At 35.8% G+C, this 288,358-nt stretch overlaps 1 protein-coding gene across 5 annotated transcripts; it reads right to left on the bottom strand.

Moving 5' to 3' along the window:
• Positions 1-79,708: 79,708 nt before the first annotated feature.
• Positions 79,709-260,289, bottom strand: PLEKHM3 (pleckstrin homology domain containing M3). Of its 5 annotated transcripts, XM_031958191.1 has the most exons (9): positions 260,122-260,288; positions 245,624-245,664; positions 243,631-244,550; positions 233,072-234,001; positions 195,212-195,357; positions 174,842-175,035; positions 161,836-161,899; positions 114,937-115,094; positions 79,709-86,162 (listed from the first exon to the last, which is right to left on the bottom strand). In XM_031958191.1, the coding sequence occupies exons 3-9, from the start codon at positions 244,226-244,228 to the stop codon at positions 85,985-85,987; spliced, it is 2,268 nt and encodes a 755-aa protein (XP_031814051.1). In that variant the 5' UTR covers positions 244,229-244,550; positions 245,624-245,664; positions 260,122-260,288; the 3' UTR covers positions 79,709-85,984. The 5 variants fall into 5 exon arrangements, 3 of the variants coding, with proteins under 3 accessions (XP_031814051.1, XP_031814050.1, XP_031814052.1); XM_031958190.1 differs by lacking the exon at positions 245,624-245,664; XR_004232799.1 differs by lacking the exons at positions 79,709-86,162; positions 114,937-115,094; positions 245,624-245,664 and adding exons at positions 170,259-170,432; positions 173,991-174,124 and having other exon boundaries at positions 260,122-260,289.
• Positions 260,290-288,358: the final 28,069 nt, after the last annotated feature.

The raw sequence follows: 288,358 nt of genomic DNA, 5'->3' as shown, positions 1-288,358 counted from the left end.
GGAGATTAAGGCCTTCCTAGTCATCTAACATCCTAAGGCTTAATCTTTCCTTCTTCATCGCTTGGTTTGGCTCTCTATGGAGAAACATTTAAAAATACATCTCTAGTTAGTAAGGAAGTGGTAACTATATAAAGATGCAATAAAATTCCTCTTTTGTTTGTACAATGGATTGGCACAATGGGAAGAGTCTTGGATTTCACATTAGAAAACCTGACTTTAAGTCCAGCTCCACTTTTTATAATGGTGGGACTTCCTTTGGGCATGGTGCTTAATTATTCTGCACCTCAGTTCCCTATCTATAAAGTGAGAAGATTAGAATAAAGACTTTTTTTCTCTGTCTTCTCTTTCTCCCTTCCTTCCCCTCTCTCTTCTCTCTCTCTCTCTCTCTCTCTCTCTCTCTCTCTCTCTCTCTCTCTCTCTCTTTCTTTTTCTGTCTCTCTCTGTCTCTTTCTGTCTCTGTCTCTCTGTCTCTCTCTGTTTTTTCTCTTTCCATCTCTCTAACTCTTTGTCTGTCTGTCTGTCTGTCTGTCTCTCTCTCTCTCTCTCTTTCTCTCTCTTTCTCTCTCTCTCTCCCTTTCCCCTCTTTCTCTCTCTCTCTGTCTGTCTTTTTCTCTCTATGTGTCTCTTTTCCCCTCCTCTCTCTCTCTTTCTGTCTCTCTCTCATCCTGTCTCTTTCTGTCTCTATCTCTTTTTTTTCCCTCTTTCTCTGTGTCTGTGTCTGTCCCTCTCCTACTCTCCCTTTTCCTCTCTGCTCCTCCCTCCCTCACATCTGTCTCTCTGTTTCTCTCTCTCTCTCTCTCTCTCTCTCTCTCTCTCTCTCTCTCTCTGTCTCTCTCACTTCCTAATTCCTTTTTTCTCCTTTCCTATCTGCCCTTTACACACACACACACACACACACACACATGAACCCCAAGTTAAGAATCCCAAGACTAGATTATCTCAAAGTAGCTTTCAGCTCCAAATGTATACCTGACCGTAGGATGGGATTTGTGGAAATATTCCTGTCCTTCATTATGTAAACTTCACTATTGTTGACCACTATGCATTGCAGCTCTTGGCAGGCTATAATTAGTAAGGGAAGAAAAGAGAAATTTGCTTTCTTAGCCATAAGTAACTCAGCTGGGTGCCTTCCCCAGTTTGCTAGCATCTCCTTCAGTGGTTGTAACTTTAAAATAGCCTTAGGAGAGGAGACATAAAATAGAGGGAAGAGTTCTAACTCTCTAGGCACAGTACTGGGGTGCTGATCCTGCCTTTCATGCTCATGATAGGTGAATCATTTAATTTCCCTGAGCCTCAGCTTGCTTATCTCTAAAATGGGGGGGGGGAGGTTGGGTCTAGATCAGAAGTGTCAAACATGAGCCCCTTGGGTGACATGTAGCAAACAACACTTCAGTGATGGCAAACCAGATTAAAATGTAATTAAGAAATATTTAACAAAATAAATAAAAATACAATAAAACATAGAAAATGTCGTATGTTAAAATGAAGTCAACACAGAGAAATATTTTGACTAACTGAGGACCATGGTTTCTGTTTGAATTTGACATCACTGGTCTAGTAATGTCCCTTCCCAGTTTCAATACATGAACTTAGTGTCATTAAATCTACTACATTCCGTCCTGGTTCCCTGAATTTTTCTTTCTAATATCAGGTAGGGAAAACTCTTTTTAGCTCTAGTCTTAAAACAGACTCAGAGAGTTGAAGGCATTTGCCTGAAGTCACATAGTAATTGTCAAAACTAGGATTCTTCTAGCTGGGATAATGATAATATGAAATCTAAGTTCTTAAAGGCAGGGACAATTTTTTGTTTTTGTTTTTATTGACGGCATATAACAGACTTTTAATATCTGCTTGTTGAATTGCATGTCAGTCAGTAATTTTTAAGTATCTATTACATATCAGACACTATGCTGAGCACTGGTGATACAAAAAAAGGCCAAATATAGTCTCTACCCTCAAGGAGCTCTAAGGAATGGAAAATTCCTTTGTAATAGCCAATTTTAAAAAATAGCACTTCAGTATTAATAAAATAGTTTCCCTCTAACCACTCTGAAGAGAACAGTTCAAGCTATGTCTCAACTCAACTCTATTGCTATTCCCAATGAGCAAAGAACCACTGTGGTTAGTATCATTACATATGTTGAATCTTTCATGTTTTAGATCTTAGTCATGTTTCCCCATTAGAAGGGTTCTTAAGTGATCATGTAGGATCCCCCTTTTGTTTTGCGAAGGGCTAGGACAATAAGATGATTGGCCCATGATGAGTAAAGGGTAGGGTTAGTATTGACTAAATACTAAAATCTAAGTCTTCCAGTTCCCATTCTAGAGATCTTTCCACCAACCCACACTGGGTCACTGCTCATTTCAAGGGCTTCCAAGAAGTTTTGTTATGGTTCAGAACACCTAATAACCACTTCTCCCTGTTCCCCTCTCCTGTTTAATGAATGAGAAAATTGTAGACTACTGAGGATAAATGATTTGAGTGAGTCTCCAAAGCAAGTCATTAGCGGAACTGGAATGTGAACTTGATCCTGTGGGTTCTGATGCCCAAAGTTTTCAGGGGTACGAGGTGGTGCCCTCCTCCCTTGCATTCTAATTAAAATGATGATTTTGAAGGTTTCTTTTGGAAGTCTCACTGTTGTTTAAACATATTTCGTCCTTTCTTGCCCTCAGAAAATCTCAGTTGGGGTTTAAATAAATAACAGATAGAAGTAGTCAGTTACTGGGGCTAAAGTTAAAAACAGCTTTTTTAAATGACCAGTGAAAGCTACCAGGCAAAGCCTCACAGAGGTCTGTTTTGCTCCAGGAAGCTGCTCTGAATGTTAGAAAGACAAACAAAGTGAAGGGTATGTCACTTTAAGATGAGTGCTGGCCAGCTGCCAACTTAAACCTGGAGTGCTGAATATTTTCAGATCTTTCCTGATTCTTTCTGACCATTAAAAACTCAAAAGGCCTTTATATTGAAGAAGACATTCCCTACCTCCTTTTTTTTTTTTTTAAATCTAATGAAGATTCAATTAGAAAGATATTTTCACTTCAAATTACTCCAATCTACAGAGAAGCATGTTTTATGAGAAGAAACAAGTTTTTTGCAAGAGAATTCAAGTTTACTTTTTTTTCCCCATCCAACTCAATAAGCATTTATTAAACATCGACTCTATATTAGTCACTAGGTTAGAGGCTGGATTTGCCCAAATGAATATCTTGAGGACACTTGAAACTCAACACATCACACGCTGAATTTTTCCTCTTTCTTGCAATCCTGCTTCTCCTTATCTTTTTTTTTTTTTTAAATTTTTTTTATTTAATAGCCTTTTATTTACAGGATATATACATAGGTAACTTTACAGCATTATCAATTGCCAAACCTCTTGTTCCAATTTTTCACCTCTTACCCCCCCACCCCCTCCCCTAAATGGCAGGATGACCAGTAGATGTTAAATATATTAAAATATAAATTAGATACACAATAAGTATACATGACCAAAACATTATTTTGCTGTACAAAAAGAATCAGACTCTGAATTATTGTACAATTAGCTTGTGAAGGAAATCAAAAATGCAGGTGTGCATAACTATAGGGATTGGGAATTCAATGTAATGGTTTTTAGTCATCTCCCAGAGTTCTTTTTCTGGGTATCTGCTTCTCCTTATCAATTCCCTGTTTAATTAATAGCACTATCAACTTCCTAACCATAAAAACTTAAAATCCCAGAATCGTCTTTGGCCCCTCACTTGTCCTCATCTTTTATGTTCAACCACTGCTAAATCCTAGCAATTCTACCTCTACAATACCTCTTCCATGGGTCATCCACGTTCTTCTTTCCATTATTACTTCCACCACAATCCTCATCACTGTGGCCAGAGTTCAGACCTTCATTATATTATTACAGCAGTCTCTTCATTGGTACCCCCACTGTCATCGATCCTTCCCTCTCCCTTCCAAACATATCCTATTACCAGGTGGACATTTCTAATGCTCAAATTTGATTGAGTCATTTGGCAGCTCCCTATTGCCTATCAAATTAAAGAAAATCTTCAGCCTGGAACAAGATCCTCCACAACCTTCATACTTCATACTAGACTGGCTTTAATTTCTTCACTCCAGCCAAAATAGACTTGTTGTCTTTCAACACTGTTCTCTGCTCATTCCATTAAAATAGCCTGAATTCTCTGACCACCTCCTAGCTCCTGGTCCTAACCCATTTATAATGCTCCATCCTCTCGTTCTTGAAGCCTGGTTTGTTTTTGTATCTTTTTCAATGATCTCAGGATCTTGTGCAAAGTATACTCAATAAATATTGGTGTAATCCTAGAATTTAAATAGTTCTAACATTTGGTAAACTGTAATCCCAAAAGAGCAAAACTGCAACAACAATACCAACAGATCACAACTACTTTTTGATCTATACACTTATACATTTTTTTGTTTTGTTTTTTTTACTGAGGCATTTGGGGTTAAGTGACTTGCCCAGGGTCACACAGCTAGGACATGTTAAATGTCTGAGACCAGATTTGAACTCAGATCCTTTTGACTTCAGGGCTGGCAATCTATCCACTGTGCTACCTAGCGGCCCCTACTTATGCATGTTTTAAAAATCAATCGAGTATGACTTCATTTCGGTCCAACAGATATTCATGTACAAAGTACTATGCTAAGTTCTGAGAAAGATACTATTTAGAAAAAAAATCAGTGTCTGCCTTCATAGAGCTTACAGGAAAATGGTCATATATGCGAGTAACTATAGAAGAAAATAAAAAAATACATAATAAGTATTTTATAATAAGTGAATTCACTAAGTGATCTGAGAGAAAAGTTGGTATGGAGAGGCAACTCAATTCATTTAGTGTGTGTGTGTGTGTGTGTGTGTGTGTGTGTGTGTGTATACCAATGAAATTATAGGTATAGTTTTATCACTATCCTTGATAGATAGTGGGGAGCCACTGTAATTTTTTTGAGCAGAGTGACATGGTGAGACCCAAAATACTTTCATCATGATCACTTGCAGAGAACTTTTGGAAGTTATTCATTCTCAAGAGCCATTCATTCTCCAACTGATAAATAGTTCAAGGATATGAACAGGCAATTTTTTTTTCTAACAAAGATATCCAAACTATTAACAGGATATGAAAACATGTTTTAAAGCACTAATAACTAGAGAAATGCAAATGAAAACAACATTGAGGTCTCACCTCAAACACATCAGATTAGCAAAGTTGACCAAAAAAATGTTGGAGGAGTTCAGAAAAATCAGGCACATTAGTGCCTTGTTGACAGTACTGTGAATTGGTATAGTCATTCTGGAACTTTGTATTTGGAACTTTGTTCCAAAAGTTACTAAACTATGATGTGAATCAATTTGCCCTTTGATTCAGCAATACCACCACCAGGCCTATCACCCAAAGAGCTCGAAAAAAGAGGGAAAGTATACAGTATATACAAAAATATTTACAGCAATTCTTTTTGTGGTGGTAAAAAAAAATTGTAATTCAAAGGAAATTGAAGAAAGGCTGAACAAATCATAACCATATAAAGGAATATCATTGTGCTGAGAAAAATGAAAGAATAATTTCAGGGAAATTTGAGAAGATTTGTTTGAACTGATATAGAGTGAAGTAAGCAGAATCAGGAGAGCAAAGTATATAAAAACTTTGTAAAGAGATACAATTTTGAAAGATTTTAAGATGCTGATCAACACAATGAACAGCAATTCTAAGGGAGTGACAATAAAGAGCACTTTCCAAATGACAGAGAAGTGATGAACTTATAGTACAGAATGATATATGATAGATATGTGTGTTTATACATGTATACATACACACATATATATACACATATATTTTATATCTGTCTGTATAGGACATGGTTAATGTTAGAATTTGCTTTGCATTTTTGTTAATTAAAAAAATAAGATTTAATTTAAAAAGAAATTGTTCATTTTTATTAAGTAGTATTTAATAAAGGTGTTCAGGAGAACCATATATCCGCATTCTGTGAATAATATGAAAAAATAATGTAGGGTGAAAATAATCCATATTACAAAATGACTAAATTGCTTTAACATTATATCCATAAGGAAAGAAGTGAATTCTGAATATATAAAAGAATAATGACAGAAAAGATTGTTCTCTCTTTTCTCAGATAAGAGAGAAGAAAGGAAATGAGTATTAATTATAGAAATCAAGATTTAGAAAATGTACATAGAAGAATTTTTGGGCTCAATGGTTCTTACAACTGTAGTGAAGGAAACAGAATGTGCTAGATGGTGTATCTTTGTCTGGAGCTTGTTTTAAAAGAAATGCATCTGATTTGGTTTAGGCAAATTTTTTTTTTTTGGTTTGCTGAAAATTCTTTTTTTTTTTTTTTTTATTTAATAGCCTTTTATTTACAGGATATATACATGGGTAACTTTACAGCATTAACAATTGCCAAACCTCTTGTTCCAATTTTTCACCTCTTACCCCCACCCCCTCCCCTAAATGGCAGGATGACCAGTAGATGTTAAATATATTAAAATATAACTTAGATACACAATAAGTATACATGACCAAAACATTATTTTGCTGTACAAAAAGAATCAGACTCTGAATTATTGTACAATTAGCTTGTGAAGGAAATCAAAAATGCAGGTGTGCTTAAATATAGGGATTGGGAATTCAATGTAATGGTTTTTAGTCATCTCCCAGAGTTCTTTTTCTGGGTATAGCTAGTTCAGTTCATTACTGCTCCATTAGAAATGATTTGGTTGATCTCGTTGCTGAGGATGGCCTGGTCCATCAGAACTGGTCATCATCTAGTATTGTTGTTGAAGTATATAATGATCTCCTGGTCCTGCTCATTTCACTCAGCATCAGTTCGTGTAAGTCTCTCCAGGCCTTTCTGAAATCATCCTGTTGGTCATTTCTTACAGAACAGTAATATTCCATAATTTTCATATACCACAATTTATTCAGCCATTCTCCAACTGATGGACATAATAATAATAATAATAATGAATAAATTGTGGTTTAGGCAAAATTTGCCAAAAGAAAGAATCCAGATGCTGAAGACAAGTCCTTCCAGAAGACTGGCATCTTCCCCGTCTTCATGCCCTAGGGTCTTTGCCAGTCAATGGGGAAGGAGCAAGTCATTAAATGCAACACAACTCCAAAATTTCACATCTTTCTCCCTGCCTTTCTTCCCCTGGAATGGGGAGGGACAAGGGCAATGAAAAATGACAGTATATTTATGCTTTCAGCATTGGCTTGAGTATATAGCATTGAGGAAAGGTCATTGTACTGAAAATCAAAAGACAAGGTTAGCCTCCTCTGCTTAAACACGTTATACTTCTGTGACTGTGAGCTAGTCACTCAGCCTTGCTAAACCTCAGCTTTTCATCTATAAAACGGGTAAAAAAATTTACACTATCTGTTTCATAAAACTATGCTTTCTAAAGTTTACACAACTCTTTCCCTCTTTTCTATATGTACACACACATAAATGTGTATAATTTTTTTTAATTAAAAATTTAATTAAAATTAAAAGTTAAATTTTAAAAATAAAATATAATAGGAATGTTCTGCAGTTCATACTGTCCATTAGGCATGTCATAGGATGTTTCGGGATGAACTTAACTCCTTTGAACCTCATTCAGGTTTTATAATTTTGTGATCACTTTGATAAAATCCTTGTAATTTTCTGAAAGGATTCACTTAGGTCACCTGGTCAAGCAGACAATGGACACCAAATCTATGGGCTCTCAGTCCATAGATTTTTCCCTTTTAAGACTAAAATTGAGCTTTTTCAATCATCAGGGAACATCACTTACTAAAATGATTTAGGGTAGTTGATAGATAATCTAATTAAGACATGTAAATTGTTCATTTAAATTGTAATTGTAAAACCCAAATAAGTGTATTCCCCTATCTGTAAAATCAGTATCATGATCCTTAGATTAATACCTCAAAATGTTTCTGTAAGAAAAGTGATTTGTAAACCTTAAAGTACAGGTCTGAGAGTAGAGAAAACTCTCCTTCTTCCCCTCTTTATAGAGGTGGGGCTTTAGAGCTGTAGAATATTGGTGCATATGCTGTGAAACATGGTTGATGTATGGGTTGATTTTGTTAATTTGATTTTTTTTCTTTTAAATTTTTTTTTTTGTCACAAGAGATGACCCTTCATTCAGAGAAGAGGGGAAGAGACTTAGAGATTAAGGTGATATTAATGCATTGTTGATGGAATTGTGAACTGCTCCAACCATTCTGGGGAACAATTTGGAACTATGGTCAAAGGACTATAAAACCGTGCACACTTTTTGACCCAGTAATACCACTACTAGGTTAAGACATAAAAAGACATAAAAGACATAACAAAGACAAGACATAAAAAACAGAAAGAGAAAGGACTTATATGTACAAAAATATTTATAATGTAGTGGCAAAGAATTGGAAATTGAGAGGATGACTGTCAATTTGGGAATGGCTAAACAAGTTGTAGTGTATGATTATGATGGAATACTACTATTATAATAAATAACAGGCAGGATACTTTCAGAAAAATCGGGGAAGACTTACATGAACTGATGCACAGTGAAGTGAGCAGAACTAAACTAATATTGTACAGAGGAACAACAATCTCATAATGAATCATTCTTAGCAGTACAGTGATCCAAGACAATTCTGAAAGACTCACAACATAAAAAATGCTACCTCCAGAGAAAGAACTGATGAAGTCTGAATGCAGATTGAAGCATATATTTTCTATCCTGTGTGTGTGTGTGTGTGTGTGTGTGTGTGTGTGTGTTCTATGTTTCTTTCACAATATGACTAATATGGAATCATGTTTTGCATAATTGCATATCTATAAGCTATCTCAAATTGCCTACCATCTGTGCAAGGAAAGAGAGAGAATTTGGAACTCAAAATTTTTTTAAATGAATGCTAAAAATTGTTTTTATATGTAATTGGGAAAAATAAGATAGTTTTTAAAAGAAATTATGATAACATAAAGACAAAAGATATGAAAAAAACAAGATCAGAAAAGATTTAGTAAGTGATATAAAACAGTTTGCTTGGATGGTGCTGGGATTAGTCCATAGAGGTAAGCTGATTCCTTTAATGTGAAAAGAAAGAATTATCACCACAAACAATTACAGGGAAGGGTTAAGATTTTTCTTCTAGATTTGTGGGATATGTTAGCTTTTTCTCCCTCAACCCATAAGAATATCTTCTGAGTGTTGTCTTGAAATAATGCAATCTAAATGCTAGTGATAGTACTCTTATTGTCCAATTTCATCCTAGAAATTCCTAGAATATCAGAAACCTACAAAGGGCCATGATAAAAAAAAATCAAACAAACAAATAACCATGATATCTTATGGGGAGTGAGCTTATTATCATCTGAAACAGGCAGAGAAATAAGCAGGTCGAAGGTTGCCCTATTATCTTCATTCCAACTTTTTACTTGGGCTTTCTTAGTTTGTTTAGATTCCACACAGGATGTGATGGACCTTCCAGCAATTTTATTTTGGCAACTGAAAGGATAGGATTAAGGAGAAAAAAAGTTTTCCTACGAGAAATTGCTGTTGGACCTGGCATTTCTCATATAGGGTGTTGTTTTTCTGTTTTGCTAACTCTAGAGATATGAAAGACAATAGAGGAAAATTGAAGGGGGAAGAAAAGGAAAAAATAGAGAAGAATAATGTTTTGTTTTCATTTCTCCTGTGTGTGCGTGCATGCGTGTGTGTGTGTGTGTGTGTGTGTGTGTGTGTTTTAATTGGGAAAACATATTTTCCCCCTTTTTTGTGGATCCTCCATACACTGAACTCCCTTGTCCCCTTTTCCTTGTCTTGTCTGGCATAAGACAATTGGAGAAATTTAAGGACTTCCCTCAGATAGAGAGATCCAGAAGAGAAAGGCTTTCCTTTCCTTTTGAGTCAATTCCTGCAAATTTTCTGCAAGCCTGAGTGTCTTGTTATGTTCTTTCAGATTTCCTTCTTTTCAGAGCAATGTTCCTGATGTCATTTATACCCTCAATTACTGACTTTTCTCTTCCCAGCCCAGAGAATCATATTCTAAGAAGCCATTAAGATACTTGTCAGCATTCTCTACTATTTATCTTGTAACTGCAGTCCTGGTACCAAGGTCACTGATAATGGAAATGCCTCCTGTCTGGACTGACCTCCACTGCTGATGAGGTCAGGGGACATGCAATAGAGAGAGACTGGAATGTGCAAGAAGGGATCTGGACCCAGATTTGCAGGAAGAGATGAGTTGAAGACTTAAACTTGAGGATAAGTTACAGCAGACAGTGAAATATTGAAAGAGCTTTGAAATGGGAGTCAAGAGACCTAGGGTTCTGCTACTCCGAGTTGTATGACTTTGAGGGTCATCTGACCCCTTTGGACTTCAAATTCTGCAAATATAAATAATACATGTTCTATTTTGGCTACTATCCTCACTCCCACTGCTTCCGATTCTCTCCTCTGATTCAACAATTCAGTTCAATAAGGTTTCTTTTGTGTGCCTTGCATATGATGACAAATTTCAGAGAGCTGTCTCTTCTCTCTCTATACCCTCTCCCCTGTTAATGTCATCTCCTCCTACTGATCACAGTGAAAGGAAGTACCTTTGCAAATATGGTTTTGGCAACAGGTCCACGGAGAGTGCATTTGCTTTGGCTAAGAAATAAATTCTATAATGAGTTTGCAAATTAAGAGCCCGTGATCGTAGATTTAGATCTGAAAAGGTCATCTAGTCTAGACTCCTCATTTTACAGATAAGGCCATTGAGTCTCAGATATTAAGTAACGTGTCCAGGGTCATATAGCAGTATTTGAGACATGGCTTGAATCCTGAATTTTGAGCTTTGCTTCCAAGATCATAATGTTAGTCCACTCTACCCATACTCCCTCTCTATTAATCACCATCTTCCCACTGAACTTCAGTTCTACTGCACACTCTATGTATCTCCTTGGATGGTGTATTATCATCTGCCTTTACTTCTAGCTCTACTACTTCCTTCCTTCCAGTTCACCAGGCTCAAAACTCTCCCACCTGGTATTCAATTACTTGCCATGTCTTGCATAGTCTATCTCAGCAATTTTAGTAGGTCTTTTCCTCTCTATTCATTCAATCTATTGCCATCTTGGTTCACACCTTTATTACCTTTCAGCAGGCTTTTTCTACTAGCTTCCCCATTGCTTTCTCTCCCTCTAGCCCTCTAATCCACACAGGTTCCAGAATAATATTTTAAAATAGTTTTTTAAATTTTCAAAATATATTCAAACATAGTTTTCAACATTCACCTTTGTAAAACCTTGTGTTCCAGATTTTCTCTCTCCCTTTCTCCTCCCCTAGATAGCAAGTAAGCTAATATAGGTTTTCTAAACACAGAATAATTAATATTTGTAAAGCAAAAGGAAGTATAATCCAGTACAGGGAGTCAGAAGACTTCAGGTCACATCTGATTCTGCTGTTTTTCCCTGTGTGACTTGGGCTAATTAAATAAATCTGAGGCCCTAGTTTTTCTTGCTGTAGAATGGGATATTGAAGTAGAGGGCCTCTACATCTCTTTTTCAGCTCTGAATTTATGGTCTTTAGATCAATGAGAGTGCAGATCTGTTGGAGTACACAGTAATGAATAATAATGCTAATAGCTAACAATAAATTTGAACTCATCATTATGTTATTGTTGTTGTTTTTTTAAAAAAGCAACTCACGTCAAAAATCTATCAAACTACCACAGTAAAGCACAGATCCAATATTACTTTCTTGCTCAAAAGCTTTTCATGGCTCTATATTACTTATAAGACAAAATATAAACTACATAACTTGCCATTTAAGGACCTCATATGATCCAGGTTCAAGCTATTTTTTCAACCTTTTCAACATTATTGTCCCTCATGAATTCCATTTTGTTCAAACTGGATTTCATGCTATTCCCTGATCTTGGTCTGAATTCTATATATTTCTGCCTGTTGAAATCTTTCACAGATCCTTTTTAGGTAAGACATACCACCACTACCAATAATAGGAGACTCTTCCTCCTAACCTTAAAGCTGAAATTCAGGAAGTCTTTAACCATGTCTCACTTTACTTATTTCTCAATGATCATTCCCCTCCACAATCTCCTTGTCAATATTGTCTTTCTGCATGAATGTCCTTATTCCTACCTTTCTCTACTTCTGGAACCATGACAAAATCCACTGACATTGTTCTTGAAAGGGATATGTCTACCACTGAAAGAGATGGTGTCCTTTCACCATCCATTGAACTTTCTGGACCAAAGTGCCTGTCCCAGGCCTTCACTCCCTTATGTATGTGGTTTCTTCCTAAGAGAATGGAAGCTGCTAGAGGTCAAGGATAATTTTACTTTTGCATTTGTATTCTCAGATACTTGGATATGTATCCCCTACTTAACACATAGTAAGGACTTATTCATTGGTTTTTCATTCATTCATTCATTTACCTTTTCATTCCAAGGTTGTTTGGGCCCAGATGTGTTATAGAGTTATAGATGCATGAAGGTTCTATATTAATTTTGTTTGAGTAGAAGCAGTAACCAGGAACTGAGGGTTTAGTTAGCTGACTCCCTAAGTTCAGATGGCTCCCTAAGATCTGATGACTCCAGGACTGATAGAGGATAAGAAACTTCAAAACTTTTAGAAGAAAAAAAGGAAGTTTGAAGAGAGTTGAGAAGATTAATTAAGTGACCAGAATATTAATACTTCAGCAGATCCTATCTTGGCTAATTACAAAATACTCATATCTCCTTGAGAGGCAGTATGGTATAGTTCAAAAGAATGCCACATGATCTAAAACAATTCCAATAGTCTTGGAATGGAAAATATCAGTTACATCCAGAGAAAGAACGATAGAAACTGAATGTGAATCAAAGCATAGTATTTTCACCTTTTTTATTTGTTTGCTTGCTTTTCTTTCTCATTGATTTTTTTATTTTGGTCTGATTTTTTTTTTGCACAACATAAAAAATATGGATAAAAATATGGATTTAAAAGGATTGTATGTGTATAACCTATATCAGATTGCTTTCTGTCTTGGCGAGATAGGAGGGAGGAAGAAAAAATTTTGGAATACAAAATCTTATAAAAATGAATATTGAAAAAGATCTTTACATGAAAAATAAAATATTATTGAGGAAAAAAGGAAGGAGGGAAAGATGGAAGAAAGAGAGAAAGAAAGAAAGAGAGAAAGAAAGAAAGAAAGAAAGAAAGAAAGAAAGAAAGAAAGAAAGAAAGGAAGGAAGGAAGGAAGGAAAGGAGGGAGGGAAGGAGGGAGAAAGGAAGGAAGGAAGGAAGGAAGGAAGGAAGGAAGGAAGGAAGGAAGGAAGGAAGGAAGGAAGGAAGGAAAGAAGGAAGGAAGGAAAGAAGAAGGAAGGAAAGGAGAAAGGGAGAAAGAAAGAGAAAGAGGAAGAAAGAGAAGGAAGGAAGGAAGAGAAAGAAAGGAAGGAAGGAAGAAAAAAGAAAGAAAGAAAACTACAGCTGGAGTAAGATAATCTGATTTCAGATCCTGACTCTGAAACTTACCATTTGTGGCACCTTAAGCAAGTCACTTCATCTCTCTGTGTCTCAGTTTCTTCATCAATAAGATTGAGCATTTGGAATAGCTGATTTATAAGGTCCTTTGGAGGCCTAAATTCATGATCCAATGATTCTCACTTGCCATATCACCCCATACACTTATCTTTGCAGAAATGTGATAATAATAAAATTTATAAATAATATTAAAAAATTTATAAAATTTATAAATAACATAAAAATAGTAATTATAATCAATAATATTTGTGAAGTGCCTTTTAAACTTTATTTTTCTTGACACCTTTTTTTAGTTTTTGTTTTCTTTCACAACATGGCTATTATAGAAATGTTTTGCATGATTACACATGTATATTGAATTATTTGCCTTTTCAATGAGGGAAGATGAAGGGGACTTCGGAGGGGGAACAGAGGAAGAGAGAGAATTGGTACTCTAAGTTTTAAAAACAAATGTTAAAATTGTTTTTATATGTAACTGGGGAAAATAAAATGCTAAATGAATAGTTTTTTAAACTGTGGTATACATATGGTGAGACTTATTCAATTTATATACTGACTAAGTAGAGTATTATTGCAGGACAGGTGTTCACTTGTCCCTGAACCTGTATTCTCTGAGGTGTTTCATCAATGTTGTCTGACTTACATCCCAGGGAGTGTGCCTTGTGACTCATGGAGCACACTATCACCAACATTGACACTCTGTAAATGCTTTATATAATTTAGTAATTTTTGCTTTTTGAACCAGATTTGTGATTTTAATAATTTCTCAGTAGCAAATTCTTCTACCAGTGGAAATAAATACCTGCTTTGCAATTTATAGTCATAAAAAGTTGCTTGGAGGTACTGAGAGGTTGATTTCTCTAGGATCACAGTGTGTGTCAAAGGTGCAATTTAAATCCAATTCTTCTTGGCTCTAAAGCCTCATCTACTATGCAGCCTTGCCTCTCAGTTAATTCAGCAATGAAGCATTTAAAATTCTTCCTAACTTGCTAATTCTTAACTAGTAATAGATGGAATAGATTGCAAGACTAAGATGATGCGGGAAATACTTTTAAAAATTGATATTTTGATAATCTGCAGTTACCACATTTGAACTAACAATGTAGAATTTGCTTTGTTTTTCTTAAAAATAGAAGCAATTGACAAATTCAAGAAGATTCTCTCTTTTTTTCTCTCTCTCTCACATACACACACACAGAAAGAGAGAGGGGGGGGGGAAAGAGATGGAGAGAGAGAGAAAGAGATGGAGAGAGAGAGAAAGAATGGAGAGAGCGAGAAAGAGAGAGATGGAGAGAGAGAGAGAGAGAGAGAGAGAGAGAGAGAGAGAGAGAGAGAGAGAGAGAGAATAGGTTTCTTAAAGCCTGAAAGAAACATTAAATTTTGACTTAAGAAAGGTCTGAAACATCATCTAGTTCTATTTCCTCATAGAAGTGGAGAAGTGACTTGCTCACAGTCAGGAAATAATAGAATCTGGACTCAAATTCAGATCCTCTGATCACATGCCCCACATTTCTTCCACATACTAGGACTATCTTCTATAGTACCTGAAATGGGATTGCCCTACTAGTCAATGAAATACCCTCTGATAGAATGCATACACAGTTTAGATGGAATGTTTCAATATCCTCAGTATGCTAATTTTTAGTCTTTTTCTTTTTGTTAGCTCAACTCTTCATGACTTTATTTGGGGTTTTCTTAACGGAGATATTGGAGTGATTTGCCATTTTCTTCTCCAACTCATTTTACAGATAAGGGAATGGAGACAAATAGGGTTAAATGGCTTGCCCAAGGTCAGGAAATAAAATGCCAGGCCTGGAATCTGGAAAATTTCTCTTCCTTAGTTCAAATTCAGCCTCAGATACTTCCTAGCTAGGCTTTTACCTCAGAACCATCCTCTGCTCCTCACTTCATTCACTCTTCATATTCAATCAATTATTTCTGCTTCCACAAACTCTCTCATTTCCATCCCATTCTCATTCACTTACTCATTCATTCATTCATTCATTCAAGGATTCATTATTCTAAAGTGCTTTCTCTTTTCGGGGAATCAAGTAGCCATTGGAGATACAAAAACATACCCAATCAAAAGATATAAAAGGAAACAGTTCCTGTCTTCAATGGATTCTCTCCACTCCCCCAGCAAACATCCCAGTTCAGGTCTTCATCACCTCTGGTGTCTACTATTACAATAACCTTCTTATTTGGTCTCCCTACCTCCCATTTCCCCCCTCTCTTAAATTCAGCACAATGTTTGGCTCTTACACAGTAGTCTCTTCCCCCCCCCCCAACCCCCGCCAGAGGTAATTAGGGTTAAATGACTTGTCTAGATTCACACAGCTAGTAAGTATCTGAGGCTGAATTTGAACTCAGGGCATCCTGACTCCAGGAACAGAGCTCTGTCCATTGTGAGACTTAGCTGCCCCATAGTAGGACCTTAACAAATTCTTTTTCACTGACTGACTCAATTGAGCTGCCAAGTTGTTACTCCCAAAACACCAGTCTGAACATGCTCAATAAGCATCTTTGATGGCTTCACCCCTCCAAGAAACTTTTCTGATATATTTTTTTAATCGTCTGTCTCCAACCAGTCTTTTTACACTAGTTATAAATTTCTCACTTTCAATTGTTATTTGTCCTTCATTGGACAATGACATCAGGGAGGTGATGCCAGAACATGCAAGTGGATTGGATTTAAGTGAGGGAGGGCTGTGCAAGGTCACCTGCCTCATTTTACTGTGTTCCAGAAAAATATGACTTACTGTTTATTCCCTATACATAATCAATCTCCTACTTCTGTGCCTTTGTCTATCATTGGTTTTCACTTCTGCCCTACTGAATCTCTAGCTTCTTTCAACTCCCAGCTCTGATGCTGTCTTTTACAGGATTCCTTCCCTGATCTCTCTGGTTGTGAGTCCTCTGCCGCTGCTTACTTTGCATAGGTTCTCTCTACATTTCTCTTTGTGTATTCCCTCCAGTGTTCTGTAAGCTCCTTGAGAGAGCAGTATTTTTGTCTTCATATCCCCTAATTCTGGTAAGAACAGATACTCAAAAGATACTTGCTGAATTAAAGTGAACTTTCCCCACACATTACTTAATATTAATTAGTTTGTTGTACTTTAGCATAATGTCCTCCTTCCCTTTCTGTGTGGATGGGGGACATCCTGATATAATAGAAAGAGCATTGTCAGAAGACGGGGACTCTAAGCAATCACTATTAACAGTGACTTTGGATAAGTCACTTAGCCTGAGTCCTAATTTGATTTTCAGTAAAATGGAGTGAGAGGCAGGAAGCAAAATAGAGAGCTGGTCTTAGACCAAGAAACTTGGCTTCCACTACTTCCACTGATACATACTGGTTGTGAAGCATTGAGTTAGTCATTTAATTCTCAATGCAACATAAACTGTAACAGTTACTGATGTGCATTGACAGGAGAGGCTTTCTCTCTAGGGATTCTTACACACTGTATATGTTTGTTTGCATGTTACCATTTCTCTTCCTGCATCCCAATGAAATTATAAGGTTCTTGAAGTCGAGGATTGCCTTTTGCCTTTTTTTGGTATCCCCATTGCTTAGCACAGTGCCAGCTATTAGCAAATGTTTATTGTATTATAGTGTGTAATATAATGAAATCATAGTTTCAGGTTAAAAAGAAACGTTTTTAATGGAGACAATAAAACTTCACTCAGTATCTCTGATTCCTAGATGGATTACAAGAATTAAGAACCCCTTTGTCAAACTCCTAAGATTGTTGGAAGGAATAAATGATAAGAAGGGTATGACAGCAATTTCAAAATTGCAAACCCCTAAAGAAATATACCCTATTATTAAGAATCTGAAAAGAAGGGGAAGTCCGGTGGAATTAAACCAGTATTATTGGTCCTCGTCTCGCTTTGGCCAGGACTGGTCCCTAAGAGAATTTACAGAAGAATTCAAGATCTCCAGCAGCAAAAAGATGATTTTCCTGCAGCTCTAAAGAGCAGTCTCCACTCTTTGCAATTCGATGGAGTATTAATTTTGCTGAGTCCTCCTTCTTTGTGGGTTTCTGGAGCTAGGCTAGGTTCCTGCAGCTTCTTTCTCACTTTGTCTCTTAAGAAAATTAACCAATCAGCAAATAAAATTAGAAAAGCTTTCTTGATGGCACATTAAGACTCCTATGGGAGTCCACCCAAGTCAGGAAATGTGAACTTGGGGCTAGAGTTATTGTGATGGTGATTATTTAATCTCCCAGTGGGACCCAGGTGCTGGCTAGGAAGGTCTCATCCTAGACTCGCACAATTGTCCAGCTGGAAGGGGGGTAGATTAGCTCCTTCCCCTCCTGTAGTTCTCATGATAAGGGTACCAGGTAAAGCTAGAGAGTGGTAATATATTTTGGGAAGGAAGGATGTAAAGTCTAAGCTAGATTTACTTTGTGGGATGTACCTAGTTCTCACCTGCTAATCCATCTAAAATGAATCAAAGCTGGTTTCCTAGCAAAGAGGACTGGGGGGTGGGGGGGAGGGGTGGCTATGATAGGAAGGAAAATTCCCTCCCTGGATTCTTGTTTGGGAAATATCCCTGGCCCCAGGAGAATTTGTAATGGGACACAATGGATATCATCCTGCCTCTGACGTACAAATAAAAAGCTAGGGACTCTCCTGGAATAATAAGGCCATCTGGGATCCTCTTTTCAGAAGACATTCTCACAGGCCCTCCAAGCAATGAATAAGGAAGGACCAAGGCTGTTGGAGTGAAATTCAGACAACAGCTAGACCTAATGATGACCTGTTTTCCTACAAATAAATGGATAGGAGAAACTATCAAATGAATCATGATCCTCTGCCCATCACTGACTCCTCTCAATTTTGCTGCCAACCCAATCTGACGCCAAGTCCTGCTACCTCTTCCTCTGAAACATCCCTTTTTTGGTTATAAGCCCTGAACTGCTCTAAAAAACCTCCAACTTGAACCCCAAAGTCCCTTGACCAATCTCTTTTCCAGTCAATTTTGAACCTTGTTGCCAGAATTTGGGATATGAACTTAGGTTGGACTTGAGATTGTATTGGGATACAACACACCTGATCTCAAACAAAACAAAACAAAACAGCACCTGATCTCAGGTAACATATTCTAAGAGTTGCAGGAGAACAGCAAATACACAAATACGAAGTATTTGCTGGGGGGAGGGGAGAGGGAGCAAAACCACTGTAGGATTCTGGAAAGACTTTCAATGCAAGGAACTATGCCTTGAAACTTCTAGGAGACTCCACCAGGCAGAGTTTGCTTGAAAGTATCTTTCATTTCTGGATCTTTCCTCCCAAGTTGGCTGCTAACACCCCAGATCAGGTCACTAATTATCTCAAACCTGATAAACAGGGGTATAGTGAAAAATGCTCTAGACTATGAGTTCTAAGTCACAGGGTCTAGAATTTCCAAGTTTTGTGCCTATGGGCATGTTGTTTAATCTAACTGTAGTTCATTTTCTTTGTAGAGTGGAGCTCCTAATACCAGTCATACCTAATTCAGAGAATTATTATGTAGATGAAATGAGATAATGTATGTGGTGTATTATACAAGTCTCCCATGAACACACAATGAGGCAGCTACTTTGCAATTTATAATTCTAGAGAGTTGTGTAGTACATGGAGAGATTAAATAAATAAATGACTTATCCAGAATCATACAGCCGTATGTTATATGCTAGAGCTGGGACTTGACTCTATATCTTCCTGAAACAGAGCTGGCTCTCCACCAGTTTCCCCAGGCTGTCTCTGAATGTTAGATGACTGGTTTAATTTTCTGAAAATAGGGTTTTGTTCATTTAGTCCTTTTAATTCAAATACAATTAGAAAACCGTTGAAAAGAGCCTGACATTCAAGACCCTCCAAGGCTTACACCCAAATTATCATTCAAACCCTAATTCTTACAAATCCTCTTTTCATCTAATCAGCTTGTTTTTTTCACTCTTTCTTTAAACAAGCCCTTTTCTCCCCTTTGCTTAGGATGAACTCCCATCTTAGTATGTCATTTCTGTGTTTATGAAAATTTTAGACATATTGCAACAGGCATTTCAAATTCTGAAATCATTTATAGCCAGTCCAGTTCCTAGGGATGGATGGATGAATTGATTAAATTCTTATTCTATGTCAGGATTTTTCTGTCTTCTGATCCACACTAATAAATGCTTGCTGAAAGAGTGAATGTTGACTTCCTGAGAGAAGAGACTGCCTCAGATAGATTCAGGGAAAATAGCAGATTTACTAGGGCATCTCATGGCCAACCACAGGTAGCACTCTCTCAATAGACACAATACTAGCAGGTGTTTAGAGCCCCCTTTTTTTTTTTTTAAAGAGTGTACCCTCACATTAGAAATCTTATACATATGCTTCCTGCTCAGCAATAGCAATTATTTATTAAGGATGTTCATTTGGTACTTTGTTGGAAGCATCTTTCTTTGTCATCACTTTCCTTTGAATTTAGACTTATGGATCATCGAGTTAACCTTGAAAGAGGTTCCAGATACTATTAAGTTCAAAACTTTCATTTTACAAATAAGAAAGCTAAAGTCCATTGAAGTTTAGTGATTGGGGCTCACCTGGCTAGTAAGTTTAGATTTTTATCTCCTTGGATTCTTACAACATCCCTAATTATGTGAGCAGCACAGGTATTATTATCCCCATTTCCCAGATGAGAAAATTGAATTTTGGGGACCTAAATCACAAGTTAAGTGAAAAAAGCTACAGAATCTGAGGTGGGGCCCAAACTTCAGTTTTCTGATTCTTTGTCCCTGGCTCTTACCTGCTCCACAGCTTTGCCTTTCATACAGAGCTGTATATTTTGTCTCTGCAGCCAGATGGCAAATTATAGGAACAATGCCTTATAGTATTTCTTTTCATTTCCCTGTGCTTCTTTGTGTTCTATACAATGCTGCGCACATAGTCATGCTCTGTAATCTGGAGAAGATAATAGCCAATCAGTAAATATATGCCACTTCCTCCTGGAAGTCTTCTTTGATCCCTGATCCCCCTCAGTCCAGACTGACCTTTTCACCCTCAGAACTCCCATAACCCTTTGTTCTGTACCTCTCTGATGCCCTCGCCATGCATTATAGCTTTTCATATTTCTGTTGTACCCTTACTAGACCCCAAATTTCTTTCCTATGTGGAAGAGGACCATACGTAAAGTATGGATCACCCCTAACACCCTGCTCAATGCCCTATAATCTGTAGCAGCCTCAATCCAGTTCAGTTTGAGAAACAATAATTATCTACTTTGGATAGGGCCTGGTCCTAGAAATATAAAGACAAAGATGAAATAATCCCCACCCTCTAGGAGTTTACAATCTATCTTACTTAGGTAAGGATCATTTTGGAGACAGCTAGGTCAGTAGATAAAGTAATGTACCTGAAGTCAGGAAGCCCCAAGTTCAAATCCAGCCTTAGACATTAACTAGCAGTGTGATCTGGGTGAACATTTAATCTTTGTTTGCCTTAATCCACTGGATGAGGAAGTGATAAACCACTGCAGGGCCTCTACCAAGAAAACCCCAGGGATAGTATAATCCATGGGATCATGAAGAATTGGACAAGACTGAGCAACAGCAAGATTGCTTTGGTTTTCTTTTCCCTCTCCTTTTTTCATTTCCTCTTCTCCCAAATCATCTTTATATAAGCCTGAATTTTGTTCCAGAATTGAATTGATTCTAGTGAGAGATAAATGATTCGATAATCTTGTTTTTGTTATCCTTCATTCTCGAAGAGGACCAAAATAATATGACTATGTTAGAGTTGAATTACTGTGGCTGATCAGACCAGTATGAGCTTGGAGTGCTCTGCCACAGCTGGACACAGATAGTCCACATGAACATTTGGGGTAGCTTCTCTAATTTTGCATATTTTGCATTTCCTTTGGGTTACTTCCATTCTGCCTTGCTCAAAGAGCCCAGCACCTTCCCTGATGATAGCACGCCATGCTGGGTGATCCTATGCCAGTGTCTCCCACATCATAGAATTGATTCTAAAGTTTTTAAAAGAGACCTCGAGAGGGTCCTTTTATCACTTTTTCTGCCCACCTTGTGAGTGCTTAGCCCTGTGTGAGTTCTCCATAGAGTAGTTCTTTTGGCAAGTGTACATACAACAATTAGGTCAGCACAAGGGCTCTGTAGACCTTCAGTTTGTAGTCAGTCCAGTCCCTCTCCCTTCAGAACCTCCCAAACACTGAGCTGACTCTGGCAATGCATGTCAATCTCATCGTCAAATGTGGACAGCCCTGGACAGTACACTGCCAAGACAAGTGAATTTATCCACAGCATTCAGAATTTCACCATTTACTGTAACTGATGGGTCCACTTATGCATGGTGTGGCGCTGGCTGATAGAGGACCTGTGTGTTTTTGGTGTTAATTGTTAAGCCAAAATTAGCACAAGCAGCAGAGAATTGATTCATACTTTAATGCATCTCTGCTTCAGACACTGTATGAAGTGCACAATCATCTGCAAACAAAAAAATCATAGGGTAGGTCTGGACATTTGAAAAAGAACTTCCTAAAATTATAAATCCACTTTACTAATAGAAGAAAAAGGAGTGTCTCCTAATAAAGAAAACACAATATTTGGTTATCAACAATCTTTGCTTGAAGATTGCTGAATTTTTCTAACCCCTGATTCAGAGAGCAGTTAAGCTCTCTGTAGAAAGAAATCTCACTGGAGAAGAGAACTGAGCAGAATTTAAACCTGAGCTGTTGCTGAGCAGGAAGGAAGCATATATTTAAGATTTATAATGAGATGATATACTTTTTATAAGGTTTTCAAGGATATGCTGACATTGTGTTTATAGAGAGACACCTTTGTTTGGTCTTGGGGTGGCTGGGAAAATTCTAGTCCAATCAGACCTTCCCCTCCCACACCCATCTGAACTCTTTTTCCACTGAGAATGAACAGTCATTCATTCCTTCTTTCACTTAGCTTTTACCAAGCAGCAGCCACTGGGAGATAGACAAAAACAAAACAACACCTGATCTCAGGTAACATTCTTGAAGGGGCAAGGGAACAACATATATACAAATGCAAAGTATTTAGGGAGCAGGGAGGGAGCAGAATCACTGGAGGATTCTGAAAAGACCTCCAATAAATACAAGGAATTAGACCTTGAAACTTCTAGGCGATTCAAGAGGCAGAGTTTGTTTGAAAGTGTCTTTTATTTCTGCATCCTTCCCATGTTGGCTGCTACCATCCCAGATCCGGTTATTAATCAATCTCAAACCTGGTTAACTGGGTAGAGTGAAAAATGCACTTTAAGCCCTAAATCACAGAGATCTAGGATTTCTTAGCTTTGTGACTATAGGCATATTGTTTAATCTCACTGTAGCTCTTTTTTTTTTTTTTTTTCCAACTATAGAGTGGAACTCCTAATGCCAGTCACACCTAATTCAGAGAGTCATTGTGTGGACAAAATGAGATAATGTATGTGGTGTACCATATATGTCTCTCATGAACAAAACTCTGGTCAGTTTGACACAACTAGACTAAGTACCTTGAGACTGAGGACAGAGGACCTGATATAGAATGTTGACAGAGTAAATAACAATAATTCTTGTTGAATGATTAACGAAGATAGAAAAATGTTTAAGAAAAAAGTCTAGTAGTTCATCTCCCCTCCCAAAATGGATAATCATTTTATAATACTATATTATATAGGAGATATATCAATTTGCAGATTTTTTTTGAGGCTTTCAAACATGTTAGAGAAGCCATAAATTTTGCAATGTTTTTGCCTTTATGTTTAGGAACCTGTATTTAATGTGATGGCTTCTTGTTTTCCCAGAGAATCATAGCCTTTAAAAGAAACATATTGACAGTAAAAGTTTTGCCACAAAAATACAAAGTGTATAGAACTTTTGGGATTCCACTGCAGTCTTCAAAGCAGACTTTAAATCTCTCAACCCATCATTTTTATCTTCTAGACATTCTAAATAATTCTTTCTAGATAGTATCTTAGTGGAACTTGTAGTTATAAGGAAGAGCATTTGATAACTAAAACTTTCTGTAGGGAGTTAGGAGACTTAGGTTCTTTTCTTGTTTGTTATTCTACAATTCTTAGTAAAATGATACCTTTATTATATTAATAAATGTCACTTCATGACAGATATGAACGTGAAACCATTATTTTATTGAACCTAAGTGGCAGTTTGCATTCTTATGCTTAAATTGCCATTTGTCAATTAGCAACAGTTAAGTTATAACCTTTATGTGGAAAACCCACCTATTACCAGTAGAATAAGTACTTAAAGGTCACTTTCGAGTAGTGATAAAGAAGGAGACAAAGCTATTCCCCATCTTCATGAGATCAAGAGTAGCATACTGTATGTTTATGAAAGGATTGACAGACTTGAAAATGAAGTTTTTCATCTTGAAAGATAATAAAACCCACTGGACCTTATGGAGTAGGGAGCTATGTTCAGCAAAGTGATCTCAGCAACAGAAATCTGTAGAAACATGGCAACTGTAGCCAGATTTTTTTTTATTACTTTCTCTTTTTAAGAAAAAGGGAAACACAAATGAGTGCTACCCTGTAGTTCTTAGTGTATATTTTCAATGGCTATTGCTAGTTTTTAAACAACTTTGTAAAGAATCATAAGATATTAACATTAAGAACTTGAAAAGAAACAACTTAGTGACCTTAAGTTGAAGGCCAAAGGTACCAAACAGGAACATTATTAATTCTCTCACTCCACCATGAGAAAAGCAGCTCTGTGCTTCCATCCAGGCAGAGGAATGGGGGAATAGAAATGAAGTGAGATAGGTCTAGAGTCCCACCTTCCCCTAACAAAACCCATCCCTTCCCCATCCCCAGGGCATTCTTTTTTTTTTAAGCTGATATACCATTAGTCAGGTTATGAAATAAAGATTAATAAAAATCCAAAATCAAAAACCACCCAAGAAAAAGAAAAATAAAGTTTTTAAAAGTGCTTCAATCTGAATTCAATCTCTATCAGTTCTTCCTCTGGAGATAGATAGAATTTTTCATCCACAACTCCTTATTGTCTTGAATCAATGTATTACTGAGATTAGCTAAGCCATTCTCAGTTGATCATCATTACAATATTGTTGTTACTGTGTACAAGGTTCTTCTGGCTCTGCTCACTTCACTATGCATTAATTCATATAAGTATTCCCAAGTTTTTCTGAAAGCAATCTGCCTATCATTTCTAACTACCCAATAGTATTTCATCACAATCATATACCAAAACTTATTCAGCCATTCCTTAATTGATGGGTATCCCCTTAGTTACCAATTGTTTGCCATCACATAAAGAGCTACTATAAATATCTTTGTACATATAGGTTATGGTATAAGTTATGATAACTAAAATGATAAAATACAAATTCTAGGAACTATTATTATTATTTTGTATCACTGTTGCATTCAGAGCACAAAAGACTAAGTTGAACTAAAGGAGGGAAGTAAGAAATGGAGGATCCTCATGGTCATAACTTCTGTAGTTACCTTTGATTCATTCCTCTTCTTCATTTCCCTCAAAACAATCAGTTTCCAAGTCAACTTTACTTCCAGAATATTACCCTTTTTTTTCCTTTTTCTCTACTAATCCAGAAGCTGCTGTAGTTTAGGCCTTCAATATCTCTTGCTAAAATTATAGTAAGTGCCAGCTTCCAAGACTCTCTCTCATCTACCCTCTGCAGAGCTGCCAAAACAATCTAATACACAGACATAATCTGGCTGCTTTCCAACTCAAAAACTTTTAGTCACTCCTCGCTGCCAATTTGATTAAAAACAAACTGCTTTCATCTGGCATTTATAGCTCTCTACAATGTGGCTCCTGCTCACCTTCCAAACTGATTCATACAAGCACACAACTCCCTGTCACAAATTCTACATTGCAGCTAAAATGTACTACTGGCCGATTCCTAATATCAATATACCATCTACCATCACTGTGTCTTTGAACAAATTATTTCCCCAGGTCTGGAAATCACTCCTTCTTCATCTCTCATAATCATCATCTTCCTCCTAAGTCTAACCCATTTATCTCTTCCTCTGGAAAACATTCCCGGATATTAGTACTTTCTACACTCTCCATTTTCCTTGTATTAACCTTATCAATGTACCTGTGCCAATAGTCAAAGAAAATATAATTTCCTTACGGGCAAAGATTATTTTTTCTTGTTTTTGTAGATTTACATCGCATATCTAAAAGAATATTTCCTACACAATCATTTACTGTTGTTTGAATGTAGTCATTTTGGAAAATGAAGCTTTTCTTTCTTCAGCTCACCATGAGTACTGTTGGCTCCTGGAAGCAAGGGCAAAAGCCAGGCTGATATTCATAAAATTCAAAATATTGGTTGTATTTTTTGTTCTCTTAGTCTTTTGTTCTTTAAGAAGAGACAGGAACTCTTATTTCCCTTATTTTCAAGAGGACCTTTACCACCATCATTATCAATTAATTTGAGGTGAGAGCACTTCTTGAACAAAATCAAACTTCAAATGGGAAAAGTTTACAAATATTAAAAAAATCCTTCCCATAATTCTTTATTGGCAGTCCTAAACCACAATTTACAAATGTTTATTTGATTTTCTATCCATTGTCACTTTATATACCTTTCATCATTACTGTTTTCAAATTATATTTGATTTTCTGCCCTTTCAACATTACTGTTTTAATAAATTATAGATCCCCATTTTCAGTTGACTTGAATTCTTCTGCTTCTGATTACTATAATTTTCTCTACAAGCATTTGTCTAAATTTTACCAAGTTGATTCTTATATTTCTTTGCCAATAGCTTTCTCACATTTTTTTTTTGCTTATTTGTTTGTTTTTGTAAATTTCCTCTCTTCCACCTGGCTTTAAGCACTGAAAATATTAGGCAAATAGACATTACCCGTGTGACTTTGTGCAGATCACTGAATCTCATTGGGTTTCAGTTTACTCATCTATAAACAAAAGAGTCCAACTAGATGACCTCTGAGGCTCCTTGTAGCTTTAGATATATGGTCCTAAATAAAATTTACCAATGTTATTCTTTCTCAATCAATGGGAATTCTATAGCATTCTTCTCGTCTCTCCTCAATCTGATCCATCCTCCATTTAGCTTCTACTGACTTTCATAAAGCAGATGTCTAATTATGTCATTTCCCTGCTTTATAAACTTCACTTGGTCCCAGGATCAAATATATAATCTTCTGTTTGACCTTTTAAAGCCTTTTTAAACCCAGCTTCTTTCTATCTTTCCAATCTTCTTACGTTTTACCCCTCTCCACAAATTCTATGATACAGCTACATGGGCTTTGAGTTCCCCATACCTTCAATTCCTGCATCTCCTCACCTCTGCCTCCTGGCTTTCCTACCTCCTTTTGCAGCAGGCCTAACTCCCTTCCCCACTCTTAATACTCTCCTACCTTGAGATTATATTTCATTTCCACTGTGTATATTTTGAATGAACATAGTTATTTGCATGTTACTTTCCCTCCAGAATGTGAGCTCCATGAGGGCAGGGACTGTATTTTTGCCCTTCTTTGTATCCCAAATGCCTTCCATAATAGCTGGCACACAGTAAATATGTAACAAATGCTTCTTGTCTATGGATTTTATCATCCATTTTTTTCATCTTCATTCAAATCTCATATACACAATGTATATATAATATACAAAAATATTCACAAAAGCTCGTTATGACAAAGAATTGGAAATTAAGGGGATGCCCATCTATTTGAGAATGGTTGAACAAATTGTAGTATATGGTTGTAATGAAATAATATTGTGCTAAAGGAATTAAGAGGGAGATGGTTTTTAGAAAAACCTGGGAAGATATATATGAATTGGAACAAAATAAAGTGAACAAAATCAGTAGAATATTAAAAATAATAATAGCAATAGTATAAATGATGATCAACTATGAAAGACTTAGCTATTCTAATTAATGTAATGATCCAAGACAATTCCAAAGGACTCTTGAGGAAAAAATGCTCTCTACAACCAGAGAACTGATAATCTTTGAGTACAGAGTAAAACATACTCTTTTCATCTACTTTATTTTTTTCTTTTTATTTTCCCTTTGGTGACATGGTTATATTGGTATCATATTTCTTGTCTTCTCAATGGATAGGGGAGGGTCTGGAGGGAATAAAAGAATTTAGAAGACATTTTAAAAAATGAACATTAAAATAAATTTTAAAAAATTTTATTTGATTTGATCCCCACTACAACCCTGGGAAGTAGATTCTATTATTATCCCCATTTTATAGACAAAAGAAACTAAGGTAGACAAAGGTGACTTGTTCAGAATAGAATTACAAGGGTAGTATCCAAGGTCATATTCAAATTTAGGTCTTTCTTCACTCTATTCACTGAGCCACTTATCTGTCCCTGGGTATTTTTCTTTGGTATGAATAAATGTTTTTCTTTTTTTATGTCATTAGGAACCTTGGTTTACTGGAAAATGAGTCAACTGAATATACTAGAAGTACTCTAACAAGACCAGTTCTCCAAAGCTTTAAAATCTTGGTTGAGGCAAAATGAACCAAAGCATTTAGTACTAAGGGCCTCCATGTTAGATATGGGAAACAGATTGGGCTGAGAGAGGTGAGGGTCCAAGACCCGTATCACACAAGCTCCCACAGGCCAATGCTGTGATTTGGTGTATTCTAAATCACAAATCAATTTAGTCAACTGATTGTAGCATCAGAAGAACTCTGAAAGTACGTAGTAATTCTGGATACATTCCTCACCACGAGAGATTACCATCACTGCTATTCATTAGCTCCAAGTCTATCTCTCTTTTTTTTCCCACAACACAGCTAGCTCATTTCCTTCTCTTTTTTCCCCAAGAGGTTTGAAAATAAAATTAGAGATTTAACCATAAAAAGGAAAGCAAAATGAAATTCTTTCAAATTGGAAGGAAAGATCCAAGAAAAAGACTTCAAGTTTGGGGGCTTTTGTTTGAGTATGTACAGGAAAAAGTCTGTCTAATTATCTGGAAATTATGACTGGGGAGAAACAGCTTGTTGTGGTGGATAGAGGGCTGGCTTGCACTCCAGGAAGATTTGCATTGTCAAGCCCTGATTCTGACACATGCTGGGTGGCTCTGGGCAAGTAATTTAACTTCTCAGTGCTCTAGGCAGCCCTCTAATTACTAAACAAGTGCTACTCTGCATTGGTGAAAGGGGCTTCTTACACCCATGAAATCTCAGGTCCAGACTCTTGTCCCATTCCTATAAAGACCAGTAGCATTGTATTGAGGGGAAAGCAGATTTTCCCGCATTGCCTTAAGGTCTCTTCTCAGTTCTTTGTCCCCTACACAAGCTTCTATGGTTTAGAAGCCGAGAAAGGTAACTGGAGAGACCAAAAAGGGAACAAAAATGCCATACACTTCAATTCTACTTCTTTTACTTGTCTCTGACCTTGCCTTGGAATTTCTTATTATTGTCTTTCTTAAGGGCCAGGATTAAAAGTCTACAGCAGTGAAATTTTTCCCTTGCATCATCCTAAAATCTATTTTCTCCTAACTTTATTTCCTCATTTCAAGAGACAATCCAGTGATCATTCATTAAGTACCTGTCATATTAAATACCTGTCGATTAAGTGCCTATTGATTAAGTAACTGTCACACAGAATGCCCGGAATTCTATTCTGTCAATACAGAGATGAAATCAGATACATTTCTTTTATTCAAGGACATTATATATTATATGTCCTGAGATAGAACATACATGAATACTTGTGATGACAGGTAATACTAATAGTTAATATTTATATAATGCCTACTATGTGACAGGCACTATGCTAAGTTCTTTACAAATAATGTCTCATTTGATCCTTACAATAATCTACAATAAAGGTAGGCGCTCAGTTCCAATGATCTTGTGATGAAGAGAGACATCTATACCCAGAGAAAGGACTGTGGGAACTGAGTGTGGTTCACAATATAGTATTTTCACTCTTTTTATTGTATTTTGCTTGCATTTTATTTTCTTTCTCATTTTTTCCTGTTTGAGTTGATTTTTCTTGTGCAGCAAGATAACTGTATACATATAAAGGCATATGTTGGATTTAACATATATTTCTATCATGTTTAACATATATTGGACTATTTGCCATCTGGGGAAGGAGGTGGGAGAAGGGGGGGAAATTTGAACACAAGGTTTTGCAAGGGTTAATGTTGAAAAATTATCCATGCATATGTTTTGAAAATAAAAAGCTTTAATAAAAAAAACCAGAAAATGAATAAATAAATATACATGTATAACAATTTTTACATGTAATTAAATAAAATAAAAATAATAAAAATTGATCAAATAATTAAAAATAAATGAATGAATGAAAAAAAGGTAGGTGTTATTATTCCCATTTTTCATTGAAGAAACTGAAGCAAACAAGTACTAGGTGACTAGCTCAGGTAGTCTCTTAGTAAATGTATGAGACTGTATTTGAGTTCATGTCTTTTTGACACCAGGCCCAGTGATCTAAGCACTGTGCCACCTAAATCTGGCAAAATCCAAAGGAAAAATGCAGTCAAGGAGCTTGAGGAAAATTTGAGGAAGAAGATATTAGTTTCACTGGGAGATCAGAACAGGCTTCAGAGTATTTTATACCAGAACTTGATCTTGATAGATGAAAAAGATCTCAAAAAATGGGGAGGAATAGTGTCTGTTCTAGGTAGGCATCTCAGCCTGTGGGTATGAATGGGACCAGAGATTGCAGGATTAGACTAGGATTAGCAGTAGGGACAGAGAGAGAGAGAGAGAGAGAGAGAGAGAGAGAGAGAGAGAGAATGAGAATAAAAGTGAAAAAAGGTTGGAAAAAATGAGCTGGAAACATCCTGGGGACTTTAAATGGAGTTTGCCACAGGGACTAGAGAGTTAGCAGTAGAGAGGTGTTAAAGATGTTTAAGCAAAAGAATGGAGTTATTGGGACTTAGCTATTGGAAGTTAATTTTGGCAGCTCTATAATTGATGGAATGGAGAGGGGAGACGCAGACACTCCAGTTAGATGTCAGCTATTCTCCTGACAGACTTAAATTAGTGACTATATGAAGTGAGGAGAGGGGACAGATCTGAAGTAAAATGAACAGGACATAGCAAATGGCAGGATACAGGAAGGGAAGGAGAAGAGCAAGCATAGATAATTCTGAAGTTTTTAGCTTTAGTACTTCAATGGATGGTATTCTCATCATCAGAAAATACCCAGGAAATTAGGAGAGAGAGATCTGAAAGCAAGATAATAAGTGCTGTTTTGGATATGTTGAGTTTGAGAAGATAACAGGATATCCGGGAAGATGAGTCTATCAGATAATTGTAAATGTGGGACTGAAATTAGGAGGAAGATGAGACTGGATATTAAATGTAGCAGTTATCAGCACAGGTGATAATTGAAACCACAGGAGTGCCTGAGATTGCTACAGTAGAGAACGTCAAGGAGACTTCTTACTATCCTCTTGTGGGGGGAGGTGATGGGAGGATGGAAGAATAGGGATAGTAAAAAGCTATCAGCTATAATGAGATAGTCAGGAAATCCAGCCTGGCTGAATCTTTCCATTCTGCAATGGGTGACCTTGGTGACTTGATAAAGGAAGAAGAGATAACTTTCAATACAATATATAGACATGTAATCTTGGAATATCAGAAGAGGATCTGGAACAGAATGTTGGATACTCTCATTTGGGAAGGAGAGGCAAGGAGGAGCAGATAGAGGCCATATAGTATCCCCCTCTCATCTTTCAAATAAAGAACTGAGGCTTAGTGACTTGTTTCAAATCACTAGTGGCCATAGTAGGAGCTGAATCCAAGCCTACTTCACTCCAAGTCCATTGTTCCTTCCCTATACCATGGAAAACCAATGAGTAAAGGAGACTGAGAGACAAATAGTCTTGGTGCACAAACTTTGACTCAGGATATTCTCTTTCAGAAGCTAGCAAGAAGGCATTGTTATTTTGCTCATCCTCTTTTTTCCCCTCCTCCTTTGCTACCTCTTAGGCTACTCAAAACATCATGATTAATGGATATTTTTCAGTGGATCTTAAATCTATATTTAACATCTCCTCTTCAGAGTTTTCAAAGTCTCACTCAAAAGTATATGAAATAATGGAGAAGTAGATATTAGAAGCAAATAGTATATCATCAAATTAACAAAGATTCATTACAATCTGTGAGCTTATTAACCTATCAAAGGAAAAAAGAAATTATATTTTATGCCATATTTAGATATGTCTTTAAAATATCAGTTGCTTTCTTTTTCTGCTTTTTTTTCCTCCCGGGATATTTGTAATGATAAAATGATGTACCATTTGTAAAGTGCTTTGCAAACTTTAAAGCACTATATAAACATTCTTGTGGTTGTTATATCTTTAGCCATAAAATGTGGTAGAGTTCTATAGAGGAGGCAAAATTGAAAAAGCATGGGATATGGGACAGCTAGGTAGGACAGTGGATAGAGCATCAGCCCTTAAGTCAGGAAGACCTGAGTTCAAATTTGATCTCAGACACGTAACACTTCCTAGCTGTGTGACCCTGGGCAAGTCACTTAACCTCAATTGCCTCAGCAAAAAGAAAAAAAAGAAAAAGCATGGGATTTGGATTTGAGACCTGGTTCTACCATTTACTAATTTTGTAACCTTGGGCAAGGAATTTCTTCTCTCTGAGTCTGTTTCCTCATTTTCCTCAAAAGAGAATAGTAATATTTGCACTATATATTCAGAGAGTTGTCAGAAGTGAAGAGTCATACACGGTATAAACTATCATCATTAGACAACATTCTGCTAGTTTGGCCCTTCAGTTTCTATAATATTTTTTGAGAGGCTTATGGTGTCCAATGCTAGGCCATGAATAGAAACTTGGAGACACACTAATCCCCTACCCACTCGATCTGCTACTGATTCATCCTAGATTTTTTTTTTTTCTTATTGGGTTCTAAGGTACTTTAGTGAGCATACTCTGCAGTATTTCCAGAAATCACTAAAATTACAGAAACTAACTGATTCAGTCCCAATCCCAAAATAAACTGCTCTTTTTCTCCCTTAGAATAGTTTTGCTTCTGTCAAGCTCAAGCTTTGAAGTTACAGTTGTAGAAAAAAAAAGTAATCCTTGCCAATCTGCATCAATTGAAATGAATTGTTTTAATGTGTATTTCTTATTATATATGAAATGGAACAGGTTTTCATGTGTTAATTTATAATTTTCAAATCTCTTCATATCCTTTGACTACTTACTTATATATTAGTTAAGTGGTTCTTGTTATATATGTCAATTTCTTATATATTTAGGACATCAGGCTTTAACTTATAATATTTGAGGCAAATATTTTTCCTACTCTAATGTTTCTCACAAGTTTTCTTATTTTATCTTCACTGATTTTTTTCTTTTGCTGAGGCAATTGGGGTTGAGTGACTTGCCGAGAGTCACAAAGCTAGAAAGTATTAAGTGTCTGAGGCTGGATTTGAACTCAGGTCCTCCTGACTTCAGGGCTAGCACTCTACCCACTATGCTATCTAGTTGCTAGCTGTCCCATTCATCGATTTTTAATAAAAAATAGGGTTTTTCTGTATTGAAATTTGTCTTTATAATCTCTCTAACTCTTTGTTTTGGTTAGGAATTCTTTCCTAGCCATAGTAGTGAAAGTTTTGATTCCTTCCTTCCTTCCTTCCTTCCTTCCTTCCTTCCTTCCTTCCTTCCTTCTTTCCTTCCTTCCTTTTTCTTTCTTTCTTTCTTTCTTTCTTTCTTTCTTTCTTTCTTTCTTTCTTTCTTTCTTTCTTTCTTTCTTTCTTTCTTTCTTTCTCTTTCCTTCTTCTTCTTTCCTCCTTCTTCTTCTTTCTCCTTTTTCCTCTTCCTTCTTTTTCTCCTCTTCCTCCTCTTCCTTCTTCTTCCTCCTCCTCCTTCTTTCTTCTACTTCTTCTTCCTCTTATTTTTTAAAATGGTGTAACCTTTTATATTTAGATAATGCTTTGGTTTTGAGTTTACTATGTTATATAGTCTCCCTGTTCTCTGGCAATCTGTCTTGTTGCCCCAGAGAAACTTTCTTTCCTATTATTTTTATTAGTACCTGCCTTTACCAGTACTACAGTTATTTCAAGAGAACTTGGCCCATAGAGTTGTACTTCATTCTCTATTCTTCACCCATCTCCTTCACAGTCTTACCAACCATACCTCACCTATACTTTTTCTCCCTACCTCCTCCAGGGCCATTGTTCATTGTTCCTGGATGAGGTGTGTCAATCCACTCCTTTATGGCCCACTCACCAAGGCAATAACTTTCCAGACCAAAGTGCCCCTTCCTGGCCACCACTCCATTCTACATTTCTGAAACCTAGTCTGCCCATCCCCATTACTTCTGAAGATCTTTAGTTCTAATATAATGCTTTGCAGGAAAAAGAACAAAATTTTACTACCTTCAAGAATCTAGTAATCAGTTAAGGAATCTCACAATATTATAAATTTTAAGATTTTAAAATTTCTAGCTTTAGAAAGTATAGTCTTTGGGGAAAGATAGGTCTATATAAAACTATACAGTCATTTGGAAATTAGGGTTTTGCTGAACCCCAAAATGGAAATCGTCTAGGACAATAGATTAGAAACACAGAAAATAAATATGTTCTTAGCAGAAAAAGGAAGGAAGTTTTGAAGAAGATGGTGATATTCAAAAATTCATTAGTATGGCATTTCAGGTTTCATCTTTTCAGGGATTTTCTTTCATCCTATATATTCTTCTGTATCTCTGCCCCAAAGTAACACACAAATATGGTACCCTATTCCTTCCTTTTTTGCACTATCAGATTTTCTCAGAAACCTTTTTTTTTTAAATACGCCTTAAAATTTTTATTGACGAACATTTTTTAAAACATCACTGTCACTTCCAAATAATTACTTTGGTCTTTTTTCCCATCTCCAACCGTGAGAAAAAAAAAAAACCCAAATTAATCTATTGGCTACAGTGTCTCACAGATAGGCAGAAAACACTGTTTGCTTCACCTAATCAGCCTGCTGAAACCATAAATGGTTCTTTTTGAAAAAGTTTGACATGAAGAGATTTTTAAGAGCAATTATTTTTTTTTACCCTCAGACTGGCTGCTCAATTAGCAACTTGCAGTCCAGTTGATTTCCTGGTAACATAACCTTTTTTTTTTTTTTAACTGCAAACCTTTCAGAAAAGTTTTCAGTTACTTCTTAGTCATCTTCTTGGAGAATCTTTTTGTTTGTTCGTTTTCTTTCTTGTGTGTTTTTTTTCCATTTTTGTTCTGATTTTTCTGTATGACATGACTAACGTTTTTTTTTTTTTCAAAATTGCAGTTTACTACTTAGTTTTCTTTTAAGAGACCTACACACCACTCAGTCAAAACAGTCATGGCTTCTCAGCAGTTCTTCAGGACTCTTGTATTAAGATTCAACTTAATTTCCATTTGCCCTTTTCATTCCTACAAGAGAAAATCATGTCATCTATTTTAGTACGCCCATGTATTTTGTGCATTAAGTGACACTTCAGGGTATATCCTAATTTCTTAGATGGCTACTAATTGTCCATTCTGCTTGGGGATCATTTGCTTGTTGTCTTGGGAATATAGTGCTCACCTTTGGTGGTGAAATTGTGAATCATCCAACTTTTTTGGAAGGCAATCTGGGATTATGCAATAAGAGTTATCAAAATATGTGTACCCTTTGACTCTATGGGCCAATACTGGGATTATAAATAGCTTATGAAGGTTATTGGCTAGAAATAAAGAGGAGGTATGATGTAGTGGAAAGAATGCTGCATTTGATGTTAGGAAGACCTGAGTCTGCATCCCAGCTCAGTCACTTTTTACTTGCAAAACCTTGAGCAAGTGGCTTAACTGCTCAGTCTCAATGTTCATATCTGAAAAAGAGGGGTGGGTTTGAGTAATACTAAGCATCCATCCTTTTCTAAATTCAAGACACTATAGAGATACCCTGGATTCACTTTTCCAGAGTGAGGTTGGCTACATCTCCCCATTCAGGGTTTTAAAGAAGAGGTGTCCATCCCATGGTCCATCCTGTAAGCTGCATTTGGCCCACAACACAGCCCAAGAACTCCTGACCCAGATTAAAATGTAATTGTAAAATATTCAGCAAAATAAATGAAAAAACAATAAAACATATATAACATTACATTTTCAAACTTAGTCAGAATGTGGCTGCAGGGATCCTTATGAATGGATTAGTGTCCCCATTTCTATATGATTTTGGTATCACTAGGTCTTAGAGAACCTTTAAGAGACTTAAGGTATATCTTCTTTCTTTTTTTATTTTATTTTTATTTTTATCTTATTGCACCAAATAGCATTTATTTTTTCCAATTTCAAGCAAAGATTCTTTTCAATATTCATTTTGGTAAGATTTTGAGTTCCAAGTTTTTCTCCCCTCCCATTTCCCGAAGACAGCAAGCAATCTGCTATACATTGTGTATGTGGTGTCTTTATTTTGATGCTCTCAGTTTAAGTCCCCATTTCAGCACTCTTCTGAAATAATTTTTTATTTACATAGCCAAAAAAAGAGGTAGGGAGGGGTTCACAATCATCTGGTGAATTAAGGAAAATTCACATAAGCAGACTATATATGATGGGGAAAATAAAGCCTCTTGCTTTATCTGAATCATTCGAATTTGTCCCATTGACATGGTAAATGCATAATGTGACATAGTAATGAGTAGCTATGTATTTCCTCCTCCTGTCCAGAGCATCAGAAAAATTTTCTCTTTATATGTACACCTTCTTTACTACCTTACATTAGATGTGTCAACCCCCACAGTAAATTGGCTGATAACATTCAAGAAAAGCACTTTGCAAGGAAACTAATCTTCACTAGTTACATTGAAAACCTGAATTTTTTGTAGGTCTGTAGAGTAAAAAGACATAGACATCATCAACTTTTTTCCAAAACATGAGTTTACCTAAACATTATGCTCAATGCTAAGCAGCCATTTCTCAAATTATTAATATCTAGCATTGAAGGATACAAAAATTAAAAATAAAACAATATTCTGAAAATACTCCCCAAAATAAAATTGTTTATTGAAAATATGACTTACAATTTTCTTTAATGCTAGTAAAAGACTTTCCCTCTACTCCCAAAGTAGAAAATATAACCTAGTACACTTTTAAAACATAAAAAACACATTGGAAAATAAAATAGTTTACTAGACATCTGAAAGAATTAGATTCTATATAATATAAACTGTGATGACCACGTTAGCACCCTGGATATCTTAGAATCAGCTGGAGTCAGGATAAGCAAAAGTCCTTGGTTTTTATTCTTGGTCTTTAGAGGTAGGGTTGAATTGGATGGAAGCAGAATCTCCCCCACCTTCCTTCTTTGTCTCTCTCCCAGAAGTGAGCCTGGCTAGTCTTACTCCACCCCCTAGTCCCTCCTACAATTCTCTGTATACACCAATTATCGAGCCAGCACAGGATAGTGGAAAGGGCCATTTTCCAAGCATATGCCCATAGAGTATTGTCCAATCGGTAATTAGCCTTAAGTGTTTGGGTTGTCCGACCTGGATGCATCGACTCAAGAGTTTCAGCCCTTTACAATAAACGATACAGGGTAAACAATTACAAAGTAGTATGCGTTACCAGGAAAAGTTGAATCAAAGAACATGTTTCCACATGAGACCCCTTTCCTACCCTTTTCCCAATCCCTAGGTCAGAGGTACAAAGAATCCAAGGCGCCACAAGAAAAATAAAGAGGTATGGTCTGTTCAGCACTCTTCTGACAGTTTGTTCCCAATGACTAACAAACACCCCCATTCCAACTAATAACAATTAGCTAGCTATAACATATAATATGTGTGTGTGTATATATATATGTATAAAACATAGAAGAGAAGCACAATATTTCTACCTCAACAGCTGGGAGTACCCATCTCCCCCCTTATCTGAGACCTGGCAAGAATGGGCTCAGACAACTTAGCTTTTACATAATATTTACCCACCATGTTCACTTCCAAATATGGCATCAGTGAGGGGTGGATGAGTCTGCATTTCTGCTACTGTTGGACTGGACCAGGCAATTTAATCAGGACTTTGCCCCTCATCACTTGGATTCCAGCAAATTTTGTCCTGGCCCTTCCAGGTGGTCACTCTTGTGGCTTGCAAAGCTCAAAACATGATAACCATCTTCAGTTTCCTTCAGACGCACAGTAAGAAGAAATAACACTGGCAACATGTTCCTGCTGGCTCCTTGAGTAGCCTGAGACCTTTCCTTTGTGTGGGGTTAGTCTTTACCTCCTCACTTCACCCAGCTAGGGTAGTCTCACTCTGATCATTTAGTGACTTTTGAATGCATCCCAGTTGGATATTACCAAATCACCAATTTTTGACCCTACTTACCAGTTAATGGTCTGATTTTTCATCATGTAGTTAGCTGATTGGAAATTATAGAATTTCTGTGCAAGCTTCAAATCAGGGATCAAGGCACCTCCAGTATACATTATAATGTTTTTCCAGAAGTAGTTTTCCCAGATTCCTCCATGTGGGAATCATTCCTCAGATTCAATACTAAGAAGATTTTTTGCTCAGATATATCTTCTCATCATGCTATGTAATTTTAAAAAACTGGATACAAATTAAATGTTCAATGATTGCACAATAGTTGAACAAATTGTAGTTATAGAACCCTTGACTTAGAGGAGGAAAAGAGATTGGAAGTTATCTTGTCCAGCCATATTAAAGTCTGTTGTTCATTTGAGTCTGATTCTGAGACCCCATTTGGGGTTTTCGTGGCAAAGATACTAGAGCAGTTTGTCATTTCTTTCTCTGGCTTATCTTACAGATGAGAAAACTGAGACAGGTTAGGTGACTTACTTCCTCAGGGTCACACAGGTATTAAATGTCTGAAGCCATATTTGAACTCATGAAGATGAGTCTTCCTGATTTCAAACTTCATGCTCTATTCACTACACTAGCTAGCTGTTCAGCCATATTAAAGACTAAACAATTATTAAGTAGCAGAAGTAAGATTCAAATTTGGGCCTGCTAAAAATCAGATAGAGATAGGAACTGGACTTGTGATTTCATTGGTATAGAGATCTTTTAGATTTTCATCTGCATCCACTAATTCAGGTTTGCCCCTAGAGTTGCTTGGAGCATTGAAAGGTTAGGTGACTTGCCCAGGATCATACAGTCAATATACATCTGAGATAGGATTTGATTCCAGGTCTTCAGTATACCATATCAGGAAACCTTATTTTGCATTTATAATATGTATTTACCTACATAGAGACTACTTATAGTACCTTATATAGAGGCATTTATATATATAAATATGTTTATATAGAGACTTACTGTTTCCTTCTTGTTTGTCTTTTTATCTATAGAGCATACAGTAGCTGCCTTATAAATAGTTATTGAATTGAACCGATATTTATGAAGAATTTAAAGAAATACTGGAAGATTTGTATCAAGTGATGTAGAAGGAGGGAATGGAAACCCAAAGAAAAAAAGACAAAGTCTTTATTACAGAAAAGGGAAAACAGGGAGGGCCTTGAAGTTGTTACTGTTTTAAAGTCAATGCACATGTCTTATGGGTTGTCTTTCTCCCTCCCTCCCTTCCTCTCTCCCTCACATACTTCCTTCCTTCCTTCCTCCTCCCTCCCTTCTTTCCTCCTCACTTCCCTTTCTTCCCTCCTTCTTTTTCTCCTTACTTCATAGAGATCTTTCTGTTTCTCTCTGTCTCTTTCTCTTTCTCTCTGTCTCTGTCTCTGTCTCTCCTGTTAACCCAAGCTACCTCTCATGGCTTACTTCTTGTTTGTTCCTATTTATATATTTGAATACTTGGTATCTATCAAAGGAAGTTTTGTTGAAACTTATTCTTTAAATATTACCATAATAATAATGATCCAACTAGTCTGGAAATCAATATGCCCAAAGGGCTATCAAACTGAGCATAACCAGCAATACCATTACTGGGTCTTTATCCCAAGGAAATCATGAAGGAGGGAAAAGGATCCACGGGTGCAAAAATGTTTGTAGCAGCTCTTTAATAGTGGCAAAAATTGGAAAATGAGTCCTTGCCCATCAATTGGGGAATGGCTGAACAAGTTGTGGTCTATGAAGGTAATGGAATATTATTGTTTTATCAAAAATAATGAACAAGCTGATTATAGAAAGACCTGGAAAGATTTACATGAAGTGATGCTGAGGGAAACAAGCAGAACCAGGAATACATTGTACTCAATAGCAGCAAGAATGCGTGATGATCATTTATGAAAGACCTAGTTCTTCCCAGTAATTCAGTGAACCAAACCAATCCCAATAGACTTTTGACAGAAAATGCCATATGCATCCAGAAAAAAGAACTAAGGAGACTGAATGTAAATCAGCTCAGGCTATGTTCACTCCTTTCTTCTGTTTTTTTTTCTCTTCCATGGTTTTTCCCTTTTGCTCTGATTTTTCTCTCCCAATATGATTCACAAAGCAATATGTATTAAAAATAAATAATTACTAAGAGAAAAAAAGAGAAAAGGGCAAGAGGTAAATCCATGACCACTTCCAGTCATAAGTACATTTAGACTCTTAAAGAGAGAAGTGGGACAACATATCCATGTATGTGGTGCATGGCAACATATAGCTTGCTTTATATATTATTGTTATACAAAGGTATAGTATTCTTTGACTCAAAGTCAGATTGTCAATCTTGAAAGATACTAGCTTTAAAAAAAAAAGATATATTTTCATAGAAAGAATTCTTTGGGATTATTGAAAACACTATGCAATTTATCAATACAGTCCACTTCTCATATTCTATTAAACTCTGGGTCTAAATCATTATTGACAGTGTCTATCCATGAAATCCTCGATGGTAGACAAACTCCTTACAACATCAAGACATCATCTTAGCAATGTGTTTTTTTACTCAGCCCCTTCCCCTTTTTGTGGAATACCTGGCTAATCTGTTTTGCATGGATATGGATTTCCTTGAAGAGGTTGTGGTGCTCTATGCAATCAGCACAACATCATCCACAAACAGGGTCCCAAACATCCTAGGGAACATTTCTTTTATTCATGAGCATAGTATATAAACCATGACAACTATAAGCACCTTTAGAGACCATTAGAATCTGAACTCCTTGAGACTTGGGACTATTTTTTGTCTTCCTTTATATTATTAGTGTTTATCACAATACCAGGAACACAATGGGTACATGATAAATGCTTATTGACTTAAAATGCATCTCATTTTATAATTTTCACGACATTGATATTTAGATGATTGTTGGATAAAATTTTTTATTTACAGAATAAGTCAAAAAGCTTTGTAAAATATTGACCTAAGATTGGTTAAGACCTTGTTGGAGAATAGATTACATCAATTGCTTTTCTCATAGTCAAAAACCAGGAATCACCTATTCTCTTTGCTCTTCAACTATTTTTGTAAGAGCAAAGATGTGTTTGGGGAGGAAAATTGACAGCAAAAGTCTTCTCATTCCCTTCCAATATTTTCATCAAGTGTACCATACATTATTCTCATGAAGATTTTGTAGAGATGAAAAAAGATAGCTATATAAGAGTTAGTAGTTAATGCTATCTTCTCCATCATTTTTGTAAAAAAAAAAAAAAAAAGTGATTTATTACAAAAATATAATAGTACCAGATCCAGAGCTCTGCCTTAATTTTTTTTTAAAGGCTAAAGTTTCTCTAAACATGTATCAAATTAGCAATTCAGGGAACATTCCACTATGCTTAATTTCTCCAGCAAACAGAATTAGATTGCCCTTCTACACACATCCACTAGAAGGATTTAAGGGTTTGCAGCAAGTTTGTTGACAGACCATTAGAAACAATAAACACCTGGAAGGGTAATCTGATACATTTTAGAAAAGGTAGGAAAGGTCCCCCTTAACATCTGGTTTTAAGGGAGCCTAGATCCTTTTTGAGAGACATAAACTGCAGAAATCAGTGGATTCTGACTGAAACTCAGTTTTCCAATTTGAATTTCCTTCTGAAATACAAGCTCTCTGGGGCCAGTGGATAGGGAAATCAGCTTTCACAACCTAGTTTCTGTGCATAGAGATCCCACAGACAGTGGAAAATGTCTTTTGATTTTCTCCTAAAATGCTTCTTATGCCTTATTTATTTTTTAACTTATTTTTTCAATGAACAAGCATTTATTTTCTCTTCTTCCATTTTCTGGAATTGTGGCTGATTATGGCATTGATGTCCATTCTTAAAGTTTTTCAGAATTGCTTGTCTTTACAATTGTATTTTTAATGTAGAAATAGTTCTGCTGATTTTGTTCACAGTTTTTTCTTAGTGGTTCAAATAAGTCTTCCCAATTTTCTCTGAAACTGTTTTTTCATCGTTTCTTAGGACACCTTAACGTTCCAATATATTCCTAATTTGTAAGTAGCTGGTTTATGACCTGATGCTGGATGACCAGTCTGCGACTCACTATACCACTGAGTCTTCCTGGAACAGCAATTGAGTTGGGTCCAGAATTAAGAGGAAGAGAGACGTGTGATTGCTGTGGGGAAATATGCTATATTTTTAATATTGACTAGCTATTTTCTAGGGCTATATGATTGCAATATTGGAAAACCACAATCTCCAAAGAATTGCAGGCAACCCAAATTATAATAAGGAGACAGATGCTAGGTGGGCACAAGTAAGCTGAAGCATAATTCTGGTGATGATCTACATCCAGGAAGTGGTGTGAAGCATATCACTGAGGAAATGGGGCTCTTTATGTGGTACAGATGGACAGCCTGAACAGTCTCCTAAAGACCTAGAGAAAGGACATAAGCACAGGGCATGGCTCTCCTGTGGAGGGTCTCTAAGAAACAGACAGGAATCATACAGAGATGAAGGTATGGAGAGCTTATAACTTGATGGAATGCATTGATGAAAAAATAGATCTCATTAAAATGTAAAGAGAAAGGGCAATTATTCAATACAATTATTCAGTTATTAGGAGAAGATGCTATAAACCAAAGAGGTAGATCTGGACTAAGGTGATGGAAGGGAAAGGTTTATGTGTACATATGTTTGATATAGACATACATGTTTGCTTTGTGTATTTTGTTGTGTGAATGGATGTATAGGGACACATATATATATATATGTTCAGTGTAAGTTGAGAGTTGGCTGTTATGTGAATTTTTTAAAGGATCTTCCTTTTTATCCTTTTCATTCATTTAGCTTTTTTTATTCATTTAACTAACCCTCATTCATTAAAAACCATTTGTAACAGAAACAAGTTTGAAAGATAGTCAAATTCTGATGATTGTATTAATCATAAAACTAATTATGAAACATAAACTAATTGTGGAACACATTTTCTTTCCTTCTTTTTAGTAGAGATGCTTAATTCAAGATGCATATTGCTATCAGATAGAACAGTCCTGTTAATTGGCTTTGCTTAATTATTAAAAGTAAATGTTATCCATTTAGGTGCAATTTAAAGGATAAATTTAAGGATAAGTCAAAGGATTAAAGGATAATTTGAAGGATAAAACCTAAAAAACAAACCGACAGTGGGCTTTGTTTTATCCTACAAAATGAAGAAAGATACACAATACTTTTGCATTTTCAATGTCTAGTGACCTAAATATAGTAAACAGTAGATAAACAATAAAAAAAAAAAAAAAAAAAAAAGTAAATGTTATCATAAGGAGAGCATAGAATATCAGGAAATTACTGTAATGTAAAGATGTAAGACATCCAAGAAATTTGTTTCTGTTTAAGGAACTTATTATATGAAGAAAACAATCCTAAAAACAGGAGGAAGATACAATTTTGAAATTAATTAACATAGTAATAAGGAAATAGGACATACCCAATTAGCTGATATAAGCTAATAGGTTTATTGTCTAATTATGGATTTCATATATATGCATATATTTGCCCGTGAGATTTTATTGGCTTTTGAATTTAAAAGTTCAATTAATAGTGAATCAGATGACCTCTCTGGTTCCCATCAGCTTGAATATTCTATAATAAAATATGTCATATAACAGACACCATCCAACCAGTTTCTAGAGGCTTCTTTGCTCAGCAGTCTGGGGTGGGGGGGAGTATAATAATTTTAATATTTCTAACCTTGTGATCTAATATCTCATCGGGCTGGGAGTATTTTCCTTTTCCGATAATGTCTCTAAAACTCTCTGCATGCTGTTCCTGAACCAGATGTAGTTATGATGCAATCAATTTTCAAAGGGGGGAGGGGTATCTCTCAAAATAAGCAGCTTAACTTTTGTTCTCATTGTATTTTCAGTTTACCTAAGAGATATGACCCAAGCCTGTTACTATTTACCTCCTTCCAGCAGGATTGTGCTGTGGAGATTAATTCATTAGTCTATGTTTGTAAAGCAGTTGGAAATGAAAAAGCATTAAACAAATGACACTTTTTATGTTTTTAATTAAAAGGTAATAAAGGAAGGGTAACTTGTACTGGCCAGAACTCTACAAATTCACATTTTGCTACCATAACAATCCCTGTAACCTTTTTTTTTTTTAGTATCAACCAATAGAATGTCCTCTCTCTTCCTTCATTCTTGTTTCCCTTTCTATTTGTCTAGCCTTTCACTTCTTTCTATTCTCAGAATACATCATTTAGAATTAACTTCTAGATAATAGAGAAGTTATGTATATCATCCATCCTTAGCTGTAAAGGAATAGGGTCCCTAGGGAAGATGCTATTTTTAATTTTTATTGATGACTTTGTTTTTATATTCCATTAATTTCCATATTTTCCCACCTAACCCCCAAAGTTCTAGTCATTCTTTTTTACAAAATTTTTAAAAAAAGAAAAAAAAGGATTAAAAAATGCAGCCTAGCTAAATAAACACCCTATATATAAAGGTATATGCAATATTTCATAGCCATAGTCCTTCATTTCTGGGGGGAAAAAAGGAGAGTACATTTTCTAATCTCTTCTCTGGGACAAGTTTGATGGTAGCAGAGCATTTGGTTCTGGTTTATTCTTTCCATTTTCATTTCTATAAGTCATCCCTTTTCATTTTCCTTCAATTGCTTATTTCACTCTCATTTGGTTTATGTAACTCTTCTCATGATTCTTCCAAAAATGAAGTAATTTGCTGAAAGTCACACAGGTAATAAATTGTAAAATTAGATTTGAACTCAGGTTTTCTGATGCCAAATCAGTAATTATGTTACTGCTACTATATAGCATGGGATAAGATAGGAAACAAAAGGGCACCAGAAAATAAATATGAAGCATAGGAAATAGAATTGGAATCTTTAGGGAAAAGAAAGTCCCTGAAGATTCTTAAGGAGAGCAGAGATACAACCAGATAAATGTGTGTTTGAAAAGCAGTTTGTCAGCCACATGATGGATGGATTAGAGAAGAGAATAGAGACTAGAAACAAAGAAGATTTGGTGGAAGCTATTAGATGAGATTAGGCAAGTGCTATTGAGGACCCACAAATGAGGATGCTAGTTGGAGTAAGGAGGAGGGGAAGTATGGTGCGGAGGGAGAATTCAATTCAGTTCAATTCAATTAGCATTAAAAAAAGGCATCTACTTTTGATAAGTGAAATGAAAGAAAAGAATAGAAAGACAACTTGGAGAGCTTGTTTGTTTGTTTTTTTTAAAATAGGAACAACCAGGCTGTGATGATGCTAACAGAAATATACATGGAAGCAAACATTTAGAGGAAAAGATGAGCTCAGTCTTTTGACATGTTGAGTTTGAGGTAATATTACATATTATATATATATAATGTATATATTGCATATATATGTAATATAATTATTATGTATAATAGATGTAATATATAATAATAATGTGTATATATTATATATGTAATATTACATATTGTATATGTAATACATATATACATGCTGTCATCTCTACAAAATATAAGCTTCTTGAGGACAGGTAGTATTTTGCTTTTCTTGGTAATCTCAGCACTTAAAAAGAGATAGTAGAGCACTGGGAATAGACAGCTGGCCTATGAGTCAGGAAAATCTGAATTCATATAACAACATATGAGCCTAGTAAATTGCTTTATCTCTTAGTGATCTAAGCAACTCTCTAAAATATGTTACAAAAAGCCTGTGCGAGTCTACATTGGTAAAGAAAGGATCTCACCTGGTCAATGGTCTGACTCTTCCTGATTCTATTTGTTGTTGTTGTTGTTTGTTTGTCTGTTTGTTTTTGTGGAGCAATTGGGATCAAGGGACTTGCCCAGAGTCACTAACTGCCCCTCACTTGGAGTTTTCTTCTCTTTTCTTTTGGTAATTAAAAATTTTTTTTTCAATAATAGTTTTTTATTTTCAAAACACATGCAAAGATAGTTTTCAACATACACCTTTGCAAGACATTGAGTTCCAAATTTTTCTCCCTCCCTTCCTCCCCTCCTCCTTCCCCTAGACAGCAAGTAATCCAATATATGTTAAACACGTGCAATTCTTCTAAACATATTTCCACATTTATCATGCTGCACAAGAGAAATCAGATCAAAAGGGGGAAAATGAGAAAGAAAAAAACAAGGAAGCAAACAACAACAAAGATAAAAATACTATGTTCATTTCCCATACTCCTCTCTCTGGATGCATCTCTCCATTTCTCTCTCCATCAGTCTATTGGAATTGCCATGTCCATCAGAATCGATCATCATATAGTATTGTTGTTGCTGTGTATAATGATCTCCTGTTCTGTTCATTTCACTTAGCATCAGTTCATGTAAGTCTCTCCAGGCCTTTCTGAAATCATCCTGCTGATCATTTCTTACAGAACAATAATATTCCATAATATCCATATACCACAGTTTATTCTGCAATTCTCCAACTGATGGGCATCCACTCAGTTTCCAGTTTCTGGCAACTACAAAAAGGGCTGTCACAAACATTTTTGCACATGTGGGTCCCTTTCCCTCCTTTAGGATCTCTTTGGGATGCAGACCCAGTAGTGAGACAGCTGGATCAAAGGGTATGCACAGTTTGATAGTCCTTCGGGCATAGTTCCAAATTGCTCTCCAGAATGGTTGGATCAGTTCACAATTTCATCAACAATGTATCAGTGTTCCAGTTTTCCTCCATTCCCTCCAATATTCATCATTATCTTTTCCTTTCATTTTAGCCAATTTGAGAGATGTGAAATGGTACCTCAAGGTTATCTTAATTTGCATTTCTCAAATCAATAGTGATTTAGATCATTTTTTCACATGACTAGAAATGGCTTTAATTTTTTCATCTGAAAATTTCCTATTCATATCCTTTCATCATTTATCAATTGGGGAATGGCTTATAGTCTTATAAATTTGAATTAATCCTCTATATATTTTTAAAAATGAGGCCTTTATCAGAAACAATGAATGTAAATTTTTTTCCATTTGGGTTTTCTTGCCACAGATACTAGAGTGGCTTGCTATATCCGTCTCCACCTCATTATACAGATAAGGAAACTAAGGCAAACAGGATTAAGTGACTTGCCCAGGGTCACATAGCTAGTAAGTGTCTGAGCTTGATTTGGAATCAGGAAGACCAGACGGAGCATTCTATCCCTGTGAGTCACTTGTACTTCCCTCTACTATTGAAATACTATGTCCTACATGGCTCTCTTCAACAATGAGATGATTCAAACCAGTTCCAATTCTTCAGTGATTAAGAGAGCCATCTACACCCAGAGAGAGGACTGTGGGAATTTACTGTAGTTCACAACACAGCATTCTCACTTCTTTTGTTTTTATTTACTTGCATTTTATTTTGCTTCTTTTTTTTACTGGCTTGATTTGATTTTTCTTGTACAACATGAAAATTGTATAAATATGTATGCAATATATTTAGCATATATTTCTACAATGTTTAACATATATTGGACTACTTACCATCTAGGGGAAGGAATGGGGGAAGGGGTGGAAATTGGAACACAGGGTTTTGCAAGGGCTAATGTTGAAGAATTGTCCACACATATATTTTGAAAAATAAAAAGCTTTAATAAAAAGAGAGAGAGAGAGAGAGAGAGAGAATGGCCTTGGTTATCATAATTAGTGTGGCTACTCTTTGGGAATGTCAGGACACTGAGAAATCCAGGTAGGATTGTTGCAGCAGCTCAGTTCCTGAGGCTTGTCAGTGCAAGCAAGATGCAGGGAAGAGTAGTTGCTTAGCAAAGTTGTTTAGCAAACTGCTCTAATGGCTCACTCCCAATTTGCCATCTTGGTCGTATTTAGCCTTCCTATTTCCCCAGCCCACCTAGCATCCTTTCAAGTTAATGGGCTGAAAACTGGTTTCATTGTTCTTTGGTAGGAAGACTAGCCTGAAGGGGACCCCTTAAGTCTAATCTCCTTTCTCTGGCTGCATGTCTATAGCAACTAGTCAGTTAATAGGTGGGTGCTCAGAGCAGGATTAAAATGGTTTTGCAGTTGTTCAAATTCAGGCATTAGCATCTTTTCATTTAATGAGTATTAATTCTGCATTTTCAAGTTGCCCATTTTCTGCAGTGATTTTTTTTTCACTGGGGGTTGTATGTGGCTGTCACTCTGGAGACTGGCAGAATGAGAATGAAAAGAAGCAGGTGCTTATGAGGAGACATCCCTTCCTTTCCATTTCATTTCTCTGGGCTATGAAATAGTCCAGTCTGAGCATGCTTTGTTTCATTGGGCCAAAGGTGTGAATGGAATAGACTGAATTTGTTTTGCTAAATTCCCTCTCTTTCCTTATCCTGTAAACACTTTCTATGACCTCTTTTATAGGATGCTTCTTCATACTGTTCATCAGTTCTGTGAAGGGCTTTCTATTTCTATGGATTATATATGTTTTCCTTCTCCTAGAAAAATTTCACATTTGTCTAATACTATATTCCTTAACAATTAAAGCTGTCAAAAAATGAAAAAGGATTGGTAGGTAGTGAGTTCCCTGACTGTGGGATTCTGGGATTCTTTAATCAATGACTAAAGGATCAATTATTAGTTCATTTACAAAATTCTGAATCATTCCAGTCCTACCACAGGGTGGATGATGATGTATAGGCTGAAATTCATTATTTCCACAAATTTCTGGAAGCCAGATAATGCCATGGATTTGAATGGGCAATATCCCTTTGAGTGCTCCATAAGTAAATGGATCTTGGACAGGTGCTGAAGATAGATAATTAACTGAACCTAGAGCTGAATCGGAAGTTGAATTGGATCACATTTAGAAAATAAAATGGCACTTTTAATAACTTCATTTTCACTTAAGGTAATGCTCTAATGTTAGTGGAAGGGAGAGTTCAGGCTAACCAAGTAATACCTTTTTTTAATTTAAAATAATACCTTGACTGGGCTCTTTTCTTTTTTTTTATTTATTTTTTTAATGAAAACTTTTAAGTTTTCAAAGCATATGCATGGATAATTTTTCAATTAACCCTAGCAAAGCCTTGTGTTCCCTTTTCCCCCTCTTACCCCCACTCCTCCCCTAGATGGAAAGTTATCCTATATATGTGAAACATGGTAAAAAAAAAATAGGTTAAATACAATATATGTATACATATTATCTTGTTGAACAAAAAAATAAAATCAAAAACAAAATAAATGAGAAAGAAAAAAATGCAAGCAAACAACAAAAAGAGTGAAAATGCTATGTTGTGGTCCACACTCAGTTCCCACAGTCCTCTTTCTGGGTGTAGATGGCTCTCTTCATCACAAGATCATTGCAACTGGCCTCAATCATTTCATTGTTGAGAAGAACCATGTCCATCAGAATTGATAATCACATAATTTTGCAGTTACCGTGTATAATGATCTCATGGTTCTACTCATTTCACTCAGCATCAGTTCATATAAGTCTCTCCAGGCTTCTCTGAAATAGTCCTGTTGGTCGTTTCTCACAGAACAATAATATTCCATAACATTCACATATCATAACTTATTCAGCCATTCCCCAATTCATAGGCATCCAATTTCCAGTTTCTTGGACTGGGCTCTTTTTAACAATGAGATGATTCAGGCCAGTTTCAATAGACTTGTGATGGAGAGAGCCGTCTGCATCCAGAAAGAGAGCTATGGGGACTGAATGTGGGTTACAATATAATATTTTCACCTTTGTTGTTGTTGTTTGCTTGCTTGTTTTTTTTTCTTTCCCATTTTTCCTCCTTTTGATATGGATTTTCTTGTTCAGCATGATAAAGGTGGAAATATGTTTGGAAAAATTGTACATGCTTAACCTATATTGGATTGCTTGCTGTCTAGGGGAGGGAGGAGGTAGGGAAGGAGAGAGAAAAATTTGCAACACAAGATTTTGCCCCTGCAAGTGAATGTTGAAAATTATATTTTCATGTATTTTGAAAAATAAAAAGCTACTCTTACCAAATAAAACAATACCTTAAATAGTTCATTTTTTGGAAAAGTTCATTTTCTAAAAGTCAAGACTCACAAATATCTTTAATTCACTTGAGAAGATGAAGTGTTAATATTGGTAATCTCAACATTTAAAAATGCAATTGAGTATAATCATCCAACATCCATTTTTCATTTAACAATGGGAAGTACGGTGTTGTTTAATGGTGTTAGGACCAGCTATATCTAAATATCTGTGATATATTGTAAGCAAATAATGCAAACCTGAAAGGGCTATATAAATGTCATTATGATGATTATGATTATTAATGATCCCCAGCTTCTCCCTGCTGGAAAAACTAAAACAAAAAAATAAATAAAACCAAAAAACCCTCAAACACCAATGCATTCTCCTTGTGAGGTTATCTACATAGCTATAAATCACAGAATACGACTATCTCAGAAGACTAAAAATTTTAGATGGCTTCCAGTGACATTTACTGAGTGCCAGTGGAAAGATACTCAATAAAAAGGAGGTGGTAACACATTAACAATGATAACTTCTGTTCAGAAAGTTGGAATAAAACCTAAAACAACTATTCTTGAGGACTAACCTGATGGGAAAGAAAAGTGGACTAGTTATCAAGTAAGAATGAGAACTAGCTTATATTTTAATATATTTAACATCTACAGGTCATCCTGCCATCTAGGGGAGGGGGTGGGGGGGGGTAAGAGGTGAAAAATTGGAACAAGAGGTTTGGCAATTGTTAATCCTGTAAAGTTACCCATGTATATATCCTGTGAATAAAAGGCTATTAAATAAAAAAAAAAATTAAGTGAAAAAAAAAAAAAAAGAATGAGAACTAGCTAACAGGGTGGGTTCTGAGATGCTAACTATAATATACATATGTGTGTATATATATATATATATATATATACACATATATATATATATAATAAAAGAATCAGAAGAAGGTATCTAGCACACTAAATGAATTCTTTGTGGAAGGTCTACAGAAAGACAAGAACATAACTTGTTCAAGAAGAGAAGGCTTGATGAAATCTGTTCCACTGAGAGTAGTTCCCATATTGATGAGATCATAACTCCATTCAAATAATGAAACTGAGTAATATGACTTTATTTGGATACTCTGCAATATTTTTGATCTTAATGGTGTGAGTAATCCCATAATTTAGGCAGATTACAACTCTTCCAAATTTGATGAGTGGGTTAAAAAAAATCACCAGCATGCAGCCAGCCTTCTGGTGATAACCCTCTATTTATGAGGCAATTTTTTTTCACTTTTGTTGTTGTTGTTTGCTTGCTTGTTTTTTTCTTTCTCGTTTTTTCCTCCTTTTGATCTGAGTTTTCTTGTGTAGCATGATAAAAATGGAAATATGTTTGGAAGACTGGATTGCTGCTGTCTAGGGGACAGAGAAGGTGGGGAGGGGGAGAGAGAGAGAAAAATTTGTGACACAATATTTTGCAAGGGTAAACACTGAAAAATATTTTTGCATTTATTTTGAAAAATAAAAAACTACTTTTATAAAATAAAATATTTTTTCCCTTCTTGTAGGTCTTGTCCAAATTGCTTTTCTTCCTGGGCCTAATTTCATTGGTGTAGGAAGTCTCCTGTGAAACATATCTTCCAGTAATGAAAGTTTATACCATTTCTGTTATTTAGAGGCTTGCAGAGTTTTCTTGGCACTGAAGGCAAAGTCACTTCCACAGGATCACACAGTCAGTGTAGGTCAGAGGCCGTTATTTTATTTGTCATGATGCAATACTTAATTCCGGTTGATAAGATAATAATAATAGTTCTCATTTATGTGGAACCTTAAGGTTTACAATATAATTTTCTCACAGCAATACTATAAAGCAGGGAATAAAGTATTATTGTTCCTATTTTACAGAAAAGGAGAAACTGAGGCAATGACAGGTTTTTAGAGATTTGGCCACTAACTAATTATTCATATTTGGGTAACTCATTTCATTTCTCTGAACCATAGCTTCTTCATCTATAAAACAAAGGGATCTAATTAAATTATATTTAGCCTTGAATCTATGATCTAAAATCAGCTTCTAATTATATATTGTCTTTTATTGTATAAGTTTTTTTTTTTTTTAAAACAGGGATCATGCCTGTGTTTTTTTTGATATTCTAAAAGCTTCCATCATACAGCTGGGTACATATTAATTGACTGAATGTGTCTGTACCAGTCCTAGAGGTCCAGTGATTGTGAGAAATAATCACAGAACTTGAGTTCTAAGAGGAATCCAAAGATTTTGAACCCCCTCAGCCTGAGCAGAAGTAAACTTATGCAGAATCTTGGGTCTAGAATTAGAGTTGGAAGTTATGCTAGAGGTAGGTCATTCAGTCCAATATCTTCATTTAGCAGATAAAGAAAGCTAAAAAGCTTAAGTGACCTGTGCAAGGTAAATAACAGGGTTCACATTTGAATCCAGGTGCTCTCACTTCAAAATTAATGGTTTTCCCATGCACTAAGCTGTTTTCCACTGGGATCACACATGCACTTAATTCAACTAATCACTTCTGTGCTTGTGGGGTCAAGAATGAAAGGAGCAGAGTAGACTAAAGGAAAACAACCGTGGAGACAAATCTCAATGTTTTCCAGACCACTTTCAGGTGGGTGGCTGTGATCTTGTGCTCTAGCCTCTACCTCAGACTCAGAACCCAATTCCCCACCACCCACCTCCAGCCCTGAGGGACCCCCAGCTTCAGATAAGTGAGTATTTCCAGCCTGGATCTAGACCCACTAAATAAGTACTTCTTGAAAATCATCATACCACAACATGAGCATGCTTCTTACCTCACACTTTTCCAACATTAAGCTCTAAGAACAACAGTCAAATCAACACTACCATTCCTGGAAGGGGTGTGCTAATCAAATACCCCAACAAGTTTCCTATCATCCCTGGGACTTTCTTGTCTGGCACCCTTTCTGGTCATCATTCCCCAAATATTTTTTCTTCCCTATTAGGAGATAAGTTCTTTGAGGGAAGGACTATTTTGCTTACATACTGCTTAGCAATATTTGGCACATAGTTAAGAATTCAACAAATGCTTTTTCATTCTTTAATTTGTGTTGATTGATAGCTCTTTTCCAAAATTTTATTTGGAAATGAGGGCATGGAAATTAGATTCTATGACTGAATGTTCAGAAGGCAGTGAGCCCTTAAGAAATGTTTGTTGAATTAAATTAAAGCAGAGAATTACTGATCTAGAGATCTGATCACAAATCTAGGAGCTTTAGCATTCTGCCTTTTTGTACTATAGGATTACATAGATGCAAAGAATTGTACCTGTGTTCACTGTGTAACATGCCTCATTTCAGACATTTTTCTCTCCCATGTATCTTTGATAATCTCATGAATCTGTAGTGTAGGGCTTGGAGTGAGAAGAGCTGAGTAAGAAGTCCAAATTCTCACCATCAAGCCTCAGTTGTTTCCTCTGTTGAACTGGATAATTCTAATTCTGTCTGCTTCATAGGATGATTGCAAGGACCAAATGAAATAATGTATTTAAAGGGGTTTATAAAATCAGCACAATTCAAAAAGGAGTTTCAAATCACAGAATGTAAGAGTTATAAGGGACCTCAGAGACCATGCAATCTAGAGCTTTCCAGCTACTGGTTAATAACAAATTTTTATAGGACCATAAAACTTTTACTACTCAAGGTCCTTTAAAAGCTGAATTCTTTTCCTCTTTCCTGTTTTCCCTACATGCTACTCCTTTCACCCTGCCCCCTACTCCCCAGCATCTTCCCTTCCTTAATCCATCTCCCACCATGCTGAAGAGATAATTTTTTTTGTACCATTCTGTAGTATAGTTTGGTTGGACAACACTGATTTAAAAAAATAACTCCCTTCATTTGTAGCTGAGCAGTGGAAAGATTTCCATTTTGCCTCAAGGAATATGCCTGGTTAATATTACCTAGCATTTATACATAATACCTTAAAATTTGTAAAGTGCTTTATATAGGTTAACTCGTTTGATCTTCACAACTTTGTGAAATAGTTATTATTATTACCCTCATTTACCAATGAATTAACTGAAGCAAAGAGAGGTTCAGTGTCTAGTCCAGAAATCATAGAGCTAAGAGGTGTGAGGTAAAATTTGAAGTGGGTTTTCCTGACTCCCAAATCCCGTCCTATACACTAACCCAAAGATTTCAAACATTGCTAGAAACATTCTTGATGTCTGAATCAGATCAAAATGCAATTGGAAAATAGTTTTAAAAAAATAAAATAGAACATTGCTAATGGCAGTGTCTGGTTAGGTAGCCCACAGGGATCCTGATGTATCATTTAGTGGCCCCTATTTCTATTTGAACTTGATTTTACTGTTCCAAATCACCTGGATCCTAGTTATAGAGGCAGAATTAGGGTTAGAGTGTAGTTATCTTGGCAGTGGCCTTTTTTTATACTACACTGACTCCCAATATCATCATATTCATCTCATCTTTTCAGGTGGGCTTCAGATAGAAAATGAGGGCTAAGTCACTATCCTGTTATTATTCTTTTACATTCAATGCTCCATAGACTACTGCACAACTGGATAAAATTGCTACTTTTTGTAGTTTAATAGAAGTATTAGAGATAATCTCACTTGGGAGCATTCACTGAAAGCATCCACTGGACAGCTCCCTCCAAGAGCAGATAGGACAAAGAGAGGGCACACAATTCACCTAGTTGCCATGAGATTTTGATTCCTTTGTTCAAAGCAATTTTTGTAAGTTTTTTATTCTCTGAAGTTTGGATATTGATTATCACCATTTGGTATGATAACATCTATTAAAAATTATCCTTGAGTTTTTGTGGGACAATGTTATGTTTATTATCTCTGAGGCATCACCTTGCTCATTATATAATTTTAAAAATTATTTAATATTTTATTTTTCTCCACTTACATGTAAAAACAATTTTAATATGTATTTTTAAAACTTTGAGCTCCATATTCTGTCCATTCCTACCTCCCCATCACCGAAGGGCAAGCAATTTGATTTAGGTTCTACTTACATAGTCATACAAGACATTTCCATAGTAGTCATATAGTGAAAGAAAACATAGACCAAAAATGAAAAAAAAAACACAACCCAAAACTTCAAGAAAAATAAAATTTAAAAAGTATGCTTCAATCTGTATTTGGACACCATCAGTTCTTTTTCTGGGAATGGAGAGCATTTTTCACCAAAAGTCCTTCAGATTTGTCTTGAATCATCTATAGATTAGATAGCTAAATCCTTCACAGCTGATCTTAAAATATTGCTGTTACTTTAAAAAAAAATTAACTTTTATTTTTAATGGCATTTTATTTATCCAAATACATATAAATATAGTTTTCAATGTTCATTTTTCTAAAATTTTGTGTTTCAAATTTTTTTTCTCATTCCTTTACCTTCCCTCCCATCCAACAGAGAAGCAATCTGGTAGAGATTAAATATGAGCAATTTCTTTTAAACACATTTCTATACTTGTCATGTTGTACAAGAAATATCAGATCAAAAGGGAAAAAAAAACACAAGGGGAAAAATTCCCAAGCAAACAAACACCACTAACAACAAAAAAGTAGATAATACTATGCTTTGATCCACAGTCTCCAAAGTTCTCTCTCTGGATGTGCATGGCATTTTCCATCCCAAATCTATTGGAATTGCCTTGAATCATCACTTGTTAAAAAGAGCCAAGTTCATTACAACTGATTATTCATAATCTTGTTGTTACTGTGTATGATGTTCTTTTGGTTCTGCTTCATTCACTCAGTTATCAGTTCATGTAAATCTTTCTAGGCTTTTCTGAAATCAGCTTGCTCAATATTTCTTTTTTTTTATTGAAGCTTTTAATTTTCAAAACATATGCAAAGATAATTTTTCACCCATTGACCCTTGCAAAACTTTGTGTTCCAATTTCTCCCCTTCTTCCCCACCCCTTCCCCTAGATGGCAAGTAATCCAATATATGTTAAACATGGTAAAAATACATGTAAATCGAATATAGGCATATATATTTATATAATTATCTTGTTGCACAAGAAAAATCAGATCAAAAAGGGAAAAAATGAGAAAGAAAATAAAATTCAAGCAAACAACAATAAAAGAAGTGAAAATGGGGGCAGCTAGATGGCAACAACCCTGAAGTCAGGAGAACCTGAGTTCAAATGTGACCTCAGACACTTAATACTTAAGCCCAGCTGTGCTCCTGGGCAAGTCACTTAACCCCAAATGCCTCAGCAAAAATAAAAGAAGGGAGGAAGGGAGGAAGGCATGAAGGGAGGGAGGGAGGGAGGGAGGAAGAAAGGGAGGGAGAAATGAAGGAAAGAAGGTAAGTGAAAATGCAAATGCTATGTTGTTATCCACACTCAGTTCCCAAGGTTCTCTCTCTGGGTATAGATGGTTCTCTTCATCACTGAACAATTGGAACTGGTCTGAATCAACTCATTGTTCAGAAATGCCATGTCCGTCAGAATTGATCACTGTATAATCTTGCTGTTGAGTGTACAATGATCTCCTGATTCTGTTCATTTCACTTAGCATCGGTTCATGTAAGTCTCTCCAGGCTTCTCTAAAATCATCCTCCTGATCATTTCTTATAGAATAATATTCCATAACATCCATATATATCATATCATATTCAGCCATTCTCCAATTGATGGGCGTCCACTTAGTTTCCAGTTTCTGGCCATTACAAAGAGGGCCTCCACAAACATTCTTGCACATGTGGGTCCCTTTCCCTTCTTTATGATCTCTTTGGGATATAAGCCCAGTAGAAACACTCTTGGATTAAAGGATATGCAGTTTGGTAACTTTTTGAGTATAGTTCCAAACTGTTCTCCAGAATGGTTGGATCAGTTCACAATTCCACCAACAATGTATCAATGTCTGAGTTTTCCCATATCCCTTCTAACATTCATCATTATCATTTCCTGTCATCTTAACCAATCTGAGAGGTATGTAGTGGTACCTCAGAGTTGTCTTAATTTGTATTCCTCTGATAAATAGTGATTTAGAGCATCTTTTCATACGACTAAAAATGGTTTCAATTTCTTCATTTGAAAATTGTCTCTTCATATCCTTTGACCATTTATCAATTTGAGAATGGCTTGAATTCTAATATATTTGAGTCAATTCTCTCTATATTTTAGAAATGAGGTCTTTATCAGAACCCTTGAATGTAAAAATGTTTTCCCAATTTATTGCTTCCCTTCTAATCTTGTCTGCATTAGTTTTGCTTGTACAAAACCTTTTTAATTTAATATAATCAAAATTATCTATTTGATGTTGAATGATCTCCAGTTCTTCTTCCTTTTCCACAGATCTAAGAGGTAAACTATCCTATGCTCTTCTAATTTGCTTATAGTGTCATTCTTTATGTCTAAATCATGAACCCATTTCAACCTTATCTGGGTATAGGGTGTTAGGTGTGGGTCAGTGACTAGTTTCTGCCATACTAATTTCCAGTTTTCCCAGAAGTTTTTGTCAAGTAGTATTTCTTAGCTAATACCAAATGATTTTGATGACCATTGCTTTATAATATAGTTTTAGGTCTGGCACAGCTGGGCCAACTTCATTAGCATTTTTTCATTAATTCCCTTGAAATTCTTGACCTTTTGTTCTTCCAGATGAACTTTGTTATTATTTTTTTCCTAGACCTGTAAAATAATTTCTTGGAAGTTTGATTGGTATGGCACTGAATAATAGTGCCACTGAATAGATTAATTTAGGTAGTAATGTCATTTTTATTATATTCACTTGACCTACCCATGAGCACTTAATATTTTTCCAATTGCTTAGGTCTGACTTTATTTGTGTGGAAAGTGTTTTGTGGTTGTGGTTTGTGGTTGAAAGTTCCTGACTTTCCCTTGGCAGATAGATTCCCAAACATTTTATACTACTGACAGTTATTTTAAATGGAATTTCTCTTTGTATGTTTTGCTGCTGGACTTTGTTGATAATATATAAAAATGCTGATGATTTATGTGTATTTATTTTGTATCCTGCAACTTTGCTAAAGTAGAGAATTGTTTCTAGTAATTTTTTAGTTGATTCTCTAGGGTTCATATCATCTACAAAGAATGATAATTTGGTTTCCTCATTACCTACTCTAATTCCTTTCATCTCTTTTTCTTCTCTTATTGCTGATGCTAGCATTTCTAATACAATATTGAATAGCGATGGTGATAGTGGGCTTGTTTCACCTCTGATCTTATTGGGAATAGTTCTAGTCTGTCACTATTACCTATGATGCTTGCTGATGGTTTTAAATAAATGCTACTGATCATTTTAAGGAAAAGTCCATTTATTCCTATACACTCTAGTGTTTTTAATAGGAATGGGTGTTGGATTTTGTCAAATGCTTTTTCTGCATCTATTGAGATAATTATATGATTTTTGTTAATTTGGTTATTGATATAGTCAATTATGCTAATAGTTTTCCTAATTTTGAACCAGCCCTGCATTCCTGGTATAAATCCTACTTGGTCATGATGTGTTATCCTGGGAATGACTTTCTGTAACCTCTTTGCTAATATTTTATTTAAGATTTTTAGATCAATATTCATTAGGGAAACTGGTCTATAATTTTCTTTCTCTGTTTTCACTCGACCTGGTTTAGGTATCAGTATCATGTCTCTGTCATAAAAGGAATTTGGTAAGAGTCCTTTTTTCCCTATTTTTAAAAATAGTTTGCATAGTATTAGAATTAATTATTCTTTAAATGTTTAAATCCATTTGGCCCTGGAGATTTTTTCTTAGGGAATCGATTAATAGTTTGTTCTATTTCTTTTTTCTAAAATGGGACTATTTAAATAATTTATTTCCTCTTCTGTTAACCTGGGCACTCTATATTTTTGTAGGTATTCCTCCATTTCACTTAGATTATTAAATTTATTGATATATATATATAGTTGGGCAAGATAACTCCTAATTATTGTTCTAATTTCCTCTTCATTAGTGGAAAGTTCTCCCTTTTCATTTTTGAGGCTAACAATTAGATTTTCTTTCCTTTTTCTAATCAAATTAACTAAAGGTTTATCTATTTTGTTGCTTTTTCCATAAAACCGACTCTTATGACTAGTCCTGATGGATCAGGCCATCCTCAGCAACAAGATCAACCAAATCATTTCTAATGGAGCAGTAATGAACTGAACTAATTATACCCAGAAAAAGAACTCTGGGAGATGACTAAAAACCATTACATTGAATTCCCAGTCCCAATATTTATGCACACCTGCATCTTTGATTTCCTTCACAAGCTAATTGTACAATAATTCAGAGTCTGATTCTTTTTGTACAGCAAAATAATGTTTTGGTCATGTATACTTATTGTGTATCTAAGTTATATTTTAATATATTTAACATCTACTGGTCATCCTGCCATTTAGGGGAGGGGGTGGGGGGAAATTAAAGGCTATTAAATAAAAAAAAAAAAAAAAAACCGACTCTTAGTTTTATTTATTAATTCAATAGTATTTTTTACTTTCAATTTTATTAATCTCCCCTTTTATTTTTAGAATTTCAAATTTGATATTTAATTGAGGGTTCAACATTTCTTATATATCAATAATATTCCATTACATTCATATACCATAACTTATTCTGTTGTTCCCTACCTGATGGCATCCATTCAATTTTCAATTCCTTGTCACTACAAAAAAAATTACTGTTACTATGCATACAGTACATTTTACTTTGCTTCAGCACATGTTAAGTCTTTCCAGCTTTTACTGAGACCTTGCTCATCAAGTTGACAAAATTCAAATCATAATTTGAAATCATAATTGTAAATATTTGAAATATAATTTGAATAGTCATAATTTGAAATAATTTTCAAATCAAATTCTAGTGGGGAGGCAGACATATTGTCATTACATAGTTGATGAAGGTAAGAATCAGGTTAATTAAAAAAAACAAACTGGAAATGTAATTTTAAAATGATGAAACTGATCATATCCTCTGATCTAGTAACTCCAATCCTAGAATTATGCTTTAAGGTTGTTATAAGAAGGGGTGAGGGAGAGAGAAAGATTTTGTATGCACAATACTGTTAAGTTTTTTTTTTTTTAAGATATTTTGCCTCAGAGAAAATGAAGCTTTATTTCTAATGGCTACAGGTACATTTCCTCCCAGCTGTGATATATTATTCCTTTCTCCTTGCTGTCCTCTGGCCCCACATAATCCCAGAAAAACACCTATCCAGCTGTTAAGGACAATAATGTTTAAATGCTTCCATTTCAGATTTCCTCAGGGCAGGATGATCAGACCTCTACAATTAGTCCCATTTGTTAGGAAAATGGTCCTGACTCCAGCACATGTTGACTGGCAAGGCTGAGGAAGATCCACTAAGCTAAATCTACACAATGGCATAATCTACTCTACCAGATGTCTTATCATATTCTCTTAGTGTAGATGAGTATCCAATTTGTACCAATGAAAAGCCAGTGTATCCTCTGGGATGAAAACACAGTTCCATTTATAGTATAAAGGTGATGACACTAAAATTCTTAGTTTTATGTAGCATATTTTGGCCTTAAAGCACATAGATGAATCCTTTTGTTTTCCCCAGAATGCCCCTATAAATTGGTGAGAGTTCATGAATTCCACCTTAGATGGGAAAACTGAGACTTAAAAATGAAGAAATGCTAGTTGTAATATAATAGTTTACATAGAGAAAGTATGTGTAAAAATGTTCTAGTTTTCAAGACTGGAAATATAGGATCGAGTCAGAGGGGAATTTTAGAGATTGAGTACAACCCCTTATATTTTTATAGATGAAGTTTGAGGACCAGTCTAATCACTATCACACTGGTTGTATGTAGCATAAGTAGGAACAACATTGAGTTATATAGAGCTAAAAGTTTGCAAAGCTTTGTATATAATATTTTATTTGAGCCTCATAACAATCTTTTAGATAGATAAGTCAGGCACTATTATCTTCATGTTATAGAAAAGAAAACCAGTTTGGAAAGAGTAATTTGCCCATGCTCACAAAGCTAGGGAGTGTCAGAGAAAAGAGATGAACCCATGTCTTTCTGGTCCAGTTTCTCTGATTCTAAAACCTGTGGATGACACAGTTGTGTTGAAGGCCATGGTTTAAGTGCAGGAGAAATCAGAAAGTCTGGCTTGGGAAATGGGACCAGAGAGCCAAGTGCAGTAAAGGTAAGCAAATAAGGAAGCACTGAGGTGAGTGAGTAGGCAAATGTGACCTTGTTTTCCCAGATTTAAGAAATGATTATCTTGTCATTAAATGTGGGAAAAGTGGTTTTGAGAGAGGAAAAAATAAAACCACTGCTCAGCAGGCTCATCCACTGGGAACCATTTGGATGATTTTCTAAATGTAGCGGCTCCATCACTGCCCTGGGATAGGAGAAGTCACACCCAGAGAATGAAAGAGGGGAGTGACAAAGGCAGGGATAGACACATAAAGGAAAGAGACACAGAGAGAGACAAAGAGCAGAGAGACCCAGAAAATGACAAAGATGACAAAGTCATAGAGACACCATATTGTTTTCTTCTTCTTCCAGGTTCCACCTGTGAATTGTGGCCCCCAGAGCATAATGGGAGGAAGTGAAGGATGGCTTGGGCATGTGAAAGCATGATTGTTTGACCACGAACAGCCCTAATGAAGGAGTGGGCCATGAGTTCGTTTTGGGTCAAAGAGGAATTGGAAAGGTGTTGATGATGGATGACCCCCATAACAGTTGACTGGACAAGTGCTATGGATGCCATCATTTCATAGCAAGATAGAGGTGTTTCCTCAAGCTAGCATCTGGTTTCAAAAGAGATAAAATCCACTTCCAAGCTGAAAAAGGTGGGAGTCCCTCCCCAGTGTTCCCCAAATGCCCCTTCCCAGCCAGAGAACAGGCTGGAAGTGAGGTAGCTGCCGGGGAAGTTCCCAGGCCAAGGCTTGAGCCTCAGCTTCTCAGACCAGAAACTACAAAACAGGCCAAAGGGCTTTAAAAGCTCTCAAAACGAGTAAAATGGTGACTCTAAGAAGAAAAGAAAAAGCCACCTTCCAAAACAAAACAACCTCGACTTAAATGTCCCATTCTTGCTGAAGAAGCCCTTCTCTAATTGGCTACAAGCTTGAAAGAATGGAATCCAATTTACCTGTCAAAAAAAAAAAAAAAAAAAAAAGACTCTCTGAATGGTCCCTCTAAGAGCCACTCTGGGGGACAGAGCTCTGCCTCCCCCCACTCTTCCCCTCCCCCACCCATTTGTGAGGACTAAAAAATAAAAAAAAGTTGGAAAGCTCAGGAAGGACTCGCCGTGTTCCGAGCACAGCTAGACCACTAATTACCGGGAAGCCTGGGCTGTTTTTTTGTCTTCCATGAGTTGCGGCCACTTGGGGCTTTTCAGGAGGTCCCACTAACTCTTGAATAGCAGATCTCCACCCTCCCTACCCCCACCCTTCTCTTTTTCCGTGTTGCTGGCCCTCTCGCCTTTCTTCTTCATCTTCACCTTTTTCTTTTTCTTTCTTCCTTTTTTCTTTTCTTTTTTCTTTTTTGCTTTTCTGATAGCATTTTCCATCCAAGGAGTGTAAGTCCCTAAATGAAACTTGACTGCCCCCACGGCCGGCTGGAGAAGCATAAAAGCGGCCCATGGCACTGGCTACAGTAACGCCATTGTGGGGCCGAACAATGCGCTAATTGGCGGTGACAATCGGGGACTCCAGGAGGGGGAGGGGGGCGTCTTTTTCCAATCAGCGAGCGGGGGAAAGAAAGGGGGGAGATGGGGTGGGGGGAGGTGGGCTGAGAGGAAGGAGGCCTCTGGCTCCTCTGGGGTGAGGGAGGACAAACACCCGGACTCGGGAGTGCACACAATGCTTAGGTTTCAGGCCAGGCTTCCTGGAATTCATAACGAAATGAAAAATAATTTTTTTTTTGGGGGGGGGAGAAGATCCTGTTGAATAGCAGATCTCCACCCTCCCCACCCTCCCCTAGAAGAGGAGGAGGTAGTATAGATTAGGGGAGGGGAGAAAAAGGAGCGGGGCACTACTCTTGGGAAAAATAAGAGGTGCCAGTACCTCAGAAGTCAGCCAACCCCACAAAGGGGAGGGAGAGCAGAATGGCTTTGACCTAGACTTTTAAATGACGGCTTTTCTACAAGTCAGTGGGGGGGGGGGGGGGGGGGGGGGGGGGGGGGGGGGGGGAGATTGGGAGGTGGTTCAATCGGGCTTGGGCTGGGGCTTGATTACTCTGGAAGGTAGGCAGAAAATAAACCCACGAGAAAGAGAAAACCTTTAGAAATGGAAGTTTGAAAATTCATTTTCTGGTGCCACAATCCGAGATCAGGGCAGAAAAGGTCCTGAAGTCTGAGTGATTCTTGTAAACAATCCTGGATCCCACAAACTGGTGATGAAACACCCCGTCCGGCCTCCCTCAATGTGGAGAACAAATGGGCTCCAAGAAATAGCGTTGTGTAAGATGTCACAGGATCATATTGAACGCTGGAAAGGACATTAGAAACAATCCCTGAGTTTTACAGATGAGTCTGTTGAATTAAGTGACTTGCCAAGTTCACGATGATAAGGAATAGAAATGATTTGAATCAGGTTTGAACTTACGGCACCAAATGGAATCAGGAAGTTTTGCCCACTTTTAGCGGTGTCCCATTCTTCATGATCGCATTTGGGATTTTCTTGTCAAAGATACTAGAGTGATTTTCCATTTCCTTCTCTAGTTCGTTTTACGATGAGAAAATGGAGTCAAATAGGATTAAGTGACTTGCTCAGGGTCACACAACTAGTAAGTGTCTGAAGTCACATTTGAACTCAGATCATTCACTGCGTTACCTAGCTGTCGAGAATCAGGAGGACCTGCGTTCAAATGTAGCCTCAGACACTTAATAGAAGTGATTCTGGGGAAATAACTTAAACTCTGTTTAGTCTCAACTGTAAAATGAGGATATTAGTAACAGCTATGTCCAAAGGTTGTTTTGAAAAGGAAATGAAATGATATAAGTAAAAAGTGCTCACAGTGCCTGGCATATAGAAGATTGATATGTAAATACTTATTCCCTTCTGACTGCAAATGTAAGAATTTCCTACCCACTGCACCATATTTGTACCCTCTCTATACTGGTTGTTTTTTCTTAATTAATTTTTTCTCTTTTTTCACTTATTCATTCAATAAACATGTTGTTAAATGGCTACTATGTACCAGGCACCGTGCTGAGTGCTAAGGATACAAAAAAAGAGAAAGACAGTCCTTGCCTTCATGGAGTTTACAATTTTTTCTTTATTTAAAAAAATTTTTTTGATGAAAGCTTTTTATTTTCAAAACATATATAGAAATAATTTTCAACATTCACCTTTGCAAAATCTTGCGTATCAAATTTTTTTTCCTTCCCTTCTTCTCATTCCCTCCTTTAGACAGCAAGTAATACAGGATGTTAAACATGTACAATTCTTGTATACATATTTCCACAATTATACTGTACAAGAAAAATCAGATCAAAAAGAAAAAAAATGAAAGAAAATAAAATGCAAACAAACAACAATAAAAAAGGGTGAAAACACTATGTTGTGATCCACAATCAGTCCCCACAATCTTTCAGTTATGGCATATGAATGTTATGGGGAGAAAATCTTAATGGGGAGAAAACATGTAAATATTTATAAAGTTATATACAGTATAAATAGAGAAAGGTCTGGAATTAAAGGGGTTAGGAAAGGGTTTAGTTCCCACGGTGTGTGGATTGGACAAATACAGAAATGCTGCTGTTGTTGTTAGCCCTTTGTTCTCAAAGGGGACCAATGACATCAAGAGGGTGATGTCTTGACTTGTAAGTGAATTGGCAGGGCTTTGCAAAGTCACCAGCTCACTCTCTCCTCCACAGTCATCTGGGTCCAGTAGCCAGAAATAAGTCAGGATAGCTGGAGATGGCCCTTGATACATCGGGAGATTTGGGCCTTTTTAAGCTAAGGTCTTTAATAAAGATCTCAGTTTGTCCGAGACAAAAACCATTCAATGATTAAAGGCTATGTAAGAATTGAGGCAACAAAATCAAATGGTCTAATTTGTCTTCTCAAAAGAACAGAAAAGATTTCATGGTTTAAATAAAAAACATCAATAAAACTTGTTTTCTTTTAAAGAAGGCTATAGCAAGGGTTAATAAATGTTAGTAAGGCATAATTACACAACAAAATGAATGGGCCTAAATAAATATGGTGAAACAGGGTTTCATGGCTCTCTACAATTTTATTTTAACTTGTTGACATAATATTTGTAAGGTGCTCAGCACAATGCTTAATAAATGTTTTGCTTCCCTTTTTCCCCCTTCCCCCCTTTCCCTTTTCTTTTCTCTCTTTTCCCTTCCTCTTCTCCTTTCTCCTTCCCTTTCCCCCTTTCTCCCTCCCTTGCTTTCCCGTGCTTTATTTCTTTCTTCACCACAGTTAAAATGTATCACTTGCTGTCTTGAGCTCTTCTGCCTAAGTACCCTGGTTTCTGAGCTTTTCTGAAGAATGTTTACATTCCATGTGATATGAGAACATATCGATAATAGTCATTTTCCCCCTCTAAGATATTAAATTGTATATGAGCCCTCAAGTACCAATTTCATAAAGCAAGTTTTTGATATAAAAATTGGCTCAATCTTCTCTTTCCTCCTGTATCCCCTTTCAGTTTTTCCTGGGGGAAATTCCATAATTTGAGACTCTTCTGGACTAGTATTTGTGGGTTCTATTGAGGATTTCAAGTCCCAAAGTGTTCTGTGGCCAACCTAGTTTGGGAATGGCTGGCTTCTGATATTCCATCTAAAACACCCTTTCTTTTCCTATTCACCCATTCATAGAATCAGAAAAATCTTAAAATTGAAAAGCACCAATCCAGCTTCTTATCTGATAAAAGAATATATACCTCAAGACTCTCCAAAGTTTCTGCAATCGTGCACAATTTGATATGTAGTAAGAGAGTCTCCAATTTGTCAGAAAGATCTTCTTACAGAACCAATGTCTGCCTCCCTGTAACTGTGACCTGTCCTGGTTCTGCTTTCTGCCCTCTTTCACATGATATTCCTTTAAATGTTTGAGGTCACTGAGCATGAGTGCTCCATGTTTTCTCTTTTCCAAAAGAAATATTATAAGTTCCTTTATCTGCTTCTCATATAACAAACCTTCTGGTTTTCCAGAGTTTCTTCAAGATAAGATGCAATTAGCATTTCATCAGCCTGAGTTCCACCCCATCCCTGTCATATGATATAATCTTTCTAGGACTTAAATTATTGTATCTGGGAGAGAAGCTAGTGCTCTATGCCCTCACCTATCTGGAGATTCAAATCCCTCCCAACATACCTGTTCTATTCTTTTCTTTTCCAAGCTCATTCTCCTGGATAGGAAAGTTAGATGAAAAATAGAAATCCAGTGTAACAATGTACTCCTTGTTTTTTGTTAACCTTATAGCTATCGATTTGTAATGGACTCACTGCCTAAACTCTCTTTATCTCGTTCTAGTCAGTCCTCCCCCTTCCTTCAAAGTTCATGTCAGATGCTATCTCTTTCTTGTAACCTTCCCTGACTCCTCAAGGCAGTAGGGTTATTTCTAAGACATGATGAAGCTTTGGGGGAGGGTCTTCATGTACATGTGTATGGCCAGAATTGATGCTTTAATTTCATTTATAGCTATTCCACTCATATCCCTTTCAATCATATCCAATCACATGGTCATAGTCAGTGGCTAGATCTTGTCATTTCTACCTCTTTGTTTCCCAATCTCCCATTTACCTTTTTTTTCCTTTGCAAAGACAATAACCTAGTGGAGACCTCCAATACTTTTCACCTGGATTATTGTAATAGCCTCCTGGTCTCATATCTCTCAGTATCTCTTCTCTACACAGTTTCAAATGTGGTCATGACACTACTTTGCTCAATAATTTCTAGTAATTCCCTCTTACTCTAAAGATCAAATATAAATTCCTCTATCAAAGAAAATCCTTCAAGATCAGACTCCAACCTTCTTTCCCAGGCTCATCCCACATTTCTGTACATCATATTGTCTGGTTTAGCCAAGCTAGATTATTTCTGCCAGGCAACCTTCCATCTCCTATTTCTGTGCCTTAGCAATGGTGTCTCTCCTCCTGGAATGTATTCTTTCCTTGCATGTAGAATCCCTGGATTCCTTTAAGATATTCTTAATTTTTCCACTTGCTAATTCCTCCCCCATCTCCAGTTACCTTGTATTTATTTTGTATGTGCATATATACACAAGTATATTTCGTTTCCCCTTGAGAGAAAGTAACCTTTTTGAAAGCACTGGTTGTTTTACTTTAGTTATGACTATTTATTATTGACTCTTTGCTAAGCATAAAATGGTTCCTGTCCTCAGTGAAGGAATGAGATTTACACATATGAAATACTTGACAGCGAAGTATATATACATACATACATATATATAGGCATTCCAGATTGCACAGAAATAAAAATACGAGAAGAGACAGGGAATCAGGAAGGAATTTTGTGAATGGCCCAACTAGAGCAGACGTACAAGTTGGAAAACAAAACTTAGTTCAGGGAATATTCATTGAGTCTCATCTGTGTGCAAGCACTATGCTAGCTAGGCTTTGTAGGGATTTCAGAAGAAATGTAATCTTTTGGTTGAACTAATCTTTACATAATCCCCATGGCAAAAAGTAGACACTGCATTTAAGAGATGAGGAACGGGTCTTGGATTGGCTTTGGATGGCATTGCATTTCAGGTATGGGAGATGACTGACCCCCTGATCTTATAATCTAGTTGTCATGCTGCTTTCTATCTGTTCTCTTGTCTGTACTTTCTAAGGTTTGATTAATAGAAGTTTTTTTTAACTCAATTTTATTTTAAATTTCAGATTTTTTTCCTTCCTCCTCAACCCCGCCCCCATCTCCTAGTCATTGAGAAGGCAAGAGATACAAAACTCATTTCACATGTAAAATCATGCAAAGCAAATTTCTGCATTGGCCATGTTCTGGGGGAGAGGGGGAACAAGAAAATGAGGAAAAATACATGGTTCAAATTGCACTCTGAATATATTAGTTCAACATCTATAGATGCATAGTTTTTCATCCTGAGTCATTTTGGAATTGTAAAGGAAGAAGGTTGTGTATCGTTGTGTTGATCAGAGTTACTAAATCTTTCACAGTGGACCATCAATACAATGTTGCTGTTACTAGATAAATGATACTTCTGGTTCTGCTCACTTCACTTTGCATCAGTTCAAGTAAGTCTTAGTGGAAGTTGTTTTAAAGGGAAAGTAGAAAAGGCAAATATAAGAACTTAGAGCTCCAAGCTCTTTTGATTTAGTATCAGTACCAAACTGTCCAGAAGTGGAAGCGAGGGTCTGATATAGAGATGGGGGGTCATTTGAATAGAGCAGATAATTAAGCCTTCAGAGCTAATCAAATTACCAAAACAAGCATCTAGAGAGGAAAGAGAAGAGGGTCCAGGGTAGAGCCTTAGAGTACACTCACAGGGAGAAGACATGGTTATTAAGGATAATTCAGTAAAGTTGAGAGAAGGCTATCTGATTTAGTAACTGTAATGATATAGAATTCATTTACAGTTTATTGGGTTCTATTTTCTAGAAATTATCTTGAAAAAGACTTACTAAGGGAATCTTTTGTTTTGCATTATATTGAACTCTGCTCTTTGCTCTATACTCTAATTCTAAGCTCTGTACACAGCTAGTATATATCAGAAGAAAAATTTGAATCCAGGTCTTCCTAATTAACTCCAAGGCTTTCTCTCTCTCTACATGATTTTCTGAAGGTATTATTATTAATATTATTACTATTGTATTTTCTCATCTTAGTTCAATGGAGTTCAGGTAGAAATAGTCTTGAAGTAGGTAAGTACTTTGCTATTATTCTTTTTTGTTTAATGTTCTACTGACTGTTACACTGACAGATAAAATGACTACTTGTAATTGAATAAAAGTGTTAGGCTATAATCTCATATTTTGTAGGTTCACAGAAGACAAATCCAATAGCAAATGGGATGATGAGAATTTGTTCTTCATTTTATTCCCACCTCATTTTGATTTCTTCAGCTAGGTAGTCTCTCTGTTTTGAATATTGAATATTTAGAATAGTGACATCTATTAAAAAGTTTCTAAACTTTTATAGAGCAATGTTCTATCTTGGTCATCTTGAACAGGTTTTGTCTATGAAAATGCTATATTTCCAGTATAGTCTGCTTAATTTTCAAGACTTTTTTGAGGTCTATATTTATAGTAGGGGATTTGTCATCTGTTAATTTATGCAAAAGAGAGCTTCTGATGTGTAATTTTATTCTCTTTTTTAAAAACATCTATTCATTTTATAGATGAAAAATAACTGAGAGAAAGAAAGTGACCTGCCCAAGTAATAATAATTAAGTTTCATACTAAAAGTACAGACTTCAAAAAAAAAAACTTGAAAATCAAATAAACGGTATTAGAACTTTAGCCTTTCTAAAGACCAAACTGTTATTGAAGATCACTGAGACAAGCCATTGCTCTATAAAATTTAGGAACATTGTTTTTAATAGATGTCATTATTTTGAATATTCATAGTCTCCAAGTTACATGGAATGAAAAGCTTTTGGAACCTAGATCTAGCTAAAGAAATCAAAATGAGGCGAGAATAGAATGAAGAATATATCCAGGTTATATGTTACTAGATATTTGGTAGGTGTCAAAAACGTTTTTTTTTTTTTTGCAATGTACAATTATATACTGTTTTCTAGCATAATCTTCAATTGATCAAGAAGTCCAGATTCCTGATTATTGTTACTATTATTATTATTCTCACAAGCATTTTATCTTTATAATAACCCCAATATGTAATCATGTTTTTATACTAGGATATTAGAGTATAATTATATACAATTATGTAAAAGTAACAAAATATACAAAAGTACTTTTATATGCAACAGAATTAAAATGAGAACATAACTGTAATAAAACAGGAATGATGTCATTATATTTTCTCACTATTTCCATAAAGTGGATTGTTCACCAGAAGTTAATTTTCAGTATGCCTTACTGATGCCCAGATTGGGTTGAGATTTATATGCCCAGGTAAGGTTTGAAAATTCTGCTCTTCTCTCTCTGTGATCCTGTGTATGATCACATGGAGGAGGATAGAAATAGTCCCTATATGACTTGATTTATCACAAAATCAGTAACTGTTGCAACAGAGTAGAATTTATGGCATTAAAAGGATGTGAATTTATAACACGTAAGTTATGGAACTATCCTTCATCACATTTTCTTTCTAGATTTTGCATGCTAGATGTCTGCCTAAGTTGCCTAGTTCTGGCTCTATGCCCAGACAGTCATTTATGGAACTACAATTAACACTATGAATCCCCAGCTCTTATGTCCTTGAACACTGGGTAAAGAACTGCTTGCTCCATGAAGGTGGACAATTCAAAGAGTGCATTAACTGATGTCAAATCTTTGGTTTTCACTCTCTTATTTTATCCCATTGGCTTCAGAATGGAATGTACTATGGTTCAGAGCATTTTCCCCAATGAATGCAATTTGTCTTTTCCTGTAGACACGGCAGCAGGTGGGCAATGGCTTGCTACCTCAGCTCTGCCTCTCTTGGAAGCAGTGAGTAAGCTATTTGGAACAGTTGACCCAATTGAAAATTCCAATTTACTCCTGCATCAACAATTTGTATTTATTTCTTTAAAAAGGGCTCAAATCCCATTTGGTACAAAACATATCTGGTTTGGATATGTATATGGTGATCTTAATGGGTCTTTAAGAAAATGCTAGTTTATTTTCATAACAGTGAAAACTATCTCATGGCAGTGTTGAAACCTGAGCTTATTCACTGTGTGTCACTACAATAAGGTTTGGTCTCTAAGGCAATTTGGATGTCCTTGGGTGAGGAATTAATATGCACTTTGTATAGTCTTGTAATATGGGAGGCAATTTTCTGTAATACTGTGGGAGATGTTCCTTTATGAACCAGAGATAATTTAGCTCACTGTTCACTTGGAAAAATTACAATGCTAATAGCAGCTCTTCAGAGTCAGAACAACAGGCAAAACCAAAGGAACCGGGTAGTCATGGAAAATGTCTGTGATCATGACAAAGGCTGGAGGAATTTCCCCAGATTTATTCACTTTGATTGGATGACAAGATCTGAAATAGTGTATCCTTTATGAATATGCAATCAAAATGGTGGTGGTGGGGCTAACATAGAGGGAGTCAGAAGAACTGGATTCCAATTCCAGTATTGTCACCTGTGATTTGGCCACTTTTCTTCTCTCAGTTACCCTTTCTTCTTTTGTAAAATGAATCAATGTGGAAAAAAAGTTCTCTAAGGTCTCTCCAAGATCTAAATCTGTGATTTTAAATTGATGTCAAAATCTGCAACCGTTTATATCAGGGTTTCTTAAACTTTTCCCACTTGCAACTTCTTCTCGCCAGAGAAATTCTTATAGGACCTGGCAATAACAGTCCCTTAAATAAGGTGTGCAAATCAAACATTCACTGATAATAAATCATAAAGAAATTTATTTTAAAACAATTCTTGGTATACACATAATTTTACTATTTATTAAAGATGAAAGAAAACTTGCATAAATGAGATGGATGTGCTTGTTTATTTTTACATACAGAATTAAATCTTGGCAAAATATTTGATCGTTTTTACTTTGCCAAATTTTTCACAACCCTCCACATTCAGTTACGTGACCTCTCCTAGGGCTTGTGACCCACAGTTTAAGAAGCTTTGCTTTATATCATGGAGGATGTATATAGCATAGTACAGTGGAAAATAAGCAAGCTTTAGCCTTAGGGGACCTAGAGTCCAATACTGGTTGTTTGACCTTGGAAAAATTCTCACCTTGGTTGGCTTTAATTTCCTCATCTGTGAAATGGGATTGAGAAGTGGACTAGATCAGTGGTGTTTAATTCAATTAGTAATGGATCCCCATTCGGGCATATTGACTGAGAAAACCACAAATTAACATTATTTCTCTATGTTGTATTGTACTTTTACTTATTTAGTTAAACATTTCCCAATAACATTTGAATCTGATTTCCTTTAGGTCATTTTAGCTCTGAAGGTACGATCTAAAGATATGAATTCATTCCTCATTCCTCATTGTGCCGGTAAATTGGACAACATGGTTTTTACCCTTTAGACTTTCGGCAGGGTCAGGTCAGGTGGAGGAATCAACTTTGGTCCTCTCCATATGAATCTGAGTGTGGAGAAGATGAATATCGATTAGGAACTCATATTCTGCCTCCAGGAGAATGTGAAAGAAGGACTTTTGGAGTCCTATTTGCTGCAAGTGCTCTCGGTATTTCTTTCAAGTTTAGGGACATTGGAGAAGTCCCTAAATTTCTGTGGGGGATTTCTGGGGGGGGGAGATCCCCAGGAGCCATTCTGGGAGCCACTTTGAGAAAACCATATTTCTGAGGGCTTTGTGAGCCACCTCGTTGCTGAAGAGTTAGCCTAGGAGATTCTGGGGGAAGCCGGGGCTATTCTGGGTACATTTGCCTCACGGGCAGCAGATTGGAGAAGGTACTGCTTTGGTGGGCAGTATGGTTCCTTTAGGACTCCAGGGCAGAGAATAATTAGGTAAAAGGTGGAGACCAAAAATCAAAGCCACACCTTAGCTCCACCTATACAGGGCAAAGACACTATTTGCTGTTCTGGCAGGAATTCAAGGCCATGCTTATCCAGCTCCCAAGCATAATCCTGGGGAGCAGCACCCTTTCCTGCTGGATACTTTCTCCTCGCTGGCTTTGGTGACAGTACTTTTGTCTAGGTCTCCTCTGACCTGTCTGATTATTTCTTCTCAGTCTTTATTGCTGGCTAATCATTCAATCATACTCCCTAACTCTGGGAGTTACCTAAGATGCTATCTTTGACCCTCCTCTCTTTACACACTCTTTCTTGGTGTCCTTATATCCTATGGCGTTAATTATCCTCTCACTCAACAGATGACTCACATTCTCTCTCTTGAGTTCTAGCCCTACGACCTATTGGATATTTCAAACTGAATGACTTCAAATGCAACATATCTAAAAAATAACTTACCTTCCCCCCAAATTTTCCCCTTTACCAAACTTCCCTATTTTTGTAAAGGGCATTACCATTTTTCTAGTTGTTCAAGTTACTTTGTTGTTATCCTTGCTACTTATTCCTTCTCACAATATATTCAATCATGTCCTAAATCTTGCTGTTTCTGTCTGCACGATGCTTTTTTTCATCTGATTTCTTCTCTCCATTCACAATAAATTATCTTAATTCAGCTCGAATTACCTTTTGTTTGAACTACTGCAAGGACTTCCTTTCTGAAGTCATATTATATTCCACCCCATCTTCCACATAACTGCCATTGATCTGCCTTATGTCCAGATCTGATTGTTCCCCCCTACTTATTAAATTCAGTGGCTTCCTCCTGCCCTATGACCAAAAAATAAACAATCCTATTTGGTATTAAAAGGACTTTGTTACCTGCCCCTGCCCCCAAATTATTTTCTAGTCTCATATATTATTTCCTTTTTGTGCATTCTATGGTTCAGCCTTTATGGTTCTCTCTATTCCTAGACTACATTTCCCATTTCTACACCTTTATGTTGGCTGTCTCCCATCCTTAGAATAGATTCCTTCTCTATTTCCAGCTCATAGAATCCTCCACTTCTTTCAAGATGAAATTCAAGTATCAATTTCTTCATGACCCAAGCAATTAATCAAGAAGCCTTTATTAAGTACTTACTGTGTAGTGGTACAAATTCCTACCTTGACCATGTCCCCCCAAAATAAGTCTTATATGTCTTATTTCTGTTAGGAGGTGAGTGACAGACTTCATCATCCTTCCTCTGAAATCATGGTTGGTTTTTCCACTATCAGAATTCTCAAGTCTTTCAAAATTATTTGTCTTTACAAAGTTATTAGTGGATAAATTATTCTGTTCTATTAAACCTTGCTTATAAAATGGTAATTATGCAAAACACTCCATAATGAACTTGGCAAATTAAGGAGTTACAGAATTAAGGTAGGTTTTTGTTATATATAACTTTAACAACTGTTTCATGTAGGCCCACCTAAGGCTAATGTTGCATATACAAATTGTGAAGACTGAGTTAGCACCCTGGATACTTTAGAATCACCAGAGTCAGGATAAGTAAAAGTCCTTGGTCTTTCTTCTTGGTCTTTAGGGGTAGAAGTGAAGGGAATGGACACAGGCTATCCACGACCCTCCTTCTCCTCCTCTACTGCCAAAGTCACTCTAGCTTGTCTTATTCCACCCCCTAATCCCTCCCACAATTCTCTGTATACACCAAAAGATTGAACCAGCACAAAATAGTGGGAAAGGCCATTTTCCAAGCATATGCTAATAGAGTATTGTCCAATCGGTAATTAGCCTTAAGCTATCGGTTGTCCAACCCCAATGCATCAACTCAGAGTTTCAGCCCTTTACAACAAATCAAATGTTGATATAGAGACTTTTGGACAAAAGAACCAACTGGTACATATGAATTATTTTAAACTTTCTTATGCCTTTATAAATATAAATAACTTTTTGGTTTATTTATTTTTCATACACATGGCTTTTTGTATCATGCTAGGAGAAAAAAATCAAAACAAAAGGGAAAAACCATGGGAGAGAAAAGAACCACAGAAAGAAGAATGAAGATAGCTTGTGTTGATTTACATTCAATCTCCATAGTTCTTTTTCTAGATGCAGATGACATTTCCTATCCAAAGTCGATTGGGATTGCCTTGGAAATATATTTGTTAAAATTAATATAAATGATTGCTAATTTATATTATATATAACATACTATGTAATTATTATATATTATGTCATAATATATCATTAATTATTATATGTAATAGATAATAATATATCATGATATATTATTGATTAAAATTAATATTACATATAATAAAATGTAAAATAATTAGGCTTCTATATTACAATATGGCAACAAGCTGAATTAGAAAAACAGCCAACCTTAGATATATTTTTACATTTAAAATGTGTATATTTGGAGAATGTTTGTATGAATTGAACTTTTTTCAATTTTGTGAATACACTGGCAGTCCCAAAAGAATTCTACAAATATTAGAAATAAAATTCAATAACTAGAGTCCTGTGCTTTTATTAAACCATCTTGTAATATATTGTCATTTGAAGGATTATTTTTTGAGGGGGGTTATCTTTCTATGGGAACTTTTTGAAAGGATTATAATCATAGAGCAACTTCTTAAGAACATGGATTATAAAAATCTAGCTTTAAAAGTGTGTTTGTGCATGTGTGCTTGTGCATATGAAAGACAGAGACACACAGAGAGAAAAGACAGAGACAAACAGACTGTGGTAGACAGAACTCTGAAGGACTTGGATTCATTTCTAGCTCTATTATTGCCCCTTTCCCATTTCCTTCCTTGAGTGACTGTAAACAAGTCATCTGTTCTTTTTCCTCTGTCTTATAAATAGGAGTAATAAGAGCTGCTCTCATTGTAAATTCAAGAATGACTATAAGGCACTATCCCTCCCTCCCTCCCTCCCTCCCTGTTTCCATCTCTCTGTCTCTGAATCTCTCTCTCTCTCTCTCTCTCTCTCTCTCTCTAACAATGTGTCTTTTTCTCTCCCTCTCTCCATCTCTCCGTTTTTCTATTTCTGTTTCTCTCTTTCTGTGTCTTTCTCTCTGCATCTGTGTCTCTCCTTCCCTCCCTTTTTATCTCTCCCTCTCCCTCCCTTCTCTCTGTCTCTGTCTGTTTCTCTCTGTATCTCTCTGTCTCTCTCTCTATCTCTCTCTCTCTCACACACACAAACACAACCATTCATCCCTTCCTTCATCCACAGATGTACTAAATCTATACAAAGTATAAATGCATTGTTGTAGGCTGTAAAGAGGGAGAGAAAATGGTAAGTGTGAATTCTTCTGTCAAACTTTAAGTTCCTATTTAACTGTGATTTGAAGTTGAGATCGGACCTCATTATATAATAAGTACTTGAATTTTTTGTGGCTTAGGGTTGTTGATTTGTTCATTATGGAAATTGGGATACTTTTGAATTTCATGAATTTTCCTTGTTTTTTTCAGTAATTGACCTTTGTGATTTAAATAAACTAAAAAGAAAGAGAGAGAGAGAGACAGAGAGAGAGAGAAGAGAGAGAAGAGAAGAGATAGGGAGAAGAAAAGAGAAGAGAAGGAGAGAAAGAGAAGAGAGAGAGAAGAGAGGAGAGAGAGAAACACAAGAGAAAGAAGAGATAGAGAGAGAAGAGAGAGAGAAGAGGAAAGATGAAGAAGAGAGAAGAGAGAAAGAGGAACAGAGAGAGAAGAGAGAGAGAGAGAGAGAGAAAGAGAAGAGAGAGAAGAGAGAAGAGAGAGAAGAGAGAGAGAACAGAGAGGAGAGAGAGAGACACAGAGAGAAGAGGAGAGAGAAGAGAGGAAGAAGAGAGAGAGAGAGAAAGAGAGAGAGAGAGAGACAGAGAGAGAGAGAGAGACAGAGAGAGAGAGACAGAGACAGAGACAGTGAGACAGAAAGAGAGAGACAGAGAGAGACAGAGAGAAAGAGACAGAGAGAGAGACAGAGAGAGGCAGAGAGAGAGAGACACAGAGAGAGAGAGACAGAGACAGAGACAGAGAGAGAGAGAGAGACAGACAGAGAGACAGACAGAGAGAGAGACAGAGAGAGACAGAGAGACAGAGAGAGAGACAGAGAGAGGCAGAGAGAGAGAGAGACACAGAGAGAGAGACAGAGACAGAGAGAGAGAGAGAGAGAGAGAGAGATAAATTAACACCAATTGAAGGAGTTTTTCAGAGCTGTGCTTGCTGGTCAGCGCTAGAATTTATGATGGTAAGGACCAAAATTAGAGCTTAACTGGAAGTTCCAGAATAGGTAGCAGGAAAAAGACTTCCTTGACAGCCTTTTTTGGTAACCTTCAGGCATGACCTCAACACCTCAAGTAACCAGGTTGTAGAGTTACAGTCTATATAAGCATTGGGTAAATAGAAGCTCACCTCACCTGGACAAAAACAAGAGGTTTAGGTTTAAAGGTAAAGTTTTATGGAACTTGGAGCAGCCAGTTCCAAAGTATTCTAAGTATGTGAGAGGAAAAATAACTCTTAAGTCTGATGATTTTGCTAAAGCCACCAGTGCCGTGTCCTTCAGGTACCTGGTGCTCACCACAAGGCACGGCTAATGTTCATTTGTTAGCAACATCTTTCTTTTAAGCTATCATTGTAACCATCATCAAATAATGGCCAAGCCCAGGGAAAAAATGTCTTCTGAGAGATTCAAATCCACAGTTATTAGAGGGCAGGAAAAGAATGGAAAAAAAAAAATATGAATCTCTAGGTTCTTTTCCATGTCTCTGAAAATCAGTATATTTTCTTTTAGCAAAGATTAGGAAAATAGGAAAATCTTGCAGAAGCATCTAGACACTTCAATTTATTACAAATAGAGGGAAGATAATATCCTGTAAATCAAATGAAAAGGCAAGAGAATTTTTATCAGCCTCCTAACTACACTGTATGTCTAGTTTGGTTCCTGTAAAACATTAACTCATTTCTCCTTATCGGTACTGGTTTCATGGTGGGGGATGAAGTCCAACAATGTCTAGGCCAGAACAGGTCTGAGTCCTGATTGATTTCCTGAGGGTGGGGTTGGAGTGGTGTGGGATCTAGCTTGTTTTGGTGTGTCCAAGATAGAACAGTTCAGGACTTGGGTTTGACAACTGGTAAACATTTACCCAGAAGTAGCTTTTCTGGCTTCTCTGTCTCCCTCTTTGAGGGAGTGAGTTTAAATGGAGTTTATGAATTATTCTGAGCAGCTCGGGAGCCCAAAAAGCTTTTGTGACCAGAAGCCTCTGTGTCCACGGGCCCAATTTCAGCCACAGGAGTTATCACTATCTCTGGTACAGGTCCCCCTCCACCCTTGGCTGGGTATTGTTGTTTAGTCGTTTTAGTCACGTCTAACTCTTCACGATCCCATTTGGGATTTTCTTGGCAAAGATCCTGGAGAGGTTTGCCATTTCCTTCTCCAGCTCATTTTACAGATGAGGAAACCAAGGCAAACAGTGAAGTGACTTGTCCAGGGTCACACAGCTAGTACCTGAAGCCAGATCTGAATTTAGGAAGGTGAGTTTATCCACTGCAACACCTACTAGTTTTTTTAGCCAACAAATACTTATTAACTACTTTGTGCCAGCCACTGGATACAGCCTGGGGATACAAAGAAAGGCAAAAACAATCTCTGCCCGAAGGCGATTAGAGACACATCAGTAAGTAGGGGACACATAGAGGGCCAATGGAGGATAATCTTAAGAGGAAAGCAGTAACAGCTGGGGGCTGGAAAGGCCCACAGAGGGGAGATTTAAGTTGAATCCTGAAGAAATCCAGAGACATTGGGAAGGCAGAGGCAGGAGTTGGAGTTTTGTTTGTAAATAACAGTAAACAAATTAGCCAGCTGTAATTTAAGTGTAAGAAAAATGGACAAGGAGAAAGGGGTCAAATTTTGAAGAGCTTTAAATAACAAATGAAGAACTTTACACTTGAGGTGGATTTGTGCTTCAGGAAAATCATTTTGACAATTGAGTGAAGGATGATTAAAGAGATTAGAGAGACTTGGGACAAGGAGACTGATTTGAAGCCCAGGTGAGAGATGATAAAGGGCTAAGTTAGAGTGGTGGATGGGAGTGTAAAGAACCGGGCTCGTGAGTATTGTAAAGTAAACATGATAAGATTTTGCATTGGCTTGGATATGTAGGGTTAAAAACTAGTGAGGATTCAAGGATCATCTCAAGGTTGCAAGTCTGGGTACTGAGAGAATAGTGGGACCCTCAATAGTAATGGTGGAATTTGGGGAAAAGATCTTGCGTTCTGTTTTAGACAGATTGAGTTTGAGACATCTCTGAGACATCCGATTTCATGTGTCCAAACAGTAACTGGTGATGGATGAATATAGCCCAGGAGAGAGATTAGGACTCGATATATAGAAATCTATCCATGTTCTGTGGAAATGGTCAAGGGCTTTAGGTACCTGCCTGTTGCTGTTGTTAGTGCTTGATCAAGCAATGAAAAAATATGAGTGGGAGTAGCAGGGCTGAAAGCTGAAAGCCATGAAGATTTAAGTGCTGGGAAAACTAAAACAAAAATGAAATAGTGCTCTGTTTCTCCTTTCTACTTGATCTGTGCTCATTGTTGGGAGCACTCCATCCAAAGATGCAGATCAAATCCATCCAGGTTCTTTCAACCTGTACTCCTTCTTTTCAGGGCCAAAAGGATGGTAGAAATTATGGGAGAGGGATCTGTCATACTGGGAGTATTCTTCATCTTTGGCAAAAAGATTCCTTTTATCTATGTTTCTGTTCTAAATCATATTGAGTCCGGGAATTAAGCAAGATTCTCAATGTGCCAGAACTTTTTCATGCTAATAAGCCAAATAACTAAGGAAATTGTATTAATGCTTTCAGGATCCTGAGTACTATGTGATAAATTACCTCTTCAATTTGCTAATCCTCCCACTTAGCCTTTATGATGCTATAGGAAATTTTTATACTTAAAGTACTGATTACAAAGAAGGAGGGCAGACTGGATCAATATTTCCTGTTAGTGACCTAGAACAACTACTACTATTGGCTGGAGTCCACAGGCCCAATTCCTAACACACCCCCCCCAAATAATTGGACTATGATAAAATAAAATTGTCAGTAAATAAGACTCAAAGCATTACTATCAAACCTTTTAAAAGCTACAGTATTTCTCAAGCCCAGAATCATCATTACAACATTAATGAGCAGAAGCTCTGATAAAATTATTTCAGACTGACAGATTTTAAAAAATCATACCTTTGGTACGTTAGAATGAGAGTATTTTTACTCTTTGGTATATACCATTCTTAATAAAAGTAGCCTTGAATATATTGGAATAGCATCCAGTACTCAGTTCAGGTCTTCATGACACCTGTGATAATATTATTACTATTTTAATGAAGGAATTGCCAGAGGAGAAATTATTTTCTGTATTGTGTTTATTAATTAGGAGATACTTTTATACATTAGGGACTGGTGCACTTAAATTAGGTTACAAATGATCATAAAATCTGGGTGCTTGTCAACAATACAACTTCAATTTCACATAGACATTATTACATTCAATTTAAAAAATAATGCAATGTAAACGCAGTAGTGAAGTTAAATAAAAATAAAACAATGTAAAACACTTAAGACAGAAAATCTAAATATAAATTAACACGTTGAAAAAGTTTCCTGTCACACATACAACAATGATATGAAAATGAAAATCCTTTATTCTAAATTGTACAAGTGAGTCTAGTGCTCATAGAAATCAAGGAATAATTATTTTGCCCTGAACCAGTAAGATAAGAATGAATTGCATCTGATAAAATTCCTGTTTTACTCTTTAGTATCTGACCCAGGACATCTCTACAATCTTAGCAGTCCTTTCTTGCCCTCAATTTTTTCTTGTAAGGACAGACTGATGACCTTTTATTGTGAGTGATCAATTGTTTAAACCATGACTTTTGCCTATGGTCAAAGCCGAAATTTGGCTTTAAGTCTACAGTGTTGAAAACTAGGGAGCTACTCCTGGTGATCTACCACATCAAGTTACAGTGTTTCATGGCAAGAGGGACATTCACCCAAGAGGATTCTAGTTTTCTATCTGGTAGAGTGGATAGCTTGGCAACAAAGGAAAAGGATCCATGTGCTCAAATTAATCCCCCTCCCAACCTATAACTGCTTCAAATTTGAATAGCTATTCATCATTTCTACCCATTGGTTCCAAGCCTTCAATGCCATCCTTGAATTCCCCTGAGTCTAGTTAATTAAAGAGAAATTAAAAAGTGAGTGATTAAAAAACAGCTTCAAGTTTCAATTATTAGATCCTTTGTTTTTCCTGATAAAATAGCCAATAATTCTCAGGAGCTAGAATTGGTACTGTTCCAACGTGGCAAAGCATTTCTGACAGGATTCTCTTGAAGTTAAGGCACCAAGTTAAACCAAAGTGAAGGGTTTGACATGCGTCTCAGAATATGTTGGCCCTGTATACATCTCATACACAGAATGCATCAAGTCAGGAGGGAACAAGCAAAATGATTCATATTTTAGGGATCCCGAAGGCTCAATAGACTTACCGTGGAGTTTCAAGTGGATTAGACAAACTGTTTAATGAGGGGTTAGGAAGCAGGAATAAAGACACGCAAGACAGTACTATAAGGCACTCCTACGGAAAAAGAAAAATCAGAAGGCAGATACAAAGTAGGAGCCACAAGAGCCTACTTGTTCACTAGCTAGGTTCCTAGCTAAAAAGCTTGAATCAGAGTGAGAGCCTAGGATCAAGGGCGAGGAAGACAGAGGGAGAGGGACTAGTTTACAGTAGGATAATAGAAAATGAGAGATCATCTCTAGCCTGGTTAAGTTTTTACTTAATGGTTCCCTTTCCTGTATGTGCCTGAAGTGCTCCAATTGGGCAACAGTCAGCTTCAACCCAGACCTTTCTAGAGAGGCCCTCAATGGCTTCTATTCCCTTGAAGAAAGACCAAAGCAAAATCCCAAATTCATTTCCTATTTATGTTTAAAACTATTGTTCATGTTGGGGGCCACTTTGTGAGATATGTGATATAATAAACAATGATTTAGAGTAATAAAAGTAAAAAACAAATCAAAACGTTGATGTTTTTTGATATTGCTTCTTCATTCCTCTGCCATTCATTGCTGATGGGCTGTCTAAAACTCAGCTTTTATTAAACTTGGTCTCTCAAAGTACTTTAGTATGCATCAAAACATCTTCTCCCCAAACAAATCAACTTCATATTAAAAAGTTATATCAAAGACTTATGAACCCAGTAAAAACAAGAATACTTTCTAGCATGAACAAGATTAGGGGCTAGAATCTGAGTCAAAAAATTGAGTAGTATGCAGTAGGAATCAACATATGTTTGTCCAAATGAGCACCAAGCAAGGCTCACTCAATTAAGAGTCGGGCTGTAACAGTCAGATACTCTCTCTCCCAAGAATAAAATATGGAGACTTAAAAGAGTAATCTATTTTTGCCTTTAAGACACTAGGGATAAATATTAAGATCCAAGAACACAGTTACTAACAGATATACGTATTTTTAAAAATTAGCCTAATTACAATTCAATTTGGTATTTCATTTTGAGTCAAATATTCCAAAGGTTTTGTTTGTTTGTTTTACAGTGGTTCACAAATATTCTCTACTTTAAAATTTAATTTTAGGAAAAAGTCAAATGAGAGACAAAGCTAGAGAATGATAAAAGATGAACAATTACATACGTCTCCTTTTACTATGTTAAATTAAAAAGTTAATCTCTGGGTTATTTATAGACCCTAGACTGAAGTAGTATAAGCAAGTTCAAGGTTATGGTTATAGTCTAGATATTTCAGCAAAGTTCTCAAAATACTATAGTTAATAGTTGATAGTTCTATACAAGCGTATATATCTATGTTTTTGGCTTTATTCTAATGAAGGAACACAACAGAGCCTAACTTCCACTGAGAATGTTTCTGTTTTGCAGCTGAGTCACATGAAATAATTTTATAAATGGTTCTTTATTGTATGAAGACCAGAAAACGTACATGATTAGGAGTCAGATCTCTAGGCGGGTTGGTGGGGTAAAGAGAAGAAATGATATTGCACCGGTGTTCAGCACTGGGTACAGCTACACAAAGAGAAATACAAGTAAAGAAGGTTGACGATCGATCAGTTAGGGACTTCAGCTGGCTTGTTTTAAAAAGGGGCCTGTATTTTTGTAAATGCTTCTGTTTCTCACAGAAGCTGAGGAGAAACGAAAGAAAGTTCCCTCCCAAGAAGAATTGGAAAAATCAGTCTCTTAGAAATCACAGAAAATCTATATTCCTGGCCACTTTTCCCTGAAGGGAAGAAACATTTGCTTTTTTAGTAGGTGGTTATCTTTTGGCTAATCAAATTTCAAAATCAAGATTACTCTTCAGGTTAAGGGATATGAAAATAACTACAATGTTGCCCTGCTAAGAGGCAAAGAATCAGAGGCAAGGAAAGAAGTTTTGCTTGGTCTGTCCAGTAGAAATGTTTTTTAACTTTGGGGGAAAATTGTACCCCCCAAAAAATTTCTTCCTTTTCAGTTAAATGATTTGAAGGGCTCTGGGGCCTTCCTGCAGTGGTGCAAATTGAGGTCTATTTAAGGAACTGGCTTTTTTGCTGCACGGTCTGACTTGCCAATATTTCATCAGGATTGGACAACATCACACCCTAAGATGTTTCTGGCACCGGTAGAAATGATTTCCTCAAGGGATGCACCAGGGAATTGGTTGGCCCTTTCAGTGAAGAAAGGTTCCTCGAACCTGCTGCCAGCTCTACGAGATTAATTGGCCATTTTGTTATATACCTCATGTGCAAGACGTTCAACCCAGGATGAGAAACAGAACACACGGGAAAGCAGGATATTCATTTGGCCTTAAGAAGGCAGTGATCCATGAGGCCGGCTTCCAGTTTGACTATTTTCTAACAGAAGGGACAAATGCCGATACATTGAACAAAGCTATTTATTAGACTTGAAAACAGTAAGGAAAAAAGAGCGTCATTCTTCTAAGGCATTCTGGGGTATAAACGACAACTGTGCATTTTTACTGCATATATAAATTCTGATCTCTGTGGTCCTCATCACCGGCAGATGTGGAATGGGAACAGAGAAGCTAAGTCAAGGTGCGCCAGCCAGGGTTGCCGTCACTGCCCATGGTGAAGCTTCACCACCAGGGAAAGGTACACAAACAGCAAGATCACCGCTCTACATCTGGGGGCAGGACTGGGATTTCACTTTTATGCTTTTCTTTGGGAAGATGTATAAAGTGATGGACGTGGATAGTTTTCTGCGGGGTTTCCTTTGGACTCTTTTTAGCAAGGCTACCTGGTGAAACAAAGCCCCAGGGCCCATGAGGTTACTAAACTCAAGTTTTGACTCCTGGGGTGATCGGAGAGTGGGCAAAATCAAGGGTGTTGGAAGAGGAGAACGGCAATCCTACTCCTCAGGTCTCCAAATGTAGCTCCCTATGGCTAAGCTTACTCACAGCCAGGATCACAGATACATTAATTATAATAAAGGCAAAAAATAAGCTACAGTGACAAGGAACTGGGGGTGGAGGGCGGAAGGCACTTTGCCATTGGAGCACATCTGTTTTATAATAAGCAGGTCTATAATTCTCTTGTGAAAGATCATGTTCTGCTATCTTCTCTGAGGTTGGAAAATATAAATACTGTATTTCAGGAAGGTAGGGGGGAGGGGAGATCAGATTGTTTGCCTGTCTGCCAAGTGATTATTTTTAAAATTTCCACCCCTTTTCTTTTGACTGTAACCTATGCCAGAGAGGAGAGGGAGAAGGGAGGGAGGGTCGAGTGATGGTGGTGGTAAAGATAACCTGTTTTTCCAAGACGAAAAGGCACCAAAAGGCTTCTTCTGAATAGGCCTGGCCTTTTAACAAATTTTCATGCCTCAGCTACAGCACTCCAGCTACTGTATAATTCAGAAATGAAACACTTGGTGGTTAGCTATTAAGTTTAAATGTGTGGTCTGAGTCAAGAGGTGAAATGTTCACATCTCACTGCCTGACGACACCAGAGTTAGCTCGGCGACTCCTTTGTGTGAGAGGGACATAAAAATCCATGTGCTGAGTTCTGGAGAAAGGGAGGAAGAGAGGATGATTGTATCATGGAGGATTCTTTATGAAACAAAGTGAGATGAAGTTTTAAAAACTCAGCAACAATCGAATCACAAAGAAGCCAAAGGCTTCTGATCATTGAAATGAAATGGACCTCCCAAGTTGATTAGGAATTCATCTTCGATATCAACACACTTCACTACTGCAGTAAGAGTTATTTTAATGGAAGGGAACGGAAGCAAATCATGTTTCCAGTGCTGTCCCACCTGCCATTTCTATCCCATCTGTGTTTCCACAATAGTACATGTGGCATTTAAAAGGATGCTGCACTGGGAACATCGTGACCCTGCCCAGCAGCAAAGCAATTAACGACTTCTCTTATTTATCCTAGCACTCATGGTTTTTATTAAAGTAGATCTATTTTCTAGCTTTTTTCCCTTTTAAAGTAGTATATTTATATCATTGCTTATTTTTACATGCTTAGTACTCAAATAGTAATAAGTAAAATGCACTGAGAAACTTAAAATTCCAAAAGGTAGCGTTAATATAAAGGGGTAAGTTATAGACCCAAATGACACAGCTGTGATGGGAACCGAGACAGAACGTACGTAGTTGGGAAGAATTTGTGGGCATTGCAGTGATGTTTCTTTTAAGACAGTGAAGGCATCCTTTCCTGGAGTGGGATCATTAAACACTGTATGTGCCAGTGTAGCACTGGGTAAAATTACAGAATTTCTTCTGAGCCCAGCCCCATTAAAAACCATAAATATCACCCCTATTGATAAAACACTGGGCTTTTCTACAGCAATTCTGATTTAAGATAGCTGTGAATATAATCTGTGACCACTCCAAGAAAAGAATGTGGCTGGGGTATATGTCAGCAAATGGTCAGATAACAGTTTTTCATAAGAAATCTTGTCTTTTATCAGGAAGGAAAATTTATAAGTGTGACTTTAAAATCGGAACTAGCTCCATGGGTGAAATTAGGATGAGTGCTGTCAGAAGTCACACCCACACATGGCTTCTAAGATATTCCACTCTGTTTAGGTGAAATACCAGTAGGGGGATTACAGTTCCTATGGCAAACTGAAATGAAGGGACATAGCCAGTGATAGAGGGTCCTGGAGGGAGCCAAGAGGAGTCACTGTATTCTGAAAACTTTTCCATGAAACACATGAGTCAACTTGTTGCTTCAGCTTCTGTGAAGGCTAAAAATAAATAATACAAAAATCACTCGAAGCACTGTTGCTGCTTACTAAATGACAAGGGTCAATGAAATAATAAGTAGGGCAGGAAATGTTTCTGCCTATAGAATAAAATGGCTTCTAAGAGCCCAAAAGAAAAATCTGTGACTTCTAAAGCATCAGGTGCACGCTGCGTCTTGCTGGAGATGAAGCAGCTCAAAGTCCTGACAAAACGTAATCATCTATGGTAATTTTGGAGCCACGAAGGCTCCGGGTCCTTTGGGCAGTACCTACATTCTTAGGAAAGCATATACATTGGTGTGATGCATTTCTAGCTAACGGACAGACACGTCTTCCTTCCCCCTACGTGTCTGGCTCGTTTAGAAGATGCTCTCCCGCCTGTTACCAAACCGGCCCTGTGGCCGGCAGTCAAGTGTTCTGGTAAGACAGCTCGAACATGCTGCAGGCCTCTTCTAGGCTCTCATCCATATTCAGTCTCCTCCAGAAGGATTTCTGCTTCTTTTGCAGCTCTCGACGGACACACCTGGGACAGGGGACGGACTTCACTTTGCACTCGGAGTGGAAAACTGCCCCACAGCTTTCACACCTGCAAAATCCAAGCAAAGACAGAATGAGGGGACTATAATCGTCTGACACCCAGAGTCCCTCCCCTAGCAGATATGTACTTTCAGTGTAATCAGGGCAGAATGCGATGTTTTACACAACCATATACAATACGAACCTGTGAATAGCTAATAGAGTTCGGCTGGCTTTCCTTTTTTAAGTGTCAATGTTATATTTTACTGGGGAAATTAAACTCTTTCCTTTTCATAGAGTTAGCACTTGCTGAGCATAAGGCCTGGGATTGGGCATGGGGGCTCAGAAACCAACCAGCATCGCTCAGGTTATGGGTAATAATGGCTAAATCCCTGTAGCGTTTAGTTCTCCCACCCAAGAACAAGAACATTGTTAACCACAGTAAAAAAGAATAGGTAAGGGTAGCTACAGAATGACTTTACACTAGTATGCCAATAGAAAATGAAATATTTCTATGCATTAGGTTTAAGAATTGCAATTTACTTCTGTAAAAAATAAAGACTTCTGCGCCAGGTAACAGGAGTTAAATGGCTTGCCCTTAACTCAAAAACTCTTAGCTGAGACTTTGAAACTCTAAAATAATAGGATCTTCTAATTTCTGGATTGCATTCTTGTAATTCATAGAAATAAAGAGTAAACTTTAAAGTCTATCTTTATAAAACAAAGAGGAGTATTAAAGAAGAAGAATAACAGGTTTAAAAAAAATAAACTGATATTATACTTTAGAGAGATGAGACATTCCACAAGAATGACTGGTTTGTTGCTTAGCTAAGTGAAAGCCTGTTCATGGGTTTCTGAATGGGTTGTTTCTACTGAAAACTTTAATAATATATAATTGACAAGCATAACTAAAGAGTTTGGAATGGAGTGCTTGAATACTTAAATTAAGTTTTTATCCTTTTCTTTCCAAGTGTGAAGCGGCACTTTTTTTTTCTGCTAGGAGTAGGCAGAATGAGGTCTGCACTCACAAGTCTACCTGTGTTGGTGGGAGCCCCACCTTGAGCACAGAACTGGACTAGAACAAGGGTTCTGAGCAGGAAGGAGAATGAAGAACATGAAAGTAAATCCTTGAGGGTAGAGAAGGTGACTTTTGCCTATTCAGCTCTTTTTTTTCTGTTAGTTTCTTTATAGTTTAACAGGTGAAAGATCTCAGAGGTTATCTAGTCAGGAGACCATACCAGGTTGCTGGGATGCTAAGAGCTGACAAAGAGAGAGATGTAGGTCATGTAGCAATAAATGTAGATGCAGGTGCAAAGAACAGTTCACCCTTCATTCCTCATTCATGAGGGGTCTCTAGAAAAGGGAACAATTAAATGCAATTCTACTGGAAGTTGAAATTAGGGGCACCAGGGAGGAGACAGAATGCTTTAAGATGTGGCAAAATGTGGTTGGCAGCTGGTCTACTGACCCTGAAAGCTCCAGGAAAGCTGAGGAGGTGGTGGCTATAGTAAGGCTAGAGAACAGACCAAGTATGGAAGAGTGAAGGCTCATGAGGCTGTGCCTTGGTCGTCCTTTCCCTGAACAGTTACCAGAATGTGGATGTGTGGATACAGGCCTAGGTGCACGTAGGCTGGCTGTTACAAATGCCTCTTTAGAGCTAGCTCATCTCACTCCACAGAGATCATACTAGTATAATGCAAGTCCTTGGTTTCTGGCCTCCAGAATTCTATTATTGGCAGGTAACGTATGTGGCTTGGGCAATGTGACAGATGAAGGCATTCACTGCTACACTTATAGCTCAGGGGTAACTCACTGAATGTGATCCTCATTACTTTCCCCATACCAGATAATCTGTAGGTCTCAGCTAAAACACATTCTGCTGGGTTTTTTTTTGTTTGTTTGTTTGTTTGTTTTTGCAGAGACAGTAGGAGGAGACCATAACCCTTTTGGGACACAGCCAACTTGTTTTTAGAACATGTTTCTACAAATTTTTATTAGCCCATGTATTGGCAGCCTTTGTGATTTGGGCACCCGAGTGAGACTACACTTGACTAGGCAAAAGCTTTTGATGAAGGAGGTTTAAGAAGGAGCTCTGTCTAGTATTTAGTTATCCAAGATCTAGGATGTAACAGTCCCAATAACAAATAAGTCCTGCCAGGTGAGAATCATTCTGAGTGGGGTCAGGGAGGAAGCTTTTGGTCGGAATGAAGATCTAGCTGTAAGACTATGTGGGAGGCTACCCTGCATTAGATAACTTAGAAGATCTTATGAATGTGCTTTTATTGCAATAAAATCAATTTGAAGACAAAACATTTAAAAAATATTGGAATACCAGAGGAAAGAGTGAGCATTAAGACCTGAAAGACTTAAGTGGAGGAGAAAAATGACATTAAATAGGCAAGAGAGGTCTGATCCTATAGGGCTGTAGGATAACTGGTTACAATGGATTTCCAAGGGTTATCACTGTAGGGTATGCCATAGCCTAGGCTTTCAGTGTAGTGCTTTGGGTCATATTGATTCACCAAGGTTAGTGGTCCTGAATTTAGGAAGGGAAAGGAAGACCCATTAGTTAGGAAAGGCCAGGGAACTAGCCACTAGAGGTCAGCCAGAGACCTCAACTCTCCAGAGTTTTATCTGTACTTGGGTCCATCCAGATCTGTTTTGTTAATGGTTGAAACATCTAAATTCTAGACTCAGCTGGATTGATCCTTGCAAAAAAAAAAAAAAAAAAAAAAATAGCATAATTGTGGAAAGAGCAATAGATTTGGGGTCTGAGGTTTGATTGCTACCACTTATTGTGTGGTTGTAGGCAAGACATTTAACTTCTTAATGCTCTTATCTGTAAAATGAAGGACTTAGAAGAGGATATCTGCGGTCTTATGGTCAACTCTAATAAGGGCAAACAAGGGGAATGATTAGGATCTAGCTTAGTACTACTAAGCTTTCTGAGACAGGGCAGAGAACAGGCCTTGCAGAATAAAGATAGACAGATGTTATTGGAATCTTTTCCTTCGTAGGAGACTGCAGAATAGATCCTCAAGTTACTTAGCAAGGAGAGAACAGAATTTTCAGTTAGAAAGGACCCCAGGGGCCTATCTGGTTCAACACTCATTTGAAAAGGGATCCACTCATAAAAAAGGGAAAAGGACCTCTATGTGCAAAAATTTGTAGCAGCCCTTTCCATGATGGCAAGGAACTGGAAACTAAGTGGATGCTCATCATCTGGGGAATGGCTGAATAAGTTAAGGTATATGAATGTAATGGAATATTATTGTTCCAGAAGAAACAATGAACTGGATGATTTCAGAGAACTGATGCTAAGTGAAATGAGCAGAACCAGGAGAACATTGTATACAGCAACAACAAGATTATGTGGTGATCAACTCTGATGGACATGGCATTTTTCAACAATGAAGTGATTCAAGTCAATTCCAATAGACTTGTGATGGAGAGAGCCATAGGTATCTAGAAAGAGATTATAGGGACCGAATGTGGATCACAGCATAGTATTTTCACCTTTTTTGTTGTTTTTTGCTTGCTTTTTCTTTCTCATTTTTTTTGTTCTTGATCTGATTTGCTTGCTATCTAAAGGAGGAGGTGGGGGGAAGGGAGGGAAAAAACTTTGGAACACAAAGTTTTATAAGGGATTCATTTATAACAAACCTGACAAGTGGTCATCAAGCCTTTGCTTAAAGTCCTTGAGTAAGAGAGAGTTCACCACCCCCAAAGAAACATATTTCACTTTGGGATGCTGGTTCTATTTTTTTTTCTTTTCATAAAGACCCAAATTATCTTTTTATAATTTCTAGCTACTGTTCTGAGTTTTGACCTTTGGCACCAAGCAGAACAACTAATTTTTTTGCAAGTAATAGTTTTTTAAATATTTGAAGGCAGATATCATGTCAGCCCAAAGTTTTCTTTTCTCTAAGCTATCTTCTGTTCCTCCAATAGATTCCTAGATGATATCCTCGATCATTCTGGTTATTCTACTTTGGACACTTCCCAGTTTATCATTGTCCATCCTAAGATTCACTTCCAAGAATTGAACACAATAGCACAGGGTACAGTGGAATTGATATTTCCTTCTCTCTATAGGCTGTGCCTCTTACTGCAGCCTAAAGTTATATATGCTTTCCTTGGCTGCTCCATCATATTGCTGAATCATATTCAGCTTACACTACAACTGAAATTCTGTGGCTTTTTCAGATTAACTGCCATCTAGTCATATATCTGTTCCCTCTCCCCCAAAATGGGGAAGTTCATTTTTTGAAGCGAAGTGTAAGACTTTAAATTTATTCCTATTAAATGTTATCTTTTTAATTTGGCTTAATGTTTTTTTTTAAATTTTTTTATTTTGAACATAATTTCTTTTTTTTTTTTCCACTTTTTTTTTTTTAATTTAATAGCCCTTTATTTACAGGATATATACATGGGTAACCTTACAGCACCAACAATTGAATTTGGCTTAATGTTGAAAATTTTTTTGAGTCTTCACTCTGTCACCTAGTGTGATAATCATTTCAGTTCTGTGTCATCTATAAATCTGATACACATGCCATACATACTATGATTTACATCATTAATAAAAATGTTAAGCAACACAAGGGCTAGAAAGCCCTGATTCCTGGAGCATTCCAATATGGCATGAAATCATTAATAACTACCCTTGGGTTCTGCCATTCAATTAATTATGAAATCTTCTCTAATCTATTTTGTTGAATAGCCCACATTTTTTCATTATTAAAAAAATGAAAATAGTATGAGAAGCTTTCTTGTTAAAATCTATGTAAACTGTACTTATAGTATTCTTCCTATCTACCAGTTATTAAAGTCAAACTGGCTGACATAATTTGCACACTTTATCCTCTTGTATTGAGAATTGGGAGAACATTAACTTTTTTATAATTTTGCATTATTCTTGTTCTTCGTGATCTTTCAAAGACCACAGAGAATGTGTAAGATACCACCCTTTTCAGTTCTCTCCAAACTGTGAGATTCAGTTTGGTTAGGCAGGTAGGCTTAAACTATTAAAGAGTTGCTAAGTGCTTTCTATTTCTCCAATTATCTTGTGCACCAATTACCTATTATTTTTCTTCTGTCCTTTCATTCTGTCCAGTGAAAATTCTTCTTGACAGATAAAACAGAAGCAACATAAGAACTGAATAGCTCTTGCATTCTTTCCATTTTCTATCATCACCATCTTATCCATCCTGAATCACTGGTCTATACTTATTTGCTCTATCCCCAGAAAGTTAAAATTTCCCTTTTGTAATGTTCAACTTTCCTTGATGGCCTCAGTTTATGCTGGGCTTTAGTACTTTTGACACTATTAAAATTTCATTGATGCCCTTTGTTTTATCATATCATATCTCCCAGCATGGATCCCATCCCCACCATTGCAATTAAATAAAACTGACCAACATAACAATTGCATTTGACACACAATGAATGCACAACTCTATACCTTTAATGTACCATCTCTCCACTGAGAGGAGGAACAGGCATTCTTTTACAAACTCTTCTCTACTACCAAGACCTGTCATTAAATTTAATTTGAATTTATCTGCTTTTTTGGTGTTGTTTTGTATTTTATGTGTGTGAGGCTAAGTTATGTGACCAAAAGAATGGTGGATTAGTCATTTTCTTCAGACCTTTTTGGTTCTCCAAACTCTCCTGCCCCCCCCAAAGAATTATGAACCAGAGGTAGAGCAATTAGTGATAATAGGCAGATTAGATTCCAACTAGAATAGCTGAACTGAGTTTTCCTCCAGTTTTTTACCTTTTAAGGGGAAGAAATCAGGCAACCTAAGACACTGTTTTGGGCTAAAATGAAGCAGAACAAACTTCCATTCTGAAGGGCTCATACACATACATACAGATACACACACACACAATCTATCTGCCCACAACCTCTGCCTAATCATCATTAAGGATGCACTATTAGATCTGTTCTACACTTTATACATTGTCTTTAGGCTTCATATTCCCTTTAAGATTGCCCTTGATATCTAACCAGATCAGGTGTATAAAAATGATGGGGCCCTGAATATGTACCAGGCCATGTCTTAAGGCAAAACTGATTGTAAACTTTCCGGGAGAATTATACCACTAAGTAGAGGATATGGAATGGCTAATTAAACTCCTCAAAGTATACTTTCCTAATTCAATTATAACAAAAACCCTATTCTTTTAATAACTACTATTCCGTCCTTTCACCAAAATATGATAAGTTATTAAAGCATAAAACTTTACTTCAGACTTTTGGAACACAGTGTGTATATACAAAGTGCTCTCCCTCCCTGCCTCCCTGTCTGTCCTTGTTCCTCCCTCTTTTCCTCCCTCCCTCCTTCTCTCTTCTCTCTCTGTTTCACATACATAAATATGTAAAATCAGTTATTATATATTGGTTTGAACTTCTGTCCATTAGTATATAACTTAAATAGAAGGGGCTGCAGATTGACTTAGAGAACCACAAATTCACATTACTTATGTTATATTGTATTTTTATTTCCATTTTAAAATATTTCCCAATCACATTTTAATCTGGTTTGGTAGTTAACTTGATACCTTTGGTTTGGAGAATTCCTGGTGAGGAAACTCCTATTAATGTGACCCTACCAATATTTCTAAAAGAGTTGGGGACGATGGGGTATTGAAATGTCCCATGACCTGCCCTGGGATGTAGAGGCACACCGGAACCCAACCAAGCCTTCCAAGTCTGGCCCTCTAGACCTTACACTACCCTGCCTGGAAGAAATGCCATAATCTTTCTTTCCATGTCATTTGCCTTATCTGTATAATACATTTATTAATGTTATTTTGCATTTGCTGATGGACGTTTATTCACACAGATATATCTCACAACAGGCCTTGGAGGTGTAAATTAGTAAGCAGGTTTCAGGGCTGTAACTTTATGACAAATTCAGTACACTTTCCAGGTTAGGTAAGAATACAGACACACACAGACATACACAATTGTAGTGTACTAATAGCAGTGCAAAGGATCCTGGGACTGCTCACTAATTTTTATTATTATAAAATGGATGGCAAATAAAGTGTGGAAATTCACGAATTTGCTAAATATTATTGTGTGGAAGCCAGAGGGACTGTAGAAATTCTACCTCACTTTACATCTGAACAATCTGATGCCCACAGAAGGGGAAAGTTTTGTCTAAGGACACACTGTGAGGCATCAGTGACAGAGTCAGAACTTGAACTCGGGTCCAGGAGTGTTTTCTCCATATTGGTTTCCCCACCTAACTGTCTGTGAGAAATGATTTTATGGGGTTGCCTAATTACTCACCTACTCTCTTTAGGTGCGGCCGGCCAGCCAGCCAATGCTGCCACATTGGCAGGAATCATTTGCCCCTCTTAACCCTTTGGATCCTCTGCCTGTTTTGTGTCCCTTCTTCCTCTCTGTTATCGGGATGAAGGGCCGAGTTTGAGGGTCTCAGTTCCTCTGTCTGCTTGGTCCTAGCAATAATACTGGAAACACGGTGACAGGAGAGGCCCTCTGACCCACCAAAGGGCTTTGTAGCTAGGGAAGTGGCTGTGTGCTTGCTGGTTACACCTCTGCAGGTTCCTATCATTAAGCTGACACTAAGGGTGACTTTATCAAATTATTTCCCTTCTCCTTCTCAGGCAATGGGGCTAGTCAGTGATTTATAAGGAACATAATTTTGCATTCTTCTAATGCTATTCACTTATCTTCACTGATAGCAAAGTCCCCAGTCAATGGGGAGATTGAGTCTTATCAGAAATTTCTGGTGTAATGAACACCCACAGGGTGACAGTAAGACCATGTACACCTGCCTATTTGAGCCAAAGGTCAGCAACTGGGACTAAAGGTCAGCAACTGAGAAAAGTAAGAGATAAAAATGAGTGATTTCAAAATAGAATCAAATTCTATTTTCAGCCAATTTGTAACCCAGCATGAAGAATGTAATGTGTAAAATGAACAAATGACTTCTCCAAACTCATGGTTTATCTACATGGCCCATTTCTTCATATGGAAGTAAAAAACAAAGGGAGAAAAAAGAGAAAATGTTATCTAGTGAAATTTAAGAAGTTCTGTGCACCAAATACTTTAATATTAGTATATTCTACTAACATACATTTTACTAACCTAATAGATGAGTCCAGAGAACAGAACAATATTGTATTAAAACGGATTGGATTCTTCAAAATTGAAAAGCTTCTGTACAAATAAAGTGAATGCATTTAGGACAAGTTGAATGGAAAAAAATATTTTTTGGCCACATTTCTCAGACAAGAGTTTGGTATCCAAGACAATTAACAGAAACGTATAAGATCAAAAGGAATTCAGCAAGAAATTAAAGTGATAAAAGAATAGGAACAAGCAGCTCTTAAAAGAGAAATCTAGTAAGAAGCTAGTAAGAAACATATGGAAAAATGCTAACAAATCACTAATAATAAGGCAAATTCAAATGAAAACAATTCAACAAACTGGCAAAGATAACAAAAGATGAGAAAAGTCAATGTGTACTGGGATTGTGGAGAGATAAGTATATTTTTGCTTAGTGACTATGAATTAGAACCACCATTCTGGAAAGCAATTATCCAATCTAATAAACATTTATTAGGTGCCTATTATGTGCTAAGCACTGGGATTATAATTAACAAAAACGAAATACAGTTCCTGACCTAAGGAATTTAAAATTTAAAGGAGGAGACCAAAAGGAGGCAGGAAAGCCAGTGAGGGGGTATGAGGATGGGACATCAGTGGTTAGTGGCTTGGAAGGCTGAAACAAGGGCAAGGTAGCAGATACAAAGTAGAGATGCAAATAAAGTGACTAAAATATCCATATTCTTTGAGTCAAAGGTTTTACTACTAGGCATATATTTTAAGGAAGTCTTTGATAAGAAGATACACCCAAATATTTATTGCAGCAGTTTCTGCAGAGCAAAGAAGATATCCATTGGATGGGTAATGGTTAAAAAAAAAAAAAAAGAAAATGATGGCACAGTGTAAGAATTACTGGGCTTTAAGAAATAATTAATATGAAGAATACTACAAGGCATGGAAAAAATATAAACTTATTTACAGTGAAGAAAGCTAAGTAGAAACAAAACAAGCCCAAACCCCAATGATATACATAATGACTACAATAAAATAATTGGAAAGAACCACCACAAAACAATTGAACGTGAATGTTGCAAAATCACAAAGAATAAGAATGGTCCTATAAAGAAGAGATATCAGAAGACACCTCTCTTTATTCCTCTGCAGAGGTGTGAGGCACATAGGTGTAAAGCACTGCACACATTTTCACACTTTTTCATAATGACTTTGCTGATTGTTGTTGTTGTTGTTTTTCTTCTTCCTTAAAAAGATTCTTAAACAATTGGTAGTGTTTGAGAGTTCCTGATTGGGAGTTGGAAAGCTTACTTCTTTTTAATCAAACAATGCATGCAGAATTACAGGGAGGAAATCACTGTTTCCCAAGAACACTGTGATATTTCAATTTACTTACCTATTTTACTGTAATTGAATTATGACAACTTTGAACAACTTAGTCCTTTATTCCAAAGCAATCCCAATAGACTTTGGAGAGAAAATGACATCTGCATTCTTTTGTTGTTGTTGTTGTTTTCTTAATCTCTCCCATGGTTTTTCCCTTTTGCTCTGATTTTTCTCTCCTAACATGATTCATGAAGCCATATGTAATTAAAAATAAAGGAACTTTATTTGGAACTCATAACTAAGCTGGCCGATTGAGACCCTCAGACACAGGGGTCTTCTTGCTTGACCTTCCTCTATCTTTATTTCTGAGTCATTTTGTCTCTGCTTGCTTTTATTAATTTTTTTTTTGGTACCACAGAATACAAAGAACTTGCATCTTCACTTTTCAGCAATCTAGATGTCTAAACCATGGGGAGGAATATTTGCTATGGAGCAAATTCTACCAAGTGATTAGTTTTCACATTAACACAATGATTGACTCACTATTTTTAATCTCTCCAGGAAGAGTCACAGGCAGGCAGAGGACGTATAAAAGTGAATTTATAACCAGCGTGGTTGTCCTGTATTTCTTGTCACAATTAAAGGTTACTTCTACCAATGTCAGTGGAAATGCCTGGCTAAAAGGTCATTTTACAGCAGAACTTTTTAGTCTCACAAAAAAGCAACTAAACTTTTTATGTGCAAAAACACTTTTACTTCCCTCAGAGACCATCTAACCCAACTAGAATCCACTCTATAATTTATCTGACAAATGGTCATACAGTCTTTGCTCGAATCCTTCTCATTAGGGGATACCCACAACCTCCCCCAACGATCCAGTCCACATTAGGAATTGTTGAAGTAGTTTTTGCTTATAACAAGCCTAAAATCACCTCTGTGCAACTTTCACCCACTGTTACCACTTCTGTTGTGGGACTGAGGCAAACACATCTAATCCTTCTTCTGTGTGAAAGGTTTTTACATACCTGAATACATTTTTATGTTCTTTCTTTATCCTCTCTTTTCTAGGCTAAATATTTTTGGTTCTTTTAATGGGCCCTCACATGAGATGAGAAAGACATCCTTCATCATCTTGGTTGCCCTCCTCTGGAAGCATAGCATTTTAATCTAAGTCCTTCTTAAAATGTTACAACTAGAAATGGATACTCCAGCTGTGAGCCACAGTTGGACTATCACCTTAATCGTGATCACTATGCCTCTTGATGCAATTTGTTTATCTGGCTGACAGATCATATGGCTGACTCATATTGAGGTTGCACTCCAATCAAATCCCCAAGATGATCTTTTGTCTAGCCACTCCTCCATCATCTTGTACTTGTTATAATGTTGAGTTTTTAATTCAATGGAAATAGCTGAGATATTAAATTTTACTTATCTCAAAGTATACAAAGAAAACAAATAGCTCATTTTTGCTCTTCTTTGTATCCAAAGTGTTTAGCATAGTTCCTAGATCATAGTAAGCACTTAAATGCTTGTTGGTTGACAAGTTGGATAGAAAAGTCTTACTCTGTACATAATGGTGAGATAGTAATTAATCAGAAACATATGATTTTATCAATGGAAGTGACCTTAAAGAAGAGGCAACATTATTTGTTTTGTTGCCGTACCCAAAAGACCATGGGACCTTTCCACTGTGCAGCTGAAACTTTTCATATTACTATTTTCCCCATTAGAATGTGAACTCCTTGAGAGCAGGGATTTTCTTTATCTTTCCATTTATATACCCAATATTTAGCACACAGTGATAATTTATGCTTAAAGAGTGCTTTTTCCATTCATTTTTCATTTATTCGTTCTTTACTCTATCTGACCAATCCTGTTGTGTTCTTTGCTAGATCTTCATTCAGGCTATGCCCACTATCCATATGTTCCACTACCATGATTGGAACTTGACTTTCTTTTTTCTTTTTTTCCTATCCTCACCTGATGATCTTATCAGTTTCCATGGGTCGAATTATGGGTGATTTATGTAGATGATCTCAAGATCTACAGATTTAGTTTTAGTCTCTTTGCTATATTACTGTTATATATATTTGGACATCTTGAACTAATTGTCCTGCAGGAATCTTCCTCACAAAACTGTTTTTCTCCCCTAAAAGCTTCCCTCCAGAACTTCTATCCTCCCAGTCACTCAGGTTCACAACCTTGGGATCATCCTTAACTCCTTACTCCCACTTATCTCACATCTGTTGTCAGATTATGTCATTTCTATCTTCATAACCTATACTGAAGACATCCCCTTCTCTCCACTCGTACAATCATCACCCATAGGCTCTCATCGTTCATCATTCTCTATGTGGACTATTTCAATAGTCTTCCAAATGGTGTTCTTGCCTCAAGTTTCTCACTCCAATCTATTCTCTATTCAGACATTAGAGATTTTCTTAAAGTGTAGCTTTGACTACATTTCTATACTATTTGATAAATTCCAGTGTCTCCCTATTAACTTCCAGGATCAAACAGAAAATTCTCATTTTGACATTTAAAACCCTTCATAATCTGGCCTTCTCTAATCTTTCCAATCTTCTTACATGTTACTCTATTTCCTATATTCCCTATATCCAGCTTCACTAGACCACAAGATAATCACTCTCCTAACGTGACACTGGTCATTCCTTATACTTGAAATACTGTTCCCTTATTTCTACTTTTTGGCATCCTTCAAGACTGTTCAAATTCCATCCTTTGTATGGTTTTCTGTGGGCTTTTCCCTCAGCCCCTCTCTTCTAAGATCACCTTTCTTCTACTTCATATACATCTTGATGTACAAAGTTACTTGGATCTTTTTTCCCCCATTACAATGTGAGTCTTATGAGAACATGGATCTTTTTTTTTTTGCTTTATATAGCCAGCATAGTGCCTGTAGTAAGGCCCTAATAACAACAAAATAATAAAATGCTGACTAACTGAAATGAGGATCTAGGTATATTACTTTAAATATGATATGGCTTCAGCATGCCCTGGAGATAGTGATAATATCTTCCTATGGCCACCTACCCTATCTCTCTGCTATCCTTCAACATGGCAGGTAAAGATCAAGACAGTTTGGAAAAACTTCTCTATTTGACCCATTGTAATGTTGTTTTTTGTCACAAAAATCACAGTATATTGTGTTATGCTGAATGATTTATATTGATCCATTCACTCTAAGTAAGCCAATCTACCTTGTAAAGAACTGGAAATATCTGTGAACTGGCAAGAATGAAAGCAGTCTATCTATGCAATAGAGCAAATTCCAGAATAGAATGGAATTCATGATTCATTAGTTTGGTGATCTAATCAAAGAAGCTAATTAAGTCAGAAGTAGGTAGACTTTTTCTTGTGCCAAGTTACCATTGGAATGATCAAGATAGATCCTCTCAATACCCTAGTTCTAATTCCTTGCTCTTTTCCCTACTGAGTCCCTAATTGATTCCTCACTATTCCTGTGAGTCCCTACTTTGTCTCTGTTTTTCATTTCTTTCTGTTGCCTCTTTACCTCTTAGAAATTCAGTTTTGTCACTTGTAAAATGAATAGGTTAAGTGATTTTCATGATCTTTTCTAGTTGTAAACTTATGATCCTAAGTAATGGAACTTCTGTAGAGTGCCTTCCAATATTACAACAAAGCAGCAAGAATTCCTGGTTATGTTTTCTGTTGCTGATATCTGGTGATACAATACCAATTAGAAACAAAACTAAATGCCTTTTCCTGCATTCTGATGAAGGTTTAACAGCTCATGACTGAGCTACTGGTCAAAAGAAAGTGTTACTCAAATGATACTCCAAAGACCTTTGTCTTAGGTTGAAGTCATTAGTTTTTTCCCTGCTTTTGTGCTTCTCCTGCTACAGGGAAATTGTCAGCTTTTATTTTTGATTCAAACAGAGGTTCCAGACATTTTGCTTGAGATGAAATTGAAAGTATAAGTTTGGTCAGAGCTTTGGCTAGGGAAAGATAGTATTTAGTTTTAGAAGAATATCCAAGGTGCAGGGTGTTTGGCTGATTTACACTTTCCTAAATCACAAAGAAAAGGTGGGGTTCTGAAATAAGTGGAGCTTACCAGGAATTCTACGATGGTTTAATGTATCACTACTAAGTAGTGAGTCACAGGCTGCTTTAGTTATTGCTTGTTTTCTTAAGAAAGTAAGATGATTGTTTAGAGTCTATCATGAGTAGCATGTTTTGAGTCTTCATATATTGCATATTTTGCATAAAGCCATGAACAATCATTTTATGATTTCCATCTAGAGAATAAACCAGCCAAATACCACAGGATATGTATGTATGTGCGTGTGTGCGTGTATGCATGTGGTCACATATGTGAAGGATTATATGTGTGTGGACTGTCACTTCACTAAAAATAGTACAGGAAAGACTGGGTAATTTAATTGTAAGATATTCTGAGGTTAAACCTAGTGGAGAAAAAGGCTCAAACATGATTTACAAATAAAAAAGACCTCAGCTGGAAATTTGGAGAAAGGCCAAGAAGAAGAATAGATAAAGTGGGGATGACTTTGGAAGTGCTAAATAATGTAGCAAAAATCCAGCAATACTTAATTATTTTAAATTAAAATACTTAAATTATTTTAAAGAAAGTTGATGAACAGATTCACACTTTGGTAAAGAACATCTCAGTTTAGAAAAGAGAATGAGTATTTGGGGATAATGTGTCCTTTTAATATTCTCCCTATTCAAACTTTAAAACCTTTTTGTATTTTTACATATGCAAGAAAATGGCCCCAAGTCAGCAGCAAGAGAAACAAAGATAACAAGGGGTCTGGAGCTGAATAAAATGGGTCCTAGAATGATATAAAAGTAGTTAAATTTGGGTCATTAAAAAATTTGTGGACATTTAATTTGCTTTCAAATTTATTTGTTTGGCTAGAAAAAAAGGAATGCCTGAAAGAGTCGAATTTATATCAATTTCTTTGCTCATAAAGGTTCTAAAAAATTTAGAACCAATGCAAAATCTCTGAAAGGATTTTGAAAAGAAAAAAGCTGTTGCAATCAAATACTAGCTAATTTCTTTATCATAAGGGAATAATAATTAGCAAATTCATTAATTATCCTTCCATTTACATTTGATTCTCAGAGCTAATTGTTTAAGTGGCTCTGCCTAGATTATGGATTATTAGGATTCACAAATAAATGAAATCGTATATTTGGATTTCACAGGACTTTACCTTTCTAATTAAGAAACCAAGCTCAGTCAATACTTCTGACAAAAGCACATAATCTTTACTTAAATACTCAGCATCAGAAACAGAATGCAAACAAGGATTATTTCATTAATTGCTCTTTCCTACTGTTACATTAGCTCACCTACATTTTTGGCTCAAATACAGACAATTGCTCAGTAAATGCTTGTTAACTCCCTGCTGGTATAAACTATCATAGCATTTTGCATACATGAAATCACAAGAGTTTTAAATGAATGAAATAGTTAGAGGAGCAGATAGGTGGCACAGTGGATAAGAGTGCCCAGCCTAAAGTCATGAGTTTAAATCCGGCCTCAAACACTCAACTAGCTGTGTGAGTCACTTAACTCTGTTTGCCTCGGTTTACTCATCTGTAAAATGAGCTGGAGAAGGAAATGACATATCACTCCAATATCTTGGCCAATAAAACCCCAACTAGGCAGAGTAGGACAGGACTGTAAAATGACTTAATAACAACAAAATTATTTAAAAGAAACCTATTCTAATGTTTCCTTTCACAAATCAATCATAGGGCTACTTCTGAAATCTTCTTATATTCTTAATGTGTAAACTTATGTTGCTATTTCAGTTGGAAACCTTAGAAATATAGAATAACCTTTCTCAATGAGAGTAACAGAGGGGTAACAATGTTTAATAGAAATGAAAGTACAGAAAAACCAAAGGGATGTTTTTTCTTGGTTTTGCAACTCTGGCACATGCTGTAGAATCCTGGATTCATGGAGATACTTTCTCTGATATCTGTGATCTTATAGATGTGGATGATCACTTCCAAGGGCATCCCATCAATACCTTTCTGTTTTAGGTAATGCTTGCCTGTGTCTGCATTCTACTGGGGGCTGCTTCCTTGAGAGGGGAACTTTTGGCTGATCTCAGTCATCCCTAGTTCCTGATACATAGCTGTCTCACCTCATTTTATAGCCACTCACTGCTCTGATAATATGTCTTGTTCTGGATTTCCTGTAGCATTCTTTGTCAGTAATAAGATACAGCTTACATATCCCTACCTTCTGTTTTATCAGTAACTTTGGGGGCAAGGGAAGGGAAATTGCAATTTTAATACTCTGGAGAGTGTAGAATGATATATCATTGGATAAATATTGGTTTTTTAATAAAAGATACACTGTTATTTGAGGGAAAAGCTTGATTTCAGAGTCAAAAAAAAAAAAAAAAAACCTATACAATTTCCCAAATACAGCCCACTTTGTTCTCCTATTCAACTATAAGCCCAATTCCTTGATGGCTAATATTCTTACATGAAAGTGAAACTTTTATATTTATAATATGTTTAGAAATCTATTGCTCTAACTAGAGAAAGAGAGGAACTTAGATAACGTAGAGTTTTAAGAAATCTGACTTATGCATATATTTTTATTGATGTACTTCCTAATCTAAAATTCTTTAAGAATTGAGTCAAAATATACAGTTTTTGCATTAAGCCTCCTTATGAGAAATGACAATTTATAATACTGCTTTTTAATGATATATACATGTGAGACTGGTAACCCATTTTTGCCCTTAAAGTCAAAATCACATTAATAGTTCCAAAGAAAAGAAGATGGTCAAAGTTGGATTCATTTAAAAAAGCCAAAGCTCCAGAGGTAATTAGTGTCTGATATGTAGGCATGAGCAGCATGAACACTGGAGTTGCTTATGAACACGTTAGGTGAATTTAGGGGGAAAAAAAGGAAAAAAGATGAACATCAGCAAGGGAAAGAACAGCACTGGTCTTTCTTAAGCGTTTTTATATTCATGGTCATTGGCCAAGATCGTACCCTGAATGTAACTTCCATAACTAGTCAGGCTTATTTGATTCCAGAAATTCTCCCTGCCAATTCATTCATCCACTTACTCAATAAGCCTCCAATGTGCTAGGCACTGAGAAAATAAAGACAAAGTAGAATCAAGAGCATGATTTCTGTTGAGGGAAAAACCTGAATTTGAAATGTGAAAAAACAGGTGGAGAGCCATGGAGGGAACCAATTCCAGATATACAAAATGACTTGAACATAGACGTGGAGATGGGAAATACCTCTGTTCTGTATGGGGGTCAGCAAGAAGGGTGGTTTGTCCAGGACAGAAGATGTATGAAAGAAAGGGACTCTAAGTGCAAGAAGTCTAGAGAGAAGGGGAAGAGTCGTATTTTATCTGTTAGGTGAGAGGGGTGCCCTGGTGGCCAGCTTCATGGACAGTAAATCTGTTAATAGTTAATGGTTAGTTAACAAGCATTTTTTATGTATCTACTGTGCACCAGTTCATTGGTTAGCAAGAAAGGAAAAAAGAGCTGACATTCTAAGGGGAAGACAATATCTAGATACAGATGATGCGAACAGAGGGTATTCTAGAGGTATAGCAGTTGGAGAATTCAAGGCAGCCTGGAGACAGAAGTGGGGAAGGAGGGAAATCCAGGTATGGGGAGATAGCTAGTGAAAAGGCATAGGCTTGGAAGATGGGGGAGCTATCCGAAGAACATGTAGGCAGTGCGGCTGGATTGGGCAGTGCCTGGAGGGGAGTAAGTGTAAGAAGTTTAGAAAGGCAAGAAAAGTTCGGGTTGTGAAGGGCTTTGAATTCCAGAGAGCTTTTACATTTGATCCTAAAGGTAACAGAAAGCCACAAGAGTTTATAGAACAGGGGATCTATGTTTTAGGAACAGCTCTTTGGAAGCTGACTGGAGGACAGATTATAGTGGGGAGATACTTGAGGCAGGGAGAACAACCAGAAGGCTTTGAGAATGGTCCTAATGTGAGGTGAGAAGCCTGTATGAGTGGACAGAAAGGAGCATGGGGGAGAGAAGTGGCCAAAGTGGACAAGATGACACAGATTGGATATGTACAAGTCTTACTGATTGGGAGAACGGACCTCATGACAGAAATAAGGAAATTTTGGAGAGGGGAGAGATTAGGGAGAAAGAACAGATTCTGCTTTGGACACGCTGAACTTGAGATGTTTGCAGGTCATCCAGTTTGGGATGTCTAACATATTATAATTGCCAATATGTGGCTGTAGGTCAGTGCTGGGGGCTGGGGAAGAGATGAGAATGTTTGCAAGCCATAGTGTGGTGAGTGGGGTGGGGCAGGTTTAAAGGACTGCTTTGCTCCCACAAGGCCCCAACTGAGACTAGACCGAGTCAGCAGGGTTTCATGATTGCTTTCAGCTCCATTCTGCTATATGTGAATAGGAATATAGGAAGTCAGGGTTTTTACCCACTGTGATCTGCAATAGGACAAGGGGGATTTGAGGACAGAAGGTACTGCAGAACTTAATTGATAGGAAAGGCAGATCAGTGTTGCCAGTGGTGGGGTGATGGCTGTCATGAACTGTGAAAGAATTGAAGGGTGGAAGGATTAGAGGTCATGGTGATGATGAAAAACAGGATTTGGAGACAAGAAGCATATGGATGCAATGATAAAAGATTATGATTAGGCAGAGGAATTTCAGAGTTTGTGAACATGGATGGGGTTTCTCATTTGTGTTAGACCAAGGGCACAGTCATCTCTATGTGTCGAAGCACAACAGAGGAGGTCATGAGAATGAAATTGGTTGAGGAATTGGGATGTCAAGGAAGCATCAGTGTATAGGCTGAGGTATATGGCCCCTTTACGAGGACTGCTTTGTGGTGGAGAACAAGATTGTGACCCACACGCTGATCTCATTGAGGAAACAAAGGAGTATATCCTGGGGATCTACACATAGCTACTAAGATTTGGATTAGGGGATACATTGGACATAGACTTTTCTTTCTGGAATCACAGTTTTAAAGACCTGCCACTGTTACATACTGAATATTCCAGACAAAGTGCTTCACCTCTCAGGGCTCTGGGAAGCTCCAGGATCCTCAGTTACAGAGAAAATGCCAACTTTTAATTGAGAGAGAATGTTTGCTTAGGAGTTTCAATATTAGTGAAATCACAGGTCCAGTCTTTAACCTCATCTCTGCAAAGAATGAATCAGAGAAAGAAGGACATAGAGACAAATAGACTAATTAGGAGATTCCTGCAACAGTCCAGGTGAGAAATGATAAGGAACTAAGGGAGAAGATAGGAAAAGTACTGTGGAGGTTTAATGCCAAGACCATTAAATATCAGGGATGAGGAAGCCAGAAATGAAAAATGAACACCAAGCCTGGGTAACTAGAATAGTGATACCCTCAAGAAAAATAAGAAGCAATGGAAGAGGAAAGAGTCTTGAGAAAAAATCATGAGTTCAGTTTTGTAGATGTAGAATTTGAAGAACTGGTTGAAGATGTTCAGTAGCGAGTTGGTGTTGGTCATGGAGTTTAGGAAAGGAGACTAGATATGGACATACATAGCTCGGAGTCATTCTGCCTAGAAATGATTTTTAAGCCCAAGGGACCTAATGCCCTCTCTTGTGACATTGCTCTGTAAATTTACATACTATAATTCATTACAGTAAAAATCCAACTTTTAAATATCACTGAAATGATGATGCTAATTTTTATAAATGAACCTCAGTGAAAAGATAAAAGTCTGAACAATGATAATATTTTTGAATAAAAATCTTAAATGGTTAATATTTATAATTTTACTTTATTAAGAAGGGGACAGAAAGGTCAGGGGTACAGGTACATTTTATTTCTCATTATTCAAGTAGAATACAATAAGGATATTTTCACTATATTTCTAAAGGAAAATCAATCTTAGATTTAGTTAATTTTGGAAAGGTAACTTTGGTGCTAGTGTGACTCTATAGCATATATGTCCTATATACAGAGAAAAATTCTTTATGTCGTTTTGGTGAAGAACAAAAAAATGCCAGGAAAAAATGTGAAATATAAAAAACCAACCAAGTGCATGTATTTAGAACACTTTTTCATATCACAATAGCTTTGATTTCTTTTTCCAAAAAGCCTGTTCATATCCTTTGACCATTTATCAGTTGGGGAATAACTTTCTTTTTATAAATTTGACTTAGTTTTCTACATATTTGAGAAATAAGATTTTAAATCAAGGAAACCTGCTATAATTCTTTTTTCATTGGCTAAATTAATTTTACTTATGTAAAAACTTTTAAATTTAATGTAACCAAAATTATCCATTTTATATTCTCTCTTGTTTTATAAATTTTTGTTTATAAATTCTCCTCTTACCTATGGATGTGACAGAAAAAATTTTCCATGTTCCCTAATTCGCTTATGATATCGTTCTTTCGGTCAAAATCACGTACCCATTTTGATATCTTGCTGCATGGTGTGTGATGTTGGTCTATTGTTAGCTTTTGCCAAAATGCTTTTCAATTTTCTTAGAAATTTTTGTCTAATAGTGAGATGTGGTTCTCAAAGCTTGAATTTTTACATTTGTCACATACTAGATTATTATGATCATTTACTACTGAGTATTGTGTACCTATTTTTGTTGTTCTACTGCCATTTCTCAGCTAGATTGCTCTGATGAGTACTATTTTGTAATACATTTTGGGATTTTGTACTGATAACAACAACAACAAAAAAAAAAAGTGAAGGAAGGTAGTTTATCAATTCTCCAAATATTCTTTATCTTTTGTTCTTCCAAGTGAATTTTGCTATTATTTCTTCTTCTTATATAAAATAATCTTTTGGTAGTTTGATTGGCATGCCCTTGAATAAATATATTAATTTGGTTGTCGTTTTTTATTAATTGGTTTGTCTACCCATGAGCAATTAATTTTTCTCCAATTGTTTAGATCACACAATTGTGTGAAGTTTTTAAATTGTTTTCATATAGTTGCTGGGTATTTTACATGATCTGCAGTTGCTATTAATTAAGTCTTCAAACTTTGATAGAATTTACTTGTAAACCCAATTGGCTTAGCCTTCCTCCACCCTTCCCCTCACCCCAACAATTCATTTATGGATTGTTCAATTTATTTTTTCTGAGATTGTTGTTTTGGATTTTTCTTTCTTATCTGTTAATTTGGCTATTTTATATTTTTATAGGTACTCATCAATTTTCTTCGAATTCTCAGTTTTCCTGGCATATATTAGAATATAGAACCTTTTAATAATGCTCTATTTTTGTGTGTGGATTCACTATAATAATTTTTAATTTTGCTCATTCGATTTTCATCTTTTTCTAAATAATTTTGGCTAGTGGTTGATTAACTGTATTACTCTTTAAGAAAAAGAAACAGGTCTTAAAAGTTTGACAGTTTCATACTTACAATTTCCAAGTTTCTCTATTATAACTATCTACTATTATATTCTTTTATTTTCAAATGCTTAAAATTCACATATATCCATTACCTAAAATATGACTTTAAATAGATTTTCCTCTTCAATTATCAGCTTCTAGGAGGGAGGCATTTTAAGTTTCTACACTAATATATCCTAAGACACTTAACAAATATTATTTAATTTTACACACACACACACACACACACACACACAATCACTGAATTGTTGTTCCTCAATACATTTCAAGGAAGGGGTAAGTCAGACTGTTAAATTTGACTTCTTCTAACTCTAAAACATTAAACTATTCATTTCAGAACATAGAGCTCATTCTGAAAAGTCAACATTTTTTTGTATGGAAAGTTAAATACTCTCTTCCCTATTGTGTAGTCAAGTTACTTATTTACAGTCTCATGAATGGGGAAAAGCATACACCAAAAAATGACTTAAATAATATTATTATAATTTAATTATTAAATATTGCTCAGTAAAACTTTGAATTTTCCAAATACATGCAAAGATAGTTTTCAACATATACCTCTGCAAAATCTTGTGTTCCAAATTTTTTTCTCTCTCTCTCCCCCTACTCTCTCCCCAAGACAGCAAGCAATCCAACACGGGTTAAAAATGTGCAATTAAAAAAAAAAAAGTTTTCCATATTTGACATGCTATGCAAGAAAAATCAAAATCAAAAGGGACCAAAAGGGAAATACGTAAGGAAAAAACAAACAAACAAACAAAAAAGTGAAAATACTATACTTTGATCCACATTGAATTGCCACAGTTCTCTCACATCTCTCTCTGGATGTGAATGGCACTTTCTGTCACAAGTCTAATTTGAATTTGGGCATGATTTTTTGTACCAACAAAATGCATGTTGGAAATAATTGATATGTTTGAAAGTATCCCTTGATGTCTAGGTATTTGGTATAAAATCGCTATCTAAAAGTATGTCAAAAGTTTAATGATCTTCTATACTCATAAAGTTTCAGTAGGTAGTAGTTTAGTGAACTGTAGGTCTTACTCTATCTGCCCAATCATCTATCTCTCTTGTAACCTCTCTGGAAATAACAATTTCATTTAAACCTGTTAAAAATTACCAAAGACACCCACCCATTTATTTGAAGACTTTAACCAGCTGCCATTTACTTTTGAGATAGTGGTGTATAGGGAACAATTTGAATGTGTTTTCATGAAACAAATTAGGTGCAAAACAAGTTCAAAATACTAGATAATTCAATTTAATTCAATAAATATTTACTCTGTAAGGCACTAGGTCCTGGGGGTACAAAGAAAAAAAGACATAGTTTTTAAAAAAGTGTTTACTGTTTTGGTAAATAAAAATCAAGTATAGGACAGCACTATGCTTACAGTAAACTAATACTTGCTGAAAGCAAAGTCACTATCCTGGCTGTGCTATAATCACAATGCTTCAGAACTATTGGATGTAGTCAAAAGTCTGTTAAATAGTTATGTAAATAACCAATGTTAAATGATACAATTATGCTATCATATTTATAGCTACAACATGACTCCAAGAACAGATCTTATATTAAGAGCTCCTGAACTGCCTCTGCAATGGATATCTAAGCAGGCATTCTTTAATAAATCATTTTGAGTATAATAACATTTTGTATGTGAAAACAATGCTTCAACAAATTATGTGTGGTCATTCAAACACTGTGCAAATATAAAATATTATTTTAATATAAATCTACTGTGTCTGGCTTAAGAGCAGAAATAATTAACAATCAACCAAAAATCCAAAAATTGGAAGATACAGTTTATAGTTGACTATTTTTCCTCCAAAAATAAAAAAAAAAACCATTGCATATATGAGGATGGGGAGTTGGCAAAGAAACAAGAATGCTGGACATAGAATTAGGAAGGCTTGTCTTCCTGAGTTCAATCTGATCTCAGACAAGTTACTTAATCCTATTTGCCTCAGTTTCTTCAACTGTAAAATGATGTGGAGAAAGAAATAACAAACCATGCCTTTCCCTTTGCCAAGAAAAGCCCAAAGGGGGTATGATGAAATGAACACAACTGAAATGAGTCGACAATGATGATACATGTATCTAAACATAAAGATGTTTAACTCAAAATAAATACTAATATGTTTAGAAAGATGAATATGATATTCTTCTTTTAAAATAACAAAATAATTTAAATTCTAAGATATGTAGTTGCAGCATTAATAAGCAGAACTGTTGAATAAATGTTACTTATTTAACTAATGATAATGATATAAAGGGTCACACTGGTCTTGAAGGACTTATTAACATCAACTATGTCAGCAAACACTGAAACACTCTGACATAGCCATCAATGGCTTACTGGGCCAATTCACAAGCCAAATTTAAGCTCCGAGACAAACCAAAAACCTCAACGAACTGGCACTGTCCAAAACTGTCCAGAGTAGATCCTTCCCCCGTAATAGGTTAACACCAGCATGAACATAGTTCGGATCAATCCTAGTCTAAGTACAGAAGAAACCTGTTCTGCTATGGCTTACTCCTACATGCAGTTGTGGAGAGTCTGGATCAGATGGTGTTTGTTCTCCGTAAACACAGTAACTACACACAGCAGAAGCCTGCTAGGACCCAGCCAGCTTAATGATAAATTAACCACAACAACTGTACAGTACGTTAGAATTTACAAAGTGAATTCAAAACAACCGCCTAAGTCAGAAAGTCCTAGAGAGGTCACTTTTAGAGACAGTGAAGCTGAGGCTATTTGAGAGGAGGAGTGACCTGCCACAGGTCACACACAGTCAGGAAACATCACCATGGGCCTTGGTGCCAGGCCTGACTGCAAAAGAAGTTTGTTTTCCCCTCTTTGCTTCTCAAAGAAAACAGCATGAAAAGAGAGAGGAGAATGAACAAATGCAAGAAAAAAAAAAAGGTAAGACAGAAAAGGTACTTATAAAGATGAGACAATTTCTCCTTTTGCAGCTTCTAGGCTCCTGCACCTCATTACAATATGCACTGAGTGGCTGTCTCCCAAGAAAAGCCACAAAAAGGAAATATCATTAAAAAAAGCTTATAACTTTGGGTGAGCTCTCCCTTCCCTTAAGCCTGACAGAGCGGAGGCTGTTGTTCTCTATTGTTGAACAGGATGTAACAAGACTGCCAAGCACAGCCCACAAACCTGCTAATTAGGTGCACTGATTGTGTTTGTTTTGGAACCATTTACTAACAAAGGAATGTGTCATGCTGATTAGTGAGAGAAGGGTATGTAATGTATGTGTATTCAAGCCCAGATGAGGGCATAATCCAGGTATTCACTCTGTTTGCCCAAGGATTGACAAAAATGAAGGCTGTGCAAACAAGGGAACCAAAGGAAAATAGGCCAGCTTTTAAGCAGGGTCTCTTGTGTTTCCTCCCTCCAACCCCCTTTTTTTTTTCTAAAAATTACTTGCCTGAACCTGGACAGATCCTTCAAAACACAATTGCAGAAAGCAGCTTGTCCTAAAACATTAAGGCTCTTTCATAGAGTTTATGGCAAGTTAAGAGTTTAATAGTTTCAGAAATATCCCGTCAAGTAATGACAATCTCACACCAAACCATCTGGGTGCCTTCCTTCACTCCTTCCCTCTCTCTTGCTACTAGTTAGCAACGCCATACGTGAAGTGGAGCAGTTGGAGGGTAACATGCTGGGCCGCTGGAGGCTGGGCCCAGCTCTGTGGGAACAGAAATAGAGGGAGGCGCCTCTGACTTTATCGGCATAGACAATGGAGGGAAATCTTTTTGTTCAGGCTGGCACTTTCTCTGCCATGCTATAGTTTTAGTTGTAGGAGAGGGGGAAGCAAATGGTACCTCTTAGATTTATGTGAAGAAAGGATGTTCAATACGTTACAAAGCAGTTTCTATTTTGAACCTGATTTGCTAGCTCTCCTACGGTACAGAGAACTTAAATAAAGAGAGACAGGCCCAAACCAAAGAACAAAGTCCATGCCCCGGCAGGCTCATTATCACCAAGGTGCTCATGGGTAGGGGAGGTAGGGGAGATTACAGTGTAGTGCAGAATGCCTGGGCAGCCCGATCCCAAGGTCAGACACATTCCAGAAGTCTCAACGTTCTCTGAATTCAGTTGCTATTTCAGGAATTTGGGATGGATGAGGACAATGTGGTTTGATGCTAGATTATGGTGGGCTCTCCCACTTGTAAGCTAGCACCACAGAGAAAACATAGGAAAGGGGAACAACAAAAAAGGGACGAACAGTATAGTAGAAACTGGGGGAGTGGGAGAGAATGCAAGCCTCATTTTATAAGACAAGTCCAATCAAACATTTCTGTAACTGGTCTCGCCCACTTTCCCACATACTAAAATGTATATGTTCAATTGACATTTGTGAGAGATATCTTTTATATAAAAGATATGTCTTTTATATATATTTTATATTGGCTATAGTGTTCAATTAGTTAGGCAAATATATGTTGCTAATGAGGCTGAGATCCTTGGTGCAAACATATGAAGAGTTACTTAGTTCTATTCCATTGCTACCATCTATAGCCCTACCACTGACCTGTGGTTTTTAAACACATTTTAAAAACATTCTGAACTTAACACCAAATATCACTATTTCCACATGTAATGGAGATCAGAAAAAAACAAAAGGTACCTAAAACTAAGATTCTCTGTTAAAATATAGTTTTCACTGAAATGAAGTGAACAAGACTTGAGGTCAAATCCTTCCTTGAACACTTACCAGCTGTATGACCTTGAGTAATTTACTTAAACTTTTTACTGTTAGTTTCCTCATCTGGGAAGTGGGGGTAGTACCTACCTCACATGCTAAAGTTCTAGCAATTATTATTTTGCACATTTAAAAATGCTTCAATGACCGTTTTTTCTCCTTCCCCCCATTTTTCCTATCATTATGCTCTCTCCTCTTCCCATCTTCCCTTCCCAATTATTGGCGGAAAAAAAAGAAAGAAAAACAAAGCCCTTGTGACAAACAGGTTGTCAACCAAAACAAATTCTTCTATGGGACTGCTCATCAGTCTAGGTGAAGGCCATTTTTTACCTGAGATACGTGAACTTAAAAAATTTTTTTTGATGACTATTTCAGTTGATTTCTTATGACCTTCATATTTCGCTTTTAAAAACATTCTGAGAAGGGGTCTCTAAATTTCACCAGACTTCCAGAGGGGAAAAGGGGTTAATAAGCCTTGTGTTAGGGCTATTAGGCAAAAGTCTACAAATGACCCACAGCAATCCTTACAAGAGGCTTACATCAAGTATTATATTTGTTGTCTCACATGAACCTACAGTGTTCATTCCACATTTATTATGTACAGCATTCAATTTTCTATAATATTTAAAAAATTTCCCCACTTATAGTAAAGTCTCTTTGGCTTTTTTCAGGACTTCAAAAGATTCATATTCAAAAGCTCATCAGAGGGAGCTTTATTGCTCTCCCCACTGATACAGACTATAGCCCCTTTTTTAAAAAAAAAAATTCAATTACATTTATTTTTGGTTACATTTCAAGTTTTGAACTCCTTTCCTCCCTACCCCACACTAGAGGGAGCCACCATTTAACACAGATATATGTGTGTATATACGTACTTACACGTACATATACATATATAATATATATAAATGAAATATAGACAGATATGCACATATGTGTGTATTCACCTATCTATATCTGCATATATAAAAAAAACATACTATGCATACTTCTATTTATCAGTTCTTTCTTTGGAAGTTGAAAGCATCTTCCTTCATAGGTCCTTAGTAGTGCATTTGAATATTTATAACACTTAGAATAGCTTAGTTGATCAAAATTATTCTTTGAACAATATTATTGTTACATACATAACATTCTCTTGGTTCTGCTTTTCACAAAGCCCCTCTTTCTTAGAAGATAACCTGCTGCTTCTTTCTCTCCACCCCAATATGTCACTTAGTGGTAAACTTTCTGGTGACATGTTTATTTAAATTTCTTAAAATCCAGGATTTTCCAGAAATCTTAAAGGATACATATTTGGTGCCTCCTTAGAGGGCTTTTGGGAATGTAATTAATTTTTTAAAAATCCAATTTTTTGGGGTGTCCATTATATTAAATAGATTTAGAGTTAGAGTTATAATAGGACAATAATAGTCATCTAGTATGAAGCCTGAATTTTACAGATAAAACAGTGAAGGTCATGGGAGGTTAAGTGACACACTCACTCAAGAAGAAAGCAGACCATCCAGAAAGATGGAATTTGAACTATAATCCTCTACAAATCCAATACTCCTTCTATTATGTCCCACACTGGGATAATTTTTGAAATTTTAGCGCTTTTTTGGTAGAACATGGTTAAAGAATTTTGATCATACCAGTGAGATCAGTTATGCTGTTTAAAAAGTTTTAAATCTGTTTCCCTGAAATGCTGAATTTTAAGTAAAAATAGTGAACTGGTGATTCAGTTAATTTACTCTGTATTTATATAATTTTTAAAAATCAATTCTTCCATCCCTATAGCTTTCATTTTTATCATTTCACTAAGCTTTCGTATTCAGAGACAAGTTTCAATTCTCTCTTCTTGATGAATATTTTCTTTCTTTCTTTTCTTTTCTTTTTTTTTTTTTTAAACTGATGCTTTTATTTCCTTAAGTTCTTGAACTACCTCTTTTTTAAAACCACTCCAATGTTTGATTGGAAGCTGAACACTAAGGGAGCTCCAATAGTTCTTGGAAAGTATTATCAACTCAGAATTCCAGGAAGAGGTGGCGAGACTCCTTCAGACTTAAACATTCTTAAAGCTTATAGAAATTGGATCTAGAGAGAAGATTATCTGAAAAGGGGGAGGGCACGAGAATATTCAATACCTATAAAGTCTTTAACGTGGTTTTAAGCTTCCTTTTCTATGAATCAACAGGTTTTGAGCTGATGGCACTCCTTTTGATGATGCTGCATGCAGAGTATTTCTGACCAGAGTTGTCAAGTCAAGCCAGGCCATGGCTAGTTTGGTCATTTCCATAGGTCACAAGATAGAGGGCCACACATAATGCTCATAGAGCAACTCTTCAAGTGAAAATACCTGAACCTGGGCTGTGGAGAGTGGGATGCTGGCATAAGATGGGAATGGCTGAGCCTATGTAGAAGGCTGTTTACAAAAATTCATCAGTTCTGGAAATGGTCAGGATAGCCTTCTGTTAGTCTTTCTATTCTAGCTACATTATACATGCTTCAACTTCTTCTGGTTCGATAGTTTACTTCTGCTTTGAGTCAATGCACTGCATTATTGAACTCTAGAGTAAATTTGGGAATATATACACATACATGCATACACAATGCATTTATCTTATGCTTTGGAGGATGAAAGGAAAGATAATAAGGATTATTATCTGATTCAGGAAAAGTTGTAATAATAGCCTTGTGAATATGGATGGGGAAAAAGCTCTCTCTTGGTAATTAGCCTAACAATGGTTAGGCTAACATTTATGTAAATTTAGTTAGGAAAAAACAAAGCCACAGCAACTTGTATTGTGCCCCTCAAACTTTCACTATTGTATTGTGCTGCATCTATGGGACAGTATAGTAAAAAACAAAATAAATCATGTAGCTAGCTATTCAATCAAAGCTTTTACTTTTATTCTTTCAAAGCTCATACACTTCTAATCTTGTCTGTATTGATGGTTTATTCTATCTTTTCTATAGTGGACTTGCTCCTGTAATTCATTGGGGTCTAGAAAGGTGATAAGATTGTGTCACCTCGTTCTTCATTACTAAAAATGAATCAAATTATCTTAAAATTATATATTTTGGAAATACCACTTAATATTGCTATTTCATTTTGATATCAGGTCTAGAAATCATGGTAAGAAACCCAAATATGAAACAATACCTAATATCCAATAGAATATACATAAGCTAAGGACAGAGATAAAGTATTTCAGCACACCTAGGCTCACTGCAGCTAGAGGAGATTGAAATGTGGATAATCTGAAACCTGAATACATAACATTTCATTATCATTTTGTAAGACAAAGTATTTTGTACCTGCTTGTTGAAATATCTTCAAAAGGGTAAAGGATCTCTCCATTGTTACAGATTTCACAGATGAAGCCCTTTTGGCTACATAAACTGCAGCTGTACACATGTGAGGTGGCAAATTTAATGACCTTCCCCAAGAAAGGGGCCAGCTTTCCTTCAATTACCTGGAGGAAAAGAAATGGGATAGTGAGGCAAATCTATTTAAAGTAGGATCCTGCAGATTCAAAAAGACTGGAATCTCTCTCCCTAACACAAACAGGAAGAAATGCTTATTGCCAGATTACCTTTAATTATCATTTCTCAGCAACTCTGACTGAAAAGTCAAAATATGTTAGCATAGAAAGACCTACGGTTTAAGGTACCAAGTCACAGAAACTTGAAAGAATAGTATACATAAAACTTCTTCAGTTTTGCCTTAGCATACAGAAGGTAAGAGCTAACATGTAGAGTTTTACTTTAAATAGATATCTTTTATGACATCATGAAACCATATGTACATATCTATTACTTAAAAAGTTATGTGTAAAATTTTAATAAGATTTTCCTAGGAGGATTTATGAGTAGAGTTTTTTTTGTTTTTTTTAAATATAAAAACCTGAGCCTTCCAAGAATAAGGCATATATTCATTTCATTACAATCAAGTTCTTCAACTCTGCATATGGCAAATATAATAAATGTGTTCTACTCTACTTTGTTTTTTTTTCTTTGCTATTATTAATAAAATCTAAAAGTTCTTTCTAGAACCATTTTTACTTTACTAGGACATGGTAATCCTCAGCAAATAAATTAATTTGTATGGAGAATATGCTTTTACTCACAAAACTGGGAAAACTATCATAATTTTAGAGAAAAAATTAATTAAGATTATTCTCTTTCATTTTTATTCACTGATAATTTTTTTTTACATCACCTAGATTTCTTTCTTTGCCCCTCTTTCTTTACCCTGTGTTAGAGCGAGCAATAAAAACTATTTAATTTGACACTGGGGAAAGCTATAAAATTACAAAAATGCAAAGTCATCTATTTGTTTTGCATAACATAACAAGTGAATCTGAAGCAACATATAGATAAAATGTGGTATTAAAATGTAATCATACTTAAGATACATGGATAAAGAAACTGTACCAAAATAAGAATATCACAACTTTAGCACTACAAAGGACGCTACTATTGATACAAATGAAACATTTTAACAAGGATATAAGAAGTCTTCAATTACATTTTAAAAACCCATACAAAATCAACACTGGCACAGGTGAGAAAGTGTCTGGAACATTTTGTCCAATCAAGAGCACTTCCATAATTTCTGGAGCTTGATCTTCCTCTCTATCATGTTGGGAAATCACCGATCCTCCGTTATGCCTGGGGTATACAAAGCCAAGGAGCCACTCTTTTACAGGGAATACTAAACTCATATCTATTATCAAAGCAAGAAAATCTAAACTGAAGTTTTTAGTTTAAGATTTTAGTTTAATCTGAACTAAAGTTTGTCTCAGATACATACTGCCTGTGTGACCGTAGATAAGTAACATTTCTGTTTTCTCTTCTGTAAAATGTAATAATAACACCTACCTCTCTCAGGGATGTCATTAGGATTAAATGAGATAACATGTAAAGTGCCAAAAATATTGCTGTTATTTTTATAAGTCATAGGAACCAACATTTCCAGAGATTGTTTTTTATTGTTTCCTTCTCCTTTATATGATTAAACTTAGATTTACTGAGGACTACATTTTTAAGAAGGATCTTGAAAAACCATGGGACAATACATAAGAGATGACTAGCATAGTGAGGGGTTTTGAAGCAATAATATTAAATAACTGATTGAAGGAACTGATGATGTTTACTTTATGAAGAAAAAGCTTATTGGATAATGGGATAGGTATCAAATATTTGAAGAATTTTATTCTGTGTTGTTCTAGGATAGAAAACAAATTTGGGCTTTTAAAAAAACTTAGAACTATATAAAAATAAAATGGATTCTTCAATAAGTAATTAGATTCTTGTCACTGGAATTGTTCCAGTGGAAACTGGATGACCATTAGCACCCAAGTTTGCTCAAGTCGTCCTCTTTTTTTTCTCTGACTATTCCAATAGCCTCTTTACTGGGCTTCCCATGAACAGTCTATGCCCTCTTTAATCCATTCTACTTGATTGTATTAATGTTCTTTTATGGACATGGCACTATTCAGTTAAAACATCTTCAGGAGCTGTCACTGTCAAGTGGATAAAGTCTAATCTACTCCTAGTGCACAGTCCTCCCTCTACAATGTGATCAATACTGTGCTTACCTTCATATTGTCTACATACTATTCTGTCCCTCATTCTTGTTCCGCCTCTGTTCATCTCTGCGCTTTACTCATTTGTAGGCCATGTCCCTTTCCCTCAAACTCCATTTGTTGAAATCCCTCTATTCTTAATGGGCTAAGTCAGATTACCTTTCATGAAGTTTTATCTGATCCTTCCCACCTTATTTCTTCCATCCTTGGAGAAAGTTTCCTTCCACACTGATTTTCCTCTCCTTTGTATCATAATTCTTGCCCCCATTATAGTAATTGACATCAATATTTGTGTAGTACATATGTATCTTTGTTGCCTGTGCTGGTGATTCACAAAAATGGCATTTCCATATGTGAGAAAAAATATACAAAAAAAAAAAAAAAAAAAAAAAAAAAGATCCATATGAAAAATTTGAATTTCTACTACTAGTACATATATAATACTTTAAGGTTTGCAAAATGTTTTACATATATTATCTCATTTTATCCTATAATAATCTTGGAGGGTAGGAGGGTCACAACGACAGTAAATATATGAGTCTGGATTTAAACAGGGTCTTCTTGATTCTACTTCTACCTCCTTGTCCACTATGCCACCTTCTCTTAAGCATTAACTCCTTGTTGGGTATTTTTATTCTTTGTCATTTCCAAAAGGGGGGGGGGGGGGAAGAATGTATGAATTTTGAGGTAGCTACATCTCAAAATCTTTTTTTTTTAAACTTTCAGATTTATGCCTATATTTTAGATAGTTGAAGTTACCAAAAGTCTAAAATTCCACGGAGTGAGTACTACTTCATATATGTGCAGAGCTCTTTGACATATTCAAAATGCATTAGTATACTTAAATAACATATAGGAACATATTCAGCTCAAAAAAATTGCTATTTAATGTCTAATTCTTAAGTATTGCCTAATTTTTAACTGAAAAAATTAAACTTTTCTAAATTTTAGTTTCTTTAGCCTGATGAACAAAATGTTATAATGTGTATTCAATAAAGGGTCACCTTAAAAAAATAAAATTCCTTAGGTACATATTCTAATGATGTGTATTGAGCACGAATATGATTGTTTGCTTAGAAAAATGGAATCATGTACGTGAATACTATGACTGCCTGCACTGGGAAGATGATATAAATTTTTTGGCTTCTAGTCTACAAGACATTTTCTAATGTAACTTTTAAAAAGAATAATGATATACTTTAAAACATGTACATATACATGTATATATACACACAATACATATATTTATATATAAAACATTTGCACACACTTGTGTATGTGAATGCTTCCACAAGTTGGGACTATCCTTCCTAGTTTAAGAAGATGTCTGATGACACGAGGAGGAAAAAAAAATATATCAACTCAACTGAGTATTTTATGCCTTAGGCAGAAAGGAAGGTACAATCCAGTGACTTAAGTTCTAGTCCTCTGGATCAGTGATGTCAAATAGAAACATGGGGGATGGGGTACTAAACTATACAAAACAATTCCTGTGGGCCATATATTGACTTACATATTAACATTATCTGTTTGGTTATATTTAGCAAAATAAAAGTGTTTTCCATTTACATTTGTGTTGTGTTGTAGATCAGTGAAATCTCAGGACACCACCACCTTCTTTTAGAGAAAAAATTGGCCCAGACTATGTGATAGAGACCAGAAGAGATGCTGCTCCTACAACAACCTGGATATTGGTTATTGTTTCATATTTGGATTTCTTACCATGATTTCTAGACCTGATATCAAAATGAAATAGCAATATTAAGTAATATTCCCTCCCCCCAAATATTTTTAAGATAATTGGATTCATTTTTAGTAGTGAAGAACGAGGTGACACAATCATACAACCTTTCTAGACCCAAATGAATTACAGGAGCAAGTCTACCTTAGAAAAGATAGCATAAACTATGGATGGAAGAAACACGAGGGCCCTATATGAATTAGGGAGTTGGAGTATGTTGGGGGAAGCTCTAATGAACACAATTTTGGACATGGTAACAATGGAACGTCAACATTTACTTGGAAATGTCCAAAAGAGTTAGTGATGTGGGATGAGTTCAGTATGAAACTCAAGGCCATCTACATAGACCATGTTCATTATATCAAAGCTGAAGCAGAATCATGGGTCATAGAAAGGAGAACCGAGTGTGGATCCATCCTTAGCCTTTTGTCTTAGGAAATTTATTTTCCCTCTCTGGTCTTCAAGCTCTTGATTTGTAAAATGAAAGGGGCAGGTAAGATGACTGCTAAGATTTCTTTCAGCTCTTATATCCTATAATTCTAAGAATAGGAATGGTAAACTTAGAGCCCCTAAGAACCTAATTGGTTTACGATCTTAAACCAAGTAGACATTTTCTGGGATTCAGCCTTACTTACAGTCCACAAAAACATAAGGAAACAAGATCTACCGGGTAAAAAAAATGTTATATTAACTACATAACATCTGTTGAAACATCAAATTTTTCCTCTAACATTTGGATGGACTTAGTTGAAATGAATGCAAAATATGTAGATTATTTTCCCTTACATTGGAACATAAGCAGTGTTTGAAAAATACCAGGTTGGACAAGATGATCTTTAAGATTTCTTAGCTTGGACATTCTATGATCCCATGATTTCTGGAAAAGCCAAAATATTTGGATGAAAAACAAAACAAATCTGAAAACTTAATTTAGACTACCTTCTAACCAACAGTTGAAAGATATGTGATTTTTCTTTTACCTGTACTTAAATTAATTTCAGGTCAATATAATTTTAAATTAACTTCATTTTTAGACATCTATATAGATTGAACAAAACCAGCTAATTATCTGGACATGCAATGAGATGTTAGAATAGATTGTATTTTAGGTTGCCATGTTCACTGTATCTCTAACTTATTCCTTCTGTTGTGTCCCCCCTCTCCCCACCAATGAATACATATGTGGGAAAAACCCCAACAGATTAATTAGTGTAAAACATAACACAGTTCTTTTTCCTTTTCCACTCTTTTCACTCAACCTTTTTTACCTCCTCTAAATACCAATTTGTACTGTCTTTTTGAGAGAAAGCAGCTGTCCAGATTGGGGAAAACAATTTGTTTCTGTTTTCCATTAAACTTAATTTTTTATATTATTGTGCAGTACCTGCTGATTTTCTCATGTGTACATATATTACTATTTCAGAGCTAGTAATACATGGATCTTGTCTTCAAAGAAATATATTGATTTCTAATGTGAATTACATATAATTTTTTATAACATTTCAGAAAAGGACAAAATGCAATATCAAACTGATATTGTTCCTGTTGATTTTGTTATTTTTAACATTTGTATTTTCTAAATAAATTCACTTGCATGTGCCATTTCTGTTATTCCTAGGCCTGCAGGGACTGCTAAACATAATTTTTCATGATTATTTGATTTGCAGGACTCTTTGCTCATAAGAGCATCTAGTACGGTTGCAGTTCTTGAGACTTGCCTTGTTTATCTTTCAGTTGAGCCATACACACTCACATTCAGTTTTTTTGTTTTGTTTTGTTTTTGTTCTGGTCAAAAATGGTCAGTGATGGAATTTGAGGCTGATGGCTTTCTTGAAGCCTAAGAAAATAAACCATATTTGATTTGCTTTCTTGCAGACCAATCAAAAATTACAATTAAGTTAAAAAAGAACCTAGTGCTGGCTCCTCCAAACCACTGAGCCAAGCTCAGCTGCTTATTACTCGTGTGTGGCACCAGGAAATTGCAGTGTCATGTTCAAGACCCGAAGCCAAGCAAGATGTGTGGGACTGGAAAAAGGGTACACACTCCACTCCATTTCTGTCTGCTACCTTCACTCCCTTGGCACACTCACAACATCTAAAGCCACGGGGGCTGGGAGTGGGAGCAGCATTACTAAATTGGAAAAGAAGAAAGAAAGGAAGAAAGAAAAAAGCCTCTTTATCACCCATTTCTTTATATACAGACTCATTACTCTCCTCGATTCTGCCATAGAGCTTCCATTTCAATACAAGGCATTCCTCAGTCTATTATTCTCCATCTAGATTCTGGACAACTGTTGGTAATACTTTGATGAAGAGGGTTCCTGCACTTGACAAATGGCCCCTCCTTAAAAGTCTTGCTAAAAGACATGATGAAAGTTTAACAAAGCCATCTGCCACTCATTAGTAACAAGCTAACTTGATGGGATACGAAGAAACAATATTGTCACACTGTAAAATAATTTTAAATATAATCTCCTTTGCAATTCCCACAGTATCCCTAGTCTAAGGGTCAAGAAAGACTTTATTCATAATTATGGATGAAGCATTTACAGAAGTTATCCTGGAACAGACATTTCTGTATCCTTAGGCAAAGCAAGTTGGTTAAAATAAAAGTTAGGAAAAAACTATCGAGCTCTTTTCAAGTTTCAAAAATCTACAACTAAATGAAAACATTCTACTGAATCCTTGCTCAGTTTTAAATATCACCCCATGTAGAGCCATATGTTTTAAAATAAAAACTGAAGGCAATAAGTATGGAGCGTTTACAGCTACTCAGTTACTAAAACATTATTAAAGTCCAGTTAAATGTAATTAACTTTTGAGCTTCTTATCATTACTCATTACTGAGATGTTTGTATAAAAACAGAAAGCTGTCTCCTTTCTAATTAGTCTTGTTTCCAAATTCATTATGTAAGACTACAACTTACTTATTTGCTTGGCAAATCAATTACTTCAGTGAGAGTAGATTATGATGTCACTAATTAGCCCTAATCTGATCCACTCAAAGAGCTGAAAATTTCCTTCCATTTACACAATAAAAACCTGATGAAGATTAAACTAGGTGGCTTTACTTCCTTTGCCAAATAATGAATTGTATGGAGTTGTGGAGCTGAAGGGCTTAAGCAATGACAGAAAAAGAAATTTCAACTTCACTTTTCTTAATTATCCTAAAATAAACCCAAAGGGAATACCTAGCTTAAAATTCTTCACAAAGGAAACTGCAAACATTGTTTTTGGGCAGATAGCCCTTGGTCAAATGTGTGTATATGTTTGCCCATAAGAACAGTCTACTTAAAGGTCCCAGTTTGGTTTCTAAAGAACTTTTTTATAGCCATCAAGACACAGCCATGAAAATACTGGGCTGAGAAACTTCCTGCAAAACCAGATATAAAGACCTGTTCCAATCCAAGACCATTTCTATGAGCAAAATCAGGGGGGAGAGGAAGAGGGGTAGTCTGGGTGAGAGATACCCAACTGGCACTGGCAGCATCTTATGGACAATGTTGGACGTGGAGGCAGGAAGATCGGTTTCAAACCCCAACTCAGCCACTTAGTAGTTTTGGAGTAGGACAATTAATATATCTCTTCCATTTTCTCATTTATTACTTGAGAATGCAAGTAGGTATTTGTAGTACCTACCTTTTGGGGCTTTAGTCAGGCCAAAAGGAAATAATGTAGGTAAAGCACCTGGATAAATGTCAATTATTATTTTTGTCATCCCAGGATCTAGGGACCCCAGACAGTAAAACCACAGACTTTTTAAAGCTGGAGGAGGTCCTTAGAACATATCTAATCTAATCCCATCCTTTTGCAGACAAGGAAATTGAAATCTAGAGATAGAGTGACTAATCCAAGGACACACAAGTAGTAATTAGCACATCCAAAATTTCAAACTCTGGTCTTCTGAGGGCAGTAAATCCAATTCTCCTTCCATTACTGCTTTTACTCCAGTGAGGTGTTCAAAGCCAAGTCAAGGGGATCTGAATCACACTTGGAATTCTGGCGTGCTTGGGGTCCATTGACTCCTAGAAGATTCCTATGACTAACTAACTGAGTTTCCTTTTAGAATAAGGATGGTTTAGGGCCCAAATGAATCTGTATTGGTTATGTAGCATTAATCCTGTACATAAAGATCTCTATGGGCTGCAGATTGATTTATTTTAAAAATGTAGTATTATCTATTATTTTGTTAAATATTTCTTCATTACAATTTAATCTAGTACAGTGGGCCCATGCAAAACTAATGTTGTTTGAATGTCAAGCAAGCTAGTTTATTCACTTCTCAGACTGTCAAAAATTAGGTGAGATCTCCATCCCTATGCAAATTTGCAGTGGACATATTTTCCAAGCTCAAACTTGAAACTCAGTTCCAGCAGAGTTTTTCAGATCTTAATGCAAATGCAGAAATTTTCATATTTCAAAATCTAGTTAACTATGCAATTGAAAAGCTTCTACCTAACCTTCAATGGGAAGTGATTAACCTACAATTCAGTGACATGGTAAGGGACAAATATCAAGAGAAAAATCTAATTGGAATTCTATAAATGCTTTCCAAGTGATGAATATACTCAATTAAAATCATATGCTTGTGGACTGATATCAGTATTTGGCAGTACCTATCTGCATAAAAAGGCATTATTTATTTATTTAAAATGCACATTGCTTTATGAATCACATGTTGGGAAAAAGACATTTTAAGGATAAAATGTGTAAAATTTCATTAGAGAATGGCATTAACGGGTGAACATTTGCAATCAATTTTTCTGATAGAGAACACTAACTTTGAAGCCTAAGCAAGATGCTATCCCTTGAAATGGATTCCATTTTTCTCTTGGTATACCCTGAATTACAAAAAATTTTACTTTATCAATATCATTATTATTGTTGTTAGAAATTTATTTTCTCTCTTATAAATACAACCTTATTTTTGCCTTTTGGCCCTCTAAGCCTAAAACTATCAAAAGTTTGCTGACTCCTAATGTAGGGAAGAAATATGAATAAAGAGGGGAGGGATGGTTGAAAAAATAGACTGCCAGGAAGGAAAGAAAACGAAATATTTGGGAGACCAGTTGGGCGACATCTGGCTAGTCATTTATTCTCTTTGGGCCTCAGTTTCCTTATCTCTCAAATTTTTAAGAATTGTTTGCCATTAAAATTCTATGAAAAGGTGGGGGACCAGGTTATTTTTAACCTTCTGAATCCAATTCTTCCTGTTCAACAAGAAAACTGTTCAATTCTGCACACATATATTGTATCTAGGATACACTATAACATATTTAACATGTATATAAGACTGCTTGCTATCTGGAGGAGAGGGTGGAGGAAGGGAAGGGAAAAATCGGAACAGAAGTGAGTGCAAGGGATAATGTTGTAAAAAATTACCCATGCATATGTACTGTCAATGCAAAGTTCTAATTATTAAAAAAAAAAAAAAAAGATGGGGACAAGAAGTTTAATCCTTTAATAAAATGCTTAATGATTAAATAAAATTTGAAAAAAGCTTTAATAAAAAGAAACTGAAGAAAAAAGGTAGGAATAGTCAAAAGATGGACTTAGACAAATGATAAGTGGAGAAAAAGGCATATGTGAATGGTCAGTTTTAACCATAAGTCAAATACTGTCACTCAGTTCCCCCTTCCTTGTTTGCAAGATGTCATTCAAAGTAGTAGTTAATACTTTCCAGGAACTATTCTCCCTGCTTAGGTGAAACCAGATATGGGCTTTCCTGGAGACCTTTGCAAATCCCTTCACTTCATCAATTCACTTAATTAGTTTATGTTTGTATAGTATTTTAAAGATGAAAAGCACAATATAACTTCTCAGCATTATTATTACTTAACAGTTCTGGTGAACCTAGCAATTTGTGTGATTAAAAGGAAATGAAGAGAGTTCTCAGCTAAATTCTGATTTACAAATCAGACTTCCCCATGATAATTTTATAAAGAGGAAAAACCCCTTGGACAAAAACTGGTACTAGTAGCCATTACTAGTTCTCAGGTCATACTGCAAAGTTGTTGGTGACTTTTCCTCTCTGCTTTGGGGTGTCAATGTCTAAACACCAATAGTTATGACTTTCTATGCCCTAGTTCTCAAGAACATCATCTGTGGCATTTACAAAGACCCCACAGTTCAATTAGTTAATAAGGTTTTAGAAGTGTATGTATCAAATTCAAATAATATATAGGTAATGTTTTTAAAAAGGTTCTTTGAAAGAAAAGTAGAAGGAAGTACTTCTTTACTAATTGATGTAGATGAAAGAATGCTGGGCTTGACATTAAAGAAATCTGGGTTGGAATCCTGGCTCTAACCCTTACTAGTCACATAATTTTGGACAAGTCACTTCTGCCTTCAGTCTCAGTTTCCTTTTTTTATAAATTGTGGAGAGCAATACTTATTCATTTCTTCTTCAGTGGGTCTTGTGGGTAAATTGCTTAATAATTTTGACAATATAGAAAAGTCAGTTGTTATCATTATTTTAAGTAATTAAGAAAGTTGTTTTCCAAAGTTATCAGAAAGAGTTTATCTGGTAATGAAGGTTTCTTTTTGTAGCTGAATATTTGCATGTATCTATGGGGACCTAACAACCCATCAAAAATGTTCCCTTTTGTGTTTTTAGGTGCAGGTCTTAAAAGGCAACAGGGTCTCTCTCTTCAAGGAGAATGATTTATAAGATGTGTCATTAAGGAGTCAATAATAATGTCTAATATAAGGTAATTGAAGGTCAGTTTTTGTTTGCATAATTATCTCTGAATTGCCACATTTAATCTTATCTCCTTAAATTTGTATCTAGTAGTCAGCAAGCCAGTTATCAGCCCGAGGGCATTTTTTATTTTCCAAGGAAATGGCTTAAATTTTTAAAATGTCATCCTTCAACTAATATCAATATATACTCTTTTATCAGGGTTCTATCCTGTTCTTATCAGTAATAGAACTTCAATTCTTAGCTCTCATACCATGAGGATATTAGTATATCTGACATTAGTTATTTGGTTAATCAAGTTATATTAGAGCGAGTTCAACATTTGTGTCCACATAATTAATTAAAGATGAAAAATAAGAATGGCACCAATACTCAATTCATATATCCCTACATACTCAGGAGATCACAGAAAGAGGTGCAATCATCCCAGGAAAGCATACCAGTAGAAATCTGTCTCATACATTCAATTTGGGGACTAAGTCAAGAAAAAGTTGCTGAGTAAATGGACCTGCAATAACTAAAGGTCCAGATTATAAAAACAAGATGACATTTGGTGATAAAGTCAGGGTCAAAGAGAAGACTTAAAACATACTTAAGAATGGAGTTGGGCAGTAAAGTAGGTGGTTCAGTAAAGAATTGGTCCTTGGATCAGGAAAATATGAGTTCAAACCTGGTCTCAGATACTAGCTCTGTGATCTTGGGCAAGCCACTTAATCATCTTTGCCTCAGTTTTATCATCTATGAAATGGGTTGGAGAAGGAAATGGCACATTCCTCCAGTCTCTTTTCCAAGAAAACTTCAAACAGGGTCACAAAGAGTTGGACCTGACTGAAACAACCTAATAGCAACAAGAAAGATTACTGACAGATATTCAGCTTTTGGAGAATGTGATAAACTACAGTTCTATCCATTATAAAAGTCTGGCCTCGTCAGCCTAGCAGTAACTCAGGACATGATGCACGCTGGTGGGGAAATTTGGACTATTACCTCTGCCAAGACTGAAAGATAATTCATTCTGCTGTTGACAGGACAAACACTCTTAACTTTTACATTTTAAAACTGTTCTCAGGCCCTGTTATAGCATTTAGAATATGCTATTCATGAAACCAGAGAGACAGCACATCGGGCTGAAGAGTCAGGAAGCCCTGTAGCTATTTTACTTATTTACTCATTTAACCTTCTTTATCAATGGGACATTAACACTGTGCTCTCCTACCTCCCAGATTTGTGGGGAGCAGTGAAGCCATGGGGCTGGACACAAACTCATGGGATAACACTTGTAATATCTACCTTATAAGGTTACTGTTAGGCTCAAATAACAATGTATTTCCAAGATTTTACAAGCTCTAAAGAGTTACATAAATTGTAGCTACCGCTATTGTGACAATAGGTATTCATATTAGAAAGTAATGTTGTAAAGTTAGTTCTAAAAATGAAATTTTAAAAAAAGATCTCAAAATAAATGAGGTACTGAGAGATAATTATCTAATTATTATGCAGTTAACTTGCTTTTCTTTTTAAATTTCTTCTCTTAGCTGCAAACATCTATCTTTTCTTCTTACTGGAAACAGTCTCTGATGAATGAGTAAATCAACTGCTGAAAGGATTAACGGGATGGAATTATTATTGGAATGGAACAGCTGTTGCCCCCAACTCAATAGTTTAGACTGATCTAAGCACATTACTCCTGTATATAGTACTTAGAGTTGGAATGTATGTCGAAGAGGTAAAAATTCCTGGTACAGGCTCTGGAGACAAAAATTCAAGCTGTAACACTGGTCAAACCCCTCGACACATGCACATTACTGAGAATTATTTAACTTAATGGTCTGATGACAATGAATGGGGGGAGGCAATGAGGGAGAAAGAGAAGGAGAAGTTCCTACTTGTTAGGAAGCCCACAACACAGAAAGAGTTCTAGGAGCTGGGTGATTTATGAAGCTCTGGACAAATGTAATTCCTAAGGGATGGGCCAGCTTTCTTAACATGAGAAAAGACAAGGGTGAATTCTGTGGGTGGTCAGATTGTCTATGACAGAGAATAGCTGGACTGCTCTTTAAAAAAGCTTGTCACTGTGATGGGTGGCATTCTTGTTGATTCCAGAGAATGAAATGAACCTAAACATCTGTACACTTTGTGTATGTTCAACTCCTTCTGTGTATCCAATTAATGTGTAATTTGTAAATGTTTCACTGCTTGCAAAACACTGTTGACTCTGCAACTGTTCCTGATGTTTCAGGGAATTATTTTTATAATGTATGCTTTGGTAAAAACCCTCATTTTAATTGACTAAATGGACAAAAATTGACATTTTAATTCTCTAGATCAATTTTTGCATGAATTTAAGGCACAAATTTGCTAAAATTTCCTTGCCGAGGAAAATGAGACTATTTAATAATTAATATATACTAATACATTAAAATACTAACATACTAATAAATAATATACTAATATACCAATAAATAACATACAGAATGTAATTATAATAATGTTAGAAAACAAATTAGTCATAAGAAGGCTGTGGACAATGTAAAAGGCAGTGTGGTGTGGTGGAAAGAACGCTCAATTCAAAGAGTAAAGAAACTCTGCCTCTGAGTCCCTGCTCTGCCCTAGCCAACCTTGAACCTTTAGGGATGGATGTCATTTAACCCCCATAAAGGAACTCTCAATCTGAAGACACTTCATCTCACAGCTCCCAATATTTTCTTTGCCTTCCCCTTTGCTTAGAATTTTCTTCCTCCTCAGCTCTGACTAATGACCTCCTTGGCCTCCTTTGAGTCTCAACTAAAATCCCACATAATACAGGAAAACTTCTCTAACACTTTTTAATTCCAGTGCTTTTTCTCTTTTATTTCCCATTTATCCTGTTTTTCCTGATTGATTTAACTCCTCTGTACTAATTTTCTTACCTAAAGACATTCTTTCCAGCTTTTACATTCTATTACTTTCTAGCTCAGTTAGGCAATTTATTTTTTAAAGCAAACTTTCCCCCCCTCTTTCTTTGAATTTCATACCAGTCTTTCTATTTTTCATTGTCTTTTTCTTCTCCTGAAAGTATAGGTTCTATTCGACTGAGCTTTGGTTCTTTAAAAGGAAGGGGCCAACTTGATGAGGAGAACATTTTTGGAGGTAGAAGCCTAGAGTGAGCTTTTTCCTTTCACTATATTTTGCTTGAGGGCCAAATGGTCTATTTACTTCCTTTTCTTCTAACTTCTTTATTTTCCTTTTCTGCTTGTGCCTTATGTTTGCACATGTCAGCCAGTGGTATTATCCAGGACTTAAAGCAACTGTTTTTTAACTTCTGTTTAAGGTCCTAATTTAAATAATCACCATCCGGGAATGTCAGGAAAACTGAGAGTCTAGTTTCAGCCTTTTTGCTTTTTGTTATATAGCTAAATTCATTTTCTACTGGTTTCAACATCAAACGGGACCTACTGTATCTAGCTTGGAATAGATTAAATTTAAGTAATAATTTTTTTAAAGATTTATGACTTCATGGTTGTAGGAAACTCAGCTAGAAATCCCTCTTTACTGATGCAGTTGGCAACTGTTCTACAAATTCTAGTTTTAAAGAGTTGCCTGGGGACAACAGTAGGAAAAATGACATATCCAGGATCTCACAACCAGCATGTCACCATAGGTTAGACATTTGAACTAAGGTCTTCTTGACTTGAGGTTGGGTAACATTTATCATATCATATTGCCTCTGTATATGTTGATAAGATCCTTTACCTCATAGAGACTACATTTTAGTAAAGGGATAAAATGCAAACACAAATAATTAGAATGCAAAGAATTATATGATGCATGTACTTTGTATGAATGCAGAATAAAATATACTTTGAAGTTTAAGGGGAGTTATCAATAAAAGAAATAAGGGAAGGATTCATGTCCTAGGTGACAGTTGTGAGTAAAGGCAGCAAGGCAAGAAAGGACAGAGTATGTTAGGGGAAAGAGTAGTTCAATTTGGCTACAGCATACTGGGGAACTGCCAACACTCACAGCCAGATAGATGAGGACTGTTAAGATTCAAGGCAGGTGATGGTCCCATCTTAAAATTCTAAAGTATTTTGGAGAGGAATTAGAGAAAGTAAAATCAAACTGATATGTCTAGTTTATTTCAGACTTTTGAGGACAGAGACTTGCAAATGTTGATAAGACAGCTTTTGAAGCCAAGATTCTCACTTAAGTAAAAAGGCTGTTTTGAGCTTTTCTCAACTTCTTGGTGACAGGCATTTGGCTTGAATTCCATGGTCACAAATGGTTACTTATTATTTTCCTTTTGTGAAAATGGCTAAAAATGACCAAAGTGATCACAAGTAGACTTGGCTGATCCTATAGTTCTTATCAAGTAATTCAAATGGTTATCTAATGATGGCATGTTTAGGTCAGACTAAAATCCCTATTTAGGAGAATCTGCTGCCAATTGTTTGATACATACATAGAACCTCAGGGAATCACCTATTTTAACTCCTGCTCCCAAGATGACTCCTATCTCAACAATATTCCTGGAGGTAGTTCATTACCCATTTGGACATCTCTAATTGCTAGGAAATTTTTCCTAATGTTATATTGAAATCAATCTTCCTTCAACTTCTATTTAGTTCCAACAAGTTTCAACAAGAGAACCTTTCAAATATTTGAAGACACCTATTATGTCCCCTGCAATTCTTTTCTTTTATCTGACAGAGGAAACATCTTTGTTCCCAACTGATCCTGACATGGTTTTCAGCATCCTTATCGTAATGGTCATCTTCCTTGATATGAATCTCAGCTTGTTAATGTCCTTTCTAAAATGTGGTACTAACATCATTTGGGGACTAGCTAAACCAATTTTAGTAGTAGAAGAATAATACTAAATTATAACTAGCAACAAACATGAAGAATTCAGAGAACTTTTGTGGAGTGAAGCGGATCTAGCAAACAATCTAGACAATGATTACCACAATGTAAATGGAAAGAACAAAGAAACCAAGGCTGAACACAATGTAATTATAATAACTAAACTTGGCCCTGAAGAAAACATGAGAAAATATGCCTATTTCCCTTTTTTGCAAAAGTGGAGAGTTAAGAATGTGGAAGATAGCATATACTTGATGTATCCGTTTAGTTTGCTGAACTAATTTTTTCTCACTTAAAAAATTCTTTATGGGGGCAGCTAGATGGCACAGTAGAATAGAGCACTGGCCCTGTAGTCAGGAGGATCCAAGTTCAAATTCAGATTCAGACACTTAATACTTCATAGCTGTGTGACCCTGGGCAAGTCTACTTAACCCCAGTTACCTCAGTTCCCCCCCCCCCAAAAAAAAAGAGAGAGAGAGAGAGAGAGAGAGAGAGAGAGAAAAGAGAAAAGAGAAAATTATTTATTACAGGTGTTGACTCAGTGGGCAAAAGAGCAAGGAGAAACACATTTGTGAGTGAAGATGATATAAAAACAAAAACTATTACTATAAGTTTTTAAAATGTGATGCCCAGAACTAGACATAATAGTTGGCTGGCTAGAACAGTGTATATTCTAACCTTTCCCAGACTATTATATCCTTCATTTTGTAAACTATGCATCTAATAATAGTCTAAGATAAGGGAGGGGTTATGGTTTATCTTTTTTTGGTTGCTCTGTCACTCTGTTGACTCATCATGTTTGGGGTCAATTTTTTTTTGCCTTTAGAGACTTAATCATTTTGATACTAAAGTTAAATGTGGGATAACCTATATTTGTGACTTCTTTCACTGTTTTTTCAATCATGTCCAATTAGATATTTTTCTTTTTTAAAAAATAAATTCTAATAAATTGGATAGACTTTTATTAAACATCTACAGTGGGCCAGATTTTCCCTTAAGCTCAATGCTAATCTTATTGTTAAGTCTTAGAGCTACTCAATGCTAAAAGCAATAGGCCCATTTATCTGATGGGTGAAAGGTAGGCCAAAAAGAAGAGCCATTTGGCACAACTGATGACAGAGAAGGGTAGGAGACAGAGATAAAAGGGAAGGGTAAAAGATTAGCCCACTGGCTCCTTTCCCCCTTTATTAGAGTCTGAACTGTCACTTCCAATAAGTAAATAGCCATTAATAGAGCCTGCCATGTGCTAGACAATGAACTAAGCACTAGGATTACAAAGGAAAGTAAAAACAGTGCATATTCTTAAGAAGCCACAGTCTAATGGGGCTGAAAACATGCAAAGAGCAATATGTGAACAAAGGATATATAGGATAAACTGAAACAATTAACACAGAAGGTGCTATATTAAGGGGGATCAGGCAGGCCTTTAAGAAGGTAGGGTTTTAGCTATGACTTTAAGAAAGCCAGGGAAAGTAGGAGGTGGTGGAGAGTATTCCTTGTGGTTCAGTCACTGGGAGACAGAATATCTTGAGGAAAAGCAAGGAGGCTGGCGTTGTTGGATTGCAGAGTACTGTGGGATGGTATAAAGGGGCAGGTGAGCATCTTATGAGCATCGGACAATTTTATGTTAATCCTGGAAGTGATAGGGATGAAAGAAAGAGAGAGAGAGCAAGCGAGAGAGTGAGAGAGAGAGAGAGAGAGAGAAGTTGAGATTACACTTAGGATTTTACCTTAATTGGCTGGGTGGAGAATGGTGCCGTCAACAGTAATTGGCAAGTTTGGAAAGAAGGAATGTTGAATTTAACATAGGTATAGAAAGGGGCAGCTAGATGGCACAGCGGAACACTTCCTAGCTGTGTGATCCTAGGCAAGTCACTTAACCCCAATTGCCTCAGGGAGAAAAAAAGGTACAGAACATCCAGTTTGAGATATGCAATAGGCAGTTGGTGATGCCAGACTGGAAATCAGGAGAGGGCAGAGATGGATAAGGAGAGCTGACAGTTATCACCACTGATAACCAAATGCATAACAACTGCTGAGATCACCTACTACCACCATACGGGGAAGCCAAGAAGAATGGCCCAGGAGAGAACCTGATAGGAAAGGAGCAGGCAAGGCCCCAGAGAATATCCAACAAATATTCCTGGGGAGGAATGGCAGACAGGTAAGGGGAGGATCAGAAAAGAGCAGAGCCATGAAAACTTAGAAGAAAGTGTCCAAAAGAGGATAATCCACAGTGGCAAAGAACAAAAAGAGGGCAAGAAAGGCCACGATTTCTGGCACTTAGAACACAGGAGAGGTAAATGCTGGTTGAATAACGAGGTTGGAAGCCAGACTGTAGAGGACCCGAAATAGAGTCCCCCATTACAGATGGTCTTGTCAAGTTCAGCCACAAAAGAGAACAGAGCTATGGGCTGGCAGCCAGAGGGCTGGATCAAGGAAGGAATTTTTTAAGAATGAGGGAGGCAGGTATGCTTGTAGGCAACAGAAAGAGCTAGTTGACAGGGAGAGGCTGAAGATAAATGAGCATGACCACCAAGGGGACAATCTGCTAGAGAAGACAGGTTGGAAAGGGTCGCCTGTGCTTATAGAGAGGTTTTCTGTGACAAGTAGAAGGGTTACTTCTCTATGTGAGATGGGGCAAATGAGGAAATGAGGCAGAAAGGTGATGGGAGAAAAGGAGAGGAAAGAGCAAGTTCTTTGTACACAAGTCTCATTTTTCCTTTCAGTAAAATATGAAGCACACTAAGGTAGTCTATTATGCAATTTTTCAAACTAGGGTAGCCTATGATCAACCCTTTGAGCTTGATCTGATATCTTCAAGTGGAACTACAAAGGAGCAAAGAAAGTATATAACCATGACTATCTTTGGGGACTCTCGGTTAGTATATGGCAAGGAGAGGAAGTCCACAATGGTCTCTTGAGGGATTACTTCCAGAACTTGTTATATGGTTACAAGTTCTTGCTGCTATTCTTGGTCCATGTTTAAGAGCACCTCCCTCAGTTTAGAGGACATCACAACTTCTGGGTCAGAGCAAATGAGGTTTTCTAGGGAAGGAATAGGTTGGACTGCTTGGCGATTTGGGGGGCATGGTTTCAACTACTTTCTTAAATGGCCAGAACAAATCAAAGTTCCACCAATAGGTATAGGAACAAAAAAATAGGTCCCTATTTTTTTGCAGCTCCTCAACATTTGTCATTTTGACCAATATGATAGGTATGAATGTAACACTTTAATTTGCACTTATTTAATTGGAGCCCTTAATACAGAGTCTAGTGCCTAGTAGGAGCTTAGTCAATACTTACTGATTTATAGATCCATTAGTACAACTATACTTTCCTGGGAAGTGAACATTCTGTGATTAAGTGGGCTTGGAAGTATGGATTTATTTCAGGTGATTCAGGGCTTCAATGTTTTCTGTAGAAATGAGTTCCCATCTCCAGGCTCACATAATCACAGAATGTGTGTTGTATGACATACCTCACAGAGTGCTGTGGAAAGTGCTTCATAACCTCCCAGAATTATATAAATGTCAACTTCTTTTGATTACCATGCATATGATGGTTTTCATCTGACTAATTCCACTTGCTATCTGAGCCAAATCATTGCTTTGATGTCATTCTTTGTTGTTGCTATTTTTGGAACCTATGATTTTAGTGATATAGGGAAAAGAGGGTGAGGAAAATCCCCCCCTTTACAAAGGCAGCTCCACAGATTTACAATCATAGAGCTGCCTCCAGCACTGAGAAATAAGGTGACTGGGGCAAAGTCATACAGTTGGTATAACTCAAAGGTAGATCTTTCTGACCAGGAGGACAGCTTTCTAGATACTGCTTCTCAAAGGCTTGTCTTGAAGTTTGCAGACCTAGTATGTCTGACTGTGCTTTTTGATTATAGATTACATACTCTGCTGATCTAAATATACTTCTGACTAACAAATATTTGACCCCCCCTTCCCTTCCTAAATTGTCTCTTCAGCCAGAACTTTCACTTTCCAGCTCCATTCAAAACATTAGTTGTAGATCAAGGTGTTGATACTATACACTAAAATGAATGAATTTTTTACTAGTTAAAATATTGGACTCAAAACTTTCTATTTCAATTGCAAAATTTCTATATATTATTGATTGACAGTCTATAATTTTTTTTAATTAAACTTTTCATCCTTTTAAGATAATTTATTAATGATTATATCTTGTTAAGGCAGCCTTGTTAAAGTGATTAGTAAGTAACTGGGGCAGTAACATCAGTTTTTCAATTAGAGACCTTTTCTGACGCAGCAGAAGTCAAGACCCGAAGGTATGTTAGAAAGATTGACATTCCTCACAATCATTCATTTTGGAATACTTGGGGAACAGGATCACAAGACAAACATGCATTTTATGAAAAAAAAAAATTCCTCATGGAACACAACTGTTCCAAATCCATTTCAATGCAATTGCATTTGAAGATAATTTTAAAATAAAGGAAATAGCATATAGGTTTCTTCCTGTGTCAGACCATCAGGCATGGTGGTAACTTTTTATCCATTATCACATTATTTTCTGGCAAGCTGGCTGGACAAACATTGTAATTAAAGAATTACAATAATGACTGTTGGTGATTCAACTACTTATTCTGAATGGTGGCTAACATAATTTGTTGTTCAATGGGTTGATGTCTCCTAGCTGTGCTTCTCTTTTATAAAGTGAACAATTTGCATGTTATATTTTTGCCATCAAGGCAGCCCACACATTGCATTTTACACTGAAAGAAACAAGCTGGAATCAGCTAAGCCCCTTCAGAAACTTAACTGCTGGCTACCATTACAGAGCAATTCAAATTAGACAGCCTTTCAAATGAGAAACAAATGACCCCTATATTTTAAATGTAGAATATTAATACAGAATTTCACTGTTGGTACTTCTGTATGTTGATATGCTAAATGAGTCGATTTCACCTTTTAAAATAAAAGAGTATTATCAGGAAACATCAAATGATTATACCATCATAAAGTAGGTGTTCCAAACTGAAATTCAACATTTTACTACTAATATGGATCAGCCATTTCCAAAAAAGGTTTTTCCTTATGTCTTTTTTTTGGGGGGAGAACATTATGTTTTTTTCCTGTAATACAAGCAGGATATCAACATAACAGGGCAACTATGTAGCATAGTGGATAAAGTGCTGGGCCTGGAGTCAGACTCATCTCCTCAAGTTCAAATCTGGCCTCAGACACTTAATAGCTGAATAATCCTGAGCAAGTCACTTAACTCTATTTGCCTCAGTTTCCTCATTTGTAAAATGTGCTAGAGAAGGAAATGGCAAACTACTCCAGTAACTTTGCCAAGAAAGTTCCAAATGGGGTTAGGAAGAGTCAAGTACAACTAAAAATGATTGAAAAAACAACAAATTAACATAATAGGATGTGGTCAACCTTAGGGAAGGAGATGATGTGAAATGCACGCTTATTTATAAGCTTCAGGTCAAGGCCATTATTAGGATTTATACAGTTCAAGGACTATTATGTAAGAGTCTATCTTGATAGTGTTAACATTCACAAGAAATCTGGATATACAGAACTCTCTCACTTCTGTATGTTCAGGGAGCCACCATTTTTGTAATGTCTCTGATATGCAATTTTAGAATTTTGTGAATGTGCATTTCCCTTAGTCAACCTGTTGTTTTTCTCCCATTCCGAGTCAAGCTTCCCCCCGCCCCCCCCTTTTTAAAAACTGTTAGGGATACCATTTTTATTGTATTAAAAGTATGGCTACCTTTATCCTTATTATAAGTCCTCTCATTTTCAAACTCTTCTGGCAAAGAAAGTCAAAATACATCAACCAAAGTAGTTGCTTTGCTCCCACCTTATGGTATTTCTTTAGGCTTTTTGTATTGCCTTTGCATCAAATTTTAATTTCTCATTCTTCCTGTTAAAATTAATTTTTTTCTATTCTTCCTATTCCTTTCATGATTATTAGGAAAAATTTTCAGGGTTGCCTTCTTTCTTATTCTGTTATGCTTTTATTAATTCTCTATACCAAAGAAACAGGGCAACTATTTAAACTTTATGGAACAAACTACCTGTCTTTTAAATTTGTCTTTTACCCACATTCCTAGAAACACTTTCTTCTGAAGAGCTAGTATGAGGTTCTCAATCCAGTCCCCAGCTCCTCTAATCCTGCTTGTTTTAACCCTGTCTGTACTTTAAGGCCCAAATTAAATGCCATGTCCTTCATAAAGCCTTTCCTGTCAGAAATGCACAAATGTACCTCTCTCACCCTCTTACCCATATTTTATTCTGCATTAGCTACCCCATAGATAGTTTATCCATGTACAGGTTATATCTTCCCCACTAAGACTATGAGCTTCGCAAGGCCAGGATCCATGTCTTAATGATTTCTGTATTGTACCACAGTAATATAATTGAAGCAGACACTTATATAGTTGTTGACTGAAAAAGGTTATTGAGCAAAACAGGCTCGGTTCTCAATTTAGACTTGACAGTGCATGTTGTTTGAGTTTATCTAGTCCAGACAGGGAGTGCAGTGCTGGTGCTCAATAAATCTTTACTACTAATAACAATCCAGGCTTTCAGTGAATAAATTGCTCCCTGCCTGGAAACTACTCAGTCTTCTCACATGTGAATTAAATCTTCCAGGATCCAGATTACTCTTAATGTGATCTAAATAACTAATTTACCAAAGTGACATTTTACACTCTTAAGTGTCAATTTAACTTAATAAACATTCATCAACTACCTTTGATATCTCATTTAGCAAGCAGGGTACTCCTAAAAAGAAGGTGAAGTAAGAGGAAGATAATTTCTGTTAAAACTGCTGAAACAAACTATGTTGATCTCTTTGAAGTTTGGCCACACCTGTAAGAAGCATGGAGCTGCTCCTTTGGTGGAATGGCCCACCAAGTTAACTAAAGATCCACCTACACAAGCCAGAATACATGTCTGAGAGTGGGAAAGACTTAAAAAAACCTAACCAACCCCAATCCTAAAGATAATGGAAATCATCTGCTCTGCTGTCATTTACAAACCTATAATTTATGGGAAACCGGGAAAGAGAAAGTCCCTAAGGAGGCATATCCAAGTACTGTGGTGAAAATTCAGCTGTGCTCAAAGATTAAACTGGAAAAGGGTGGAGGTGGGGAGGAGTCAAAAAGCCACAGTATAAATAACATGGCCCAAAGAAGCCAGTGCCAATTTTCTCCCAAGTGTCCCAATGTCATTTCTGGATCAAAATGCTTTTTTCCCTTTCTTCTGCCTTTCCCCCATCCTCCCAATTCTATTCCTGGATTATATTTCCCCCCTGACTTTCATTTCTCCATTCTGATGCAGTTTGGTGGCAAACTTGCTACAGGGTCCATAAGCTAAATACTTTCATGCACTGATCTTCTGATCTTGCAAGAGGGCTGGACATCTTAAGAAACAGGTATTTAAATAAAGTCGGAGAATCTAATAATCAAATAATACTCAATATTTAGTAGAGCTTTTCAAGTTATGTCCTAAGGAAAATGTCAATCTCTTAAATGCTGAATGTAAAGATCATATAAAGGGCAATCATGAAGTACCGGAAGGGTATAAGCAGGTGGCAACTCATTCAAAAAGCCAACTGCCAAGGAAATGTGTAAAGGATAACATCAGAGAAATATATCAGTGGGGAAAAAAACAAAAAAGATGAGCTGCACATGTGACAAGGGGGAAGGATAACTGATGGAGAGACCTTTTGCTCCAATAACAATCATGTGATAGAAGAGAAAGCATGTTGGGTAGACAGGGCATAGATCAGAGTCACTCAGGAAAAGCAGCCATGGACAGACTGTAATTTGCATCAGTAAATGTGTATATATAACAAAAATGGAATGAAATGATTTGGCAATATAAAATGCCATATTTTATAGATGATTTATTACAAGCAGTTTTCTAAATTACATAATTAAAATTTTAATATTATGCTACCACTTTTTCTCACTGACATCTAAGACTTATCTTTCCCCCTAAATCTTCCCCCCCTTACCTTCTTTGTTATTGTCAAGGGCAATACCATCCTCCCAATCCCTGGGGTTCACAACCCAACTTGTCATCCTTGACTTCACACTATTGATCACCCCTCCACATCCAATCTGTTGCCAAGGTCTATTGATTCTACCTTTGCAACATATCTCAAATAAGCCTCCTTCTTTCTGTGATACTGCTACCATCCTGGTGTATGGCCTTAGCATCTCTTGATGGGAGTCTGCCAGCCTCAAGTCTTTCCCCATCCAGTTCATCCTCTATTCAGCACCAGAGAAGAGGTCAAATTCACATTTCCCCTACCTTGCCAACCTTTCTTCCACAAATTCCAATGGCTCCCTATCGCTTCTAGGATAAAATACTAAATTGCTCTGTTTATCATTCAAAGCCCTTCATAGCTAAACCCTCCCCACACCCCCATCCCTATTTCCAGGCTCCTTATACTTTCTGCTACCCCAATTACTCTTTGATTTAGTGCCATGACCTCCTGGCTACTCCATGAGCAGGACCCTACATCTCTTGGCTTTAGACATTTTCTCAGGCTTGCCCCCATGCCTGGAACACTCTCCCTTCTTATCTCTAGCTACTTTATTCCCTGATTTCATTTAAGTTCTGACTGAAATCCCCTCTTTTCCAATAAGCCTTTCCCAACACCTCTCAATTCTAGTACCTTAACTCTTTTAATTATTTCCTGTTTTTCCTGGATATAGCTCATTTGTACATATTTATTTGCTTATTGTCTCCCTCACTAGATTGTTAACTCCTTGAGGGAAGGTACTGAAAGTTTTCAGGATTTTGAAAATACAATAAAACAGGAATAATTCTAATAAGGAAAGAGAGACCAATGTGGCTATACAGAGAACACATCTGCTAAATTAGAATTTACAAAGACATATGAGAAATGTAAGAAAGGGCTGGTAACAAAGATTACCAAAGGTAAAAGGTAAAAAATTCAAGAGTGCAGGCTCTCAGAGGACAGGCTAGTAAGGAATTCTAAAGGCAGCTTTAAAAAACTGTAAAATTGGAACACAAGGTTTTGTAAAGGTTAATGTTGAAAATTTTTCCATGAATATCTTTTGAAAATTAAAATTTAATAAAAAAAAAAGGAAAAAAAAAAAGCTATGTTGTGAGTCTATTATAATCCTAGAATATCTGAAGTGAAAAAAAAAAAAAGATCTTATAGCCCACCATCATCTAAAAGGGAATAGAAAAGGATTAAAAAGAGAATGTTTAAGATGATAATAATGAAAATGAGGAAGATTACTTAAATTTACTTTAGCATATGAGTGCTCTGAAAGGTCCCAAGAATGGGAGCTGAAATCCAAGATAGATAAGGAACTAGATAACTAAGAGGACACTAGTTGGCTTTAATGAGATCAAGTCATCAGATCCACATACTTCAAAATTGGCAGATGTGATCCTGAGCCTCCAAAAGCTTCAGGTTCCCTTCCTTCCTTTAAGATGCTGCTTCACCTTTGGAGTTGTCCTGACTTTTCTTTAGCAAAACTGATCTATTTTTTCTAAATTTTTCATAAGATCATGCTTGTATCTTTCCTTGTCCTCAGGTATTTGTGTACATGTTTTCCCTCCCCCAAACCAGATTATAAATTATTTCCAAGAAGGGTCAATTTTTGTATTCTGATCACCTTACACTTGATTCTTAACTTAATAAGTGAATATTGAATTAAAAGATACCTGTAAATTTGCTTTTCTTCTTCTTATGAGGTGATAATAATTCTGCTTCATAGTATTCTATTGAAAGGATATTGTAAATTATTTGTTTACTATAGTTTTAAAATCTTTGATTTGGAAAAAGACTTTACAGCTCACCATAATCTAACAAATAGAATATTGCTTTTCAGCATAGTAAAACATTTCTCTTTTCAAGGGTCCCTAAAATGCTATATTTATAGTAATTCTATTTACTTACTTAGGTCAATGTGACTTAAAAATATTAACTTACTGTCAGAAGCGATACAGCTAAAGGCTGAAACATCAAATCTGCAGCTCTTCTATTTTCAGAAAATGGTGTCTTTTGTGGAGTGACAATGTACAAGAAGATAAATATATTTAACCAGGTGGTTTAGGTACATAGAAAAAAGAATCAACTATTATGAAACAAATACAGATTAAGAAAGGAAAACTGCTTTGTTAATTAGAGCTTTATAACCATGAAGTTCACTTAATAATGTTAATATTTTCTTTGGGAATTCCTAGAGGTAGACAAATTTCCTATTTAAAAAAGGGCTATATTTCTTAAGTGTTTGTAACACTTCCAAATAACAGAATGTTTGGAACTTGGAATGTATTTTCTTCTAGAAACTAGCTTCTCTGAGTAGCCTATAAAAGACAAGTTGGTTCACAATGTAGATGGAATTAATTTGTCTTTCCTTTGAGCTTACCTATATGTGACATTGTCCTATAGTCTCATCCTTCTGTTTCTATACTGTTTTGACTACATTGAGGTGTTAAGCAAGAAGGTAATAATGCAGCATCAAACATTTTTCACTTTTGGGGGGAATTTTTGGGTGATCCATGTATGTCATTCACTTTTATATAAAGTAGGGATTCTTAATTTTTTGTGGGGCCTTGAATCTTTGTCAGCCTGGTAAAGGCAACAAACCCCTTTTCAGAATACATAAAACACATACGATTATAAAGAAAACTAATTACATTGAAATCATTATTAAAGTTCTTTTTAAAAAAAAGTTAACAGACTCCAAGTTAAGAACCCCTGATCTAAAGGATGTTTGCTGGTCATGCAAAAGTCAATGAGCATTTGTATTTCAGAATTGTATTTATTAATATAAATGGTTGCTACAGTGGTTATTGCGTACTTGTCAAAGGCTTCTTCCCTTAACCAAAGGTAGCTCATGCTCCTGTGCCCTCTGCTTATTCTGTTTTCAATCTTTGTACCTCTTTTCACCACCTCAAAGAAGGATCAGAATCTAAATTCCTATATTATAAGGGTCTTTATCTGAATATTTTCCTACCACCTAGGTAGCTGAAGCAATGTCTCTATCTCACTTTCTTTAGTATCCTGTACGCTCATTTTGTGTATGCTTATTGAACGTTCCTATCTTCTTCTCTGCTTCCCCTAATTCTCTTCCTGCTGAAATTTTAGTTGGTAGTCTGGTAAACATCCCAGTGTAAGTGTGTTGGAAAATGAATCAGGAGCACATAATTGGAATGACCTGCCTCTGATTAGAATCAGAACAATATTTTAATCACGGGGAAGGAATTGAGTAAGACCTCATAACCCCTAAACTCCAAATTTTTTTCCTCAGTCCAAAGAAGACATACAGCTTCTCTATTCTAAGCATGGGAACACCATAGGCAAAGGTGCCTTCAGCAAAACTCAGAAAGAATTCAAGTCTCTGGTTTCATTTTTTATTTACTCAGGAAAGGCATTCTCCTTTGCCCTTATCTCCTACCCTCCCTGTCAAATCCTTCATCTTGGGTTAAATGTATAACTAAAAATGTTTGCATGCCCTTATGATCTAACTCATGGTTGCAATTTATGGACATGGGGAAAGAAAAAACAGCAGTCAGTTGAAAAACAAACAAAAAAGTTTTGTTATCTCAATGTTAAATTAAACTCAGATCCACTCGATTTCCTAGCCACAACTAGTGCCACAACTATTTTGGCCCTGAAATTTTTTGAGGCCAAAGTATAGCATTGTGCTGCTGTTTGACCATGTGTGCCAGGACCAGCTTCGAAGCCAAAGCCAAGGAACACCCTTCCTTCTCTGGGTTATGGCGGAAAATGGGAGGCTGCTAATTCCTTTTGTGACCACTGAGAGCTGAATGGTCAACAATTTGGGAAATTATAGACACATCTAAAATGTCAGCTCCTCTAGAGAGTTTTTTCCTCTGTGCTTCCCAATGTCTGAAAGAAACCTTTGTGCTTTTGGCAATCTCAGAAGAGTCTGTTTTCTAACCATACCCGTAGAAGAACACAAAGCAGGAAAGGCCTCGTGGCTAAGTGTTACTTCTAATGACCGTCTTGCCATAGAAACAGTGAGAATGGTGATCAGTAGCATTTGCCTGAATACATATGCACAGCTTCCATATTTACAAGTTCAGTTTTCATAATTCAAAAAAGAATTTTGCTGAGTGCTTAGCAGTCCAAAGTACTCTTTTCACAATGATCCTGCTAGGAGCTTCAAAATCCTGATATCCTTCCCGTTTTGAGTGAAGGTCCTTTTATCCTCATTGTACAGAGGAAGGTAGGAAACTTCAGGAAGTCAATGACTTGCCCATAGTGACATAATTATGGTTTGAGCCAGGGACAAAAATCAACAGATTTTTAAAAGTCCACTATAGCAGCTATTCCAAACTTTTGATAACTGTAAATTCAATAAAATAATTGTAAATTAAATTAAAAAAACTCAAAAAGATCATCAGTTTTAATGTTTTATTATAATCTGTAAATGTAAATATTGATTATTCAGAGAAACCAGCACTTTAGTGATACCAGTGATATCAGACCAGTTTGCAATAAGAGCAATTATTTTTGACTCAAAGTTTAAATTTGCACACCAATAAGCATTGCCTAGGAGCTGAAGAGAGACTTATTCTTTCAGCCCAACATAGTTCCTCGGAGGTTAAAGTTGGTTAACTTCCTCAAAATGAGTTTTGGGGATAGAGAAGAAAAATCAAGCACTTATTAGGAGTTAAAAAGGAATTTTCTAATCCTAAATCAGATAGCTGGCCAAGGCCAAGGACCTAGATTTAGCACCACAATAGAGGAACTCTAATTGATAGACTCAATCTTAGTCTGGTGACTTCTGTTAAGTTTTTCTGATGGCTCATACCCATCCATACATGTAGATTTTTCACTAAAATAACTTTAGTTATAACTGTGCTACATAGTTTAGTAGGTGGTACACCCCATGAGGTCATAGCAAAGAGTAGCAGATAACCTTGAAAAGACTAAAAATCAACAGGGGGTGGCAAAAAGAAGATAAGTGATCATGAGATCAGTAGAAGACCAGTGAGAAGCAGATATGTCATGTTCAACGGAGACAATTCAAGACCAAGTAAAAAACAGTAGAATAGAATGATGTCACCACATGGGCACAAGCTTGGCTTTGTAACACAAGAGAAACCATTAAAAGAAATAGGAATAAAAGGGGCCTAGCAGGAAGAGATCTCAAACTATATCAAACTAGAAATATAAATTACCCCAGAAATTCTATGTTCTTTTCATATTTGCATTTGTGTCTTCCCCACTGGGGACATAGTAATCTATGAGAGTATATCTCCCATATATAAGGGAGGGCATGTTTCTTGTCACTTATACTATCTGCTATATCTTTTGCTTTGACCTAATGAATTCTCCAGATTAGTGGTAAAAATAAACATACTGATGAAGGCTCTTGAACTATGGCTTCCACTGGATATTTGTCTATATCCATAATCCTGGGATAGTAAATAATCCAGAGTGGGAGTTGTTGGAGGGGAGGGGAAGGTAAGGGTAGGTGAGGTGCTATGCTAGAAATATATGAATTATTAATTGAAACTTCAAAATCTTATGGTATATCAGTCAATGAGCATTAAGTGTTTACTATGTGTCAAGCACATGGTATGATTTGAGAATTTTATTATAGTGGGATTTGTTTGAATAGGATATGACCTTTGTGTAACTCCAGGAGACATGTAATATTATATAAAAAATTTGTCTGGTGAATTATGGAGCTACTTTCAGAAAAAAAAATGTGAAATCTCATCCAAAAGAAATATAAAATATATAAAATATTTGCAATTCACTATACCATAGCACATTCAAGACATACAAGTACAATGACAAAATATTGTCAAAAGATATTCACTGACCAGCACTGATCCATGCTAACCTAATAAAAATGATGATACGAACAATATTAATATATAGATATAATGTTATAGTAATCAAACTATCTATTTGATACTTAATAGAGATAGACAAGATAATAACATTTACCCAGAGGAATAAAGTCTACAATCTAAAGGCTGGGGCTTGTGCTCTATCTACTTCCTCTTCTTTAGTCCAATCTATTTATTTTATTAAAGACAGTAATAATAGATAGCATTTATATAGCACTTCAAAGTTTGCAAAGCACTTTACAATATTACCTTATCTGATCTTCACCATAACCAAGGGAGAGAGGTAGTATTGTTATCCCTGTATTTATAGATGAGAAAGTTAGGATGAGGCTACACTGGAACTTAAGACTTCCTGACTCCAAATATAATGATCTAGGGATGTTAGCCAACCATTTCAAATTAGTTAGTAGCAATATGGAATCTATAATGCATGATTTCTATTTCTAATCAGTGTTCTCTCCTGGGGGGGGGGGGGGATTCTATGAAAAATGGGCTAAAATGATGTAAAATTTTGCTTTTTCTTATTCTTCTCTTCATAATAAAGTCAACTATTGATTATTCAGGGATGAATTAACCAGCTATCAGGAGGGGCAGTGTAGCAGAGTATCTAGAAAGCCAATCTTGGGGATAGGAAGAGTTGGTTCAAGTCTACATCTGATAATATATCCTTGTTGTGAGACCCTAAATAAATGGCTTAATTTTTTTGGACCCCGCCCTCAAGCAACTTTTTAAGTTGCAGAACATTTGTACATTTACTTCAGTAAAGGAAATTTCCTTATAAGTAATTCTGCTGTAATTAAATCAATAGTCCTAGACCAAAAAACAAAATTCATCAAAGTGCAGACTATAGCATTTAGCAACTCTGTTGTACATTTTCAGACCATTAAATAAGGAGGAGATTGGTCTCTCTAGCTTTTATTACTTGTTGGTTTCTTCCTTTTCACTCTCTCTAGTTCCTATCCCTTTGACCTCCTGTGTTGTCAAGAACACTTTTCACAAACACCTTTCAGTAGATTTTCCCATGCACAATTTGCAGTTTTCTTTGATGTAACACCCTATATCTTGTGCACAAAGATTCCCTCCTTTACTTTTCTCCTTTGCTCGTATTCCCATCTTTAAATTGTTCTTTCTTTTTCAGTCTTTTCTAAGTGCAAATGAACTTGGGAACCTTCCCATCACCATGTATTTTGACAAATAGCTCATACCACATCCTCACATGTGCTTATTCTGGATGCTTTGTCCATTTTAAGATGGAAAGTTCCTAGAATAAGGTCATCACTCCAAAGACCATATAACTATATCCTCATAACATTGCTTTGAATGCTTATGGATTAAAAAGTAAAGAGAGGGCACAGTCCCTCCTTTGAGGAATACACAGTCAGTATGAGATTGTTTAAATTACCCAGAGCAATTATATGAATGCTTAGAAGAAATGAAGAGAAAAAAAATCTAGGAATTAAAGAGAAATGAAGCAGGGCTAGGCAATCCCAGTGAGCATAAGTCTGAAGGCAGAAATCTGGCTGTTTTATGCATATGAGCTGAGAAAACCAAGTGTAGCAATATGATGACCTGGCTTCAGCAATCTGAGCGACTCATCAGGAAGCATGTGTGTCTGTCTGGATCCACCTAGGGTTCAACTTCTTAGCAATATTAAGAGCACAGAGCTGAAGTAGAAAGGGACAAAGGGCCCAGTGTTGTTTACGCTGTAACTGTTATGGAAGGCCCCTTCAACTCCCCCTCCAAAATAGCATCTTTAATACTTGGGCTTGCTACAGGGTTGAAAATAATCTTTACTAAGGTCAAGTTAAGAAGCCACTTAAAAAACTAATATTCTGTTTTTATGAAAGAGATAAGCAAGGAACAGAGAAATTTTCAGATATAAGCCGTGTTACTACCAGAACTTAATGGAACACATGAATTCAGCGAGAGGTCCAGAATTTAGACAAGATTTAACATCAACTAATTCAAAAGAGTAAAGGCCGTTTAGTCCACTTCTCTTCCACCTCAATGTTAAGGAAGCAAGAAAGCCAATTATACTAACAGCAGGGATTCTCTTCGGCTAGAAGGGAGAAGGTATTGCAAATCTTCCATGTGCTTTATGAGTTAGGAGAACTTTATAATTGCAGGTAGAAGGAAAAATGGTTTCTCTTTGTTTCTGCCAACATTTAATTCCTAGGTAAGCTTTTCCCTTTCATTTTGCAGAGATCTGTACCAAGTTACAATGATCAGAAAATGTCCTGAATCTAAACTAGATTTCTGTATGTGCATATTAAATGCAGTAAATACTATAATTCTGTAAAATCCATGACATGTTCTGGGTGTGTTAAAATTGGAAAGGTACTTTTGTGGGCTGTCAAGAGAAATGTCAAGGCTGTTGCTCCTTTGAATAAGTATTAGGGTGAAGCATTAGGGTCTTGTTCGATTGGCTTTCTGGGAGGTCCAAGGTAAGGAGATGAAGCCTGCTGTACTCTTAACAAGATTACCAAAATATAGAATTTGTTTCGTGGTGATCTTGAGGCTTTCTGTTTAGAGAAAATCAGAATTAGTATAGAGAGATCTAATGTCTCATAGGTTGTCACCATGCCAGCAGAACCAAAGTCATATAATGTTGGAACCCACCCTTAAAAATCTACTTTAATTTCGTCACTTCAGAGATGAGGAAATTAAGGCCCTGACAAGTGAAGTAACTTATTCAATGTCACAAAAGAATTAATAATAAAGCTAGATTAAAATGCAAGACAGAAACTCTCATGTGCCTCTCCAGGTTGGCACATCTGCTCTTCATCAGCTGGCTCCTATTTTTCTCTCCAAGCCAGATGAGCATCTTCTACTCCAACCAAGTGGTTTTACTCACTTTCCCTTGAATAGTCTTTGAATAGTCCTATTTCTTTTGTCACAGTTGCTCATGATGATATTCTCTCTTCTATTCATTTATTAAATAATCATTGCATATATGTACAAAGTACTGTGCTAGGTATACCGAGAAAGAGAAAGGTTACCATGTCACGGTCCTAGATCTCAAAAGTTTAAAATCTAGCAGCAGATCAAATGGGGATAAAGGAACAATTAACTACTGGCATCAATTTTCACAGACTAATTCAATGATTCAAATGTCTCATTTGAGGGAACACAAACAATCCAGTGATGCTCACTGCATTTCTTTGGCTCTCCCTCCCTAAAGTCACCCTAAGACAGTTTATCATGGAGCTACTTAAGTATCTTTTGGTCAATAACCTAAATACTAACTAATGAAACTAATTTATCTGTTTCTTCTTCAAGCAAACCATTTTCACTTTCTTTAACCAATCTTATGAAATGATTTTGAGACTTTTCACCATTCTGGATTGCTCTCTTTCTGGATATTCATTCATTCAGTACTGATTACATATCAGGGCAATGCTGTGCAAGATGATGGGGATATAAAGAAAGGAGGAAAAAAGCTCAATCTATGCCCTTAATGAGTTTACATTCTAATAAAGGAGGTAGCATGTAATTGTCTAGGTAAATACAAGATAGAGGGACATCCAAGATGTCCAAAGACAGTTGCTATGTTATCTTAGAATATGTAAGAACAGAGTATGTAATTTTGTGTTTGCCAGTCTCCCCAAATATAGAATAGCTTTCTTGATTCGGTTTTCATTTCCCCTCACCCCCTTCCTCCCATTTCTATATGAGATAGCAATATGTTACCTAAGAAAAATTTGGTGATGTCTTTCTCCTCTGTATTACATAGAATGGTTATTATTGCTATTGATAATAATTATTCATATTTTGAGATTAACATTATCAATATTCTAGCCAAAATGATCTATTGACTCTTTCCTGAATATGGCATTCCATCTGCTGCCCCTATGCCTTTGGGTGGTGCAGACTTGAGTCAGGAAGATCTGAATTCAAATTTGATTTCAGACACTTACTAGCTATGTAATCCTGGGCAAGTCACTTAACCCTCTTTGCCTCTGTTCTTCACTAAATCCTTTAAGGCTTCTTAGAATATTCCACTTTCCTAGTTCTAATCCTAATATCTCTCCTTCAGACAAACTATACATCAATGAAACTGAAACTCTTGTTACTCTGTACAGTTCCTAAGTTTCTTTCCTCCACATTTTCATTCAATATATCCCTTCTTCCTGGAATAGCCTTCTTTGCCCTCCTCTTATTCCTGGCACAATTAACTTTTCTTATCTGCTTCTCTCTCTCTATTTTTATTTTCTCAGATGAAATTCTAATACCATTCCTTCTGTGAAACCTTCTCTAGCCCACCTCTCATCTTCACCAACTGCCTCTGTTCTTTATTAATAAAACGAACTGGAGAAGAAAATGACAAAGCACTCCAACTGTTTTTCCAAGAAAACCCCAAATAGTGTCACAAAGATTGGGACACAACTGAAACAATTAAAAAACCACTTCCCTGCCTGATATGCCCTCTCTCCCTGCTTACCTCCTGGAATTCCTAAATCCCTTGTAAACTCAGCTCAGGTGTTACTGCCTAATCTCTCTGTCCCAGTTGTTAGTACTCTCCCCCACCCCATTTGAAATGAACTTTGTATTCACATTGATATATTTTGTAGTTAAAGTTTGTATCTATATTGTTTCCCTCCAATAGGCAGAACCTGTATTATTTTTGTCTTTTTTATAATAAGTGCCAAGTATAGTACCTAGCATATAATATGATTGCTGAATTGAAACGAATACTCTTAAATAATAACTTACATTAATAAAGGGTTTTTTTTCATAACAATCCTGAATTAGCCCCATTTTACAGATGAGAAAATGACAAAGAAAGAAAAAGACTAAATGACTTGTTTATAATCATTCAGCTATAAGAGCTGATAAGTACTCTCCCCCCCCCACACACACTTTAACACAATTGTTTTAAGTATTTTGTAAACTCTAAAGCATTATATCAATGATAACTATTCTTGTAAATTATCAAAAAAATTCCTGATTTTTAGGGTTTGGCAGCTGAATACTGAAACATGACCTTAGTTTTCCTTAGTTTTACTCTCAGCCTACTCATGCATTTTGATGGGTATCTCAGGGGTTTTGCATGAGGCTTGTGTTGAGTTGGAAAAGTTTCCCAGAGGGCTTGCTGCTTAACAGTTTAAACTTCCAGGTTCTTTGGATCTGTGTATGCATAAAAATGGAAAGAATAAAATCAGACCTCTCTATTATATGGAGGCAATGTCTTACCTCATTTGTTCCCTTAATGATATGAAACAGAAGAGATATGATAGAACTTGAAAGGACCAGTGCTATGACCACAGGATAGCTCTATATGGATCTTAGTGAATTTCCCAGGAAGGAAAAAAACTGCTCAGTAGCTTCAAAAGCTCAGACCTACTGAAGTGTCAAAGGCTTAAAAAAAAAAAATACCATGTAGGATACTCCATTGAATTCTTGCTGTTGCTAGGTACGCTTTTCTTTCTATGTTGGACTGCCTGGTTCATGTCTGACATCTCGTGCTTTGGCCTAAAGCCACATGGAAATTCCTGGAGTGCACTTGTTGACTAAGTTATATAGAAGTCTGTCTAACTTCTCTGAGCAGTCTGCAAGGATAAAGATTAAGAGTTTGCAGCAGTGTTGTAACTTTCCCTCAAAAGGAGGGTGGTGATGGTGTTATATTTAAATTTTATTCAGTTCCAAATATAAAGGAAAAAACCTCAACTGGAGAAGTTCATTCTTAATACCACTTGCCAAGTGGCAAATTAATGATTAGCTGGGAAGTGTGGTGATGAGAAAAGGAGTATGATAAAGCTATATATTGTCACTTTATATTTATGTGCAGAGTGCATCATGCAAAATGCCAGATTAGACCAATCAAAAGCTGGAATTAAGGTTACTGGGAGAAATATCAACAATCTCTGATATGCAGAAAATACCAGAAAGGCAGAAAGTAAAGAAGAATTAAAAAGCCTCTTGATAAGGGCGAAAAAAGAGCATGTAGAAGCTGTCTTGAAACTTAACATCAAAAAAACCTAAAATCTTGGCAACCGATTCTACCACTTCATGGCAAACAGAAGAAGTGGTTCCAGATTTTATTCTTGGGTTTAAAGATCACTGCAGATAGTGACTGCAGCCATGAAATTGAAATATGTTTGTTTGCTCCTTGCAAAGAAGCAAATCTGAACAGCACACTGAAAAAACAAAGACATCATTTTACTAACAAAAGTCTGCATAATCAAAGCTCAGGTCTTGCCTGTAGCATTTTATGGCTGTGAGAGTATAAGGAAAACTGAGTGCCACAGAACTGACACTTTCAAACTGTGGTGCTAGAGAAGATTTTTTGAGTGTCCCTTAGAGAGTAAAGAGATCACATCAGTCAATACTTAAATAAATTCAGACTATTCACTTCAAGGTCAAATAAAGAAGTTGAAGCTTAAAAAACTTTGCCCATATAAATGAGAGGACAGGACTCACTGGAAAAGACCTGACACGTTGGGAAAGACTGAAGACAAAAGGTATGGCAGAGGATGAGATAAATAGATAGTGTCATAAAAGCACTGAACATAAGTTTGGAAAGACTCTGGAAGACAGAAAGGCCTGGCCTGCTGTGGACAACAGGGTCATAAAAAGTTGAACATAACTGAACAACAAGAAGACATGCTGATGTCACAGTGTAGCTGAGATAACTCCAAGTTACAGTTTCAGCATGGTTGGTTGTTTCGAACATCATCACATAAATGGAAATTCTGTGAATGTTTCGGCAGCTTGTTCTCCTCATTCCTATTACTGATTTGCCTTCTCCTACAACCTCAGGATTGCTTTCCACAAGGCTGGCAAACAGAAATGGTTCCATCTCTTTATAGTCAGAACTATTAGCAGGCATGCTAAGTTCGTAAGCTGTGCTATAATCAATAGGTATCACTGATTATTTCCCTAGGAAAGGAACAACTTAAAATATTTATTATTTAGAACACCACATAATTCAAAAGGTTAATGACAGAGATAAATACTGAGCTTATATTCTTGGGCAAAGGAATCAAGATAAACTCCAGTTACCTTTTTGGCCTGCACTCTGAGTAGTTTAGGCATGTTATTGAATCTAGCAACCTTCATAACTGACAAAATGATGGAAAATTGTTTAGTCAGAGTGATTCAAAAGCACCCTGCAAACAGAGAGCTCTTTAGAAACATCAAATCAGGCATGAACCCTTTTTCCTAGATTGCTCCAGGGCTCTAAGTACTTTGGTTAAGTCTAAATGTACTTATCAATCACCTATGAAGTGCCAGGTACTTGGGATACAGACAAAAGTGAAACAATTCTTGTCCTCCAGAAGTTTGCATTCTATTGTGGAAGACAACATTTGGGTAATACAAGATAAAGACAAGGAGGTTTTCATGGGGGAAGTCATTGGAAAACTAAGGGATCAAGAAAGAGCTTATTCAGAAAGTAGTGACTGAATCTTAAAGGGCACTAAGGATTCTAAGAGGTGAGGTTGGGAGGAAGCGCCTTCCAGGCATGGATGGGGAACCTGGACAAAGGCATAGAGAGGGGAGATGGAGTAAAGAATAGTAACTATAAATTGGAATATTGAATGCCTAAAGAGAGTGATATGCAATGTGGATGGAAAGGCAGGCTGTAAACAGGCTATGAAGAGCTTTAAATATTAACAAAAAAGGTTAACATATCATTTTAGAGAAAATAGGGAAACACAAGACTTTACTGATCAGACCTGTGTTTTAGGAAAATCACTTTGGCATTTGCATAGAAGAGAGATTGGAGTAGAGAGGGAAATAAATTAGGAGTCTGCTGCAATTGTCAAGAGATGATATGGGAGTGGTCTTTATCCTAAAGAGAAGAAAATAGATGTGAGAATGGCAAGATCTCACTTTGGCTAAGTAGCCCAAGAACATGTGGAAGGATGTTGAAGTTAGCCAAGACTGTGAACTTGGATGACTAGAAGATTGATGATGTTTCTGATAAAAAGGGGGGAATTCAGAAAAGTGGGATTTGAGTGAAAGAGAATGAGTTCTGTTTTGTACATACTGAGTTTTAAATAGCCACAAAGCACCCAGTTTGAAATGTCTAGTAAGTGGTGACAGGGAACTGGAGCTTAGGAGAAAGACAAGCTGAGTATATAGATCTGTGTATACATAATTTGTGCATCAGATTATATTTAAATTCAGGCTGGGTCAAGCAGCTTAGATGACAGCAAGTATGAAGAGAGATGTGAATGCCTAATCATTTTTTGAGACATTATCAGTGACAGTCAAACATTATATTCCTTTTTTGATGTGAATGATAGTTTCATAAATATAATTTTATTTATCTTCTAAATCTTCTGTTTTAAAGAAACAGAAAAAAAGCCCCTCAAGTCCAGATCTGTGCTGGTGGAAGAAGTACCTACACTGATGACAAAGAATCTTCAAGTACCAGCATGATATAATGGAAAGAACATCAACACTGGGAGCTCTGGGATGACAGAATTTGGGGAAAACTGGAGAGCTTCATTTCTCTAAGCCTCAGTTCTTCATCTATAAAATGAGAGAGTCAAAGGTCCTTTCGGGCCTAAATCTATGATTCCATGAGGTATTCAAATATGTTAAGGCTCTGTTTTTTTTTTTTTTATCCAAATAGATGGATATGATGCAATTCAATTTTAAAAATGGCTAATGTAGTGAAATAATTATACTAGATTTTAAACTACTTGAAATCAAACAGTTTTTTCCCCCTATCTTTGTATCCCCTACAGTATTTAGGCCAGTGTCTTATGAATAATAAAAGCTCAATAAATACTGGCTGAAGGAATAGAGAATACTCCTGAAGGAGAATCTATGTATTTCTCTCTCTCACACATAGAGGTAGAGACAGATGCCACTCTTCAGACAAAATAACTATTGACCCACCATCTGAAATTGTTTTAAATGCCTGTATTCTTATACTTGCCTGTACTGTCTCATTCAGTTGTCCTTGGGATTACCAGTATGCAAGTGTGAGGTAGAAGCCTAGGTGGACAGTTATTGGTGGATGTAGGTAAATATAACATGATTTTCATGGCAGATAATCTTTTGAAAATAAGTAATTAACACAAAGAATTGTAGAATGTTAGAATCACAAGAGACTTTAGACATCATCTGATCCAACTCCTTCATTTTCCAGATGAGGAAGCAGAGGCCCAGAAAGATTAAACTTCTTCCTCAAGATTATATAATAATATAATTTTTACAGTAGCAATAGTAGGAAGCAAAGTCAGAACTCCAGACTCCTCACTTAGTACTATTTGCATTAAAATGTAATACCTTTATCATTAGTATTACCAATTATTTTAGATAAATGGGGAAAGAAGATAATAGGGAGATGATGCAATTTAAAGTTTTATATCAAGTCAGAAGCAACTGTTAGAAATCTCCAATTTCCAGTAAAGTGATTTATACAGCTTTTATATACTTCTAATACACTGATCAGATACTTATAATTCACATGTTCCTTGTTCCTCCTAGGGTTATAAATGTATTAATTATGTTTTGGGATAAACTACAGTATACTGGCTTTGGGATTTTAAGTACAGGCAGTGCTACAAGTCAAACACTCATAGACAAAGGTAGAGCCACCCATGGTAGATGAAGACCTATCAAGAGGACATGGACTTTTGAGTTATTTCACTTGTGGTGATGTCTTTGCAGTAAGCTATCCACCTTCTTTTCATTATTCTTCCAAGCATTTGTGAGAGACAAGGCTGTCTAAGGGACAGCCCTTTCCTTTCCAGGGAAAGAGAACCAATTAAAGTAAATAAATCAGTCACAAAAGTGTGAAAAATTAAACACCCAAAGATGACTGGTTTAGACAGAAAACAAACCCAGAAGCTTGAACTAATTAGTAATATTCTCTAGCCAATTTGACTAAGTGAACTAGTTCGCAATCACATGTTGCACATGTGTGTAATCCCTTTTATCCCCTACCATATAATATGTGGCCATGCACAGTAAACAATGAATAAAGACCAAAGAGAAAGCTTTCTTTTCCTTTCCTACTCCCACCAAAAATGGAGATATGCTGGCAGGACAAGCAGTGATAGGGCAAGAGAATAGGGGAGTGTCTAAGTGTCTGATGGCGGTTTAAGATCTACTTACTGTGTGGATCAACAGTGGCCTTCCAGTCTCATAGCCTTTAACCTGCCAATCATCCAGAAAACAAAATGTTTTGTGATTCACCTCTTGCCTCCCCTTCCATGTGTTTGTTGGGGAGACACAGGGAAAAACACCCCTCACTTAAAAAAACACCACCACATTTCTTTAAAAGGAATGATTTGTTCACCAAATAACATAGGTCCCTCTTTTGCTAACTCATTAAGTGGTTGGAACAGTTCTGGATAAAGTAGCTAACAGAGATTTAGTGATGTTTTAATAGAGGCCTGATTCCTGCCTCACCCCAGATTACTCTCAGGACTTTAGGAAGGCTCTGATGGCTACAAGAGAACACAGTCATTGCCCACTGAAGAGAATGTGGGAGCTGTCACGCTTTGTTTTTCTGCTTGTTAAATCTGAATGCTCCTAATTAGTTATCTTGCCCGCTAAAGCCTGGGTGAACAATGGAGAGGAGATCAGAGGTGGGGAGAGGCTATGAATACATGTTACCCAAGCCGCTAAGGGTGGAGTAGCTGTTAACTTGGTTGTAGTCACTGGGGTACTGCGTTTTGATGAGATCTGGATTCAAAGCAATCAGTCCTTGTGTGAATAAAGGTCATCACCTGTTACTTCTTCGGTTAAAGGGCAGCTGTGCTACGATGCCCCCTTGGGCAGGCCTTATTGTTGGCAGAGTCAGTTAATAGAGAGGAAGAAGAATAATGTTCCCATATTATGTTTGGGTGATGGCTAGGGTTATACTAAAATAGCATAATTTGCTTTAAGAAATAATGCAGTGAATGAAGTGTATGGGAAAAAAAGAGCTTAAAAGTGCATTAAAAAGGGCTTTAAGGAGGGCTTGCCCTCAGCTAGAAAGCCTAATAAAAATCACGGCAGGTCTAAAGTTGTGATTATTTCCTAATACAGCAAGTCAGACAAATGTTCAGGTTATATATACTATAATTTCCTGAGTTCTGGAGGTGAATGGAAGAAATGGGAGGTCATTCAATCAATAACATTTCCGGGCTCACCATGTATGGGCATAAGGACAAATCTTAATAGTCTACACTCCTGAAAGGAAGCAGTCTTCAGATCAGCCAAAACGGTGGCAGATGAATCAAAAATCACTTTTAGTTTGCTTTGTGATGACAGCATGATTATTTTGCAACAATCAACAAATGCAAACAATTTTTGTTTGTTTTAGCTAATTTTACTATTAATTTGCATTTCCTGAGCACATATTGACCAAAGCAGCAAAGGAAGATATCAAGGTCTACTAGGAAGGAAAAAAATGAAAAATTTACTTTTCTTGGGTCCTCATTTTGCTTAATGAGTCATTTTATTGGTAAAGGAAGTGTACTGATGCAGTGTGGTGTCCCTACAATAAGATTAGCCCTAGGCAAACCTATGAAGTATGTTTTTGGGGTCCTCTTCCTTCCCTGGGGTGATTCTTGGCAGCTTAGGGTCTTCGACTGTAGCTGAGTGCCTTATATAGTTCTGCCACTCTCCTGTGAGCTTCCTTGACTCTCCTTTTACATAAGAATTTACAAGTTCGCTGTTTTTCCAACCAGAACTTTGGGAGAAGGCTGACTAGAACCATTCTAAAAACTAATTCAAGTTAAATTATTAATAAATAATATGTTACATGTTTAACATATATTGCATTACTTGTTGTCTAGGGGAGGGGGAACAGGGAAAGGGAGAAAAAATTTGGAATACAAGGTTCTGAAGGGGTGAATGTTGAAAACAATCTTTGCATGTATAATAAAAAAACTATTACAAAAAAAAAAAACAAAAAACAATGTGTTACTATCTCAGATAGTATACTGAGTTTCAAACAAGTCTTTAAGTAGTCCAAAGGCTTCACTGTTGTGGATCAACTCAATTTCAGGGATAGAGTCCCTTAATCTCTCAGTTTCCTTATCTGCAAAATAAAGAACTAGATAATCTCTCCAAGATCTCTTCTAGCTCTGATGGCATGTTAATTAAATCCTTCAGGTTTGTAAAAAGAACAATGTTTCACAATATTCCAAGGGGAAAAAATGCTTGTTTATAAATACCTCAGTATTTTAAGAATCTTCATGATGTGGGTATTCATTCCCTGAAAACTGCAGACATCCCGATGCCATAGTAGAAATCTTTTGAGAATTCTAGGGGCAAAATGATCCTTACCTAATCATCACTTGGTGGTCAGCCAAATTTACAATTGATAAATTGCCCCAACTATTCTAGTCCTCAGATGACATTAATAGACACCATGCTTGAAGCTATGGCAGCATGGCAAAGTCTGTGCTGACTCGGTGTCGTTTCTCTGCCATGATGAGGCTAGAATAGCAGAGATATTTATTGGAGGTATGAGATCTAACAAGAAGAAGAATCAGAAAAGGCATTACAAATTCTATTTATTCATCCATCTACTGACTATCTTTCGCCTGGGATTTTGATTTTACAGGTATGATGATCTACCAACTGGAAACCATGTCCTAATACTGAAGCAGATTGACAACTTATCTCATGGCCTAAAAGAGTTGTCTAGACCACTGCCCACAATGAAGGGGAAAAGGGGCAGGATTTGAAACCAAGACTTTCTAACTTCCAGAGCCAATTCTCTAGCCACTATGGCATGTTGTTTCTCATTTAATTAACTATGTACTTAAGGAATATCTTTTGGGAAAAGCATTCTTGCTGTAGGCCTGAGGATCTGAGACTATTATGAACAGAAATTCATCTAATAAAATTCTAAGATTAATTGCACCATGTCATCATGTCCTCCCGACTCCAGGGTCAGCGCTCTCTCCACTGCACCATCTGACTGCCCAGACACCATATCTTCAGTTGCAGACAATATCCTCTAACCTCCCAGAATGTGAATATCTTGTCTTCCTTTAAACATATTACCCTTTCCCTTAGATTCTTTCAGAGTTTTATCAACTATATGAGTTTTGTTCATCCTGATAAAGAAGTAATTTTAAATGCTGATCTGATCAACAATTTGCTTTGCTCAGTTTCTTATATTCTGAAATCCCCAATAAGGAAACTATCTTTTTAGCTGAATAAAGAAATTATGCGGTTGGGTACAGAATGATCAACTCAGGCAGAATTTTATTTTGCTAATAAATTTCAGTCAATAGTTAGGAGCCAGACAGTTACATCTTTCATAGGACATTGAATTGAGTTCTGATTGCTAAGTAAGAATGAAATATTTCAGGTCTTAATATTTCTTTTTTTTTTTTTTTTAATAGCCTTTTATTTACAGGATATATACATGGGTAACTTTACAGCATTAACAATTGCCAAACCTCTTGTTCCAGGTCTTAATATTTCTACTCAAAGATTTTGTTATCAAGTGAATAGGTGATATCAGTCAAGATGTCTGAATAGAATTTATTATATCAGCTCCATATGAACTCAAGGTAAAGGGATTCTTTAAAACATTAAAAACTGTTAAAGTAGTTGAAGACCTTTATCCAAAGACCAATTAAGTCAAACTGCTAAAGCTTTAAAGAGTGTTACCTTTACAGTAGATACTAACATCTAACATGTATATTGTGGTTAAAAGGTTGCAAATACCTTACATATATTATGATTTAAATTTCTGCGTTTGTATCTTGACTATTTTGTATAGTATGTGGAACATTGCAGGCCACATGCTTGCTTACTATTTGATTTCATTTGAGTCCTGCAACAACTATTCCTTAAGGAAGGCTCTACAGATATTACTTTACCTCTTTAACAAAGGAAACTGATGATCAGATAATGGCTAATTACTGAGTGTCAGGGGAAAGATTTGGATCCAAACCTTCCTCATTCCAGATCTAGTACTTATGTTGTACTTTTATACTCCATCTAATCCTGTGTTATTAAAGTTCTGTGTATTATAAAATATTTTATATTCTAAGATATTAGAATGAAATATCACATTTTCCTCCTTAATATTTGCAAGCTGGATGACCATGAGGTAAGTCACCTAATTCCTCAGGGCTTCTGGTTCCTCATCTGTAAAATGAGACTGACACTACTTAATTAAAAAACTATTTTACAGGATTGTTTTGAAGTTCAAATAAGATAATGTAAGCAATTTGTAAATCTTAAAGTTTTACATACAAATGTCTATTATTTCACTAGATTCATTTTAAAATTATTTGTATCTGATCATATAGCTGATCATGCTCTTGTTAATTGGATTACTCCCACCATCTTTTTATTAGTTATTTTTAGTCATGTGAGTCTTTGTGACTCCTTTGGGGGTTTTCTTGGCAAAGACACTGAAATGGTTTGCCATTTCTTTCTCTAGCTTATTTTGCAAATGACATAATCGTGGCAAACAGGATTAAGCTACTTGCCCAGAGTCACATAGCTAATAAATGTCTGAAGATGTTTTTGAACTCAGGAAAATGAATGTTCCAGACTCCAGACCCAGCACTTTATCCACTCTATTACCTACCTGTCCAACAACTTAACTCCTACTAACCTACTGCCTGAATGAAGTTGTAGAAAATCGTGAAACCACAATGACTGAGGTCCACTACAAATGCATGTGACATTGTAACAACTGGGCCCTCATTTGAAGCAAAGCAATCCTTTTATACCTCCCTAAATGATTTACCATTACATTCAACCACAGCAGCCTTTCAAAACCTTTCTATCCCCTTATTCAACAAATTCTAGTGGCTCCCTATGACTTCGAGGACTCATAAAATCCTCAGTGTAGTGTTCAAAGCCCTTCCTAAACTGACTCCTTCCTACCTTCATTTCTTATACTTTATTCCCTAACCCTATGTGTTCCATAATCTGGTGATATTGGTCTCTTTGCTGTTCCTCACACAAGACTATCTCCTTGTGCTGCGCATTTTCACTGGCTGGACTCCATGACCAGAATTCTCTCCCTCCTGACATCTGGCTCCCTTCAAAACCTAGTTAAAACCTCACCTTCATAAGAAGTCTTTTGTAATTCCCCTTTATATCAATGTCTTGCCTTGGTGATTATCTTTAATTTATCATATACCTCCACCCCACCTCCCACACCTACCACACACTTAAAAGACACTTAAATGCCTAATCCGACTTAATTATCTTATTTCTACTATAAGTAAGGACTCTATTTTACCTGAACAGTGTATTTCTTTATTCACGATAAACGTTTGTTGAAGAATACAAGAACAAATTCCCTCTTAGAGGTTTGTATCTTGGGTTTTATAATAGAAGTCAAAAATAAAATGAAATTTACAAAATAAAAATTTTCTTTCCAGATAACTTTATAGAAACATGCATGTTCCCTCCACTGTATTATTTTAGAAGATTATTATATTAATATATAATTATAATATTATATAATTATATTAATTATTATATTAAGTATTATCAAATAAACCATGAAACACCAGACAGCAGCTAAAATGGCAAAGCACATTTGAGGGGTTAGAGTCAATTTACAGGATGTCCTTTTCTAGCACCCATGAGCCTTCCAGCAATGTAGCAGTCTATTTTCTTTCTTGGAAAGAAATTTTCTTTCTCTTTCAACATATACTTTTTTTTTTTTAAAGAGACAATATGACTAAAATTTATTCTTAAGGAGGTTGTAGAAGAAACCTTTCAGTACTAATAGGATGTGTAGAGATCAAAAGCTAAATCCAATTTAATACCCTTCTAGCAGGAGTAGTAATTGAATTAAACTTCTAAATATGGTAAATTTGGAGATCACATAAAGACAAGCACAAAGAAACAGGTTAGAAAAAGCTGTCAAACCCAATGAAGCCTTGTGACTCTTGTCTTTCCCCTACAACAGGGAGTTTGATAAGCTGTTGATTGCCTCTATCACTTTACCACTAAGGCTGAGAACTGATTAAACAGCTTAAAGGCTCTGGGGGCTAATGGTCTGGGTCTACCAAGGTGACTGACTGCTGCTTCTGATTTAAGCTGCTTGCTATCTAATGGGTGGATTATTAAAAAAGTAGCAGCAGGACACAGAATAGTCTTATAAAAATGGACTTCTGCAAGATGCTATAACAGTCATTTTAACATTAAAGTAGAATTACTCCTATTTTGGCTATTTTATCTGATAACAAAACTTGGTTTTGAAAAACTTCTTTAAAGAAAACTCACTCTGTGGATCTTTTCCAAGTAATTTCCAAGTATCACATCACTTAGGGGCTTTAAAAGTTAATTCCTTTAAAAAGTACTTTAAGAGGTACTATATCCTCATATACCATGAGCAGGTATATAAACAAAATAAGTAAAAATATATATGAGCATTGTAACTGTGATTATTTCCCTGGGAATCACCTGGACAGAAAAACAAATTACAAATGCTTTTCTTTTTCTCTATACTAAGGATTACTCTTCAGTTGCATGATAAAACAAATATAATGGCTATCATTTCCTAAATAGCAGAGTCTAGATATCCTTGCTGGGTTTCTGTCTGCCATCAATGAAGATATCTTTATTTCTATGCTACATAAAGCTGATTCCCTTCAAACAGCTTCAAAGAATCTTTGCTTACTCCAAATAGGAAAATCAAAAGAATCCTTACCAACCACCTCAATATTTGCAGAAAACCTATTGTGTATAATAAGACATTATGCCAGATACTAATTGGGTTACACACACACACACACACACACACTCACACGCGCACGCGCGTCTATTTATGATGACAGGTCCTAATACCCTGAGGATAATCTAAGTTCTTTGAGTATAGGGCCCAGTTGGCTTTTAAACTTGTATTCCCAAGCCTAATAGAATACCTTGTGTAATAGGTACTTAATACATGTTTACTATATGGAATGATTCTTAAAGATTATGTGGTTATTTATGTGGGTGGGTAAAGTACTTATCTATTAAAAAAATTTTTAAGATCAAGCAAAAAAAGAAATGTTCAATGACTAGAAGGGATAGTAAATTCAGTAGGAATTCAGGGGCTAGCAGAAGTTGGCAATCTTCTCTGGTTCTTGAGAGTGGTATGATTTTTCAACTGGAGATGGTAGAAATGGATTGAACAAAGCTAGTGAGGGCTGACAGTATAGATAGGGCATGTGTATGCTAGAATGGGCATTCAAGTCTGGGGGTAGTGAAGGCTTCATGTAGGTAGTACTAGAAGGTAAAGTTATAAAGGTAAATATGGATCAAATTTTGGAAGTCTATGTATTATCCAAATGGGCAGGAAGGAGAAGTCTTGGAAGATTCTGAAACAGGGGAGTAAGAGGAGCAAAGCAATGTTGTAATACTAGTATGTCAATGAGTTGGCCTGAGCAGTGCTGAGGGTGGGAGGGACACTTAGGACCTTCTCTCCAAGGAAGGGTATAGTAAGTAATCCTCTTGCTTTCTTAAATAACTGTTTTATCATAAGCTGGCAGGAAATGGAATTTGGGAGCATTTGACCCAGGAAATCCCTCTAAGATAATTTACCTGCTGTAGGTCCGCAAGAGAGTACAGATGGATCTGTTGAAGGAGGTATTCTCTGGGGAAAATTCTGAAAAAAAGGAAAACAGTATGAGTGATTATTGGTGAAGTCTTAAGTCTTAATTTTTCTTGGAACTCTCTAAAATCCCACAAAACTAGGTTTTTTTTTTTTCCCCCCTAGAGATACTACTAATACTGGTGGAACATAGCTAATGAACTTTTCATTAATGAGTTGTCCTGTATCTCTGATAAATGATGATGATTAATTGTGTGAACAAAGTGAAGGTTACAAAATAAACTCCCAATAATAAACTACATTTTTATATAACAGTAACAGAATTCAAGAGGCAATAATATAAAGAGAAATACCTTTCTAAGTAACCACAAAATATATATATAGTACTTAAGAGATCAATCTACTGAAATACACAAAATACATGTATGCAACCAATTATAAATAAATATATAAATGTTTCTTAAAGAAATCAAGAATAATTAAAAAGCTACAGAAATATCAGTACTAATGGCTAGACTGTACCAATGTAATAATGATGAATATTACCAAAGTCAATTTACCATTTTAATGCTATACACTAAGACTATGAATGTAGATAAAATAATAATGGGAAAAAAAACCCATTATAATATCATGAGAAACAATGGAAAATGTTAGAGATACAGGAATATAGTACTGCAGTCATCCAAACCATTTGGTAGTGGTGGAATACAAATACAAATACCAAGCTAGATCAATGGAAATTACTAGACAAGGGAGAATCAAGCAACAGAACTCAACGATTCTGGGTTTGACAAACTGTAAAATAAATACATTATTTAGAAAAGAACTTTCTTTTTGACAAAAACAACTGGGGAAAACCGGAAAGCAATCCAGCAGACACCAGCTTAGGACAATTTCTTAAACATATTCCACAATAAATTCAAAAGGAATATTATGACCTTAGTATTAAGGATCATACCATAAAAAAATAAGAATGGAATATATCATCTGCTGATCATATACCTTTCGTAGCTGGTAAGAAATATGTTCTTAATCAAACAAGGGATAGACAAAATTACAAAAGATAAAATAGATAACTCTGATTATGTGAAACTGAAAAAAATTGTACAAATAAAACTGATGCAACAAGGATAGGAAGAGAAACAATCAAATAGGGAAAAAAATTGTTAGATTCTTACAAGGTTCCAAGTCAGTGAAATTGATGACATAATGATTCTCTAATTTACATGTAGTTAGTACTTAACTATAATTCCACAAGATTCGCCCCTTTAAGAGAGCATATATAAGGAGGAGTTCTTAGGGCCAAAGGAGAGAAGCCCACTAGAAGCTCTTGGGAAAGGAGACAGATTCATTCCATTTTCCACCTTTGTGCTGGCTGGTGACTGAAGCTGGCAGAGGCAAAGAATTAGCGGTAAGAGCTCTCAGAACTAAGGAGAGAGATAGGCCTCTAAGAAAGCTAACCGGGCCCAAGAAGGAGATAATATTTGGAAGAGAAAATAAAGGATTTGTACTTTTAACTCTTGGCTTCATTTGGGATGATTATTACACTGAACTGAAAGGAAGACTGCTCCCAGAAGCTCCCCAAGAAACCTGCTCACAGAGAACATTATATTTTAGAGAACATTACAAAAAATCTTTATATTATATTTCTCAGATAAAGGTCTGATATTCAAGATAAATATATAACTAACTAGACTTAAAAAAAATGCCACTCTCTAGTAGATAAGTGGTGTAAGGACTGGACAATTCACTTTTTTTAATGAGGCAATTAGGGTTAATAACTTGCCCAGAGTCACACAACTAGTACAGTTCAAGTGCCTGAGGCTGGATTCACATCTTTCTAATACTAGGCCTGCTAGAGCTATAGCTATCTACTATACCACCTGGCTGCCCCTGGAAAGTTCTTAAAAGAAATATTTCAAACTATTAACAACCACTTGTGTCTCTAATTTTTAATTTTTTCATTGATACAGAAAATTAAGAAGCTGCTAGGAGGGGAAAACATAGCAATAATCACAATTTTGCTTTCCCATCACCCATATCAGGGAGAGCAAAGAGCATCCCAAGTTAAGACAAGTGAACATGACCTCAACTTAACCTGGTATAGTGCAGATGACAAAAATATGGAAGGCTGGCACAGAGCTAAAAAGATTAGGACTAAGCAACCCCATGCTTAAAGGTCAACTGTAATGATAGAAAAAAAGCAAGAGTATTTTAGCAACACTGAAGGGAAGGGAAAACTCTACTATCTATCCCACCTCAAACAGAAACCACAACGGCTTTTTCTATATATCTGTACATATACACTCTACTCTCCCTTCCCTTTCCCCTTCTCTTCTTGTACCCTTCCCCTTCTTTCTCCCTCTCCCTTCCTCTTTCCTCTTTCCCTCCCCACTTCTACCCCTCTCATCCCTTCTCTCCCTCCTCCTCTCTTTCCTTCCTCCCTCTCCCCCTCACTTTCTTTCTGAACAAGATTTGCCCAGGGTCACAAAGCTAGGATATGTTAAGTGTCTGAGCTGGGGCTGGATTTGAACTAAGGTCCTTCAGATTCTAGGGCTGGTGCTCTATCCACTGCACCATCTCGCTATCCATACATTCTCTCTCTTTTTATGTATATGAAGAAGAAATATGATTTCTTAGAGTAGGTACTTCAGCAGTGCAAGCATATATACCAAATGAACAGCTTTTATGATGTTGAATAACTTAATGAATATTTTAGATCACTTTTAAGACTCCATTTAGGGTTTTCTTAACAAAGATACTAGAATAGTTTGCCATTTTCTTCCCCGGTTCATTTTACAGATGAGGAACTGTGGCAAACAGGGTTAAATGACTTGTTCAGGGTCACACAGCTAATAAGTGTCTAAGGCCACATTTGAACTCAGAAAGATGAGTTTTCCTGACTTCAGATCTGGCATTCTGTCTACTGTGCCACCTAGCTGCTCCAGGTATGGTATTGTTTCTATTCTAGAACACCTATAAACAGGTTTCATATATGTATTTCTACTGCTTCTCCTTTTAGACCATAGGTTCTGAGAGGAGGAATCGGGCCTATGATTTCTTTCTGAATTATTCTAGAGTCTATTACTATGATTTCTATGAGATGAGTAATAAGTGCTGATTGAATTAATTAGGACTGGAAAATAAATCTCTGGAAAGGTTGATGATCAAGGACCATTATGCTTGGAAAAAAGAAGGTGATCAGGATACTTAATAACAGTTTTAAAGTATAAAAAAGGCTTATATACAGATAATAACCAACTCTTCTAATTTACCGAAGCTAGAAGTAGCAGCATGCTAGTGGTAATTAGGTACTGCTTAGTTTGTGAAATCAGATATGAGGAAAAATATCCTGACTGTGAGAGGTGTTAGATGCCAAAATGAATACTAGGGAATATTATGATACCAAGTATTAGAGGAGACTGCTATTTAAAGGAGGAGGGCAAGGGGAAGAAACGATTCTCATGTGTCTAGGATGATTTTGGGCTACTTGAAAACAGAAGTAGGAATAAGATTACTTTTCCAAGTCCCTGCCAGTAGGATGTTTTTATGATTTTTGACAATGTCTTCTCTTTTCAAGTCATACTGAATCTGCAAGATTGCTTCTAATGTTCCTCAAAAAACTTTAAATAGGATATTAGCAAAGGAAGCATAAAGTTTAAAAAAAAAAAAAAAAGACTTGATAACAGAGCTTAGAAAACTGATCAGTAACAACTTTCCTGCTGATTTATAACTGGGCTACCTAAGTAATAATTAGACTTAGACTGTAACTTATTAAATATTTGACTGGAGTGCTAAAGTACAAATGGGGTGGGAAGATTGGTTGTGGAAAGATCCCAAGTCTATAAGGAAGGCTCTTGATGCTATAAAAATAATCTGTTGTAAGCTTCCATTAGTATCTAAGGTTCCTATACCACACAGCACACAAAAAAATGACAGATAAATTCCTCATCACTAGGAGGACTTACAGGGAAATTGGGGGCAAATTCTATCGAAAAAAAAGCTTCTTGTTGCCACCTCCTCACATGGCTCAAATTTCATGTCCACTTTCCCTTGAATTCACACAAGAAAAGATGTTTAGTTATGTATAAAAACTTTAAGGTTCAAAAAACACCAGAAAACAAGTCAGAGACCCCAAATCTTACAACTAAATTCATACCATCTTAAGACAATCTTAAGCAATCTGCTTTTTCTGGGTCCTTTAAATAATTTCTCCTATAACATCAACTTTTTCAAATAAAAAAATTACAATGCTGTGCTTTCCATTGAAAGAAAAATATAGAAGTAATAATTTCCTTTGTGCCCTGGGATACTATGCCAGAGCCAAATATAAATGTTACCTCCTTTATTACCTTCTAGCAAATAGTATCCTTGCTGCAGGTGAGTGGTACTTATGCCCTAAGCAGGTTGTACTGCTTTGCTGATTACTTTCTATATAATAATTGATCTTTGGGTTCTAAAAGTCCATTTATAATGTGTTTGAGCACTATTCCTCCAACAGACAGTTATACCAACAGCAATACTGAAGACATTGCAAAGTAATCTATTCAGATCTGACACTCAAGTCAAAGAAGAGATGTAATAAGCTGTAAAAACTGTAACTCCCCTGCCAAACTAGGAAAATTGAGTTAGTTAGCAGGTGGCACCATCCAGTTCTTTTGTACCAAAGGGAAACTGCTATGGCCTCATAAAATTAGGCTGGCAATACCATTTCACATGTGATTTCCATTTCATCATCTTCAGAACTCCATGACCTACTGTGGAGGCAAGCAAGACTTCATTTCCCAATTGCTATAATGACTTGGGAGGAAAAATGAAAATTAAGTGGGGAAAAAAAGGCCACACATGAGACTGAGTCTCTTTATTATTCAGCAGGTGCCTTGTGTCAAAAACACAGAGATAACTAAGTCTGAAATCAAAGCCAAGAAAGGATAAGACTTCATTCCATTTTACCACATTGATACTATGTCAAACTTATCAGCACTTAGCCTATGTGATCTTAGAAGTCTTCAACTTAACTTCTGCCAGTATCAAACATCTATAAGAAATAAAAATAACTATGTCATGTTTTTAAGGCAGTGGTTTTTAAGATTGGATGCTGCTGATGTTTCTTTAAGACTCAATTTCCTTTAGAGTAGTAGTTAATAAACTTTTGATCAGGAACTTCTATCCTAAAGAAAATTTTAAGCAAAGCCCTTCCATATGCAAATTTACTTATTTAGAAATTACATACACATACAACTGTAATCATAATTATATACATTATAAAATATACAAAAACAGAAATGACAAAGAATTCTATAAAAATGCAATAATAGTCGAGTCCCTGGACTCCTTTGAACTTTAGGAAAACCCATGTGGCAGAATGGGTTGCAGTGGGAAGGAGATTGCAACAGTCATTCAGGTGAAAAGTAAGGAGAACCTGATGGAGGGTGGTTAAGCCAGAAAAGGGGCAGATGGGAGAACTAGGGAGGCAGTGCTTTGTGGATGAAGTGCAAAGGAGAGTAAAGGGTCAAAGATGACAATGAAATGAGGAGACACAGAGTGACTCGAGAGGCTGGTAGCCTAGACACCAACATGGAAGGCTGCAAAGAGATGTGAGGTGAAGATATCTTTGGTCCACTTCTACCTGCTTGCCCCAGGTCCCAGCTAGAACCAAAAGGAGGAAAGGGAGTCCCTCTGGTCACTGCCAGGACCTGGAGCCCAGATTGCTGTAGCACCTGTGTGGTCACAAGCTGATTTGGGGGGCAGGTCCAGAATGTTCTCAATGGTACCTTGACAGTCGCAGTGGGTTTATGAGGGACCTGAGGGCCAATGGCTGGCTCAGAAGTGGGAAGGAGATGAACAACGACCTGAGAGGATGTTGGGAGGTAAGGAGAGAGGTGACTGTACTGGAGTCACGAGTGGCTAGCTCAGGGAAGGCAAGCCTAATGAGATGGTAAAATAGATAGAGTGCCCAACTTGGTGTCAGGAATACCCGAGTTCAAATCTTGCCTAGACACTTATTACCAGCTGTGTGATCCTGAGAAAGTCACTTAACCAATTCCTGTATCCATAAAATGAGGGAACTACATTCAACAGCCTTTACCATACCTTTCTATTCTAAAATATATGATTCTATAAACCTGTCTTCCCACCTATGATTGGGTGATTACATAATTTTTAGGGCCAAATCACACCTCCTCTAGGGTGATGTCCTTATCTAACATGTCTGATTACTGAAAATAAATGGTAATACATTCAAGGTTTCTGATAAAGGCCTCATTTATAAAATTTTTTAAGTGATAAGTGGTCAAAAGATAGGAACAGACAATTTTCCAATGAAGAAATTAAAGCTATTTCTAATCATGTGAAAAAAAAGTTCTCTAAATCATTATTTATTTGAGAAATGCAAATTAAGACAACTCTGAGGTACCACTTCATATCTCTCAGATTAGCTAAAATAACAGGAAAAGTTGATGATAAATATTGGAGGGGATGTGGGAAAACTAGGACACTAATACATTGTTAATAGAGTTGTGAACGATCCAATTAATTGTTCTGGAAAACAATTTGGAAGTCTGCCCAGAGCACTATCAAACTGTGCATACCCTTTGATATAGCCCTGTCTCTACTGAATCTGTATTTCCAAAGAGATCACAAAAGAGGGAAAATAACTCACCTGTGCAAAAATGTTTGTAACAGCCCTTTTTGTAGTGGTAAGGAACTGGAAACTGAGTGGACGCTCATCAGTTGGGGAATGGCTGAATAAGTTATGGTATCATGAATGTTGTGGAATATTACTGTTCTATAATAAATGATCAATGCAGGATGATTTCAGAGAGGCCTGGAGAGACTTACATGAACTAATGTTAAGTGAAGTGAGTAGAACCAAGAGAACATTGTACACAGTAACAAGAAGATTGTGTGATGATCAACTGTGATGGACTTGGCTCTTTTCAACAATGAGGTAATTCAAGCCAAACCAATGGTCTTGTGATGGAGAAAGCCATCTGTATCCAGAGAGAGGACTATGGAGACTGAATGTGGGTCACAACATTGTTGTTGTTTGGTTGCTTTTTTTTAGTTTCTCATTTTTTCCCTTTTGACATGGTTTTTCTTTTGCAACGTGATAATTGTGGAAATATATTTAGAAGAATTGCATATGTTTAACCTATATTGGATTACTTGCTGTCTAGGGGAGGGAGATGGGGGAAAGGAAGGGAGAAAAAATTTGAAACACTAGGTTTTGCAAGAGTGAATGTCTTTGCATGTATATGAAAAATAAAAAATTATTATAAAAATGGTATTAAAAAAAAAATCTGTTTTCAAAAGAAGTCTGTGACCAAAATATCTCAGATCCTTGAAGAAATTTCAATAAAAGACAAGTAAAACACACATATGTACAAATCTAAAGATTCTACCTCTAAAAGGAAAGGAATCAAAAGAAAGGAATGGATAGAAGTAGGTGAAGAGTAATTTAAAATGGAAAACCATTTCTCCATGTTGTACTGAGCTTCCTAAGTGTGTGTTTCACACACTTAGGTCGTATTTATTGGGCTCGAGTGTGACACTCTCTTTCCCCTGTAAGACACACACAGCGACTCAAATAAGCAAATAACACCGTGAGGTGCTTCCCTAGCAGGTATAATTTGGTGTTCTTGATGTTTGCTGCAAGGTCTTCTTGAAATGGTTACATTAGGCTAGATGTGGAAAGAACTAAGACTCCTAGTCATCCTCTCGGCTAATGGAAAAACAATTTTCAATCAAAGAGGGGTATTTCTACAGCAACCTATATGGAATGGAAGAAACAAGGCTGAATCATTTCTTTCAATATCTTATTTTGCTAATCTTATCGTCAGAAAAAGTGAACAAATTGCGTGAGATATTATGTCTAGTCCAAGAGACAGATACAGAGAGAGTATAATAAAAGACTCTCTAACGCTTTCATTTGGAAATTGTTGTTAAGTCTCTTCACAACAACATGCAGTCTGGCCAGTGGAAATAGTTTGCAAATAGTCTAGGTTTCTAGTATTCTTTGCTGTGTTTAAAAAATAAATGACAAACTTCTTTTTGGTATAGTCTGGCTCAAATTTTCCAAGAAAATTTTCCTACTTAAAAAGTCTCTCAAATTTTCTTTAAAAAGTGGATATAGGCTTTTGGATTTACAATTTCATTAGCATGGAGAACTCTCTGGTGAAGTAATTACCTCTTCCAATGTAGTTTGGCACTTTCTCTTCTACTTAGAGACTTGCCTAACAGTAGTATCAACTCAAATAGAGAACATATTCTTGTGGCCTGCATACTGACTTAGAAGATCACAAATTTACATAATCAATGTTTTACTACATTTTTATTTATTTTTGTTAAATGTTTACTAATTTTTCTTAATTTAATAAGTTTAGAGTGACACTTGGGAATTTTGACTTACATTGGTGAGCCAGGAGTTTGATGATTTTGGCCCTAAACTCTGAATGGTTTAAAGGATTTGCTCAGAGTCACATATCTAGTATGCATCTTTGGTGGGACTTGAATCTAGATCTTTCTGGCTTCAAAGAAAGCTTTTTCTATCGACTATACACCTGTTTCTCTCCTTCTGCTGCTTCTGTTGACAAAGAGAAAACGACATAAGCAAAATATAATTTTAAAAAGTAATGTTTTAATCCTGCCACTATTCAATATTCCCCCCTCCCTTTTCATATTTTACATTAATATACACTATAAAAAGCAGTACTTGGCTTTTCCAAGGTTCTCCATTCTAGCTTATTAATCTCTGAATTTGTGTGCTATTTTCCTTTGAGTGTAGTTCTTAGATCCTTGTTGTGGGTAGCCCACTGCTAAGTGGGGAAGGGAAGCACTGCTTTTCTGGAGTAATTAGTATAATGTGGTTCAGTTTATCAACAAGGCAGTGACAAAGACATTCTATTTGTTGTTTAAGATTTAAGGAGCAAAGAAAGAGAGGGAAAAAGCTACTGCACAAGGAATTGGTGTAGTTTAAATCATTTGAAAACTGCAGTTTAGGTAAACATCTGAGAGGGAGAATGGGAAAAGGAAATCTGGGAACAGATTTTGAAGAACATTGTTGTCTGTTAAAAAAAAATCAAAGAAGATAAGTAAACCTAATTTAACAGTTTCTGGCTTCTCTGGTGACTACAGAGTTTAGCTGTTATAATTAAAGTTCAAATGCCAACTGCTGTTTGTGATCCCATTTGGAGATTTCTTGGCAAAGACACTGGAGGGATTCGCTATTTCCTTCTCCAGCTCATTTTATAGATGAGGGAACTGAGGCAAACAGGACTAAGTGATTTGCCCAGGGTCATATAGCTGTTAAGTGTCTGAGGCTGAATTTGAACTCAGGATGATGAGTCTTCTAGACTCCAGGCCCTGAACTCTATCCACTCTGAGTGGATAGTTGCAGGACAGTGAATGCCATTATTAGTTAACTAATGTTAAATGAGCTGTAGCAGCCTTGCCAATGGTCATCCTTACAGAGAACAAAGTGAGGGTTTGGCGACAAAAGACTTATCATATAGTTTATTAAGTCTGGATCTGGAGACATAGACCCCCAAATAGGTAAGTTTATACCCTGTCTCTATTCTTCATTACCCGTGTGACCAGTGGAGAAGTCATTTACTGTAGCTGGGTCTCAGTTCCATTTCTTTAAAATCAGAGAAATAGATTTTGGCCATTCTCAAAGTATAGGACCTAAGATCCTTTCAGAGGATTCACAAAGTCAACATATTACATAGTTAGTGAGTATCTGGATTTGAACTCATGATGCTAAGTGCTGTGCCAATTTAACTGCCACCTAGAAGAAGAGACTGAAACTTGATTGGAGCACCCCCACATTTCAGAAGCTTGAAGAAGAGGTGAAAAGAGAGGAGAAAATGGGACAATGTAGTGGCACTGAAGGCAAGGAAGAAGAGTTTTAAGAAGAAAAGGGCAGTTAACTATATTAAAAGCTGCAGAGAAATCAAGGGGAATGAAGAATATGAAAACTCAATTAACTATATTTTATGATTAAGAGATCTTGAAAAGAACAGTTTCAATAAAATGGAAGACTCAAAAGCCAGTTTAGAAGGAATTAAGCAATGAATATGGAGATGGAAGAGGAAAAAGATAAAAAAAAAATGTTCTTTTGAAAACTGACAGATTGTTGACCTTGGAAAGGATCTCGGAGGTCATCTAGTTCATACCAAGAACCCCATATACACATATCTTTATAAAGTAAGAAGAGGGATAGCATGGCAATTTAAGGAAAGACTTTTTCTTCGTATGAGAAAACCTGAACATGTTGATATTGAGAATGTAATCCCTGGAGAGGGAGAAAACAGAGTCAAGAAAGACAAAGGAAGAATACCCACAAAGCAAGGTCCAGTGCAATGATTGGATTTTAAGTTTTCTGCTACTCCTATAAATATAGGATATCCTTCCCCAAGCCTCTATCTCTATCACCAAAAATACTCGTCACTGGTCATGCTTCATCTGCTGATAGCAGTGGACCAGGGAACAGTGACTGTCTACTTTAAAATTGCTGGTTCTTGCCACTGCTAGTTTTTCCGTGGGTTTCACTCAAAAGAGTCTCCAAAGCTTAGAGTCTGGATGTATCCTGTTTTTTCTACTGGATGCCAAAGTTTACAATAGAGTTTTTCTTGCACCTCCATGTGGCAGCCGTTATAAATAATCCTTGCTCTGAACAGTCTACTAGGTCCTGAATTAATTTAGTTGTATAGCCATCTGGGATACCTCAGAAACAATGAGTTGTCAGTTCTGTAAACATTTTAGGTTTCATGTAAGATACCAACTACTTTTATATTAATTGTAATTTGAGAATGTTGACATTTGGGTTCAAGAATAAGGCATCAATTTAATAGCAACAACAACAAGAATGATGAAAACTATAATATTAATTAAAGGCACAAAGCAATCTGCTGGTTCCCTAATAAGGAAGGTGACCAATGCAGACCCCTGAGAAGTAAAGTGCCAACCCAATTTATCAAGCTGTTTTTGGTTTTCTCCTGACAGCAATATTAACAGTTTGTTTTATTCTGTTTATATAGTGCTGACAGTTCTTCACTGTGTTGGGCTCACTTGCTTGAGATTAATAGCTACTCATATATGAAGGTAAAGACAAGGCAGAAAAAGAATGTCTTTTACAATTAGATAAGAACTGGATTTCCTCTCGTCTCTCACCCTCTCTACTATAACCTTCAGCCTCTGTTTCCTAAAACATTTTAAATTTCTAACAAGGAGTCAGAAACATTCAAGAGTTGTGATGTGATTCATCTAGTTATAGAAGCTTCTTATGTCTGCGATATAAAGAAGTAAATTGCATGTTCATTTTGAATTACCTTATTTTTTTCAAAGGGTGTTGCTGACTAATCTTGAAAGCATAAGTGTAAGTTTTTATGCTAAAATGAGAGATTCAAATGAAATAGCCTTTGGCAATAAGGAATTCCTCTCTAAATCTAGAGTTACTTTTGTAAAAATAGAGACTACTGTATGCTTCTGGATTTCTGGAAGTCTGGATGCTTCAGAGAGCATTTTAAGCATCCTTACTGCAAGATCTCATGTCAAAGTCATTTAAGAGAACCAAGAAGGCCTAAAGAGTATCACCTTTGTATAGAGAGAAATGGTAACCCCCAATAGCACCAATAACCAGACAGTATAAGCAATGGGAATCTTTAATGACAGACTACTTCAAGTGAATCATGGACATCTATTAATTTTTTCTTCTTCAGTGCCCCTTAGAATTCCTTAAGTGACAACCTTGCATTCTAGCCATCTTACGGCACAATATATACATTTATAGGAATTAAGCCAATTCTAGGTATATTTCTCTGATGCCAGGTCTTTGATAGTAATGTCTGGGATTAGATTTCTGGATGTGGAACTTTTGAGAATTTGTTCCAATTCTTGTTTTGCAATACATTTGGGGACAAAATGTAGGTATCGCTTACTGGCTGATTCCACCAAATGCTTCTCCAGAAATGTGAGTAGGCAAGTGGGCTACAGACCATTTGTCCAATTTTCCAGTGGTTTGTCTAGACAGACATTAGAATATCCAGAAGATAAATGAAGAGCAAGAAAAAAGAGGGCTACTTTCAGATCTTCATTCACCCAGCTAAAGGAGTGTATTCTCTCCAGGCTTACCCTTTCTTACCCGGTGGTCTGGCAACAAGGTCTAGTACATGATGGTAAACCACTGCACTTCTGGAATAATTTAAGAACTCTTAGTCATCCTGCTTGAGAATCCTCCTGTTTTAATTTAAATGGGTGCCCCTGATTTGGCAAATTCTAACCAAAAGAAAACATACCAAAAAGGTTATTAAGGCTATTAAAGTTTATGTGTAGGATGCATATTTAAAAAGAGACATAGATGAGGTGTTCCCCATAAGGCCAGACTATATTGTCAGCAATGCCCTTTATACCTGGAATTGCGCTTTGATGTCTGGGGGTTTCTGAAAACTTTCACAGCCAAGTACATATGGAAAATCATTCTATTTCAATGGTATAATTATCATTACAGGACATTTTAGGGATTGGAAATTCTTGGGTAATAGGTTCTAACCCCAACTTTGCCATCTTGGTTATATCACTGAATTTTCTTATGGGTTTTTTCCTTCTTACTGGATTTCAATAATTTGTTTTTGAAATAATTTATTGTTTTTAATCTAAAAATAAATGGAAATTATAATTTGGCAAAACATAAAATATTGCATCTATGTTTAATGCAAAAAATCTTTTTCATGATTTTTAAGAAGGTAGATTTCAAGTATGCTTTCCTGTTTGTGTACTGCCTACAATATTCAATTCTATATATTTGGCTAGTTTCATTGCTTTTAGCTCAATCAGATAAAAAGAACCCAATAGTGAAAAGCCTATGATTAATCTGGAGAGTTGGGGAATGACGGGTGGAGAATCTTTGGTAGAAACTGTAGAACTGATTGAGGCTCACCCCCTCAAGAGAAGGGAGAGAAAACAAATTAGAGAGATGCTTGACACAGGGCTTACCTTCTGCGAAGATCCTCAGCTACAGCAGCTCGGCAGCTGAACAAATAGGCTCGGAGAGACTTCAGTTGCTGCCTTAAACGGACAACAGTTGCCAGTGGCTCAACATGTCTGTACAACATGGGATTTTCCTGTTGGATATCAATCAACGGCTCCTCATACACATACTCTAGAAACTCTTTGGCTTGCTTAGATACCTGGAAAACAACATACTCGGGATTAATGTGCTTGCTTTTTTTCCCCTATCACTTCCAACCAGACTCTTCCCTTGGTTTCAGTGCAAACTTTTTTTTTCCCCCAGTAAAGTCCTGTTTGCTAAACTTGACAACAATGGAAGCAGCAGATCAAATATTAAAGTCTTATAAATTTTGATTAATATTCAAATGAAAACCATGGTTTATTTAACACTTGGTACTTCTAGCTCTTATTAGAATCCACATCAAAAAAATAATGTTGGTAATTATCAGAGTGACTCAGAAATAGGTTTAAATCTCCCTAACAAAATTGGAAATTTTTGAAGCACCTTGAATGAATTAAAAAAAAAAAAATCCCAATGGTTTACAAATGAATTTAAATGTGGCCCCAAAGACAACATGTGCTAGAAAAAGTCTGAGAACCTAGAATGATGTCCTGGCTCTGCGATTATATAGCTGTGTTCCCCTGACCAAGTTATTTCACTTTTAAGCCTCAGTTCTTTCATTTGTAGAATGAGAATTAAATATTTACAGTATGTTTTATAGCAATTTATATAAATTAAAACTTGAGTGATTAAGACAAAATCTATTGTAAAGTAGAACGAGTGTTCATTATGTATATACAAAGATGTGTCGATTTTTTCAAGAAAGCACCTGGTCATTTCTCTTCATTTTGGGGTGAGGAATGCTGCCATATTCAAGTCAATTAAAAACACGTATGTACACACAAGGCAGCTATGTGGCCTAATGGAGAAATTGAGACTTACAATCAAGAAGGTCTAACTTTAAATTCTATTTTAGACACTAGTTGTGTGATCCTCAGCATGTGACTTAACTGTTCTGTATCTCATTCTTCTCATGTATATATAAAAAAAAATCAATAAAAATGTAGTCCCTACCTCACAGGGATATTGTGAGGAGCAAATGAGTTAACATAAGTATTTTATAAACCTCATTATATACATGCCAGCTATTATTATTGTTACTAATATTATTATTATTAAGCACTAGAAGCAAAGTTTGCTGGCTGCTGCTAAGGTGACTAAAAACTATTCGCTGCTCTACCAAAGCTCACAATTTTTTTGAAATCACCCCAATGAGAGCTACTCCAGCTCTCCAAAAAATGAAAGGATGGTTAATCTGATTGGAATTGATACAGTCATTACCAAAGGGCCATATCTAAATCAACTCTTATTCTTAGTTTTGCACATGCAGATGGAGAGAGATTCACATACAGAAAGACACATTTAAATTGAGGAGGGAGAGATGATGGCACTTTCTGAAATAAAATGCAATCTACTTGAAGCTGCTGCTGAAAAAAAAAATGATACTATTCTATAAACTCAATTAGTCTTTCTGGCTCTACTAAGTAATGTTTATAATGACACAAGGATCAGTGCTGAATTAGACCAACAGGGTTACCTTGTTAGGAGGTAAACAAAAGGACAAAAGGTATTCACCACAATATCTCAAAACTTAAAAGACTTCTTCAAGTCGTATCTAAGACAAAAAGGGAAAAAAATATCCCTTACAAAGATTCTAAAAGCTAAAAGTATTATAGGCAGGACACAGAGAAACTACTACTATGATTATTCATTGAATTCTAAGATATAATTTGCTTAAATGACATCTACCACAATGAATTAATGAAATTATTAAGTAGTACAAAGCACACACTACATGTTGGTAATTATAATGTGTGACTGTATACAGACAAATTGCTTTCTACATTTGATCATTTTCAGTAGCAAAATATGATGGCTGTCAGAAATCAATAACAATATATTTCAGTAGATAAGACTATCACTACTTGCTGATGACATGATAGTTTACTTGGAAAATGCCAAAGAATAAGCAGATGCTAGGTAAATGATAAATAGCTTTAGTAAAGTTGCAGGCCATGAAAAAAATCCTTAAAAATCAACAGTATTTTTATATAATATACACACACAATAAAATAATAACAACATAAGAAGTAATAAGAGAAACAGGAATCTCATTCCCAATAACTACAAAATACATAAAATAACTGGGGTTCCATCCTCCAAAACACGCAACAGATAAAATTAATTACAAAATGCTTAATCAAATAATGAAATTAATGAAACTGAAAACAGCTAGAGGAATGCCAATATAATAACAATGTAATACTACCCAAATGTAATTTAAGAGTTTTAATGCTATACCAATCAAATTGCCCAGGGGACAGTTTATAAAATTTGAAAAAATAATAAATCAAGTAGAAAAACACAAAATCTAGAATATCAAAGGAAATGAGGGAAATGATAACAGTATCCAGGGATGAAAGAGGGATAGTAATTCCAGACCTCAAACTATATTACAAAACAGTAGTCAGCAAAGTCATCTGGTATTGGCTTAAAAAAATTAGGTATATCAATGGAACAGACTGGACAAGGGAGAATCAGAAATTGTGGAACCCAATATCTCCGTATTTAATAAAGTAGAAAACAAATTATGTAGAGGAAAGTTCTTTTTTTTTTCATAAAAACTGCTGGGACAAATTATGCTTAAACCAATACCTTATATCATAATTCATAGTACATTCTAAATGGATATATGACATTAAAATTAGAGAAATATAAAAATTAGATGAGGAACAGATCATATACAAAGAACAGAAGCAATTGAAAAGATAAAATAAATAACTTTGATTACTTGAAATTGAAAAGCTTCTATATTAATAATATTAATGTATTTTGCATAATAAATTGTAGTAATCAAATGGGGAAAAGTCTATAAAATTTCTCTGATAAGAGTTTAGTAGCCATGATATATATATATAATTTATATCTATATATCTATAGGACTATTAATATCTATTCCCCCATAGATAAGTAGTCAAAAGATATTCACAACACCATAAAGGAATCTACTTCATTACTAATAGTAAGAAAAATTCAAATCAAAACAATCTCATATCTTACAAATTGGCAAAAATGACAAAACATGGCAATAGTCAATGTTGGAGAAAATGTGGAAAGGAAGGCACATCAATTTATTGTTGGTGGAGCTATAATATGGTATAACTATTTTGAAAAGCAATTTGGAATTCTGCAAATAAATGTACATATCCTTTCAATCAGAGACTCGGTTACTAGACATATACTCTAAAGAAGCCATTGTTAAGATGAAAGTCCTTGTATGTATAAAAATATTTACAGGAGCACTTTCTGTGATAGCTCAGAATTAGAAACAAAGTAGATGCCCATCAAATGGGGAATGCTTAATAAAGTATGGTAAATGAATAAAATGGAATATTCTGTGATATAAGAAATGATGTATATTATGAATGCAGAAAAGCATAGGAAAAAAGATGTATATGAAATGATGAAGAATAAACCAAGAAAACAATATACAAAGTAACCACAATAATGCAAAAGGAAAGAACCATAACAAAAAATCAAAAGTAAATATAACAAAATTATAAAGATCAAATAAGACTTCGATGAGGAGATATGAGGACACAACCACCCTTTTGTGAAGATTAAGAGGTGCACAGGTACTACACACTGTACATATTTTTGAACTTTTTCATTGCACTAATCAGTTTGCTGATATTTTTTTCCTTTAAAAATATATATAATATAGGGTGCCTCTCTGGGAAAGGAATTGGCAAGGATATTTGGGTGATGTAAGAAACAGAAGATATCAATAAAAACTAATATACAACAAAATAGGCCTTTAAATGAAATTATTTCTCCATATTTTTCCTTTTATGAGACAAAAATTTATTCCTCATATACTAATCTTACATGTGAAATAACAGACGTTTAATGTAGTCAAATGAAGAACTATAACCAATGTGGGAAGAATGAGACTTTTCCACAGAATCCTAATATTTGGAAAATTATGCTTTCTCCCTGGGGAGAAACATTTCCTTTCCACAGCAACTATTATATCTGTTTCTTACCTTTCACCCTGACACTGGAAATTAATCCTAAGTGAGCTCCTTCTTTCTCAGCCCACATTCACAAACCCCTTTCCCTGCTATAACCCCTAAGGTGATGAAGACCAGATTCTTTGGTGGTACAGATTACCTCATCTCCCAGCATAGATATCCTTTGAGCAATCCCATTCCTTCTTTTTTCATCCCAATTATTTTAGCTTCATATGAAAGAATTCTTAGTTGTGGCTCTGTTTACATTTATATCCAATATCCTGCTTCTCATAGCTTATAGATATGAAAAAACATTTTTAAAAAAGATTGTTATTTACAAAGGTCCATTTCTGATATTGTAGGAAGACCCAGCTGATAAACAGACCTAAAATAACATTATTAGGCTAAAGTTTTTTTTTAGGATTATAGATAAAATCTGGAAAGGAGAAATGTTAAGGATCTTATGCCATCTAATTTTTATTATTAAAAATGCTCACAGCTCTGTGTAGTACTAATTTTTCAAATGAATGAAAAAATTTATCAGATTCCTCTTTGCTTTTTAGATTTCCCTTTCACTAAGATAAAAGCTGATTTTCAAAAATTAATTGGAAATTTTTCTGAAGCAAGCATCAGCAAATAGAATCAAAGATTATATATGTAGTCCTGATGGATCAGGCCATCCTCAGCAACAAGATCAACCAAATCATTTCTAATGGAGCAGTAATGAACTGAACTAACTATACCCAGAAAAAGAACTCTGGGAGATGACTAAAAACCATTACATTGAATTCCCAGTCCCTATATTTATGCACACCTGCATCTTTGATTTCCTTCACAAGCTAATTGTACAATAATTCAGAGTCTGATTCTTTTTGTATAGCAAAATAATGTTTTGGTCATGTATACTTATTGTGTATCTAAGTTATATTTTAATATATTTAACATCTACTGGTCATCCTGCCATTTAGGGGAGGGGGTGGGGGGGGTAAGAGGTGAAAAATTGGAACAAGAGGTTTGGCAATTGTTAATGCTGTAAAGTTACCCATGTATATATCCTGTAAATTAAAGGCTATTAAAAAAAAAAAAAAAAAAAAGATTATATATGAAATAGTACAAATGAGAATCAATCTAAAGATTACAAATTAAATAGAATATTTGAATATAAGTTGTACAGTGTGATATTAAACTCTATAACAAAAGCCAAAATAAAGTAACATTTTACTTTTCACAGGCTCCTTAGTTGCTGAATAAGGAGCTATGAAAACAGCAAGGCACCTGAAAGTAGGGGGCCCCTCCACCTTACACAAAACATCTCGGTAGGCCAAACGGAAACTACAATATCCATTAGTTAAAGCTCATATACTTTATTCATGCAAGAGTCCCTTGGACCTTTACTCAAAAGCTATTTACTAATTTTACATTATTCTAACAAGGGAAATGATGATGATGATGATGATGACAGCATTTATGTAGTGCCTACTTATGTATCAGGCTCTGTGCTATGTACTTTTACAAAAATTTTCTCATTTAATTGCTACAAGCACTATTATTATGCACATTTTATAGATGAGGAAACTGAGGCAAAAAGAGATTAAGTGACTTGGATAAGGTCAAATAGCTACTAAGTGTCCGTGGCTAGATTTGAACTTAGGTTTTCCCTAGTTCAGACTGAATACTTGAAGCAGAAAATTAGATGGAGAGCATACTAGAATTAGGAACACTGACAATAGTGAGAAACTACAGGAGAGAATCACAGAAAAGATAGATTTTGTTATTTGTAGTTAGTTGTGTGTGTGTGTGTTTTAAATTCAAAAAACACATTAGTCTGAATCCATTTAATGTAGGGGTAAATTGTGCTAAACATCTTACTATCCTCCAAATATATTACTATATTACAACAGAGTACAATAACAGTGTTCATCATGATAACCAAAATCAAAGAAAACTAAATTATGTGCCGTATATTATTATTACTTCTACTGAAGTCCTTCTCCAACATTTCATTCTGGTATGGATTTTCAGATTACTCTGAGATCCTTGATTCTAGAAGGTTACGCCAGTGTACATATACCCAGTGTAATGGCTTGGCCTGGGGATGGACTATATCTTAGCTCTCTGAGAATCAGCTAAGTAGAGAAACTCATTACTAGCTGAGGATAATGATTTTTTGGCTAAAGCAAGTCTGTAGCAGCCCAGATGTCACTGCCATTAGAGGCTGGAAATGGTAGTTTAGTTTAGGAAGCACTACTGGTACCAGGTTGGAAGGTAGAGATTCCAGAAGCAGTATTTAAGACCTGATTGGCTAACTGCCCAGGAGGCAGCAGGAGCATATGCAAAGTTAACAGAGCTTTTTCCTAGGACCAGCATGCCTGTGCCTTTGATGATACTGAAAAAAAAAACCAAAAAACATTCTGCATTCTCTCTGTGACCATTTCTTTGGGGACAGGTAGGTGCTATTATTTCCCTACTGCACTTGACTCTACTTTCAAGACTGTCTACTGGCTGACAGCCTGACCTGCTAGTTGGACACTGTATTTACTGCATTGTTCATTGTGCTAGGGAGGTCTGCCATCTTTCTCTAGGTGTCTTTTCACTTTTTCCCTACAACATCTGGAGCAGATGTGCTAAGGATGAATCATTATCCTTGGTTGAATAGCCACTTGGGCCACCATAACTACCCTTGCCTCTCAATCTGACTCTTAAGATTGTGCTGCATATTCCATAACTCTGGCAGAGGGGCCATGTTCCACAAATCCCATGTTGTCATTTTCCTTATGTGAAAATCTAAGTGGCTTGCTGCTGTCCCTAAGGTGAGACAGAAATTCCTGTTTGGCTTTTACAGCTCACCAAAGTTGACCCAGACTTATCTTCCCAACCTCACTGGTAATTATTGCCCCTCTTCCACACCATGATTCACATAAAGTAGCCTTCTCTCTAGAAGGTCCTCTGGAGCAGAGCCCTCAGCCCTCTTCTATCTTTGAGCCTTGGCCCTGGCTTTCACCAAGCTTGGAATCTACTTGTTCCTCCTCCTCTCCACTTCATGGATTTTCTCTTTTCTCCAGACATAGCTTGAACACTACTTTCTCCATGAAGCCATTTGATGTCCTATTTACTTTGCATTTATTTGTATCTATTTTCTTTATATATTGTATGAGTTTCTCATACAATTTATTTCTCAGAATGAAAGTTATTTGAGAGTACAGATTATTTTATTCATTATAAATGCAGCCCCACCAATGTGGGGACAACTGAATTTTATCTTGTTTTTATTTGCATGTATTCTACAAACATACTGTTTCTGAATTAGAATATAAGTTCCAAGAGAACAGGGATTGTTTCATTCTTTGGATATGTATATCTACCACCCAGCAAAACATCTGGCATACTGTTGGCATTTAATAAGTGCCCAGACACTTTACTGCCTGCTTAATAAATTCTTATTGATTGGAGATACTCTGATTAAGGAAGTGAATCATCTAGGGAAGAACAAACTACAGGTTATTTGCCAAGCTGGGGAACTACACCTAATCACTACCCTGTGCTAACATAAAGAAAGTATGATTTGTACTTGTGGAAGAAGCATTCTTATTGATGAAATCACAGATCCTTGATGTGTTGACACATGCTCTGTTTAAGAAGATATAAAAATGTATAATATGTTTTGTAAAGACTTTTGTCCCAGTTAAAATTTTTAAAAGGTTTTGATTATTTTTTTAATTCAAGTTTTCTAAGATAACTGAAATTTTGAATCTTTCAAATAAATTATCTGGAGAATTCATATAGGTTAACATTTCATTATTTTTAACCATGCCTGATAAAATATCTTTATTATGTTTGTACTTTCAGGACATAAACTCTACAAAAATTATTATTTTTTTTATTTATGCAAATAAAATACATAAGATCTCTGCAAAAAATTTGTTTAGGGATTTTTGGGATGTGTGAAGTTTTTTAAAATAATGAAAATTTAATATAATTGGTTCCCTTTGGGACCTTTATGTGCCAAAATGTTTGTGGCAGCTCTTTTTGTGGTGGCTAGAAACTGGAAAATGAATGGATGCCCATCAATTGGAGAATGGTTGGGTAAATTGTGATATATGAGTGTTATGGAATATTATTGTTCTGTAAGAAATGACCAGCAAAGAGACTTGGAAAGACTTACATGAATAGATGCTAAGTGAAATGAGCAGAACCAGGAGATCATTATACACTTCAACAACGATACTGTATGAGAATGTATTCTGATGGAAGTGGATTTCTTCAACAAAGAGAAGATCTAATTCAGTTACAATTGATCAATGATGGACAGAATCAGCTACACCCAGAGAAGGAACATTGGGAAATGAGTGGGAACTGTTTGCACTTTTGTTTTTCTTCTCAGGTTATTTTAACCTTCTGAATCCAATTCTTCCTGTGCAACAAGAGAACTATTAGGTTCTGCACACATATATTATATCTAGGATATACTATAACATATTTAACATGTATAAGACTGCCTGCCATCTGGGGGAGGGGAAGGAGGGAGGGAAGGGATAATGTTGTAAAAAACTACCCATGCATGTGTATTGTCAATAAAAAGTTATTTTAAAAAAAATGTTGAAATAAAAAAAAAATAATTGGTTCCCTTTGTAATCCTATGTGTTTTATTTTATAAACTTGGACCTTAGAGTTCATCAAGTACGTTATACAAATAAGAAAACTGAAATACAGAAAAGGGAGTTGCTCAGAGCCACAGTTATTAAAGACCACAGGTACTTCCTAATAGGAGACTTGAACCTGGATTATTCTGACTCCAAATTCAGTATGCTTATTTTAGTGCATAGGCTTTTGGAATTTTTGCAGCCAGAAAGATCAGAGTAAAAACATTTAAGAACACTAGTTCATGTTAACATTTTTAGTTTAAATGCATAGAGAAGTACATATCTCATTTAAAAAAATCCAGAAAAAATGATTTATATAACTTTTTTTCTGTACAGAAAACACAAACAAACTTGGCTGCCTTTAAAAGGTTCCAGACTACTCTTAAACTAATTAGCATTGAGAAGAAACAGGCCTTAACAAATTAGTAAAAAAAAAAAAAAAAAAAAAAAAAAAAAAAAAAAAATAGTGCAATGGAAAAAAATTCCATAGAGCAAAAAAAAAAAAAAACCCTAAAAAAAAAAAACAAAAAAAAAAAAAAAAAAAAAAAAAAAAAAAAAACAAATTAGTGCAATGCTTCTGGCCTGAACATCACACATAAGAAGTATGCCCATAAAAAACAAAAACAAAAACAAAACAAAACAAAAAAAAAAAGAAAAGAAAAAAATTGATTTGACTATTTTCTCAATTTGTCTGAGATTCATACTCTCAAAATTCCTACCAATACATTTATTGGTTTTGAGGACATCCTCAAAACAAATCCAGATAACTTGGAGCATGATGAATTTACTGGTTAACCTGAGAAGCCTCTAGTCTTTCTCTTCTTCTCCAAACCCTTTCAGAATTCCATTCCCCCCAGTCTATCTTGGCTTGTAAACAGACACAGAAGACTCTATGGAAGCTTATTTTTTTGATACTATCTTTTCATATCACTACCCCTACTCCTTTCCCCTGAGTTAGTTACATTAGAAACCATCCTCTGCCCAAGCTTATATTAGCCAAAGTTTGTTAAAGTATCCCAACAAAATAATATTTTGCTGTATATAAAATAAGTACAAGGGTCCCTTAGGCAGTTCACACCCAATTTTGTCATCAGTTACTTCATTAGCAAAACAGGAATAACAAGACTTAGAACAAATTCCCATTAAAATTCAGTGCTGTAATATGCTTCATATAACATGAAAAATTCCCAGTTCAAGAGTATATGAAGAATAGGTAATAGAGCATAGGATTTATGATTAGAAGAACTGTGGTTATTTTTGTAGGGAAAGGAGAGGAAGTCATTGGAGAATCAATCTGATCAAGTCTGAACAGTTTTCTACTACTTCTATATTAAATGATCCCTGAATGACTTAGAGAGGGAGAAAATAAATGCTCTGGGGAGAATATGTTCCTTAGGAAAAAGGTTTTATAGTCACCACAGTTATCTATTTTGTAAACCAGAAGCTCAATCCAATTTGAACTACAGACCTTAGAAAACAGATAAAAGTACTGCTAGATCTATTTTCTAGGTCAGTTGCTTTTAAAATAACTAGGAATAAATACTGTAGGAGGTCAAAAGAGGAAACACTCAGGAAGATAAGATATTTCTTTCTGTTCCTGCCAAGCTATTAATTCAATATTCAAAATGGATATATGTAGGTAGTCACGTACTTGCTATTAAGAAAACCAAGGCTGCAAACAAACCTCATACAAAGATGCTTGGTCTGGGAACTTGTTTCTCACTAAATTGATCTTCACAGTTAGTAGCATTAAATTAAATTCTTGTAGGAGAACAATGAAAGGTATAAATGGAATATAGATATGCCTAATGCCAGTGAGAGATGATCAAAATGAAATCAACTAGCTTCATACCTGCTCTTTAAGATCTTACTTAAAATGAAATTCTCACTACTTTTTTACTTACCAATATTTTGATAGAGGTAATTTATTTCATGTACCATAACTTGTCCAAGTCCATTTGATCCTTCCAATTTGTTTTTTACCTGTCCATTAACTTTTTTTTTAGGTGTACAAAAATTTATTCCACTTGATTACCTTCAAGAATATGACATTTATATAAAAACTTTTCACTATGTACAACTCTAAGTAATTTACATAAAATAATCAACAGGTCTACTATCCTTTTCTCGAGAGTCTGGGAAAATCAAGGGTTTTGGTGTCTATTACCTAGTGAGTCAATTTTCATTTGATAAGCATTAAAAGAAAAATCTCTGTGTTAGATAAACTAATGAAATCTTAGAATGGACTGCAGGGGACACTTATGGAACACAATGCAAAGAGGTGAGTATCCAGAATGAAATAAGATGAGCCCAGTGTCTTGTGTTCGAAAGGTGTACAAGGCATTCAGAAAACAAAGCTTCTTTGCTGTCCTTTCCTCTCTGAGTTGAAACTGAAAACTACGAGGCAGCTGGCTAAATGTTGCAGTGGTTGGAAAGCTGGACCTGAAGTCAGGAAGATCTGAGTTCAAATCCAACCGCAGACACTTATTTTCTATGTAACACTAGTCAAGTCTCTTCACTTCTGCTTGTTTCAATATCCTCTATTATAAAATCTTATATATAACCCTACCTTGCATTACAGAGTCATTGTGAGCGTCAATTGAGCAAAGCATTTAACACAGTGCCTGGCACACAGGAGGGGCTATATAAATGCTGATTTATTTTCTTTCCCTGGTATTCTTTGATTCCACAGATAAGAATTTCAGTATCAGATGGGAGAGAGACAACTGGGTAGATACATTTGAAGGTAAGATTGAAGGTAAAAGAACAAAGTAATTTCACATCTTTCCTATCACTTTATAACACAGAAATGACCATAAGCTCTGACTACCTCTCTACCCCCTCTACTGTGAAATCAGTAATTTAGAAAACAAAAAATTAACATTATATATGTTTTATCTATTTTCTTAGACATTTCCCAATTGGATCAGGCAGCACTAAGGAGTTTTTGGCCTGCTGGCAAAGTTTGATGCTTCTGTTCTACACTGCCCAGGTATGGATTAGCTTATTTAGATTATCTCTCTGAGTTTCCTTACTACTCTGAGGTGTCCTGATAGTCTAGAATCCAAAGATAAAAGAGATATGGAAAGAATACACCACTCAACTCCTGAAAGAGACCTCTAAATGAAAACTCCCAGGAATATTCTAGTCAAGTTTCAGAGTTCCCAGGTCAAGGAAAAAATATTTCAAGCAGTCAAAAACAAACAATTCAAATATTGTGGAGTTACAATAAAGATCACACAAGATTTAGTAGTTTCCACATTAAAAGACTGGAGGTCTTGGAATATAATATTCCAGAAGGCAAAGGACCTAGGATTACAACCAAGAATAACTTCTCCAGCAAATCCTCTAGGGGAATCTTTCAGGGGAAAAAATGATATTTGATGAAATAGAGGACGTTCAAGCATTCCTGATAAAAAAAAAAAAAGACTGCGAGCTGAATAGCCAATATAACTTTCAATACAAGAATCAAAAGAAACATATTTTTTTTTTAAAGTAAAAGAGAAATCATAAGGCAATCAATAAGGTTAAAATTTTATATTACCACATAGGAAGAGGATATTTGTAATTCCTAAAAACTTTTTATCATTATTAGGGCAGTTAGAAGAAGTATACATAGACAGAAGGCACAGGTATAAGATAATTGTGATGGGATGATTTAAAAAAAAATTAAGTTAAGGGGTGAAAAGGATACACTGGGAGAAGAAGGGAAGGAGAAGAAAGGGGGAAATTATCCCACATAAAAGAGGAATGAAAAGAACAGCTTTTCCAATGAAAGGGAAAATGAAGTGTATATAGTGGGCAACACCTGAACCTTATTCTCACTAGAATTGACTCAAAAAGGGAATAGTAATAATAATATATAAAATCAGTTGGCTATAGAAATCTATCTCAAACTACAGGGAAACAGGAGGAGAAAGGAATAAAAGAATGGAGGAAGACTAATAAAAGGCAAGGCATATTAAGGAAAGTTGTGGTCAAAAGCAAAACAGATTTTTGAGGAAAGATAGAATAAAAAGAAAAAGAGAACATAAACAGGGAAAAAATAGGATAGAGGGAAGTATACAATAATCATCACAACTGTGAATGTGAATGGGATGAATTTACCATAGAAAGAAAGAAATAATAGCAGAATGGATTAAAAACCAGAATCTAGTAAAATGTTGTCTATATGAAACACTCTTGAAACACAAAGACACACAGAGCAAAGGTAAGCACCACAATTGTTATGTTCCAGCTAAATTAAAAAAAAAAAAAAAAAAAAAAAAAAAAAAAAAAAAAAAAAAAAAAAAAGCAGGGGTAGTAATCATGAACTCAGACAGAGTAAAAGCAAAAAGTAGCCCTAACTAAATTAGATAAGCAGGGAAGTAATCCTTTGTTTTGTATCACAAAGTACATATGCACCCAACAATATAACACCCAAATTCTTTTTTTTTCCCCTGAGTCAATTGGGGTTAAGTGACTTGCCCAGGGTCACACAGCCAGGAAATGTTAAGTGTCTAAGGCCACATTTGAACTTAAGTCCTCCTGACTTCAAAGCTAGTACTCTATCCACTGTGCCTTCTAGCTGCTCCTAGCACCCAAATTTTTAAAGGAAAAGTTAAATGAGTTATAAAAAGAAATAATAAAACTATACTATTGGGGAATTTATGCCATCTCAGAATGAGACAGATCTAATCATAAAATAAACATAAAAAAGTTAAGGAGATGAATACAATTTTAGAAAAGAAAACTGAATGAGAATAGAACAGAGTATATCCTTTTCTCAGTTGTACATGGCACCTTCATAAAAACTGACCATGTTTTAGGGCATTAAAAACTTCACAACCAAATGCAGAAAAGCAGAAATTAAATGCATCCTTTATACATCATTCTGTAATAAATATTACAATCAATAAAAGTCTATAGTAACATAAATCAAAATTAATTGGAAACTACATTATGTAATCCTAAAGAATGTGGGCCTAAAAACAACTAATAGAAATAATAATTTAATTAAAATGAATGATAACAATGAGACAATATGCAAAAACTTTATACAGCCAAAGCAGTACCAAAGGAAAAATTTCTATATCTAATTGTTTACATTAATAAAGAGAGAAAAAGCAGATCAACAGATCAGACACATATAAAAACAATTAGAAAAAGAACAAATTAAAAAATCCCAATTAAATGCCAAATTGAAAATTATGAAAGTCAGAGATAAGATTAATAAAGTTAAAAGTAAGAAAATCACCAAACAGATAATAAAATTAGAAACTGGTTTTATCGGGTGGGGGAAGAGAGAACCCAATAAAATAAACCATTTATTAATTTGATTTTTTTAAAAGAAGAAAACCGGAGCAGCTAGATGGTGCAGTGGATAGAGCACCAGCCCTGAAGTCAGGAGGATCTGATTTCAAATGTGGTGTCAGACAATTAACACTTCCTAGCTGTGTGACTCTGGGCAAGTCAGTTAAACCCCAATTGCCTCAGGGGGAAAAAAAAAAAGAAAACCAAATTACCAGTATCAAAAATGAAAAGAGTGAATTTACCACCAATAAAGATAGAATTAAAGCAATTATTAGAAACTATCAAGCCCAATAATATGCCAATAAATCTGAGTAAATGGATGAATATTTGCAAAAATATAAATTTCCTAAATTAACAGAAATATAATATTTAAATAACTCTATCTTAGAAAAAGAAATAGAACAAATCATAAACAAACTCCCTAAAAAAAATCTCTGATGGATTGACAAGTGAATTATACCAAACATTTAAAGAATTAATTCCTATGTAAAGTAATAGGAAAAACAGGCAAAGAAAGAATCCAGTCAGATTCCTTTTATAACACAAATATGGTACTGATACCTAAACCAGGAAGAGCAAAAAACAGAAAATTTTCTTTGATGAATATTAATGCAAAAGATATTCACAAAGAGAATACAGCAATATATCACAAAGATCATACACTATGCCTAAATAAACTTCATACCAGGAATGCTGGACTGGTTCAACATTAGGAAAATTCTAGGCATAACTGACCATATCAATTAAAAAAATAGAAATCAAAAAATTATCTCAATAGATACAGAAAGAGCTTTCAAAAAAAATGCAACATTCATTTCCTACAGTTTTCTTTAACATGAAAATTATTATCAATCTGAAACCATCAGCAAGCATTATCTGTAATGGGGATAAGCTAAAAGCTTTTCCAATAAGATAAGGGTTCTCGTAAAGTAAGGATGCCCATTATCTCCACTGTTATTCAATTTTGTCCCTAGAAATGCTAGCTATGACAATAAGAGAAGAAAAAGAAACCAACTTGAATAAGTAATGAGGAAACAAAACTGTCACTCTGCAGATGTTATGATCGTAAACTTGGAAAATCCTAGAGAATGAACTTAAAAAACTTCCTGAAATAGTTAACAATAGTTAGCAAAAATTAAATAGGATATAAAATAAATCCACTTAATCATTAGCATTTTTATATATTACCAGCAAAATCCATCAAGAAGCAATATAAAAAGAAATTCCATTTAAAATCACTACAGACAAAATAAAACACTTGGAATTTCTACTTGACAAAACAACTCCAGGAACTATATAAACACAATTACAAAAACTTTTTTTATACAAAGTCAAATCTAAACAACTGGAGAAATATTTATTGTTCATGGGTAGGCTGAACCAATATTGTAAAATGACAATTCTACCTAAATTAACTTTCTTATTCAGTGCCATATCAAACTACAAAAGAATTATTTTAGAGAACTAGAAAAAATATCAAAATTCATCTGAAAAAATAAAAGGACAGTTAGGAAGATGTGGTTTAGCAATACCAGATGTCAAACTATATTACAAAGTGGTTATTCCCAACACAATCTGGTACTGGTTAAGAAAGAGAATGGTGGGATCAGTGGTATAGATTACACATACCATACATAGTAGTAAATGACCATGATAATTCTAGTGTTTGACAAACCCAAAGGTCCAAGCTTTTGGGACAAGAATTCACTATTTGACAAAAACTTCTGGGAAAACTAGAAAGCAGTTTGGTAGAAACAAGATATCGACTAATTTCTCATACCATATACTAAAATTATATCAAAATGTACATATGATTTAGGATAAAAAGTTATTATTATTATTATTATTAAGCTAATTAGAAAAGTATGGACTAAAAATTTTACCTGTCAGATTTATGGATAATGGAAAAACTTATGACTAAAGAAGAGATAAAACATTACAGAATATAAAATAGATAATTTTAATATTAAATTAAAAAGTTTTTGCACAAACAAAACCAATACAGCTAAAATTAAAGGTACACAGGAAACTTGGAAATTTTTTTCCCCTAAATTTCTCTGAGAAGGACCTCATATCTCAAATAGAAAGACACTTGACTTAGCTATGCTTAGCAATAACAATGTTCCAAAACAGTTCTGAAAGACTTATGGACAAAAATGCTAACCACCTTCAAAGAAAGAACTGAGATCTGCAGATTGAAGCATATTTTTAAAACTTCTTTTAATTATCCTTTTTTTGGTTTCTGTTTCCTTTTGCAACATGGCTAATATGGAAAGGTTTTGTATGACAATACATGTATAATTTATAACAAACTGCTTGCCTTTTCAAAAAGTGGAAGAGGGAGAAAAGAAGGGACAGAATTTGGAATTCAAAATTTTTTTTAAAGTATGTTAATTTTTTTGTTTATGTGTAATTGAGAAAATACAAAAAATAAATGAGGAAAAAAATCACTGTGATTCATTATTTTCAATTAATATATCAATTAAAGAATGTTGGTGATGAGATAGGTAACAATCATTTATTTTCTCTCCCTTCCATCTTACCTAAATTGAAAACAAAACAAAACAAAAAAAAGAAGTAATAACAAAGCCCTTGTATCAAATATGCATAGTCAAACAAAATAAATTCCCACACTAGCCATTTCCAAAAATACGACTACATTGATTCCATCACCTCTTGGGAGACAAATAGCAAGATTCATCATTGGTCCTCTGGGATCATGATCAAATAAAGTTCTTAAGACTTTCAAAATTTATTATATTGTTCTGGAATAAATATATCATTCACTTTGTTCTGCTCACTTTACTCTCTATCATTTCATATAAGCCTTACCAAGTTTTTCTGAAATTGTCCATTTTAAAATGTCTTATAGGATAATAGCATTACATCACCTTCAGGGGTCATAATTTGCTCAGCCATTCCTTAACTGATGGACACCTATCTAATTTCCAATTCTTACCACTACAAAAAGAGCAGCAATACATATTTTTCTATATATGGGTTTTTCTTACTCTTTCTTTATTCTTTGGAATATAGGTCTAGAGTTGGTACCACTAATTCAAAGGGTATGGATAATCTGATAACTTTTTCAGGGATAGTTCCAAATTGCTTTCCAGAATGTTTGCACCAATTCACAGCTACAATAATATATCAATGTGTCTGCTTTCCCATAGTCCCTCAGACAGTTAATTTTCTTTTTTGGTCAACTTTCCTAAGCTGATGGATATGAGGTAGAACTGCAGAAGTGAATTATCATGCATTTCTCTATCACTATTTTGAAGCATTTTTCATTTGGTTGACAGCTTTGAAACTTTTTATAGACTTTGATCATTTACTGATAGAGGAATTGCACTTATTCTTATAAATTTGAATCTATTCTTTGTATATCTTGGAAATGAGACCTCTGAGAAATTTACAACAAAGATTTGTTTCCCAGATAACTGTTTCTATCTCAATTTTAAATGACTTGGTTTTGTTTGTAAAATAAATAGCATCATGTAATAAAAATTATCTTTTATAGTTTGAAATCTTTTCTCTCTCTTTTTTGGTTATGAACTCTTACCTACTCCATAGATCTAAAGGCAATATCTTCCTTGCTCCTTTAACTTGTTTATGATGTGACCTTTTAATCTAATAAATATAATTTCCCTTTGAAGGACTTATATGTTGGTACATCTAAGTTAAGTACTGAGATTAATTCATGTTTTATATTTCCTTTAAGAATAATCTAGCTTCCCTGTTTTATCTCTTTTAATCAAGTCTAATCTTGCTTTTGCTTTTTTATGAGTTCATGTACTTTTTTTTAAAGTTCAACTTGAAGTATAATAAATTTTGTTTCAATCCCTTATTTTAACTCTGTGAATTTTCCTGTATCAAGTTTATCCTTGAAAAATATCAGATTACTGGATTCTGCTTTCTGATATATTCTATCTATTGGAAGAGTCTTATTGCTGAGTGTACCTTATTCATTTTGACAGGTGTTATCACTAATTTTATATTCTTCTCAACACTCTACTCACATACATTTTTCCCCTTTTTGTTTTCCTCTCTCCATTTTACAAAGAGCAAGTAATGTGCAGATTTATATTCTATCTCCACTCTCCTACCCTTCTTCAGTTCACTTTTACCTGGTACTAATTCTTAACCTTTATTTTTGTTTAAACTCATTTATGATCTAACTTCAAAGGCTAGAGTTTATTTTGCTTACAAGTAATCCCTCCGTAACTCTACTCTTTCTCTTATTTCTGCTTTTTTTTTTTTTTTAAATTTAATAGCCTTTTATTTACAGGTTATATGTATGGGTAACTTTACAGTATTAACAATTGCCAAACCTCTTGTTCCAATTTTTCACCTCTTACCCCCCCCACCCCCTCCCCCAGATGGCAGGATGACCAGTAGATGTTAAATATATTAAAATATATTATTTCTGCTTTTTTATACATTTGAAAATTTCTACCCAGGTCTGTTTTTCTTGAGGCATATCTGCAATTCCTCTATTTCATTAAAGATCCATTTTCCTACTTAGTCTAGTATTCTTCCTTAGTCTTGCTATAAGACACCATGATCAATGGATTCATTCAGGAAATAGATCATTGTTAGGTAATTAGTTACAAAACTGCTGTGTAACAGTGATGCCCTGTGAGCCTGCTGGAGTGTTTACATCTCCTGATTCCTCCATGTAAAACTTTGTTTCCTTCCTCTTTTAGCCATCACTTTGAGATTCTAGCCCTGCATTTTAGATACTTCTCTTCTGCTGTTTTGTACACATCTGCTTAAAAAAGCCCTAAGATTCTTAAGAATAGGGTCTGTTTTTTTACTTTCCTATCCCCAAAGCCCAGATCAGCACCTTATTGTGCATTTAAAAAATTGCTGAGGTAACTGTATAAATATGTATACATATATTGGATTTAACATATATTTCAACATATTTAACATGTATTAGACTACCTATCAGCTAGGGAAGGGACTGGGGGGAAGGTGGGGAAAATTTGAAACAAAAGTCTTTGCAAGGGTCAATGTTGGAAAAATTACCCTTTGCATATGCTTTGTAAATAAATAAATAAAAATAAAATAAATTGCTGAACTAGGACTCCAAGTGGCTCTCTGTGCATACCTCTTATGCCCCTATCTTTATGCTCTTCTAAATTTGAACCCGTATTACTGTTGCTGATGAGTCATGTCTGACTATCTGTGACTCCACAGACTACATTGTCCATAAGGTTTTTCTGGAAAGAATACTGGAGTCATTAACATTTCTTTTCCAATGGATTAAGGCAAACAAAGGTTAAGTGACTTGCCAGGATCATACAGCTAGTAGATGTTGGATTTAAAGTCAAGTCTTCCTGACTTCGGGCTCAGCTTTCTACCCACTAAGCTAGCTAGCAGCCTTCTAGACAGACTAGACAGATGTTCAGTATCTGAGGCCATATTTGAACTGAAGTCTTCCTGACTCCAGGCCCAGCCCTCTACCCTTTGAAATGCCTCAAATTTGTGTGCTGGGTGGCTGTTCTCCAGAAACCTGAGTTTTAAGGAATAGCAGAGGGCTAGTACATTAAAAATGATCCAACATTCATTCGTTGGTTCACATTAACCAGGACCTCTTTGCCACAAAATACAGAAATGTAGTTTGAAATTTCTGGCTCCAGGATAGTGGGCCTCACATCCAAATGGGGGCTTACATCTTTCCCCCCAGATTAACCTTATGGGAGAAACTGCCAAGAAGTAAGGAAATGCTGAAACCTATCAAACAAAGAGATGGAAGGATATGGCCAGACCTATAGTGGAATTCTTTTAGACTAAATGGAAGAAAGATCAAGAGAAAATACTTTGTTTTGCAGTCTCTTATCAGCTACAGGTATTTATTCTGATACTTCAATTTGATCAGTTTGATTTCAAAAAGAGTCCCTTTTAAGATATAAAAATACTTTGTATTTATACAGAAGCTTTCTTTCAAAGATCACTGGCATGTTCATATGTACAATATATCATTTTTCTCTTTTTAATTATATGATGCTGGAGATGCTAACATCTAAAAAAAAAAAAAAAAAAAAAAGAGCTATCTCTACCAGAATTCTCTTTTGCCATTTGCAATTAATTGGAAGACTTTATGAGTGAAAATAAATTGCAGATATAATTTTTTGTGAGCAAATTAAGTACATAAAACTACAATATGTCTGAAGTCTGGCTAGAGAAAGTTAAACTGGGAATAGATTTTTAGAAAGCATTAAAAAAGATTATAGATTTTGAATAAATATTGAATTGGGCTTAGACATATACATATATTATCCATTTTGTATTGTACAAATATTGAATTTACCATAAAAAATTTTCAATTTTAATTAGAAACTACCTTATATTTCGAAATATCCCAGTTGTGAACTATCCGCGCTGGGATAAGAAAATGGTCATCCACATGACAGCTACTGCAGTAATACCATCCACTATAACTGCACACCTTGGCTTTTCCATTAGACAGACCTATGGATCGCTGACAGCCTGTTGGAGGAAAAAAAAAAAAAAAAAAAGGAAACAATGTATGTTTATTGTTATCATCATCATAATATCTCAGAAATTGGTACAGCAAAGTGTAGTAGCAAGACCTCAATTCAAATCCTGGCCCTGCTACTTATTAGCTATGTCCCTTTGAACAAGTCACTTAACTTTTCAAGGTGCTAGTTTCTTCATTTGTAAAATTATATTTGATAATTTCACAAACTAAAGAGTTAGTCTGACATTTCTGAATGCCCAATAATTGAGATTTGAGAAATGTTGGAAGCAACTTTGATTTGAGGAGCCCAGCTATCTGACAAATTTAGCACATTAGGATTAACTTCATTGCTGTCTAGAAGAACAATGCCAAAAAAAAAAAAAAAAAAGTCCTGACTCATTTAGTCCATATATTGATGAAATGACCAAATCCAGCAGAAGAGAAAATTGTACATCTGTAAGTATATAGAAAATACAAAATAATTTCTCCAGGGTAGAAGTAGAAATTCAATAGCTAGGGAATTAAAAAAGACTTCATGTAAAAAGTGAGCCATCAACAGAGTTTTGAACTAAATAACAGATTAGGGGAGGTAAGAAGGAGGAAGTATATGCTGGGCATGGAATATGTACACAAAAGCATGGAGATAGGACTGTTGTATATGAGGAACAAGAAAAGCCAGGTAGTGATGAGATTTTAGAAACATTATAAAAAGTTTTTTTTTAAATTCTTCACTTTTCCAATTTAGTATTTATTTTTAGCATTCTTAAAACATTTTTTTTTGAGTTCTATATACTCTCCCTCCCTCTAGCCTCTTCCCCACTCATTGAGAAGGTAGGCAATATGATATTAAATGTACATATGAAACAATGTAAAACATTTCCATATTAGCCATGTTATTGAAAAAAGCAAGAAAAATAAAGGGGAAAAAAATTATACTTCAGTTTTTATTGAGTTCATCAGTTATCTCTCTGGTAGTAGTTAATATTTTTCTGGAGGTAGATAATATTTTTCAACATGAGTCCTTTGGAATTATCTTAAATCTTGATCAGAGTAATTAAATCTTTCACAGTTGATTACTGTTACAATATTGCTGTTACAGTGTACAATCTTACAATGTTTTGATTCTGTTTACTTTGCCTCAACATATACAATAGATATATGTGTATATGTTTGTATATATGTGTACGTGTGTGTCTTCCCAAGTTTTTCTGAAATCTTCCTCTTGTTTCTTATAGCACAATTATATTCCATCACAACCATAATCAGAACTTCTTCAGCCAAGTTTGTAAGTTTTTAAAAGTCAAGCAGGGAGTTTTCATTGTAAAAGCAATAGGGAACACTCTTGGAGTTTCTTGAGCTAGGGGACTGGCAAGGAAGATGATTTTAGTCCCAATGTGGAAGAGACTTGAAGAATAGAGACTTGAAGGAAACAGTCCAGGCAAGAGAGTGATGAGGGCCTAAATTCTAAGGATCTAAATGGGAACTGTGAATAGAGAAAAGAGTCAGGGGGAGAGATTTTGTGATATAAAAATAGCTAGATTTGGCAACTTATTGGAAATGTAGGCTAAGGACTGTCATACAAGAATTAGTTAAATAAAATAAAAGACGTTTAGCCTAGGGAAGAACAGACACATTTAAGAGGAATCCCCTTCTTTCCACTTACATTTCCAGATTTGTTACCCATAATTCTATGCACATTCTATGATCTAGCCAAACATTCCATCTCCTGTGTCTGTTCTTTTTACGCAGAGTTTTACCCATGCCTGGAATAATCCCCCTCCCTCATCTCCCTGCTAGAATCGCTAGCATTGTCTGAATTAGACTGGGAGGCCACTAAGGTCCCACCTCTGAGATTCTATAATCTGTGAAATCAATCTGTTGATTTTAATTGCCAAAGAAGAGATTATCACAACCTTAAAGAGCACTTGTGTTGGTGTGGCCCTATGCGTAATAAATAAAGTAAAAAAGTACACAGCAGAGAACAAAAGAGTAACTTACAAAAAAGCAAAGATAGGAAGTCTGATGCATATAATCTCTTCTATTATTATATGTTTTCTTGAAAGGGAATTTTATTGTTACATATTTTGAATCCTCCCTGACATTCTGCTGAGCAATATTTTGTTCTTTTCCTCCTTTTTTCTGTCTTTCTTTTTCTACTTTGTTTTTTTCTTATTTTCTACTCAGTTTAAAATAAATATTTTCTAAAAAGAGCCTCATGAAGGCCAAAAAAAAAAAAAAATCAATAGAATGAAGGTACTCAAATTAAAGTGGATCAGGAAAAGATTCCTATAGGAGGTGAAGTTTTAGCTAGTACTTAAAGGAAGCCAAGGAAACCAGGAGGAGGCAAGGAGGGAGAACAGTGTCCCAGGCATTGGGGACAGTCGATGAAAATGCCCAGATGAGGGAGATACAGTGTATTTTGAAAGAACAGCAAGAAGGCCTCAGAGTATATGGAAGTGGGAAGGCGTAAAGTGTGAGAATATTGCAATGGGAGGGGGAAAGCAGGTTATGAAGAGTTTTAAAAATCATGGGATTTTATATCCGATTCTGAAGGTGATAGGAAACCACTGGTGTTTACTAAGTAGAGGGTGCTGATGGTGGTGGTAGTGGTTGGGGGGAGAAAGGGGAAGAGAGAAAGACATTGAGAAGACCAAAGAGAAGGCTATTATAATAGCACAAGAGTGAAATGATGAGAGCCTGCATGAGGGCAGTGGCAGTGTAAAAGGAGACAAGGGAACAATGTACAAAGGTAAAATTGGCAGGACTTTGTTGGAATCTTTACTAAAGTGTTAAGACATTTCTTTACAAAGTGTTAAAGACATTGGAGTTAATTTAATCTTAGAGTTATTTGGGGCCAGAACTTGAAACAAGATACTAAATGGAACTGGTTCAATGCTTGTGTTCACACCTTTAAAGAGCTCATAAGTATCTAAGTACTCAATGGAGTTCACTCGTTTGGGAGAGTTCAGGGCTAGTATGAGAGCTGAATTCACACCTCCCTTAGGACCAGAGAGCACTCTGGGAGATAACCCAGAATCCCTCTCCCTCCAGAAGGCGGCGTTAACCTTTGGGAGATGACATAAACATAGGGAGCTTTTGAAGCTTGAAGTTACTACTTCTTCAGGTGGGACAGACTGGAGATTGAGAAGCCACCAGTCGGAGCTGGCTGGAGGCTGAAGAAAGCAGAGGCAGAAGCCAAGGACGAAGCAGCAAAATCTCTTGGAGCCAAGCAGAGAGATAGGCATCAACTAACTGGGCTAAATTTGGAAGGAGAAATAAACGTTTGCAATTTTTACCAGCTGGCTGAGATTTTGGAATAATTATTTATTTCAACTGAGACTAAGGCTGCCTCCAAGGAAAACCCCTCAACAGGCCTTGACAACAGGTTGGATTTGGGAGTTGAGAATTAGGAATCAAGGATGACAGTAAGGTTGTGAACCTGGGTAACTGGAAGGATAGTGGTATCCTTGATAATAATAGGGAAGAGGGGAAAGCTTGAAAGTGAATAGAAGGAATAAGGAGTTCAGTTTGCTGGATTTAAGATCTATGAGACATCCAATCTGAAATGTTCAATAGTCTGGTAAAGACTGGAAACTGGGAGAGAGATTAGAGGTAGACAAGTAGATTAAAAAATTGTCAACAGCTGAATCTATCAGAAGTGATGAGATCATCAAAACAGTGCAGAGGAAAGAGAGAAGAGGCCCAGAACAAAATCTTGTGGGATGCCCAATTTTATCAGGCATGTTCTGGTTAAAGAGTCAGCAAAGAAGACTGAAAAAGGAACAGTCAGACAAGTGGGAACAGCTGGACAGAGGTATGTAACAAAAGTCCAGAAAGAAAAGATTATCAAGAGGAAAAGGGTGATCAATCATGTCAAAGGTGGCAGATGTCAAGAAGAATGAGGATTGAGAAAAGGTCATTAGGTCTGATAATTAAAAGGATTGTTAATAATTTTAAAGAGAGAAGTTTGAATATAATATTGTGTTAAGAAATAATGAGTATTTACAAAGGGAAAAGTGGGAGAACTCACATTAACTGATGCAAAGTGAAATAAGCAGAGCCAGGGAAATTACACACAGGATTGCAATAACACGAATGGAAAGAACCATCACCACAAAACCATTGAAACTCAAATGTTGTGAAATTCTTAAAAAAAAAAAAAAAAAAAAAAAAAAAGAAAGAAAAGAAAAGTTTTGGTTCTAAAGAAAAGATATGAGAAGATACTCCTTCCTCTAGCTCCTTGGCAAAAGCTAGGGAGCCATAGTTGTGCGATACTGCACAGGACATAGGACACAGGAAACATAGGATCAATGTGTTTGATCTATTTTACTGGTTTTTTTCCTTAAAATGTTTCTTTCCTTTTTAAAAAATTATTTGTAATTAAAAAATGGTTTAGGAAAGGAAGTAGGGTAGAAATATAGTCAATTGTAAAAACAGAAGTTATCATTAAAATTAATGTTAAAAAAAAAGACTTTTCTGATTCTTTTTGTACAGCAAAATAACGTTTTGGTCATGTATACTTATTGTGTATCTAATTTATATTTTAATATATTTAACATCTACTGGTCATCCTGCCATCTAGGGGAGGGGGTGGGGGGGTAAGAGGTGAAAAATTGGAAGAAGAGGTTTGGCAATGTTAAAGCTTTAGAGTTACCCATGCATATATCCTGTAAATAAAAGGCTATTAAAAAAAATAATAAAAAAATAAAAAGGTAAAAAAAAATAAAATAAAATAAAAAAAAGACTTTTAATATTGTCTAATCTTCATTCTTGGGATGACACCAATCTGTAGTTACAATTACTTCTAGGATATCAATGAGAATGTTGGACCTTATAGCATACTCAACACTTTAAAAAACTCTCAAGACTGTAAACAAGAGTTTTGTGTGTGTGTGTGTTGTATTACTCACAATTCCTCATGATCAATGACCTAATATTAAATTCTGGGCTTCCAAGAAAAACATCAAAGTTTCCCCTGTTCTCTGTTAACTACAAGAGATTTCCAAGAGGAGCCCTTTCCATGTTTGCAGGAGCAAGCTAAGTCACATTTACAGCTAGTTGTATCTACCATGGATCATTTCAGAGAAAGCATTTTTGATGTTGTTCACAGTCTATTCTGGGGACTCATACTGCTAGCTCAGAATAAATTAAAGACCCTATACATAAATCCAAATAGCTTTAGCATTGTCTAGTAGCTCTTACCGTCTTATATCTTATCATTGGGTTCAATTATCATCAATGCAAATGATCCCAGATCTATATATCTAGTCCTGTTTTCTCCCACGCTACAGTCATGCATCATCAATTGTGTTTTGGACCATCTCGAACTGGATACTGTAAATGCACTTCAAACAAGTGCATAAAAAAAAATTTCTAAAATGTTCAGAAATAGAAATCATTATCTCTCCCTTAAACTTTTTTTCCTAATATGGGAAGACACCACCATCCTTGTAGTCACTCTGGTTTGTAAATTTAGTATCATCTTGTACTCCTCATTGGTTCTCATCCCACATATTCAATCTATTGCAAAACAGTGTTTCTATCTTTACAATATCTTTTTTAGAGCATCCCTTCCTTCTACCTACACAGCTATGACTCTAAAAAGACCTTTTTACCTTTAGCCTAAGCTACAGCTTCTTAAACTTTTTCCACTTGTGATTGTTTTTTGCCCTAGAAATTTATGGGACCCCCTCCCTAGGTAATCAAATAGGTACACAAATCATATATTTACAGGTAATAAATCATAATTTTGTAACACCCACTTTCAGTTATTAGACCCCATATGAGGTCATGAACCACACTTTAAGAAGATGGGGTCTAGATTGTTGCAAGTGTCTTCTAATTAATATCCCTGATTCGTTTTTCCTCATATCACTCCCTTTTCCACTCAGTTTCCAAAGTAATTTTCTTGAATAGTAGGTCTGACTATGTTGCTTCCCTTCCCACCCTCCAATCCTGTTTTCCCACTCCAATATGATGGCTTCTTACTACTTTCAGAATCAAATATAGTCCTCTGCTTGGTTTTCAAATTCTTCACAAACCTTCCAAAATGAAACTCTCCTTTCATTCTCATTACACTTTATTCTCATTCATGAACTCTACACTCCATCTTCATGAGACTCTTTATAGTTCCTCAAATACCATGCTCCATGTCCTAATTTCATGCCTTTACAACAGCTGTCAATCATGCCTGGAATGCTCTCTTTTCCCTTCTGCTTCTTAGCTTTCCTGGCTTCCTTGAAGACTAAGCTCAAATCCAACCTTTTCCCGATTGGCTTCCCCCATTGTTTATGCCTTCCCTCAGAGATGACTTTCTATTTACACACACACACACACACACATACACACACACGTGTGTGTGTATGTGTGTGTGTGTGTGTGTGTGTATGATTCACTCATAATTATTCCTATGTTGCCTCTCACCCTAGAATATAAGCTCCTCAAGGGCAGGGACAGTATTCTTGCATTTCTTTGTAGCCTGGATTCTTAGCACAGTTCCTGGCACAGAATGAGCACTTTAATAAATGCTTACTGACTAACCGTATAGTTTGTTTATTTCCCTCACTTTGTACTAGTAGTGGTGGGGGTAGGGAAGGATGATTAGGATGATTAGAAATGAGTTATGGGTTTAATGTAGATATAGTTAGATTAAACATAGTACATGCCTGAAAATAAGCACTTCTTAAATGAACAACAAAATTTCCTCTTTTTATAATTACAAACCAAGTAATAATATGTAAAACAATTCTGTATAAGATTTAAAATCTGGGATTTTTCCCAGGCCTTAGTGAAGTTTTCCAGTTTAAAATAAAAAATATTGTGTATTCTTAATAATGACTGCGATAACAACATTTAGGAAAGTATCTAACCTGAAATCTTTCATTTCATTATGAAGAAAAAAGAACAACATAGAAAAGATAAATAATGAATTTATATTTAGCTATAAGTTATATCTTTGTTCAGTTCCAATCAGAGAAGGTTTTTTATAATGTTTACAAAATGAAATTCATTTTTATAGTGAAAAACAGTTTCTACATTGGATCAAAGCTAAAATATTCTCCACAACCTTATTTAAAAACTTTTCTGAGAAGGCATTCAATTCATAAGAACAAAAACTCCTTCAGAAGAAAATGTATTGATGGCCTTAAAAAAAAAAAAGCTTCCCACCCCACTTCAAGCTTTTAACAATAATATTCAGAAGTGTCCACAGGCCTCCCAGTTATACTACTGAAAACAAATATATTCATTTAACCAAAATTCAAGTTAGTGTTGGTACATTCCACTTCCTAGTGTTCTAGTACTAAAGGTAACTTTAGTTAGTAGTAAGGGAATTTGTTGATGAGGCCTTTGTTTAGGCTGATCATTCTACATCTGACATCACATCCTCCAATGTAATAATCGTTATTCTGCTAACAAGTGTAGCTCGTTAGCTCAGACAGCTAAAAGCAAAATGGCAGAAGGTTTTCGGGTGTGTCAGCTAGCTATATTATTCTACAGCCAGACTAAACCCATCACTCTGCTCGGCTGACTTACAACTGTAACGGGGCTTAAGGGAGAAGTGGTCAGCAAGTAGGTCTGGCACAAAGCCATCTCCACTACTGGAAGAACAGTGTAATCTGCATACCATACTAACTTTGCCTCTGCCCCCTTCTTTTCTCCAGTTCTAAACCACCCAGAAGGCAGGAGCATTAAAAATAAGGAATAAACTAGTTAAAGAAGACAGAAAGAAGGAAGAAGAGTAGGAGTTGGGAAGGAGAGTAGAAGTGTTCTCAACTGCTCAGAAGAAATGGAAACACTTATAATAATATTAATAACATCTAGTACTAACAGTGCCAGTTCTGTGCTGATTATGTCTCATTTAATTCTCACAATAATCCTGAAAGATAGGTACTATTATTATCATCCCCATTTTACAGTTGAGGAAACTTAGGCAAACATGTTACATGATGTGTCCAGAATCATACAGCTAATAAGTACCTGAGACTAAATTTGAAGTCAGATTTCCTTGATTCCAGCCAGATGTAGGTTTTTTTTTTTTTTAACATGTCACCTGGCTACTGTAATGAGAAAAAGATAACTGAAATGTTGAGTTCTAGTTATTGCCTACTCTCCATTTGCAATAATGTGAAGGGTAATAACTTAGAAATCATCTATTACAACTATCTCATTTTACAAATAAGGAACCTGAAGCAACAGTAACTTCTTATTCTTCCTTACATAAAATATTCAAAAGACCTTTTCTATGACTTTGCACAGACTCTCCTCCCCTCCCTAGCACACCCTGTAAAACTGGAATGTCTTCCTTCCTTCCTTCCTACAAAAAGGAAGAAGTGAAAGACCTTGTATTTGTCAGATGACAAAATAGGAGATACAGATGGAGGCAGTCATGAAGGGAGGCAGAACAGAAACTCAGGAGGAGCAGAGCTGAGGCAGACATGAATGAAAGTAGGGAGTGACAGCAGGGGGAACAGCTGGTGATGAATCATGTGGCTTAATGGAAAAGGAGGAGGCAGGAATTTGCTGGTCATTCAATATGTGTATAGTACCATTGACTGAGGTTCCCACCTTCAAGAGTCCTATTATTATAGAGAAGAAAGATTGGCTTGGGTATCTGTCTATCAATGTCTATCGGATACAAGTAGGTATCTGACAGAATTCATATTCAATTCCTACTTCATCCCCAAATTGATTGGGAATAACATAAAGGGATTGATTCCCTTTATACAGAATCAGTTTATTAGGACTTATGACATTCTATTCCTGCACAATGTCACATTGATATGCAATGTGGCATCTGACTTGTTTGTCCAGTGTAGGGCCTGGAGATAAGAAGTCTGAAGCTTTGGTTATAGGATTATTAAATATGAAATCTTTCTTTTTCTGACTTCAGTTTCTGTTAGACTGCTTCTTCTCCCACTTGCTTAAGCTGGTTTTCCATGTTTGAAGCTTTGATGTTATTTTTCACTCTTTCCTCACCAATCACATTGTCCTACCAATTCTGCCCTCATCATCTCTCTCATATCCATCCCAACTTCTCGATTCCTATTGCTATTACCCTGGGATAAGCTCTCATTTTTATCCTCTGGGATTATTTACTAACCTATCACAGATCTTTTTAACTCTTGTAACTCCTTACTCCAATCAATTTTTCACGCATCTTTCATATGCAAATCTGGTCATGTCCCTTTTCTATTTAAAATCATTCATTGGTTCCATATTGTCTACCAGGTAAAATTCAAACTTTTTGGCTAGTATTTGAGGTCTTTATCCTCAAATGTCATCCTCTTGACCACATCTCAAACCATTCCTCTACAAATTTTATATTCTAGCCACAACCAGAATATCATACATTACTTCTTGACTTCCCACTTTAACTCCTTTCCTCTATGCAAAGTACTAGGAATCATCAAAATAAAGTTTGCCAGGAGTTTCATTTTTATAAATCATTTTATAATCACTGTGACAGGATCTCTATTAATGTGCCAGCTCCCTTTCTCAATCATCTTCTTGCAACATGAATTTGTCTAGTTTTAAAAGTGAAAAAGGTGTTCCTGGGGGACTAATTTACCCTTTTGCCTCCTTTGATGCAGTTTCCCAGTAACCTCTGGCTATCCTGACACATGGCTTTCTGGTCACCTAAGTGCAGAAAAAGGACCACCCATGTGCAGTATGAATCCTTCAAACTTGGATGTTCCAAGACCACAAGAATAAACACTTTGGAGGGTGTGGTTCTGCTGACCAGACATATTTCCATATGGAGGGAGAGGCCACTTCTACCTTAGCTAAGTACAACTGTTTCCCTACTGAATATTTAACTTGGAACTTAAAAGAAAAGTATTCTTTATGATGCTGTAATGCCCCCTGCCCTCAACAAAGCTTATTAAGGGCATAGCTAGCTTTTAAATCCTAGTTTAAATGTCATCTCTGAAGGTCTTCCCCTCCCAGACTGATTCTTTTGGGAAGTCAAAATAGGCCATATGTTGCCTCAATTCTTACCTACCCTTTTTATTCACTGTTACCTCAGATACTCAGACCTGGGAAAGACCCTTAAAAAAGACCAGTGTTTCCCACTGTGTGCAGTCATTCTAACCCTGTCTTACTACTAAATTCTGATGATTCTGGAAGAGTATAAAGCTGATAACTTTGCATAGCACCCCCACCCCATTTAAATCCAATTCACTTGTAAATCAAGACATCACCTTCCTGATGTCATCATCCTCTCCTAGAAGGAAGGATGGGCTACAGCTACTAACATCACCTTTCCCCCTGCATGAATTGTAAAACACGTAAGTCTACATCTCTCCTATGAATTCATCATATACCATAAAATGATACACAAACGTGCTAAATCTTCCTACTAGACAAACTGTGAGTTTCCATGGGGGCATGGAGTATCTCTAGCACTTTTCTATTAAGGCTAAAACTTCTTTTTGTTAATTATTCACTCACCAGTGCCTCATTGTACTGCAAGATTGAACCTGAATTCACAGTATGCTAGCCTGGGTCAGGTCCACCCCTGACAATCATGGCGCACCCACAAGAGACTAGCTTTGATAGTTCTATTAAAAAGCCTTGAGAAATACAAAGATTTTAAATCCTAATTTAAATGTCATCACTATGAAATCTTCAATGACCCTCACTCACTGGTCTTCTTTCTCCTTTATAAACTGCAGAACATTTGGTTAATACACCTCTCTCCTATAAATTCATCATGTATCATCAAATAATCTACCAACTTGTGCTAAATTCACTTATTGGGTAGATTTTTAATTCCACAAGAAGAGGGACTGTATTTTATTTAATCTTTGTATTTTTCCCAAAATGCAGGACAATGCTTTGCACATGGAAGGTATTTAATACATGTTTGTTCAAACTGAAGTCAAGTGATTAATATATTATCACAAAAATCACAAGGAAAAGGAGTAGATGTCAATTTTTCTTCTTCACAGATCATTAGAACTAGATGATGAAGCCTAATATAATTAAAAATTGATTTTTTTTCTTTTTAGGCTAAGATTATTGTATAGTTTGGGGTTTCTGAAAAGGAGAAGGGCTCGAGTTATGATTTCATTGCTAGAGAGAACTTACAATGAGAAAATGTCCCTACCAAGGCAAATCATTAACTCTTCTTAAGTTGCTTGTTTTGGAGACGTCTGAATAGAGTCTCTGGAGCACTGATGGATCCAAGGTCACCTAGCCAATATAAATCAGAGATGGAGTTTGAAATGAGGTTGTCCTGACTTTTAACAATATTGCCTGGTTCTCTTAGTTCTATATCTATCTAGATATATCAATAAATGTAGATGTTATAGATACAGATCTCTATGTATAATCTACTTCTGTTTCTCACAAAAGTATTTTTTCACATACAAGGTGTTCTGGGCCTATTTCTTTTCTCCTCCTATACTGTTTCACTTGATGATATTCTCCACTACCATGGATTAATTATCTCTATCTCTAACTTACTTATCTAGTTCTAATCCCTCTCCTTACCTCCAGACTCACATCTCCAATTACCTCTTAAACATCTTGAACTATATGTACCATATCTTAAATTCAACATTCAAAACTGAACTTATTATTCCCCCTAAACCTTCTCCCCTTTCAAACTTCCCATACTGTTGAGGTTACTATTTTCTCATTTACCCAAACTCACAACCTAGGTAGCACCTTTGATTGCTCAATCTAAGGCTCCCATATCCAATTTATTGCCAAGTCCTGTCATTTGTATAGCTATAATATCTCTCATATAGGCTCCTTTATCAGCTATGACATGGCCACCATCTGGTGTAGGTCCTCTTCATCTCATGCTTGGACTGCTGCAAGAGCCTCCCGATTGGTCTACGGGCTTCAAGCCTCTTCCCCTTCTATTCCACTTTCTACTCAGCTTTTAAACTGATGTTACCAAAACACAGATCTGATTGTACCCTTCCCTCCCTGGCCCTGTAGTTAATAAACCCCACCAGTTGGAGTTATGAACGAATCCAACCATTCTGGAGAGCAATTTGGAACTATGCTCAAAAAGTTATCAAACTGTGCATACCCTTTGATCCAGCAGTGTTACTACTGGGCTTATATTCCAAAGAGATCATAAAGAAGGGAAAGGGACCTGTATGTGCACGAATGTTTGTGGCAGCCCTCTTTGTAGTGGCTAGAAACTGGAAACTGAGTGGATGTCCATCAGTTGGAGAATGGCTGAATAAATTGTGGTATATTAATATTATGGAATATTATTGTTCTGTAAGAAATGACCAACAGGATGATTTCAGAAAGGCCTGGAGAGACTTACACGAACTGATGCTGAGTGAAATGAGCAGGACCAGGAGATCATTATATACTTCAACAACAATATTATATGACGACCAGTTCTGATGGACCTGGCCATCCTCAGCAACGAGATCAACCAAATCATTTCCAATGGAGCAGTAATGAACTGAACCAGCTACGCCCAGAGAAAGAACTCTGGGAGATGACTAAAAACCATTACATTGAATTCCCAATCCCTATATTTATGCACACCTGCATTTTTGATTTCCTTCACAAGCTAATTGTACAATATTTCAGAGTCTGATTCTTTTTGTACAACAAAATAACAGTTTGGTCATGTATACTTATTGTGTATCTAATTTGTATTTTAATATATTTAACATCTACTGGTCATCCTGCCATCTGGGGGAGGGGGGGAGGGGTAAGAGGTGAAAAATTGGAACAAGAAGTTTGGCAATTGTTAATGCTGTAAAGTTACTCATACATATAACCTGTAAATAAAAGGCTATTAAATAAAATAAAAAAATAAAATAAACCCCACCAGTGTTCTCTATTACCTTTGGGATCAAGAATAAAATCTCCTCTTTGGGGTTCAAAGTTCCTTATAACCTGGTCTCTGCTAAGGTTCCAATCTTCTCAAAACTTATTCCCTCTACTCTCATGGATTCTTATGTCCAGTGACAATGGTCTCCTTTGCTGGTCCTCAAGCAAGACAGATCATCTCCCAATTTTGGATATTTTCACTGGTTATCCCTTATGCAAGAAATTCTCATCTTCTTATTCCAGATTCCTTTAAGTCCTAGCTAAAATTCTATCTTCAATAAGAAAGGTCTTTTGTCTGTTAATTTACCCCTCATTTATTTATCTGTCTATATATCATCTGTAGCAATATCTGTATTTATATAGTTTGGATATATATACTATACTATACCATTTTGGATATATATATACTATACTATGCCATATATATACTATACTACTATATATATAGTAAAAAAAATATTTTTTATAGTAAATATAGTAAAAATAGTAAATATAGTAAATATAAAAAAATAAATAAAAAATAGTAAATATAGTAAATATAGTAAATAGTAAATATAGTAAAAATAGTAAATATAGTAAAAAAAAAAATTTCATTATTCTCATATACCACAACTTATTCAGTCATTCCCCAATTGATGGACATCTACTCACTTTCCAATTCTTTGCCACCACATAAAGAGCCAGGCAGCAACTCCCCCCCCCCCAATTTTTTATATACATAAATGCTTAGCCCAGCATTTGGAAGATAGAAGACTTAATAAATGCTTATTGATGGTCTGTTCTACAAATGGTTTTAATATCAACTTATTATATACTAGAAATTGTCATTTTTGCCAGGAATTTAATTCTTAAATTTATATAACATATCAAAGAGGTTAAAACTGAATAGATCTCTTAACAGAACCAAAAACACAGAGAAAGTGTTAAGGCTCAGTAGTTCAGTGTTCAAAACAAAACTGAAGATATATTTGAAAGAAAATTGCTCCTGGTTTGATGGACACAGATTGAAATTAATACCAGAAAACATCTGAAGAATATATTCAGGCATTTGCTATGGCAGTCATCATCTTTAGGAATATAAAAAAGTAAACATTTCTGCTATGAAAAAGGAAACATCACTGTATAATCTCCATGCTAAGCCAAGGTGGATGCACCGAACTAAAAATGTTTGCTTTTATATTCTAGTATGGCAAATGTCATTCCCAAATTATAAATATGTTTTACCGCATCAGTATTGAGCTAATACTCCCAAAGAAAGTTGATTGTTTTTTTTAAAAAGCATGATCTAGAGTTCTAGACCATATACTAAAGAAGATGGCAGCTGAGATACTTTCCCTAGTCCCCACTCCAAAAACTTCCAAAAAAGGATGAACTATATTCCAGATGTATAACTATTATAAATGAATCCACAGAACAAAGAAAGAGGAAAAAGCTCATACAAAAGAAAATCCTTAAGAATTAATGCAAGAAAGGTATAATCTTTCAACATTTACCCAGAGTATTTCCCCTACCAACTTTCATACTTCTGGCAAAGATGCCAAAACTACTAATGGGTTTATGCCTCAGGCCCCTATAAAAATTCCTGCTTATTGCAGAAATTTAGTTAGTCCCTGCTTAACACCCCCCTCCCATCCTCACAATAAGTCAAAATTGTTGATTCTTCCAAGCCATGTGAGAAACTGGTGGAATTAGCACGCTATCTTCAACATGTCAGCTTGTAGGTTAGGAACCCCTAAAGTTGCAAAGACTTTTGTATGAGATAATCTTTGTTCCCTCCCTTAACTATGCAAAAAGTGGCAGGTGCTGATTTATTCAATGCAGAGAAAAAAAATTAGAAAAACAAAGGAGACATTTGTGTCATGTGTTAGTGTGGATAGCTGCATTGAGCCTTAAGAAAAGGAGATTGAAATCCAGTTAGCATTTGTTCTATATATCGTAATTTAAATCTTCCAAAGTAAAAGGCTAAGGAAGTTTTGCAACCTAGACTTTAGGATGTGCCCAACAGCAAATGGAAGAAAAGTCTTAAAGTGAATGACAGAGGAATATAAGGGGAAAAAAAAGATTTTAAGAGCAGAAAATTTCATAAATATTTAGAACACAAACATATAAACCAACCGAGAAGATCCAAAAATTAGAAGAGATGAGCAATAAACCCTCAAAAAGATTATGAAGCTTTCTTAAATAACATGAGACAAAAGAAAGTGAAAACCAATGCTTGATGAATCCTGTGGAATCCTAAGACAATATGGAATAAAGAAGTTCCAGAATCATTTAAAAAAGAAATGATTCATAAGGAAACAAATTGAGAATGAGTGTCTTATCAGAATTTGTAGCTCCTAAGCAGAAATAAAAAAAAAAAAAAAAACATCAATTAGCAGGCTTTCTAAAAAAAAAAAAAGCAAATCTATAGCTAAGAGTTTCTTGAAAGAAGGAAATCTGGAATACAAAAATACTGAAGGGGAAGAAAATCTGGCAAATGCAAAAGGCAACAATATTAAAAGAACACATTTATACATGACAAAGGCATTGATCCTAAAAACAATATACATGAAGACAATTTATGGATCACAGATGTCTCAGAAGAATATGAAAAATCAAAAACCTTAATTTTTCATGCAAGAACCAATAAAAGGGAAATTGCCTAGTACTTCTGAATATAGAAAAAAAAAGAAATCCACAGGTTTCCTTGCAGAAGAAACAGCAATAATACCTTGCGTATTAAACTCCAAGATATAGAGGCTAAAATTAATAACTCCAATGGAAGTAGCTAGGAGAAAAACACTCAAGTATTGAGAAAAAGGAAATCTGAATAACACAATATTATTCTTTACTTTCTAGAAACCAAAAAAAAAAAAAAAATGGAATGGAACATTATAGTTAAAAAGAAAAAAAAAAAAATCAAAGAAGAAGTTCACCTCAAATTGAAAGAGTCTGAAAACCTGAGCCTAATCATCAAAGGAAAAAATGTTTTTAAAAGGAGGCATCTGTCCAAGTCATTATTAATCAGAGAAATGCAAATTAAGACAACTCTAAGATACCACTACACACCTGTCAGATTGGCTAAGATGACAGGAAAAAATAATGATGAATGTTGGAGGGGATGCGGGAAAACTGGGACATTGATGCATTGTTGGTGGAGTTGTGAACGGATCCAACCATTTTGGAGAGTAGTTTGGAACTATGCTCAAAAAGTTATCAAACTGTGCATACTCTTTGATCCAGCAGTGTTACTACTGGGATTATATCCCAAAGAGATTATAAAGAAGGGAAAGGGACCTGTATGTGCACGAATGTTTGTGGCAGCCCTTTTCGTAGTGGCTAAAAACTGGAAACTGAATGGATGTCCATCAGTTGGAGAATGGCTGAATAAATTGTGGTATATGAATATTATGAAATATTACTGTTCTGTAAGAAATGACCAACAGGATAATTTCAGAAAGGCCTGGAGAGACTTACACGAACTGATACTGAGTGAAATGAGCAGGACCAGGAGATCATTATATACTTCAACAACAATACTAGATGATGACCAGTTCTGATGGATCAGGCCATCCTCAGCAACGAGATCAACCAAATCATTTCTAATGGAGCAGTAATGAACTGAACTAGCTATGCCCAGAAAAAGAACTCTGGGAGATGACTAAAAACCATTACATTGAATTCCCAATCCCTATATTTATGCACACCTGCATTTTTGATTTCCTTCACAAGCTAATTGTACAATATTTCAGAGTCTGATTCTTTTTGTACAGCAAAATAACGTTTTGGTCAGGTATACTTATTGTGTATCTAATTTATATTTTTAATATATTTAACATCTAATGGTCATCCTGCCATCTAGGGGAGGGGGTGGGGGGGTAAGAGGTGAAAAATTGGAACAAGAGGTTTGGCAATTGTTAATGCTGTAAAGTTACCCATGTATATATCCTGTAAATAAAAGGCTATTAAATAAAAAATAAATAAATAAATAAATAAAAATTTTTAAAAAAAAAAAAAAGGAGGCATCTGAAGCCTTCCTGAAGGGGAAAAACATGCAAGCAGATTATCAATTTTCAAAAACACTTAAATAGGAGAAACATAAATGTAAATAAATACAATTACTAAGGAAAAATAAATAATGAAATAAATTACTTATTTTTTTTAAAGAGAGAGAATAAAATAACCTTTTAAGGTAAGAGAAAACAAAGAAAGCCTATAGAGTCAATTAAAAAGTGTACAAGTACTTTCCAATCTTGCACTTTCACCCACCTACTAACCATATTGACTGATTTGGGTGACCCATTTTGTAATTTCAGACATGCTTGACTCTGTGAGCCCTATTTGGGATGTTCTTGGAATGGTTCGCCATTTCCTGCCCTAGCTCGCTCCATGAAGGAAGAACACAGAGTTAGTGACTTGTCCAGGATGACACGCTGTCTATATCAAATATCTGAGGCCAGACTTGAGTCTTCCTGACCCCAAGCCTAGCACCCTATCCACACTGCACCACCCCAATGCCGGGGGTGCCCTATGGACATAGTTAACACGTCCAAATTTGAGCTTAATATCTTCTGCCCTTTACCTTTAACCTTTTTAGTGTTCCCTGTTCGAGTTGAGAGCTCTCTCCTGGTCACTCAGGATCAGTCTTTGGTGCTGTCCCTGGATTCTCTCCATTGCTCATCTGCCTCAGCCCATCTGTCACAAGTCCTCCTCCCTTACCTTTGTAACTCCCCCTTCATCTGTCTGATGCTGTCGGTGCGCGGAGGCGGGCCTTCATTACTGGGCGCCTGGACCACGCAGTAGCCTGCCTCCTTGTCACATGTCTCTCCCCAACCAGTCTACCTTCTACTCAGCTGTCCAAGGATGGATGGGACTAGGATAAAACTTCACTCGACAAACTTCAGCAGCTTCCGGTCACCTTCAGGATCAAATATAAAATCTTCTGTTTGTCTTTTAAAGTCCTACTTTCTAGTCTTCTTTCTTCTTTGCTGTTCTTCGATTCTCTTTTCTGCAGGTCTTCTGAGTCTGGAAATCTCTTCTTCCTCATCCCTGCCTCCTGCATTCCCTGAAGTCTCGGGTAAAATCCCACCTTGCTGCAAGTTTTCCTCAGCATCATTTTCTCCTGTATAAATCTTATTTTTACATACAAAGGTGTTGCATGCTATCTCCCATATTAGACTGTGAATTCCTTAACAGCACGGATTGCTTTTTCCCATTCTTTGTATTCCTAACAATTAACAGTGCTTGTTGGCACATAGTAAATGCTTAATAATATCAGATGATTGACAGGGAGTTAAGAGCAAAATTCTAAGAAGCAGACAATGTCATGGTAGAGAAACAGAACTAAAGCACCATGAACTAAACATTACAACACCCCCTCTTACAGGTGAAGAAAGGTATTTTGTAGATAAAACTACAAAGTGGGTCAATGGGTTCATAAATGAGGAGAGAAGAGTTGATAAGACTATCAACTGTGGATGAATAGTGAAGAGATAGTGGGACCTATTATGTCTCTTGGAAAGAATAGGGACACCAGAAGAAGAGGCAACAGAAGGGAAGAATTATTCTGAAGGAATGAAAGGGGTCTCAACCTAGTGTGAAAAAGGGATCTCCACTGAAGAGCATTTCAAAATGGACAAGAAGTTTATGGTTGTGATGAACATGGGGGGGCGCTCATGACAGATTTATTTCTCTCAAATACTATTGCCTTCTCTTTCAAACTGTCATTCATTTAACTACTTTTTAAAAACTTGTATTTATTATCCACATTTCTATTCTGTTTATATTTATATATCTCCTTGTTTCTCCCATTAGGATATTAGTTCCTTTGTCCAATCATTCCGGAAAACAATTTGGAACTATGATCAAAGGGCTATAAATCTGTGCATATCTTCTGATCAAGAGATATCACTATTAGGTCTATTTACACAAAAAGAATTTAGAAAGGAAAAGGACTTATGTACAAAAATATTTATAGCAGTTCTTCTTGTGGCAGCAAAGAATTGGAAATTGAGGAGATGCCCATCAATTGGGGAATAGGCTGAATAGCTGTGGTAATATGATTGTGGTGGAATAAAATTGTGCTATAAGAAATGATAGGGATGGTTTCAGAAAAACTTGGGAAGATTCATATGAACTGATGAAAAGTGAAGTGTGCAGAACCAGTAGACCATTGTATATAGTAATAGCAAAGTTATAATGATTAACCCCTGAAAGACTTGGCTATGCTAAACAATATAAGGAAACAAAATAATTCCAAAGGACTCGTGAAGAAAAATGCCATTTACATCCAGAGAAAGAATTAATGACTTCTGAGAGTGATCATTAAAGCATATTTTTTTCCACTTATTTTTCTTCGTCCCTCCCTTTGGGGGGGGGGGGGGGGGGGGGGGGAAGAGGTGGACAACATGGCTAACATGGAAATACCAATTTGCATGGCTTCACACATATAACTTTTGTAATAGTTCTTGCCTTTTTATTGGGTGGGGGGAGGCTAGAAGGGAGAGATTGGGAAATTAAAAAAAAAAAAGGTGTTTTTTTTTTTATTTTGCTGAGGCAATTGGGGTTAAGTATAATTACCCAGATCACACAGCTAGGAAGGATTAAGTCCCTGAGGCCAAATTTGAACTCAGGTCCTCCTGACTTCAGGGCCAGCATTCTATCTCTACTGTGCCATCTAGCTGCCCTGAAATCAATTAAAAAAAAAATTAAAATAAATGTTAAAATAATAAAGTATATTTTTAAAAAATAGTTCTTTAAGAACAGGAATCATATTTTCAATCCCAGTACCTATCCCTTAAATATTTGATTGTGTTTTATTTATTTATTGTGCTTTGCTCTTAGAAGTATACATTTTCTAAGAGCAAAGCACAATGGAAAAAGAGTCAGTGATAGAGAAAAATCTACAAGGAGTATTTCAAAAGTCTTAATATCATGAAAAACACAAGATGATTCAAGAAGGAATAAATAAGGATATAAACCATGAATCACAAAATAGAAAGGAATGAAAATTAATAAAGCAAACAAAGCAAAGATGTTCTTCTTAGAAAAAAGCACAGGTAAAAACTAACAAAAGAAGTTGTAAAGAAAGAGTGAAGAAGGAATTTTGAACTCATTACTTAACTGAAAGGGAGAAAAAGAAGGAATAAAGAGGGAACAAAATAGCTAAATTAAAGTAAATCGTTAATTTATATAATTAATAACTAGGGAACAAGTTTATAAATAAGAGGAGAAGAAAGGCTATGTGAATAGTGTTACATCAAAATAGTTTAAGTCAAATTAATAATAATTATTTTATTACTTTTGCTTCTATGATATAAGTAAAAAATTGTAAGACCAGTCAATCAACAAGTATTTTTACTTGTTGCCAGACACTCTGCTATGCACCAGGAGATTTATATTTTAGGGGGGGAAAACAACATGGAAATAAATACATAATACATAGAGAGTATATGGAAAATAATCTTAGAGAAGAGGGCTCTAGCAACCAGGGGAACCAGGAAAGGCCTCCAAAAGAGAGAGTTTACAGGCCGAGTCTTGAAAGAAGCCAGGTATTCTCTGCAGTTGTAGTGAAGAAGAAGACCTTTTCAGGCAGGGTGGACAGCCCAGGCAAAATCAAGAAAATAGGAAATAGTGTGTAATATAGAAACAGCAAGTAGGCTGATATAAATAGCTAGCATAAATGTATAACTGATTCTATTATGCTATGCTATGTTAGCACTGGACAAAAAGAAAAGTGAAGTTGTCCTGGTGGGTAGAGGCTAAGCAAGGAAACTAATTGAATAAACTCATGCAGAAGATATTTATAGAGCAACAAGTCAGTGTTATCTCTCTGAGAACTGTCTTACTTTGGTAATTTATCTCCACCTAGTATAATCAATACTTGACACAGAGTAAGAGCTAGATAAATGTCAACTGATTTATACTTACAGAAAATACATTTTCTCTAAGTGCCTTTTATTATTTAGTTGGAATGTGTAACACCAGAGTGAGTGGATGGTATTGCCAGTGCCTTGTTCTTATTACTGAACAGGATTAGGCAAATGACTAACAATATACCTGGTAGTTAAATACCAACTTGGACATTTCTTCTATTAGTATAGATGCCCATGTCTTCTCAATGTAAGCAATTTCTGTTTGTATTCTTCCAAAAGTATTCTAAAGAATATATGGCCAAAATAATTAGAAATTGAGGAGATGCCCATCAATTGGGAAATGGTTGAACAAATTGCAATATATGAATATAATGGAATATTACTGTGTAATAAGAAAAGATGAGTCAATGGATTTCAGAAAAACCTGAAAAGACTTAGAAAAACTGATGCAAAGTGAAGTGAGCAGAACCAGGATTACACGATCAAATATGATTGACTACGTTCTTCTCAGTGATACAGGACAATTACAAAAAACTTATAATGAAAAAATGCTATTGACATTAAAAAAAAAAATGGAGTCTGAATGCAGATTTTTTTTTGTTCCGTTTCTTCTTTTGAAACATGACTAATGTAAAAATATTTTACAGGGGAAAAAAAAAGGACTATATGACCAACACACTGAAGGCCTTCCTCTACTTTCTTAATACTTTGTAGTTTCAAAATTTATATCCTCTGTACCACTAGAGCTGCCTATATATTATTCTATGCTCTTATTACATAATTGACTCACTTTTTACTAGTCATAAGAGACTCAATGACTGACATCTTTTATGTCATTACTTTTATTTTTATGTAAGTCATTGTTGACAATACACAGTTAATATACAACATGCATCTTTCCACTACATTTTAGGTAATCAACAATTTTACCTGCAAATACTAGGGACATCTGAAGCTCCACAAAAAGGCATAGCAAACTCTTTCTCTATCATAGCAATTTAACACAAAAGTTTGTTATGAGAGCTATCTATCAACCAGATGGAAAATAAAGATGGTTTTGCTTTCAATAGTCAACAGGTATTGATTTCAAGTGGAATTTTGTAGAGATCAAGTGAATTATGTTTGTCTTTCTGCCACTGACAACACTATGCATGGACAAAGTAGGAGCTGATCTCCTTAGTGGAAGAAAAGCTGAAAGATCTAAAGAGATTCCTCTACTTTCTAGATAAAGGAGAATAGAATAAAGTTCTTTGAAAGCGTGCAAGAAGCACATCAAAGCAAGAACAAACAGAAAAGAACATGAAGAAGTAGAGGGACATCCCAATAAGGGTCAGGAAGTTGTGAGGTGGAAGAATGCACTAAAAAAAGAAAAGGACAAATCATTACCGTGCAGCTATATCATTGGCAATGAAGCTCTTCCCACAAAAGAATAAAAGTTAACTTTTGCACAGAAATAAGTTTCTTGTCCTCTAAGGAAGGATGATGTGGAATCATAGGTGTTACCAAGGGAGAGTATCTATTAATGGTCAAGAGAATCATACAGGAGTAGTTGGAAGGTGACTCCCTGTTGTGAAGTAGCAAGACAGCTATTTATCAAACTGACATGATCAACACAAAAAACTGAATTCTTTCCCAAGATTGTACATTATCTGATATCTGATGGAGAGCCTCCTAAGACTCCTCAAGCCTGACATGCACTACTCATTCTTATTGATTTACATGGGGACAAATAATATTGCCAGAATGAATCTAGAAAACACTGCTAGAGATTTTGGAGTTCTATACAGAACAAGGCAGCAGTGAAATCTATAGTTTCAAATGTCTTTACAAAAATGTACAATTTAGCAGTAATAAATAAGGTGAACCACAGCTCCTAATGCAAGCAAGGAACAGGTATCATTGAGATTGGTGGTTTGGGACTCATGAGTGGAATATAATAGAGAAGAGATTTAAAGGGAAGGCAGAAGAAGGTATGCTCCCGTGAGGAAATCCAGGAACATAAATAAGGGAAACATAGTAGAGAACATCCAGTGTTGTGATATGGGAGCCACCTTCCAGTGGCTGCTGGAAGTCTAACTCAGACTGTAGAATGGATCTCTTCATGTGAGGGATGATATTGATACAAGGAGACTGAGAGGCCATTGCTGTTCTCTGACTTTTTCACTGAGAGGCTGTTGCATTATCTGACCTTTCTCCTCTTCCCTCTGCCTCCAATTTATTTCATTCCCAATCCACAAGAAACACTTGTGCCAATAAAGGCTGCTTTGCAACTCCTTGAGATGTTATGATTCAAAGCTGTGGAGGCTCTCTAAGAATTGACCTGCCCCTTCACTTAGGCATGGTCCTTAACAATTCCCCATTTTTTGTTTTATGGATTCTCCCCCCCCCCCCCCAGCATGGTCAGTAAGTTTGTGTATTAGCTGTTATCTGAGTCTGCACACTGAGAATTGTAAGCAGCACTATCACCTCTGGATGGTTATAGGATGAAATACTATAGCAAGTGTTGATCTTGTGAGATATCATGGAGGCAAACTTTCAAACAGAACAGGACTATAGTCAGAACAGGCCTTTACGTCTCTTATCAGTCTCCTGGCTTGGCCCTTTGATGTATTAGTCCATTTAATTACCCTGACTAAAAAAGTCTTACTGGGTCTCTTCTCCCTTCCTTCCCCAAGGGTTTCTAAAGGAACTCTGGGAGGATCCTATTCACGAATAGCTCTGAATACTGCTGCTTCTTTCTTGTGATTCTTGTGTCCCCAACTATTAGACTCTTATTTTGCTTCTTGTTTTTTTACCAAAAGGAAACAGATTTAGACTAAGAAAAGAATAAAATGACTAATAATAAAAGAAATTCAAGATAAGTGAAGTACTAATAAAAGACAACCTATTTACAAGTTATGTGTGACACAGAACTGTTGATCAGATGAAAGTGATGTCAGTCACATTTCACTACTCTAATTTGTTGTGTTATTAAGAATGTATATTAATCGATCAATCAATCAAGTATTGGTATTTGTTAAGGGTCTACTATATACCAGGCATTGGAAATAAAAATAATGAATGAAATAATCCTTACCTAAAAAAGCTTACTTTCAGGGGTAGCTAGGTGGCACAGTGGATAGAGCACCAGCCCTGACGTCAGGAAGATTTGAGTTCAAATCTGACCTCAAACACTTAACACTTCCTTAGCTGTGTGACCCTGAGCAAGTCACTTAACCCCAATTGCCTCGGGAGTGGAGTGGGGAAGGAAGCTTACTTTCTAACAGAGGAGACAACAATGATAATAGTTATATATAGAATAAATGTAAAATAAATACAAAATAGGTGAATACCAAGTCATTTTGAGATGGAGGGCATTAGCAGTTCAGGAGATGAGGAAAGATTCATGTGGGAGGTAATACTTAAATCACATCCAAAAGGAAGGGAGGGTTCTGTAAGATAGAGGAAAGGAGAGATATTACACCCTAGGTTAGGGAAGTTAGTCACAGAAAAGTCAAGGAGACAAAAGGATATTATTTGTGTGAAGAACAGAGTGAATGATGAATAACAAAGTATGGGAGGGGAAGTAATATATAGTGATGTTAGAAAGACAGGTTAAGGGGGTTGGATTGTGAAGGGATTTAAAAGCTAAATTAAGCAGTTTATATTTGATTTTCAGAAGCAACAGGGACTATTTGGGCTTACTGAACTATGATTTCCAAATCTGCACTTAAGGAGCAATGTAGAAGCAATTGTAGCAGCAATGTAGAAGGTTGAACAAAATAGGAAGAGTAGGGAAAGACTTGAAGCAAAAGAATGAAATATAAAACATGACAATAATCTAGGCAAGATATCATGAGGGTCTGAACTAAGATGTGAAGGAAGAAAAAAATCGGATGCAAGATATTTGTATAGAAGTTGAAACAGAAGACTTGTAATTGAATGGATATGTGAGGTGAGAAAGATTGAGGAGTTATGGATAATATCAAGTTGGCAAAATTGAGAAACTAGAAAAATAGTAAGTGCCTTCGGAAGAAACAGGGAAGTTTGGAAGAAGGGTGGGTTTGGGGTGAAATATAATGAATTCTGTTTTAGAAATGTTGAGTTTGAAATGTTTCTGTGACAGTTTGTAATTTCCAACAGTAACTGGTAATGCGGGACTGAAATTCAAAAGAGAGACTAGAGCTGTACATACAACAGATAGGGAAATCATTAGCATAGAGATGACAGATGATATGGGAACTGATATGGTCACTTAAAGTACAGACACAGAAAACAAGGTCTTCAACACAGTCTTAGGGAACATACAATTTGGGGGTACAATCTTAATAATGAATAAAGAAACATGAAAATGGGAGGAGAGATAGGAGAACCAGGAAACAGTAGTGTTCCAAAAAACTAGAAAAGGAAGTATTCAATAGTCAGCAATGACAAACGCTGATAGATTGAAAAGGACAAGGATTTAAAAAACATCATCTGATTTGGAAATCAACAGATCTCTGGTAACTTTGAAAAGTTTCAGTTGTGCGATGATAGCAAAGGAGGAGTGAGAGAAAACAAGTGGAAGCAGTGAACTTAAAAGCTTATTTGGTAGAGAAAGGGGTAGAGATATTAGACAATAACTTGAGGGGAATGGTAATATCTACAGGCAAAAGTTGTAGCTCTTAAAGAGAATATTTTAATGATTGTTATAGATATTGAAGCAGCTGTTTATAGTGGTGAAGGCGAGTGTTTCAAGGATCATTCAAGCTCACAATAAAACAGGAAGTGAGTTCACAACAAACCATGAAGTAAAGTATTGTTGAAAACAAACAAAAATGCATATTAAGAACTAACAAACTATTATTGTAAATCATTTCAATTTAACCTTCAGAAAAAAAGCAAAGACCTTCAGAGAGACCTAGACCTAAAAGGGTGATTACTCATTCTGTTACAGATGGGGGGAAAAGCAATTTCTTTTTACAGCTTAAAACTCACTTTTTCATTTAAAGATATACCAAAACCACTGCCAAAAGTCTACTTGAGCCAAATAAGAACTAGAAGTATTTATTAGACTTGAAAACTTCCATACACAAAAAAATATTTGAAATATTTTACTTCTAATAGAGCTGGGATCTTATTCTAATTGAGGGATTAATGAATAGTGATAAATATATTGTTATTGTTATTTGTCCTTCATTCTCAAAGAGGACCATGACATAAGTTAGGTGACAACATGATATGCAAGTGAATTGGATTTAAGTGTGGGAGAACTGCACAAGGTCATCTATCTCACTTTTCTCCTCTAGAGTCACCTGGGTCCAATGACCAGATATAGATCAGGACAACTGAAGATGGTCCTGGATGGAGTGGGAAACTTTGGCTTTTTTAAGTAAGGTCTGTAATACGAATAAGACTGACTGAGGCCACACCCATTTAGTGATTAAGGATAGATAGAAACCGAGGCAAAGAATGGCCTGAATTACAGAAAGCCCAAATACAGCTGCAACATGATCCTACAATATTAAAGGATTAAAAAAAAAAGGTATAATAAATAAAAAGATGTAGATAAAAATACTTCAGTGATCTGAAATTGTGCATCATTTAAACCCCACTGAAAAAAAAGTATGGAGCATATTCAAATGCAGAATTGGGAAAATCATCTGTTCATTAAACACGTGTACATTATCCAATGTGATTGATGTGTTTTCATGTTAGAATTTTAAAAAATGTGAAAATCTTGTTAATTTGATGCAAAATAGCCTAAAACAAACAAACAAAAAACCTGGCAAAACCATATAGCATTTTCAAAGTACTTTTAAAATGTTAAAAAAAAAAAAAAAAAAAAAAAGCTGTAAAGTTTATTGTATAGGTAAACAAATTTAATTATTTTACTTTGAAATAATTCCACACACCACCAGATAGATATTTCATACCTCCTAAAACCTCTCACAGATCTCCCTCCCCTCTCTCTTCTCCACTGAGAATGCTGCTTCAGATTTCACTAAAACAATTGATATTCATAAAGAACTTCCTTGTCTCTGGTTCATATCTTAAATCAGATGTCTTTTGCCACTATCTCTGCCTTAACCCATGTCCATAAAGAGGTGGCCCTTCTCCTTCCCAAGGCAAAATGATCCCATTCCATCTGGACTTTTCCAATATATTGCCCTTTCTGTCACACCTTCCCTCATTCTCTCATTTATCTTCAATTTCCCTATCAACTGGCTGCTTACCCATTGCCAATAAACACACCTATCTCTCTCATCCTTAAAAAAACTCTCCCTTAATCCATTCATCCCCACCACTTATCCTCCAATATCATTACTCCCACTTGTAGCTAAACTCTTTTAGAAGACTATCTATAAAGAGGCTTTTACTTCCTTCTCACTCTCTTCTTAACTCTGCAATCTCTATTAGACCTGGTTTTCCTTATGAGATATCACTTGTTAGGGCTTTATCTTTAATACTTTTATAAGTGGTTAGATAATTTAAAAGGAAAAATCCATCATGTCTGCCTAAAATAACATTTTTATATAATATTTTAAAGCTTAAAAGGAATTTTCTTACAGGACCCTAATAACAAGTGTAAATGACTTTATCCTGATTTTTATAGTTGAGAAAACTGTTAAGAATTAAAGAGACTTGCCCATGGGAACACAGTTATTAGAAAGGAGAAATGTTTGTATTCAAGTCTTTTAATTTCAAGTTCAGTGAGCTTTCTATTGCATCAGATAGGTGACAATAAAAAAGGAGGTAAATCAGAAGTGACCAGCATTATCATTATTCTATTGGACTATGTCACTATATTCTAAGTATATACCATAGTTAGTAAAAATCAAACTTGGTTAAGTCAGAGATAAGAACAGAATGAAATTCAACAGGGAAAAAACTGAATCAGCATGTAAAGAGGAAAGAACACACAGGTGCAAGATGGGGAATGAATGGCTATAGCAAGGGCAGAAAAAGAATTCATTACATGGATCAAAAGCTGAAAATAAAAATGATTCATTGGTAAAAAGAAAAAAAAAACAAAAACAAGCCTGATCTTTAGATGCATAAAAAGGAACACCTTAATCATTGGCTCTTGAGCTGAAAGGGAGCTTAGTAATCACTTCATCCAACCCTGAGACTCAAAGACAGTAGATATTTTTCCTGAATCCCAATCTAGTTCGTATTCTACCAATGCACTATAACCATTTCACTCACCACTGGTTAAAACTTTATCAGAATACTATTTATGGCTTTAGGTTTCAAAATGTGATATATATCAAGATTTATCTGTGGATAGAATGTAGCAGGTATATCTAAGCTGGAGAAGGAATTTAGAAAGAAGGAACTAACCCTTGAAATGGAATACTAAACATTAGAATAGACCACTGAAGAAACCATAAAAATCTTACAGGCAAATTTTTTGTAAAAAAACAGGGTAATTTTCATTTAGGAAAGGTATATTAAAAAAAAAAACCCTCAAGTACTTACCTCTTACCCTATAATTCCATGAAAAGATTGGATTATCAAGAAACATAGCTGGCAATTAAGAAATGAATGTTTGCTACTTCTGGATGAATTCCTACTCCCCCTACTTCATCCCTACCAAGAAAAGACTAGTAAACATAAAGCTTTTATCCAGAATGGAAACATGAAGGGGCAAGGAACAATTGAGTTTTCATTTTATGCATTTAACTAAAGCTGAACACATGATGAGAACAATGTTAACCAAAAAAGAAGCTAAACATAAAGGGGTACAAGAACTTTTCAGACCAAAGTACAGTAACAAAGACTAGAAGGAATGAACAGTTGAAATAAAAAAAAGGGAAGCACAGCTATGGTCTATGAAGTTCTGGGAGGTCTATCAAAAGATCCCTATCTTCTGAAATTCAAAATGGTTTTACATCGTCTGAACAGTATCAAAGAACATCATGTGACTTCTATGATAAGAATACTAGGAATAAATCAGAAAAGCAAATTTATAACCTACAAAATCATATTGCCTACATTTATGAAGAGCTAGTAAGTGGCTGACATCTTTCTGAACATTTATGTATATCAACCTACAACATTTTAATACTTTAGTATAACAATTTTCCATACCTTTATATGAATGCTTAATTTATTAATTTCTACATATGTATATATACATATATATATATATGCAATTTAAAACAAGTTTTACTTGGGAGAGTGTTTAGACACTTTAGGTAGGAACAGTGGCTATGTGAGCAGAAAGAATGTGAAGAAGCAAGAGATGTTGTGGAAGTGCAATTGACAGGCCTTGACAAATGACTGGATCTAAAGGATGAGGGAGAATGAAAATCTATAGTGTGACTCAAGAGGTTGTGAACCCAGGAGCACCCAGAAGTCTGTAAAAATATTAGTGCCCTTGTCAAAAAGGGTAAAGTTTAGGAGAAGAATGGACTTGGGAGGAAAGAATGAATTCTGGTTTTGAACTTATTGAGTTTGAGATACAGGAAATTCAGTTTGAATTTTCAAAAGGCAGTAGATAATGTGGAATGCAGTTTAGGAGAAAGATTAACAGTTAAATGTCTGGAGCTGAGAATCCTCTCCCTAGATGACAATTAAAACTATGGGAACTTGCAACATCACTGAGAGAAAAAAGAAGATGCTGGTTGGTGGAGGTTAGCTGCAGGGCTTTGAAGGATGCTCACAATTAGGGGGCAAGACGAAGAAAGACGATTCAGAAAGAGACTTGGAAGGATAAGAGAATTAAGAGAAGGCTGTATCACAAAAACCCAGAGAAAAGAGATTATTCAGGAGAAAGTGGTCAACAATATCAAAGAAATCAAGAAAGATTAGGACTAAGAAAAGGAAATTTGATTTGGTAATTAAGAGATTATTATTAATTTAAGAAAGAAATTACAGTTGGATTATGAAGTAGGAAGCTATATTGGAAGAGATTGAGAAGGGAACATGAGGTGAGATTAATGAATCAGAGTACAGACAGCTTATAGTTCCCATCCATTTCTCCGAGAGGAGCTTGGCTACTGGAAAAAGTAATGTAGGATAGTAGGATCAAATGAGTTTTTTAAGGAGGAAACATGGATATCCTTCAGCAATCCCAGTTTTATAGTTATCAGATTTTTCCTTTATATTTCTTACTAAGTCTTTCTAGAGCTTGGCACAGTTTATTCATTTTCTATTCTAAAAGTGCAGGATTTTGTTTGTTTATAATTCTGTTCTTTCCTTTTGGAGATTTCTCATTGTTTTGTTTTACTTCACAGAAATCATTCATTGTATTGAGGTCTCACTTGGCTGGTGATAGTTTGGAAGTTCTGTTAGTTCTGCTAGGTTGTCCTCAATGTGAATATCCTTCTGTTCCCTCTCTGCTCGTTGTTCTTTCACTTTATTCAGGGTTCCTCTTTACTAGTCAAACTCAAAGTCTGCTAGGCTACTAAGCCAGCTGCCCTTGCCCAAACAGGCTGCCCTGCTAGGTCACCAGGATTCTGACTGGAGAAGTAAGCACAGTAAAGAAGACACATCACCTTCCCCACTCTACTCAAGGACTTCACTATCAGCAACCTTTTTCTTCTACTTCCATAAGAACCAATAACAAACAACAGCAATGCCTCACATTTATCTAGCACTCAAGATTTACAAAGTATTTTCCTCACAACAACTCTGTAAGGTAGACAATTCCTTTTATTTCAATTCAATAAGCACTGATTGAGCAACTAGCAAGTGCCAGGCACTGTGAGAAACACTAAGAACACAAAGAGAAACACTAAACTTTGTGCTTAGAGAGCTTATATTCTCCAGTGGGAACACATTATGCACATAGATAAGGAACAGTTGATATCTGGTAAGTACTGGTTGAAGAGTTTAAGAATATTTAGTCTGGGAAAGAGAAAACTAGAAGGGAATGAGGGGAGGGGGGCAAGACAGATGTTTTTAGGCTGTCACATAGAAGTCTGGTTCTATTTGTCCCCAGAGGGAAGAACCAGGAGCAAAGACTGGAAGTCACAAGAAGGCAAATTTCTGTTTACTTTTGAACAATCAGAGCTGTCCAAAAGTGGAATTGGCAAGGCAAGTTTTTGCCTTTACACTTTACAAATAATCTGTTTTTCTCATCAAAAAGGATATTGCTCTCAAGAGTAATTAGACTCAATTTCAATAATAAAACCTTGTTAGTAGGAGTATATAATCTGCTTCTGATTTTTTTTTAATATTATTATTAACTTATTTTTGCTGAGGCAATTGGAGTTGTGACCTGCCCAGGGTCACACAGCTAGGAAATAATTGTGTCTGAGGCCAGATTTGAACTCAGATCCTCCTGATTTCAGGGTTGGTGCTCTATCCAGTACACCACCTAGCTGCCCCAGGAGTATATAATCTGGAAAAACATTCCACACAATCAAGATTGATTATGGGGGGTGGGGTGTGGTGTGTGTGTGTGTGTATGTGTATCCTTTTCTTCTTCTCTTCTTCCTTTCATCTCACTGCCTCATACAAATCTATTTTCCTTGTTGTTAGCTTTCAGTTTAATGAAGAAGAAATGTGGAAGAAAAAACTAAAATAAGACTTAGGAATAGTCATAAAACAAAACATAAAAAGTCATTAAAATAAAAATGCATACTCTATCCCTGTCCCCTATTTCCCTAGAAAATGCAAGATGTGGTTACAAATAAGATTCCCTTAGTGGACATTAGAATATATTTTTTAAAGTTTTTAGAATTTAATATAAAATGTCTATAGTGAAGTTCTACCTCTGTTCTTGGAAGCCTATAGTATTTTGCCTGAACTCATTTGTACAGATGTTCAGAAAATTAGTTCCTCTTTCTCTTAAAAGTTGACTTCCAGTAGCATTTGCCCTGAGGCCAATAAGTAACAATGACTAACATGGAAACATTACTTCCTTCAGATTTAAGGAATAATTAGCCACCACAAACATGACAGGAGGCTTGTATGGCTAAGTTAAAGGTACCTTTCCCATCCAAACTCCAATAATACAAATAACGAAGCTTTGCCAAAAAAAAAAAAAAAAAAAAAAAAAAAAAAAAAAAAAAAAAAAAAAAAAAAAGCCTCTACCTATCACATGGGTTACCATGTAATATTAGAAATGCCGGGTTGTTTGCTTAGTATATTATTTTTTGTTAGCAACTTGAAATTATTTCTTTTCCCAGTTGTAACTTTCAGTCTGTTAAATTAGAGGTTTAAACTATGGCTGTGCTGGGTGAACATAAAAGGATGATCCATTAATTATATATCTCATCTTAATGAAACTTTGAGCATCTTTCAAGATATAGTCACTGTGACATTCAGCTAGATTTTACCCTTACATGGTTACAATGATCTGGAAGTATGGATCAGACAAAAATATGAATTCAGTCTTTTTGATTGCAGTGTGGAATGGCAGGGAAAATACTGAGAGGAAGAAGACAGTACAGGGAAATACAGGAGAAACTTCTTTTATGCAAAGTCAGTGCAGACATCCGTTCCCACAAATGGAAACCTTGTTTTTGAACTCTCCTTCTGACCTTCCCACACCAACAATCTGCACTCCACCCCCATACTCCCCTTCCTCTTAAGGACTGTAGCTCACACTGTGGCTCTGTCTTACACAGAGCTGGGGGATGGGGAAGTTAGCCTCCAAGATAAACTAGTCAAAAGCTATGCACCACAATCCTCATTCCTCTCTACCTGTTTGTGAATGTCAGCTGGGAACAGCCCCTGAAAAGCTTTGGAAAAAAAGGAAAAGGGGAGAGGGAGAAAAGGGGAGAGGGAGGACAAAGAAAAACCAGAGAGTGCAATTCAAACAAAAATGAAATAAAACACACACACACTCAGGCACACAAAGAAAGGGAAAAAATGTCCCCACCAGGTCCTCCCAACTTACTTCTTTATCAGAGGTTCATTGTCAATCAATTAACCAAGACAGCAGGGGTCTGTGGGGTGGGGGGTAGCATGGGAAACAATGGGCAGCCCTGTTGTATTACTATTTAATCACTTTTACTAAATAAATAGAGCAGCCCTGAGGTGCTGTCATGTCAAGGGAATTTAGAACAAAAAAACTTCATTTTTCATTGGTCATTATTTTTTTTCCTGCAGGACAAGAGAGGGTTATTACTGTAGCCTTAAGTTCCATCTTTGTGTTTCCTGCCTTTGATTCCACTCGGACCCTGCCACTTTCTGGCACTAATTTGTCAGGCTGAACAAAGAAGGGATTTGTACCTCCTGTAAGGTCTCAATTAGGAATGGCTTCTGCTGTATTCTGTGCCATTCAGCCGGGACACAATGACGGTAATTACAGGAATTTGCACTAAATGGCAGAAGAATTCACAGCAAAACTTTCCCCCCCTCCAGCTCGTCCCTCCCCAAGGCTGGAAGCCCCCCTCTCCGAGAGAGCTCCTCCTAATGCCCGCCCGCATGGGGAGGTTAAACAGCAGCCAGAGGAGTAAACCAGCAGAAACCGCCTCGGGTGAAAAATGAGGCAGAGAAGGGATCTCTGAGGCTCACTGTTTATCCTCCACTCTCCCCGTTCGGAATTTTTATTTTCAACCTAAGTTCTGAAATAGAGGAACAGCACTGCTCACAGTTCAAGATGACATTAGTTACACATGGGAAGACTTGAAAACATTCTTGCGGGTGTTGTCACAACTTGTTTTTATAAGCAGCTGAATTCTTTTTCGAAAGGTTCTTATACTTATGCTTCTTGATTTTCAGTCAATTCAACAGAACTGTTTTATAACACAATTGTCAACTAAATTCTATGCAAATTTCACATCCTGAAATTCCCTATGCAGACACATTCCCACATATTCAGACCTGTCTGGATGCTCCTCACATCCAGGGCTGCATCCTCACATCCAGCACGTTGGATATACATGGCAGAGCATTAATAAGGAAGCCCTTGGATAGGATGGTTAATTAGTGGTTTTTATCCTGTTGATGAAGAGGCAGGGAATGTAAGAACAGAAGGCCAGCCCTGAAGCCTAAGAGATGTGGCTTTAAGGCCTGTTTCTGACAGACTGTATGCCCACCATGGGCAAACAAGTCCCTTCAACTCTCAGAGAAAGGCAATTCTCAAAGTTACAACTGAACTGAAGGAGCTTACTCCAGGATTCCCAAGTCCAGACAACAACAAAAGACATGATAACAGTCACTGCCTTGTCTCATCTTATCAATCAACTAATGTTTTAGGGGTACCTACCCTCCTAGCCATGGCTTAAAGTAACATATCACATGATCAACTGTGATGGACTTGGCTCTTTTTAACAGTGAGGTGATTCTGGGCAATTCTAATACACTTGTGATGGAAAGAGCCATCCACATCCAGAGAGTGAATCATAGAGATTGAATGTGGATCAAAACATAATATTTTCACCTTTTTGTGGCTGCTGCTGTTGTTTGCTTTTTTTTCTTTCTTATGGGTCCCCCTCCCCAACTTTCTGGTCTGATTTTTCTTGTGCAGCATGACGAATATGAAAATATGTTTAGAAGAATTGCACATATTTAACCTATATCAGAATGCTTACTATCTTGGGGAGGGTGGTGAGGGGAGGGAGGGAGAAAAATTTGGAACAAAAGATTTTGCAAAGGCGATAAACTATCATTACATGGATTTGGAAAAATAAAGATTTACTTTTAAAAAAGTAACATTATCATATGGTTTTATAAATTTGTTCTATGTTACATGGCTTTACATAGTAATTGTTAGAAAGTCATCTGAAAATCTTAGTTTTATTCCTGAAAACCTATTTATAAAATTAGTCTTGTATAAAATGATACCACTAAAATACTAATTTTCCTTCAACATCACTTTCATCATGTGTTACTTAAGGAATAATATGTGTGTATTCTCTGTTCAAAAATCTTCAATGGCTTCCATTTAGTACTATATCAAATTTAAAATCTTTTTCCTGGTTTTCAAGGCCCCCTATAATCTTCCCTGGCTCTATCTGTCCCACTTTATTTTTCACTACTTTTTTTTTCCCCTTTTAATAACATAACATTGTGCCATGAACACAGTCAGCCTTACTTCTGCCTCAAGTCTCCCCGACATAGCTTCCTCTACCTAAAATCCTAAACCTCTGTCGTTATTAGCTGGATTGACCAGTTTCCTCATCTATAAAATGTGGGGGTGGCACTACTGTAGATGATTTTTATGACTTTTCTGAGCTTCAAAATTCCATTATTCTAAATCCTTCCATCCTTTGAATCTGTTGTAGTTCTGTCTCCTGCATGAGTCCTTCACTAACTCTTTCAACTCTAACTGGAGGCAGCCAGTTATAGGGGAAAGAACAAGTGGACTGGGTCAGAACACCTGATTCAGGTCTCCATCAGTTACTCACTAGCCGTGAGATTCTGAACAAATTATTTCGCTCCTCTGGTTGATTTCTTTATTTGTGAAAAAGGTCCCCTCCAGTTCTGTAGCTCTAGAATTACAGAAGTCTAATCAAGAAAATGCTCTTATATGCCCTTTCAGCTCTAATATCCTATGAGATATTCTAGTGTGCATTTGATTTTCCTTTTCTCTGAACTCACAGAGCACTGATACAGTCAAAAATGTCATGTAGTTTAGCACTTGATTCTACTGGATGCCGTTTGTTTCTTTCATATTCATTTTATCTTCCTATCTTCCAGAGAACAGGGACCACATTTTATACTTCTTTATCTCTTGCAGTATATTGATCAACAAATATTCACTGTTACTTCTAATTGGCAGATATTTTAAACACACTAAAAAGTTCATTACTTATAGAAAATCAGAGGTCTAAATTTGACAAAATTTAGAAACCTTTGTGATTCCAATACAACTTCTTAATTTACTGGTTTTAAAAATCTGTGGGTACACCCACAGGATAATTTATTTAACCATCAAGTTTTACTTGATAACCTTTCAAATGAAAATTGTATAATAATACCCTAATAAATCTATGACCTATACAAATATATACACATTAGGTAGATTTACAATTAAGAATGAGAGAATCAAAAAAACTAGTAAAAAGATAAGTATGAATATGCTAACCATTCTTCTATCAAATTCTTCCATCCTCACAAAAACCTGTGTGTGTCATAAAGCTAAAAAAGGTAGCTAAGAAATTACAGCTCAAGTGTAACTATATTTTAGAAATAAAAATCCCCAGAAAACTATTATTCTGCCATTTATCAATGGAGGACATTTAAAAGAAAAATCCTGCCTTGCATCATCACGTCTAAGTTATTTTGCTTTCCTTTTGAGATTGTGCCCCCTACAGGAGACAAGGTATTCCTACAAGTGACAGAAAGGAGAAAAGACTGGAGAGAGAGGATGAGGATAGAGAAAAGCTATCCCTACATCATGGACTCTGAGTGCAACTTCTCAAAGTAAAGCGAGGATTTAAGTGAAGCAGATCCTTCTAGAATGTTTCATACTTAAAGGATTGAGCAGAGTCCGTGCAATGCATTCACCTATCCCTCCACCCTGTCCTTCCTGCTCTTACAAAATTGCCTCTTTTCCTGCTATAATAGAGGAGAGATCCGAGGGAACTTAAGAATTTCAAATCAACACTTAATATTTCTTGAATGCTTTCCTCATTACTATTTGTACTCTTCTCTTAACCCCTGTGACTGACACAATACTATTTAGCAGACTTAAATTTCTATTTTTTCTGCACTATAGATGCCTGCTGAATATCATTGTCATACTGTGAGCAAAAGAGGACTAATTATATTTAATTTAATAATCAATGTCCTTTTAAGCAAAGGGACCTTTCCCTAAAAAGGGACATCATCATTATATCACTAAATATATCTTTTTCTACTATATCATTGGTTCAAAAGTTTCATATTTCAATTCAGAAAAGAAGGACTGAAATCCACAATTTGGCATAGCCAAGAACAGGTTTCTTATTTAACTTTAAATCCTGGATCTTCTTTCTTGTATTTAAGAAAAGAAGTCTTTCTGTTTTGAAAGACAATCTCCCTCCCCACACCCACCCCATACAAATAAATTATCTCATTATTCAAAAGTCTTCCTTTATTCTTAACCGGATTTTTATAAATTGTTAATAGGGTTTATACCAAGAAAGATGATTTTAAAACAAATCCTACTTATAAATCATATTTTATTTAAATAATAAAACTTAGATAATTACTTTAAATTAGGATTTCTCTAAAACAACAAATTTAGTTTTGGAAAAGAAAGAAGTAGAATTTTGAAAGATCATAAATCAACTAAAATCCTTCTTTTATATCCTATAGTAAGAAAATTACTCTAAAAGATATCAGTTGTCCCATTTTTCTCCCTGAAAATGAGATATTGATTAATTGAATGGGTATGAACAATTACATGCTAAATTAATATTTTAATTTTAGTAACCCCTAAACTTTCTTTAAGTGATAGCCTTTCAGATTCTCAACTAATGAGATCACTGCCAAAAAACAGTTATTGATTGTAGAAATTGTCAATACTTTTTGACATCTCTCTCCCTCTCTCTTCTTTTTTTTTTTTAAACATTACCTCCACCTCCTAGGTATATCTATTACTCCATTCCAAAGAGCAATCCCTTATAACAAAGAACTAAAATCAGCTCAGTAAAACTAATCAGTTATTGAAAAAATCTGATAACATATGCAGTTTCTCCCACCTCTGCAAAGAAGTGGGGGAGCCTTCTCATGTTCCTTTTTAGGAACAGCTCTTCCTAAAAGAGTTGTGAATTAATGCTGAATATGCAATGACCTAAAGTGGCTGTGATCCTTATCACAATCAAAAGATTTGAGTTCTAGTTCTGTTTATGCCTTAGTCAAATTATCTTTGACCCTGAATATATGGTGAAATCTAGGTAATTAATTCATTTCCCTTCTTAGGGCCTCAGTTTCCTTATTTAGAAAATGAGGGTGAAGTTTGACTAGATGGTTATTAAGGTCCCTTCCAGCAAGAGATCTAGAATTCTATTAGATTATAAAATGATCTACAAAATTATTTGTATGAGAATGGATTAATGTTTTTAAGTTGCTTTTTGGTTTCTTAAAGAAAACTAGTTTATCCATGGGAAGTAACTTTGCTTTTGGAATGAACTTGTATAATAAATTTTCATGGTATTCTGAATTTCCTTCAATTACATGTTAGGATGGAAATAAAATATGCTTTGCTTCTTACCTGCACACTTAAAACTTTGAGCAGTGAGACCTCTCTCCAGGGACAATGTTGTGAGAATGCTCAGGAAACTGGTAGTCACAGACTGGCGTTTGCTCTTCCTGAGATCATGGCCACCCATTTGATCCCTAGCTTTGTTCCTAAGAGTGACTTGTAAGTTTTGTCCTAAATTCCTGGCTGCATTGGCAGCTGTTTTCAGTGCTTCCATCCACTCTTGTGCCCTCTGATGAGTCTCAGCCCGCAAGCGGAGGATATCTTGTGGAAAGATGACTTGAAAACAGGAGTCACAGTCATCCAGGTTGTCCGTCTGAACAGCGAGGCAGACATCAACATTGTAGCTCAGCAGGGGGTCCTCATCTAGTCGGCCAGGCTGAAAAGCCATAAGATAGGCTTTACTCAGCACAAATGTAAAAGCCTTCCAGTTATTTTGGACAGTGAGTCTGTAGAGTGTCCCAGACTTGAGGATGTTTTGGTACTGTTTAGAGCTGTCTATGAGAGATGCTGCCTGGAGCAGCCCATTGGACTTGGGCAAGCACTGAGGGAGAAAGAAGTCATCCTGTCTCAGTGCTGGTGAGTTTTCCAGCTCATCACGCTGGCCCATGTAAGCCGGCACGGCAGCATGCACCACCTCCCAAAGTTTCTGTCCCCAGTCCAAGGCTTCCCAAGGTGACTCTGCCTTCAGCTGGAGCTGGCTGTTGTCAGAGAGGACTGTATCCACCATTCTGGTCTCGAGGTTGCCCAGGACCGATACACTTTGGAAGTGTGAAAGCTGATAAGTGGCATAAAGGTTCTGATTGCCACTGTTGTCAAGACAGTAGAAGTACAGATTATACGGTGAAAGTTCAGCATAACAGCTTTGCCAGTAACTGTCATGATCTTTCCTAATTTCAAGGTAACCCTTCTTCAAAATATTTGGGAATGTTTGTCTATGATCTGGAAGAAATGAAATAAAAAATGGATTAGTTTTGAAAACTCATGTGTACATCAAACAGAGAAATACACAGGAGGATTTCAAGCTGATGTTTCATATTTAATGAAATATGAGAAGTGGGGAAAGTTTTGTTTTTTAAAAAAATTAGAAGAAATTTTAGAGATTATCTAGTCTAACCCATTCTTTTTACATGTGAGCAAACTGAGACTTATTGGGGTAAAGTGCTTAATCAAAAGTCACACAGCTAGTAAGTGATATTCAACCCAAGGCTGCTGATTCCATATCTAGTGGACTTCTCACTACATCGTAGTTAGAGAGATGATCCTATTCTAAGTTTCAGTAATGAAATATGCTAGCCCCTAAGTCTTAGTACAAACATATTCAAATAAACTATGCAATTCTACAAAACAGTTTTGTTCACCCCTCTGGGGCATAGGTCTTTCATGTACAAAATAACTGTACTAACTATACCATGGAGATCTTGGTGAGAACCAAGGGATGTGGATCCCGCCTCCCCCCCCCCCCAAAAAAAAGAAAGAAAAGTAAAAAACATCCATGAAACTTCAAAAAAATTAACAGAAGAGAACAATGGGAAATACAAAAAATTCAACATAACTTCAATTTTTAATAAATATTTTTAAAGGTCAATCTGTATATAATAGGGATTTCTAGTTTCATAAACAATCTTCTTTTTTTGCTCTTCTTTGAATATAGAAATGTTCATGTTGAGAGCTCATCAGAGAATTATAAAAGAATAATAGAAGTGCAATAACTAACATAGCTAAATAACAGAAATATAACAAAAAAATAAATCTTAAAATGTTTGTTGAGTTAAAATATGAAAATGCCAATTAAATTTATACTCTAGGGAGACTACAAGTACATATGATATCAAATATTTGTTAATTTGTTGTTTTATTAACTCCTCCCACAAGTGACATAAATAAAAATTTTATTTCTTAAAAGCTTAAAAAATGAGCACATTCTAAGAATTCCAATCCTATGCAACACAAATTCTATTAGCAAGGTTCAAAAAGAAAAGTTCTAAACAAAAAATTACAGTATGTAAAAAAGTTGTGGTATATGATTGTGATGGAATACTACCATGCTATAAGAAATGTTAAGCTCAATAGTCTTAGATAAACATGGAAAGACTTGTACGAAGAGCAAAATGAGCAAAACCAAAAGAATAATGCAAATAAAAGCAATATTGCTGTAATAATGACTTTGAGCAAATAAGTCATTTTGATGATTATAAATACTCAAACTAAAAAGGACATATGAAGAAAGACTTATTTTCATCCAGAGAAAGAACCGATAAAAATACCTTCCTTCCTTCCCTCCATTCTCTATATATTGCTCCTACATGTTCAGTCTTTTTATGTGCTGCCTGAATCATCTTGATACTCCTATTGTAACTCTATTTGTCCAAGCTACTTTACTGTCTTTTACTGTCCTTACAAAACTTTTGTCATTTGGGTAACTTTCCTTATACTTTATCATTCTATATATCAGCTTTAAACTATTATCTACCTATTTTTGTTTTCTAATGAGTTTCTCAAATTTTAACTTAGTAAAGATACAAATATAATAAATGTAACCATTCCTTAAAGAGGACAAAAAATTCCCAAAGTTTATGAAGGAAGAGATAAATAAGTATCTAGATCTTAAAATAGCAAACAATCAAAAGAAATGAAAGTCAAAGAAAAAGCAATTTTATTTGCTCTACATCTCCAGCCTTGACATTCATTAGTATTTCTGTGCTAACTCAAAAGCCATTAATTTCTTTGAAACCTACACTAATCTCTTTGTAAGTACATATAATGGAGCAATATTATCCTCTAATCATCTTACTTTTCTGCTAATCCAATAAGGGGAGCAGACTGTCAGAGACATCGCAATAATGCCTACCCCTTTCATTTCTATCAAGTACAGATGATAGGTTCAACCTACTTCACAATAACACTCATGACTATACTTCTCACCAACATCCCTCTGAGGTCCTACAAGCTCACCGGCTTTACAGTGAATAAAATAAAAGCTACCTCTATTAGAAAGGAATTTTCCTCCCATCTTCCTGTATCCATTGAGTGCTTTACCACAGCTCTTCTAAATTAAGACTTCTTTAACTGAGAAAAAATCAGCAGTCAGCTCAATTAAGACAAATTTATTATATTCTACATGAATGGATGTTGGCAGTGAGCATATTAATCAAGAAGTCCCATTACTATCCCTCCAATGTACTCTCTTCTTTCATTTCACTGATGTATAATAAAGGTAAAAGATATCTTTCCATATAGTGTATCTCAATTTCTGCCCAACAGCATCTCTTTATCTTTGCTGTCTCTTTTGTCTCTTATCTCTAAATGGGGAAATTAAGCGGAGGCAAAAAAGATAGGGTTAATATAATGCATTTTGCACCGTGCTTTCTTCAAGAAAAAAAGAAAGTAACTGAAGATATTTTGTGATGTACTTACTTTTCTCTGAAAAGCTTGTTTATATTATGAAATATATACACACACATATATGCACGTGCATATGTTTTATATACATACACATGCTTATATTGAGTATGTTTATGTATGTATATCTTACATACATACTTATATATGTATCTATACTTATATGTGTGTATATGATTTTAGAGGTTCAGCCACATAATATTCATTTTTCTTTATATTCAAATTATTTTTATTGATTCTACATTGGTAAATCAGAAGCTAAGTAGTAAAATTTAGAAATTTAATCAATTTACTATTTTTCTATTCTTACCTGAAGTGATGGTCTTTCAGTTAATGTTCCCTCATACCCTTTAAAAATTAGTTTCCTTCAAAAATCACATAATCATTATATTTCCCAAGTCCTCTTCTGATGTTTAATACTAAGACTTCTTTAAGACATAAGAAGATCTAGAAAGCCACAGTGGAAAGTGCTCTTCTGAATTTGGAAGTTCATGGACATGCTCTGTGATGGCTGAATATACATCTATCATCCAAAGATCAGCTCAGCTAAATGTAGGGAAGATAATTGCCAGGTGGTTGGTCACCATGGGGTAGGGAGCTGGCTATCCAACCACAACAGCTTAGGAAGACTGTGTACTTATGGCCAGGGTCATATAGCTTCTAAGTGTCTGAAACCACAATTGAACTCAGGTCTTCCTGACCCCAGGCCTGGTGCTCTATTTCCTGTACCATTTAAGTGTTCCCTAGTGGTATAGTGCCCAACATCATTAAAGTCAAACATTTTTAAAAAGATAACTAAATATACAGTTAATCTGATTATAGATTCTTCAGAAATATTTGTAAATTTTTTTTCTATTTTACCAATAAAGAAAAAATTACAGAAAGGATTATTTTAGTGAGGCTATATTTCCTCATTAAAAACTGGCCACTTTCCTATTGTCCTCTACATTTTATTAAAGCTAAAACTCATCACATTTCCTTTCCTAATATAGATCCTAATTCTTCCTTAACATGCAATGAAGTTTTATACTCAGTAGGTATTTAATAATTGTTAGTAAACAAAGAGGAAAGAGGAATTTTATCTGCCAAATATCAGTTCTACCATCCCATTTCATAAGAACATCTTAACTGTGGGAAGGAAAATTCTTTCAAGTGGCTTTTCTGCAGACTTGGATGGTAATGTTTGGGGAAGAGTTTTTGTAACAACTAAAACAGAAATGTGATGATTTGATGTGTATTTCTTTAAGGAAAACAACTAGACGGGCCAATTCAGAAAACAAGGACAAGCTGGGAATTAAATTTCACCCAACTTCTTGCACTGGCTCCATGTTCCTCTGCCATGTGGGAAGCACTGTGGTGATCCCTGAGTAGGTTGCTACCACAAGTCATTCAGTATTTCTTGATCTACCAGGCAGGGTGCTCTCTACCTAGGATCTCCATGGCAGGGTTAATATGAAACCTCCACTCCTTTAGAGATTTCTGTTAAGGAGCTGCCCTCTTCTTGAACAAGGGTTAAGTGGTTCAGTTTGTGTCCAATCTGTCACTCAAGAAAACAAGCTACCTCCCTACAATACCAATGTGGCACTCCCAAGTCTTCTCTGGGACAGAAGTGTCCAATGACTTCTATGTACTTTACTGGCAGAAATATGGAGGAGTCCCACTAGTTCTACATTATGGTTACCAAAGGTCCTCCCCGAGCTTGCCTTTGCCCCCTCCAATAAAAGCTCTATTAGGTTTTACAATGCAACCTACAAAACTACTTGCTGTTACCTCCTATAACTGTACTTTGTTGGGACCTAATACTGTCCCCATGAGATAGAACCTCAGCCCTAGTCCATATGCTAAGGCCCAAACACTATCCCTACACTGAGATTTGCATTAAGGTCCAATCCAAAAGGACTCCACATCTACCCATTAATGGAAATTTCAGAAAAAAAATCAGTTTTTGGAAACAAAAATATAAACTGTCTCTCCTTTTAAATTTTTGAAACAGATATAGAATCCCTCTCTTCATCAAATCAACTTCAGTGAATTTGGTATATTTGTCCTCATTATCAATTTCAGAAATGTTTCTTGGGTCCTGAGGAGAATCAAATATTATCCTTTTGAACATTTCCCCCAGTGTTTTAAACCAAAGATTCACAACAAAGTCTATGTGATTGCCTTCTAAATATTTCAAATTGTCCCAAGTAATTCCCTGTCACAGTTCTTAGACAATTTCCAAATTCTGATACTTAGGAAGGCCCCATATTTACCATAACTAGTTGGCCTGGAGACTACTTATCCTCTCCTAAAACAAAATTGATACAAATTAAAAAAAATAACAGATCGTGTCATTTATCATCTTTGGGATACAATTCTTTTTTTTTTTTAATTTTCAACAGTATTTATTTTCTCAATATATGTAAAGATAGTTTTCAACATTTGTTTCGTAAATGTGTTCCAAAATTTTTTCTCTCTCTCCCTTACCTCCCCACCTTCCCAAAACAGCAAGTAATCTGGTTGAGGTTAAATATGTACAATTCTTTTAAACATCTTTCCATATTAGTCATGCTGTATAAGGAAAATCAGATTAAAAAAAGAAAAACAAATAAAAAAGTGAAAATACTATGCTTAGATCCACATTCAATCTCCATAGTTTTCTCTCTGGATTAGATAGCATTTTCCTTCCCAAATCTATTGGAATTGTCTTGAATAACCACATTGTTGAGAAGAGCCACATCCATGACAGTTGATCATCACATAATTTTATTGTCTCTTGGTTCTGCTAGCTTCACTTAGAATCAGTTCAGGTAAGTCTTTCCAGGTTTTTCTGAAATCAGTCTGCTCATCATTTCTTATAGAATAATAATATTCAAGATCATTCCAAACATACCATAACTTACTCAGCCATTCTCCAACTGATGGGTATCCAATTTCCAGCTTCTTGTCAATTCAAAAGGGCTACAACAAACATTTTTGTACATGTGGGTCCTTTTCTCTCTTTTATGATCTCTTTGGGATACAGACCTAGTAATAAGACTGGTTATCAAAAGATATGCACAATTTGAAAGCCCTTTGGGCAAAGTTCCAGGATCAGTTCACAACTCCACCAACAATGCATTAGTGTCCCAGTTTTCCCAAATTCCTTCCAATACTTATCATAATCTTTTCCTATTGTCTTACAAGGGCACATTGTAAGCATGCATAGCATATCACGTTTCTATATTAATTACCAACAATTTACCTTCTAATTTCCCACATATCCACATACAGGAGCCATCTGGGGATCTTGAGGAGATCTCTCATTCCCCTACTTCAATCACAAGAATAACAAACTCATTCTGAGTCAATCCTGCTGATGAAGCTAGTTATTATGCTTCAGAATGAAAAATGAAACAAGTGATATACTTAAATCAAAAACAGTAAATAAAAGTAGGTTTTCTCAGCCATAGCATGCAAAAAGATGCTCAAGTATAAAGTAATGATTCAAATGAATACAGCTTCCTTGTTTTGTGTTGACCATACTGGACAACCAATCAAGTCTGAGATACTCCTGCTTCTTCATGAGTTGGCTTTTATACTTACTTAGGTCAATAGAAATTATGTTAATGGCTAGAGAATTAGTTCCTCCTACCCCATGTGGAAATCAGAAATGTGAGCAATAACAATAATTAATGCTCATTAAGATGGCTCCTTCTACAAAGATCTAGTACTGAACAAATGTATTTTGATTTCTACTTGCTTTTTAATTTCTGAACTCAGTGTTCTAAGTTAGTGAATGAAAAAGCTAGAAACTGCTACATGATACATAAATACAATGGATGGCATGCTTACTTAAGAACAGGGATTTCAAATGAGAAGAACATAGGATAGTTTATCTCTGTGAAGGAGGAAGGAATTTATGACCAAAGGAGAACTAGATTTCATTATTGATCACAAAATTGAAAATTTTTATTATATCAAATTAAAAAGGTTTTGTACAAACAAAACTAAAAGATTAGAAGGGAAGCAATAAACTGGGAAAACATTTTTACAGTCAAAGGTTCTGATAAAGGCCTCATTTCCAAAATATATAGAGAATTATCTGTAATTTATAAGAAATCAAGCCATTCTCCAATTGATAAATGATCAAAAGATATGAACAGACAATTCTATAGATGAAGAAATTGAAACTATTTCTAGCCATATGAGAAGATATTCCACGTCATTATTAATCAGAGAAATGCAAATTAAGACAACTCTGAGATACCACTCCACACCTCTCAGATTGGCTAGAATGACAGGGAAAGATAATGCGGAATGTTGGAGAGGATGTAGGAAAACTGGGACACTGACACATTGTTGGTGGAATTGTGAACACATCCAGCCATTCTGGAGAGCGACTGCATAGTCTTTGATCCAGCAGTGTTACTACTGGGCTTATATCCCAAAAAGATCTTAAAGAAGGGAAAGGGACCTGTATGTGCCAAAATGTTTGTGGCAGTCCTTTTTGTAGTGGCCAGAAACTGGAAACTGCGTGAATGCCCATCAATTGGAGAATGGCTGAATAAATTGTGGTATATGAATATTATGGAATATTATTGTTCGATAAGAAATGACCAACAGGATGATTTCAGAAAGGCCTGGAGAGACTTACATGAATTGATGCTGAGTGAAATGAGCAGGAGCAGGAGATAATTATATCCTTCAACAACATTATATGATGATCAATTCTGATGGATATGGCCCTCTTCAACAATGAGATGAAACAAATCAGCTCCAATAGAACAATAATGAATTGAACCCGCTACACCCAGAGAAAGAACTCAGGGAAATGAGTGTGAACCACTACATAGAATTCCCAATCCCTCTATTTTTGTTCGCCTGCATTTTTGATTTCTTTCACAGGTTAATTGTACACTATTTCAAAGTCCGATTCTTTTTGTGCAGCAAAACAACTGTGAGGACATGTATACATATATTACATTTAACATATACTTTGACATATTTAACATGTATTGGTCTACCTGCCATCTGGGGGAGGGGATGGGGAGAAGAAGGGGAAAAATTGGAACAGAAGATTTTGCCACTGTCAATGCTAAAAAAATTATCCATGCATATATCTTGTAAATAAAAAGCTATAATAAAAAAAATAAAATAAATTAAAAAAAAAACAGGGATTTCAAAAACCTGTAATAGTCTGGGGGGAAAAATAATATTCAAAATGTAATACACTACCAACATTTCCAACCAAACATTTCTCTAAGTAAAGGGTTAACTTCTTATGAATACAGATTTACAAATATCAAAGTATGCTCCAAAAAGTGGATTCATTACTTGTAAGAAATATCTTTGAGATTCACAGAATGTCAGAATTAAAAGATATATCCATCTAATCCAAGGCTTCTTATAAACTGTAGGTCACAACCCCATGGGGGGGGGGGGGGGGGGTTATATAACTGAATGTGGAGGTTATGAAAATTTGGCAACAGTAAAAGGTTTCTGAATGCAAGAACCAAAAATTAATTCAAAATCAAATGTATAATGAATCCAAGGTCCTTCTGGCAGTGCTCACCTGTGTTGCATTGCGCAACTTCACTGCAGCCTTATTTCTGAACACACATCATGCACACTTTGCAGTGTGCATGTGAGAATGCTGCCAGAAACACCTTGGCTCAGATTTGAGATGGGATTGCATAAACATTTCTCAGGCAAAAAGAGGTTACTAGAGGAAAAAATTTAAGGAACTTGATACTGGTAGAACTGTGAATTGGTACAATTACTCTGGAAAATAATTTGGAAAATAAAAAAAAAATCACTAAGTTATCCATATCCTTTAACCCAGAATAATATTACTAGGCAGCTACTCTTAAAAACATAAAAAATAGAGGGAAAGAATCATAATCCCAAAACATTCATAACACTTTTTGCTATAGTAATGAACTGGAAAGTAAAGGGGGTGTACATTAAACGAGAAATGATGAAACAAATTATGCTAAATGAATAATAAAAATAAATGAATAATATAACTGCAAAATAAAAACGATGAAATGAATTGGTGCAGAGAAGTCTGAGAAAATGTTTATGCGCTGAAACGGAATAAAGTGAGGAAAACAACATACAGAACTACAATAATATAATGAAAAGCAACTTTGAAACACTTAAGAACTTTAATCGATATAGTATTCAATCATAGTTTCAAAGGACCATGGATGAAACATACTTTTCGTCCTTTGACAGAGTTGAACTAGAAGAGGAAAATAAGACCTCTGTTTTCAATATGATCTATATGTGAATCTCTCTTCGGACTTGTGTTTATCTGTTACAAAGAAAATTATTTGTGGGGAGAGTGAAGAAGTTGAAGAAAAGGAAGAATAGTGGTTGAGATGGAAAAAAAAGAAAGAGCATTAAAGAAATATTTTGAAACCCAAACAAGAGAGATTTTAGAATATACTGAATTTAGTATGTACCTAAAAAACAAGCTGTATATGAGATTCATGGTCTTACATGCAATACTTTTTTTTTCTGGTCTTCTTTGTACATGGAAATATTCACGCATACTTGTGTGTTCAAATTTAGAATAACAAAAAAAAAATTTTAATGGAAAAAGAGTTTATTCATCTGTAAAATGATAGGAGCCTGGGTTAGACAATGTTGAGAATTCCTCCCTTCAAATTCTATCATGATAACTAATATTCTGATATCTTGATAACTTGAGCTCATAGCATTTCCTCCTTTTTTCTGCAGCACTTACTTGATTTTCTTGTATAATGATTTTCATTATTAACTAACTTTTTGTATGTCTATTTGTAGTCTATTTCCATGTCTGAGAACTGTATTTTATATTTTTGACCAGCATTTGGCACAACATTGGGTACTAGCAGATACTTGATAATTATCTGCTGACTGAATAAATGAGTTGAAAGTAACCAAGCTATCTTTAAATTTAATAAAAGATTATTTGATTTTGAAATAAGAAACAATGTATCCTAAAAAGAGAATGGCTATAATTTTCTTTTCCCAGCATCTTGCCATTCTACTAATAAGAAGGGAATGGGGCTGTTATTCTTACCGCAGGAAAATAAAGTTATTTTGAAAAGGCAAAAACCAATAAAGGTAAAGTTAGATATGAGCATTGAAGAGAAAATATTGTTGAAGCAACTTATAAAAATGAAGAGAAAGCAGTATCCTTTGAACAAAAACCATACCTGTATTTCCTTGAGCATCCTTTCCTTTGTGGTGGGATGGTGACAAGAAGGGTGACTTTGTTGGCTGCGTGCCTTGAACAGACGGCTGCTGCAAAGGAGTGGATTTGAGGACTACTCCCCACTCCACATGGGAAGTATCTGACCGTGATCGGGTATGACCTGGCTTGAAAGAAGAGGTCTCGTCCAGTAAGTCATTCACAGACCGAGGTCTGTCCTTCCGTCGCTGACACATGCTGAAAAAATTAAAAGTTGAAGCTTCCCTTTGTTCCATCCAGGAGAGGTTATCGGGGGCTGTTCCTCTCTGGACTATAAACTGTTCTTTGGCAGGGAATACATTTTGTACTTTGGTTTCCAAGAGACCACTCTGACACCTATCCCAAATGATGCCGTTGCCTTTGCCCAGGGATGGTCCATTCCTGATGGCACCACTGTCCACTATTTTATTGAAGACTTCATGCCCGACTAGTTCAGGGACTTCCTGAATGCCATAAACCTCAGCTTGCGGGACCACCTTTTCTAACTTATTATCAAAACAACTGAAGAAATCCTCAGTCACTTCCAAGGCTGGGCTGATATCATCTACTTCTAAGGCTTCCATTTCACTGGTTTTCAAGAGACTCAAGTGTCCTGAACCGGGAAAGGGGGGAGGATTTCATGAATATTCTAACACCAAAGAGCAGCAAGGTGCACAAAGATGTACCAAGAAAGTACTTCTGGGAACAAAGAAAAGTGCCTTCATTTAATCAGATGCAGAAGAGAAGGCTTAAGCATTGCTGGAACTTTTTTGGCTCTTACAAAGCACTCTTTATTTAGCAGGATGAGCTTCCAATGGACTTCACTTCTTAGGGAGGTAGGGAAGAAATGATTCTTTAAGATATTTCACAAATCATGAACTGGTTAGATCAGTCATTCTTTATTTCCTGGAGGATAATAAACAGAGACACAACATAAAAAACATTTATTAAATGTTATTCAATTAATTTAATCTCAATTTAATTATGCTTAATTACTTCCTACCAACCCCAAATGCTTTTACTGCAAAACTATACAAAGGTAAAAAGATTTGAACAAAGGTTCCTTTGTTTCCAAAAAGGAAGATCATACTCTACTACCTTTTTGTTACAATTCAATTCATACAAAAAAGAATGGAGAATGTGATATTGAAGCCAATAACTTTTATTTCTAAAGATTATTAACTTTTATACATGGGAAGCAAAATGGAGAATTTTGGTTATGTGAACATAGCAACAACAAAAGTGTAACGATGATCAACTGTGAAAGGCTTAACTACTTAGATCAAGACAATGATCAAAGATAATTCCAAAGGATTCATGATGAAAATACTATCTACCTTCAGAGAGAGAACTGAAAAACTGAGTGCAGAATGAAGCATAAATTTTATTTTTCTTGTTTTTGCAACATAATCAATATGGAAATGTTGTGCATGACTTCACATATATAGCTGAGATATCTATATCTATATCTATATATCATATTGCTTGCCTTCTCAATAGGAAAGAGAAAAGGTGAAAGGGAGAGAATTTGAAATTCAAAATTAACAAAAAAATCATATGGAAGAAAATAAGATCAAAGGGACATGTAGAATGTTTGGGATCTGGTGAGGAGAAGGTCCATCTCAGTACCAAATGGAATACAGGAGGAGAGAATCAGAGGCTTTACAATGTGGTAGAGAAAACAAAGAGCTCTCAGCAAATGGTCTCTATTCTCTCAAGAGAGTAGTATGACTAAGGTTCATGGCTGAGAAAGCTGAGGAGGGGAGAGAGGGAGACAGAGAAGAAATGAGAAGGAAAGAAAGACAGAGGGAGGCAAGAGAAAGAGAGAGAGAGAGAGAGGGAGGAAGGGAGGGAAAGTATGTGCATGCATGTGTGTGTGTGTTTAGAAGAGAATATTTAACAATCAGGAAAGAACTAAAGGATTGTCTTGCTATAAAAGGAGCCCAGCTGAAGTTAAGATAACATATAGACCTAGTTACCTTAGTTGAATGCTTTCTTCTAGCTCCATTAAGTAGCATAACTAGGAGTAAAAAAAAAAAAAGTAAATAGCAAGAATTGTTCATGGAATAAGGGGTAAGGGATTCAAGAATAAAGAATAGGGTCAAAATAGAGAAGTGAAGAAAGTGAAGAAAGCAAAAGCTGAGGACATGCGATAGTCTAAAAGATTACTAAGGAAGAGAGGAACAGAAAATTAATATGAAATAGAAAGAATAATTTCAGGTAAGGAGGAGAAAGGGGAAAAAGGGAATGAAAGCATGCTATGACCGATAAATTTCAGAGTTTTTGATTAAGGAGGTAAAACAGCTGATAGGAGGTACCTAGATCAAAAATGGGGTGAAAGAGTACAGGTCATGGGATTTGAGAGTATTGAGAGATAGGGACACTGTTTAAAAGGTATGTCATGAAAATTTCTAAAATACTCAACTGTTCTGTGGGCCTGCACTTCTGAGGAATAAGCTCTTAAATACCTGATAACTATAATTACAGAGTGTTTAAGTCTTCTGTTCTCAAAGCTAAATAATCTCATTTTCTTTATCCTACTTTTCTAGTTCTCATTTTCCCAGTCTGATAATCATTTACACTGTTCTTTTTGGGATCTTTTCCAAATCCCTCAAGTTGTGCAGCACCTGAACTAGACAGAGTCAGAACAAGAACCTGACCAATGCTCTGAGGAGCATTCTTAATTTCTTTTGCTAAAGAAAAATAAGGAATATTTCACAAATGGCATTCTTGATATTGGTTAGGCTAATAAAGATTCTTTCTCCATATATAAATAAATGTGTGTGAGAGTGTTCTTTTGCTTAATTACATGAAGCAAGATTTATGTGTGGGCACTGCAGCCTATCTGTCTGAACAGCAAAGTGAAAGTCCATGACTAATTAGAGCCGTGTTCTAATTATGGCACTCTAAGTTCAACTACAATTTTGCTTCATGTCTCTGTCTTACCTGTATATCTATATCAGATAAAAATATCAATAAAGACTTATTGCTCCAACTCTACAGATCAGGAAATTAAGGCTTAATAAGAATACCTTCCCAGAGGTTCTCCAATGGTAGTACTAACAGAAAGCCTAAAAAACTCCTATCTTAAAATATGACAGGGAAAAATATTATCATGGCTGTGTATAACAAATAAAACTGCCTTACATAATTACTTGCACAAAATTACTAGCAGTGATGAAAGCTGAGTCCCTCCTACAAAGAGATGGAAACAGATTATTAAACAATGTCCAGCCAATGTACCCAGAGATGTCTTTTTTATCTGGGACTGTATGGCAGTCTCAGAAGTTAATTCAGACTTCCTCCCACTTGGTGAAATGACATGTAATCTGAATTTAATAAAGATGTCTCAAGTCATGTCCTTTCAAAAATAGCTATGATACTCTAAACAAAAATGAACAGTAAAAGGCACCCAAAGAAAGCCTTTTCTATCAAATAACTTTTTTTAAAAAATGGGACCCGAGTGTGGTTGTATAAATTTAAATGGTAAGGGACAACATGCTTCACTCCTCTATTTATGAACACTTCATTTCAGTTAAGGCTCAATCTGTCCCACAATTCTGTGAGAGCAGAAATATGAAAGGAACTACTCTTCATACATCCAAGCTTTTTGTGCAGCAAAGTAGATCCCCATGATATTGAACAATTACGGAGTTCTAATAAATATTTATTACTGAAAAACATCTTCTTTGCTTACTTAAACTGGTGCCACAGGATTTGAAATTCTATAATTAAGACATTAATGTCTTTGAGTTCTCTTCCCTGATATCTTTTAAAAATACAAATACTCAAATATTATATAAATTAAAAAAAACAAAAACAAAGATACAAATAGTCTTAGAACAGATAATATATTAAATTAACTTTCAATAAGATCAAAGGAATAGGGCACTTAAAGCTGTAAAGGACTTTCAAAATTATCTAAAGGATGGAGTTTGTTAAACTGTAACTGCCCCAATTCATTTTATATAGTATCTAATTTTGGATTTTCTATGACTCTTCTTATCATTTAAACACTTATATATAATAGTTTGCTTCTTAATATTTTGTAATTTAAAATGCCACTTCCTCTTTGGGAAATGTAAATAAAACTGACATGTTTCTTGTTACAGAATATATATATATATGTATATATACATTTATAGATATCTACATTGATAGTTAAGACCTTTTCCCTTTTGTTAGAAACCTTGTACAATGAAAGGGTATATTTACTCTCCTCTATGACATCCATGTCAGTACTCATATGTTTAAAAAAAAAAAAATCAATAAGCAATTCCATAAGACCTTTGATTCTCCTTTGAAAAAACATTCCAAGGGCTCCTTCTTGGCATTGCTCCTGAACTCCCTTGGTAGATTCAATTATATAATGTCCTACAAGTGTTAATTGATTCTCCTTATCACCACTAAAACTAGTTGAGGTACACTACTGTCACTCCCACCATGCCCCTTTCCCCAACTTTGTAGTGTTCCTTCATCTGGATCCAAATAGCCTAATGGCACCAAGCATCACAGTTAACACACCCTCCATACCCCTCCTCATTAGCTAACCTTGGATTAATAGGAAAATATTTCAATATCTTATTCTCATTGTCACTAACAAATTACTGCATACAAAGATCTCAAAGCATATATCTGGAAGCAAACATCTTATTACCAACAATCTCCATCCTAGAACTCCGAAAAGACAGGGAACATCTCTACCGCAAGAAGTCAAAAAATAGGACTTTGCTGAATAAAGGCAAACCTAGGAAACTATTTTTTGGAAAATCATCACAATCAAACCAATTTTAGAAACTGTAAAACCATTACCCTAATGTGGATGTACATTTGGAGGCCCACAGAATCCCACCCCTGTCTCCAGCTAGCTCTAAAGAAAATTCTTTAACAAATCTCTTTTGGACACATCTTATATGTGGTTTCTTCTTTTTTCCCTTCTCTAGTGTGGATGCTGGGAATCACATATTTATTCATTTGAAGAAGCATTTGCTGCCAAATAAAGGAAATGAAATGGATAGAACAAGAACAAAATGATTAAGTTTCCTCATTTTTAAATTTCTCAAACAACTCTCATTATAGTTCCTGTAGTAAATGATCCTAATTTACTAATCTAATCTCCCTTTATAGATAAGGAAACTGAAGCTCATAGAGGCAAAGAGACTCGTTTGTGAATAATATTATTTTAAAAGCTTATAAAAGAACCTTGGCGCACTAAGTGCACTGGATATTTGTAGTAATGGAAAAAGGGAAGGAATAGAGACAGAAAATGGAGATATGAGGCACTGAAAATAAATTCAGCTCTTTTGTAATTTTGTTGCGATTTGGCCTTGACTCTGGAGTCTGTACAATAAGTTTCACAATGCCATCTGAGAAATTAATGTATAATATCCTTACAAAATATGAAAGCTACAGTGGAGAAAAGTAGAACAAGGAATATAAAAACATAAAAAGAAATGTTGTAACCCTAAATGTGCAGCAGAATTGTCAAAAAATAGATATAGAGATAAAAAGCCATTTTGAAGGGTCATTAAAATTGTTAGCAAGTATACAAATCTCATTCAAATAGAAATCTGTTACTAGGAGACAAAGAAGAGGCAAACTATTATTTAAAAATCTTGGTATATACTACATATGAGAAAAAGGGAAGAATGTTGCCCATCTATTTCTTTTCAGACCTTACTAGGTAGCAAAACCAAAACCAAAACCAAACAAAACACTGAGGAAACACTTTTTTAAATCTGTCAACTACCATGATCAATTCTACTTAATCATGGTGATTCAAAGTTACTTTAGTAAATCAAATGTGTTCACTCAACTTCTTTAGCCTGATTTTGGTTTCTATTCCTGACATCTACGAATGAAGCTAATAATCTTAACTAATTAGATAATAAAAATGAAATAGGTATAATAGTAATTGAGACCTTGCATTCTATACAGCAACACAGGTTAGAGGTCCGGGGAAATCAGATGACCTGACCAAAGAATATGTTGCAGTGGAAATATGAGCAAAAGACTGAAAATCTCTCTTCAAGTAGATAGGTTATAGAAAGTATATGACGATACCAATTCTTCATCTTTTTTGTGTGTGTGATGAAGTTGAGGGTCCAATTCAGTGTTAATGCCTTTACCCTGAATTTTGAAAAGGCTTGGGGACTTCAGTTATATCGTGACTTTTTTTTCATTCACCACTGAATAAAAGCTTATGCTTATATACTGCATTACAGCTGATAATTTCAGAAAGGCCTAGAGAGACTTATTTGAACTGATGCTAAAAGAAATGAACAGAACCAAGACAGCATTGAACACAAGAAGAAGATAATGTGATGATCAACTCTGACGGTTGTGGCTCTTTTCAATAATGAGGTGAGCCAATTCCAATAGATTTATGATGGAGAGAGCCATCTGCATCCAAAGAGAGAACTATGGGAACTGAATGTAGATTACAACATAGTATTTTTACCTTTTTTGTTGTTGTTTGCTTGCTTGCTCTTTTTATTTTTTTCTTTTTGATTTGATTTTTAGCTTGTGTGTATGATAAATGTGTAAACATGTATAAAAAGATTGCATATGTTTAACATATATTGGATTGCTTGCTGTCTAAGAGAGGAGTGGAGGGGAAAGGAGGGAGAAAAATTTGGAACACAAGGTTTTGCAAGGATACATGTTGAAAATTATCTTTGGAGTGCAAGGGATAATGTTGTAAAAAAAAATTACCCAGGCATGGATTCTGTCAATAAAAAGTTACTATAATAAAAAAAAAAAAAAAAGAAAAGAAAATTATCTTTGCATATATTTTGAAAATAAAAAGCTATAAGCTATCATTAAATAAAAAAAAAAAACATGGAAAGATTTGTATGAAATAATGAAGTATACAATGAACAGAACCAAGAGAAAGTTTTATACAATTACAGTAATAGTGTTTGAAGAATAATTTAACAACTAAGTTATTGAGTATTATAAATATACAGCTCAATTATATAGGGCATATAGAGGAAGATGCTATCCACTTTCAAGAAAAAAATCAATAAACAGAAGTATACATAGTCTGGTTATATATACATATGTGTATGTATATGTATGTGTATGTGTGTATATACACATAGACATACACATATGTATATATAACCAGACTATGTATAGTACACACATATATACATACACACAACGGTGTCAGATACTGGCCTTCTCTAGTGAAGGGTGGGGAAGAGGGAAGGAGACAGATCTTAAAATGTAACAAATAAAATAAAAAAAATCTCAGCCAATCAATTTAACATTCTTCTCTAAAGCATTTCTCTGGTTACTGTTTGTTACCAATAAAATCAGAGATCTCCAAAAATATTCTCCATGAAACCAAGCTAAATGATAAAAAGACTAATTCAAATCTTTGATTGTCTCAATAGTCAAGATTGTGATGTTCCTGGGACCTTGTGTGAACTTGGGTCAAAAAGGTGACATGCCTTATTAGGAAGTCCATTTTAAGTATGTACTGCTCCACGATTTTTGCCAAAACTCCAAAATGGGATCATGAAGAGTCATTCATACCTGAAAGGACTCAATGACACAACTATTTTTAAAACAGACAGAAAACTCTCTAGTAGAAAACATTTACTTGGACAAAGCAATTACATGAGTTTTCAGCTTTCCTCTTTCATTTTCTTGATAGGCAATCATCAATTTATTGTTGCATCAAAAAAATGAAAAATAACCTCAAGGTGTCTTCATGCTGGGACAGTCTTAAAAAAGCCATAGTATAACTCTAAAAACCTAAGTAGGCATTGCTGAAGTCAGATTTTAAAGCTAGTACCAATATTAACAGAAAAAAAAAAAAAAAAAAAAAAAGGCTTGGTGTATTCTGTGTACTCTTGACCTTCTTCTGAGCCAAAGCCATAAAAATCTACCAAACCTGAGCCTGACCATAATATGGCATCTTAAGGAATTACTTGAATTCCTAAACAAAGGATGTTTCCTGAATATGACACCAAATTTAGAGATGATTTAGAGAGCTTATTAGTTCATGTAACTATGTAGCTACTTGGGTCTGACTGCCAGAAGTATGCTTCTGAATAGGCCAGAGATGCTTATTATCCCAAGGAATGATCCAACAGATTTATTGAAGAAAAAGCATTCCCATAGGTAAGCTTGCTTAGTCTGATTTTTGTCTTTATTTCTGATTACTCGGCATCTCTATTTAATCCAAACTCATCTGTCAAGTGTCCTTGTTCTGAGAACATTCTTCTCAATCTTCCTTTCCATTTTTTCTTACCCTTCCTGACTCTTCTGACTTTTCCTGGCCTCGGTCTAGTTAAATCTATAAAATTAAAGTTGTAAAGAGCCTTGAAATATCATCTATTCCAACTTCCTCTTTTTATAGATGAGGAAATGAAGGCCCATGAAGACAAAGTAACTTGCTAAAAGACAGGCAGGAAGAAGCAGAGCCAGCATTCTAACTCAGGGTTTCTGATTGCAAACCCACTGCTCTTCACACTAAGCCATATTTCATTTCTGAAAATTAAGCTCATTCACCTCCACAACTAAAGACCAGGTGAGATCAGATACCCAGCCCTCCCACATCTGCATTCTCCAAAACTCTGGCATCAGCTCCCCTCTGAATAGGTGAGGACAGCTCCATGGTGCTACATCCCCTTAGCTAACCCTTTCCTTGGTCTCTTGTACACTTGGAAGATAGCTCTTTGTTCCTTCACCTTTACAGTACACTGGATTAGTCCTCTTGACTGACATTCCCCCAGCTCATTTGACTTAATCTGGATCATTAGAGCATTCATAAGAAAATCTTAATCTTTATTAATAATATAAAAATGCTAATATAATTAACAAAGATGAAAGGGAAAGATTACAACCTGCACCATAAAGTGAATGAAGCCCCTGAAGGCTAAGCAAAAATAAAAAAGGAAAAAGAATGAAGGAAAGAAGCATTTATTAAATGCCTGTGATGTGCCATGTCCATTGCTAAGCACTTTATAAAGGATAACTCATTTGAACCACCAAGTATTCACATCCTTATTTTACAGCTGAGGGAAGTGAGAAGGAGAAGGTAAGCAACTTGTCTAGGATCATACAACCAGTAAAGTATCTGAACTTGGGTTTGAACTTGAGTCTTCTGACTTCACACCTAATGCTCAATCCACTGTACCACCTGGTTACAGTAAAAAGACTACAAGAAGAAACAAAGTGATTAGTATTGAAAGGGAAAAGGACAGATTACTAAATAGCATCTCCTTTGATTCTCTTGAAAGAGTTTACTACCAACGTTTTCACAATAAAAATATCCTCTAAGGTGCCTTTCTCTGACTTTGATGGAAGGACATATTATCTTTCGTATAATAAACTAAGTGACTTCATCTACTTGAGCCTATCAGGATCACTCGCTAGGACCAGTGATTAGAAGGTACAGGGATGCAGATTTCAATTTAATGTAAGAACTTCCTGACAATTAGAAATATCTAAAAATAGAATGGGCTGCCTCAGAGGCAGATGCTGCAAATGAAGTTCTATAAAGCAATGGCTAAATGACCCTTTTTCAGGCAAGCTATAGAGGAGATTTATGCTTCAAGCAAATATTTGTATTTTTCAAAGACTTTCCACATTTAAAATTCTATATTTCCATTCATATATAGTCTTGTTGGCAGAGGAAGTGAGATAGAATTCAATTCCCCTTTATCTAATCACCTTGTGACTACTACTCAAACAACCTCATCTAATTTTCATACATAGAAAATAAAAGTAGAGCAAAGATTAACTTTTTGTGATTAGTAGATATTATCATTTGAAAGAGAATATCTAGAAACTTATTTAGTCTTGACTACAGAGAGTCAATCACCTTTGAAAATGTCTCAGAGTCCTCAGAGACCCTAATGTTGACCCAATGTTGACTGGATAGTGAATATGGGACAGGTGGGGTCCTTTGGGTATCAGCCTTGAGCTGCATGGAAAATGGCCAAAGGAGACAAAAGGACTAGGAAGCTACTGCTTGGCCCCTACCACACAGCCATTATAGATTAAGGGAAGATATAAAACCAATGAGTGAAAAAGAAGTAATCTGTAAGATAACAACAGAAAGGGACAGGAGACATGTCATTTGGGAAAATCCAAAGAATTTTACCATTTGAGATTAAATAATGTGTTTAAAGTCACTATGAAAAAAGCAAACTGAGGTTAAAGATCTTGTCATCAGGCAATTCTTGGGTCTGCTGACTCATCTCTTCTGGCTTGTAAAATGAAAATATATCAGACCTTAGAGAAAACACAAATATTGTAGAGCTTCTTGTTTTTAAGTTGTGTCCATTACCCCTCTCAGACTGGCTAAGATGACAGGAAAAAATAATTATGAATGTTAGAGGGGATGTGGGAAAATTGGGACACTGAAGTATTGTTTGGTGGAACTGTGAACAGATCCAGCCATTCTAGAAAGCAATTTGGAACTGTGCCCAAAATATTATCAAACTGTGCATACCTTTGATGCAGCAGTTTCACTACTGAGTCTGTATCCCAAAGAGATCATAAAAGAGGGAAAAGGACCCACATGTGCAAAAAGTTTGTAGCAGCCCTTTTTGTAGTGACAAAGAACTGGAAATTGAGTGCATGCTCTTCAGGTGGGAAATGGCTGAATAAATTATGGTATATGAATGTTATGGAATATTATTGTTCTATAAGAAATGATCAGCAGGATGATCTGCTCTGGAGTCTGGAGAGACTCACATGAGCTGATGCTGAGTTAAGTGAACAGAACCAAGAGAACACTATATACAGCAACAAGAAGATTATGTGATGATCTACTGTGATTGTCTTGGTTCTTCTCAATAGTTCAGTGATTCAAGCTAATTCCAATAGAGTTGGGCTGGAAAGTGCCATATGAATCCAGAAAGAAAACTATGGAGACTGAATATGGATCAAAGTATAATATTTTTTGTTGTTTGTTTACCTCGGTTTTTTCTCTTCCTTTTGATCTAATTTTAAAATAAACAATACTCAAAGCTTCTGTTTCTGAATAAAATTTAAAGTTTGTATAAAATCTGCACAAACACTTGAGACATGGATCATATCATCTTAAATATTAGTTAAAACACTTTTTGGTCTTTGCTAACAAATGACTTTTATAATTTAGAGAGTAGTGTATCTTATAAAATAGCTTAGAAATACCAACAAATTATTTTTCCACTCTGATTTTCAATATTTTGATAAAATAATCTCATCACATAGTTAACTACTATTCATTTGAATAGAAAATACACTGCCTTACCTTGAGGGAGTGCCGCGGGGGTGGGGTGGGGAGGGGGGGGGGTAGAGTGTAAATTAGTTCAGTAATTTACTTTCATGATCCTTCCTTCTATGTAGTCTTTCCTTCTGATTGCTTGGTGAAGAGAAACTTTTCTACACTCCCTGTTTCATATGGCTAGACAAATATTAGAGAATGACCTCTATGATGTTACTCTGCTTGATGCTTATTTTTTTTACCGTAAAAGATGATGTTTTGTTGTCTCACCTTATCTTGTCTTTTGAACAAGAACAAAAAACTTACGTAGCACAAAGCCAAAGAATTGGAGTATAATTGAGAAAAAAGATGAAAAGGAGAAAAAAAAAATGGGTCACTAAATGTAGCACATAAAAATAATGTATGTATCTATTTCATATGGGAAGTGAGAAACGTTCTGATCAGATCTCCCTAATTATGACATTCTCTGACATTTCCCCCCAAATGAGATTTTTTAATAAAAATGTTTCAGTATACAGTACCACAAATAAATGTTCTTGCTAAATAACTAAAACATGTTTCCAAATTGAAAATGTTTAGGACAACATAAACGATTTTAACCAAACTACACATTTTGACTAAGACAAGACCAAATGAACTGCTTTCTTATAAAGCAAACTTTTTTTTAAAAGAGGAAACATTTATGGGTTGGAAATATAGCATTCACTTTTAAACAAAACAAGTATAACAATTCACCTTTCACTCCTAATAATCCCTTCTCTATCAGAGTTATACAAATACTTTTAAGTGAAAGCATTAGGCTGAAGTGTCTAAAATATATCTGCTATATCACACACTAATTATGAGGAGCTAATGTCTCTGAAACCCTGAAATCACTTAAGAAGAGTGGGAAAGATTGGCAGTAAACAACAATCCTGCTGGATTTTAACTCTTAGAATTTCAGAAAACTTCAAGGTAGGGATAAAGTAAAAAATAAAAGATAAAAGAGTGTACTCTTACAGAATCACTACATAAAAGCTGAGATATGCTGTTTGAGAGTGCCTCCATTCTATTTATTAAGCACTTATTATGAACAATAACGGAGGTCTGGGCTGGGGGGGGGGGGGTCAATATTGCCACGATGTATTTGAGAATGGGCTTGAGAATAAGAAATAATTGCCAAATTTGACAAGAACCAAAGGTCAGTCATTCAGTAAGAGTGTATTAAATGCTTAATTTAAGAACTTTAAATTTAAATGTATTGGGGAGATGTAGAAGGGGGGAATCATTGTCTAGGGGAGTTGTCGTTTGGAAAATAACAATATTTATATAGAAATTTTAAGGTTATCAAAGTTCTTTATATTCATTATCTCGTTTAAAACAACATTCTTGCAAGTTCGGCACTATAAGGATTATTATCACCATTTTTCAAGAAACTGAGGCTTAGCTAACTAAGTTAAGTAATATACTCAGTCTCACATTTAGAAAGTGTGTTAAGACATAGACAAATCCATCACTAGCACAGGACCCATAGTCTATCACTCACAATCTAGGACAAAAATACCACTGAGGGAGGTAGCCTAAAAGGACAGAATTCATTACACAAGAAAAGTCTGTGCCTGGTAGGAAAGGGATAGAATAATGGAGGAGGTCACTGCTGAAGATAGGGAGCCAAGCTCACGGAGACAATTTAGCCAATTTGTCCTTAGGCATAACAACTGTTTGTTGTTTATTTGACTTTTCATTAATCTACAATATCCTTTCCTATTTGGATTACTAAAAATATCATTATGGCTTTGTTTATAGTCTAGACAGGGAAGCTGAGATTTAAAAATTATCCAATTGATCAATATAAATAAATCAAATGATTTATTGGATTAATGGATAATTCAGTGACCTACTCAACAAGTAGATTTTGTTTAGACTTAAATTATATAGTTGGTCCAACCACATGGATTAAATTAAGTGGATAACTGCAGATCTCCACTTTATGCTTGCTCAATTTTACATAAGTTCAAAACTGTATTTGTAATACATAACCACAGACTTTCATTTGGAGAGACTATATAATACAATGTTAATTAAAAAGCACCACTTCAGAATCAAAATGGTGGCCCTATTTTTAGTTTAAAATTATGATTCCTGCTATTCATAGAAGAAATTATACTGACAGGTAAGTGTGTTTTTAAAACATATTTTGTCAATTCTCAGGAAAATAATAAGAACTTCTCCATGTCTAGAAAAGGTCAAGTGAAAACAACAAAAAAAATAATGAATGGAATTCAATATAATTGTTCATTTTTCCTATCTGCAGAACCAGCATTCATTTCATAGCATTACTCTCCTCTAAGAATATTTGGATCTATTTGTTTTAGAAATTCTTCAAGCAATAATGGTGTGAAGTATCAGTGCAAAGTGTCAAATGCCAAATCTATTATAAGAAGAAAAATAATTAATGTTTTTTTCCTTAATAAATGAAATCTCTTGCTCCAACACTACATGCCATAGGATCTAGAGTTGCATAGAAGCTAGAGTCTAGAAGACTAGAGAAAGGGTCTAGAATTCAGAATTTCTTACACTTTTTCCACTCGCAACCTTTTTACTAGAGAAATTTTTTATGCACCCCCAGGTATAGAAGCATATAGAATAGGTATACAAAGCAAACGTTACTAATCACAAATCATAGTTTTGTGACCCCCTACATTCACTTACATAGTTCCATAGGGAGTTATAATCCACAGATTAAGAAGCTGAAATCTAGAGGAAGATAATCAAGCATGTAAGATATTGTGCATTTTCTGTACCTTTCTGAAGGGGAATCTGGACATATGGGAAGGTAAAGTGTAAAAAAAGATGGAAGAGAAGAAGAGCAAATGAAGTAGGTGCAAAAAAAAAGTATCATTTTCTTTAGAAAACTTTCCTATTAGTCTGAAATGATGGAATCTTTTCATCCCACTTTGGGGAGGTGGACTCATGCTGTGCTGGTCACTAATTAGAAAGATATTAAGTTGCATCCTTACATCTATTCTTTAATCACAGAAATTCTTCAAGCATCACACAAACCCAGGAAAGTACTTTGAATTGGAAAAGAGTATTACAACAATCTAATCAGGACTTTAAAAGATTTGTTGGCAGATGCTGAATATTCATAGATGAAGTGCAGGAAGAGAATTTCAAGGTCAAGTAACCCAATTCCCTCATTTCACAGATGGACACTGCAGCCCAGGATGTTAAGAGACAAGATCACAAAGGCAGTGAGTGATTGTTTTGGGATTAAAATTTATTTCCTTAAGAGTCTAAATTCAATGGTCTTTCCATCAAACCATGCTACCTCAGTCAAATTACTGGTCTATTTGCAGTGAAACAATATTAATCTGGGATACTTAGTAAATGTATATACATGTGTGGCCATGAAAATGAACACTAATCCTGAAGTTAATGAAAATTTAAAATGCAATCAAGAGCTCTATGAATGTAGATCTCCGCTGAAATTCTCTCATCATTTTCAGTAAACATATCTTCACAAAAGCAATAGCTAATAATGTGCTAGTATCCAGAATGAATATATTACTAAGGCTGGTATATATGACTATTTTAAAATAACCCAACACTTGTTTCCAAATAGCACAATACTTCTGTCAATGCATTTCATTCATTCATTTAATAAACACTTAAGTACCTACTATGTGTCAAGCACTATGCTTCTATAGTTAGTTGTGACTAATCAGACATATGACATACATTTTTTGATTCAGGCATTCCCTGAAGTTTATGGATTGATATCATCCCTATGACTTACTCCATAATTTAGAGCTTCTTAAAACTGTGGTTATGGGATCACATTCCTGAATGTGGGGATTGCTAAATTATGTTTTATTATCAGTAAATGCATTTGTACACTTATTTTAGATACTTAAGGTCACTTAAAAATTTCCTGGGTGAAAAGAAGTGATAAGTGTTAAAGTTCAAGAAGCTTGATTTAGATAACATATATAAGTTTATGTAGGTATAATAAATGTTTGATTTGTACACCTATATTGTACACTTGGGGTCACTTAAACATTTCCTGGGTGAAAAGAAGTGACAAGTGGAAAAGTTCAAGAAGCTTGATTTAAATAACATATATAAGTTTATGTAGGTATAATAAATGTTTGATTTGTACACCTATATTGTACACTTGGGGTCACTTAAAAATTTCCTGGGTGAAAAGAAGTGACAAGTGGAAAAGTTCAAGAAGCTTGATTTAGATAACATATATAAGTTTATGTAGGTATAATAAATGTTTGATTTGCACACCTATATTTGTACATTTGGGGTCACTTAAAAATTTCCTGGGTGAAAATTTGTGCCAAGTGGAAATAGTTTAAAAAGCCTTAAGATTACACATATAAGTATATGCAGGTACATATTTGTAAATGTGTATGTATATATATATATAGTCTTAAATCGTATAATTTACATCACATATATACATTTGCGAATATATAGACCAATATTTCATATATAAGTACATATATGTTAAATACACAAGCGTACATATAAACTAACTTTTGTAAATATATACATGGACTTCTAGTAAATTAAACGACTATTCCTATACCTATTTGTATATATACATAGACTTAGGTTATAATTGAGTTTTCAAAAATTAAAAATCTCCATTGTTAAAGAAAAAACTTGTTAGTAAATTATTTCTTAAAAAAAACAAAACAGGGCCCCCTCTCCGAGCCCTTCCTAAAGAAACAGCGCTAGAAGGTTAACCACGGCATGACTCAAACTGGATCTCCTGAAAATTCTCTAGCATCTTCCACCCGCTTTGCTATTGGTCGGAGCGGATCAGACCTTGATGCCGGGCCTAAAGGAGGCCCAAGACCTCGCCCGGTCCCGCGCGCTCTCACAACAGGATCACCCCTTCAGTCGCCCCACCCCCACCCCAAGTCCGCCGAAGGTCTGATTTATGAGGAAGCAGAGGCCCAGGTGTCCTGCCCTCCTCGGCCCCGCTGGCTCTTTGTCTGCGCCGCGTGCTGGGGTTTTCTCGGACCCCGGGATGGCCTCTCGCCTAGGCAGTTGGGGCCCTGGGGCGCTTGCGTGATGTTACCGACGCTAGGCTGCGAGAGCGGGTGCTTTTGCTCACACGCCCCCAGCTCCCGGTGCGGTGCGGACAGCGACCCTCGCTACGGGAGCCCGGCTGTGTCCCCGCCCCTTCCCCCTCCCCCCTCCCCGGGGAACAATCCCCACGAGGGGTCCGCGCGAGGGGCAGGCACTCACCTAGCGCTCACCCCCGCCGGACACAGGTGAGGTAGGACTCGCGCCCTCCTCGTCCTCCGCGTCCTCCCGCGATGACAGCCCGGAACCGGCGCCGCTCCCCCCCAGCTTACGCTTTCTGTTTACAATCTGCCTGCCTTGGTCCCCGTCTTAAAGCCTTCCCTCCAGCAACCCAGGGAAACGCAGACTCCGACCAACAAGGTTCCAGGCTTGCCGAAGGCGTTCAACCCCCTCCCCCCCACCACAAAAAAAAAAAAAAAAAAACACACAACAACTCGCCCCGCCTTCTTCTCCTGTCCGGGGGAGAATAGGCGTGGAAGGCAAAGCTCGAGACAGCCGCGCCCTGGTGGCCTGTTTGTTTGTTTCCCCAGGGCTGGTCCGGTGAGGCGCGCGCAGAAAGCCACAGCTATGCGGAACGCCCTGGGAGCCCGTGGCCGCCGGTCTCCTCCCCCCTCCCCCCCCCCTCGACAACCCGCATCCCTCCGGCTTTATTAGGAGCAAGCGGGAGCTGAAAAATAAACAAATGGCCCTGACAAACTCTTAGCACTTAAACAAAGTGTTCCTTCAGTTCCATCCCGCGAATTGAACCTTTACCCATGGTGGGACCTTACAGAGATTTGTATCCCAGTGTCAGTCTGAGGAGCGATGTTAACCTGCGGGTCACAAATGACACGGCATCTTCCTTCTCGCAAGGAGGCCAGAAGGGAGACACACGCCAGGGACCAGCGGGGAAACAACACAGAAATCACTAGGAGTTTGAAAAACAGTTTCTAGAGCAGTCGGGACATTCTGCTTCAGAGTCTCAGGAGTGCTAGAAGGTGACCAAACACGGTATTAGGGTATTAGGAAAGACATAATTCATTTTTCTTCTTTAAGAGAAATATAAATAATTCCAGACTCTCTTTAGGACTGACTGGAAGTGATGGGATGAAGTATTTCTCAGTGTTGTGACTAAGTTGCGTGATCGCTATATCCAGAGCGGGAAGATGAGCCCCGGCGCCTCGGGTTTCAGGAAAGCGCATGCTCCCTATTCCCAGTCTTGAACCCTGGCTTGCGGGAGGTGACAGGAAGTGAAGTGACCCGTGGGAGGCAGACAACCCTGGCGGCCATTGGTTAAGAATGGTTACGCCCTTTTGGTCCATCCAACCAAAAAGTTTTACTTCCGGCTGCTCAGGTTCAGGAGCACGTGGTGGGAGTTGGAATGGCTCCCAGGTGTGTCTGGGACTCTCCCAGCAGGGCTTAAATAAATGCTGTCTCTGTACCTGAAGAACGGCTCTGATTAGTTAATTTGGGAAAGGAGGTCTAGCACCATCCCACACAAAACCAACTCAAGGTGTAGTGCCGCAGAAACTGAGCAAGACAGAGATTAGAGAACAATTTAATAGCTTATTAAATGGAGAGATTTACCGGGACCAAATGGATCCATGTTTGGTCCCAGGGCTGAAGGAGACTGTCATCTCAAAGAATCCAGCCCTGAATGTTGAATACAAGATTCTTTTATAGGGTTACAAGACCGATGACGTAATGGGGGAGGTACCTGGATAGGGATGACCTAATGGGGGGAGGAACCTAGGATGAGGATGACATAATGGAGGGAGGTACCTGGATAGGGATGACCTAATGGGGGGAGGAACCTAGGATGGGGATGACATAACAGAGGGAGGTACCTGGATAGGGATGACCTAATGGGGGGAGGAACCTAGGATGGGGATGACATAACGGAGGGAGGTACCTGGATGGGGATGACCTAATGAAGAACCTTAGGATGAGGATGACATAACGGAGGGAAGTACCTGGATGGGGATGACCTAATGAAGAACCTTAGGATGAGGATGACATAATGGAAGCAGGCACCTAGGATGACATAATGGAGGGAGGTACTAGAGAGGCTCCTGACATGCTAATGATGTCTAAAATGGATAAAGACCTTTATCCCATCAAACATTAAGAGGGAATAAGTATAGCCTAAGGTCTAAGATATAACACCTTTATCCTAACATTAAGAGGGAATGGTTATAACCTGAGGCAGAGTAACTGAATAGGACAATTAGGGAAAGTGGGTCAAGGACATTAAAAAAGAACTGTGGCATAACAAAGGCACATGGAGGAAGTCTTTGAGTTCTAGTTTGCCTGCCTAATTGTTCAATTCAATCCTGCAACACCATTCTTCCCTCCTAATCACATGATACAGATACGGAGAAAGAACTATTTTAGACTTTATCAGAATGTCCTGTGCCTCTCCCCATTCTGTAATCCCATTTTATCAGAAGGTCCCACACCCTGTCAGAACCGGATTGATAGTCCCATTCCCACTCTCAGCACTCTAACTCCACCCCTGCCTCAGTCTACCCCGGTAGCTGAGCCATATGTATGTGTGTGTGTGTATATATATATGTATATGTATGTGTATATATATGTATATGTATGTGTGTGTGTGTGTATATAATACATATATATATATATATAGTGTGTGTGGGTGTGGGTGTGTGTGTGTCATTGAGAACTCACTTTGCTTGCTGGATTCCTGGAAATAATAGTCTCATTCAGCCCTGGAACCAAACCATGGATCCATTTGTGTGGAAGTTTTCTGGGAGGCAGCCTTACTCTCAGTTGAAATAAATAATTACTCCAAAACGCAGCCAGCTGGTAAAAATGCAAACGTTTATTTCTCCTTCCAAAATAGCCCTGTTAGTTGGGGCCTATCTCTCTGCCTGGCTCCAAGAGCTCTTGCAGCTTTGTCCTTGGCTTCTGCCTCAGCTTTCTTCAGCCTCCAGCCAGCACCAAGTTGGAAGATGCAATGAATCTCTCTGTACCTCCAGTCAGTTCCATCAGAAGAAGTAACTTCAAGCTTCAAAAGCTCCCTATATTTATGTGCTCTCCCAAAGGTTAACTCCACCTTCTGGAGGGAGAGGGATTCTAGGTTACCTCCCAGAGTGCTTTCTGGTCCTAAGGAAGGTGTGAATTCAGATATCTCTTTCTAGACCCTGAATCTCCCAAACATGTGAACTCCATTGAGTTCTTAGATACTTATGAGCTCTCTAAAGGTGTGAACACAAGCATTGTTTCTATCAGTTGTACTTAGTACCTAGTTCAAGTTCTGGCCCAAAATAACTCTAAGATTAAATCAACTCCAATGGCTTAACACTTTGTAAAGATTCCAACACATTTGGTCCCAATAAATCTCTCCCTTTCAAATAAAATGTTAAAAGCTCTCTAAGCTCTATCCTGCCTCAATTTCTCTGCCATTACATTTTGGAGGTTTCCCATCAAGATATTAGAAAATAAGAGTAGGATAAGAAATTAGAGACTTTCCAGTCTCTGCCTTGGCCCTCAGGATGGTTGAGAATCTGAATTCTTGGCCTGGAGAGGCTGACCCTCTGGATTTCTCCAGAGTCTCTGGGAAAGAGAGCAGTTTTCAGCCGCAGCCACGCCCATCAGTGGACACTCCCTTTTGGCCACAGGAGAGTAAGTCTGGATGTCTTAGGACATAATCTGATCTGTTTACTTGTTCTGTCTGTGCTAGCATTTGGATTCTCAGAATAATAAAATGCCAATGGGCATTAAATTCTGAAAAGGGTATCATTCCAGTATGCTGGATGATCCTGTGTGGGATTACAAGACCCTTACCCAAAATGACTACTTAGAGATCACTCAAAAAGCAGAAAGGTTGTTTATTAAACTTCCCCTTAAGTGTGTTCCAGCCGTTTTTTTTTTTTTTTTTTTTTAATAAGTTGAAGCCACCTGGTTCTTTGCTAAAAGGAGCAAATTGTGATTTAAGCTAATTGACTGAATATTTGTTACTTTTGATACATAATGATTTCCTTGGTTAAGGAATATGATCCATAATTTAGTAGGACTATTTATAAAAATTTAATTGATATTTTAAAAAATCTTTCAAATTCTCTTATGTAGTATTAGGATATTCTATATATATATATATATATATGTTTTAATTGATTGTATTGGGTCATTTTGAGGTCATTTAAAGGGCCTCTGAAAATATTTTTTTTTCCTTTGTCCTTTTGAAAATGTTTGTTATGGACAATATGCAATTTGGGATATTTGTCTATGTAGTGGGTATTTTAAAGCAAACTGATTTGTATATATAATATTCATTTATACCATACCTTGCTGTTTTTCATCTGGTTATATGTAATCATTATATCCTAAATACTTGGGCAAATAAGTATTTAGCCTGGTCATCTATTTGTTACTGGATATTGTGTCTATTATATTCCAGTGTTTTTAAAGGACAATTAACAGTGGTCTGTGAAACCTAACTGCTATTTTATTTATTGGGAATATGGCTAACAGCCATTTGCCTATCCTGTGAAGAAAACCTATTAAGCTGCTGGCCAATCTATTTTGGCCTTCCCATATCTTGTAGCAGTCCTTGTGGACCAGACTTGCTATCTCAGACTGTTCTAACCTTTCTTTGTTAGTTTTTTTGTTCTAGATTTTGGTGAAATTACAGATACATTGACTTGCTTCAGGGACTTAGATCAGCTTTCATTGTCAATACGCCGCACCACACCCATCCTCCTCCCTGTACTGAGAGTCTCTGCCCAAGAGCATGAAGCAGGTTTTGAATGAGACCATCGCCCCTGCTCCTAGTGTACTTTGAACTGATATGAGGAATTTGGGAATGGTTGAATAATTGTTCAACCCTGACTGGGTTATCTATTACTGTGTATTTAAGATTTGGGATGGAAATTGTTTAACTTGTGTAACTATTACTGTTCTGTTTGAGGGATTTTTAGGAAATCCTACTGTCCTAGTCTGTTATGTATAGGAATTTTGATTCATTCTTGGAATTTAGGTATGTGGTATGGTTATTTGATAATTCCTTTCCATGAGAAAAAAAAAAAAGGGGAGGAAGAGATAGGAAATTGGTGAAACAGGTGGATTTTTCTCAAAATACCTGAAAGAATGGGAACTCATAGTTCCTATTCACTTTGCCTTAGATACTTCTGCCTCATCCCCTATCTCACTAGTTCAAATTGAATTGGAAGCCTTCTTTCTAACAGTCCTTTTCGTTTTTACTCCTTGTTTAAATTTACTGGAATATGATTTGTTGGTTATGTTTTAACTTTGAAAGCCCTTATTCTGTTGGAATTGCCCTGGCAGACTCAGTTTTGGGGATTATTTTTTAGAAACAACCAGAAATCAGACACCTGTCTTGGGACTGGCAGTCTCTTTGATCTGTTTCTCTACTCCTGTAATGCCAGTTCTGTAATTAATATTTTAGCATTCTCAAAGGACCTTGCAGTTTGGTATCAGACCTCTAATAGTTTGGGGATTACCTGCCTTGATCTAACTTTGCATATTCTGATCAGAAATCTGGATCCCTTTTGCAGTCCTGTCTGTCCCTCTGGGTGGGGACAGGTGGAGTTACTCCAAGCCTCACCCTTCTCCCCTGGAGTGGGTTGCCCCTCTGAATGGGCAGCACAACTGTCTTGAGCCCTGCTGCTCTATAAGCAGAGGCTGAGTTAAATGCACAAATGACTGCAGACCACCTAACTCACAGTGAACTGTCCATCTTAAACTGGATTCTCTGGCTGAGATGCTCCGGAATTTCAGAGGACCTGATATGCTTGCAAAAGGGAGCCTTTCTATTAATGGTTAACTCTGATAGGTGTGGCCAGATCCTGTGTTATTCTGGGGTTCAGGGGCTCACTCTTTGCCTTTTTTATTTGTGTTACATGTTTTACAGTTAATCTTCTGATCTACTGGCTTGCAACCAGGACAGAGTAGCCAGCACAGCTGTAGATTTCTCCTGTTATATCCCTGTTGTGGGGAACACACACTGTCCTGGGTACTCAGCCCCTCCCTCAGTGCCCAACTGAAACAGACCTTTTCTGAACTCTTCCAATTATCCTCTGCTGGAAATTTGTTCCACTCCAAATATTTGTAGGTTCTGTTGCTCTAAAACCTGTTCACAAGTTTGTGGTGTTGATCTGAGGGACATCAGGGAAAACTCAGATAAAGATGTGTCTCCTCTCCACAATCTTGGCTCCATCCCCTTCTTAGCAGATCTTGAGAGCAATAATTAGGGAGTGGGGCAATTAGTCATTTTAGGATTACAAGAAAAAAATTCCTGAGACATTGAAGATAATTCCATAACTAGGTATTTAGCAACTTTTGTCACTTTTCCTTGACTCTATTTTGTCCGCAGTTCCCTTTTGCTCCATGGGAAAGGAAAATATGGTTCATTTTACAAATAGGCTAAGAAAAGGGAAAGCACTCCAGAAGATATTAAGGGACTCTCTCTACAATCCCGATCACTCGGCAGCTCCACTCCCCAGAGTCCTGAGTGTATCTCAATTGTGAGGATTGCTAACAAGATCGATATAGCCCATGTCCCTCTGTTAGCTTCTCATCTCAGGTCAGATTAAGAAGAGAATGCTGAACAACTTCAGGGAAACAAATTCTGCCCCACTTGTAGAAATGGGGAGAATCAGCAAAAGCAATACCTTGTCCAAGCACCTTCCCAACCCATCATTCACTGAGTCCTAGCATCTAAAACAACTATCAAAGGGAAATCCTGGCACTAGCCATCCCTGCGTTCTGCAAGTTCTGTCCAGCAACAGAATCCAGAATCTGGGTGCCCCTGGCAGTACCAGTACCAGTGAGGTGGGAAAGCCAGTCAGCCTCTGCATTTGGTAAGCTCACCATTCTGTTAATTGTAGAAAATTATTAACTTTGTAATTTATGGCAAATTATTTTTTTCTCTGCACAGTTTTTTGATTGGTAAATAATAATGATTGTTATTACAAAAGTGCTTAGAATAAAGAAAATGCTATATTTATGTTAACTGTTTTATTGGATATAATTGCTTCATATTTGATAACTTTATATGGATTTTTAGATGTAACCAACATACAATGCCAATGTTGAAATAAATGATTGTGTGTGTGTGTGTGTGTGTGTGTGTAATTTGGAAGCAAATTCAACTAAATTAAGGTTTCCACACCTGGGCTCCCCAGGTAGGAAGATAGTACATAGGAGAAAGAGTTTTTTTTCTTTTTCTTATCCCTCCTCTCATTCCTTGACTACAACAGGCATATATGAATGAAGGGGATGAGAGAAAGAGGAAAAAAATATGCTCATTTTGGTGAAATCTGTTATTTGAGATGATACCAAAAACAATTTTACAGGGGTCTTAATTAAAACACACTAAAGGGACATGTAAGCTGTAATCTATTTGCACTAACATTTTTAATAGAAGATTTAAGAGTTTGAGAACTTTAGGAAAACAGAAAACAGATATTTAATCCTTTCCTGACTCACAACAGATAAATGGTTTGTATGAATTAGAAAATAACCAAATGTTAATTCAGTTTGATTGGAACATTTAATTAGAATTTAGGGAATCTTATAAACTAAAGTTGTCAAGTTTAAAATAACTTTTAAAAGTGGCGTATATAGCCATTCTCCAACTGATAAAGGCTAAAAACCAAGAATTAACTACCCAGTGAGAGTCAGCATCATCTTTGAGGGGAGGTGATGGAGCTTCAGGGAAGTAAGAGATTTTCAATCATTTTTATTGAAAAATCAGAACTAAACAGAAAATTTAATCTGTAAACATAGGACCCAAGAGAAACATAGACAAATAAATGGGAAGAATATATATTATTTAAAGGTTAAAATGTTTACATCCTTAGGTGGGAAAGTGATATCTGTAACTCTTGAGAACTGTCAGTGGGGCAGACAGAGAGGGGAATCACATGGACTGAGGATATGATTGTGAATGGACTCTGATATGATGACATCAAAGAAAAAGACATTAATGAAATAGAAAAAGGTCTGACTGGAAAAAGAGAAAAGGGGAAGTATAATGGGAAAATTAGTTTACATGAAGAGGTGCAATTGAGAGAAAGAGAGGAGAGGGATGAGCATTGTCTGAAGCTTGATCTAATCAGTTTTGGCTCTAAGAGGAAATAACTTAATCATTCAGTTGGGTTTAGAATTTATCTAACCCTATAAAGAAGTAGGAAGAGAAAGAGGAAAAGAAAAGAGTGGGATGGAATATAAGGGAAAGCAGAAACACTAAGAGAAAAGATAAGAGAAGGAGGAAGGGTTGATAGAAGACATAATAGTGGGTGGCATGGGTTAAAAAAACACTACTAAGAGAAGGGGAGGGGGTGTTAGGAGATAAAGTAGTATGTGGGGTGGATAAAAAAACACACTAAGGACAGTGTGGAAAAAGGACAAAAATATATACAGGGGAGAAAATAGAATGGAAGGAAATACAGAGCTAGTAATAACTGTGAATGTGAATGGGATGAATGCTCTCATAAAACGGAAGCGAATAGCAGAGTGGATTAAAAAACTGAATCCTACAATATCTTCACAAGCAAAACATTTGGCACATACAGACACATACAGAGTAAAGGTAAAAGGCTGGAATAGAATTTATTATGCTTCAGTTGAAATAAAAAAAATGGTAATAATTCTGATCTCAGATAAAGCAAAAGTTAAAATAGATCTTATTAAAAGAGATAAGGAAGCAAAGTACATCATGATAAAGAGTACAATAAATAATGAAATAGTAATGATACTAAATGTGGATGCACCAAGTGGTAGAGCAGGCAAATTCCTAGAGAGGATTTTAAGCCAGTTACAGGAAGAAATAGACAGCAAAACTACTCTAGTAGGGGACCTCAACTTTTGCCTCTCAGAATCAGGCAAATTTAACCACAAAAGAAACAAGAAATAAAGGTTAATAGGATCCTAGAAAACCTAAATATGATAGACCTCTGGAGAAAATTGAATAGGGCCAGAAAGGAATACACCTTTTTCTAGGCAGTACATGGCACCTACACAAAAGTTGACAGTGTATTAGGGCATTAAAAACCTCACAATAAAATGCAGAAAGAGACAGAAAGAGATAAAAAAAGATAAAAAACTATTTTCATCTTTTTTGTTTGTTTGTTTGCTTTTTCTTTCTCATTGTTTTTCCCTTTTTGTTTTGATTTTTCTTTCACAAAATGACCAATATGAAAATATGTTTAAAAGGATTCCACGTGTTTAATCTATATCTTGCTCATTTTCTTAGGAAGGAGGGGGTGAGAGAGGGAGGGAGAAAAATTTGGAACTCAAAAAGAAGGAAGGAAGGAAGGAAAGAAAAAAGGAAGGAAGAATTGACCAGAAGGAAATGAAAAAATGAAAAAAAATAAAAGACAAAAAATTTACTAGGGAAAAAAAAAAAAAAACCAACTCCTTAAAAATAGAATTGGCCAAATGGAAAAGGAGGTACAAAAGCTCACTGAAAAATAATTGATCAGAGGATATCATTTACACAGATTTTAGGACAGTAATTTACATTTTCTCATGTTATTCTGATAGACAATTAGGGGAAAGGTGAAGTAAAAAAGAATATGATTAAGTGGATATAGAAATGTTAGAATAGATAAACTCAAAGAGCAGTCATTAATATTTCCAAATCCATATGAAAGGAAATCCCTACTAGAGTGTTCTCAGGGATCCTGTGCTATTTAATACAGGATTACATATTTGAATTGTAAGTAGGAGAGATCTAAATTGTCTTTTGCAATATGACTTCTGTGGAAATATTTTGCATATCTTCACATGTACCTTCTTAATGTGATGGAAAGTGGTAAGGGAGGAAGGGAGAAAATTTAAAACTCAAAGTTTTAAAAACAAATATTAAAAATTATTTTAAATATAACTGGGAAAAATAAAATATTAAACAAATGCTTTTTTCAAAAAGGAATGGAAATTGAGCCCATTGTTCTATGTGTATAGATTTCACTGCTTTCCCTTTGCTGAAAATTAGAATAATATTTCCTCTTCACCAATCCCATAGCATAACTCCTATTTTCTTATCAAAGATCACTGAATATGGACAGGCAATCAAATCTGCCAGTTCTTTTAGTATTCTGAAATGTAATTCATTTGTGCCAGCTATCTTTACTGGCTTCCTACTCACAGGTTTCATCTTTCTTTTAGGTATTTATTATGTCTTTCATTCTGTTCTTGATTCGTATTGATTTATGAACTCTTATAGTATTCTCTAATTATTTTATGTCTCCACAAATATTTTAATTTCTCAGAAATCAAAGTATCTTTTACATTCCTTGATACATTTGATATAATATATATTTTTTTATTTAATAGCCTTTTATTTACAGGATATATGCATGGGTAACTTTATAGCATTAACAATTGCCAAACCTCTTGTTCCAATTTTTCACCTCTTACCCCCCCACCCCCTCTCCTAGATGGCAGGATGACCAGTAGATGTTAAATATATTAAAATATAAATTAGATACACAATAAGTATACATGACCAAAACGTTATTTTGCTGTACAAAAAGAATCAGACTCTGAAATATTGTACAATTAGCTTGTGAAGGAAATCAAAAATGCAGGTGTGCATAAATATAGGGATTGGGAATTCAATGTAATGGTTTTTAGTCATCTCCCAGAGTTCTTTTTCTGGGCATAGCTGGTTCAGTTCATTACTGCTCCATTGGAAATGATTTGGTTGATCTCGTTGCTGAGGATGGCCTGGTCCATCAGAACTGGTCATCATATAGTATTGTTGTTGAAGTATATAATGATCTCCTGGTCCTGCTCATTTCACTCAGCATCAGTTCATGTAAGTCTCTCCAGGCCTTTCTGAAATCATCCTGTTGGCATTTGACATAATATTATATGACTGGTTATCAGAATGAAAGATATGATCATTTAAATCACAGAACTGATATTCTGGAATTCTGTTGATTTTCATAAATTTGTTTAGATCATGGGCTAGGCAATTTCAAAGGCTGTTTCAAGATCTAAAGTTCTAAAAGTTTCCAGATTTTTGAATCTGATTTTATTTACTCTCACATCAAATTCAACACTGTTTTTAAACAATAGATCATTTTACTCAGCATTCCAAAATCCTTTTCATTTTTTTTTTTCTTTTGCCCTCTCCAGGATTATTTCTCTCTCTGAACTTTTATTTACTCTAATATTGGGTACTTTCCATGAAATAAGAATTGCTGTTATAAAAAGATATAAAATTCACTATGTTTCTCTCTCCCTGTAGCACAGTTCTGTATTTCATACATTTTAATTCACAATTAAATAAATGGAAGTTATTTCCTGACAGCATATTAATGATACATTTGCAAGACACTTAAATCTTCCTGATAATTATAAGTTCGTGATTATGAAATAAATAATATTGGATGATGAAATTAAATTTTACAGAGTTAAGTGAACCATAAAAGTATGTAGTATACTCAATTATTACATTAAAAATGAGATCAAAGTTAAAGGAAAAGAGAAAAGGATGGAGCCAGTCTCATAGTTTTCTCAAGGACATTATTTTCTATGCCTGTAATTGTCATTTTTGAGATGGCTTTCTAAAACTGCATTAATGCTGATTTTTTCTGTTTGCTGCAGTATTGATTGTTCCCTGTAGAAATCTCCCCAAGGAATCCTCCAACCAGTGGAGACTAATTTACATTTAGCCACACATCACTATGGTTGCTTATATTTGTATAGTAGGAGTCAAAAATTCAATCCAAAATCATTTATTAATCACTTATTATGTGCTGAGCATTTAGAATACAAAGAAATGGTCTCTGTCTTCAAGGAACTCATATTTTAATGAATAACATGACATGAAAAAAATTATATATAGAATATATATATACATATACATACATACATATATATATATATATAAACATACATATGTAAAATATGTGTTAAAAAGAAGATGGTCTCAGAGGGAAGGCACCTCCTTTTCTTATGTGTACCAGTATGCATAAAGAGTTTGCTCATAAATGACCATATTTATAAGGTCTCATGGATATATGGGGGAGATCTCACATCTATTGCAATATCTAAAGATGTATCTAGAATTTCATTCCAAAGCTTCATAGGATTTAAAATATTTTAAGATCACTTGTTTCTTTTCAATTTTCTTTTTAATTTTTTGTCCTAATTATGTGGAAAAACAATTTTTTTTACAGTTTTTTTATTTACAAGTTATATGCACGGGGAATTTTACAGCATTGACAATGGCCAAACCTTTTGTTCCAATTTTTCCCCTCCTTCTCCCCACCCCCTCCCCCTAGATGGCAGGTTGACCAATACATGTTAAATATGTTAAAGTATAAATTAGATACAATATAAGTATACATGTCCTAACAGTTATTTTGCTGTACAAAAAGAATCGGACTTTGAAATAGTGTACAATTAGCCTGTGAAGGAAATCAAAAGTGCAGGCGGACAAAATAGAGGGATTGGGTATTCTATGTAATGGTTCAGAGTCATCTCCCAGAGTTCTTTCGCTGGGTGTAGCTGGTTCAGTTCATTACTGCTCCATTGGAACTGATTTGGTTCATCTCATTGCTGGAGATGGCCAGGTCCATCAGAATTGATCATCATATAGTACTGTTGTTGAAGTATATAATGATCTCCTGGTCCTGCTCATTTCACTCAGCATCAGTTCATGTAAGTCTCTCCAGGCCTTTCTGAAATCATCCTGCTGGTCATTTCTTACCGAACAATAAATAATAGTCTATAATATACATATACTGCAATTTATCCAGCCATTCTCCAATTGATGGGCACCTACTCGATTGGAAAAACAATTTTAATGTTTGTTTTGTAAAATTTTGAAATCCAAAATTCTCTACCTCCCTTCTTCCCCTCCTCCCATTGAAAAGACAAGCACTTTGATGTGTTATATATGTGTAGTCATGCAAAAATTTCTATATTAGTCATGTTGTGAAAGAAAATACAGGCCAAACAAACAAGAAAAAGTTTTTTAAAATATGCTTTGATTTACATTCAAACTCTAACCAGTTCTTTTTTTCTGGAGATAAATAGCATTTTTCACCATAAATTCTTTGGAATTATCTTAGATTATTGATTTTTTTTTTTTTTTTTTTTTGCTGAGGCAATTGGGGTTAAGTGACTTGCCCAGGGTCACACAGCTAGGAAGTATTAAGAGTCTGAGGCCAGATTTGAACTCAGGTCCTTCTGGCTTCAGAGTAGTTAGATTATTGCATTGCTGAAAATAGATGTCACTTACTGTACAATATTGCTGTTACTTTGTACAGTGTTCCCCTGGTTCCGCTTATTTCACTTTTCATCAGTGGATGTATGTTTTTCTGAGAGGTTTTTGCTTGTCATTTCTAATAATACAATAGTATTCCATCATAATCATGTATCCAGCTTGTTCAGCCATTCTTCAATTGATGGGATTTCTTTCAATTTACAATTCTTTGCCACCAGAAAAAAATGCTATAAATATTTTTGTACATATAGATCTTCTTCCTTTTAAAAAAATTTCTTTAGGATGCAAAACTAGTAGAAGGTATTTCTGAGTCAAAGGTTATTCATGATTTTATATCCTTTTGAGCATATTTCCAAATTGCTCTTCAGAGTGGTTGAATCAGTTCACAACATTATCAACAATGTATTCATGTCTCAATTTTCTTCATCCCCTCCAGCATCTGTCATTTTACTCTTTTGTCCTTAGCCAATCTGATAGGAGTGGGATGTTAATTGAGGTATTTTAATTTGTATATCTCTGATCAATAGTGAAATAGGGCGTTTTTTTTCATGTGACTATAGCTAGCTTTGATTACTTTGTCTGAAAACTGCCTTTTCAAATCCTTTAATCATTTATCATTTGGGGAAAAACTTGTATTCTTATAAACTTGACTCAGTTCTCTATATATTTGAGAAAAATTTCAGAGAAATTTGCTAAATTTTTTCACAGTTATGATTACTATTTCCCTCCATTCTATTTCCCACCCTTGTTTATCCTACTCTCTCTTCTTTCACTCTTTCCATCTTCAAAAGTGTTTACTTCTGAATACAACCTTCCTTAATCTGTTCTCCCTTTTCTTAGTCTCTCCTGCCCTCTTTTATCCCCTTTACCTCCTATTTTCCTGTAAGGTAAAATGGATTTCTATGCTGAATTAAGTGTTTTATGTTATTTCACCTTGAAATCTTTTCTGATGAGAATAAGGTTCTTGTGTTCCTCCATCCTTTGCCTTTCCCATCTCCTTCTCTTCTGTAAAAGCTCTTTGGCACCTCTTTAATGTGAGATAGTTTTCCCCATCCTACCTCTTCTTTTCTTCTTCTTTCAATGCATTCTTCTTTCTTACTTTTTTATTTTATTTTTTTGGATAATCATCCCATACTATTGACATCATATTTGGGCCTTCTATGTACACTTCTAACTGTCATAATAATGATAAAGTTCTTATGTATCAAATGAATCATCTTCCCATAGAGAAATTTAAGCAATTTAACCTTATTGAATCCCTTATGATTTTTCTTTCCTATTTATCTTTTTATGCTTCTCTTGAGTCTTGAACTTAAAAATTAAAATTTCTATATAACTGTGTTCTTTTTATCAAGAATTCTTGAAAGTCTTCTGTTTCATGGAATGCCTATTTATTTTGCTGGGTAAATCATTCTTTTTTGTAATCCTAGTTCCTTTGCCCTCCAGAATATCATATTCCAAGTCCTCCAATCATTTAATTTAGAAATTGCTAAATTTTATATTATCCTGACTGTGTCTCCATAATATTTGAATTGTTTCTTTCTGTATGCTTGCAATAGTTTCTCCTTGACTTTGGATCTATGGAATTTGACTATAATATTCCTGGGAATTTTCATTTTGAGATCTCTTTTTGGAGGTGATTGTTAGATTCTTTCTATTTCTATCTTTTTCTCTGGTTTTAGCATATCAGGGAAGTTATCCTTGATAATTTCTTGCAAAAAAATACCTAGACTCTTTTTTGATAATGGTTTTCAAGAATTCTAATAATTTTTAAATTGTCTCTCCTCAATCTCTTTTCCAAGTCAACTTTTTCCAAGGACATGTTTTACATTTTCTCTCCATCTCCCCCATTCTTTTGATAATGTCTCATGAAGTCATTAGCTTCCACTTGACCAATTCTAATTTTATGGAATTATTTTCTTCAGTGAGTTTTTGTACCTTCTTTTTCCATTTGGTCAATTCTACTTTTTAAAGAGTTCCTTTCTTCAGTGATTTTTTTGGTACATCTTTTTCCATTTGGTCAATTTTACTTTTTAAAGTGTTCTCCTTTTCATTGGATATTTGTGCTTTTAAAAAATTGGCCTATTCTGTTTTTTAAGGTGTTATTTTCCTCAGTATTGTTTTGTGCTTCCTTTACCAAGCTGTTGATTTTTTTCATGATTTTCTTGCATCACTGTCACTTAAAATTTTTCATCTACCTCTGTTATTTGGTTTTGAACCTCTTTTTTGAGCTTTTCTAGGAATTTTTCTTTGAGACTGTGGATGTAGCAATTTGGACTTTGTTGTCTTCTTTTGAATCTGTATTTTGATCTTCCCTTTCACCATAGTAATTTTCTACTATCAGAATCTTTAGTTGTTGTTTGCTCATTTTCCCAGGCTGTTTCTTGACTTTTAATATGGAAAGGAACTTTCCCAAGCTTCAGGTTTTGTGCAGCTGTTCTATTTGTATAGTGCTAGTTCTGGCTGCCTATAAGTTTTAGTTCTTCTAAGGAGATTTAGTCTAAGGAGAAGTATATTAATATTCTCCTGGCCTATGCTCTGGCCTGTAAATGACCATAAACACTCTTTTCGACCCTAGAACTGTGACCACAGTCCTTGCTCTGCTGTGGCTGTAAGCTTTGGTGTGCTAGTGTTTCTCCTCATTTTGGGACTACAAGTCAGGACTGTGATCTGGATTTAATAATGCAGCAGATTTCTGCTTTCAGTGCCAGCAAAGGGACTTGTGTAATGTTCTTTTTTTTTTTTTTTTTTTTTTAAAGAATGTTTGTTTTTTATTATGAATTTATTATGAATTTTATTATGAATTTAGCAAGCATAAATAATTCAGTAAGACTGCTGCACATGAACCCAAGAATTTCTGTATATGTATAGTTACATAATCTCCTGTCCATTTGTCTGATTCCTTTCTCATCAGTGACCTGAGAGTTCCAAAAGCTACTGCTACCACTGCTGATTATCACTCACCCTAAAGTTCATTTTTAACATCTTTCCTGGAAATAAATGAAGGGAGAATTATCTTAGCCTTGCTATGATTTTCATCATCTAAGTTGTTTGGGAAATTAAGTCAATTCAAGTCAAAAGCATTTATTAAATTCTTAATATATTCAGGTGCTGTGCTAAGTGCTAGGATACAAATCAAGTCCAAAATTTTTTTCTACCCACATTGCAATGGGTGAGAAAAACCATGAATAACTATGTGACTACAAATTATAGGAAGAAAGGATAAATTAGGGATAAACTCAGAAGAAAGATACAGGGAAAGGGCAAGAGTTCTTTTGTAAACTGTAGGATATGAACTAACTTTTAAAGAAAGTCTGGGAAAATATGTGGAGTGAGTCATCTATAAATATACCCATACATATTAAGAATGATTTAAAATGTTGTAAAAAATTACCCTGGCAGGGGTTCTGTCAATAAAAAGTTATAAAAAATAAAATAAAATAAAATTGAAAAAAAAAAGGAATGGTTAAAAAAAAAAAAAGCATTGTTAGCAGTTGGATTGAGAGGCTTAGAGAAAAAATCCCAAATATCTCTGCATTTCCTCATTTCAGCACTTTCTTTACTTCATTGTTCTTTCTCTTTTCCTGAGCCATTTACAAGTTTCCTCTCTTGAGAAGCTGGCAATTTGTTCAGTTTTGTGTGTTCCTTTTGTTTGTCCTCCTAAGTGTTGTTCCTAGAGGGCAGGTAGTGGAGGTGGTAGGGAAACTGTGTTTAAATGCCTTTTGTACTAATAGAGGAGATTTCCCCCAGTTAATGAGGCTCTTGGTCAGGTTTTCTATGTACCATACTGTACACAGAATCTTTTGCCGTTAGATCCTTAATAAATGCCAATTGAAAAGGCAAAATATCTTTGTCAAGTCAGATTCTTATTAACCAGCGAGAACCTCCCGACAAAGAACACATTTTCATCCAGGAATTTCCTCCAAGGGAAATAGTTACTTTTGATTCTGGTGTGCAATTTGTGCAGTAAGAGAGGGGACCCAAAGAAGGAGATAGTGCTGAGCTCTAGTTCCCACTGGAAGCCCCCATCCTCATCCAAAACACACACATACACAGGGAGCCTTGCTATTCTTCTGCTAATGGGATTGGCAGCGCTTAAAGCAGTCTGCGAGGGCATTGTCTGCAGCCACAGCAAGAGAAACATTATTCAAAGGCCATTCAGATCCGAAAAGAAGCGGCCAGGGCAAAGTAATTATCGAAGGCTCTCCATTAACTAGGACATCTTTGCTCTTTGTCTGTGTTGGTTTAATAAGACCCACTAATGGGACTGTGGGGGAGGGGGCCCACTAATGGGTCTTTAAAAAAACCTTCTTTCCCCCTTTATTTTCAGAGGCTGCCTTTAGAGAAACTGACAGTAAAGCCATAAGTTACCATATTGCAAACTGACCTTCAAAAAAACTTAGTGCGGACCCCAGCTGCTTATAGAGACTTGGGTATTCAGAATGCTTTAAACATCTTTGTCTCCTGCTTCCCTTTTAAGTTGGAGGTAAGTTTATCCCTGTTCCTTCTATATTTCCGTTGTCTTTGCCCTTTGGTTTCCTGGGAACTTCTTATTGGAAAGAGCATCCCTTAGTGGCAAGAGTATGTAATGACATGGCAGAGGTTTCTGGCTCAAAGTTTTATTATTCCAGCTACTTGCAGAGACATCTCCGGGAAATACATTGCCAACTTCAGCCCCACACCCTCCGTCTGACTCAATTCTCCTATCCACTTAGAACAAAGAAGTTCAGTTTGGGTGAGTTTTTAATACTAACCTGAACCAATAATATGGCTATTATTGCCATGGTTGCCATGGGTATGAATCAAACTAAATGAGATTGAATGCCTTTCACTATCCTATTCTAATAATTATTAGTCCCAATATTAGTCTCAATGTTTTCCATAAAACAAACAATTGTACCTCACATAAACTCATTTCTCCATTCAAAATTAAGACCAGACACATCTAATCTCAACGAAGACTTGATAGTAACAGGACAGCTTCGTTATGTGACTCTTTATCCAAAGTTATTCAGCATGACTGAGAATTGCTGTACATAAAGCAATAATTCTATCATGAAAAAATCATCCCCGAGCGCTGTTACTAAAGATAATAGTCTCTATATGCTAATGGAATGGGGCCCCGATTGAGTAAGAGAATCATCCACTAATCAATCAATCAATCAATCAATCAGCAAGCATTTGTTGTCTTCTACACGTCAGGGAATGTGTTAGACACTGTGGATACAAATACAAAAAAAAAACCAAAACCAATTTCTACTCATAGAATCAGATAGAAAGATAGATAGATACATGGATGGAGAGATAGGTGATGGATGCTTAGATAAATAGATATTATTCTAAATCTGTGATTTTATTACTTGTGGGCAATTTCCTTCATGATTGTAGGTGATGATAGATAGACAGACAGATAGACAGATAGATAGATAGATAAATGGAGAAATAGGTCTGATGGTTGGATGCTTAAATAGGTAGATATTGTTTTAAATCTGTGACTTCATTACTTGTGAATGATTTCTTTCATGATTGTAGGTGATGAGAGAGAGAGAGGGGGGGGGAGTAATGTTTGGATGTTTAGATAGGTAGATGTTCTAAGTCTGTGACTTCATTACTTGTGGGAAATTTTCTTCATGATTGTAGGTGATCATTCCATACATTATCATTTTAGAGAGTTATCTGGGGGAACTGAGTTTAGTGATTTTTCCTGCACTCATTTAGCCAATTTGTATCAGAGAGAACACATTCTATTTCTTGTTTACTCCAAGGCTGACCCTTTAACTAATGCTGTCTCTTTATTTTTATATTAATAGACAAAAGCAATTTACATTTAAATACTCTTTCTACTTACCTTTATGTTACCCCTTCCTGTTCTAGGTTTATTACCTTGGAGAAAGGTCTACTTTGAACACTTTTATCACCTATCTGTAGAGATGGAAAGGATCAAGTTCTTCTCCCTGATGGCATTTACTTTACCTCTCTACCTGAGCACACCTTGTCCAAATATCCTAAAACAAGATGCTAGAAAAGAGAGAAGTTCCTAAATGACTGATGCTAGTGGCAGAGGTCACAACAACCATATTGTCTCTATAATGTTTTATAGTTTTGTCCCTCAGAGACCTTGCTTCAAATCTAAACTGACGTTTACTGGTTGGGTCTTTTAATGTCCTTGAATTTCACTTTTCTGATTTATAAAACTCAAGAAGCTAGATGACCTTTAGGATTTTGTGTTGCCTATTTTTCCAGGTTGTTGTGAGTAAACCTTTGTATATCTTTAAGTGTTATAGAAATATATTTTTTAAAGGGTGGTGGTAAGAAAACTGACTAGATTGTGGCAGCCCTCTTTGTAGTGGCCAGAAATTGGAAACTGAGTGGACGCCCATCAATTGGAGAATGACTGAGTAAATTATGGTATATGAATATTATGGAATATTATTGTTCTGTAAGAAATAACCAGCAGGAAGATTTCAGAAAGTCCTGGAGAGACTTACATGAACTGATGCTGAGTGAAATGAGCAGGACCAGGAGATCATTATATACTTCAACAACAAACTATATGATGATCAAATCTGATGGACGTGGCCATCTTCAGCAATGAGATGAACCAAATCAGTTCTAATGGAGCAGTAATGAACTGAACCAGCTACACCCAGTGAAAGAACTCTGGGAGATGACTATGAATCTCTACATAAAATACCCAATCCCTATATTTTTGTCCTTTTTGATTTTTGATTTCCTTCACAAGCTAATTGTACACTATTTCAAAGTCCGATTCTTTTTGTACAGCAAAACAACTGTTTGGACATGTATACTTACATTGTATTTAATTTATACTTTAACATATTTAACAGGTATTGGCCAACCTGCCATCTGGGGGAGGGGGTGGGGAGAAGGAGGGGAAAAATCGGAACAAAAGGTTTGGCAATTGTCAATGCTGTAAAATTACCCATACATATAACTTGTAAATAAAAAGCTATAAAATAAAAAGAAAACTGACTAGACCTATGTCTAAAAAATGTTCATATATAGAAAATAGCAACAAAGTATGAAGAGTAGCAAGAGACATACCCAGAAATTTACAAGAGTCAAAAGAAGAAATTTTTTAAAAAGATCATTTGTATTTAGACACAAATGCATTAAATACAAGAAATAATCAAGGAGAATTAGAGATACTAATGCAAGGAAGCAAATTAGATTCCATAAGTAACTCTGAGACTGGATGAGATGAGATGAAACTCAAAAATTAGAATATAGCTCTGGAAATGAGTACATTGTACAAAAATGATAGGTTTTTTTTTTTTTGTTTGTTTTTAATATGGAAGTCAGTGGGATGAATAGTATGGGAATAAAGTTAAGAATTAGAGTAGAGAAGTATGATGAAGGACATTTGGGTGAATATCTGGAAATGGCCTAATTCAAATTATACATTTTTGTTGACAGAAAATCAACATTCCATGTTCTGATAATGACAACTTGTACCCATTGGTGAATTCCTTTTGTAGGCCTCCATTTTATGAGGGGGTCCTAGGTCAGCTAATTTTTATTCCCTTCCTGACCATGCTTCTGACTTTCCATACCATACTTCATCTGCAGCTTTAACCTGAATATTGATTTGTTTCTGCAGCCTTCTCACCTTGGAGCATTCCTCTAGGATGCCAGCCTCTTTCTCCTATTGGTGGATTCTTCCAGGAGTCTCCATTTTAGGGAAAGCTGTAGATCAATCAGCTTTATTTTCCCTCATTTTCTGTGCTCACTTTCTGGACTGAGACACCATGTTTCCATGTTGTGTATCTTCATCCATCCACCCTTCCCAGCTCCCTTTTGTATCTTGTCTTTTTCTATTAGCTTGTAAGCTTATTGAAAGCAAGGAGTATCTTTCTTTGTGTTTATTTATATCTCTATCAGTTAGCAAGTGGATGGAACTTAGTATACACTTTTGTGGAGGGAAATGTTATTTCTTATTAATTCAATAAAACCAACAAACCTTTATTAGCTTCTTTGGGTACAGATCTATGCAAGGCACATATATGTGTATCATATATACAATTTAGATATGACAGCTATCTCTGCCTCAAGTAGCTTTCAGTCTAATAGACAGATGAAGTCATAATGCACAAAATTGATTGATGGAATGATAAAGGCATAAAAGTGACAAGACAAAGTGTTATATTTAGTTTATTTTTTAAAATTTACTATTGTGTTTTCTTCCAATAACATGTAATCTTTAAGAATATTTATTTTGGGGGGCAGCTAGGTGACCTAGTGGATAGAGCACCAGTGGATAGAACACCAGCCCTGAAATCTGGAGGACCTGAGTTTAAATCTGCCCTCAGACACTTAACACTTCCCAGCTGTGTTACCCTATGCAAGTCACTTAACCCCAATTGCCTCAGGAAAGAAAAAATATTTTTTAAAATTTGAATTCTAAATTTTCTTTCTCTTACCCCCATCATTAAGAAAGCAAGCAATTTGATATAGGTTATACATATGTAGTCATGTAAAACATTTTCATATTGGTCATGTTGTAAAAGAAAACATAAACAAAACCACACGCTCCTCCCCAAGAAAAATAAAGTAAAAAAGTATGCTTCAGTCTGTACCTAGATTACATCAGTTCTTTCCCTGGGGGGGAGTGATAATATTTTTTCATCATGCATCCTTCATAATTGTCTTGGATCATTGTATTGCTGAGAATGGCTAAGTCATTCACAGTTGATCATCTCACAATATTTCTGTTACTCTGTACAATGTTCTCCTGGTCTTACTCATTTAATGTAAGTCTTTTTTTTTTTTTAATAGCTTTTTATTTACAAGTTATATGCATGGGTAATGTTTACAGCATTGACAATTGCTAAAACTTTTGTTCCAAATTTTCCCCTCCTTCCCCCCATTCCCTCCCCCTGATGGCAGGATGACCAATACATGTTAAATATGTTAAAGTATTAATTAAATACAATATATGTACACATGTCCAAATCGTTATTTTGCTGTACAAAAAGAATCGGACTCTGAAATAGTGTATCACGTAAGTCTTTACATGTTTATCTGAGAGCTTTCTTCTTCTTATAGCATAATACTATTCCATCACAACTAGATTAAATTTAAAGACTTCCATATCATCATGAAAAGGAAAAGAAGTGTCATTACTGGACACGACTAATCACTTCTACTTATGTACTTCTCCAAAATTTTAAATATGTCCAAATTGTTATTGAAAACAAAACTATCAGCTTAAACAATTTTGGCAAGGGTATATGAAAACCAAAATTCATACGCCTAGCTTTGGCTGCCGCTCTCTGTTCCGTTTCTGCCTTGCCACATAAGTGAATGGAGGAACTTGGCTAGGGCTTTCCCCTTCTGTTTCTTCCCTATCCATTGCATCATATGTGCTATCTTCAGATTAATCTTCCTTATTCACAGTTTTCATCATGTCACTGAGCTTTTCAGAAACCTTGAATGGTTCCTCATTGCTGACTGAATAAATACCCTTGTCAACCTGGTTCCAACCTATCCTTTCTGTTTTAGCTCATGCTATAGACTTTCATGTATGTTATATGCCAACCAAACTGAGCTATTCAGGCATGTTTAAGAAGACTTTTGTCTTCTGAGATCCCTTTCAGGTCTAAATCTATGATACCATGTCTGTTTTCCCGACTCCATGTCTTTCCTCACACTTTCCCCTAATCCTTGAATGTTGTTCCATCCATTGCCATCTATATAAATACTACCCATCTGCCAGAAATTTAGGTGGAGCCATGGATAGAACATTGAGCATGGAGTAAGAAGACCTAAATTCAAATCTAGCCTTAGACAGTAACTATATGACTACATATGTATAACCTATATCAAATTGCTTGAGGAGTCATTTGATCTGTCTGTCTCCATTTCTTCATCTGTAAAATGGGTTAATTATAGAACTTACTTCCCAGAATTGTTGTGAGGATTAAGTAAGATTATATTTGTAAATCACTTAGTGTAGTGCCTCACATGTAGTAGGTGCTTAATAAATGCTTGTTTTCTTCCTTCAAGACTCGGGTAAAATGCATCTCTTCTATGAAGTCTTCATTGACTTGACATTCCCAGTTTTCCCAGCCTTAGAACAAAGCTTACTTTGTTTACAACATTTCTTATCACATCTATTTTGCATTATATTTGTCTGTGAAGTGGCAATATTTCCATTATTTGGTTGTTAATTCAAAAGAATCATATCTTATTTAGCTTTGTATCTCTCTTAGTTTCTAGCATTGTGCTTTTGACAGAATAGATAATGGAATTTCCTCTTGTTCTTCATTCTTTTGTTATGTCTGACTCTGTGTCCCCATCAGGAGTTTCTTGACAGACACTGGAGTGGCTTGTCATTTCCTTTTTTAGCTCATTTTACAGATAGGAAAACTGAGACAAGCAGGTTTAAATGACTTGCGCAGGGTCACACAGATAGTGACTGAAGCCATATTTGAACTTATGAAATGAATCTCCTTGATTTCAAGCCCAGCACTCTATCTACTGCATCACCTACGTGCTAAGACTGTGTCTTTAAAAACACACCTTCCATTCATCTAATAGAATGTAAGTTCTCTAAGATAGGGTATTGCTTTGTTTGTCTTTGTATTCCCATGAATTAGCATAGCCCATTGTGCAGAGAACATGCTTGGTAAATGATTTTTAGGTTGAATTTATGCAGTAAAGCACCAAATATTTTCTGGGTACTAACTATGTACAAAGTCGTAATAGCTCACATTACACAGCATTTCAAAGTTTGGAAAGTCCTTAGTATACATCATCCCATTTGATCCTCACAGCAATACTATAAGATAGGTGATGTTATTATTCTCATTTTGTAGTTTAGAATGTGGAGGTTCAGAGAGGCTATAAGATTCATTTAAAGTCATATAGTAAATTTAAAGTAAGATTTAAACCTAGTTTTTTCCCCCATGTCTAGCACTATTTAATGTACTCTGCTGCTTTCTCAGAATACTGTATTATGAATTTTGGAGAAATGCAAAGAATACCTTTTCTACTTGTTTAAAGGGAAATAAATAAGAGAAGGTAATATTGTTGATTGAATAGACACAATTGAAAAAAATAAAGCCTGGTGATGAAGTAAAAAAGATAGGCAATAAGAACATGAAACTCCTTTCCCTTCAGACAGTTACAATATCGACCCATATTACAGTGAAGCCATCAAATTTCCCTAATAGCTCTTTCTTACCTGAAATTTTCAGACTGTATTTTCAGACTTATTTTAGAACTATGGTTAAATATGCTTTTATTCCTTTTCAGGGAACTAAAAAGGAGAAAGATTCTCATCAGGGAAGCATTAAACCGAGGCAAAAGAGCTTTGCAGATCATTGGACAGAGTTTTGAATTTTGAATGCTATACATCAGAGAATAGTAAATGTGGAAAAAAAATATAAATTGTTTGTGTGTGTATGTTATGATGACTAATGTTGGAAGAAATGTTCCTTGGTTCACAAGGAAGGGATAAAAGCTTCATTTAAAATGTGAAATAGACCATTTTTCTTTGAAGGGCACTGGTGAGAAAATAAAGTAGTGGGATTATATTCTTCATTATATGTCTTACATTTGAATTAAACTTCTCTTATGAGAACAAGTCACAAAATAATAAAAACAATTTAGCCATATTAAAGAACAATCACTCTTTCACATAAGCCTATGAATGAGTGGTTAATAATAGTAAAGAGGCAGTGACGCAGTACATACAGAGCTTCTTAAGCTTTTTCCACTCATGACCCCTTTTTACCCAAGAAATTTTTATATGACTTAGGTATATAGGTATGTAAAATAAGTATACAAATCATTTACTGAAAATTAATCATAATTTCTTGACCATCACATTCAGTTATGTAACTCCATATGGGATTGCAACCCAAATTTTAAGAAGTTTTGGGATAGAGCACGGGCCACAGAGGACCTGAGTTCAAATTTGACCTCAGACACTTAGTAGTTGTATGATCCTAAGCAAATCACTTGGCCCCAATTACCTCTTTAAAAAAATAGGTAGTAAGGAGTTGTTTCCTCTCTCTTCTCTCTTCCAGTTAGCTTCTATGATATAAGATATGGCACATTCTGCCTTGTGTTGCTTTCACAAAGTAGCCCTCAGTTATGTTGCATGGTCTAACCTAGCTTTCTTGGAGGAAGTTAGGGAACAGAAAGGAAAAACATGGAGCCAAGAAGATGCTTGGAGTCCCAAGACTAGTGGTAAATGATGAGCAGCATTTGGCCTGGGAATTGGGGAGAAGTTGCTAATTGGTGCCTGTGCCCATAGAAAATCATGCAAGAGAGTCTTTTTCTCACTTTTGGTGCTCTCCTCTTTCTTACCTCAATGGAGAATCATACAAATGCAATTTTCTTGACTTTTCCCAGGGACCTCCAGTAAAGAATGGAAAATGGACACTCATTGAGATAGTGTAAATAGAAGACAGTTTCCTGGCACTCAAAGAAACCTTTGTTTTTAGAATAGGGCTTAAAACGGGTTAGAAGTATAGGAAGCAAAATGACTCTGGAGTTATTCTCTCTAGTAGCATGAAATAGTTGTGAAAGACCTATAACACTATGATCCTACTAGAACACTTGTTGGGAGCATCTATGGAAAAAGAATTTACCAGCATAAAACAGAACTGAAGATATTCTACAAAAGAAATATGGACTTTGATCCATGTCTATGGAAATATTGACCTTGACCCTATAATAGTGCCATATTGTCATTTCTGTGAATCACAGGGACTGAATAGTCCTCCATTAAGAAAAAACAAAGTGAAAATGAAGCTTCCTTAACTTTCTATGAGCCCAGACACAAATTCTTTATGTGTAGAGTATAAAAAAATCTGATTTTATATTTGAGGTCTTATGAGTCTGGGTGCTTATGAAGGAAAATGATGGCTATTCTTTGGGAGAATGCCAAACTTTGATGTTTCTATGTAAGAAACATCTGGATGAAAACAAAGCCAAGAAAGTGAGAAGTTTTCCAAATTTGCAGGACATTTCATGTGAGAAATGAGTCATCTTAAACTTTCTAGATTCATTGAATTAAATAAATTATATATATGTATATATATATATATATAAATTATATAAAAGTTATATATTTGAAAAATGTAATATTTTGTTATGCATTTACTATGTTTACGAGGCCCTGGTTTAGGACCTCATCATTTCTTGCATGGACTATTGCAATAATCTCCTACTTGGCTTCCCCACTGAAGAGTATCTACCTTTTTGAATCTAGCCTTTACATTGCTGCCCAACAAAGTTTTTTCTAAAACATAGCTCTGACCATTTCAATTTTTTTCCCCCAAATCTTCAGTGACTCCCTATTGCTCCTAGGATAAAATGTATTTAAGGTCCTCCACGTTTTGAGTTCACCCTATTTTCTTAAACTTATATGATTGACTTTTATGCGCCCTGTATGCCCATCATACACTAAAAAATTCTCTCGAAGATAATGAGGGAACCTTCTCCTACTCTTCACAAGAAAAGAATCCATTTTCCTTGGAGGAGAAGGGGGTTAGGGGGAAAGACCAGATCCTAGCTAAGATATTACTTACATGAAAACCAAGACATTGCCCAACCGTATTTATCTTATATTACTTACTCTAATTCACTGGGAAAGAGAACAAAGGACCTCTGGTTGACAATGACCTATGAAGTATTTGTGTGTACATATGGGTGTCTAAAATCAAATTTATTCAAAAGTTACTTTTGAGTGCAATCAACTGGCCTTGGTTACATAGTAAAGTATAAAATGCAATTCTTATAGTGAGTCTTCAAACTGAAGATGTCTTGGTAGATTCATATCTCAGATGCTGACATTTTGTGGGATAAGTAGCATTCCCTCAGCCCCAAAACCATACTCCTTTAAAAGAAATAATTAATTGTTCTTAATTACAAGTAAAAACAATTTTGAAGTTTTTTTTTTTCAGTAGCATTTTATTTTTCCAAATACATGTAAAGTTAGGTCTCAATATTCATTTCTGTAAAATCCTGTTTTCCAAAACTTTTCCCTCTCTCCTTCTTCTCTTCCCTCTCCAAGACAGCAAGCAATCTGATATAGATTAAATATGTGCAATTCTTTTAAACATGTTTTACTATTTGTCATGTTGTTCAAGAAAAATCAGATCAAAATAAAAATAATGATGAAGAAGAGAACAAACAAACAAATAAGCAACAACAGCAACAACAAAAAGGTGAAAATACTATGCTTCAAAACACAGTCTCCATACTTCTCCCTCTGGATGTGGATGACATTTTCCATCCTAAGTCTATTGGAATTCCCTTGAATCACCTCATTGTCAAAAAGAGCCAAGTCCGTCACAGTTGATCATCACACAATCTTCTTGTTACTGTGTACAATGTTCTCTTGGTCCTACTCGCTTCACTCAGTATCACTTCATGTACGTCTTTCCAAGTTTTTCTGAAATCAACCTGTTCATCATTTCTTAAAGAACAATAATATTCTATAACATTCACACACTATAACTTATTCAGCCATTCCCCAACTGATGGGCATCCACTCAATTTCAGTTCCTTGCCACTGCAAAAGGGCTGCTAACAAACATTTTTACACATGTGAATTTTTTCTCTTGAATCTTAATTTAAAAAAAAAAATTGATTTTCCAATTCTCTTCCTCCCTCTTTGTCCTCTCCTCTTCCTGATACAGTAAGCAAATTGATACAAATTCTACATATGCTATAATGCAAAATGTATTTCTACGCTAATCATATTACATTGAATAGCCCCAAGATTTGTTGGTCTTAGTGGTCTCATTTTTATATAATGGGAAGCAGTGTTTCAACAGCATCAATTGTGGAAAACAGGTGACAATTTTAATTTCTAATGAGCCTTTCATTTCCCAGAAGCCTACAGATATACTTTAGACTTATAGTGCTACTTTGAGGTAGAATACTCCATGCCTTTTTCCCTATCTCCATGCAGGCTAGGGAACAAATGTAAAGTTCCTACAATAATTCCAGACTTATATCACCACCCTATGCTTGAGACCCTTATAAGAGGGGGTCAAATTACTCTTTCCTCTAGTGTGATGGTCTCCTTTCATGCAGGTCTGCATAATCTATATGACTTTCAATATTAGTGAAGGGAGAGTTTAGATTTACTTCTCCTCACAGTGGCTCCTGGATTCATTACATTTTGGCCCTTTCTTTACAGCTCTTTGGAATGAT

This window comes from Sarcophilus harrisii, chromosome 3 (assembly GCF_902635505.1).
Source record: "Sarcophilus harrisii chromosome 3, mSarHar1.11, whole genome shotgun sequence".
In the NCBI taxonomy this organism is placed as follows: Eukaryota; Metazoa; Chordata; class Mammalia; order Dasyuromorphia; family Dasyuridae; genus Sarcophilus; species Sarcophilus harrisii.
This window is presented reverse-complemented; position numbering and strand designations above follow the sequence as displayed.

Bases quoted from the DNA above. Each gene is read 5' to 3' on its own strand.
- PLEKHM3 (XM_031958191.1), bottom strand. From the start codon at position 244,228: ATGGAAGCCTTAGAAGTAGATGATATCAGCCCAGCCTTGGAAGTGACT. The intron at 161,900-174,841 runs GTAAGCCCTGTG...CCTTTTTTTCAG, and splicing joins GCTGAGGATCTTCGCAGAAG to AATTTTCCCCAGAGAATACC. The intron at 115,095-161,835 runs GTAAATTATCTT...CTTTTCCTCCAG, and splicing joins CTCTTGCGGACCTACAGCAG to GTAATTGAAGGAAAGCTGGC.